Source organism: Pongo pygmaeus, chromosome 3 (assembly GCF_028885625.2).
Source record: "Pongo pygmaeus isolate AG05252 chromosome 3, NHGRI_mPonPyg2-v2.0_pri, whole genome shotgun sequence".
Taxonomy (NCBI): domain Eukaryota; kingdom Metazoa; phylum Chordata; class Mammalia; order Primates; family Hominidae; genus Pongo; species Pongo pygmaeus.
Window position 1 is genome coordinate 25,681,985 of NC_072376.2, and position 282,748 is coordinate 25,964,732.

Sequence of the window (282,748 nt, forward strand, 5' to 3'; positions counted from 1 at the left end):
AAGGAGATATACATGTGAGTGTATTTCTCATTGAATGTTCAATACCGTTACCTTTTATTATGTATTTTTCAATTAATAAACAGGGTGCTAGTGAGAAAAGCTCTCTTGCCTTCCTTCCACAACTAGGTTACTCTTGAAGTCAAAGGAGTGGAAGTTTGTGTAGAATTTCAGCAACAACCTACAGGTACGTCTTGTTCCATCTTTTTTCCTCACTATTAAACAGTAGAGTTTGTATTAGAACCCTACATCTAGAATGGAAAAGAAGAACTAATAAGGGTAAGGAGTTCTACTTATAAGCTCTGACAGAAAAATATAACTCATCACCAAAGGTTCACCTACATCTTGTGCTGTTTTCACCATAATGTCTAGATATTTCATTTGTGACATTTAGCACCTGCAACTGTGTCTATGTGTTTTTATAACCTGTTCTCCTGGGGCAAATTCTTCCAGTGCAGAGGTCTGTCTTACTCATTGTTGTGGACTGAATTCTGTCCTCCAAAGATTCATACATTGAAGCCCCAACCCCCAATATGACTATTGGGAAACAGGGCCTTTAAAGAAGTAATTAAAGTTAAATGAGTTCATGAAAGTGGGACCCTAATCCAATAGGAATGGTGTCCTTATAAGAAGAGACACCCGGAGTGCTCATGCCCACAGGAAAAAGGTCACGTGAGGATACATTAAGAAGGCAGCTGTCTGTAGGCAAGGAGAGAGGATTGAGGAGAAACTAATCCTGATAGCATCACGATCTTAGACTTCTAGCCTCCAGAACTATGAGAAATAAATTTCCATTGCTGAAGCCACCCAGGCTGTGATACTTTGTTATGGCAGCCCTTGCAGACTAATGCGATCATCTATGGTGAATGTGGTAGACTGACACTCAGAATCCCTTCCAACCTCCTTCCCGCACCTGGTTCTGTACTGCCAGAGAGCTTACAATGTTCTTTTTCAGATATCTGCACTCCTGTGTTTACTGCATGACTATTCACAACAGTCAAGAAATGGAATCAACCTAATTGTCTGTCAGTAGATGAATGAAGAAAAAATTTGGTATATATACACACAAGGGAATATTCTTCAGCTACAAAAAAGAATGAAATTCTCTCACTTGTGGCAACATGGATGTACCTGGAGGACATAATGTTAAGGGGAATAAGCCAGGCACAGAAAGACAAATACCACATGATTTCATGCAAAGGTGGAATCTAAAAAAAAGTTGACCTCGCAGAATTAGAGAGTAGAATAGTGGTTACCAGAGGCCAAGGCGGGGAGGCAGTCAAGAGGATGGGGGAATGTTACAGATACATAGGAAGAAAGAGTTCTGGATTTCTATTGCATAGTAAGGTGACCATAGCAAGTAACAATGCATTGTATGTTTCTTTTTTTTAAAATTTTATTTCCATAGGTTTTTGGGGAACAGGTGGTACTTGGTTACATAAGTGAGTTCTTTAATGGTAATTTGTGAGATTTTTGGGGCACCCATCTCCTGAGCAGTATACACTGAACTCAAAATAGTCTTTTATCCCTTACCCCCTTTCCACCCTTTCTCCCTGAGTCCCCAAAGTCCATTGTATCATTTTTATGCCTTTGCATCCTCACAGCTTAGCTCCCACTTATGAGTGAGGACATATGATGCTTGGTTTTCCATTCCTGAGTTACTTCACTTAGAATAGTAGTCTCCAATCCCATCCAGGTTGCTGCAAATGCCATTAATTCATTCTTTTTTATGGCTGAGTAGTATTCCATCATATATGTATACCACAGTTTCTTTATCCACTTGTTGATTAGTGGGCATTTGCATTGTATATTTCAAAACAGCTAAAAAAGAAGATCTTAAAAGTTATCACTACAAAGAAATGATAAAACTTTGAGGTGATGAACGTGCTAGCTACCTGTATTGTATCAATTTGCAATGCATACATGTATTGAAACATCACACTGTATCCCACAAATATGTATAATCATTATGTGTAAATAATAAATATTAAAAATTTATAAAATTGAAGAAATTGTTTTCTTCCAGTCTCCAAATGTAAATTAGATCCCCCAATTAGATGACCTCATGTAAGATTTCAAAGGTGGAAGTGAGGCAGGGGCCATCTTCAGCTGCTGCAGGTGTTGCCGGAACAAGCACAGTCGTGGAGGTGCTGTGATTTTCTGCAGCAGCATGGCAGTATCCAGTTCCCAGTTCAGAGGGTATTGAGAGAGTTGCGGTGGTTGAGGTAGCCTCTTGATCAGTAGGTGGCAGCTAAGGCAGTGTATCCTCAAACTCAGCAGTTCTTGCTGGCTGTCTTCTGACTCCTCCTCCCCCTGATCATGGTGAAGATAGCAGCTGCCTTGGTGGGCCACCTTGGCAGTGTGATTTTGAGAGCTATTTTTGGAAAGGAAGTCTAGAACTAGCTCCCAAGACTTTCCAACTATCTTGTGTTTAGTGGTCTGGATCAAATTTCTTTCTGTTTAAGAAAGCTAGGGTGGTTTTTGTTTTTTGTAACTGAGCCCTAACTGATACATTCTTCTTTGTGTCCTTGGCATTAAACTAAATGCCTGGAATATTTAAAAGATGAACAAGTGTTTTTTGTTGCTGATTAAGCCAGCAGTTCTCAATCTTTGATATGTATCAGTATCACCTAGACATTGACACTGTATCCACTTAGAAATCTAATAGAGTCCAAAGTCTCAAGCTCATTGAAATAGACTAGGCCCCTAGTCTTCATATTTTTATCAAGTTCTCTAGATGATTCTAATACTCACCAAAGTTTGAGAAGCACTGATTTAAACATTCACCGAGGCCTACCAAGGACCAGGCATGCCTCTAAGCACTTGACACTCACTGTTTTATTTAATTCTGATAATAACCTTATAAGGCGGGAAGCATTATTATCCACATCTTATATATGAGAAAACTGGGGTGTAAAGAGCCTTAGAAAAATACCCAGGATCATACAACTGGTAAGATCTTGGGTATCTGTCTCTGTCTGTTTTGCATTGCAATAAAAGAATAGCTGAGGCTGGGTAATTTATTAAAAAAAAAAAAAAGGCCAGGCACAGTGGCTCACACCTGTAATCCCAACACTTTGGGAGGCTGAGGCGGGCAGATCACCTGAAGTCAGGAGTTTGAGACCAGCCTGGCCAACATGGTGAAACTCTGTCTCTACAAAAATACAAAAATTAGCTGGGCGTGATGGCAAGTTCCTGTAATCCCAGCTACTTGGGAGGCTGAGTGGGGAGAATCACTTGAACCTGGGAGGTAGAGGTTGCAGTGAGCCGAGATCACGCCATTGCACTCCAGCCTGGAGGACATGATAAAACTCCACCTCAAAAAAAAAAAAAAAAAAAAAGTTTTATTTGACTTACAATTTCAATGGCTAGAAAGTCCAAGATTGGGCATCTGCATTTGGTGAAGACCTCATGAAGGGGAGCTGGTATGTGCAGAGAACACATGGCAACAGAGGAAGCAACAACCAGCTTTCATGAGAACCAATAAAGAGAGAACTCACTCACCCCCAAGGGAGGGTATTAATCTCCTCATGAGGGATCAGCCCCAAGACCCAGACACCTCTCCATTTAGGCTCCACCTCCAACATTGGGGATCAAATTTCAACATGAGGTTTGGAGGGGATAAGCATCTATACCGTAGCAGTATGTAACCTGTGTCTACCTGACCATAAGCTCCAAATTCATGATCACTATACCCTTCTGCTTGAATCATCTCCACTCTTTGCAGAGCCTAGAAAATGTATCCCATTTACATCTAAATCAGATCCTTCCAAATAATTTTTTTAAACATAACAATATCCCAGTGTCTCTGACAAGGTCATTTAGTTACTTAAGAAAAAAGTTGGACTCATAACTATCCTTCCAAGGAAACAACAGTGTCCTGGATAAATGCAAAGGTACTTCAAAGTCTAATAAGGCTTATTTAAATCAAGAAATAGCTTGAAGAAATAATTGCTCTCTGATACAAAACTGACAATTCTCTGAATTTTATTATTATCTTTGAAGTGAGAAATAGCAAAACTGACCCTTAGGTCTATCTGTTTATTAAAGAAAATATTATATATTTTCAAAAAGAATAGCTCAAAATAGTATTATCAAGCTGCAAAGCCCCACATTCTTTTTTCCTTATTAATCATGTTTCTGACATTTTAAGATTGCATCTCTAAGATGTAATAAAATCTTATTATTCTTCTAATATCTAGAAATTAATAATGTAGAGGAAGATATTAGATGTCCAGAGGAAGTTTTTCCAGAGATGTGCAGAATGCACAATGGAAAAAGGGAAATATTCTCCTCTTTTATACTTTATAAGCTTTTCAGTCAATAGAAGTTATCGAATTTAAATATAGTCATTGTTAGAAAGGAGGAGTTCTGAAAACTTCTGGAATTGTCAATTTCATCAACAGTTGGGCTTGTTAGAGGAAAGCGAAACCTGAACATTTGTGAGGCAAAAATTACTCTGATTTGTCCCAGAGAAGAAATGTGAACAAGTTGCATTCAAATCCCAGCTGTTATTCTGGACTTTATTGTGACTTTTGACAAGTTATCTACCTTTCAGTTGTTCATTTTCTAGTCTGTAAAAATTAGAGAAAATAACCACTACCTTGTGAGGTGTTACAAGGGTTAAATGAGATACATTAGTTTCTTTCTGTGGATCTGTGCAGGGAGCAGAAAAAAGAAAAATTAAGAAAAGAAAAGAAAAGACACAGTAACAAGTCATCCACACCAAGACAGTAGAAAATCACAGGACAAACTGTCAGAAAATTTGGCTTTGAACTTGGAACTCTGCCTCCATCTTGTTGTGTGACTTGAAGCAATTCTCTTAATTTTATCCTTGGAAAGAACACATTTCACTCTTGTCAAAAAGAGATGAAATTTTTGACTTCCCAAGTTTGTTCTAATTTTGATGGTTCTTGTTTCAGGAATATAAAAATAATTCTTAAAATTTATAAAAAATGTTACATCTTTACTCACCCTGAAAACCAAAAAATGTACTTTTTAAACATCCACATTTCCTGTCCTCTTTCTTTATTTGTATTGTCAAGTGAAGTTGTTCCAGCGAATGAGTCAGTTGAGATGGAAACATTTATTTATCTGATGTAATGTGTCAGTGGTGCGCTTTTAAAGTGTTTCTAGTATGCTTTGACAGTAAGTAACGTCATTAAAAAATGCTCTGACAAAAATGCTAGTGATAAATCACAGCTGTCCTTCCCCTTCTCCCCAGGGGCTGCAGTTTGATTTTGCCACCTTTCATTTTCCTTAACAAAAGTGCTCTTTGACATATATTTTATGTGTGGTTCCATGAACTAAACTTCATTTTGTTTGGGGAATCTGGAAGGAATCTCACACTTTGAGGCTCTACACAACAAACCACTGGATTGAAATTCCTGCGGGGGGCATTCTGGAAGGGACTTTGGACCCCGCTCAAGAAGTCAGTCCCCAAGAGTGGAGTACAATTCAGCAGAGAATTCACGGACAGAAGAACAACACAGCAGGGCAGAGAGCCACAGAGCCACTAGCAGATGTCAGGGACATGAACAGAGGGGCCACGGTAAAATAAGACTCTGGGATGAAGGTATGACCAGGACAAGGGCCAGGTATGACCAGGTAAAGGGCTATGTCATGAACCTGTTGTATCTGTTGGGATGGCTAAAATTGTGTGTCAACTTTGCTAGGCTATGGCGCCCAGTTGTTTGGTCAAACAGTAATCTAGGTGTTGCTATAAAGGTATTTTTGTAGATGTGAAAAACATTTACAGTCAGTTGACTTCAAGTAAAACAAATAACCCTTCATAATGTGAGTGGGCCTCATCCAATCAGTTGAGGGCCTTAACAGCCAAAACTGAGGTTTTCTAGAGAAGAAGGAATTCTTCCTCAAAGCTGGAACATAGAAAATCTGCCTGAGTTTTCAGCCTGCTGGTCTGTCCTATGGATTTCAGATTCAAGACTGCAATATCAACTTTTTTTTATTGAACATTCAGCTTGCTGGTCTGCTTTATAGACTTTGGACTTGCTAGCCTCCCCGGTCACATGAACCAAATCCTTAAAATCTCTCTTCTCTCTCCTCTCCCTCTCTCTCTCTCTCTCTCTCTCTCTCTGTGTGTGTGTGTGTGTGTGTGTGTGTATTCTCCTATTTGTTGGACTCCTCTTGGGAACTTTGAGTGATACACCTCTCTTGTCATTTTTCGTTTCCAATGCAAGGCTTGGAAGACTCTGCTGGTCTGGAAAGTCATGCTTAAAAGTCGCAAGAACCCAGCCAAACAGTCCCCTCCTGGGGAAAATTGGAAATGGGTTTTCTTTTCTTCAATCAGCACATCTTCAGTACTTGTTACCTTCCAGGCAACATATTAGGTACTAGACAGGTTGGGTTCCCCCAGAAGCGATGCTAAAATAAGAATTTGAGTACGAAGAGTCTATTAGGTAGGGGTAATTCTAGGAAACACTGGTAGGGGAGTGGGGAAGTGAGACAGGGAAGGGAAGGAAGACAGAACAGGGCATGTTAACAAGAAGGGAATGGCTGTGGGCCACTGGATTCAGTGTCACTAGGACTTGTGAGAGACTGCATGGGAGCCTACAGCTGTATGCCTGGAGTGTACTGAAAACCAAGGATAAAAACAGTGCATTCATTTTCCCGATGTCGCATTGTTAAAACCTTTTTATATTATAATAAACACAGGCATATTTTGGAATACATACATAGTTTCATAAATTTTTTAGATAAAACATGAGAATTCAAGGAAATTTTGAGCTAAGAACTATTGTCTTAGTGCAGTCTTTGTGTTTTTTCTTCTCTCTTCTCCTTTGTGTCAAACACTTAATTCAGTGTCCTATTTAAAAGGATTCTCCTTGCTAAGACACCCACTTTGTTCCAGGGTCCATGGTCTTGCTCTGTCCACTACACGGAGTTTGTTTCAGGATTAAGTCTTGGTAACAGGCTTTTGGTTCCTGCCCCAGTCCCCTTTCTTGTGCACAGCATCTACGGTGGGCCTGCCAGTTATGCAGTAGAGCTCCTTGCTGTGCCTGCACATTTGGCTCTGCTCCCAAATTATTGGGCCTCTGACATTTCCAGGCCTATAACTTGATCCTAATTCCCCATCTGTGTCCACATGGACAACTTGCTAACTTCCATAATGGATGGAGACAGGTCCAACTGCAATCTTCAATTTGATCTCAAGGACCAATATTGCAGCCATCCTATTCTCATAACATATGCTTGTCTTGTACATATTGCTAGGCCTTCAAGAAAACTGGAAGAACAAAAAAGACAAAAAAAGATGGCAAAAGGCATGTAAGTTTCCCAGGTGGCAATGGAGGAAAGCCCAAAATAAGAAAGAACCATGAAAAAGGAAACATTCTGGAGTAGAAATGTAAGAGAGAGAGAGAGAGAGAGAGAGAGAGAGAGAGAGCGCGAGCACATGCAATTATGTATGTGTTAGGTGTAGTTTGGAGGAGGTGAGAAGAGAGTAGTGATCAGAGAATTGAGGAGAAAATAGGCCAAGTGAATCCTGCTCTACTGTTAGCTGAAACCTAGAGGAAGTGCCTAGAGAAACTAGAATATCACTTTTTATCAGTAAACCTCTTTTGCCCCAAGTTGTACAGATTGTATTAGAGAATAGACTATTTCTGATGTTCATTTCTGTTGTACAACTCAACAGAGGGAATAATCTCAAATTCCAGTAGAGTGGCTAACAGATATAGGGAGGCCTTAGTTGAAAGCAATTTATGAGCAAGCTGCTTTCTTCACAAGTCATCAATTTTTGTCTTTTTTACAATGACATTTGCAAATATTCTGCTCCTGTCATGTAATCTGCTACTCATAGGCCTTATTTTGCAATGGGTTAGCCTTATTTGTGTTTACCTTTCAAAATGTCACCATGGTACTAAGCAAATGCCACCTAGATAAGTACTATAATTTAGATTCTCAGTCTAAATTGCACACAACCAACTCTGTGTGAATGGTAAGTAATCTGGATATTGTCTTAAGTAGTCTATTTGTGGCCCAAATATCATTCACAAGGGTTCATATCCCAGCACCATTCTCACATAGAAGTCATTTTGGACATCATGGCAGAAGTAACCAGACATTCTTCTACTCCTTCATCTCTCTCCAAGAGTTGAGGATGAAACACCAGATCAACTCTTGCCAGACTCTCTTGTAACTAGGGGTGATCACGTGACAAAGCTTCAGGCAGTAAGATTTATGGGGAAGTCTTCTTCGGAGCTTCTTGGAAAAATATTCTTTACTCAAACAGAAATGTATACATTGAGAACTTTAAAAATTTTTCTCCCTTCTTTCCTGCCTTTTTTTTTTTTATTTTACTTTAAGTTCCGGGATACCTGTGCAGAATGTGCAGGTTTGTTGCATAGGTATACATGTGCCATTGTGGTTTGCTGCACCTATCAACCCATCATCTATGTTTTAAGCCCTGCATGCATTAGGTATTTGTCCTAATGCTCTCCCTCCCCTAACCCCCACCCCCCAACAGGCCCCAGTGTGTGTTGTTCCCCTAGCTGTGTCCATGTGTTCTCATTGTTCAACTCCTGCTTATGAGTAAGAACATGCGGTGTTTGGTTTTCTGTTCCTGCGTTAGTTTGCTGAGAATGATGGCTTCCAGCTTCATCTTCTTTCCTGCCTTTCAAGACAGTGATAGGACAGGATATTTGGAATTGCCGCAGCCATCTTGAGACTGCGGCGATAAGCCAGGGAGGGAAAGTCAATACGCTAAGCGTGGTGGAATGGAAAAGATGGAAAGAGCTTAGAAACTTGACATTTCTGAGACACTGAACCAACCTTGGGACTCTCCTCCAGACTTGTTGGTAATAATAAAGATCTTATTATTTAAACCACAGTTAGGTTTTCTCCTGTAAGGTTTCCCTTTTGCATAGAGTCAACACGGTCCCTGAGATTACTCATGGAGCCAGCAGCCCAGTCCTCCCCATTCACATGCAATTGTCTGGGACCACAGGAATGAAAGATGGGAAAGTGGAGGAGGATAGCATAGTCTGATACTCAGCCTGGATTCAGCAAAGAGGTATGACTGCCATCGTAATGAGAGGTGGCAATCAGAAGCAGAAGGGGCTTTTTTTTTCCCCCATAAAGGTCTTTGTGAACCTTGGGGTTTAAGCAACTTTGGTGCTTTTGTGGCACCCAGAAAAGCACCCTGGACAGTGACTTGAGGGCATCAGACATCACCAAGGCAGGCAGAGCAGAAGATCATGAGCCAATTTCTTTTTAAGCCACATATATTACTTCCTGAGGACTCCTGGAATGTGAAGAGACTCTGAAAAGGGGCCTGTGGTCTTGTGCCAACAAATGGGGCTAACTATCCAGTGACAGGTAATTGACACCAATATGACCTCATTTGTTCCCAAAGACAGTGAGGCCTGTGACATGTGTGATACACACAACACACATCATGATTTTTATTTATTCTAAGTAAATTCCTGGCAACAAACAGTTGAATTTATCCTGCAGACATGGCACGTTAAAAACAATCTCTTTCTAAAACAACAGTGGAAAGTATTTTTCACTCCAGATGGTACAGTTTACATGAACCACCCTCATGTGAATAAAGTAAAGATATGTTTCAGTGTACCCTTGAAGGGTGTTTCAATTTTGAGTTAGGCTGGTAGGTTGTTTTTGATGCGTTCCACAACCTCGCCATGTGATACCACTAGTCAGTGGTTTTCAAATGTATCCTCTGCCCCTCCCCAGTGAAAACGGACACAGCATTATATGAAGAATAGATCAAACCAAGCAGGTCTGAGAAAGGCAGGGCTGGGCCCAGAGCCCTACACATGTTGGCCCAGAAGTACCTCTGTCCTAAATTTGAGAGAATTTTGAGGAGATTTCCCTCTGCATCTAGTTTAATTTTGTCTCTGTTTGTATAGTTTTAACTATTCAGATAAAATTGCACCCCCTCTTGCTATTCATCTGTTAGTCTCTCTGAAATGTCAGGAATAGAGGATTTTCCCATTCTCTACCCACCTTTGGTACAGTAAGGATTTTCTTTTTTTAAAAATTTATTTATTATACTTTAAGTTCTGGGACACATGTGCAGAATGTGCAGGTTTGTTACATAGGTATACATGTACCATGGTGGTTTGCTGCACCCATCAACCTGTCATCTAGGTTTTAAGCCCTGCATGCATTAGGTATTTGTCCTAATGCTCTCCCTTCCCTTGCCCCCATCCCCTAACAGGCCCTGGTGTGTGATATTCCCCTCCCTGCGTCCATGTGTTCTCATGGTTCAACTCCTGCTTATGAGTGAGAACATGGGGTGTTTGGTTTTCTGTTCCTGTGTTAGTTTGCTGATAATGATGGTTTCCAGCTTCATCCATGTCCCTACAAAGGCCATGAACTCATTCTTTTTTATGGCTGCATAGTATTCCATGGTGTATATGTGCCACCAGATTTTCAAGGCCAAGTTCCGCCCTGTGGGATGGAGATGGTAATCTGTACCTTCAGTTTCTTGTGAGACAATGACTTTAAAGTAATAAAATTTCCAGACATGCAGGCGGGAGACTGAAGTAGTCTATCTACCATTATAACTCTTTGTATAGCAGCCACATCATTCCTTTGGGACTGAAATTTCTTGAAAGAAAGGACCATTTCTTACTCATCTTTGTATTCCTTGCCATTTCTTGCCTAGAGCAGGTGTTCTGAAAAGTTTTGCTAAAATGAATTGGAAATAGAGAACAGAGACCATTCTGTAATTAAATTATACTCCGACACATCTGCTTCTATGTATGTAAAAAACAATTTAAAAATATTAGGATTAAGAGACTTTTTTTTTTTGCTTGGACATGCTTTCCGAATCAGAGCCAAACTTCGTAATTGTTGCTTTAAGCTTATAATTGTTCTCTTCTTTAACAAAATTATTTAAGTCTCCATCTGTGCAAGGAATTGTTCTGGGCACTTTCACATATGTTGCTATGTTTATTTAGTTACTTTCTATTCTCTTGTCAATAGTACTGGGCATTATTTTTATTTAATTATCACAGTTTCAATATTTAATTTATTAATATATATTAATAGTCTAATACTTGGTACATTTGTTCCTCATACTATCTCCTTAGTTGGATATTTTACACTCTTGATACAGAGAAGAAAATGAAACTGATAGGGAAAGAGACTCATGCAATTCCCAGGGTACATACTAGGAAGGAAGCCAGAATGTTTTCTGACTCCAGGCACTATCTATGCCTTTTCTTCTGCTCTACAGCTTCATCATTGGCTTCAACGCTCTACTAATCTTTTCAGCTGAAGCATCTTTATCTCTTTGGCAGCTAATCACTCCACTTCTTTCAATCTCAAAGGGACTGTTACGGTAGTGCTCTCTCTCCTCTCTCTGTCTCTCTGTTCAAAGTGAGGTTCATGGTGGGAATTCATGGATGGGTGGAGAGTTGAGATGGAAGGACTATAAAGAGTTGACAATATCTACTTATCTGCAACTTTGAGAAATTCTGAGTTGTGAGAGAATGTTTTGTAAAGAAACTGCATTTTAGAGAGTCTGTCATTAATTGCCTTTAAGTGCTTTGTTTCTTTCCTGCCTGCCTCTTTCTAAACTTGGTTTAATAAACCGACTTTACCAAGTTATTTAGAATTTGTACTTATCATCTCAGTATTCTGGATGGTGGTGTTATAAATGTCAGAGTGTTGTGCATAGAGGCCCGGGTCCAGTCCCTTTGAATTCATATTATTTCCTGCTTTAGTCCTTTGCTATTCAGAATGTAGTCTTTGGACCATCGGCATCATAATTTCTTGGACTTGTCAGAAATGCAGTTTACCAGTTCTCACCAGAGACCTATTGAATTAGAATCTACATTTGATTGAATGAGATCTCTTTATTTCTAGTTAGAGTAGCTTTTGCAGCAATCTTGGTTTGTTTTCTTAAAATCCTACTTTTTCTTTGCTTAAAATATGCATATACACATTTGAACTCAATTTTGATTATTTTTGTGAGATTATTCTAATGTATTATTCACTAGGCCTTTTTTGAGGGGGGAAGGGAGGTGCCGTTGGCCTTTGGGGATGTCATTCAATAATTTAAGTCAGTTACTTTTAGTTCTGCTAAAAATCTTTTGTGCATTTCCTTGAAGGCAAGAACCATATTTTATTAAACCTTTGTGCCCACACAGTTCCTTTTATGTAAATGTTCAATAAGTTGAAAGCTGAATGAATTATGCATAAATGCTTAAATGAATGAATATACGGAAGAGGATGAATCTAGATGGTAAATTCCTTGAAGACTGGGACAATGTCTTATTCATCCTTGAATTGCTAACGCTTTGCAGAAAACCTACAAATAATGCCTGTTGGTTAATTCGTAGTTGTTAGATGAGAGGAGATTGTCTACTTATTCCTGGTATAAGACTCCAGAGAATAGAAACGAGAGAAAATGAAGTAAAATGGAGTGCTATGGTACAGTGCTAGGCACCTTCACGATTTTTACCTCAGCTAATCATCACAACATCCTGCAAACTGGGTGTTATTTTACAGAGGCGGAAACTGTAACACGTTTACGCAGGTAGTGTCAGAGCTTAACAATTCGTGGTTGTAATTCGCAGTATCATTGCGTGCCACAGTCCTGTTTCTGCAGAAATTGAGAGGTGGAAGAGAGTGATCCTTTATATAGTAAAACGCACAATTCTCCTTGTCCCCCTTGTGCATCAGAGGCGCTGTGGCTCTGAAGGAATGAGCTTTCTTGCCTTTCAACCATAGACAAGGCAGGAATAATGGTGTGAAAAGCGTCCTCCTCGCCCCGGTCTTTTTCCGCCGGCGGAACGCAGATGCTGTGGCCTTCAGGCGCTGAGGGGACCACAGAGGGACGGACACAAGGCTCGGCAGTTGCCTGGTAACGCCCGCTGGAGGAGTCCCAGTGTAATAAGGTCCCGGAGAAGTGTCACTGGCCCTGAGTGGGACCCGGTAGCCCGTTCGCTCCGCGCCGGCGGCCTGTCCCCGCGGCTTGGCGGGCTAGGGCAGGGGAAATGTTGCAGGAGGAGTCGGACCTCTCTCTCATTATTGCCCAGATAGTCCAAAAGCTCAAGGGCTCCAATTTGTACTCTCAGCTGGAACGGCAGGCCTGGGTAAGTGAGGCCGAGTGGGAAGGGATGGAGACGGGCGGGGCCGCGGCGATGTCTCTTCTTCACCCTCCTCACTCAAGCCAGAGCTCGCCTCTGATCTCTCCAGCTCCGCTCTGGTGCTCAAAAAACAAAAAGACAAAAACAAAACAAAACAAAAAAACCCCACCTCCCTGTCCGGTGCAAGCTGTGCTGCCTCAGCCCCAGGCGTGGTTAATAGATTTTTAAAGAAGGGTGGGGCGCATCACACCTTTTTTTCAGACCAGAGAAACGCTTACTCATTTAACTATTCTTGTAGTCATTTACAGGGTCTAATTTTTTAAGCTGCTGGACTCACTGAAGGTAGCTTGGACCGTGCCTTCCCTCACTTTTTCCGTCCTGTGGGTGGACTTGGGCCCCCAAGTACCTTTCTGCTTTCTCGTCAATGTATCACTTTCTTGCACTTTACCCTCCCTGCAATTATTCCTTGTCTATCCGTCCACCACCTAGCATTTATTGGATATTTTATAACATGCTAGGCACTGAGGATGCACAGATTGTTTGAGATCTTTGCCTTTTTGTGACTCATATAAATGAAATCATACAGTTTGTACATTTTGTGCCTGCTTTCTGGCATTTAACACAGTGCTTTTGAGATTCATCCATTTTGTTGATATTTCAGTAGTTCTATTCCTTTTTATTGCTGAGTAATATTTCAGTGTTTGAATGTACAATGGCTTGTTTATCCATCATTGTGTGAAGCGCATTTGGGTTGCTTTCTGGTTTTAGAGATTATAAGTAAAGCTGATATATACATTCTAGTATACGATTTTGCTTGGATATTTGTTTCTTTTTTTCTTGGATAAATACCTAGGGTTGGAATTGCTGACTTGTATGGTAAGTGTAATTTTCATTCTATGAGAAACTGTCACACTTTTCCAAAGTGGCTGTATCATTTTCCATTCCCACAAGCAATTCTGAGAGTTCCAGTTGTTTTGCGTCCTTGATAGCACCTGATGTTGCCAGTCTTTTATTTATTTTTATTAATTAATTATACTTCTCTAGTAGAAGTGTAATAGTATCTTATTTTTGCTTTTATTGCATTTCCCTAATGACTAATGATATTAAGCATTTTCTTATGTGCTTATATCTTTTTTGGTGAGGTAGTCTTCAAATCTTCTGCCCATTCTTATTGTTGAGTTGTAAGGATTCTTTCTCTATGATGTAAGTCTTTATCAGATGTGCGTCTTGCAAATATTTTCTCCTAGTCTGTGGATTATCTTTCTTTTTTTTTTGAAACGGAGTCTCCCTCTGTCACCCAGGCTGGAGTGCAGTGGTGTGATCTCGGCTCACTACAACCTCTGCCTCCCAGGTTCAAGTGATCCTCCCGCCTCCACCTCCTGAATAGCTGGGATTACAGGCATCCACCACCATGCCCAGCTAATTTTTTATATTTTCAGTAGAGACGGGGTTTCACCATGTTGGCCAGGCTGGTCTTGAACTCCTGATCTCAAGTGATCTGCCTGCCTCAGGCTCCCAAAGTGCTGGGATTACAGACGTGAGCCACTGCACCCTGCCCAGTCTGTGGATTATCTTTTCATTTTCTTAACTGGGTCTTTGAAAGAGAAAAATGCTTAGTTTTGGTGACATAAATTTTTATGAATTGTTTTATGATTTGTGCTTTTTGTTCCCTACCTAAAAATGTTTGCCTAACTCAATGTCTTAAAAAAGTTTCTACTATGTTTGTTTGTTCTAGAAGTTTTATAGTTTTAGCTTCTACATTTAGGTCTGTGATCCTAAATGTAGAAGTGTGATCCATTTTGTAATCCATTTTGAGTTAATTATTGTATATGGTGCAAGGTAAGCTTTTTTTTTTTTTTTTGCATATGGATAGCCAGTATTTCCATTACTGATTTGTTGAAAAACCTATCCTTTCTCTGCTAGTTTCCTTGGCACCTTTGTCAAAAATCAATTACACGCACACAAAATTTCTGGCTCTCTATTTTGTTCCATTGATCTATTTGTTCATCATACAATACCACACTATCTTGCTTTTTGTAACTTTATAGTAAGCCTTGAGATCAAAGTCCTCCAAATTTGTTCCTTTTTTTCCCAAAATTATTTTGGCTATTCTAGGTCCTTTGCTTTGTTATATAAATTTTAGAATCCTCTTATAAATTACTACAAAAATTGTTGAAAATTGGATTGGGATTATGTTGAATCTGTAGATCAATTTGGGGAGAATTGAGATTTTAGCAATATTAAATTTTCTGGCCCATGGACATAGTTTATCTTTTCATTTATTTATGTTGTTTTTATTTTCTCTTGTCAGTGTTTTGTAGTTTCAGCACACAAATATTGCACACTCTTTGTTAAGATCTTCCTCTTAAGTATTTCATGGTTTTTGATGCTATTGTAAATGGTGACTTAAGTTTTAATTTTTTATTTTTAACATACAGAAATGTAATTGATATTGATCTATTTACTATGTATCCTGAGAACTTGCTAAACTTATATATTGGTTATAGTACCTTTTCTGTAGATTACTTAAGATTTTCCAGGTACATGTATCATAATGAACTAAAGACAGTTTTACTTCTTCCTTTCCAATCCATGTGCCTTTTATTTCTTTCTCTTGACTTATTGTACTGGATAATGCCTCCAGTGCAATGTTTTGCAGATGCTTTTTTGCAGGTTGAGGAAGCTCTATTCTATCCCTAGTTTTCTGAGGGTTTTATCATGAATGGATGTTGAACTTTGTTAAGTACTTTTTTTATGTCTGTAGATATGTTCATATTATTTTTCCTGCTCATGTTGATATGATGAATAATACTGATTGGCTTTGAATGTTGCACCAATTTTATATTCCTGAGATAAATTCCACTTGGTTATGATGCATTATCCTTTTTATATATTTCTTGACTCAATTTGCTAACATTTTGCTGAAGATTTTGTAACTGTGTTTATGAAAGATACTGGTTTGTGGCCGGGCGCGGTGGCTCATGCCTGTAATCCCAGCACTTTGGGAGGCCAAGGTGGGCAGATCGCTTGAGCTCACGAGTTTGAGACCAGCCTGCGCAACATGGCAAAACCCTATCTCTACAAAAAATACAAAAATTAGCCAGTGTGGCAGTGTGCACCTGTAGTCCCAGCTACTTGAGAGGTTGAGGTGGGAGGATGGCTTGAACCTGGGTAGCAGAGGTTGCAGTGAGCAGAGATCGCACCACTGCACTTCAGCCTGGGTGATAGAGCCAGACCTTGTCTCAATAAAAAAAAAAAAAAAAAAAAGATATTACTTTGTAGTTTTTTTTTTTTCTTGTAACACTTTGTCTGCTTGTCTGCTTTCGATACCAGTTAATGATGATCTTATAAAATGAGTTGGGAAGTGTTCCTTATTTTCTGGAAGAAATTTATGTAGAATTAATATTATTTGCTCCTTAAATATTTGGTAGAGTTCCCAGCAAAGTCACTGGGGCCTAGAGTTTTCTTTATGGACACATTTTTAATTAAAAAAATTCAATTAAAAATATATGCAGGCCATTCAGGTTATCTATTTCTTCTTCTGTAAGCTTTTGTAGTTTTTATGTTTCAAGAAGTTGCCGCACTTAATTTATTTTAATGAATTTACTGGTATAAAATTGTTTATATGATCCCCTTATGTTCCTTTTAGTGTCTGCAGGATTTGTAGTGATAGCCCCTCTTTCATTCCTTATATTGTCATATGTGTTCTTTTTTTTTTTTTTTTTTGAGATGAAATCTCGCTTTGTCACCCAGGCTGGAGTGCAGTGGCATGATCTCGGCTCACTGCAAGCTCTGCCTCCCAGGTTCACGCCATTCTCCTGCCTCAGCCTCCTGAGTAGCTGGGACTACAGGCACCTGCCACCATGCCCAGCTGATTTTTTGTATTTTTAGTAAAGACGGGATTTCACTGTGTTAGCCAGGATGGTCTCGATCTCCTGACCTCGTGATCCACCCGCCTTGGCCTCCTAAAGGGCTGGGATTAAAGGCATAAGCCACTGCGCGTGGCCATGCATTCTTTTTTCTCTAGTTAATCTGGCTAGAGCTTTATCAATTATATTAATACTTTCAAAGAAGTAGCTCTTGGTTTGATTGTTTTTCTGTTTTCAGTCGCTCTGATTTTTTTCCTTAATTTTTTTTTCTGCTTGCTTTGGATTTAATTTGCATTTTTAAAGCTATTTAGGTGAAATTTAGATATTTGATTTGAGACCTTTATTCTCTTCTAATTAAATGCTCTAAATTTCTTTCTATGTACTGGTTTATCTGTGTCTATAAATTAGGATATAGTCTATTGCCATTTTCACCCAATTAAAATTTAAAAAAATTCTCTTGTGATTTTATGGGTTCTAATAACCCATGGGTTATTTATAAATGCGTTGTTTACCAGTATCTTTCTTTGATTGATTTCTAGTTTAATTCTCTTATGGTCAAGAATAAAATATGTATGATTTTAGCTGTTTACTTACTTTTATGATCCAGAATATGTTTTATCTTGTTTGTTTCATATGTACTTGAAAAGCATGCTTATTCTGCTGTTTCTGTTCCGTAATTGTCAATTAGGTCTAGTAGACAATTTTGTTTCAGTATTCTATATCCTTACTGAGTGTAGGGGCTTCAGTCAATATAGACAAGGATCAAGCTAGGTTTGGGTTTTGTTATTGTTGTCATTACCTTCACTATATCACAGGCTTCAGATTCCCTTGAAACTAGAAGTAGTTAGGAGGCTGAGGCGGGCAAATCACTTAAGGCCAGGAGTTTGAGACCAGCCTTGCCAGCATGGTGAAACCCTGTCTCTACTAAAAATACAAAAATTAGCCAGGTGTGGTGGTGCATTCCTGTAATCCCAACTACTTGGGAAGCTGAGGCAGGAGAATTGCTTGAACCTGGGAGGTGGAGGTTGCAGCGAGCTGAGATCGTGCCACTGCCCTTCAACCTAGGGGACAGAGCGAGACTTCATCTCAAAAACGCAAACAACAACAACAACAAAACCCAGTAGTAGACTGCTGTTACTTTGTGCTTGGCATAGATCTTAGGGTACTATAGAGTTTTCCTCATTGTTTCTACTACATCCTTGACTTTCTTCTGTCTCCTTGCCTGTTTCCTCAGGGGGAGATCTCTCTCTATGCTCTTGTCCCCAGCAGAAGTCTGTTGCTTGTTATTCAGTCCTGGGCTCATAGTAGGTGCAGGAGTCATCTGTTTTTCTGACTCAGTCCATGTGCTTTATCCTTGGGTGTGGAGCTTTCCCAGCTTTGGCATGTTCCATCCCCTTATCCCTTTGGCAGCCCAGTTCTGCCTTGTATCTGTGCTAAGTATTGAGTAAAAGACCCATACCTGCCCTGCCCTAGTGCTAATTTACCTCTGCTTTGTACTGTTGTAGGATCCTGGGCCCAAGAGAGTTTTCTTATTTTCCTATGAGGTTGAGGGTTTTTGTATCTATCCCACCCCCAGAAGCAGTGGATTACTGCCTTGTCTTCAGAATGGGAGGGTTTCTGAACCTTCCTCAGTGTTTTTAGTCCTTTGCTTCAGATGAGAGGAGAGTTTGGCCAAGGTGGCAGTTTTATGCTTGTCCTGCAGTGGCAGCCTATCTCGTTTTGCACACCTGTGCCACCAGAGTGCTCTTTGTAGATTTCTGCTCTCAGTCTTTTGTATGGGCACCTGGCATAGACCTATGGAAAGGAGTATGCAAATGTGTGTGAATTCCCCTTGCATTTTGGGTTCCAAAATTATTCCAAACGGACACACTAGCCTACATCTTGTCTATGATAGTTAACATTTTAGTTCATTTCTTACTGTCTTGTATGGTAGCTTCCTTTTCCTCCTGTGCTCTGCCAAAGGTGAAGTAGTTTAGAATCTCATATGTCCTTGAAGGAGTTTGTTACTACTTGGAATTTAATTCACTTGGTTGTCTTATAGCTTCAGTTTAGATGGGTTCAAAATGTATGATTTTTGAATATTGTATGGTTTTCTTATTATTTGGCTGGGGGTGACATTCTTTTGTAGTGGCTTTCTACAGTGGAGCTAACAGAACTCCAAGAATTAGGGTATAAATATTGCTATAATGTCGTGAGAACGATTGGTATGTAATTTTCCTTCCTTGTAACCATCTTTGTCAAGTTTTATGTCAAGGTTATGCTGGCCTCATAAAATGAGTAGGGAAGTGCTGCCTCCCTTTTAAAATTTTATTTGACATAAGAGTGTTATAAGATTTGTTATTTTTTAAATGTTTGGAAGAATTCTTCAATGAAGCCTATGTCTGGAGTTTTCTATTTGAGAATATTTTTAAATTAATAGACTTTAGATTTACAGAAAAATTGAGCAGAAAGTAGTTTCCATTTATCCCTCTCCTTTGCATAATTTTCATCTATTATTAACATCTTGCATTAGTGTGGTACATTTGTTTCAGTTGAACTAATATTGATACGTTATTATTAACTAAAGTTCATGGTTTACATTAAGGTTCACACTTTGTCTTGCAGGTCTGTTTTTGTTTTTTTTTTTGTGAAACAGTGTCTTGCTATGTTTGTCTCGCTAGGCTGGTCTCAAGCTCCTGGGCTTAAGGGATCCTCCTGACTCAGTCTCCTAAGTAGCTGGAATTCCAGGTGTTCACCCCTGTACATGGCTACTGTGGGTTTTGACAAATACATGGTGTCCTGTATTTATGTATTCACAATTCCAGTATCATACAGAATAGTTTTAGTGTTCTAAAAATCCCCTGTGGCTTACCTGGTCATTCCTCCCTTCCCCCTGAGACTCCAGCAATCACTTTTTACTGTCTCTGTAGTTTTGCTTTTAAGAATGTCATATAGTTGGAATTATATGGTATGTAGTTATTTTACTGGCGTCTTTCACTTAGCAATATTCATTTAATGTTCCTCTCTGTCTTTTTGTGGCTTGATAGATGATTTTTTTTCTGTTTAGTAATATTCTATTGTATGGATGTACCACAGTTTGTTTATGCATTCACCTATTGATAGACATCTTGGTTACATACAAATTTTAGCACTTATAAATAAAACTGCTATAGTGAGCTGAGATCGCACCACTGTGGAACAGGAATTAAAAGAAATTAAAGAATGTGTAAGCAGAAACTCAGTTATATGTAAGAAACCCGATTCCCCTTGAGAAAGAGAAAGAGCTGGAGTCCTTTAAAAATTAACTGCCTGAACTGAAGGAAATAGAGACACAAAACAACCCTTCAAAAAATCAATGAAGCCAGGAGCTGGTTTTTTGAAAAGATCAACAAAATTGATAGACCGCTAGCAAGGCTAATAAAGAAGAAAAGAGAGAAGAATCAAATAGACACAATAAAAAATGATAAAGGGGATATCACCACTGATCCCACAGAAATACAGACTACCATCGGAGAATACTATAAACACCTCTACACAAATAAACTAGAAAATCTGGAAGAAATGGATAAATTCCTCGACACAGACACTCTCCCAAGACTAAACCAGGAAGAAGTTGACTCTCTGAATAGACCAATAACAGGCTCTGAAATTGAGGCAATAATTAATAGCTTACCAACCAAAAATAGTCCAGGACCAGACGGATTGACAGCCAAATTCTACCAGAGGTACAAGGAGGAGCTGTTACCATTCCTTCTGAAACTATTCCAATCAATAGAAAAAGAGGGAATCCTCCCTAACTCATTTTATGAGGTCAGCATCATCCTGATACCAAAGCCTGGCAGAGACACAACCAAAAAAGAGAATTTTAGACCAATATCCTTGATGAACATAGATGCAAAAATCCTCAATAAAATACTGGCAAACCGAATCCAGCAGCACATCAAAAAGCTTAACCACGATGATAAGTGGGCTTCATCCCTGGGATGCAAGGCTGGTTCAACATATGCAAATCAATAAATGTAATCCAGCATATAAACAGAACCAAAGACAAAAACCACATGATTATCTTAATAGATGCAGAAAAGGCATTTGACAAAATTCAACAGCCCTTCATGCTAAAAACTCTCAATAAATTAGGTATTGATGGGACATATCTCAAAATAATAAGAGCTATCTATGACAGACCCACAGCCTATATCATACTGAATGGGCAAAAACTGGAAGCATTCTCTTTGAAAACTGGCACAAGACAGGGATGCCCTCTCTCACCACTCCTATTCAGTGTAGTGTTGGAAGTTCTGGCCACGGCAATCAGGAAGGATAAAGAAATAAAGGGTATCCAATTAGTAGAAGAGGAAATCAAATTGTCCCTGTTTGCAGATGACATGATTGTATATCTAGAAAACCCCATCATCTCAGCCCAAAATCTCCTTACGCTGATAAGCAACTTCAGCAAAGTCTCAGGATACAAAATCAATGTGCAAAAATCACAAGCATTCTTATACATCAATAACAGACAAACAGAGAGCCAAATCATGAGTGAACTCCCATTCACAATTGCTTCAAAGAGGATAAAATACCTAGGAATCCAACTTACAAGGGATGTGAAGGACCTCTTCAAGGAGAACTACAAACCACTGTTCAATGAAATAAAAGAGGATACAAACAAATGGAAGGACATTTCATGCTCATGGGTGGGAAGAATCAATATCATGAAAATGGCCATACTGCCCAAGGTAATTTATAGATTCAATGCCAACCCCATAAAGCTACCAATGACTTTCTTCACAGAATTGGAAAAAGCTACTTTAAAGTTCATATGGAACCAAAAAAGATCCTGCATTGCCAAGTCAATCCTAAGCCAAAAGAACAAAGCTGGAGGCATCACACTACCTGACTTCAAACTATACTACAAGGCTACAGTAACCAAAACAGCATGGTACTGGTACCAAAACAGAGATATAGATCAATGGAACAGAACAGAGCCCTCAGAAATAATGCCACATATCTACAAGTATCTGATCTTTGACAAACCTGAGAAAAACAAGCAATGGGAAAAGGATTCCCTATTTAATAAATGGTGCTGGGAAAACTGGCTAGGCATATGTAGAAAGCTGAAACTGGATCCCTTCCTTACACCTTATACTAAAATTAATTCAAGATGGATTAAAGATTTAAATGTTAGACCTAAAACCATAAAAACCCTAGAAGAAAACCTAGGCAATACCATTCAGGACATAGGCATGGGCAAGGACTTCATGTCTAAAACACCAAAAGCGAAGGCAACAAAAGCCAAAATTGACAAATGGGATCTAATTAAACTAAACAGCTTCTGCACAGCAAAAGAAACTACCATCAGAGTGAACAGGCAACCTACAGAATGGGAGAAAATTTTTGCAATCTACTCATCTGACAAAGGGCTAATATCCAGAATCTACAATGAACTCAAATTTACAAGAAAAAAACAAACAACCCCATCAAAAAGTGGGCAAAGGATATGAACAGACACTTCTCAAAAGAAGACATTTATACAGCCAAAAGACACAAGAAAAAATGCTCATCATCACTGGCCATCAGAGAAACACAAATCAAAACCACAATGAGATACCATCTCACACCAACTAGAATGGCAATCATTAAAAAGTCAGGAAACAACAGGTGCTGAAGAGGATGTGGAGAAATAGGAACTCTGACACTGTTGGTGGGACTGTAAACTAGTTCAACCATTGTGGAAATCAGTGTGGCGATTCCTCAGGGATCTAGAACTAGAAATACCATTTGACCCAGCCATCCCATTACTGGGTATATACCCAAAGGATTATAAATCATGCTGCTATAAAGACACATGCACACGTATGTTTATTGCGGCACTATTCAGAATAGCAAAGACTTGGAACCAACCCAAATGTCCAACAATGATAGACTGGATTAAAAAAATGTGGCACATATACACCATGGAATACTATGCAGCCATAAAAAATGATGAGTTCATGTCCTTTGTAGGGACATGGATGAAGCTGGAAACCATCATTCTCAGCAAACTATCGCAACGACAAAAAACCAAACACCGCATGTTCTCACTCATAGATGGGAATTGAACAATGAGAACACATGGACACAGGAAGGGGAACATACACACTGAGGCCTGTTGTGGGGTGGGTGGAGAGGGGAGGGATAGCATTAGGAGATATACCTAATGTTAAATGAGGAGTTAATGGGTGCAGCACACCAAAATGGCACTTAAAGTATAATTTAAAACAAAAATTAACTGCCTGTTTTTCTGTGACTAGTGAGCCTTATCTCTCCCTTTCTCAGGCATTGTAAAGACCCTGTTTCTCTAGCTGTGCAGCTGCAAGGTCACTAGACAGATAAACTCAAGCCGTAAAACATGTTTTTCCTTGAAAAGTAAGAAATGATGTAATGCATGTCTCAATTAATTGAATAACTGTCTTATTTCTTGCTTCTGTTATATGCTTCTCCCTGCACAGATCTCCCCCTACCCCATGAAGTGCTAAGGTAACTTAACTCTTTGTTCAGGGCTCAGTCCTTTGGATGTTAATCTGCCTGAGCTGGTGCACCTAAATAATAAATATCCTCCTCAACCCCTCGGTCTCTCTGATTCCCTAAAAAATCCCGCTACAACTGCAGTCCAGCCTGGCGAAAGAGTGAGACTCCATCTCAAAAACAACAACAACAACAACAACGAAAACCTGGTATAAACCTTCATGTGTAGGTTTTTGTGTGGACATAAATTTTCAGCTATGTTAGGTAAATACCAAAGAGTGAAATTGATAGATTGCGTGGTAAGAGAGTGGTTAACCATCAGAAACTGACAACCTGTCTTCCAATGAGGCTGTGCCATTTTGCATTCCCACCAGCAAGAAATGAGAGTGCTGGTTGCTCCACATCCTCCCCAGCATTTGGTGCTATCACTGTTTTGGATTTTAGCCATCTTAATGTGTGTTGTGATATCTTATTATTTTAATTTGCAATTCCCTAATGACATATGATATTAAGTATCCTTTTATGTTTATTTGCCATCTGTGTGTCTTCTTTGGTCAGGTGTCTATTTAGATCTTTTGCCCATTTTTTAATTGGGTTGTTTTCTTGTCATTGAGTTTTAAGAATTTTTTGTATATTTGGGTACAATTGTTTTGCAAATATTTTCTTCCAATCTGTGGCTAGTCTTTTTATTTTCTTCAATAACTTTCTAAGAGCAGAAATTTTTAATTTTAATGAAGTCCAATTGATCAATTGTTTTCTTTTATGGATTGTGCATTTGATATTGTGTCTAGAAATTAATAGCTAAACCCTAAGGTCATCTAGATTTTCTCCTCTGTTATCTTCTAGGTGTCTTATATTTCTGTGTGTTACATTTAGGTCTATGCTTCATTTGGAATTAATTTTTGTGAAAGGTCTAAGGTCTGTTTCTAGATTCCATTTCTTGTCCCCTACTCCCAACACCCACCCTCTCTTTCTCTTCCTCCCCCCTCCTTTGCATGTGGATGTTCCAGTACCATTTCCTGAAAAGACTGTCTTTCATCCTTGTATTGCCTTTACTCATTTGTCAAAAATGAGTTGGTGATGTTTATGTGGATCTGTTTCTAGGTCTCTATTCTGTTCTGTTGATCTATTTGTCTATTCTTTCACCACTACCACACTGGCTTGATTGCATACCTCTGTAAGTCTTGAAGTTGGTGGTGTGAATTCTCCAACTTTGTTGTACTTCAGTATTGTGTTAGCAAGATTTTTAATACAGATTTATTTATTTTTAATTAAAAAAATTTTTTTTGAGAGAGAGTCTCACTTTGTCGCCCAGGCTGGAGTGCGGTGGCATGATCTTAGCTCACTGCAACCTCCCTCTCCTGGATTCAAGCAATTCTCTTGCCTCAGCCTCCAGAGTAGCTGGGATTACAGGTGCCTGGCTAATTTTTGTATTTTTAGTAGATACGGGGTTTTGCCATGTTGGCCAGGCTGGTTTCAAACTCCTGGCCTCATATGATCCATCTGCCTCGGCCTCCCACAGTGCTGGGAGTACAGGCATGAGCCACCGTGTTCGGCCCATACAGATTGCATTTTGATAGATATAGAAGTGTTTGGATTTTCTATGCTTCTATTGTCTGTTCTGATAGGTTGCATTTTTCAAGGAATTTGTTTTTATTTAAATTGTGTAAATTATTGGCCTAAAGTTGTTTATAGTAAACCTCTATTTCTTTTTAATGTCTGAAAAAATCTGTTACCATTTCTGATAATGGTAACTCGTGTGTGCGTGTGTGTGTGTGTGTGTGTGTGTGTGTTTGAACAATTTTGCTAGGGGCTTATTAATTTTATTAGTCTCATCAATGAACCAGTTTTGGGGTTTACTAATTTTCTCTTAATTTCAGATCAGTTCTTTATTATTACTTTCCTCCTGTTTTTTTTTTTTTTTTTTTTTTGAGATTGATTTGCTGTTCTTTTTCTAGTTTCTTAAAATGGAAGCTTGTGCCATACATTTGAAGTCTTTCCTCTTTTATAAAACATGCATGCAAGGTTATAATTTTTCTTCTGAGCACTGCTTTGACTGCATTCCACAGTCCTAATTAGACATATTTTTATTATCCTTTTGTTTAAAATGTTTTCTAATATCTTCTACAATTTTTCTAATATTTAACTCAAGGGCTATTTTGAAGTATATTGCTTAATTTCCAAGCAATTGAGATACTTTAAAAGATATTTTTGTTATTGATTTCTAGGCTGAAGCTTGCTTTGCTGATTTGCTTGATTTGCTAAGGGTTGCTTTATAGCACAGAATATAGTCAGTTTTGCTGGATGTTCTGTGTGACCTCATAAAGAATGTTTATATTGCCATTGTTGGATTAGATTACCTATATGTGTCACTGAGGCCAAGCTGGAAATTATGCTGTTCAGCTCTTCTATAATCTTATTGGATTTTTTTGTTTGTTCCATCAGCTATTGAAATAAATATGTTAAAATCTCCCACCATGATTGTGTATTAGTCTATTTCTCTTTTTAATTCTGTCAGATTTTTGCTTATGTATTTAAAGGCTATTTTTAGTGGTTATATACAGATTGATCTTATGATATTTTCCTGTTGGTTTAACCTCTTAATCGTTCTGAAGTATCTCTCTTTATCTCTAGTGAGGCTCTTGCCTTAAAGTCTGTTTTGTATGGTGTTATTATAGCTGCATTAGGTTTCTTTTGGTTAGCAGTTGCATGGTATGGCTTTTTCTATCCTTTTATTTTCACCTTCTTTGTGACTGTATTTAATGTATATCTTGTAAAGATGTCATATAGTTTTCTTAAAAATCCAGACTGACAGCTAGAGTCTTTTTTTTTTTTTTAGTAGAGACAGGGTTTCACCATGTTGGCCAGGCAGTCTGGAACTCCTGATCTCAGGTGATCCTCCCGCCTTAGCTTCCCAAAGTGCTGGGATTGCAGGCGTGAGCCATTGCACCTGGCCTTTGTATTTTTTTAATAGTCTTTTAATTGTATTAGTCTATTTACATTTAATAAATGTACTGATCTATATGGTTTTATAACTCACATCTATATGGTTTTATAACTCACATTAATGTTTGTTTCTTATTTGATCTACTTCATATTCTGTTTTCTCTCATTTTTGCATTCTTTTGGATTATTCAAATTCTTTATTACGTTTTCCTCTTCATTAGCTTGTTGTACTGTTCTTTAGGTAGCTACACTAGAGTTATAGCACTTATTCCTGATTAATTATAGTTTTATATAAATTATTACTTTCACTATTTTCCTGTAATATAATGCTAGAACTTAGAACAATGTACTCACCCCTTTCTTTGTGTGACATATTTGCCATGCATTTTAAATCTGTATGTATTTTACATTTCTTATGTATATATTTCTTATGTATATATTTACATAAGACATTGCTATTTATTGTATTGCAGTATTAATATTTAGTCAATATATTCATTCTTAACCATATTTTAATCGTTTTTGCTCTCATGAAGAGATGATAGTATTACAAATAAGTATATACAGTCCCCATACATTCCCTTGTGCAAAATCTAAGGACCAGATATTAAGGAATTCATATTATTTTTTAAATTATAGAAAGGTAATTCATGCATATTTTATGTTATTTAATATCCCTATCAGGATCTGGCAGTACTTTGTAATTGTATACATTAATATTTCTGCAGCAAAATGCATGAATTTTTACACCATGTATGATAAATGACTAAATATTCTTCTTTTATTTTCTTGAGATGGACTCTTGCTCTGTCGCCCAGACTGGAGTGCAGTGGCACGTTCTCGGCTCACTGCAAGCTCCGCCTCCTGGGTTCATGCCATTCTCCTGTCTCAGCCTCCTGAGTAGCTGGGACTACAGGCACCCGCCACCATGCCCAGCTAATTTTTTGTATTTTTAGTAGAGACGGGGTTTCACCATGTTAGCCAGGATGGTCTCTATCTCCTTACCTTGTGATCCGCCTGCCTCGGCCTCCCAATGTGCTGGGATTACAGGCGAGAGCCACCGCGCCCGGCCTTAAATATTCTTCTGTCAATTTAGTATCACATGAGTTCAAGTCAGGACAGATTTTGCCACTAATTCAGTTTTGAAAAAACTTGGTTTGCAAAGCTTTTCAGGATTCAGGATTTCAAAAAAGGATTATGGATATGTACGTATAACATCAGGAGGTGAATCCTTGAAGTAATAGAAAGTTGGGCAAGGATAGAAAGAAATAGAATGGAGACAGGAGGGAGCCAAGACGGCCGAATAGGAACAGCTCCGGTCTACAGCTCCCAGCGTGAGCGACGCAGAAGACGGGTGATTTCTGCATTTCCATCTGAGGTACTGGGTTCATCTCACTAGGGAGTGCCAGACAGTGGGCACAGGACAGTGGGTGCAGCACATCGTGTGCGAGCCGAAGCAGGGCGAGGCATTGCCTCACTCAGGAAGTGCAAGGGGTCAGGGAGTTCCCTTTCCTATTCAAAGAAAGGGGTGACAGACGGCACCTGGAAAATCGAGTCACTCCCACCCTAATACTGTGCTTTTCCAACTGGCTTAAAAAACGGCGCACCAGGAGATTATATCCTGCACCTGGTTTGGAGGGTCCTACACCCACGGAGTCTCGCTGATTGCTAGCACAGCAGTCTGAGATCAAACTGCAAGGCGGCAGCGAGGCTGGGGGAGGGGCGCCAGCCATTGCCCAGGCTTGCTTAGGTAAACAAAGCAGCCCGGAAGCTCCAACTGGGTGGAGCCCACCACAGCTCAAGGAGGCCTGCCTGCCTCTGTAGGCTCCACCTCTGGGGGCAGGGCACAGACAAACAAAAAGACAGCAGTAACCTCTGCAGACTTAAATGTCCCTGTCTGACAGCTTTGAAGAGAGCAGTGTTTCTCCCAGCACGCAGCTGGAGATCTGAGAACGGGCAGACTGCCTCCTCAAGTGGGTCCCTGACCCCTGACCCCCGAGCAGCCTAACTGAGAGGCACCCCCTAGTAGGGGCAGACTGACACCTCACATGGCTGGGTACTCCTCTGAGACAAAACTTCCAGAGGAACAATCAGACAGCAGCATTCGTGGTTCACGAAAATCCGCTGTTCTACAGCCACTGCTGCTGGTACCCAGGCAAACAGGGTCTGGAGTGGACGTCTAGCAAACTCCAACAGAGCTGCAGCTGAGGGTCCTGTCTGTTAGAAGGAAAACTAACAAACAGAAAGGACATCCACACCAAAAACCCATCTGTACATCACCATCATCAAAGACCCAAAGTAGATAAAACCACAAAGATGGGGAAAAAACAGAGCAGAAAAACTGGAAACTCTAAAAAGCAGAGCACCTCTCCTCCTCCAAAGGAACGCAGCTCCTCACCAGCAATGGAATAAAGCTGGATGGAGAATGACTTTGACGAGTTGAGAGAAGAAGGCTTCAGACGATCAAACTACTCCGAGCTATAGGAGGAAATTCAAACCAAAGGCAAAGAAGTTGAAAACTTTGAAAAAACTTTAGACGAATGTATAACTAGAATAACCAATACAGAGAAGTGCTTAAAGGAGCTGATGGAGCTGAAAGCCAAGGCTTGAGAACTACGTGAAGAATGCAGAAGCCTCAGGAGCCGATGCGATCAACTGGAAGAAAGGGTATCAGCAATGGAAGATCAAATGAATGAAATGAAGCGAGAAGGGAAGTTTAGAGAAAAAAGAATAAAAAGAAATGAGCAAAGCCTCCAAGAAATATGGGACTATGTGCAAAGACCAAATCTACGTCTGATTGGTGTACCTGAAAGTGACGGGGAGAATGGAACCAAGTTTGAAAACAGTCTGCAGGATATTATCCAGGAGAACTTCCCCAACCTAGCAAGGCAGGCCAACATCCAGATTCAGGAAATACAGAGAACGCCGCAAAGATACTCCTCGAGAAGAGCAACGCCAAGACACATAATTGTCAGATTCACCAAAGTTGAAATGAAGGAAAAAATGTTAAGGGAAGCCAGAGAGAAAGGTCGGGTTACCCTCAAAGGGAAGCCCATCAGACTAACAGCGGATCTCTCAGCAGAAACTCTACAAGCCAGAAGAGAGTGGGGGCCAATATTCAACATTCTTAAAGAAAAGAATTTTCAACCCAGAATTTCATATCCAGCCAAACTAAGCTTCATAAGTGAAGGAGAAATAAAATCCTTTATAGACAAGCAAATACTGAGAGATTTTGTCACCACCAGGCCTGCCCTAAAAGAGCTCCTGAAGGAAGTGCTAAACATGGAAAGGAACAACCGGTACCAGCTGCTGCAAAATCATGCCAAAATGTAAAGACCATCAAGACTAGGAAGAAACTGCATCAACGAACGAGCAAAATAACCAGCTAACATCATAATGACAGGATCAAATTCACACATAACAATATTAACTTTAAATGTAAATGGACTAAATGCTCCAATTAAAAGACACAGACTGGCAAATTGGATAAAGAGTCAAGACCCTTCAGTGTGCTGTATTCAGGAAGCCCATCTCACGTGCAGAGACACACATAGGCTCAAAATAAAAGGATGGAGGAAGATCTACCAAGCAAATGGAAAGCAAAAAAAGGCAGGGGTTGCAATCCTAGTCTCTTTAAACCATCAAAGATCAAAAGAATCAAAGAAGGCCATTACATAATGATAAAGGGATCAATTCAACAAGAAGAGCTAACTATCCTAAATATGTATGCACCCAATACAGGAGCAACCAGATTCATAAAGCAAGTCCCGAGTGACCTACAAAGAAACTTAGACTCCCACACAATAATAATGGGAGACTTTAACACCCCACTGTCAACATTAGACAGATCAACGAGACAGAAAGTTAACAAGGATACCCAGGAATTGAACTCAGGTCTTCACCAAGCGGACCTAATAGACATCTACAGAACTCTCCACCCCAAATCAACAGAATATACATTTTTTTCAGTACCACACCACACCTATTCCAAAATTGACTACACAGTTGGAAGTAAAGTTCTCCTCAGCAAATGTAAAAGATCAGAAATTGTAACAAACTGTCTCTCAGACCACAGTGCAATCAAACTAGAACTCAGGATTAAGAAACTCACTCAAAACTGCTCAACTACATGAAAACTGAACAACCTGCTCCTGAATGACTAATGGGTACATAACGAAATGAAGGCAGAAATAAAGATGTTCTTTGAAACCAATGAGAACAAAGACACAACATACCAGAATCTGTGGGACACATTCAAAGCAGTGTGTAGAGGGAAATGTATAGCACTAAATGCCCACAGGAGAAAGCAGGAAAGATCCAAAATTGACACCCTAACATCACAATTAAAAGAACTAGAAAAGCAAGAGCAAACACATTCAAAAGCTAGCAGAAGGCAAGAAATAACTAAAATCAGAGCAGAACTGCAGGAAATAGAGACACAAAAAACCCTTCAAAAAATTAATGAATCCAGGAGCTGATTTTTTGAAAGGATCAACAAAATTGATAGACCGTTAGCAAGACTAATAAAGAAGAAAAGAGAGAAGAATCAAATAGACACAATAAAAAATGATAAAGGGGATATCACCACCGATTCCACAGAAATACAAACTACCATCAGAGAATACTGTGAACACCTCTACGCAAATAAACTAGAAAATCTAGAAGAAATGGATAAATTCGTTGACACATACACCCTCCCAAGACTAAACCAGGAAGAAGTTGACTCTCTGAATAGACCAATAACAGGCTCTGAAATTGTGGCAATAATCAATAGCTTACCAACCAAAAAGAGTCCAGGACCACATGGATTCACAGCCGAATTCTACCAGAGGTACAAGGAGGAACTGGTACCATTCCTTCTGAAACTATTCCAATCAATAGAAAAAGAGGGAATCCTCCCTAACTCATTTTATGAGGCCAGCATCATCCTGATACCAAAGCCGGGCAGAGACACAACCAAAAAAGAGAATTTTAGACCAATATCCCTGATGAACATTGATGCAAAATTCCTCAATAAAATACTGGCAAACCGAATCCAGCAGCACATCAAAAAGCTTATCCACCATGATCAAGTGGACTTCATCCCTGGGATGCAAGGCTGGTTCAATATACACAAATCAATATAGGTAATCCAGCATATAAACAGAACCAAAGACAAAAACCACAGGATTATCTCAATAGATGCAGAAAAGTCCTTTGACAAAATTCAACAGCCCTTCATGCTAAAAACTCTCAATAAATTAGGTATTGATGGGACATATCTCAAAATAATAAGAGCTATCTATGACAAACCCACAGCCAATATCATACTGAACGGGCAAAAACTGGAAGCATTCCCTTTGAAAACTGGCACAAGACAGGGATGCCCTCTCTCACCACTCCTATTCAACATAGTGTTGGAAGTTCTGGCCAGGGCAATTAGGCAGGAGCAGGAAATAAAGGGTATTCAATTAGGAAAAGAGGAAGTCAAATTGTCCCTGTTTGCAGATGACATGATTGTATATCTAGAAAACCCCATCGTCTCAGCCCAAAATCTCCTTAAGCTGATAAGCAACTTCAGCAAAGTCTCAGGATACAAAATCAATGTGCAAAAATCACAAGCATTCTTATACATCAATAACAGACAAACAGCCAAATCATGAGTGAACTCCCATTCACAATTGCTTCAAAGAGAATAAAATACCTAGGAATCCAACTTACAAGGGATGTGAAGGACCTCTTCAAGGAGAACTACAAATCACTGTTCAATGAAATAAAAGAGGATACAAACAAATGGAAGAACATTCCATGCTCATGGGTGGGAAGAATCAATATCATGAAAATGGCCATACTGCCCAAGGTAATTTATAGAGGAATGCCATCCCCATCAAGCTACCAATGACTTTCTTCACAGAATTGGAAAAAACCACTTTAAAGTTCATATGGAACCAAAAAGGAGCCCGCATTGCCTAGTCAATCCTAAGCCAAAGGAACAAAGCTGGAGGCATCACACTACCTGACTTCAAACTATACTACAAGGCTACAGTAACCAAAACAGCATGGTACTGGTACCAAAACAGAGATATAGATCAATGGAACAGACCAGAGCCCTCAGAAATAATGCCACATATCTACAACTATCTGATCTTTGACAAACCTGAGAAAGACAAGCAATGGGGAAAGGATTCCCTATTTAATAAATGGTGCTGGGAAAACTGGCTAGCCATATGTAGAAAGCTGAAACTGGATCCCTTCTTTACACCTTATACAAAAATTAATTCAAGATGGATTAAAGACTTAAACGTTAGACCTAAAACCATAAAAACCCTAGAAGAAAACCTAGGCATTACCATTCAGGACATAGGGATGGGCAAGGACTTCATGTCGAAAACACCAAAAGCAATGGCAACAAAAGCCAAAGTTGACAAATGGGATCTAATTAAACTAAAGAGCTTCTGCACAGCAAAAGAAACTACCATCAGAGTGAACAGGCAACCTACAAAATGGGAGAAAATTTTCACAACCTACTCATCTGACAAAGGGCTAATATCCAGAATCCACAATGAATTCCAACAAATTTACAAGAAAAAAACAACCCCATCAACAAGTGGGCGAAGGACATGAACAGACACTTCTCAAAAGAAGACATTTATGCAGCCAAAAAACACATGAAAAAATGCTCACCATCACTGGCCATCAGAGAAATGCAAATCAAAACCACAATGAGATACCATCTCACACCAGTTAGAATGGCAATCATTAAAAAGTCAGGAAACAACAGGTGCTGGAGAGGATGTGGAGAAATAGGAACACTTTTACACTGTTGGTGGGACTGTAAACTAGTTCAACCTTTGTAGAAGTCAGTGTGGCGATTCCTCAGGGATCTAGAACTAGAAATACCATTTGACCCAGCCATCCCGTTACTGGGTATGTACCCAAAGGACTATAAATCATGCTGCTATAAAGACATATGCACCCGTATGTTTATTGTGGCACTATTCACAATAGCAAAGACTTGGAACCAACCCAAATGCCCAACAATGATAGACTGGATTAAAAAAATGTGGCACATATACACCATGGAATACTATGCAGCATTAAAAAATGATGAGTTCATGTCCTTTGTATGGACATGGATGAAATTGGAAATCATCATTCTCAGTAAGCTATCGTAAGAACAAAAAACCAAGCACCGCATATTCTCACTCATAGATGAGAATTGAAGAATGAGAACACATGGACACAGGAAGGGGAACATCACACTCTGGGGACTGTTGTGGGGTGGGGGAAGGGGGGAGGGATAGCTTTAGGAAATATACCTAATGCTAAATGACGAGTTAATGGGTGCAGCACACCAGCATGGCACATGTATACATATGTAATTAACCTGCACATTGTGCACATGTACCCTAAAACTTAAAGTATAATAATAATAAAATAAAATAAAATAAATAGAAAGAAAAAATAGAAAATTAGAAAGTTAGAAAATAGACAAAATAGAAAGTTGGGCAAGAATAGAAAGAAGAATAAAGCAGGAGTCAGGAGATGATTACACAAGAAACTCAAAAAGATATTTGGCTGGTTCTTAAGATAAGATCAGATCTATATTTATATATATATGTGTATTTGTAAAATCAATGTAGATTTATTAGACAGATCTATAATATTATAGATTCATACTTTAAAAGAATATAATTATGTATCTTTAAAAATAATCTTGGACTTGTAAAAGAATCTGTGATACCAACTTTGCCTTAGTTTATATCCATTGGCACTGACATTTAATAGAAATAACTCTTTAAAGGCAACTTTACAATCAGCTTTAATAATATACTTTTAAACAACTGGTGGTTTGTTACAAGCCTTTTAAAATTTAATCAAGAGGGCATTTTCCTGCCACTAGCATCTTCTGTACTGCCTTCGTTTTATCTGTTTGGGTATATCCAGAAAGTGCTAGAGCAGTGTTGGCCCAACTTAGTTGGAAATATAAAATCACACAGAATATTTCGCAGCCGAATATAAGTGATTTTTAGATTTCCCCAGCCCCCACCATTAGCTCTTCTCTTAAACGTTGATTGTATTTTAATATATCCCTTTATATGTTGAAGTTTGTTAAAGAGAGTGTGGAATTTTGTGCTCTGTAGAAAAGAGCTATGTTTTTTGTTTTCTGAGTTACTTTATGAAGTCAACCTGCATCTTAAAATTGAATTTGCTGGCCAAGTGCGGTGGCTCACGCCTGTAATCCTAGCACTTTGGGAGGCCAAGGGGGGCGGGTTGCCTGAGCTCAGGAGTTCGAGACCAGCCTGGGCAACACACTGAAGCCATGTCTCTACTAAAGTACAAAAGAAATTAGCTGGGTGTGTTGGCGTGCATCTGTAGTCCCAGCTACTGAGGAGGCTAAGGCAGGAGAATTGCTTGAACCCAGGAGGCGGAGGTTGCAGTGAGCTGAGATTGCGCCACTGCGCCACTGCACTCCATCCTGGGCGACAGAGCAAGACTGTCTCTCCAAAAAAAAAAAAAAAAAAAAAAAAAAATTTGCTCACTCATCTTCTAGATGATGGGGTGATTAGCACCAGATCAGCAATGTTATTTTATGTTATCATGGATTATTTGTATTTAAAATGGATGTTATGTAATACCCCAAATGTTATTTTCATTCCATTAAGTGTTTAATGTATTTTGTTGCTCAGATTGTCATTATAAATAATAGAATTGCAAAAGGAAGGAACCTGAAAGAAGAGCTTTGAAGAGAGAAGGAATAATGCAACTAATAGATTGTTGTCCTGAGTCAAGAACCCTGATTACATTTGGTGTGAATCATGGAGTGCTGTGATACTTACCCATGTCTATTTTGGCTGCTGTTTGTCCTTTAATCCTGAAAAGTTAAAACAGTAAAGAAATGAATAATGGTGTACAGGGTAATAAAATAAGAAACTTCCTGTCTCCATAGAAAATACATATGTAAGGGATAAGAGAAGTACTAAAATGTGGGTTTGCTTGGTTTAAGTACATCTCTTCATGTTTTATTTCAGCTTTTAGAGAAAACTGAGTTATTTATAGAAGGTCTTGTAGGGTTGAATTTGGTAAGACCAAGTTGAATGAAAGGTAGAAAATTGGTTACTAAATGTGAAGTGAAGACTTTCAGGCATAAAGTATACCATGAAAGGAGGCTAAGAATAAAGATGCGGATGAATAGGGGACAAGACAGCCAATGCTGGAAGAGAAGGGGTTCAGCTTGGGGATGTCAGCAAAAGAAAACCAATGAGGGATCCATCCTCAGGTGACAGAAACCAGAGCAGGGCTGAAATTATACAGTGCGGATTGAGTATAAGGCATGGTCAGCTTTTGCAGAGCCAGAACTTTCCATTTGAAACTAGAGCTTATTCCTGGCTACAATGTGTTTCCACTGGGGTGACTAGGATTACAGAAACAAGTCTGGTCTACAGTTTTAGAAAGAACCAAAAGTATTAGGAAGAAATAAAGATAGTAGTAATTCAACATATTTTAATTGAGCCTCTCATCTGTGGTAGGATGGGCTCTTGAGAGAAATTAGAAAAGTACAAAACAATTAAGCTCATGATAAGGATATTTTGGGGATTGATGTGAGAAAGGACATATCCTTTTAAAATATCACTTCTGTTTTAGCTTTTTGTTTATATATTTTATATATATTGTGTATATCTCTCTCTATATATACATATATATATAGACATATATAAGCAATAACTCTCCTTCTTCCCCGCTCCCACCAACCTGTAGTAACCACTGTTCTACGGTCTGTCTCTATGAATTTAACTACTCTAGGTACCTCATACAAATGGAAACATACAGTGTCTGTCTTTTTAAAAATTTATTTCACTTAGCTTGATGGCTTCAAAGTTCATTCATGTTGTAGCGTGTGTTGAACTTTTCTTCCTTTTTAAGGGCTGAATAGTATTCCATTGTATTTATTGAACATTTCCTATGTGCCAGTTACTGAGTATATTGAAAGAAGAATGCAAATGAATAAGGTATAAATATACTGAGAGGAAATGGCTAGAGATTGGGGAAGTCTTGGATAGCACTCAAGGTGGCAAGATGGGAGTGAGTTCCCAATGTAGGAACAGTAAGAAGGCTAAGCAGAGGGTCTCTTTTATAGGGTATTTCCAGAGAAATAAGCTTATCTAGGTTGAGTGGAACTAGAGTTTTAGAGGGATGTAAATACTTGAATGAAGTATTCTGAGGAGGGTGAAGGCATGGAGTTGGTTTTTAGGAACATTAATCTGACACAGATGAGCAGGTTAGATAGGAATCGGAGTGAGTGCTTTAGCTTCACCTTCTACTCTTTTTAATTCTTACATTCTATTGGATCTTTTGCTGTTCCATAAACTAACATTGTACAAAACCATTTTCATGCCTTTGCTCAGTCTGTTCACTCAGCCTGTATTGCTTTGCTCCTGTTTTCCAGTTTCTTTAATTAGAATTGTTTCTTTTTCTATAGGAGGTACCTCTGTTGTGACATCTTTTCTTTCTTATAATGGCTTTTTGGTGTGTTTTAAAATTGGCTATCTTCCTTACTGGACAATAAAAACAAGTCCCAGAGAACAAGGACAATGTCTTATTCTTCTTGTATTTCTCATGGGGTTTTGTAGTTTGTAGGTTGAAATCTTTCATGCATAAAAGAAGGGACAAATACATTAATTAGAAGTACTTACCATGTGATAGCTCTTGTGCTAGATCTTGGGATACAGAGATGAAAGAAAATTTTTCTCAAGAAGCTTATAGTCTAATGCAGTGGTTCTCAAAGTATGGTTTGTAGGCCTCTGGTGGTCTCTAAGATCCTTTCAGGTCAAAGCTTTTATAATAATACTAAGACTTCTTTGGGGGGCTTTATTTATTGTGCAGACATTTATACTAATGGCACTAAAGCAATTGTGATGTGTTAGAACTGCAGGTGACTTAAACCATATCAAGAAACTGATACCAAACCCTATTGTATTCTTTTTTTTTTTTTTTTTTTTGAGACGGAGACTTGCTCTGTCACCCAGGCTGGAGTGCAGTGGCACGATCTCAGCTCACTGCAAGCACCGCCTCCCGGGTTCATGCCAGTCTTCTGCCTTAGCCTCCTGAGTAGCTGGGACTACAGGCTCCCGCCACCATGCCCAGCTAATTTTTTGTATATTTAGTAGAGATGGGGTTTCACCGTGTTAGCCAGGATGGTCCCAATCTCCTGACTTTGTGATCCACCCTCCTCGGCCTCCCAAAGTGCTGGGATGACAGGCTTGAGCCACCACGCCCGGCCAGCTCTATTGTATTATTTTCCACCACACACTGACAGTGAAAAAAAAAAGAACCAGTTTTACTTGAGTGTCTTTGAAGAAACAGTAAATAATTATTACTTTTATTACATCCCATCCCTTGAATACACATCTTTTTAATATTCTGTTGGATGAATGGAAAGTGCACATAAGGCACTTCTCCTGCATACAAAAATAAGATGGTTATCTAGAAGAAAAGCAGGTATGTGATTATTGGAGGTATGAGCTCAAATAATCAAATATTGGAGGTATGAGCTTTTTTGTTTTTTTAAATCAAACATTTGGAAGAGTGACTGACAAAAAATTATTGTTATTTATACTTGGGTCATTGGGACGTATTTTCTCAAAAATGGCAAAGTGAGCCTCTCATTTCAAAGAAAGCCATTTTATGTTGCCAACGATAAAATTTAAGCTTTAAATAAAAATTAGTTTTGCAAAACTTGTCTCTGCCACTGTGAACTTGATGGAATCGCAATACTTACAGACTTCTCTGATGATATTGGTGGTGATATTAATGAACATTACTTTTTATTTAATGATATGTTTTCACTTTATAACTTAGTTAACCAATATATTTGAAAAGACCAGTGTGTAATGTTACAAAATTATGTATGATACGTAAAAAATTAAGTCACAGTGCAAGGCTGATCAATGCATTTTTATGTTATAAAGTATGCAAAGTTTATTGATGGTCAGATTCTACATCAAAACTAATCTTTAGGAAACTACTGCTTGTAAATTTTGGTATACTATCAAAGGAGAATATCCCCATTTATCTGAAAAAGAATATTAAAATACTCTTCCTTTTTCCAGTTACATATATGTATGAGGGTGGATTTTTTTCATGGACAACAACCAAAACAACACAGTACCACAGACTGAAAACTATGGCAGGTGAAACAATCTAGGGGTCTTCTTTTAAGACGGACATCAAAAGAGATTTGCAAAAATGTAAAACAGTGACTCTTTTCTCTTTATTTTTGAAAATACAATTACTTTAAACAAAAATAAGTTAGTATACAATGAGTTTTTTACTGTTATATTAAAATAAAGTGAACAATTTTTTTGTGGTAAAATATACATAACATAAAAATGACCATTTTAATCATTAAGTATACAGTTCATTGTCATTAAGTACATACACATTATTGTGCAGCCATCCTCACCATCCATCTCCAAAACTTTTTCATCATTCCAAGCTGAAACTCTGTACCCATAAATAATAACTCTGCATTCTCCCCATCTTCAACCTGTAGTAACCACCATTGTATGGTCTGTCTCTATGAATTTAACCACTCTAGGTACCTCATATAAGTGGAATCATATGGTATCTGTTTTTTTTGACAGATTTATTTTACTTAGCTTGATATGATGAAAGTTCATCCATGTTGTAACATGTGTCAGAATTTTCTTTTTCTTTTTCTTTTTTTTTGAGACGGAGTGTCGCTCTATCACCCAGGCTGGAGTGCAGTGGCGCGGTCTCGGCTCACTGCCAGCTCTGCCTGCCGGGTTCACGCCATTCTCCTGCCTCAGCCTCCCGAGTACTGGAACTACAGTCACCTGCCACCACGCCCAGCTAATTTTTTGTATTTTTAGTAGAGATGGGGTTTCACTGTGTTAGCCAGGATGGTCTCCATCTCTTGACCTCGTGATTCACCCGCCTCAGCCTCCCAAAGTGCTGGGATTACAGGCGTGAGCCACCGCGCCCGGCCAGAATTTTCTTTTTAAGAGCTGAATAATATTCCATTGTACTAATACATATGTACATATGATTTTTGTTTATCCATTTATCCATCTATAGACATTTGGATTGTTTCCACCTTTGGCTATTGTTAATAATGCTACTATGGGCCGGGCATGGTGGCTCATGCCTGTAATCCCAGCACTTTACTTTGGGAGGCCAAGGTGGGCGGATCACGAGGTCAGGAGATCGAGACCATCCTGGCTAACACAGTGAAACCCTGTGTCTACTAAAAATACAAAAAAAAAAAAAAAATTAGCCAGGCATGGTGGCGGGTGCCTGTAGTCCCAGCTACTCGGGAGGCTGAGGTAGGAGAATGGCGTGAACCTGGGAGGCGGAGCTTGCAGTGAGCAGAGATTATCACGCCACTGCACTCCAGCCTGGGCAACAGAGCGAGAATCCGTCTAAAATAATAATAATAATAATAATAATAATAATAATGCTACTATGAACATTGGTGTGCAAATATCTGAGTATCTGTTTTCATTTCTTTGGATATGTACTCAAAAGTGGAATAATTACTGAATCATATGAACTCTATGTTTAATATTTTGAAGAACTACCATTCTAATAAACAAATATTTTAATTGTTTTTGTTTTAATTTCCAATGCAAGTATCAATAGATGTCATCCACATAAACAAAAGCATTCTTGGGTTCTCAATAATTTTTTTGAGGTGCAGTCTCACTGTGTTGCCCAGGTTGGTCTCAAAGTCCTGGGTTCCAGTGACCCTCTGGCTTCAGCCTCCCCAGTAGCTGGGATCACAGGTGTATGCCACTATACCTGTCTCCTCATCAGTAATTTTTAAGAGTGAGGGTCCTGAGACTGAAAAGTTTGAATATCAGTGGTCTAGTGGAATGAGTGAAATAGAGAGGCCGGTTAAGAAACTACAACAGTGGAGAACAAGTTGGACTGGACCTTGCTCAGAGAGGAATGGCCAGGGTGGTAAGAAGGCTCTGTTATATGAAGAGAACTTGAAGAACCCGGGAATATATTGTGGACTTAAAAGGAGAAGCCTTCAGAGAAGACACAATAGCTATCTTCAAATAGGAAGCTATCTTCAAATAGGAAGCTCTCTCACAGAAGAGACATTAAGCTTATTTCTGTGACCCCAGGGTGGAGTGGTGGAGGGGAGGGGAGTAGTGATGGTAAATCTTAAGGAGAATTAATCTCATAATAAGAATTTTCCAGTAGAATAGTTCAGAGATGGAATTGACTAAGGTAGGGATGTAGACAGTTTCTAAGTTAGAAAGGTAGAGTTTTAAATTTAGAGTTTTGAAGCCAGAAAATCATCTGGAGAGGATAATCAAGCATTAAATGGTTAGTCAACGTAGAAGAATTCTGTAATCACTTCTAACCCTACAATTCCATGGGACATAGAATGATGAAGTTCAGGATTAGCATGATAGCATAGTGAAAAGTAGGAAAGATGAGGTCTCTTCAGAGGGAATTAAAGGATCCTTGGAACCCTTTCTGTAGAACTTCCTATGCCCTCATTTGTACTTAATGGAGATTTAGCCTCAGCTTACTTCGCAGCTTCTTTGGCCCAGCTGCTATTTTAGCTGCTTTGCTTCTCCAGTTCCCTTTGTTCACCAAGATTAGAAATTTAAGATTGCTAGTGGCCAGTACTTTGGACTAAGACTATTCTAGTAGGAATTGAAAGAAACTGGATTTGTGTATGTGTGGGAAGGGGAGAGGTTTGGTCATGTGTTTCTAGGAGTGCAGAAGGGTGGAGGATATCAGAATCAGCATAACTAAATGGATGAAGGATGTATGCAGGACCATACCACAAATGTACTGTACTCTCTCTCACTAGATTATATTTTTGAGCATAGTCTTCACTAGCTCTTAAAGTGAGCGAGAGGCATTTTGTTTAAAGAAGACTTAACTTTTGTCATAGATATTTGAAAAGCCGCTACTTCTAGCCCCCTTCACCCACCTCCCTGACAGTCTTTTATAAATATTTAGTCCATTGTCATCTGGGACATATTATATTTTATTGCACAGCAACTTTAATTTATATTGGACCTCACGGCCTAAAAATAACTGAAAAATTTTCTATTTGAGATTCATAATAACTCAGTTAAGGTATTATTTTTCCTACTAAATAAAGAAGAAAACTGCCATACAGAGAGGTTAAGTGACTTGAACAAGCTAGTAAATTAGGCTGAGAGGTGATTCCAGATCTTTTGATACCAAATCCCATTCTCATTTAGTCCCAAGTGGTTTTCACACTGTGTTCTATTATACCTAAGGATTCTGATAAGCTATATTCACTTAAAAATACTTAATTAAAAAATTACACTAAGAAACAACACTCTTTCAGATGCACTAAATATCAAGTGTTTAGCACATAATCCACTACTGTGCTTCCAGATTAACTTGTTTCTGGGTGATCCCAGAATAGAACCTGTTTCTCTTGTGTTTGGGACACTTCTTACAAATGCATGCTTGATGATAAAGATATAATTCTACACCGGTCCTTTAAAATATCTGGGCTTGCACATGTGTGCTTATGGAATGTTGTTCAAGTGATGAACCTTAATGCAGTGGGTATGCTGTGTTTGGGGTTGGTTGGGCAGACAAAGCACAAGTGCTTCTGTTCAACACAGGCCCCTAGTGATGGTATACTGCTGAGATGTAAGGCAAGTGAACTTGTCATACCACATCATGTAGTAGTAAAACCATGTTACGCAGAATTTTAGCAGTATTGGAAGCTCTTTGTCTGGTTTTTGCCTTTGTGATAAATTTTAGGATTTATCTCAAAATAAAAATTTCCAAGTCTGCTTCTTTCAATTTCCTACATCATTTTAATTTGGGAGTGTGCTGAGATGACCAGGAAATCTATTAAAAATGCAAACATGTCTTTGATCGGGATTTTTCTCTATGCTAAGCCACTAAAACAAAATACAGAAATTGGATATTGAGGCTATATCAGAATAAAGCTGTACCTTTTTAATGTTAATCATAACATTAGCAAACAAGAAAAGGCTCATTGTTCTTATTGTTTAGTAATATCATTTTCAATGTGTTTTATATAGGATTCCTAATAGGATTTCGATTTCATTTGCAAAATAGGTTCTGTTGCTAAATCATGTTTGAGAACCACTGTGCCTTACCATGTTATCACTGTCCTGCTTTTGATCCTCAAAAACTTGAAGATTTTTATAATTAGTTTGGGTGCAAAGTATATCTAGGAGGTCTAGCAACCTTAAAATACTGAAAGTGTTTAGAAAAAATAACCAGTTTTTAAAAAATTCTTTAAATTGTCTTCTCTCCGAATCATTTTCAAATGCAGGCTAGTACAAGACAGCTTATTTACTTTTGATTTAATATATTTGAATAATTAGCAGGGTTTTTGCAGCTTTTAAAAATCTTTTCTAGGAGTAACAGATTGGAAAACAGTCTCTTCACTTGAACATATTTTTTATCAAGTTCCTTGTTTTGGGGGGGAGGAAATTGGGTAAAAATAGAATCATGCTGCTATAAAGACACATGCACACGTATGTTTATTGCGGCACTATTCACAATAGCAAAGACTTGTGGAAACCATCATTCTCAGCAAACTGTCGCAAGGACAAAAAACCAAACACCACATGTTCTCACTCATAGGTGGGAATTGAACAATGAGAACACATGGACACAGGAAGGGGAACATCACACTCTGGGGACTGTTGTGGGGTGGGGGGAGGGATAGCATTAGGAGATATACCTAATGCTAAATGAGAAGTTAATGGGTGCAGCACACCAACATGGCACATGTATACATATGTAACAAACCTGCATATTGTGCACATGTACCCTAAAACTTAAAGTAAAATAATAATAATAAAATTAAAAAAAATAGAATGTGGTTTGGTCAATATAATTTTGTCAAGCAATAATTAATGCCAGGGTGATACTTGGGATGCAAAAATAAAGACCTATTCCTTGCCTTTGAATTTATAGTCTAGTCAGAAAGATAAATAGGTGAGCTGAAAATTACATTGTAATCTGATAATTGCTGAAACAGAGGAACGTAATATTCTATCCTTGCTGCCTGGCCTAGGGAAAGGAGGTGATATTTGAAGGATGTCTTGGAAGCTAGCAGGTGTTTGCTAAGGTAGTGAGAGAGCACTTCCATCTGAGGAAATATGAACAGCCCTTAAAGGACTGACAGTTGGGAAATCAGTGAATATAGTTCACTGTGGCTAGGGTGTGTGTGGGGAGGAGGTGTGAGAAGAGGATGTTGTTAACTTGGTGGAGCAACAGCAGGAGATGAATTTGTAGAGATAAGTTGGGTCTACATTGTGAAGGACCAAGTATGCCCTGTTAAAAAATGTAGACTTCTTGTGTAAGCTGTGAAGAGCCACAGCTGGGAAAGACTTATGTTTTAGAAAGAAATGCTGGAAGATAGATTGGAAAAGGGAAAAATTGGTTCATTCATTCAATAAACATTTATTGAGCACCTACTGTGTGAAAACAACTTAGGTTCTAGGCACTTGGGATACAGATAGTAAAAAAAAAGGCAGAAATATCTGCCCTAATGGAGCTTACTGCTTGCAATGTAATGAGATAGATGATATACCAATAAACATAGTAAATAAATGAATCATACAGTATAATAGAAGGTGACAAATGCTAAGTAAGAAGAAAAAATAGAGTAAGGGAGTTTTGAGAATGCTGGGTGGAAGTGGTCACAATTTAAGTAAGGTGGCAAGAAGCCCAATTTAGAGGTGGTTGCAGTAATTCAAATGAGAAAGACTTGTCTTAGACTAAATGTGGGACTTTAAAATGGAGAGAAAATACAGATTGGGAGGACATTTTTTCCTGTCTTTTTTGAACCTTTTTAGCCCATAAGTATATAAATTTATATTTATATTATAGATATAAATCTATAATGTATTGTTATGGGGTGAAGGACTTTATAATGACCACCCTATAAGTGAAACTTTGCCAGCCACACTGGAAACCTCTCCATTTGCCCCATCCCAATCACAAACCCCTCCGTTTCTGATAACATGATATTTATGGTAATCACTTTTCTGCATTTCTTTTTTTTTTTCTTAGCTGTTCTGTTAGATATTTTATTATTCTTAACTTTTAGTTTCAGGGGCATATGTGCAGGTTTGTTATATAGGTAAATTGTTTGTCACGGGGGTTTGGTGTACAGATTATTTCATCACCCAGATAGTGTGCATAATACCCAATAGGTAGTTTCATTCCTCATCCTCCTCCCACCCTCTACCATCAAGTAGGCCCTGGTGTCTATTGTTCCCTTGTTTGTGTCCATGTGTACTCAATGTTCAGTTTCCACTTATAAGTGGGAACATGTGGGTTTCATTTTTCTGTCCCTGCTCTTAGTTCACTTAGGATAATGGCCTCCAGCTTAATCCATGTTGCTAGACGTGATCTCATTGTTTTTTATGGCTGTGTAGTATTCCATGGTGTATGTGTACCACATTTTCTTTATCCAACCTACTGTTGATGGGCATTTAGGTTGATTCCATGTCTTTGCTATTGTGAATAGTGCTGCAATGAACATAGGCATGCGTGTGTCTTTATGGTAGAATGATTTCTATTCCTTTGGATATATACCAGTAATTGGGATTGCTGGGTCAAATGGTAGTTCTGTTTTAAGTTCTTTGAGAAATCTTCAAACTGCTTTCCCCCATGGCTGAACTAATTTACATTCCCACCAGCAGTGTATAAACGTTCCCTTTACAGCCTCCGTGGCATGTTATTTTTTGACTTTTTAATTGAAGCCATTCTGACTGGTGTGAAATGGTATCTCATTGTAGTTTTGATTTGCATTTCTTTAGTGATTAGTGACATTGAGTATTTTTATATTTTCTGCATTCCTTGATAATTTTATTAATCAAATATGTCTCTAGACACTATAACTTAGTCCTGCCTATTTTTTAAATGTCTTTGTCTCTTTTTTTTTAAGCTATAGGTTTTCTCTCCATCCTTTCTTTTTCCTTACAGTTTATCAGCTGAAGAACTAGGCTATTTGACTTTAGAATTTCCCATAGCCTGGAGACCTTTCTTGTTGTAAACTCATGGTATAGCTCAACATGTTCCTCTGCCCTTTGTATGTCTTGTAAGTTGACAGGTGGACCCAGAGGCTTCATCAGATTCAGGTATTATCCCTTTGGCCTGACAATAGCAGTAGAGTGTTCTTTCATTGAAAACCACATAATGTCTGATTATCTCTTTTGCAATGGGAGTAGCTGTTTTTGCTCAATGCCTAGAATTAGTAATTCATTGGGGATTGCAAAGTTGTGATATTCTAATTGTCTCATATCTGTTTTAGTTATTAGCTAGAATTCTTTTGCAAAGAGTCATTTCCCCTCATTTACTGTGTGGATATCTAGTGGTATAGTGCCAATAGGAAAGGCAGCATAAATGCCTTTTTCATTATTTACCAGTGTTTAAGGTAATGAGTTAGTTCCCTGTCATTCTCCTTTTTTATTACTCTATCAACATTTCCAGACTTTGGAAAGGGAGCCTTGATTGGTCAGTTTTAAGAATTTATAGGTACTAGATTGCTCCAGTCTCTTCAGATATCACCTGGCTATATTTGAATTAGGCAAAACCCTTCCCTGTTTTAACTTCTGCTCTAAAGTTGGCTCATCATGTGTTCAAATGTATGTTTGTTGACTACTTTGGGGTTCTTTTGTTTTCACTACATCAGATAGCCAATTGCTTTCTTCTGCTTCTTCCTGTACAGATGTTGATATCTTACAGGTCTTGTGGCAGTTGGTTTATCCTCAGCTGCTTGTATTTCTGGGGGACAGCTTATCATCTAGTTTTGTTGTGAATATTTTCCAAGGGATTTGGCTTTGCTATCTAGTTGCTTGGTCTGTTTTTATGTGGAAATCAAGGAGGTTTTTAAAAAAATCTCACTGCCACCAGTGCCATCTCCCAGAAAGGGATTGAATCATGGAAGAGTTAGTGTGGAATTGAGAACAAATTTGAAGTTTCTAACTTGGAAGATCTGGTAAATGGTAATTTTATTGATGAAGATTTAAAAAATGTAAGAGAAGGAACAAGACAGTAAGTGGAGGATAAGACCAATTTTTGATTTCTTAGGTTTGAAATACTCTAATTTAGATCCTTTAATAGAAATTTCTTCTGAAGAAGTATGTTGCTAGAATTTGAAAGAGCTAGATGATGGAACATCAACACTTTGAGAGTAATCAAAGCCATTACAAGTAGGAAAAATTATATTTTTGGTAAAAATTACAGTGTGAAAAACCAGTAGAATAGGAAACATGCACTTGAAGATAAAACACTAATAACACACATTTATGAACTAGTAGTTTTATGTATTTTCTACAAATATACACAATGCATTTACATTGAGAAGCAATCCAAAGAGGAAGACACTGTGCAAAGATCCATTTACATGGATGCAACTGGTTTTTTCGTCATTGGGTACAGGTGCCATATTTATTTAATATAATATCAAGGCAATGAATTTATAAAATCTGAGTATTTTTCCAACTTGAGACCCTAGATAAAGATGATAAGGACTCATAATCTCCAAGTTTTTATAATTTTAGTAGACTTTAGTATACTATCACAGATCCTTTAAGAGTTAGTGAGAAAGTCTTCTTTCTTATAAGCTATTCTAGATAGTTCTAAGCTCTATCTTCAAAGAGGATTTTTCAAATAGTATACATTTTTGGACACTCCTTTTTAAACATTTCCTTTGTTCTAAATATCAACCCAAATGATTTACTTTGGATGTCTTTTCCTTCCTTATCTTTCTTTTTTATTATTATTATTATTCTTAGGCCACTCTTCAGAGACCTGAGATTAAACTTGAATCACTGAAAGAAGATATTAAGGAATTCTTTAAAATATCAGGTTTGTAAGTTTTTCCTAATAACTTAAGGCAAAATAATAAAATGTTTTATTTATTCCTAATTCTTTAAGCCCTCAAGCTTGTACAACCACCTTACTTTGTTGTCGTTGTTCTGTTTTGTTTTGTTTTAGGCTTTTAGCAGCCTGAAGCCATGGTTTTTGGTTTCTGTCTCTAGTGATAAGCAGAAAAGAGAGATGAGGAAAGGGCTTTACTGGCCCAATCAGAAACAGAAACTAAGAACCCATGACTGTATTCTCTCCCTTGGATACCCTTGCAAGGCAAAATAAATAATATTTTATCCCCAGCCTTCCAATTACTCATTCAAAATTGTGAAAACTATGGCCAAATAGGTTTCTATTTAGGGAGAATTAGAACTATTAGACATTTTAACAAAATGGTGCAAAAATTCAAGAACTCTATGAGAAAGACTCCTTTGCATTAGTTGGTTTTAAATACTGTTTACCTTACTGGTAATATCCTGATGGATAAATACATCCATAAGGTATTAAGTATCTCCTTAGTTAAGTAATTTTTCATTTTACTTTTCAGTTGTGACTTTTTCCTTTTATGCTTTCACAGAAAATAAAAAGAAAATTCTAACTTTTCATAGAGCAAGAGGAGAGAGAGGTTCCCTAGTCCAACATCTGCATATGGGAACTGAGATGTTAAATGGTTGACCCAGATAGTTAGCTTCTGAGCTAACTGGTCTGACTATTGGCAACTCACAATAATCTGCCTCTGTCATCCAGGACTTTGCTGACGAGTGAATTATAACTAGATACTTGTCATCTGTCTTCATCAGGTGGCTGTTTTTTTGCTGTTCCCTTGGCACATTCCTTATAGCTTTAGCAGTACAACATGCGAAAATTTTGACATTCATTGAGCACTTTGATAGTGAAAAAGGAAATGTTCCTCCCAACTTGATAGAATGGTGCAATAATGATATTATTTTAAAATATCATGTTGATGACTTTGCTACTCAGTGTTAGCCAAGGGATATGGTAAGTGTATAGGAAATAATCTTTAATAACACTTTACATAGGGATTGGCAGTTGACAAAATTCTTTCACAAATAAATATGATGCCAAAGTTTTATTGAGATAAATTTAATTATGATGTATGTTTATTAAAAAACTAGTATGTTCATATATTTTATTCTTTTTTTAAAAAACAGGTTGGGAGAAGAAACTTCAGAATGCTGTTTATAGTGAACTGAGTGTGTGAGTTTTCCCACCTATTTTACAATAGTGTTTTGTTTAGCTATATTTACTTTGTGAGGAATAAAACCAGTATTGTTATATATACTTGTTGTATTATTATTTATCATTAATATTTATACAGCATTTCAAGTAAGTTGATACAATTAAAAATTACTACCGTCTTGCCTGACAAATAATAAGAAATAGGTTTTTTTTGTTGTTTTTTTTTTTTACCACCCACTATTTAATTTTTTTAAATTTTCTTTTTGAGATGGAGTCTCACTCTGTTGCCCAGGCTGGAGTGCAGTGCAATGATCTTGGTTTAACTGAAACCTCCGCCTCCCAGGTTCAAGTGATTCGTGTGCCTCAGCCTCCCAAGTTGCTGGGATTACAGGCCCCTGCCACAACACCTGGCTAATTTTTGTATTTTTAGTAGAGATAGGGTTTCACCATGTTGGCCAGTCTAGTCTCGAACTCCTGACCTCAAGTGATCCACCTTCATCGGCCTCCCAAAGTGCTGGGATTAGAGGTATGAGATACTGTGCCCAGCCCCACCCATTATTTTATATTAACAATTCATTTATCTAGTGTAATTAGGGAATAAGATGTTTCTCTGAAGTTAATATTTCAGATAACTGAAGCTTACTAATATTCTTTTCATCGTTGTCATTTTGGGTATTACACTTTTTTGTGTCTTTATAAACTATCCATTCTAAACTGATTATCTTTTTTGTTCTTTGGCAAAATTGTTGTCATTATTAAGAATATCCATGTTTCTGTTTATTTAGATTTAACATCAGGGTCTATTAAGGTATATAGAACTGTTTGCCATTTAAAAAAAATGTAGATCCAGAATGTTAGCTTTTGTAGTTTCTCCAACGTTCTGTTACTTGTCAATTATTTATTGAATACCTACCATGTGGCAGCACCATACTAAGCATTGAGCATATAGTATAGAACAATAAACAATTTCTGCCCTCATGGAGTTCATAGTCTAACAGAGTTCCCAAGTCTAATTGCATTCCCATGTCTGCTTTTTTTTTTTCCTTTACTGCTATCACTGTATTTATGTCTGTAGCATTCTCTAGTGTTTAACATTCCCATTTTCAAGTTGACCTTTCCAGTTCGTTAACTGGGAAATGACATAATGCAGCTTACCAGAATTGTTTCTAAAATAAAGAGACTCAGATGAACCCCTATGCACATGTGCTTTAGATACAATTTTTAAAGAATTAGCATTTGCTTCTTTGCTTTGCTCAAATCCATATTCCCAGTTGGATTTGAATTCTTAAATAATGTTAGATATAAGTGCTATCTAATAATTGAAGTTGACTGTGACCATACCTTTAGCAGTACTGTGACAGTACCTTTGGCAGTTACCAAAGGAATAGACATTTATCATGACAAGTAAGGTTTTAAATTTACAATATGTACTAAAGGGGCCTGTTGTGTATAATTCCAAACACTGGATTCTCAATCTGAGGCGATATTACTAATATTCCCGAAAATTGTTCTGTGTGACAGACTGACCTTTTACTTGATAGAGGAGGGACTGTGGTTTATTCGTTATCATATTGTTGGCATTCTGTACAATAGAACTTTAAGTATATATTTTCTGAATAACTCATTGGGATTTTTTTTAAGGAGTCCAGTGATATTATTTTTATTCCTCACTTGGGTTCTGAACAAATTAAGAAACAAGATAAAACAAAAAAGCAGATGGGAGATCAAAATTACACTTTTATTACTGATAAAGACTAGATAGGAGGACATAGCTTAGTATGAGAACAAAATTAGTCTTTCAACTGAACTCCAGAATTAAATGGATTTAACCTTCCAGTCAAATAGCATTGGATCAGGGGCAGTATGTTCAGTTTATTCTTCTTAAATTTAAAAGTTGAATAAGGCGTTAAACCTCTTCTGTGGTGTATTGAGTTAAGCCTTAGAGAGAGTCCAAGAATGTTACAGTAATGGAATTCTTTTCATATGGAAGTGCACATCAGGGATGGGGAAGAAACATTTCCCCTAACATAAGTCAAAAGAATAAAGAAGACTTAGCGTATTCTGTTGCATTTTTCATTGGCAGCAACCATTAGATGGATGAATAAGGAAAGCAAAAAGGAAAGTATGAATATTCATTAGGTAATATTAAACAATGGGAGATAAAAAATACACATCCTCATGCCTAATAGAGGTATAGAACACATGAGCTATACAGACTATACAGACTGAAAACAGCACGCTTCGTTTTACTTGTTTTAGTAAGCATTACAAAGATTTTAGTCAGTTTCTTATTTAACAAATACATTAGAAAATTTCCTGTATTTTGTTATTTACATGAAATTTTAAACTAGGTTGGCACTCTCCATTTCAGATTGTATACTTTAATTATCTTTTCCATTCATTTAAAACAATTAGTTATATATTTATTATTGTGTTAATAATTATTTAGTATTATTAATGATAATTTACAGTGATTGAATGCTTATTTTATGCCAACACTTTATATGCATTGGCTTATTCCATATAATCTTCATTACAACCCTATGAAGTAAAATTTATTATGATCACCATTTTACAGAAGAGAAAACTAAGGCTTAAACCATGTTTTAGTTTGTCTTGTGATACTGTAACAGAATACCTGAGATTGGGTAATTTATAATGGACAGAAATTTATTGGCTCACAGTTCTGGAGGCTGGGAAGTCCAATATCAAGGTGCCAGCATCTGGTGAGAGCTTTCTTGCTGCATCATCCCATGGCAGAAGGTGAGAGGGCAAGAGGGGGTTTAACCCACCCTTTTATAATGGCACCAATCCCACCCATGTAGGTGAAGCTCTTATGGCCTAATCACTTCTGAAAGATCCCACCTCTTAATACTGTTACAATTGCAAATTTTAACATGAGTTTTGGAAAGGACAAACATTCAAACCATGGCAGAAAACTTAAGTAACTTGTTGAAGATCATATAGCTAGCAAATGTCAGTGCTAGGGCTTAACCTCCAGCTATATAATTCCAAAGCCCATGCATTTTACTACATCTCACATAGGTCTATGTCTTATCTCTTGACTGGATTAAAAATGTTCTGGAACAAAAATTGTGTCTTACATTTCTTTCATATTTCCTATAGCATCAAATAAATGACATTGAGTCAGCAAATAGTTATTGAGCCACCTACCAATGCTAACACATGACAAATATTTGTTGAATTGAGGAGACAGTGCAATTATTAGTCTTAGCCTTACTGTATTTAAGACAATCTTTACATGCAAAATGAAAATAGATCAATTTATTTCTGTGTCTTAGTCTTCATTGTACTTTGTACAGAGCAGTTTATAAGAAATTAGATGACCTATTCTTTTTCCCTCGAAGAACATAAAGAAGTAAATAAACCTTAACAATCTTATTCTATATGTGCATGTTATAAAAACATATAGCATAGTTTGCTGTTATAGTAGATATATGCAAATGTCTACCATACCTTAGAGAGTTACAAGCGTCAAACAGTAGTGGGCCTAAAATGGAAGGATGTTAGATAATGGATACCTTACACTAGACCACAGATTTGGGTAAGTCTTCGTACACATTCATGGCTTTCACTGGGAGAGTGCTCAAGCAGTAGACCTGGGTACCTCTGAAATGTCCTAAACATACAGTTCTTCTTTACCCTCTTAGTTTGAAATGCTACTGTATGTTTGCTATTGTGCACAGAGCCAGGTGCTGTTGATAATGAACAGGCTAGACAGTCTTTGTCTCCTGGAACTTACATCCCAGTTGGGCATACAGACTTTAAAGAGGCAATTACAGTGCAGTAAAATAAGTGCAATGATTAGGGAAATACAAGGAACACATAAGGCCAGCATTTAACTTAGATTTGGGGATGCCATGGTGGCTTACCAAAGGAAGCAATATCCAGGCTGAGATCAGAAAGCTAAGCTAGAGTTTGTCAGGGGAAACAGTAGAGAAGAAAAGCACTTCAGGCAGAAGGGAATAGCAGGCTCAGAGATTTAGAAGTGGAAAAGAGTGTGGTGCAAACGTGGTACAAAAGTTTGTATGGCTGAATGGTAGCAGGTGAAGGGATCATGGCTAAGGAGGATTCTAGATTTATAAACAGGATTGTGCCTCTTAAGACTTTATAGACTGGATCCTAAAAGCATTTGGGTGCCATTTAAAAATTGTAAGTAAAATAGTAACATGATCAAATTTGCATTTTATTCATTCAACAATATATTGGTTATCTACTATGTACCAGGCATTATGCTAGATGCTGGAGTTACAATTACTGGTGAATAAGGAAGACATCACTTCTGGCCAACATCCAGGCAAATTGGTGAATAGGTTGAAAACAGTCTGGAAGCACTTAGGAATCTGCTGGATAAATGTAGGCAAGGAATAATGGTTGCCTAAAACAGTTTACTGTCACTGGGTAGAACATCTTAAGTTATTTAGGGAGACTTGGGGGACAAGAAAAAATAGAGTCAAGTGTGCTGTATAAGTTTCTGTGCATTTTTCCTATCTGGCAACTCTTATCTCTGCATATTACTAAATGTAAGCTCCATGAGGGCAGATATTTTAGCTAGTTTTGTTCACTTCCGTGTCTCTTTTATATTGAGTAGGTTGTCATTAAATATTTCTGAAAAAATAAATATCTAACTTGATTTTGATCTTAATATGAATGACTTTCAGGTTGTCTCCTCTTGTTACCTACATTTTGGATACATTTCTTTGACCATTAAATAACTATTAAGATCATCAGTAAAGTCTCAAATTTTGATCCTAAATTTCTTTTTTTTTTTTTTTTTGAGACGGAGTCTTGCTCTGTCGCCCAGGCTGGAGTGCAGTGGCGCAATCTCGGCTCACTGCAAGCTCCGCCTCCCAGGTTCACGCCATTCTCCTGCCTCGGCCTCCCGAGTAGCTGGGACTACAGGCATGTGCCACCATGCCCGGCTAATTTTTTTGTATTTTTAGTAGAGACGGGGTTTCACCATGTTAGCCAGGATGGTCTTGAGCTCCTGACCTCGTGATCCACCCGCCTCGGCCTCCCAAAGTGCTGGGATTGCAGGCATAAGCCACCACGCCCGGCCTTAATCCTAAATTTCTAAGCTTTATTAAATTTAGACATAATTACCATTAAAAGTGGAAGCAAATGGTATATTGGACAATATGAGATAGTTTTTAAACTGTCTTACATATAAGACAGGAAATATCAAGGTATCTAGAGACTTAACTTTTTTTTCATTTGTGAATGCGAAAGGTACATGAAATGTAGACTTTAGTAGAAAAATAATTTGCCAGAAATAATCAATTTGTGAAACTGTCTTATAGATTAGGTTGGATAGGTTGCCTTTCTCTATTCCAGCAATGTTTCTATGGACAGTTTAGCCTTTTACATGTAGGCTCCAGGACAGATGCAAGTGGTTTCCAATATTATTAACCTTTTACATGCTTTTGTCCCACTTTGGACCAGGAATTTCTTGAGAATTCAGTCTGTGGTTCTTGATTATTGGAACATGACTGTTTTGCTGTAGGTACAAGTCTGATGACTAATTTCAAGAGGAGTTATATATTGTCGTGAAATGGATTGGAATCTCCAAATAAACATTGAACCATCATGTCTTCCTACTGCCTTTTCTATCTGTGATTTCATACCACTCTGCACTTGAGTCATTATGTTCCAGTGGCCCTGACTTTTTCTGATCCTTAAACATTTCAAGCATTACCTCCTCAGAATTCTTGTGCTTGCCATCCCTCTGCTTGGAATATTCTTCCTCCAGATCTTTGCATGGTTGGCTCCTTCACATTCATGTCTTGGTTTAAATATAAAATCCCCTAAGAGGACTTCACTGACCTCCAAATTTATTGTGTCTTATTACCCTGCTTTCATTTTCTCATGGCACTTACTACAATCTGATATTATTTTATTTGTATGTGTTTGTGATTATTGGCTTTCTTCACGAGAATGTTACGTCCATGAGAACAGAGAATGTTATCTCAATCACCACCTTATACTTAGTACCTAGAATGGCCCAAGTATTTGTTGACTACATCAATCTATTTTCTTAATAAAAATGGTACATTTTGAATATAAAATGAAATGTTACTGGGAAAACAGTTTATAACATGGACTACAGAGGTAAGTAATATCTAACCAAGAGAATAATGTGTGATATTTAGCTGCCTCTTTTTGCTCCTAGGTTTCCTTTACCTAGTCATCCTGCTGCACCTCCTGAACATCTTAAAGAACCTTTGGTATACATGAGGAAAGCACAGGTTGGCTATTGTTCCATTTCGTTTTATTTTTTCATGCCAAGTTATATAATACAGAGCAAAAGATCATTATTGATGTCAGGAGTATGTATTATTAATTATGAAATACAGGGAAAGAACCACTAAATTTATGTTAATGGTATTTGTATATTCTCCCATTTTATTTTCAGTAACCAAGGATCATACCTATTTAACTATGGCAACCCTGGAAAAAATGGGGTAGAAGGGGGAAAAATCATCTACTATACTGGCTTGCAATTTAAAATATGGTACAAGTGTAATGTGGCAATTTATTCTTCATGGCCTGTGATATTAAAGGAATGAAATGTGAATGAACTGACACCCTCTTTCCTTAAAATTTTGGCCTTTGAAGCCAGTGTTATTAAAAGTGTATTTAAAATATATTTGTTCTCACAGTGGGCTGTCACCTATTAATTGTATGCTGTTATAGAACTCTGATAAACCTGCTATCAAAATGGGTTGGCAAAAAACTAAGAATAAAATGACAAAATAATTTAAGCATAAAAACTATGAATAGTTGTTAAAATGGAAGCTCAATAAGTTCTAGCACATGCCCCTAGCTCTTTTAACTGTCCTTCATCTCAGCACAGCCTCACTCACCTCCCCTCATTCCAGTCCTGTCCGTAAGCCTTCCTCACAGTGCTGGTTGAGTAGGACTCTGTGACTGCCACTGCTGAGGCACGTAATGAGCACCACAGTCAGTCGACCCTCATTCTTCAGCATAGCCTCAGAGATGGATTTTTAAAACCTTTTTTGGTATGGAATATTTCAAAGGTACCTCAAAGAACTCCCACAAACCCATCACTCAGCTTCCACAGTTATCATCATGGTTCTTCTGCTCTTGAAAATTTTCTGCAGAGTCATCACATTCCACAACAGTGGAAATTAGGCACTTTTTTTCAACTTTTATTTTTATTTAAAAAAATCATGAAAATTAGATGGTGAAAAGAAGCAATATAAATAAAAACCTTGGAGATATTTGAGGAAGTATATATTTCTATCTCTAGGTGGTATCTTTTAGGGCTGGAAATCAGTTAATGTTTATTTATCAATTTGTCATAAAGCATAATAAATAATACATATATGAAAGAATTGTGGGGATTTTTTGTTTTAAAGATTTGGAACCAATCCAAATGTCCAACAACGATAGACTGGATTAAGAAAATGTGGCACATATACACCATGGAATACTATGCAGCCATAAAAAATGATGAGTTCATGTCCTTTGTAGGGACATGGATGAAACTGGAAACCATCATTCTCAGCAAACTATCGCAAGGACAAAAAACCAAACACCGCATGTTCTCACTCATAGGTGGGAATTGAACAATGAGAACACATGGACACAGGAAGGGGAACATCACACACCAGGGACTGTTGTGGGGTGGGGGGAGAGGGGAGGGATAGCATTAGGAGATATACCTAATGCTAAATGACGAGTTAATGGGTGCAGCGCACCAACATGGCACATGTATACGTATGTAACAAACCTGCACGTTGTACACATGTACCCTAAAACTTAAAGTATAATAATAATAATAATAATAAAGATTTAAACTCAGTAAAATAAAACTAAGAAGGTTGGGCCTGAATATTTTTTAGTGAAATTGAAAATTTCTAAACAGTATAGAGAAAGTATCAGTTTTAACATACTAGGTATAAGAAACAAAACATAAAGGTTTTTTTTTTTTAATCATGACTGGAAAGAAGAGATAGAGAGGTAAATAATAAGTCAACTCTTAGAGCTTACTGCTAGTTGCTGAGAATATATATGAGTGATAGGTACATGTATGATACTCCTCTCTTTTCTTTCTGGACTTTCCCATGTATATCAGGGATCTGCAAACGGCAGCCCTTGGGCCAAATCCAACCTGCCACCTATTTTTATAGGGCTGGCAAACTAGGAGTTTTATTTTTACTTTTTACATTTTTAAGTGGTTGAAAAATCAAAATAAGGAATATCTTGTGACACATGAAAACTATATGAATCACTAAGATATGTTTTATTGGAAAATAGTCATGTTCATTCATTTGCATATTGGTTGTTGCTGCTTTTGCACAACAGTGACAGCCCAAAGTGGTTGCAATAGAGACCCATGGACTGCAAAGCCTAAAATATTTACTATCTTCCCTTTCATACAAGGTTTGCCAGTCCCCGTACTAAATTATTCATTCTTCAATAGCAGGGATTGTGCTTTTTATCGTCAGCACCTAGCATAGTACCCAGTCCACAGAACACTCTTGATAAGGTTTGCTGAGCTAATTGATTCTTTAACCATGGCCATACTGATTACCTCCCCTATCAGTAAGTGTCTACCTGTCTTTCTATATTTGTTCTTTTTGAGACACTTAGTTGTTTAGCTCCCTATTTTAGGGGGCAATTCTCTCTTCTTTCCATGAAAGCTACCTAGTTTGGATCACATGACTTGTATTGCATCATGTTCTTCCTTACGTTTCATAATCTCTTCCCCAACAGACTTCTGTTCTGTCTGCCATTCTACTCCTTAGTCTAAGGCTACTTTTACTGTTTACTTTCTCTCTTCTCCCAAACTTTTGACTACTTCAAGAGAAAATCATGTAATTTCTGTGTTAACCATTATCTAGTCTCAATTCATTTATTTAACTTCCAGTGGATTCTTTTTGCTGTCTGCCAATATTGTATTTGTTATTCATTGTCTGTCTTCCATTTAGGTTGTTCTAAAACTTTTTCATGCTTGTGTGGCCCCTAATTCAACCTCTGTCTCACTCACTTTAAGCATTTCTCACTTATATTTTATAAACAATATTCAGGTTATCTCATTCAAGCTTCCACAGTTTCCTTCTTTTTTGTTGCCACATCTCTTTTTGCTCCAATCCTCTAAGATCAACTGTCTGCTGCACATTTTTTTCTGTGAGATCAAACTTAGCATGTCTAAAACTGTTTATGTTCTTTTTAAAATGACTATCTCTTTCTGACCTTCTTGTTTTTGTTACTAGTAATTAAGTGCTATATATTATTTCTTCCCATAGTCTTCTAATCTCCTCTTTTTTTCATTACCAAGGCTGTTACCATAGTAGTCACAATAATGATGATGATGGTGATAATGCTGATAATGTTGCCTTTCATTGTTTACTTTAGACATTGTGCTTTAATTCACATCCTTATCTTATTTTTATACCTCCCAACTTTCAGTCTATCTCTCCCAATCTCCTTATGTTCTCTCAATACTATTAACTTTGATTATAAGCAGACAAACCCTTATAGCTCACTGCCTTTTAACAAACCTTCAATGTTTATTCCCAGTTGCCTAAAAAATGAAGTTCCGATTCCAGAGCCCAGCATTTAAGAATTTTTACTATCTGTCCTCAGCCTTCCCTTCCACTTTGTCAGTCTCTACTGTCTTATAACTATCCTATGTGCCTGTCCAAGTGAATCATTTTGCCTTTCCCTCTTGCATCATTAACACTTGTTTTCCTGTCCTGGAAAGCCCTTTCTGCCTGTTTTGTGTTACAAAAATCCTATCTATTTTGTGAGGGTCAGCTCAGATGGCATCTCTTCTCTGATGTTATTATTGATTACCCCTGTTGAAAGGGATCTCTCTCTTGAACTCTGTTGAATAGCTCCCTGTTGTTTTATGGCCCTTAGCACAAATTGCAATTTATTATAGTAATGCTTTATTTTTATTTTTATTTTTTGAGACCGAGTCTGCTTTATCACCCAGGCTGGAGTGCAGTGGTATGATCTCGGCTCACTGCAACCTCAGCCTCCCAAAGTGGTGGGATTACAGGCGTGAGCCACTGTGCCCGGCCTATTATAGTAATTTCTGTATACATCTTTCTGACATTTATTATATGCCTCTTGAAAGAAGTAACAGTTTAAAAACATTTTTACATAACTGCTACATCTAGTACACTGGACTTTATGTAGCAGAAGCTTAGTACTTTATGTTGGATTGATAGTAAAGGAGTTAGCCATCTATTTTCCCAATTATTACATTATTTATTTTAAGGATATTTACTGAATACCTACTCAGTAGAAGATTCTATGCTGCAGAAATTCAGAAATAAATTAGATAGAGATTCTGCCTTCAAGTAATTGCAAGGTTTAGTAATTGAAATAAGACTTGGACACTAGATGTAATACAAAGTAAAAAGTGCTGTGTGACTAGCGGGAAGTGACCATGAGGTTTCGTCTGCGCACTGGGAAGGAGTAGTATACAGGTGGTTTCCTACCAGGTTCTTCTTTGCCCTTTTTAATGAAAAAGAAGCTTTAAAACTCCAGTTAGTGTTTCTTTTCACTTTGTATTCAGTAAAACACGGGCAGAAAATATTTTGAATTGTACCCTGGAAAAATTCAATTCATTTTTTTTTTCAATCAAAGTTTTATGAATTACTTTAACTTCACTTAGCTCTTGATTGTGTCTTCAGAGTTGGGTTATAAATCAGCTTCCTGCAGTTTCTGGCAAGCTACACTGGTACTTAATTTTCTGGGCTCATGAGGTTATGAAGCTTCTTATTCTGTATCAGCATTTCCCGGAATGTTTTCTGCTAAATACTAACCTTGAGAGATGCTCCACAAAAAAGGGTTCCTTGGACAAGGAAGTTTGCAAATTGAGGAACACTGCTTTCCTCTTGATGACTCACAATTTGTTTTTACTGTTTTTACTGGACTTCATATTTTAGAAGAGTTTTGAAAAGTTAGCACAGAGAGTTCTCATAGATCTCATACCCAGTTTCCCTCATTATTAACATCTTAACATTAGTATGGTACATTCGTTATAATTAATGAGCCATATTGGTTGATACATTGTTATGAACTAAAGTCCATAGTTTATTCAGACTTCCTTAGTTGTAACCTAATGTCCTTGTTCTGACCCAGGATCCCATCCAGGACATTATATTACATTTGGTTGTCATGTCTCTTTAGACTCTCTTGGCTATGACAGTTTCTCAGACTTTCCTTGTTTTTGATGACTTTGCCAGTTTTGAGAAGTACTGTTCAGATATTTTGTAGAATATCCCTCTCTTGGAATTTATCTGATGTTTTCTCATGATTAGACTGGGATTGTGAGTTTTTTGGAGGAAGATCATAGATGTAAAGTGCCATTTACGTTTATCACATCATATCAGGGTACATACTATTAACATGATTTATCGCTGTTGGTGTTAACCCTGATCATCTGACTGAGGTGGTGTTTGTGAGGCTTCTCCACTGTAATGTTACTCTTTTTCCCTCTTTCCATACTGTACTCTTTGGAAGGAAGTCACTACGTATAGACCATACTTAAGGAGTGGAGAATTATGTTCCACCTCTTTGAGGGAGGGGTATCTACATAAATTATTTGGAATTCTTCTGCATGAAAGAGTTTCTCTCCTTCCCCATTTATTTATATATTCAATTATTTATTTACATCGGTATGGACTAATGGATATTCATTTTCTTCTTTGAATTTTAATATTTTTTAATTTTGTTGCTCACAATTTATTTTGGCATGTTAAAGGTTTGGAGAAGTTCTGCAGGAAAGAAACCTGTTTAATTTTATTTAATCCAGTGTTGTTCAAGCTTACTGATCATGAAACCCTATTTCCATGTAAAATACCTTGGGAGCTACTTTGCTACACCCTTCAGTGAAAGCTATATTTGAAGATATACAGTGTGACATATATAAGTGCATGAGTTTTCTTGTGAAAAAATACTAATAAGCATACAGATCCCTAATTATATCCTAGGTACCATTCTAGTGCTATACATGCACTCACTCATTTAATATTCATGATAACCCTATGAGGTAGGTTACTAATGTGGTCTTAGGTCTCACTTTACAAAATGAGAAAGTGATAGAGCTGAGATATGAACCTGGTCAGCCTGGCTCCAGAATTTACATTACCTGATATTCAGTCTGTTTATCTAGCTCAGAAATGCTCAAGCAAGCTCAGGATGTACTATGTGGTTGAATTTATTCTGTTCTCTATCAATCCGGTAACCTTGGCAAAAATGATAATTTTGTTAATTTTGCATTACTTCAGTTCTCATCCCCTTCCTAATGGTCTTTTTGCCTTCTATACTGTCACTCCATTTCCTAAAATTTCCAATACCTTGAGGATAGAGCTCAAATTCTTTATTATGGCTTACAAAGCTAGAAATGATCTTGACCTCTTTAGTTCCAGTCTCATCTCTTGCCTTCTCACACCGTTCTTCCCCAACCTGCCATGCACATACTTTCTCTAATCATACTTGACCTCTTCCACTTGTTGCAATAGGAGAACTTTTGCTTATGCCACTGTGTCTATTTGAAACTGCCTCTTCTCATCCCATATATTTCTGGCTATACTTGAAACTGCCTCCTCTCATCCCATATGTTTCTGGGTATACTTGAAACTGCCTCCTCTCATCCCATATATTTCTGGCTAGCTTCTGCACATCATTTATGTTATCAAGTGAGATGATAGATTGTTTAGGATGGCTCTCTGACTCCCAGATCTCAGATACTCAGGTACTTTTCCAGTTTCGTCCATCCTCCACATGAAAGGCCCCCTATACTTCTCTACTATAATACTTGGGTTGTTTGTATCATCACTTAGATTCTTTAGTCTCTGTGAAGTAGGACCTGAGTCTCTCTTTTCACCACTGTATCTCCAACATCTGGCACAGTCCCCAGCCCATGGTAGATAATAGATATTTTTAAATAATTACGAATGAATAGCATAGACAAAAAATAGAGAATATTCCTAGAAAATATTCAGACCCTTTGACTTAGTAATTCTACTTCTAGAACCTTGTATAAAGGAAAGAATCAGAAACACAGAAACTTATGTTCGTAATAATAGTAAAAGATTTAAAAGAATCTAAATGAATAACAATAGAGCTTGCTTAAATATGGCATGCTGTTTCCAAAAGAAACAATGTTATATAGGCATCAAAAATGTCCATTTTTGAAGAATTATAATGAATAGGAAAAGGCATACATTATAATTTTACATGGAGAAAGCAAAATATAAAACAATATAATTTCACTTTAATCCAAAATATGTGTGTTTTTATGTCTCAATTACACACATATACATGCATAGAAAAATGAAAGAAAAAATATTAATATTGGTTGTTTTTGTTTGATATATTATTTTTATAATCAGAGAATTACTAAAATGTTTTTCTATTAGATAGCTGGGTTATAATTAGTTTTTTTTGTCAGAGTGAAGAAAATAGTTTCCTGATTTTATAATTTCATAAGTTTTTTTATGCTATTTGTTTAATATATGGTTTAAAAGTCATTTTATTTACCTTCATTGTTATTAAAAAGTAGTAATGCTATACTAATTTAAAAAAATTAGTATAATCATGAATCTTTTATAAATTTTTTGCTTCTCATACCTAGAAATTTCTTTATTTATGAAATTCCTAAAATCCTTTGAGTCAATACCATAAATTCCAATTATTAGGGAAATTTACTTGAAGGCAACAATAATTTCATTTAGAGAGGATATAGGTTTGGGTAAAAGGTAGATGTCTTCCTATCTGAACATTTTAAATGTTAAAAACCATTCATTTTCCTTTTGAATAACATGAAAGCTTTGAATTTATTTTGTAAGTCTTTTGGGTAGAAACCATCTATTTATTTATTTTGGGGTGCTAAATGTACATTGAAATTATTATATAATAGCACAGGCATAATCATGACTTTTTTTTGGCATTTCTTCTAAGACTTAGGGCCTAATTATCCACCTCCATGAATAGGACCTGAGAAAAACTGTGTCTATAAAACTGGAGCTAGAGTGGACCTCAAGTTTATCCAGTCCAACTCTGGCAAGTGTTCACTTCTCATCTCCTTTTGCTCCAGGACTTCTGGAAACAAGGAGCTCATAATTTCACTGAGTTAGGTTATATTTGAGGTAAATATTTCAACTTGTTGCAAAGTGTCTTTTTCATATTAAATGGTCATCTGCTCCTTACTACATTTACTCACTGGTCCTCGTTTTGTGATTGGCACATAGACAGCATTCAGTATATTAATATATTAGTGAGTCAGCGAGTGAACAAAGGAATGAATGGATACCATTTAATTAAGATTAGAGTTCTTGAGGAAACCTAAAGGATGGCCAAGCTTGAAAGCAGCTGCTTGCTTCTTCATCTTGGATTTCCCCTCATTGTCAGGAAATTCTATTCCTGTTTCTGATAACTATGGAACTGACTCCTTTGACCATCCAAGATTTCAATGGAAATGACTTCACTTACCATCTGACTGAAGTTCTTGCAAGAGATACCTTGGAAAAGACCTCTCCACCTTAACATAGTGTTATAGATATGGGACAGAGGATAGACATGGCCAGCAACTGGGGTCACTTTTCTTTCCTTATTTTTAGGATTTTCAAGGAAGTGGTATATGTTCAATTGACAATGTTCAAGTTTAGCCATATCTAGGTTTTCTGTTTGCTCATTCTTTCATGTTTTTTCTGTAGTTTATGGCATATGGACTGATACAGATCTTATGAACTTTTTGCAAACTATCTCTGTCCCATATTATTTGTATATCTGTCTTATTCTCCTGACTTCCACCACAAAAGTGATGTGTTTCTTAGTGACAGGAATGCTGTTTTATTCATCTTTAGTGGCATGTATTTAATAGGTGGCTAATAAATATTTGCTAGATCAATGTATTTTCATCATTTAAAAACTCAGATAATATACCTCATTTCCCCCTGTTCTAGTTATTAAAAAACCCCACTTTTCTGAATTGGATATACTCTTTTTCTTTCCTCAATGCTTAGTCATAGTATTTCTCTGTTTCGGGTCATTTCTAAGTTCCTGCTTTAATTGTATAGCTCAGAAAAAAATGGTACTCAAATAAGTTTTAATCAGCACTTCTTACATTCGTAATAGTCTTTCTCATTGTGCTTTCATGTGTTATTTTTTAAGTTTCCTCATTTGTAAAATGATAGTAATGATACACATCTTGTAGGTTAGTAAAATAACATACATAAACACATGTAAATCACATAGTTGTGTTTCATCAAGTAAAATAACACATGTAAACACATGTAAATCATATAGTTGTGTTTCATCAACTCTTTCCATTCAGAATACTTTCTTATGATGTCTAATTTCTTTTCTGTGTAACTTTTTCTCTTGACTGTTTTCTGTATATATTACATCTAATGTTAAATTTAGAGTTGGTAAATTGAAATTCTTGGTACAATGGGGTATCTATTTGGAGAACTGTAATTCATCACTTTACAGAAAATATGTGAGTGAGCTGTTTTTGCCAAAATAATTATTTAAAGGATAATTTAACAAAATATTCAACATCTTGTCTAGGTGTCATTCCAAAAGTTATCTTTCTATTTTGAATGGCTTTCATGTTTGAATTTTTAGTAAGTTTTATGCTGTTTTAAAATCGTGTATTGTAGTCTTGAAAATTTATATAGTACAGCTGACCCTTAAACAATGTGGGGTTTAGGGGTGCTGACCCTTCATGCAGTCAAAAATTCACATATAACTTTTGACTCCCCCAAAACTTAACTACTAATAGCCTACTGTTGACCAGAAACCTCACTGATAACATTAAGTGGATTAACACATATTTTATATGTTATATATAATATACTATATTCTTACAATAAAGAATGTGAGAGAAAGGAAAATGTTATGAAGAAAATCATAAGTAAGAAAAATATATTTACTATTTATTAAGTGGGAGTAGATCATCATAAATATCTTCATCATAAATGATCATAAATCATCTTCACGTTGAGTAGGCTGAGGAGGAGGAGGAAGAGGAAGGGTTGGTCTTGCTGTCTTGCCTGGCAGAGGCAAAAGAGGTAGAGGAGGTGGTAGAGGAGGTGGTACAGGAGGAGGTGGTACAGGAGGAGGTACAGGAGGAGGTACAGGAGAGGCAGGCACACTTGGTGTAATTTTACAGAAATACATTGTAACTCCCATCTGACATTTTTACTTTTTCATTTTTCTAAAACTATTTCTATATGGTTCCAGTCCTCTTTCACTGTTTGCTTTAGTTTCAAGGGTCCATGTTGCAAAATGGACCCTACTATGATATGGACACTGAAGTCAAAAGCAGTCTTGAATAATCAGAACTCTTCTGCCAGACTGTCTAAATGTCAATTTGTTTTTTGGCACCACTTCTTCTACGTGTTCTTCCTCATTATCTGACAGTGGTCTGGAAGCATTCATCTCCGTCAAGTTGTTTTTAATTAAATTCCTCTGGTGTGGTGTCTATTAGCTGTTGAATTTCTCTAAAATCTGTATCTTGCAACCCTTCACTCCCAACCTTTTTTGGTCATATCTACAGTCTCTTTCATTATTTCCTTGATTGACTGTCTTGTAAATCCTGTGAAGTCTGTATAACATCTGGAAACAGTTTTCTCCAGCAGGAATTTACTGCTTTGGGCTTGATGACTTTCACAGCTTTTTCCATAACAACAATGGTGTCTTCAATGGTATAAGTCTTCCAGACTTTCATGATGATCTCTGTATTGGGTTTCTCTTCCATAGCACTGGCAAATCTTTTCCATAGGGTGCTGTATATAATGAGCCTTAAAGGTCCGTATGACCCAGACCCAGAGGCTGAATTAGAGACATTGTGTTTGAGGGTAAGTAGACCAATTTGATATCTTCTGTGTTGAACTCGTGGTGTTCTGCGAGGCGAAGGGCATTGTCCAATATCAAAACAGCTTTAAAAACAGTCCTTTACTGACAAGGTACTTCCTGACATCAGGGACAAAGCATAAATTGAACCAATCCAGAAAAAGGGTTCTTGTTGTCCAGGCCTTCTTGTTTTAAAACCAAAAGCCTGGCAATTGGTGTTTATCTTTTCCCTTCAAGGCTCAGGGGTTAGCAGCTTTACAGATAAGGCCAGTCCTGTTCCTAAACCCAATTGCATTTACAAAAAATGGTAGAATTAGCCTATTTCTTCTTGCCTTAAATCCTGGTACTTGCTTCTCTTACTTACTAATAAAAGTCCTATGTGGCAATTTTTCCCCCCTAGAATAAGGCACTCTCTTCTGCATTAAAAACCCGTTCAGCCAGATATCATTTTTCCTCAATGATTTTAATGGCATCGGGAACTCATCTTCTGCCTCTTGGTCAGCAGAAGCTGCTTCTCTTGTTATCTTGACATTTTTAAGCCAAACTGATTTTGAAAATTGTCAAACCATCCTTGGCTGGGATTAAATCCTCCAGCTTTAGATCCTTTACCTTTCTTTTGCTTTAAATTGTCATGTAATGACTTCACTTTTTCTCAAATCATATTTGGAGTCTATAGGTATGCCTTTTAGTAACCCTGCACCCACATAAAAGCTGTATTTTCAATACTAGATAAAAGAGTATTTTGCAAAAAAAAATGCAAGATTTTCACCTCTGGTGGTGTAGCTACAGCAATGGCTTCATGAGTTTCCTTTTCTTTTTTTACAATGGTCCTTATGCTGGATTCATTTCTCTTGAAGTGATGGGCAACTGCACCTGCAGACCTCAATCTTCCGTACATATCAAGCAATTCACTGTTTTCTTGCAATGTCATGACTTTTCTTCTTGGGAGCATTTCTAGCATCACTAGTGGCTTTTTGTATGGGTCCCATGGTATTATTCAGGGACAATATTGTGCTCAACACAATAAAAATATGTGAGACTGTAAGAGATCACTTTTTACTGCAATACACAATTTACAGGCCTGTGGAACTGCTCACATGGAGATGATTAGCATCACTCAGGGTTTCAAGCAGATACTCACAGCACTTGAATTCACTGTGAATTCAATAGCAAGAGGAGGTGGCTACAAAATTGTTACAGTAATATAGTATGTGCTACAGTTAATTTTATGCAGTTGTGATTTAATACTGAAGCTTTATGTTTGTTTATATTTCTCTCAACTTCAAGTGGTACCATGTATAGTCTGAAAGTATATATACGTTTTTAATAAAACTTAACTTTTTATAATAGTTTTGTGTATACTTTATGGTAGGAAATGATAAAATAGACTACTAGTATCTACATATATTTTATGCATTCAGAACAAACCCAACTTTTCTTAAAATTTTCAGTATGTCTAGGCTATATGGTTTGTCTGTGAGGTTTTTTGGAATTGTTGCTGATCTCCAGAATTTTTTCCAATATATTTATTGGAAAAAATTTAAATATAAGTAAACCCACACAGTTCAAGCCTATGTTATTCAAGTGCCAACTTTGTATATTATGAGTTGCACATTAATGTCTATTGTATTTAATAACTTTAATTTTGTTTTTATGTCTGAGAGTTAATGCCTTTTTATCAATTCTAGAGCTGTTTGCATGAGTGATTGAAAATGAGAATATTTGTAACCATAATTTAATAGCTAGCAATTTGGTTCCTTATAATAGGATAAATAAAAATCCAGGGATTGGATTTTTAATATGTATGCAAATTTTGTTTTGTTGTGATCATTTTATTAGAAGTATTTTTTAATAAGCTTTTTCTTACCTGTTTCCTCCACCATTTGGGGTGGGAGGCAGCAGGTAACAGAAGGATTGTTAGAGGAAATGATACTTAATCTGACATCAGAAGGGTGAATGAGATTTATCTAAATAAGGTGGGTGTAAAGATATTGAATGTGGAAGGTAGGTTGTATCATTATAATTAATGTTTGCTCATTAACAATGTACCCAAATAAGAGGTACCAAATAAGTCTTGGATCTAAGAGAATTATTTATAGTTAAGGAGAGAATTAAAATAAGCCAATAAATAGAGTTAATTTGGGAGCTATTTCATGTAACGTATTAGTATGCTTTTATTCTTGAAAATCTATTTCTATAAATGTAGTAAACCGAACTTTATACATTTCACATAGCTCGATATTTATTCTTCAGAAGAATTTTTTCTGTTCATTCACTGCTTGGGCCATTGCATTAAAATTTTTAAAAATACTTGCAACATTACTTAGGGTAGAAATATGTTTAATTATTGAGCATCTATTATGTGCTAGACACAGTGTGATTTGTACCATGATAGGTGGAGGACAGGGTGTTATGAAAGCCCATAAGCAAAGTCACCTAATGCTATCTTGGTTGGGGACCAGGTGAGAAAAGTTTTAATGGAGGAAGGGATATTTAAGCTGATACCTAAAAGGTGAATAAGATTTATTTAGACAAGAATAAGAATGTTGGAGGTGGGAGTTGAGCTTGGAGAGCAAATTTCAGATAAAGAGTAATGTATTTGAATGTGTGTGTTGAAGAAGCTATGAATAATGATAGCTGTAGTAAAAGCCATCACTTATTGAATGATAGTTATCACATTATGCCACTGTTTGAGTCAGTTTACATGTATTAACATCTTTAATCTTTGTAACAGCCATATAAGGGAACTGTTGTTATTATTCCACTTTCATTAATTGATTATTGAGTATTAATTGTTCTTTATGAGTAATATACAGTTCTCTCCTTGTTTCCTTGTTAGGTCTGAATTTTGGGACTTTGGTATTATTTTATTTTGGTTTCAGTGAGCCAGAAGTGGTCTGTAGGCACATTTAGTAAAAAGACAAAAAACATTATTATGGCATTTTAGCTTGTCATTGAAAAGAATATTATATTAAAATATGGTATTTATGTGTGATCAAACCTAGGACTATTAAAACTTAATTTCCATGTTATAAGAAATAGAAGAGATAATGAAGAAGGTAATCAATACTATGAAAAATAGTGAGACAAATCCAGATTGTGACACATTCTAAGAGACAACTGGGCTGGACCTTTCAAGAAAGTCAGTATCATAAAAAAAAAAAAAAAAAAGAAGAAGAATAGAGAGATTCTGGATTAAACTGCTCTGAAAGGCAGAGACATAACAACCAATGAAATGTAATGCATGAATTTTGAATGGATCCCAGATTTTAAAAACTATAAAAGATATTTTGGAGACAACTGGAAAATTTGACTATATATAGACTAAGTATGACATCATGAAATATTAATTTTCTTAGGTATGATAATGATATTGTGATACGTTGGAAAATGTCCTTATTCTAAGAATATGCATGCTGATGTATTTAGGGGTAAAATTTCATTTTTGGAAAAATTACAATGTAATAATTTCTGTACATTTTTACCTTTTACTAGGTCATTAATGAGATTCCTAAGTATTAAACATTTATAAAATGCTTAAATTTAACTTATCTTTTTATCTGATATTTTCCATATAATGTTTATTACCATATGACTTTTTGACATTTTAAAAAATCTGTCCTTATTCCCATCCTCAACTAAAATATCAGTTACTTGAGGACTGAGGCTTTCTGTTATTCACTGCTTAATTCATAGCACAAAGGATAGTATCTGGCATATAGTAGGCAGTAGTCAGTATTTGTTGAGTGGACTAATAAATAAGGATAACCAATCTCAACCAGCCTTACCGTTTCTATATAATTTGTAATATCTTTAATTTTTTTATTAGTTTTAGTATTGTTCCTGGAAAAGATAATTGATTGTTTTTTATGTTTCAGGGAAGTTGGGAAAAAAGAATTTTGAAGAGTTTAAATAGTATGTGCACTGAACTAAGTATCCCGCTGGCACGAAAGGTACTTTTAAACATTTTTCTGTTTAAGTATTTCATTGTGAATCAAATACTAGAAAGTATCATGAAGTTATATAACTGTTAGGCACATTTATTTATTTATTTAGAGACAGAGTCTTGCTCTGTCACCCAGGCTGGAGTGCGGTGGCGCGATCTCGGCTCACTGCAACCTCCGCCTCCTGGGTTCAAGCAATTCTCCTGCCTCAGCCTCCCAAGTAGCTGGGACTACAGGCACCCGCTACCAGGTCCGGCTAATTTTTTTGTATTTTTGATAGAGACGGGGTTTCACTGTGTTAGTCAGGAGGGTCTCGATTTCCTGACATCATGATCTGCCCACCTTGACCTCCCAAAGTGCTGGGATTAGAGATGTGAGCCACTGTGCCTGGCCTATTTATTTATTTTTACTAGTATATCACCTTGGTTTGAAACAAAAATCTGTAAAAGGCCAATTATGTGGGTATATTCTATATAGATTTCTATTTTGTGTGCTATAATAATTATTATAACAAACCTGTATCTTTGCAAATAGATAGAAATATGAATCTGTAGTATAGATGAGTTAGACATTTGGCTGTAAAGATTAGGAATATGCTTTAAAGATTTTAATTACCTTTAGTCTCCTTACTTTTTGGCTAATTAGCACAATAGCCATATTCCTTGAATCACAGAGTTCAGGCATACTGTGATCTTGTAATAGGTAATACAGTACCATCTTTCGGTATTAACATAGGAAACAAAAAGGATAATTTGTCATCTCTTTGTAGAACTGGAATTCTATTTAGATCTAATGCTCAACATTTATGTTACTCTGGGCATTGAGTAGAAAAGATGAGAAAGAAAAGAAAAAATACTTGAGGGATGTTCTGTATTCTTTGTAGCTACTCAGAAGTAGGAGAGAGTCAGTTTCCCTTTACTTCATTCTCCCTACCTGCTATTTATTCCCTGTTGTTGGACAGGATGTAGTGGGTATACTTTGGATAATACCCAGGGAAAAATTACTGAAGGCACCAGAAGGATGGTGTTTAAAAAGGGATATATTTATATTAAAAACTGTCTAAATATGTAGTATTGTATAATATACTGCCTTTCTTATAGGAAAATGATGCTACTGACTCTTAGTCACACTCTCTTGGCCAGTCCCCCTTGTGATGCTTTTCTGAGACTGCTGGTTGGGGATGAGAGATGTAGTATGTGGCTGAGGAGCAGTTTTTCTTTGTGAAATTTACTGGCCAATACAGATCACTTACCTTCTTTTACTGGACTCATTAGCACCATGTTCTAACTAAGCCATTGAGACTAGATATAACATAATAGTTAAATAATAATTTAAATGCAGTTCCCCCCAAATTCAACATGTTTAATGAAATTATACTGTTATGGTCGTTTATTTAGCTTTTAAATAAGTTATTGATTCTTGTTTTTAGTTGTATTGCTAGACTTCAAAAAATGAAATGAAACCAGTTTCAAAATTACCTTTTCCAGAGGCCAGCTGGAGAACAGAAAGAACTTCTTAATAAATGGAATGAAATGGGAACTGATGAACCAGGTATGTGAACAATTTTTTCTGAGTGTAGTAGTGGAAAAATAATTGCCTTCTTAACTGTGGATCCAAAATAACATAATTAACAATTCTTTGGGGAAGATTGCAATTTTCCTTCTCATTAATTTTCTATCATCTGGAAAACCAGAATTAGACTGGCCAACTCAAACTCCCAGACACCACATGCAACTAATAAATACAGACATCAGGAGCAGCTTTTTGTTTGTTTGTGTTTTTAGAGACAGGTTCTTGCTCTATTACCCGTGCTGGGGTACAGTAGCATGATCACAGCTCACTTTAACCTCAAGCTCCTGGGCTCAGAGGGTCCTTTCACCTCAGCCTCCTGAGTAGCTAAGACTACGGGCACACACCACCATGCCTGGCTAATTTTTTTATTTTTTGTAGAGATGGGGTTTTGCTATGTTGCCCTGGCTCTCTCTGTTGAACTCCTGGCCTCAAGTAATCCTCCCATCCTCCCACCAGAGCCTCCCAAAGTGCTGGGATTACAGGTGTGAGCCACTGCACCTGGCCTTATTTATCCTTTTTTAAAGCAGCCTTTAAAAACATTTTTATAAAATTATAAATTATCCAGTGGATTTTTGAGATTCTTGTCTTTTAGTTAAGGTAAATATTGTGTAAGCTTAATTATATTGGGTTGTTAAAAATAGGATAAATAGTGAAAAATACGTTCGAAGACTTTAAAATGTTTTAAAGAATTTATTTTTGTTCATTTTAATATTTAAAATCTAGTCAATTTTGTAAATATAAAATGAATAACAACTATATTTCATTTACTATGATAGATGCCTATAATTGTATAGACAGACATGTACATAACCCTTCCTCCTCCCCTTCCTTTACCACTGCTAAAAATACATGTAGGGGACTAGGTAAGAGATAAATACCATAATAGAGTTATTATATATAGTTATTTGAGTTCAAAAGGGGGAATAGTTTAATACAACTAGAGGAATTCACTAAGAATGCATTGTTTGTATTTTAAGTACATTGAGAATTCTCATATAGAACCTTTATGTTACATTGACATTGTTTGGCCAATTCAGTTATAAGTAATTACAATTTGTGAATAGGATGCTCTTAATTTCTTGTGGAATATGTCATCTAGGACGTTAAGGGCAGAAATTGTCTTTTCATTTCAGTGTTCTCTGTACTTAATGCAGTGTATGCATTCTCAAGAAATGTTTGAATTAATCTATCTGTATGATAACGTGAAAGAATGATTAACATTTATTTAATAAGGCTTCATATATTATTAGCTGAAATTTTGTTTATAATCTGTCTTATTCTAGATTTAAGCCTTTTCAGACCTGTTTATGCACCTAAGGATTTTCTTGAGGTAGGTTCTATTGGATAAATACACATATATTAATGGACGAATAATGTGAATAAATGATGATGTAAAAATACATCAAGGCAGAAGGATTAGCATGTAAAAAGTCCCAGAGTCATTGAAGCAGTAGAATGACATGATCAGATCTGTGTTTGAAAATTACCCTTGGAAAATATACTGGAATATGGAAAGATTAGCATTGAGTAAATCGGTTAGGATAATTTTGATTAAAAAATAGTGACTGTAGGAAGTGGGTTCCAAGATGGCTGGATATGAACAGCCCCAGTCTGCAGCTCCCAGCGTGATCAACACAGAAGATGGGTGATTTCTGCATTTCTAACCGAGGCACCTGGTTCATCTCATTGGGACTGGTCAGAAAGTGGGTTTAGCCCACGGAGGGTGAGCCGAAGCAGGGAGGGGCATCGCCTCACCTGGGAAGCACAAGGGGTCGGGGGATTTCCATTTCTGACCCAAGGGAAGCCATAACAGATTGTACCAGGAAAATCAGGACACTGCCAACTAAACACTGCACTTTTCCAACAGTCTTAGCAAACGGCACACAAGGAGATTTTATCCCATGCCTGGCTCAGCAGGTCCCATGCCCACGAACCCTTGCTCACTGCTAGTCCGAGATCAAACTATGAGGTGGCAAGCCTGCCTGGTGGAGGGGCATCTGCCATAGCTGAGGCTTGAGGAGGTAAACAAAGTGGCAGGAAGCTCAAACTGGGTGGAGCCCACCACAGCTCAACGAGGCCCGCCTGCCTCTGTAGACTCCATCTCTGGGGACAGGGCATAGGTGAACAAAAGGCAGAAGAAACTTCTGCAGACTTAAACATCCCTGTCTGACAGCTCTGAAGAGAGCAGTGGTTCTCCCAGCACAGTGTTTGAGCTCTGAGAACAGACAGACTGACTCCTCAAGTGGGTCCCTGACCCCCGTGTAGCCTAACTTGGAGACACCTCCCAGTAGGGGCCGACTGACACCTCATACAGCCTGGTGCCCCTCTGAGACAAAGCTTTCAGAGGAAAGATCAGGCAGCAATATTTGCTCTTCTGCAATATTTGCTGTTCTGCAGCCTCCGCTGGTGAAATCCAGGCAAACAGGGTCTGGAGTGGACCTCCAGCAAACTCCAACAGACCTGCAGCTGAGGGACCTGACTGTTAGAAGGAAAACTAACAAACAGAAAGGAATAGCATCAACATCAACAAAAAGGACACCCACACCAAAACCCCATCTGTAGGTCACCATCATCAAAGACCAAAGGTAGATAAAACCACAAACATGGGGAGAAACCAGAGCAGAAAAGCTGAAAATTCTAAAAACCAGAGTGCCCCTTCTCCTCCAAAGGATCGCAGCTCCTTGCCAGCAATGGAACGAAGCAGGACAGAGAATGACTTTGACGAGTTGACAGAAGTAGGCTTCAGAAAGTTGATAATAACACACGTCTCTGAGCTAAAGAAGGATGTTTGAACCCATTACAAGGAAGCTAAAAACCTTAAAAAAAGATTAGACGAATGGCTAACTAGAATAAACAGCATAGAGAAGACCTTAAATGACCTGATGGAGCTGAAAACCATGGCATGAGAACTACATAATGCATGTACAAGCTTCAGTAGCCGATTCGATCAACTGGAAGAAAGCATATCAGTGACTGAAGATCAAATGAATGAAATGAAGTGAAAAGACAAGTTTAGAGAAAAAAGAGTAAAAAGAAACAAACAAAGCCTCCAAGAAATATGGGACTGTGTGAAAAGACCAAATCTACATTTGATTGGTGTACCTGAAAGTGACAGGGAGAATGGAACCAAGCTGGAAAACACGCTTCAGGATATTATCCAGGAGAACTTCCCAAACTAGCAAGGCAGGCCAACATTCAAATTCAGGAAATTCAGAAAACGCCACAAAGATACTCCTCGAGAAGAGCAACCCCAAGGCACATAACTGTCAGATTCACCAAGGTTGAAATGAAGGAAAAAATGTTAAGGGCAGCCAGAGAGAAAGGTTGGGTTACCCACAAAGGGAAGCCCATCAGACTAACAGCAGATCTCTCAGCAAAAACCCTACAAGCCAGAAGAGAGTGGGGGCCAATATTCAACATTCTTAAAGGAAAGAATTTTCAACCCAGAATTTCATATCCAGACAAACTAAGCTTCGTAAGTGGAGTAGAAATAAAATCCTTTACAGACAAGCAAATACTGAGAAATTTTGTCACCACCAGGCCTGCCTTACAAGAGCTCCTGAGGGAAGCACTAAACATGGAAAGGAACAACTGGTACCAGCCACTGCAAAAACATGGCAAATTGTAAAGACCATTGATGCTAAGAAGAAACTGCATCAACTAACAGGCAAAATAACCAGCTAACGTCATAATGACAGGATCAAATCCACACATAACAATATTAACCTTAAATGTCAATGGGCTAAATTCCCCAATTAAAAGACACAGACTGGCAAATTGGATAAAGAGTCAAGACCCATCAGTGTGCTGTATTCAGGAGACTCATCTCACATGCAGAGACACACATAGGCTCAAAATAAAGGGATGGAGGAAGATCTACCAAGCAAATGGAAAGCAAAAAAAAAAGCAGGGGTTGCAATCCTAGTCTCTGATAAAACAGACTTTAAACCAACAAGGATCAAAAGAGACAAAGAAGGCCATTACATAATGGTAAGGGATCAATTCAACGAGAAGAGCTAATTATCCTAAATATATATGCACCCAATACAGCAGCACCCAGATTCAAAAAGCAAGTCCTGAGAGACCTAAAAAGAGACTTAGACTCCCACACAATAATGGGAGACTTTAACATCCCACTGTCAATATTAGACAGATCAATGAGACAGAAGGTTAACAAGGGTATCCAGGACTTGATCTCAGCTCTGCACCAAGCTGATCTAATAGACATCTACAGAACCCTCCACCCCAAATCAACAGAATATACATTCTTCTCAGCACCACATCGCACTTATTTCAAAATTGATCACATAGTTGGAAGTAAAGCACTCCTCAGCAGATGTAAAAGAACAGAAATCACAACAGACTGTCTCTCAGACCAAAGTGCAATCAAATTAGAACTCAGGATTAAGAAACTCACTCAAAACCACACAACTACATGGAAACTGAACAACTTGCTCCTGAATGACTACTGGGTATATAATGAAATGAAGGCAGAAATAAAGATGCTCTTTGAAACCAATGAGAACAAAGACACAACATACCAGAATCTCTGGGACACATTTAAAGCAGTGCGTAGGGGGAAATTTATAGCACTAAATGCCCACAAGAGAAAGCAGGAAAGATGTAAAATCGACACCCTAACATCACAATTAAAAGAACTAGAGAAGCAAGAGCAAACACATTCAAAAGCTAGCAGAAGGCAAGAAATAACTAAGATCAGAGCAGAACTGAAGGAGATAGAGACACAAAAAACCCTTCAAAAAATCAGTGAATCCAGGAGTTGATTTTTTGAAAAGATCAACAAAATTGGTAGAACGCTAGCAAGACTAATAAAGAAGAAAAGAGAGAAGAATCAAATAGATGCAATAAAAAATGATAAAGGGAATATCACCACCGATTCCACAGAAATACAAACTACCATCAGAGAATACTATAAACACCTCTACGCAAATAAACTAGAAAATCTAGAAGAAATGGATAAATTCCTCGACACATACGCCCTCCCAAGACCAAACCAGGAAGTTGAATCACTGAATAGGCCAATAACAGGCTCTGAAATTGAGGCAACAATTAATAGCCTACCAACCAAAAGAAGTCTAGGACCAGATGGATTCACAGCCGAATTATACCAGAAGTACAAATAGGAGCTGGTACCATTCCTTCTGAAACTATTCCAATCAATAGAGAAAGAGGGAATCCTCCCTAACTCATTTTATGACACCAGCATCATCCTGATACCAAAGCCTGGCAGAGACACAGCAAAAAAAGAAAATTTTAGAGCAATACCCCAATGAACATCGATTTGAAAATTCTCAATAAAATATTGGCAAACCAAATCCAGCAGCATATCAAAAAGCTTATCCACCAAGATCAAGTCAGTTTCATCCCTGGAATGCAAGGCTGGTTCAACGTATGCAAATCAATAAAAATAATCCATCACATAAACAGAACCAAAGACAAAAATCACATGATTATCTCAATAGATGCAGAAAAGGCCTTCGACAAAATTCAACAGCCCTACATGTTAAAAACTCTCAATAAACTAGGTATTGATGGAACGTATCTCAAAATAGTAAGAGCTATTTATGACAAACCCACAGCCAGTATCATACTGAATGGGCAAAAACTGGAAGCATTCCCTTTGAAAACTGGCACAAGAGAGGGATGCCTTCTCTTACCACTCCTATTCGACGTGGTGTTGGAAGTTCTGGCCGTGGCAATCAGGCAAGAGAAAGAAATAAAGGTTTTCAATTAGGAAAAGAGGAAGTCAAATTGTCCCTGTTTGCAGAAGACATGATTGTATATTTAGAAAATCCCATCATCTCAGCCGCAAACCTCCTTAGCCTGATAAGCAACTTCAGCAAAGTCTCAGGATACAAAATCAATGTGCAAAAATCACAGGCATTCTTATACACCAATAACAGACAAACAGCCAAATCATGAGTGAACTCCCATTTACAATTGCTACAAAGAGAATAAAATACCTAGGAATCCAACTTAAAAGTGATGTGAAGGACCTCTTCAAGGAGAACTACAAACCACTGTTCAATGAAATAAAAGAGGACACAATCAAAAGGAAGAACATTCCATGCTCATGGATAGGAAGAATCAAAATCGTGAAAATGGCCATACTGCCCAAAGTAATTTATAGATTTAATGCCATTCCCATCAAGCTACCAATGACTTTCTTCATAGAATTGGAAAAAACTACTTTAAAGTTCACGTGGAACCAAAAAGGAGCCCGCAGTGCCAAGACAATCCTAAACAAAAAGAACAAAGCTGGAAGCATCACACTACCTGACTTCAAACTGTACTACAAGGCTACAGTAACCAAAACAGCATGGTACTGGTACCAAAACAGAGATATAGACCAATGGAACAGAACAGCGGCCTCAGAAATAACACCACACATCTACAGCCATCTGATCTTTGACAAACCTGACAAAAACAAGAAATCGGGAAAGGATTCTCTATTTAATAAATGGTGCTGGGAAAACTGGCTAGCCATATGTAGAAAGCTGAAACTGGATCCCTTCCTTACACCTTATACAAAAATTAATTCAAGATGGATTAAAGACTTAAATGTGAGACCTAAAACCATAAAAACCCTAGAAGAAAACCTAGGCAATACCATTCAGGACATAGGCATGGGCAAGGACTTCATGTCTAAAACACCAAAAGCAATGGCAACAAAAGCCAGAATTGACAAATGGGATCTAACTAAACGAAAGAGTTTCTGCACAGCAAAAGAAACTACCATCAGAGTGAACAGGCAACCTACAGAATGGGAGAAAATTTTTGCAATCTACCCATGTGACAAAGGGTTAATATCCAGAATCTACAAAGAACTTTAACAAATTTACAAGAAAAAAAGAAACAACCCCATCAAAAAGTGGGCAAAGGATACGAACAGACAGTTTTTAAAAGAAGACATTTATGCAGCCAACAGACACATGAAAAAATGCTCATCATCACTGATCATCAGAGAAATGCAAATCAAAACCACAATGAAATACCATCTCACACCAGTTAGAATGGCGATCACTAAAAAAGTCAGGAAACGACAGGTGCTGGAGAGGATGTGGAGAAATAGGAACGCTTTTACACTGTTGGTAGTGTAAACTAGTTCAACCATTGTGGTAGACAGTGTGGTGATTCCTCAAGGATCTAGAACTAGAAATACCATTTGCCTCAGTGATCCCATTACTGAGTATATACCCAAAGAATTGTAAGTCATGCCACTATAAAGACACATGCACAGATATGTTTATTGTGGTACTATTCACAATAGCAAAGACTTAGAACCAACCTAAATGTCCATCAATAATAGACTGGATTAAAAAAATGTGGCACATATACACCATGGAATACTATGCAGCCATTAAAAAGGATGAGTTCATGTCCTTTATAGCAACACGGATGAAGCGGGAAACCATCATTCTGAGCAAACTATCGCAAGAATAGAAAACCAAACACTGCATGTTCTTACTCATAGGTGGGAATTGAATAATGAGAGCACTTGGACACAGGGTGGGAAACATCACACACTGAGGTGGGGGAATAGGGGAGGGATAGCATTAGGAGAAATACCTAATGTAAATGGCAAGTTAATGAGTGCAGCAAACCAACATGGCACATGTATACATACGTAACAAACCTGCACATTGTACACATGTACCCTAGGAACTTAAAGTATAATAAAAAAAAAAGTAAAATAATGAAAAAAAAAATAGTGACTGTACATCACGTAGCCTGCTGCCTGGCACATATACATACTCAGGAAATCTTTTTCTTTTTTATTCCATTCCCTGTTCTAGTAGTCCAGAAGACATGATGAGTGTCTGAACTAAGAGAACAACACTGGAAATGGAAACAATTTGATGGATTTGAAGGAGATTTTAAGGATGATTTGGGAACTGATCAGATATGGGGTCTATGAGAAAAAGAAAAGATAATGATCGCCTTCAAGTATCTAGGTTGTGTAATTGGCTGGAAGTTACTTGACGTGAGATAGAGGATACAGGAGGCGGAACAGGGCTGTTAGTGAAGGTGATAAGCTTAGTTAAGTTACAGAGACATATCAAATATTCAAGTGGAACCCTTCAGTAGACACTTGGAACTCATTATTTTAATTCACACGTTTGATTTCACTCTTTCTCTTGGACTTCACATGTAATCCTATTATATTTACCTTTGAAATATATCCAGAATACATTCAGTTTTTGTCACAACCACTGCTATATCCAAGCTTCCCAACTGGTCTTCCTACTTCTACCTTTGCCCACCTAGAATCTGTTCTTAGCACAGCTTCCGGAGGAAGGCCTTTAAATGCAATTCAGAATAAGCCACTCTTCTGCTATCCAGTGGCTTCCTATCTCATTCTACTTATTAAATAAAAGCCCATTTGATTTGATATCCCATTACCTGTCTGAGTTCATCTCTGGTTACTGTCCTTCTGATTGGTCTTACTCCAGCTACTTTAGCCTCCTTGCTTACCCCTGGCTTCCTCCCAGCTGAGTGTCTTTGCTCTTTGTTTTATCAGCTGGCAACGATTTTTCCCTAAATGTCTACCTGCATGTTCCCTCACTACTCGTGTGTTCGCTTAAATATCACCTTCTTAGTAAAGGTTTCACTGGCTCTTCTGCTTGGAACTCCTTATACCCTTTCCAGCTTTGTTCTCCTCCACAGCATCTATCATGACGTATATAACATACTATTGATTTATTTTGCTTATTGCTTGCCTTTTTCCATTACAAAGGAAGCTCCACAGGGGCAAGAGCTTTTCATTCTGTTTTGTTCCCTGCTTCAACAGTCACACAGGGTCAAATAATTGACAACACTCACAAGACTTCTCAGGGTACACCCACATGTGGCTTTCTTTCAGCAAGAGAAAGAACGAACCTGCAAACACAAAGAGATCCACACTTCTGACAGAGCTCTCAGGGCCCTTTCTCAGTTACATAGGATGTGTTTAGATTTTCAGTTATAAACCATCAAGATACATGTGAGATATCTTGGTCTAGAGAGCCAAGACACAAGTTTTTGAGGGGTCGTTTCTACCCCAACTGGTTATATCAGATGTAAACCACCAATCTACATTTTCAATAAACAATGTAAATAAACAGATGTGGAATGCCTCCAGGTTAGTTTTGGTCATAAAAATAGCGTATTGCAACTGACTAGTTGGTACATGTCGCTGCATCTTGGCCAAGGGTCACTACCAGACTTCCAGGTATTCCTGGAGATTAGCATAACACTACCACAAGTCAGCTGTAAGTTAATCCTGTCTTTGACTGCACTGTCCCCAAGTAGAATAGTGCTTAGCACAATCTGCTCAATAAATATTTACTGAATGAATGAATAAATGAGTCAATGAATGAAGGTTTCACATTTTATCTCTTTACATTTGCTAAAGTAAAACTTGGTTAGAAATTATTTCAGAACTTTTGGAATTGTAAACAGTTTACTTTTAATGTTGAAGAGACAGGTTAGTAAAAACCTGCCTTTATGATGATGGCTTTATTTCTCTTAGCTTACTAAAAGTTTCTCCCAAACTCTTCCCTTTTCTAGCACTTAAAAGCTAAAACTTTATGTAATTTTTATATTCTTATTCTTATTCTTATTATGTTTTCTCCTTAATAGTTCATAACATTGTTTCTTTGAGGACAGTTCCTTAATTGATCCTTTTATTACTCATGCTGAGATCTTTTTTAAATTACAAATATTTTAAATAATTATTTCCTTAATTACAGTTTCTACATTTCTAATATTTTTATTTTTCTGTTACTCATGTATTTACAGTTTCTTCTCCTTTTTCTATCTTTTATGTTTGTCAGTTTCCCTTGCAGTATGATTCCTTATTTATGTAATTAGGCTAAAATTGTGCTGTTAGGTAATTAGGCTAAAATTGTAGATTCTTTGCTAATTTTTTTTTAAAACAAATACTATTGATATTTTTAGTGTCAATATAGTGTTTGCAATTTTAGGAAACTTTTTTGGTATTATAGCATATATTTTATCAGCTGTTAGTATTCAGTTCATTAATGTCTTCCTCAAATATGATAGCGTTTCTGTCATCATAATCTCCTCCACTAGATTCTTTTTTTTCCCAATACCCCCAGCATTTTTGACAGCTTTATTGAGCTAGAATTTTTACAGCATAAATTTCAGCCATTTAAAATGTACAACTCAAGTGGTTTTCAGTATATTTACAGAATTGTGCAACATCACCACATTTTTAGAACATTTTTATTACCCAAAAAAGAAACCTTATGCCCATTTGTGGTCACCCTTCATTCTCTTCCCCATGCAGCCCTAGGCAACCACTAATCTACTTTTTGTCTCTATGAATTTGCCTGTGCTAGACGTTTCATAGAAATGAAATTATACCACATATGGTTATTGTATACCCAATGACTGGTTTCTTTTACTTAGCCTACTGTTTTCAAGGTTCATCCATGTCGTGGCATAATATCTCAACATTTTAACTTTTTTTTTTTTATTATACTTCAAGTTTTAGGGTACAAGTACACAACGTGCAGGTTTGTTACATATGTATACATGTGCCATGTAGGTGTGCGGCACCCATTAACACATCATTTAATATTAGATATATCTCCTAATGCTATCCCTCCCCTCTCCCCCAACCCCACAACAGGCCCCAGTGTGTGATGTTCCCCTTCCTGTGTCCATGTGTTCTCATTGTTCAATTCCCACCTATGAGTGAGATCATGCAGTGTTTGGTTTTTTGTCGTTGCGATAGTTTGCTGAGAATGATGGTTTCCAGCTTCATCCATATCCCTACAAAGGACATGAATTCATCATTTTTTATGGCTGCATAGTATTCCATGGTGTATATGTGCCACATTTTCTTAATCCAGTCTATCATAGTTGGACATTTGGGTTGGTACCAAGTCTTTGCTATTGTGAATAGTGCTGCAAAAAACATACGTGTGCATGTGTCTTTATAGCAGCATAATTTATAATCCTTTGGGTATATACCTAGTAATGGGATGGCTGGGTCAAATGGTATTTCTAGTTCTAGATCCCTGAGGAATCGCCACACTGACTTCCACAATGGTTGAACTAGTTTACAGTCCCACCAACAGTGTAAAAGTGTTCCTATTTCTCCACATCCTCTCCAGCACCTGTTGTTTCCTGACTTTTTAATGATTGCCATTCTAACTGGTGTGAGATGGTATCTCATTGTGGTTTTGATTTGCATTTCTCTGATGGCTAGTGATGGTGAGCATTTTTTCATGTGTCTTTCGGCTGTATAAATGTCTTCTTTTGAGAAGTGTCTGTTCATATCCTTCGCCCACTTGTTGATGGGGTTGATTGTTTTTTTCTTGTAAATTTATTTGAGTTCATTGTAGATTCTGGATATTAGCCCTTTGTCAGATGAGTAGATTGCAAAAATTTTCTCCCATTTTGTAGGTTGCCTGTTCACTCTGATGGTAGTTTCTTCTGCTGTGCAGAACCTCTTTAGTTTAATTAGATCCTATTTGTCAATTTTGGCTTTTGTTGCCATTGCTTTTGGTGTTTTAGACATGAAGTCCTTGCCCATGCCTATGTCCTGAATGGTATTGCCTAGGTTTCCTTCTAGGGTTTTTATGGTTTTAGGTCTCACATTTAAGTCTTTTTTTTTTTTAATTATTATTATACTTTAACTTATAGGGTACATGTGCACAATGTGCAGGTTAGTTACATATGTATACATGTGCCATGCTGGTGTGCTGCACCCATTAACTCGTCATTTAGCAGTATGTATATCTCCTAATGATATCCCTCCCCCCTCCCCCCACCCCACAACAGTCCCCAGAGTGTGATGTTCCCCTTCCTGTGTCCATGTGTTCTCATTGTTCAATTCCCACCTATGAGTGAGAATATACGGTGTTTGGTTTTTTGTTCTTGCGATAGTTTACTGAGAATGATGGTTTCCAATTTCATCCATGTCCCTACAAAGGACATGAACTCATCATTTTTTATGGCTGCATAGTATTCCATGGTGTATATGTGCCACATTTTCTTAATCCAGTCTATCGTTGGACATTTGGGTTGGTTCCAAGTCTTTGCTATTGTGAATAGTGCCACAATAAACATACGTGTGCATGTGTCTTTATAGCAGCATGATTTATAGTCCTTTGGGTGTATACCCAGTAATGGGATGGCTGGGTCAAATGGTATTTCTAGTTCTAGATCCCTGAGGAATCGCCACACTGACTTCCACAATGGTTGAACTAGTTTACAGTCCCACCAACAGTGTAAAAGTGTTCCTATTTCTCCACATCCTCTCCAGCACCTGTTGTTTCCTGACTTTTTAATGATTGCCATTCTAACTGGTGTGAGATGGTATCTCATTGTGGTTTTGATTTGCATTTCTCTGATGGCTAGTGATGGTGAGCATTTTTTCATGTGTCTTTCGGCTGTATAAATGTCTTCTTTTGAGAAGTGTCTGTTCATATCCTTCGCCCACTTGTTGATGGGGTTGATTGTTTTTTTCTTGTAAATTTATTTGAGTTCATTGTAGATTCTGGATATTAGCCCTTTGTCAGATGAGTAGATTGCAAAAATTTTCTCCCATTTTGTAGGTTGCCTGTTCACTCTGATGGTAGTTTCTTCTGCTGTGCAGAACCTCTTTAGTTTAATTAGATCCCATTTGTCAATTTTGGCTTTTGTTGCCATTGCTTTTGGTGTTTTAGACATGAAGTCCTTGCCCATGCCTATGTCCTGAATGGTATTGCCTAGGTTTCCTTCTAGGGTTTTTATGGTTTTAGGTCTCACATTTAAGTCTTTTTTTTTTTTAATTATTATTATACTTTAACTTATAGGGTACATGTGCACAATGTGCAGGTTAGTTACATATGTATACATGTGCCATGCTGGTGTGCTGCACCCATTAACTCGTCATTTAGCAGTATGTATATCTCCTAATGATATCCCTCCCCCCTCCCCCCACCCCACAACAGTCCCCAGAGTGTGATGTTCCCCTTCCTGTGTCCATGTGTTCTCATTGTTCAATTCCCACCTATGAGTGAGAATATACGGTGTTTGGTTTTTTGTTCTTGCGATAGTTTACTGAGAATGATGGTTTCCAATTTCATCCATGTCCCTACAAAGGACATGAACTCATCATTTTTTATGGCTGCATAGTATTCCATGGTGTATATGTGCCACATTTTCTTAATCCAGTCTATCGTTGGACATTTGGGTTGGTTCCAAGTCTTTGCTATTGTGAATAGTGCCACAATAAACATACGTGTGCATGTGTCTTTATAGCAGCATGATTTATAGTCCTTTGGGTGTATACCCAGTAATGGGATGGCTGGGTCAAATGGTATTTCTAGTTCTAGATCCCTGAGGAATCGCCACACTGACTTTCACAAAGGTTGAACTAGTTTACAGTCCCACCAACAGTGTAAAAGTGTTCCTATTTCTCCACATCCTCTCCAGCACCTGTTGTTTCCTGACTTTTTAATGATTGCCATTCTAACTGGTGTGAGATGGTATCTCATTGTGGTTTTGATTTGCATTTCTCTGATGGCTAGTGATGGTGAGCATTTTTTCATGTGTTTTTCGGCTGCATAAATATCTTCTTTTGAGAAGTGTCTGTTCATGTCCTTCGCCCACTTGTTGATGGGGTTGTTTGTTTTTTTCTTGTAAATTTATTTGATTTCATTGTAGATTCTGGATATTAGCCCTTTGTCAGATGAGTAGGTTGTGAAAATTTTCTTCCATTTTGTAGGTTGCCTGTTCACTCTGATGGTGGTTTCTTTTGCTGTGCAGAAGCTCTTTAGTTTAATTAGATCCCATTTGTCAATTTTGGCTTTTGTTGCCATTGCTTTTGATGTTTTAGACATGAAGTCCTTGCCCATGCCTATGTCCTGAATGGTAATGCCTAGGTTTTCTTCTAGGGTTTTTATGGTTTTAGGTCTAACGTTTAATTCTTTAATCCATCTTGAATTAATTTTTGTATAAGGTGTAAGGAAGGGATCCAGTTTCAGCTTTCTACATATGGCTAGCCAGTTTTCCCTGCACCATTTGTTAAATAGGGAATCCTTTCCCCATTGCTTGTTTTTCTCGGGTTTGTCAAAGTTCAGATAGTTGTAGATATGCAGCATTATTTCTGAGGGCTCTGTTCTGTTCCGTTGATCTATATCTCTGTTTTGGTACCAGTACCATGCTGTTTTGGTTACTGTAGCCTTGTAGTATAGTTTGAAGTCAGGTAGTGTGATGCCTCTAGCTTTGTTCTTTTGGCTTAGGATTTACTAGGCGATACGGGCTCCTTTTTGGTTCCATATGAACTTTAAAGTAGTTTTTTCCAATTCTGTGAAGAAAGTCATTGGTAGCTTGATGGGGATGGCATTCCTCTATAAATTACCTTGGGCAGTATGGCCATTTTCTTGATATTGATTCTTCCTACCCATGAGCATGGAATGTTCTTCCATTTGTTTGTATCCTCTTTTATTTCATTGAACAGTGGTTTGTAGTTCTCCTTGAAGAGGTCCTTCACATCCCTTGTAAGTTGGATTCCTAGGTATTTTATTCTCTTTGTAGGATTTGTAAGTGGGAGTTCACTCATGATTTCGCTCTCTATTTGTCTGTGATTGGTGTATAAGAATGCTTGTGATTTTTGCACATTGATTTTGTATCCTGAGACTTTGCTGAAGTTGCTTATCAGCTTAAGGAGATTTTGGGCTGAGACGATGGGGTTTTCTAGGTATACAATCATGTCATCTGCAAACAGGGACAATTTGACTTCCTCTTTTCCTAATTGAATACCCTTTATTTCCTGCTCCTGCCTGATTGCCGTGGCCAGAACTTCCAACACTATGTTGAATAGGAGTGGTGAGAGAGGGCATCCCTGTCTTGTGCCAGTTTTCAAAGGGAATGCTTCCAGTTTTTGTCCGTTCAGTATGATATTGGCTGTGGGTTTGTCATAGATAGCTCTTATTATTTTGAGATGTGTCCCATCAATACCTAATTTATTGAGAGTTTTTAGGATGAAGCATTGTTGAATTTTGTGAAAGGCCTTTTCTGCATCTATTGAGATAATCCTGTGGTTTTTGTCATTGGTTCTGTTTATGTGCTGGATTACATTTATTGATTTGCATATGTTGAACCAGCCTCGCATCCCAGGGATGAAGCTCACTTGATCATGGTGGATATGCTTTTTGATGTGCTGCTGGATTCAGTTTGCCAGTATTTTATTGAGGATGTTTGCACTGATGTTGATCAGGGATATTAGTCCAAAATTCTCTCTTTTTGTTGTGTCTCTGCCAGGCTTTGGTATCAGGATGATGCTGGCCTCATAAAATGAGTTAGGGAGGATTCTCTCTTTTTCTATTGATTGCAATAGTTTCAGAAGGAATGGTACCAGCTCCTCTTTGTACCTCTGGTAGAATTCGGCTGTGAATCCACCTGGTCCTGGACTTTTTTTGGTTGGTAAGCTATTAATTATTGCCACAATTTCAGAGCTTGTTATTTTTTTTTCCTTTTTGTGGAGAACAGGGTCTCGCTATATTGCCCAGGCAGGTCTCGAACTCCTGCGCTCAATCTATCCTCCTGCCTCTTGCCTCCCTGAGAGCTGGGATTACAGTCGTGAGACACCGCGCCTGGCCAGAGCCTGTTATTGGTCTATTCAGAGATTCAACTTCTTCCTGGTTTAGTCTTGGGAGGGTGTATGTGTCGAGGAATTTATCCATTTCTTCTACATTTTTCTAGTTTATTTGTGTAGAGGTGTTTATAGTATTCTCTGATGGTAGTTTGTGTTTCTGTGTGAACAGTGGTCATATCCCCTTTATCATTTTTTATTGTGTCTGTTTGATTCTTCTCTCTGTTCCTCTTTATTAGCCTTGCTAGCGGTCTATCAATTTTGTTGATCTTTTCAAAAAACCAGCTCCTGGATTTATTGATTTTTTGAAGCGTTTTTTGTGTCTCTATCTCCTTCAGTTCTTCTCTGATCTTAGTTATTTCTTGCCTTCTGCTAGCTTTTGAATGTATTTGCCCTTGCTTCTCTAGTTCTTTTAATTGTGATGTTAGGGTGTCAATTTTAGATCTTTCCTGCTTTCTCTTGTGGGCATTTAGTTCCATAAATTTCCTTCTACACACTGCTTTGAATGTGTTCCAGAGATTCTGGTATGTCGTGTCTTTTTTCTCATTGGTTTCAAAGAGCATCTTTATTTCTGCCTTCATTTCGTTATACACCCATTAGTCATTCAGGAGCAGGTTGTTCAGTTTCCATGTAGTTGTGCGGTTTTGAGTGAGTTTCTTAATCCTGAGTTCTAGTTTGATTGCACTGTGGTCTGAGAGACAGTTTGTTATAATTTCTGTTCTTTTACATTTGCTGAGGAGAGCTTTACTTCCAACTATGTGATCAATTTTGAAATAAGTGCGAGGTGGTGCTGAGAAAAATGTATATTCTGTTGATTTGGGGTGGAGAGTTCTGTAGATGTCTATTCGGTCTGCTTGGTGCAGAGCTGAGTTCAATTCCTGGATATCCTTGTTAACGTTCTGTTTTGTTGATCTGTCTAATGTTGACAGTGGGATGTTAAAGTCTCCCATTATTATTGTGTGGGAGTCTAAGTCTCTTTGTAGCTCTCTAAGGACTTGCTTTATGAATCTGGTTGCTCCTGTATTGGGTGCATATGTATTTAGGATAGTTAGCTCTTCTTGTTGAATTGATCCCTTTACCATTATGTAATGGCCTTCTTTGTCTCTTTTGATCTTTGTTGGTTTAAAGTCTGTTTTATCAGAGACTAGGATTGCAACCCCTGCCTTTTTTTGCTCTCCATTTGCTTGGTAGATCTTCCTCCATCCGTTTATTTTGAGCCTATGTGTGTCTCTGCACGTGAGACGAGTCTCCTGAATACAGCACACTGATGGGTCTTGACTCTTCATCCAATGTGCCAGTCTGTGTCCTTTAATTGGAGCATTTAGCCCATTGACATTTAAGGTTAATATTGTTATGTGTGAATTTGATCCTGTCATTATGATGTTAGCTGGTTATTTTGCTCGTTAGTTGATGCAGTTTCTTCCTAGCCTCGATGGTCTTTACAATTTGCCATGTTTTTGCAGTGGCTGGTACCGGTTATTCCTTTCCATGTTTAGTGCTTCCTTCAGGAGCTCTTTTAGGGCAGGCCTGGTGGTGACAAAATCTCTCAGCATTTGCTTGTCTGTAAAGGATTTTATTTCTCCTCCACTTATGAAGCTTAGTTTGTCTGGATATGAAATTCTGGGTTGAAAATTCTTTTCTTTAAGAATGTTGAATATTGGCCCTCAGTCTCTTCTGGCTTGTAGAGTTGCTGCCGAGAGATCTGCTGTTAGTCTGATGGGCTTCCCTTTGTGGGTAACCCGACCTTTCTCTCTGGCTGCCCTTAACATTTTTTCCTTCATTTCAACTTTGGTGAATCTGACAATTATGTGTCTTGGCGTTGCTCTTCTCGAGGAGTATCTTTGTGGCGTTCTCTGTATTTCCTGAATCTGGATGTTGGCCTGCCTTGCTAGGTTGGGGAAGTTCTCCTGGATAATATCCTGCAGACTGTTTTCAAACTTGGTTCCATTCTCCCCATCACTTTCAGGTACACCAATCAGACGTAGATTTGGTCTTTTCACATAGTCTCATATTTCTTGGAGGCTTTGTTGACGTTTCTTTTTATTCTTTTTTGTCTAAATTTCTCTTCTCACTTAATTTCATTCATTTGATCTTCCATTGCTGTTACCCTTTCTTCCAGTTGATTGAATCGGCTACTGAGGCTTGTGCATTCATCATGTAGTTCTCATGCCTTGGTTTTCAGCTCCATCAGGTCCTTTAAGGACTTCTCTGCATTGGTTATTCTAGTTAGCCATTTGCCTAATGTTTTTTCAAGGTTTTTAACTTATTTGCCATGGGTTCAAACTTCCTCCTTTAGCTCGGAGTAGTTTGATTGTCTGAAGCCTTCTTCTCTCAACTCGTCAAATTCATTCTCCATCCAGCTTTGTTCCGTTGCTGGTGAGGAGCTGCATTCCTTTGGAGGGGGAAAGGCGCTCGATTTTTAGAATTTTCAGTTTTTCTGCTCTGTTTTTTCCCCATCTTTGTGGCTTTATCTGCCTTTGGTCTTTGATGATGGTGACATACAGATGGGGTTTTGGTGTGGTTGTCCTTTTTGTTTGTTAGTTTTCCTTCTAACACCAGGACCCTTAGCTGCAGGTCTGTTGGAGTTTGCTGGAGGTCCACTCCAGACCTGTTTGCCTGGGTATCAGCAGCGGCAGCTGCAGAACAGTGGATATTGGTGAACAGCAGATGTTGCTGCCGGATCGTTCCTCTGGAAGTTTTGTCTCAGAGGAGTACCTGGCCGTGTGAGGTGTCAGTCTGCCCCTACTGGGGCGTGCCTCCCAATTAAGCTACTCGGGGGTCACGGACCCACTTGAGGAGGCAGTCTGTTCTTTCTCAGATCTCAAGCTGCGTGCTGGGAGAACCACTACTCTCTTCAAAGCTGTCAGAAAGTCTGCAGAGGTTTCTGCTGCCTTTTGTTTGGCGATGCCCTGCCCCCAGAGCTGAGGTGGGCTCCACGCAGTTGGAGCTTCTTGGCTGCTTTTTTTTACCTAGTCAAGCCTCGGCAATGGCACGCGCCCCTCCCCCAGCCTGGCTGCCACCTTGCAGTTTGATCTCAGACTGCTGTGCTAGCAATGAGTGAGGCTCTGTGGGCGTAGGACCCTCCGAGCCAGGCACGGGATACAATCTCCTGGTGTGCCGTTTGCTAAGACTATTGGAAAAGTGCAGTATAAGGGTGGGAGTGACCCGATTTTCCTGGTTCCATCTGTCACCCTTTTCCTTGGCTAGGAAAGGGAATTCCCTGACCCTTCGCACTTCCTGGGTGAGGCAATGCCTCTCCCTGCTTCGGCTCATGCTCAGTGCGCTGCACCCACTGTCCTGCACCCACTTTCCGACAATCCCCAGTGAGATGAACCTGGTACCTCAGTTGGAAATGCAGAAATCATTCGTCTTCTGCGTCGCTCATGCTGGGAGCTGTAGACTGGAGCTGTTCCTATTTAGCCATCTTGGCTCCACCCCCTCCACTAGATTCCTAATAGTTTTTTTCTCTTGAGAGTTTTACTTAAAAATATTTTTAAAAATTATTATTATTCTTTCTTGAAAAATGCATGTTATTAGAAAAATAAGAAAGCATATGTAAGAATAAAATTTGAAATAACGCACAATGTTATTGTACAGCAATAACTACTCTTTTATTCTTACTATATGTGAGAATAAAATTTGAAATAAAATAACACAGAATGTTATTGCACAGCAATAACTACTATACTTTTAAAATAATAATATATTATGAACATTTTTCATGTCATTACCCATATTAATTGAGGCATATTATACTGTATTTTATTATATGAATTAACCATACTTTATTTAAATAATTCCTTCTAATGGGTTATTTAAGTTGTTTCATATGTTTCCAATGTAAGCTGTACTTCACTAACATTATTTCTTTATGATCCTAGCAAACATATTTATTTTCCTTAGAATCATATTCTATATTTATACTTACAGAAGTAGGATTCCTACATTAAATGCTATGTCAGTATCTAAGTCGGCTTTTATCTGCTTTTTTTTTTTTGAGATGGAGTGTTGCTCTGCCATCCAGGCTGGAGTGCAGTGGCACGATCTTGGCTCACTGCAAACTCCCCCTCCCGGGTTAAAGCAATTCTCCTGCCTCAGCCTCTCGAGTAGCTGGGACTACAGGAGCACACCACCACACCCAGCTAATTTTTTGTATTTTAGTAGCGATGGGGTCTCACTATGTTGCCCAGGCTGGATGTGAACTCATGAGCTCAGGCAGTCTGCCTACCTTGGCCTCCCAAAGTGCTGGGATTACAGGCATGAGCCGCTGTGCCCAGACACTTATTTTTGAAAATTATATAAATGACCTTTTTTAAGCTCTGCTTTTCAAATTTTTTTTCCTTGTGAGTTTGGTTTAGAGGAGATGCCCTGCAATCTTTCTTCTTCTTCTTCTTATTTATTTATTTATTTTTATTTTACTTTAAGTTCTGGGGTACACGTGCAGAATGTGCAGTTTTGTTACATAGGTATACACGTGCCATGGTGGTTTGCTGCACCCATCAACCTATCACCTGCATTAGGTATTTCTCCTAATGCTGTCCCTCCCCTTGCCTCTGACCCCCTGACAGGCCCCAGTGTGTGATGTTTTCCTCCCTGTGTCCATGTGTTCTCATTGTTCAACTCTCACTTATGAGTGAGAACATGCGGTGTTTAGTTTTCTGTTCTTGTGATAGTTTGCTGAGAGTGATGGTTTCCAGCTTCATCCATGAACCTGCAAAGGACATGAACTCTTCCTTTTTTATGGCTGTGTAGTATTCCATGGTGTGTATGTGCCACATTTTCTTTATCCAGTCTATGATTTATGGGCATTTGGGTTGGTTCCAAGTCTTTGCTATTGTGAATGTTGCCTCAATAAACATACATGTGCATGTGTCTTTATAGTAGAATGATTTATAATCCTTTGGGTATATACCCAGTAATGGGATGGCTGGGTCAAATGGTATTTCCAGTTCTAGATCCTTGAGGAATCGCCACACTGTCTTCCACAATGGTTGAACTAGTTTACAGTCCCACCAACAGTGTAAAAGTGTTCCTGTTTCTCCACATCCTCTCCAGCATCTGTTGTTTCCTGACTTTTTAATGATCACCATTCTAACTGGTGTGAAATGGTATCTCGTTGTGGTTTTCATTTGCATTTCTCTAATTACCAGTAATGATGAGCATTTTTTTATATGTTTCTTGGCTGCATAAATGTCTTCTTTTGAGAAGTGTCTGTTCATATCCTTTGGCTACTTTTTGATGGGGTTATTTGTATTTTTCTTGTAAATGTGTTTAAGTTCTTTGTAGGTTCTGGATATTAGCCCTTTGTCAGATGGATAGATTGCAAAATTTTTCTCCCATTCTGTAGGTTGCCTGTTCATTCTGATGATAGTTTCTTTTGCTGTGCAGAAGCTGTTTAGTTTAATTAGATCCCATTTGTCAATTTTGGCTTTTGTTGCCATTGCTCTTGGTGTTTTAAGACATGACGTCTTTGCCCATGCCTGTGTCCTGAATGGTATTGCTTACATTTTCTTCTAGGATTCCTATAGTTTTAGGTCTTATGTTTAAGTCTTTAATGCATATTGAGTTTATTTTTGTATAAGGTATAAGGAAGGCGTCCAGTTTAAGTTTTCTGCATATGGCTAGCCAGTTTTCCGAGCATCATTTATTAAATAGGGAATCTTTTCCCCATTGCTTGTTTGTATCAGGTTTGTCAAAATCAGATGGTCGTAGATGTGTGGTGTTGTTTCTGTGGCCTCTGTTCTGTTCCATTGGTCTATATCTCTGTTTTGGTACCAGTACCATGCTGTTTTGGTTACTGTAGCCTTGTAGTACAGTTTGAAGTCAGGTAGTGTGATGCCTCCAGCTTTGTTCTTTTTGCTTAGGATTGTCTTGACTATGCGGGCTCTTTTTTGGTTCCATATGAAGTTTAAAGTAGTTTTTTCCGATTCTGTGAAGAAAGTCAGTGGTAGCTTTGGGGATAGCATTGAATCTATAAATTACTTTGGGCAGTATGGCCATTTTCACGATATTGATTTTTCCCATCCATGAGCATGGAATGTTTTTCCATTTGTTTGTGTCCTCTCTTATTTCCTTGAGCAGTGGTTTGTAGTTCTCCTTGAAGAGGTTCTTCACATCCCTTGTAAGTTGTATTGCTAGGTATTCTATTCCTTAGTAGCAATTGTTAATGGGAGTTCATTTATGATTCGGCTCTCTGTTTGTCTGTTATTGGTGTATAGGAATGCTTGTGACTTTTGAACATTAATCTTGTATCCTGAGACTTTGCTGTAGTTGCTTATCAGCCTAAGGAGATTTTGGGCTGAGACAATGGGGTTTTTTAAATATACAATCATGTCATCTGCAAACAGACAATTTGACTTCCACTCTTCCTATTTGAAAACCTTTATTTCTTTCTCTTGCCTGATTGCCCTGGCCAGAACTTCCAATATTATGTTGAATAGGAGTGGTGAGAGAGATGCCTTGCAATCTTACTTCCTCATCTTTCTACAAATATTGTCAATTTCTGTTTTTAAATGTGTTAGAATTGATTCTAAAATTTTTCCTGATAAATATTACAATCAAGCAAGATTTTTTTCTTATTACCTTCTCTGGTAAAGTGTTATAATCAAGCAATTTTTAGTTTTTCTAACCACCAAAAGGTTTTTATTTTTAAGTAAATTCTTAACTTGGTAGAGTTTTGTATTGTAGATCATTCATTGGAATATAAAACCATCCTAATTAAAGTATATTTATCACATTATATTTTAACATTTCAATATACTTTTATACTATTTTAGAATGTAATTGAAGTATGTGCATCACCCAAATAGTAATTAATTTTGTGGTGATACACTAAGAATATCCCTGCTAATTTTATAAGTGTAAACATCCTATAAAGAAACTAACCAATTTTGTTGGATTTGTTTTTAAAGGTATTAATTAATCTTCGCAACCCAAATTATGAAAACGGTGATTCTCTTAGTTTCAGGACTCATTTGGGTTTAATTCAAGTTCCACTGAAAGTAAAAGACATCCCTGAATTGGTAAGTATAGAAACTTAAAAATAAACATCATTTAGAAGATAACCATTAGAAAAACGTTTTAATACAGCAAGTATGTAAAGCAATAGGGTAATCTACTCATTAAACAAATTAATAAAGTGACGTTGATTCTTTTATTGCAAATATGTATATAGAGAAAGCAAGTTGTTTTGCTAATAGGACTAAAAATGAGTTCGCATTGGCATATAAATGCTTTTGCTTATTTTGTATTTTAATAAGCAGCATAGATTTATGAGACAGCTTGTTGGGATTCAGTTGCCTGGTGGATGGTTATAAAACTGAGACAAATTGTGAGTTTTATAAAATTATTTTTAAAAAAAGTACATTTTATTTAATTTCACAAACTTTTATGGAGCTTGTAACAAGATGAGGCACTTAGGGAGATGGAGAACATAAGAATTAATTAGAGACTGGCTTTGCTCTGGAGACCATAATATTTTTGTGAGGAAGCTCATTTTAAAATGAAAGGTAGGGAGATTTCCTATGGTGGAATTAAGAAATTATCACTCCTTCTTTCAAAGTCACCCTAAAACAATAAGGAGCATAGAACTATAAATACTGTCTTTGGTGAAACTAGGAAGCCACTTATAACTCTGGGCATTAATGTATTAAGATAGAGCACTGATGATAAATGACTTAAACAGGGGAGAAGGTCAAACCTAAATGTCTCTAGAAGATAGAAAGTGTGAATGAGATTAAAGTATATTTATGGCATTATATTTTTTGCCAGTCATCAGTTTATTATTTTTCAGCTCCAAATTCTCTTTTCTGCTCTGCTTTATCATGCTGGAGCTGGACCCTATAAACATTTCCCCTTTGCCAGCAGGCCTGATGTTAGGGTTTGTCAATAGAAGGTTCTAGAGGGACACTGCAAGGCCATAGCAGGAGGAAGGGGCTTCCATTTCTAGTTCCCGTATGTAGGAGTCAGCAGATTGGGATGCAGGAGGCTCAATAACACTCACCTCAGTAGTCCTCAATAGTCCAGCTCTAATCTGCCCCTTGACAAGTTTTTCCACTACCCCTGGTCTGCCTTTGTGTGGCAGCTACACTGCCCCTCTACAGAGGTATGAATCTCAGCATTCAGGGCCAGGGGACCCTTTTCTAAGTTCTTAGTTTCTTCTTTGTTTACTTTCCTTTAGCCTAGAAGTCATAGTTGCTTTCTGCATTTGCTTCTTCTGTTTTTCCCTGTTCACATTTCTGGTATGACCTATTTCCTGACTAGACACTGACTGATGCAAGAAGCAATATGATTTTCTCCATAGAGCCTTAGAAATGTTCAAGAATTGGAGGTACCACATGTCAGAGGAAACCATAGTGAGCCATAGGGCTGAAAATGGAGATTGTGTGAAAGTCTGGATCAGGAGAAGTTAGTCCCCCAGATTCCCATCACCGTGCATACTCAGATGACTCCTCCTCCCCCACAGAAGACCAGAGGTGTATTCACTAGAGATCCAGATGCAGAAAGACTGTGCACTTGGAGGCCTCAGACATAGAGCAGGACAGGAATGAGGTATTGAAAACAGCGATTAAGTGAAAGTCTGCTGAATGGTGAGACTAATACTCTCATTCTTAACACCACTACCCTACTTTCCCCACCCTCCACCTTCTTTTTCCTTACCCTCAACCAACTCTAGAATGCCAGAGAAAAGACTAACAGGGATTCAGAGAACCCTTACAAAAAAGAGGTTGGCTGGCTATAAAATTGCCTCACAGTGAAGCCTACTGCATTCTATGCCTGACCCTTGCCGACAGAGCTTCCAGTCAGTTTTTTATTACCTCATTTCTAAATCGGAATGACCAACCTAGAAACCCCAGACTTTTGAATTCTTCCGGTATGAGAGGCAGAGACCAAACTAAAGCAAAACCAAACAACAACAACAATAACAAAACCCAAATAGCCAAATTAGGGAATGACCACTAATAGGCATTTCAGGTTCTGATTTACATTCACACTCACAGGATGCAATAGACGATAACCTGGCCCCAGATTCACTTAAATTTGTGAATGAAACAGAATGGAAAACAGCATGACAGTATACTAGCATGCCATTAGCAGGCACATCATCACAGAGAGTCCTTACAGCCATCCAAATGCTACTTCCCAACCCTCACAAGGAATACTGAAAATGACAAGTCACATAGGCACAACATAGGGAAGTCTCATACACAATAGGAATCATTTCTTGTAATGCACATAAGCATAGCTTCTAAGTCCTCTCAAGAGATACCACACAGGTGGCTAAGGCCTGTGTTTTCCGGTCAGTTTTTATACTCTACTCACAGTTTTCCATTTCAGATGTCATTTACCAGTCAAGGATGGTATGTTTTCAGTAAATAACATTACTTAGCAATATAGTGGGAACATTTCTCTTCGAGTTTTTTTTTGTGATTCAGTACATTTTTAGGGCAACAGTGATGGGAGAAGGTAAACCCAATGTCATCTTCAAATGGACATGTTAACCATTTATTCCCAGAAAGAGACTTTAATGAAACCATTAATATTCTCAGAAAGATAAGATATTACTCAAAACAAGAACAGAATTTCATTAATGCAAGAAAACACTTGAGAATGAAAAGGAGGTTTTGGGATTAAGAATATAGTATGCCAAAAAATACATATCAATAGATGAGTTGAAAACAAAGCTGAGGAAATCTTTATCAGAAGATGAAGCAAAAAGCCAAAGAAATGAAAAATAGGAGGGAAAAGATTTCTTAAATTACAAGATCAATCTACAGAGATTAACATCTGACCAAAAGGAGTTCCAGAAAAGGGAAACAGAGGGAATATAATTAAGTTTATAAGAATTTAAGCAAGATGTGGCTCTCCAGTGAAAAGGCTTACCAAGTACCCAGTGCCGTGAATGAAAGAAGATCCCCACCAAGGCACTTGAAAACGAGAAAACTGAAATTTTTTTATAAAAGAAAAGCAGATTATATACAGTGTCAGGAATCAGAGTGACATCTTACTCTCAGCAGCAACACTGGAAGCCAGAAGATTTTGAAGTAATGTCTTTAAAAACCTGAGTGATTTCAAGCCTGGAATTCTATATGTAACCAACAATCAATCAAATGTTAAGGAGGAGTAAACATTTTCTGATGTACTGATCTAAAATATTTACTCTTATTTAGGGAGCTCTTGGTAGAAGTGCTTCAAACAAGGTCATAAACAAGAAGCAAAACATGAGACCCAGAAAACAGGATCCCAACCAAAGAGAAAGAGAATTTCCACAAATGATAGTGAAGAGAAGTTCCAGGACAAAGGCTGTACAACTGGACTGAAACACAACAACCCTAGATTGGAGCAGGAGGTTGGAAGGTTCCAGGATGGATGCCTGCAAGAAAAACACCCAAAGTACAGATGATCTCACAGGCTTGACCACATGCGAAATTATATTAAGGAGGGTCTTTTCAGAGTTGTTATGGGTTTAAGAAAAAGACGTAAATGATTAGAGAAAATTGTATAAGTGAAAAATCAGTTTAATTATAAACAGTGTGGAAAAAAGTATAAGAATGAAAACATTGATAAGTACCACATGCCTCACCAGTGAAACATTTACATAGTCACAATAATGCAAACTCTTAATATGGATTTAATTAAGAATTAATGATGACTGAAGGACGGAAAGAGAATGTGCATGAGCTAAAATCCTCATTTTCCATATAAAATCAATAGATGATATCTGAAACTGCCGCATGTAGAGGCAATTTCATATGAATATTAGGTGATGACACTCTGAAACCAGCCAACTTGAAGGAGTTTGCTAGGTAAAAAAGCAGGGAAAGGATAATTTAGACAAAGTTTCAGCTTATGTGTGAATGAGACTATTGTGTATTCTGTCTGTCTGAAGAGATCCTAAACTGATGCGAATGCATTCTTAGCTATTGGAGAACCAAAAGCTTGTAGCTAATTTTCAAGAAATTGTAGCTATATGATTAAGAGTATAGTTAGTCCTTTTATTCCTCAGTCATTATGGGTAGTTGTCCCTGCCTTGCCTGTATCATGCAGCCTAGCAATATAATGAGTCTGACTCCAGGATGCATGGTTTATCTGTGACTCTGGTCTGCCTGTACGAGTATTGAACTTGGTGAGGCTCAGTGAGTCCTGTGATCCTGTAAAGGATAGCCCTTAAACCTAATTACAAGGTTAAGTAGACTCATACATATTAAACAGAAATTCCTTATAACTGAGATGTATTAACTCTAAAGTGTAGTTGTGATAAATTCCTATTTACTAATTTGGTTATGTGGAGGCAGCTAGTTAGGACTACAGCTAAGTAGTGTGGTTCAATATTTATTGAACTGTTTTGTTACGTCAGGCCCTGTGCCAAGTAGTAAAGCAGAGTGCAAATGTGTGTAAGAGACAGTGCTTGTCTTCCATGAGCTGCAGGCTAGTGGAGAGGTGTGCAGTAAAAATACAGTTTCAACATGATGTGATTGTGTGCTTGGATAGAGGTTGATAAAGGATAATATATGTGCATAAAAAGTTGCTTATATCAGCCTGGAATGTCAAGGGAGGCTTCTCTGAAGATGTGATACCTGAGGTGAGTTTTGAAGGAAATCTGAGATTAGGGTCCATGTCTGCTGACATTGAGTTAAAAATAGTCCAGAGCAATGAAGTAGGAAATGGATGTCCAGAGTTCTGTTTATGCTTTTTAACATGTCCTAGCCTAAGTAAAACTCTCCATTTTAATTATAGAACCTAATATTAAAGCATTTGTTGGGTATAAGTCCCTTTTGTAGTATGAAGATTAAGGTTATTTTTAAAAAGAAAAATACAAATGATTTCAATTACAGAAGAGTGCCTTAAAATACATGGCAGTCTTAAAAACCATTGTTTAATGGTTGAAAATGGAAGAATAACACATTTTTATCTCTTCAGTCATTAGAAATTGGTAACATAAGATGCAGTACTTTTTTTTTTTTTTTTTTTGCAGTTGCAAGATTTAATAGAGTGAAAACAGAGCTCCTACACAATGGGAGGGGACCCAAAGGGGGTTACCCACTCCCAGCTCGAATGCCTGGGTTTATATCCCGATCATTGTCCCTCCCACTGTGCTCTCAGGTGATACATGATTTGACTATTTCTTTACCTCCTGCTTTTAGCCTAAGTTGTATTTTAGTGAGCCCTCTTTACTACCTGATTGGTCGAGTGTGAGCTGAGTTACAAGCCCCGTGTTTAAAGGTGGGTGCATTCACCTTCCCAGCTAGGCTTAGGAATTCTTGGTTGGCCTAGGAAATCCAGCTAGTCCTGGCTCTCAGTCCCCACTCTCAACAGGAAAACCCGAGTGCTGTTGGGAAGGTTGGCCAACGATGGCTCTAACTGCTTCCTGCTTAACTGGGGCATAGTAGGGGTCGTGCAGTTGAGATTTCCTCGGGAGGGGTGCCTTCGATGTCATTAACATCAGAACATGGGCTAGCAGGCCAGTCCAGGGGTCTGCGGTAGATCTTAGTCATGGACAAGATGCAGTACTTTTTAAAGGGTAGATAAAGATTAAAAATTGAAATATAGTAGTAGTTATTTAAAATCTATACAAAATGAAATGTGTATATGTGTATGTTAGGCTGAATAACTGTCTTGTAAAGGACATTAATAAATCACTAACTTAAGTAATAATAGATAATTAGTAAGGATTAAAACTAATTCCATCTTTTAAAGGACAAGGAAGTATGGGTTTAGCAATTAGAATAGTTAACAAAATGCTGAGGAAAATATTAATAGAAATATTTAATTACTTAGGGCATAAAAATGTGAATAATGTGAGGTTTTTATATATTTAAAAAATACCAGACAAACATTATTATTTTTCCTAGACATTACTAGATAAGTAGAGGAAGTCTGGAGAATAAATCTGATTTATCCTTATTTTAGCAGAGCACTTAATGGTCCAATTGTACTTAAAAATTAATTTAAGTTGTTTTGGATATTTGCGGTGTTTAGTTGATTAAGATCTCAGTGAAGTACAGTACCACAGAAAGCACAAATACAGGATCATAATGGTAATTTTAGACAATGATTTTAGAAGATAAAATTGGTAAGTCATACGCATACTGAGTGTTTGTATGTGTGTGTGTATGTTTCAGGAAAGGTTTAAAGTTAGTTTTTTGCTGAAAGGATAATTATAATTCCTTATGTATGTTTCAGGAAAGGTTTAAAGTTAGTTTTTTACTGAAAGGATAATTATCATTCCTTACCTTACTGAGTAGTCTGTTACCTAAAAAGGCAAAATCAAGAACTGTTTTTGGAAAACAGTTCTTTTAAACAATGGCAGCACTCATTGGTCAAAAGGCAAGAAGTAAAACTTTTATTAGGTAGGAAAAATTAGGAGAAAGAAAAATATTGCTAATGGCTCTCCATTTGGGTAAATATTATATGTTTGTGTCTTTCCCATTATATATTTATATTTCCTAAATGCTTATATCTTTTCTATTCATGATTATTTTATATGAAAATAATAAATATTATATAGTAATCACTGGTTATTCTGTTCCTTAATTTTGGACTAATGCCTTATTATTTAGATGTTTAATATGTCCTTTTCTTTTTTAGGTATTTGAATAAAGCAAAGCCTCATTTCACACTGTGATTTTTATTCAAGCTAATGTTAAGGCAAAGGTGATCTTTTAACAATGTGCAGCAAAGTCTGAGGTCTATGTTAATTCTACATATGTTATTTTTCAGAAAGAATGCTTCGTGGAACTTGGCTTAAATATAGGACAACTGGGTATTGATGATTCTACACAAGTGCCTCCTGGTTCGTATTTTTCCAATGGCATATAATTAATGATAAATGAGAGTGAGCCTAAAGTTTATATTGCTATTTCCAAGTTAATCTAGCAATTTTTTTATATCTGAAAACTAAGCATGCTTTTGCCTCTCCTTGGTTACTGTTATGTATTGAATAGAATCCTGTATGTTGTAATTATTAGAGTTCAACTAAATTTTGTCTTTTTATTTGAAAGTCTTTAAAATGATTTTGAAAAGTCATTAGACATATATAAGTCATTTTTGTTGTCAGAATCTTTACTGGCAACATCCTTTCCTGGCCATCAGCATCTGTTTTTACTTTTGTATCACCAAGTTAAGTGAACACTGACGTCTACCTTGAGTCAACTTAGGCTTTAAAAATAGTGTGTTTTAAACCTTAATAGTCCAAGCAGTTTTCCTAACTTTTCCCTTTTTGTGCATAAATTCAATGTACTTTTTATTAAATACTACACTGGTATTTAGCTATAATAAAAATGAAGTACAAATTTACTTAAAGTATAGGAGCCCCGTATTGTAGTGGAAATAATACTAGATAGGGGTTAGGAGACTATTCTAGTCTTTCCTCTGCCACTGGCTAACTGTGTAACTTGCACAAGTCACTATACATCTTTGGACTTGTTTCTTCCTCTATAAAATAAATAAGTTGGCTCTTACCACTATTATAATAGCAATATTACATAATTATTACTATTATTACTACTATGTAATCAGAAATAATCATTGAACACGTACTATATGTTGCATCTATATTGTCTCATTTTAACCTCTCAGCAACTTTATATGGTATCAATTTTCATTTTTAAATACTTTATTAATGTATAATGCATATAAAAGAATACATCTATAATAAGAGGACAGCTTAATGAATTTTTACAAATTGAATACACCTATTAAAATACCCAGAACACTAAACAGAAGCCCTCCTCCTACCCTCTTTCAATCTTTAATCCCCATTACAAAGATTACTATTCTGATTTCTGGCAGCACAGATTAGTTTTTCAAATTCTTGAACTTCATATGAATAGAAGCATACAGTGTGTCTCTGTGATGTTTGACTTCTTTTGTTCAAATTATATTTGTGACATTTGGCCATATTGTTATATGTGTTTATAGATCATTTGCTTTCCGGTGTTCCACTGGATGCATATACCACACATGTATCTATTCTACGGCTGATAAATATTTGGGAAGTTTCAAGTTTGAGGATAGTACAGATAAGGCTACTATGATCATTCTAGTATGTGTTTTTTGGTGAACGTATCTATATTCTGCTGTGGAGTATATACCTGGGAGTGCATTTTCTAGGTCCTAGAAACATTCATTCATTCTTTCATTCATGTTCATATTTGTATATGTTCATTTTTAGTAAATAACTGCCGGTGAGTTTTCAAAAGTGTTAGTACCAGTTTATACTTCCACCAACAAGGTATGAGAGTCGTAGTTTCGCTGTATGGCCTCACTAATGCTTGGTGTGTTTCATCTTTGTCTTAGTCAGTCTGGCAGTGTATAGTGGTATTGCAATATGGTTTTAATTTTCTTCTATAATGTGATGTAGGATTATTATTTCCATATTAGAGTTGAAGATGTGGAGATGTTAAGTAACTTGCTCCAGGTCACAAAACTAGTAAGTGGTAGAGCCAGGATTCAAAACTAAGCAATCTGTCTCCAAAGTCTGCTACCCTGTGCTGCCTCCTTCCTGCCACCTTTGACAGCTTTTTCTTATTTTATAAGAAGATGTAAAACATCTTATAAAATAAAATATACTTTTATTAATGGCAAATGATAGTCATATAAGAAAAGGAAAGGAAGTAGTAACACAGCCTTGAATTATATTTTTATTTTTTACTTTTGAAATAATCTTTGAGTTATTTAAACTTATTCTAAATCTCATAGTATCTATGCTTTAGAAGACTTAATATACTGTATTTTTAAACTTACAGTGCAGATTTTCCTTCTTTGATTCATTCATAATATAACAAATGTGTTTTGAGACCCTGCTGAGGGCCAGGGACTGGTGAATACAGAGATATACATAGAATACATAGACATAAGACATAATCTCTGCTTTTAGGGGAAAAAATAGTGGTAAGTGACAGATAAGATACAATGTGGTATTTGCTATTATTACATTTAAAGGGCAGTTGGAGCATAGAACACTAAGCCTGCTTGGAGGCCGACGACCTCTTATTTTATATTTTAGTCTGTGTCTTTCACTTTGATTAAGTTGGAAATGTAATGCTAATGTTTGAAAATGTTGCTAATACTTGTGTTTGGCTAGAGGCAAGTTTTTTATATTCAGAATTAAGTTTAAGCATGGCTTAAGGGAATTGTGTTCTTACGCATCTTTAAAACCACTGTTACCTATGTTTTATCATTACTGCTATTCAATTATTATATTTGAAATGCACTTCTTACTTATGAGCTTTTATATAAAAGTCAGGAGAAAAAGTCCTTACAATTATACTATAGAATCCTTATTTAACAATAATAAAAAAAGTCGTAGCCATTATTTCTACAAACTCTCATGAACATGCATTGCATTTATTTTAAATACACACACACACAGACACATTTACTATGGAAAACATTTATAAGACTGATGTTAACAGAGTGAGCAAGCTCAGCATTCTTTCATAAGCCTTCATGATAAAGGAGGTCATATGTCTGATATTATTGTCTGAGTGTACGTAATAATGAATCTTATTAGATGAGGGTTCTACTAAATAGACATTTTCTTTCTAAAAGAAAAATTCATACTCAGTTAGTGCAGTATTTCCTGAAGTGTTATACTCAGGAGCACTCATAAGATGCCCTGTGAAAAAGAGAATCTTGTTGTCAAATAGGGTTGGAGAAGGGCTGTATTGTATACCTTCTTAAGATACACAGTGTATGTTACTATCTTATAAAGACTATGAGAAGTCTTAACTAAATTATTTTAGCTTTGCATCTTCCAAGATCATTTTAACAGAAGTTGTTTTCCTGAGCAAGATCTATTAATATAGATGCATCTGTTAACATAATGGTCCTCAGGGCACTCTGAAAAACACAGAATTAGAGTATAAGTTGGAGATTTTGGTTCTGACTTTTTAGGCTTCTTATTCTTAGTACAGAAAATAGCATTTAAAAAGCAAAATTATTGTATTTCACATAATTGAATAGTTAAATTTTTTAAAGAAGTCTGTTTGATTATTGTTATTTCATACTACTTTGGGTAATAAAGCACTGTTATCATATAGTAATATCCTCTGCTTTTATTAGAAAATGAGAATTGGCTGGCAACTAATTTTTACTTGATTATTCAACTGTTCTTTATTCATTCAGTGAAAATTATGAATATAAAACATTTCTTGGCATATTATGAGAAGAAAATCTTGAACTGTATAAACTACATTGATTGAAATGAACATAAAGGATTATAATTTGAATCTTAAGAGAAATTTTAACTTAATCCTTAGTCAAGGAGGATGAAAAAAATTGAGTTGTTATGGGCAGTTTTGTGATGTGCTTATCAAGATAACTGAGAAGAACCAGTTATGGGGTTCTATGTGAAAACTATCTCTAGTGCCTGTAATATACTGTTTGTTATTTTCTGAAAGTTTACTGAACTTTGCCCCACTATAGTATGCTGCAGTATTACATCTGCTGTTTCATGCTATTATAGTGTTCACTGAAGCATTGTCTTCTTTGGTCACTAAGTCTCAGAAATCATAGCTGATTAAAATGAAACTGTATTGTTACTATATACATATATATGTAGACTATATTATTTATATATATAATCATTTTATATATATAAATGATTTATGTTATGGATCCCAGACACTTTCCTTAGTCATCGTATAATCTGTTCAACTAATTACTTCAGAAATATTAGGACTACAATAAACTAAAAGAATAAGGCATTCTGGCTGAAATACTGTAGTGAAAAAACAGCTTTATGGATTATTTTTTAAAACTAAAAAATTATCTAATACTGAAAATGTACCACACATACATTAATCTTTCTTTGATTAAGAGAATTCTTCTGATTTTTCCTTAGTGTTGCAATTTTATATTTCAAAACTAGAGTTTTCAAGTACTGCAGGTAATAGAAAAATGACTGCTAATGTTTAAATAACTTTTATAGAAGTACAACATACATACTGGATAGTATACAAATCACGTATATACAGATCAGTGAATTTTTACAAGGTGAACGCACTTGCTTAACCTCCAGCTAGACCAAGAAACAGAATATTACCAGCATCTCAGAAGCCCCCTTAGGCACACATTCAGATTCTGTCACTCTCATGGGTAAAAACTATTCTGCCTTCTGACATCATAGATTAGTTTTGCTTATTTTTATACTTTATAGAAATGAAATCATATAGTATATACTCTTTTGTGTTTGGCTTCTTTTGTTTTTCTTTATAATATTCAAGGTGTTGTAGAGAATTATAAATCATTCATTCTCATTGCTGTATTGTAATCTATTGTATGAATATGCCACTATCTAGTATCCTGCTGATGGTATTGTTTACATTTTCAGTTATTATCAATGGTGGTGCTGTGAATATTCTTGTACACGTCTCTTGGTGCACATATGTATGCATTAGGGTTTATAACTGAGAGTGGATTGCTAATTATCATAGGATATGCACATATGTTCAGTGTTAGTAGATATTGCTGGACACTTTTCCACAGTGTTTGTACCAAGTTCTACTCCCACTAGCTTTGTATGAGAAATTCATTTGCTCCACATCTTTTACACTTAGAATTGTCAGTCTTTTCATTTTAGCTATTGTGGTGGTTGTGTATTTCATAGTGGTTTTAATTGCATTTCCCTGAAGACCAATGTGGTTGAGCAACTTTTCATATGTGTATTGGTCCTTCAGGTCGCTTCTTTTGTGAAGAGCCTCTATTTAAGTCTTTTGCCTGTTCGTGTCTGAGAGTCATCTGTCTTTGTCTACCGGGAGTTCTTTATATATTCTGAATAGGAGTCTTTTGCCAGATATATGTACAGCAAATATATTCTTCCATTCTGTTACTTACACTTTCGCTCTCTTAACAGTGCTTTTTGATGAACAGAAGTTTTTTTAAAAAAAATGTAATATAGTCTAGTTCATGAATCTTTTTCCATTATGATTGGTACTTTAAAAAATCTCATCATAGAATCTTTTAAAATGGCATTTGTAGAGTGAGATTTTTCCTATATAGTAGTAAGGCTTTTATCAGATATGCTTTTATTAGACAGCCAATGGTAGATTGGAGTGGAAGCAGGATTTTGTAAATGAAGCTGTCAATAAGTTTTGTTTTTCTTTAAGAAAAAAATTAAAGATGAATGAATAGGAACATTTTTGTATTATGAGAAGATGTTTTAACAAAGGGAAAATTGATTCATAAATTTTTTGTTTGATTAAATGCTCATAACTGTTTTAATTTTAAACAAAAAATTGTTTAGCTTTATTATGAGATGTTTTAACAAAGGGAAAATTCATTCATCAATTTTTTTGTTTGATTAAACGCTCATAACTCTGTTTTAATTTTAAACAAAAAATTGTTTAGCTTTAAACAATTTAGAAAAAACTTTTTTACATATAAGATATTCTTGTAGTTTTCTGTAGAGCCATCTGGCTTTAAAAATCATTAAATGTGTCAATACCAGAAAAATGTATCTAATGTTGTTCTAAATGTGATTGTTCATACTCATGTCTAATAATTTTATTTTTTTAAAAATTTTTAGAACTTTTTGAAAATGAGCATGTACGTATTGGGCAAAAAGGTAAGCTTTTAATTATAAATGTTATTATTTCTGAAAAGTGAGACAGTCCCAGGTAAATGTCTGCCTCAAATAACCTCCAAGTGAAATTTAATCTCTGAAAAGTGAAAAACCTGAAGAGGGGTAATATTTAACCATGTAGATTATATAATGAGAATCTTTATAAGTAGCGAAAATGCATCATTTGGCTTTATCAATAAATGTCAGAGAAAGAAGTACACAGCTGGTTCACTAAAAAGGAAATGTAGACACATATTCCTCAGGGATGTTAGCTTAATCCATTCGGCAGTAGAATTTCATTTTAAAATCAAAGAGGCAGGTTCTGTCTTTGATGCACCCACACACCTCTCATTAGAGTTAATGGGAATATGCTCCCGCATCAGGAGAAAATATAACTGTAATGGTTCCCAGTGATCATTCACAGTGGTGTGGCTTAATAACCAAAGTGGCTCTTAGTATTCTGGGGAATAATTTTTCCCTATCTTTTGAAGTTTCTTTTCCTTGTTTTTATAAATCCTTTTTTGTCTTTGAGATATGAAGTACAGATTGGTCTTTGTGTCAGAATGAACCTTCTATGGCAATTATATTGTCATGTACCAAATCTCTACTTCAATTTTTAAAAATTGTATTTATTTAGAATTTATTTGTATGATTTGACACTTTTATTAAGAGCAATTTCAAATTAAAGAATATGCTTCATCTCTTTTTTATTTCATGATTCCTTTGTTTCTTCTGCTCATGTCATTTTCATTTAATATAATATTATTTTTTAAGAAGAAAATATAAGAAAACAATACTGGTTAGATAAACATTAGCAGTTGTTTTGGTATGTCTTTTTTTGGTTTTGCTTCATTTTGTTTTTTTGGTCATTTATTTCCAGACTGAATAGCTGACATTTTTATTAAAGAAAATAAATATTAAAATGAAAGCAAAAGATAACATATTGATTGTGTGAACTTGGCTTTTTAAGAATAATTTGAGCCTTCTTACAAGATTATGAGATCTTTGTTTCTACGTCTTTAAAAATCCCTGTTTTCTGTTGATTTTGGCAAATAACTAAGAAGTCATTTAATAGAACAGATAGCTAACATTCTTATATATTGTAATTCTTAGCCATGAAACTTCATGTACCATACATTTCCAAATATTAGAACATTCATGATGTAGTAGAATATGCATAAGAAATTTGGGGTTTCCGTAGCTATGAATTAACTTGATAATGGAATCTAAAAATTATTTCATATACACACACACACACACACACATACACACGCAGACACACACACACACACAATACTAGTTTCAGATCCATGGAACTATAGTTAAAGCAAAGTGATCTCAAAGTCCTTACATTAAGTCCCTCCTTATCCAGACTGGGTAGGAGGTGGAAGAGCTTAAGGCTTGCAACTGGGAGGGCTGCAAATAGGGCTGTATTGAAATCCACAGAATAAATTTTAAAAGGTAAAGATATGGTGTAATTATGTTAGATAGAAAGACTGAATATCAGCTTCCCAAAAGATTTATAATTGAAGATTTCAGTGATGTTTCTTACATTCTGAGTTTTCAAAGGAGATTTTCATATACTTTTGGTAGTTCTAGCAGAACAAGATAGTGCTGCTGCTCAACAGTACATCAGACAAGGAAGTCCCACGGCACTGAGAGCTGAATTGTGGGCTCTCATTTTGAATATTTCCAGCCAACCTGAGGTAAGAATAAAAAAAGGGTGGGTCAGATTTTAGCTTTAGGGTATTTATTTTTCAAAGACAAGTTATTCAAAATTGAAAAAAGTTTTGTTTCTTAATCTATTATTAACCCCCTTTTTAAATTTTCAAAATCACTATAGTTTTAGGTTCTAAAATAAGATTTAACATATAATTTAATCATTGTCTGCTTAATATTGAAGTTTTTGTTATTAATAATTAATGAAATGGTATGACCTTACATATACAACAAAACAGTAAGTAAAATTTTGAGAAGTGGAGACTGACAATTTAGATCCGTGAAGATGTGTGGTTGAATACGGATGTTAGACTAAGGAGAAATAAAGAAAGGCAACTCAGGTTAAGTAAATGGATTCTTTGTCCCTGTAGGTACCTTTGAAATATGCACTATTTTTATGGTTCTAGAAATTGACAGATTAAGTGGGAATGTTATTTTTCTATATGTAAGAACATTTTATTTTAGGAAATATGAATATGAAAAGAGATCACCAGCAGATGGGTAATAGATTAAATAAAGCAAAATTATGTAAGACATTGATTCTTGAAATATTCTTAGTGGGGATTTTTTTGTTTGTTTTTTGCTTAAGCCCATTAATCATAGAAGTTATCCATTTAAAAAATTTTAATGAATAGCACACTAACAGTTTTCTAGCCTGGAGTTTAAAAACATGGGTTTTGGAATCATACAGACCTGGTTTCAACTTCTAGCTCACCCAGCTTACTAGAAATATATCATTGAGCAAGTACTTAAATTTCTTCAAACCTCAGTTAACCCACACTTAAATATAGGTAATAATATTTATATCACATAATCGTCAGAATTAAATGAAATAACATACATGTACTTTTAACATAGTGCCTGGAACATAAATGATCACCATAAATAAAAGTAATCATAAGAGTTACATATTACATTTAATTGTTATAAATTAATTATAATTAATAATGACGTTTTTAAAGAAAATCAAATATTATTAATATTGTTATAAAAACTGTACCTCTAACCCTTGCAAACTATGTATATGTGCATGTGTGTATACTGTGTTTTAAATCTCCCTCTGAACAGTTCTGTCAAAAATCACTTGCTTCCTTTGTGAAACAATAAAGCTTGCAATTTATTTCAGAGCAGTTTTAGACAAATGATATTGCTAACTTTTTATAGTGACACTTTAGAGAAAATAGTTTATAAAATAGATTTGAGTATATATTGGGCCTTTTTTTGGTGAGTGTATCAATTCTTGTAGAAGAAGATACAACTCTTGTCCTGATCTAACTTTGTAGATGCACTGCCAACTTAACTGTATAGAAATTGGATTAACAAATTCTATCTCTTTGGAGAAGAATCACTGCCATTTCTAAAACAAATTTAGAATATTTCCAGACGTATCATCCTAATAACCCCACATAATAATAAAATAATAATCCCAGGTAATCATTTTTTACAGTGTTCAAAAGTCGTTTTTACTACTTGTAGATATTTTCTTGTAAAAAGAAAAAACTTTTCAGGTGATTTTTACCCTTGAATTTTGGAGCTAATAGCCATCTGAGTTTTCTAATTGCAAAGTGACAAGTCTATTCAATATCTGTAAATAGAAATTAATATTTTCAGAAAAGCAACCCTGATTTTTTTATTAAAGCATCTTTTATCATTGACAGTTAATTTCAGCTATAAAAGTGTGACCCCGATGAACTATAGCAGTTCCAAAATAATTGTTGTAGGTGGTACTTTAGAGAGACAGAAAGAGAGAAGGAAAAAGAATACTACTTCTTATTAGGAATACCTTATTAGAATTTTTTGTTGAATCGCTTTTCAATCACATAAAATAAGCTGCACATATAATTGTAGTCATAGTTGAGGAGTTAGATGTAAATGGAAGATTCTACATTTCACAAACATAAAGCTATTCTTTAAAATCTATTTCAATACAAAGACTTTGGATATAATACTTGTGGTTCCTAGTAGTTAATTATTTTCATACTTTGAATAGAATATTATCTAACTTTCATTTTTTAAAGAAAATCTATGATACGTTTAAGAAGATTGCTTTTATATATTTCCTTTTCTACACATTTCTAGGTATGTGTCAAAATATCCATATTTAGTAAACATTGTTCATATTTTAAAAATTTTTAAATTTCAGTTTGCTAATTAAAGACAGAAAATATTCCTCTACTTTTGCTCTAGGTACTTGCTTACCGATAACAATAGCCAAGACTAATATTAACATTTAAGATTTTCTTTAATAATTTCTTAGGAAGGTTCTTACAACCTTACATTGGCTCTTAACGACACCTGATCTGCCTAGATTTTTGTGGTCAGCTCACTTAGTCTTCACGGTGCCTGTTTCTGACCTTTACTCTCTTCAGTCCCTTCTCTTTAGTCTTAGCAAAATACTTCACCTCCTGATACTTAGAGAAAACAGAAGTCATCGTTAGAAATTCATTCAAATTCTTCCTGCCAAACTTGTAAACTTAATCGCATCAGTACCTGGTCCTTTCCTCAACTACTTTTATTTAAATGGAAGAAATGTCAGGCTGGGCACAGTGGCTCAGGCCTGTAATCCCAGCATTTTGGAAGGCCGAGCCAGGTGAATTACTTGATTTTGTGAGTTTGAGACCAGCCTGGCCAACGTGGAGAAACCGTGACTCTACTAAAAATACAAAAAATTAGCCAGGCATGGTAGTACATGCCTGTAATCCCAGCTACTTGGGAGGCTGAGGCAGGAGAGTGGCATGAACCCAGGAGGCAGAGCTTGCAGTGAGCAGAGATCACACCACTGCACTCCAGCCTGGGCAACAGAGCAAGACTCTGTCTCAAAAAAAAAAAAAAAGTAAAGAAATGTCTACCTCTTATGCGTGTTGTCAGTGTTTAACCTCATTGACTATTCCTTTATTGAAATATTCCTTTGCTTTTGTGACACAGTGCTCTTTCTGGCATTCTTCATTTGTGGAGGGTCTTCTTTGTCTTATCAGTTAGGATTCTTGAGGGTCTGTCTCTTTTCATACATTCCTTAGCAAATACTACAAACTCCCAAAGCCTCAGTTACCAGTTACCTCAAATCTATATGCCTTCTTCTCAGATCTCTCTTTTCTAAACTTCAAATGCAGCTGCTTAGTGAACCTAAGCACTCGTATATCTCACAAGCACCTCAAATTCAAGATGTCAACACTCTTCCTAAATTCCTTTTTCAGTACCACTGTCCATCAAGGTACCATAGCCAGAAACCTGGTGTCATCCCTCGCTCCTGAATATCATATTGTATTACTCAATAATTATATTACTCAATAATTCCTTCTTGATTTAACTCCTAAACATGTTTCACTACCACTCTCATTTCAAAATACCATCATTTCTTGCCTGGATTAAAAAAAAAAACCAAAACCTACCTTATCTTTCTGACTTCAGCCTTGTTCCCTATAAATCCTTTTTTTTTTTTTTTTTTTTTTTTTTTTTTGAGGCGAAGTCTCACTCTGTCGTCTAGGCTGGAGTGCAGTGGTGTGATCTTGGCTTACTGCAAGCTCCGCCTCCCAGATTCACGCCATTCTCCTGCCTCAGCCTCCTGAGTAGCTGGGACTACAGGTGCCCGCCACTACGCCAGCTAATTTTTTTTTTTTGCATTTTTCAGTAGAGACAGGGTTACACCATGTTAGCCAGGATGGTCTTGATCTCCTGACCTCATGATCCGCCTGCCTCAGCCTCCCAATACCCTGCTTTTTTAAAAACTGAAATCTGGTGATATGGTTTGGCTGTGTCCCCACCCAAATCTTGAATTGTACTTCTCATAATTCCCACGTGTCATGGGAGGGACTAGGTGGAGATAATTAAATCATGGGAGCAGTTTCTCCCATCCTGTTCTCATGACAGTGAGTGAGTTCTCACGAGATCTGATGGTTTGGTTTTATAAGGGGTTTCCCCCTTCACTGGGCACTCATTCTCTCCCCTGCTGCCCTGTGAAGAGGTGCCTTCTGCTATGATTGTAAATTTCCTGAGGCCTCCTCAGCCATGTGGAACTGTGAGTCAATTAAACCTCTTTCCTTTATAAATTATCCAGTCTTGGGTATTTCTTCATAACAGCATGAGAATGGACTCACATAGTAAATTGGTACTGCAGAGAGTGGGGTGCTGCTATAGATATCTGAAAATGTGGAAGTGACTTTGGAACTGGTTAACAGGCAGAAGTTAGAATAGTTTGGAGGGCTCAGAAGAAGACAGGAAAATGTGGGAAAGTTTGGAACTTTCTAGAGACTTGTTGAATGGCGTTGACCAAAATGTTGATAGTGATATGGACAATGAAGTCCAGTCTGAGATGGTCTCAGATGGAGATGAGGAACTTGTTGGGAACTGGAATAAAGGGGATTCTTGTTATGCTTTAGCAAAGAGACTGGCAGCATTTTGTCCCTGCCCTAGAGATCTGTGTAACTTTTGTCAGTCGAGAAAAATGACAAGACAAGTCTCAATTATTTTAGGAGGTTTGTTTGCCAAAGTTAAGAATGTGCATCCTGGAAACAGGTCTATGCCTTCTCCAAAGATGATTTTGAGGGCTCCAAATTTAAAGGGGAAAGAGCGAGGTATTGAGAAGTACACAATTTTTATGTAAGGGGTGGGCAGAGAAAAATAGTTATTCATGCCTTTGCCTGGCTCAGCAAAACTGCTTTTTTTTTTTTTTTTTTTTTTACCTCAGATGACATAGCCAAATGGAGCGAGGAAAAATGTGGGGAATCTGCATTTTTATATGAGATAACATAGAAAAAAATGGGGCAGGGAAACAATCAGATATGCATTTGTCTGGTGGGCAGGGAGGTGACTGCACCTGTAAAAATAAGCTATCAATTTACATTGCCATAGTGAAATTTTAACAGAAACACCTTACGGTAAAGATCTTCGAGCTCACTAGGAATTTCCTTGTGGGTAAAATATGGGGGAGGTATGTAGCTTTTCATCTTATAATCATCTTTTTTAGGAAACAAAAGGGGAGGCAGTTTTGCATGACCCAGTCCCTAGCTTGACTTTTCCCTTTAGCTTAGTGATTTGGGGACCCCAAGATTTATTTTCCTTTCACACTTTGCACTTGAGAGAGATAATTTAGGGTAAGTATCTGGTGGAAGAAATTTCTAAGCAGCAAAGCACTGAAGAGGTGACAGAGCATAAAAGTTTGGAAAATTTGCAGCCTGACAATGTGGTAGAAAAGAAATACCCATTTTCTGGGTAGAAATTCAAGCTGGCTGCAGAAATTTGCATAAGTAATGAGGAGCTAAATGCTAATTGCCAAGACAATGGGGAAAATGCCTCCACGGCATGTCAGAGACCTTGACAGCAGCCCCTCCCATCACAGGCTCAGAGGCTTAGGAGGGAAAAATGGTTTCCTGAGCCAAGCCCCAGGCCCCCCCACTCTGTGCAGCCTCAGGACATGGTGCCCTGTGTCCCGTGCTTCAGCTCCAGCTATGACTAAAAGGGGCCAAGGTACAGGTCAGGCCACTGCTTCAGAGGGTGCAAGCTCCAAGACTTGGCAGCTTCCATGTGGTTCACAATAGGGTTCACACTCCTCTGAGATTCTAATGCTGCTGCTGATCTGATAGGCAGTAATGCTTCCTGGCCTACCGTTCACCTCCTGGCCCAGTTCCTATAAGGCTACGGACTGGACTGGTACCAGTCTGCACACTGGGGACTGGGGATCCTGGCTAGAGAACTCCGTTATATGTTTCATATATATCAGACTCAAAAATATATCATATGTCTAAAAGAAAAATATATCATGTCTAAAAGAAAAGGCATAATCTATACCTCAATATTTTCTACAAGACACGTTGAATTGTCTTTGCACCATGTTGTTCTCTCCCTGAAATGCCTTCTCTGCCTTTTGTCTACTCATCTTACAATTAGCTATAAACTGTTAGGAATTCTGTGGGTTTTTTTATTTCCCAAGAGCATATTTGTTTTTCTTAAGTTAAGACAGTGTAAATTTGTGTAAAATACCAAAAAAGTACTGAAATTAAAATATTCTCTGATGCTAAAAATTGGGCTACTTTGTTTTTCAAAGATTGCTTGTTATAATCATGATTTATTACTCTTACATATATATACATTACCAGAACTTATATCAAATAGCCTTTTAAACTATTCTGTTTATATTGGTAATCATTAAATTTTATAGATCCTTATATGTTTTATTGGATAAATTAAAATATTAACATAAAAAATTTGTCTCATTGATTGTAAGCATATGGTGTAATTTTGACTTTCCTACCAATGTTTTCTCTCATGTTATATGGATAAATTACACTAAAAACTATTGAAATCAAATAGCATAGACTGAGGATTATGGAAACTATTTCAGTCACCAGCTATGACAGTTAACTTGGCCAGATCTGACTTTTTAAATGTGAAAATTCAGAAAAGAAACTAGATATTTCTAAAGTCTTTTTTAGGTCTCAGATTCTCCGATATGTTTTTTCCCTCCAGAATTGAGAATAGATTTTTGTCTAAGCACTGTTATCTGTCTAAAGTCATAGATATTAATTTATTTATAGCATTTAGATTGTGTCTAATCTTTCAGGAAACCATCTTTAGTTATTCAAATTGGTAAGTGGGGATCCTTGTATGAGTACAAATTATTAACTCCATAGTCTCCTGCTATTCAGGCAGCAACCAGCCCCATAACTGGTTTAGATGCTTTTACATCTTTAAGCATTATAATTGGGTGGGAAAATAATGTGTTTTACTTAATTCAGCTTACTATTTGCATCCATTTGTGAGAAAACTAACAATTTAAAATCCACATAAAAATTTTGTTTTGAAAAAATAAAGGGACCATGAGGTATATGATTTTGTCCCTGTGTCAGTAAAATATACTGCACAATCGTTGATAAAGAACAGCTGAACTCTTAAGAACTCTGTCCAAGCTTATGCCTAAGTCACCAGATAACAAAGGCCTTGATTTAGTCTAAAGCTCTGTGAGGTTAGGTTACTTGTCTATCTGGATTACTGCTATACTTCTATCTTCTAGCCAGGAATATTAAACATCCAACAAAATTTTAAATAAAATATACTAAAAGTTGAGTTAATGTCCTTTGCAAGGGACATGGATGAAGCTGGAAACCATCCTTCTCAGCAAACTGTCACAAGAACAGAAAAACAAACACTGCATGTTTTCACTTATAAGCGGGAGTCGAACAGTGAGAACAGATGGACACAGGGAGGGGAACATCACACAGCGGGGCCTGTCAGGGGGTAGGGGGCTAGGGGAGGGATAGCGTTAGGAGAAATACCTAATGTAGGTGACAGGTTGATGGGTGCAGCAAACCACCATGGCACATATATACCTATGTAACAAAACTGCATGTTCTGCTAATGCAGTTTTAAAATATGATTTAAAATATATATATATATACTAAAGATTTAATATTGTTAAGCTATGTGATACGTTATTCAAGAGAATAAGGAAAAGTATAAAAAATAATTATTATGTATATAGTATCTTTGTTAGATACAAATATCAATGTTTTTAAATTTACTTTATATTTTATTAGACATTAAAAGGGTTATATTAGGGAAAGCCAATATATTTTAAGTAGTTACAATTATGTCAGTAGTTGTCAAGTGACATTAATAAAACTCAGCAGCCATTTGTAATCAAATCTTTAAACGAACTACTGAAAAATAATACAACTATTTCCCCAAACCAATAATAAATTTAAACAGAAATGTTGAAGCTCTTTTCATTAGAATTGGGAGTAAGGCAGTGATTATTCACCAGTATTATTTGTCATAGTTTTTGAGGTTCTAGCTGAAGATGTGGAAATGAGTTGGTTTATGTTTGGGGAAAGAAGAGATACAGTCATCTTCTTTGCAGATGATCATGACTGTATACCCAGAAAACCCAATAGATTTTTTAAAAATTACAAACAGGGATATGAAATAAATATACAAAATCAATAGTTTTTTCTCTATTATCAATAATGAATTAGAAATATAACAGTGAAAAAATACCTCACAATAGTAGAAACATTAAAATATCTATAAGACAAATTTAGCAGGACGGGATCCATATGAGGAAAATTATAATACTCTATAAAGAGCAATAATGTTTAACTCTTACATAGCACTTACCCTGTGCCAGATACTATTCAGAGCATATTACATGTATTAATTCATTTATTCCTCATGTCAACCTACAGAGAAGTTGCTGTTATTTTCATCATTTTACTGAGGCTGGGAAAAGCTTGTTAATTTACCTAGGGTCACACAGCTGAGATCTGAATCATTCTTGAGTGGAGAGCCTTAATGTCATTCATGAAAACAGGAAAGTCTTAATATTATAAAATTTGTCAGTTTTTCCAAAACAAATTTATTAGAGAATTATTTTTATTTTTAACTGGATGAAATTATCTTAAAGTTCTTATGGAGATTAAATGTTTAAGAATAGCCCAATAAATTGTGAAAAATAATGAATGGTGAGTCCATAAATAGATCCAGGTCTAGCATTTTATTTCAATTGGAAATGCATGGTTTATTTAATAACTGAGGGCCTTCTGAAAGAAAACAGACCTTTTGATAACTAGGTAGAAGAATAAATTCCACGTGAATTATAAATATTAAAAAAAATTTTAATTGATAATTGTAGAAATAAAATTAGGAAAATATTTATGTAAGCATGTGGTGGGGGAGCCTTGCCCAAAGCAAGTAAGAAAACCTAAAGCCATAGAGTACTTTTGAAAAATTGTCAATGTATGTTGGCAAGGATGTGGAGAAAAGGGAACCCTCCTTCACTGTTGGTGGGAATGTTAGTTAGTAGAACCACTATGGAGAAAAATTTGGAGGTTCTTCAAAATACTAAAAATAGAGATATCATATGATCCAGCAATCCCACTCCTACATATATACCCAAAAGAAAGGAAATAAGTATATCGAAGAGATATCTGCACTCTCATTTTATTGCAGCACTATTCACAATAGCCAAGATTTGGAAGTAACCCAAATGTTCATCAGCAGAGGAATGCATAAAGAAAATGTAGTACAAATATACAATGGAATACTCTTCAGCCATGAAAAATAATGCGATCCTGTCATTTGCAACAACATGGATGGAACTGGAGGTCATTGTGTTAAGTGAAATAAGCCAGTCACAGAAAGACAAACTTTGCTGGATCTCACTTACTCGTGGGAGCTAAAAAGTAAAGCAATTGAACTCATGGAGATAGAGGATAAAACAATGGTTACCAGTGGCTGGTAAGGGTAGTGTAGGTGCAGAGGAAGTGGGGAAGGTTAATGGTTACAAAAAATAGAACAGGTGAATAAGGCCTAGTATTTGCTAGCACAACAGAGTGACCATAATAAAAATAATTGTACCTTTAAAAATAACTAAAAGACTATAATTGGATTGTTTGTAACACAAAAGATAAATGCTTGAGGCATTTACCCTGATGTGATTATTACACATTGCATTCCTATATCAAAATATCTCATGTAACTCATAAGTATATATATCTACTATATACCTACAAAAATTAAACATAAAAATAAATTGTCAATCTATACCATAAACCAAAATCAAGTAACACATTTTTGCAATACAAATGACAGTTAATCTTCCTTATAAACAACAAATCTAACAAATTATTAAGAGAAAGATAATCTAATAGAAAAATAGGTATATGTTATGAATGACAAATCATTGAAATGGAAATTCAAATGGCCAATAAATATATGAAAGATTCTTCAACTATATTGAGTTGGGAAAGTGCAAATTAATACAACAATGAGATGTTTCTCATGCATGAAATTGTTTAAAAGAGGTGAGTACATAGATAAAATGTGCTCTCATGTTGCTGGTGGGAATTTGAATTGATTTTTTTTCTGAGATTAGTCAGGCAATTTGTGGCCCAGTTTAAGATACATAGAGCCTTGGCCGGGCGTGGTGGCTCATGCCTGTAATCCCAGCACTTTGGGAGGCCGAGGCGGGCAGATGACCAGGTTCAGGAGATGGAGACCATCCTGGCTAACACAGTGAAACCCTGTCTCTAATAAAAATACAAAAAAAAAAAAAAAAATCAGGCGGGTGTGGTGCTGGGCACCTGTAGTCCCCGCTACTCGGGAGGCTGGGGCAGGAGAATGGCGTGAACCCAGGAGGCGGAGGTTGCAGTGCACCGAGATCGTGCCACTGCACTCCAGCCTGGGCGACAGAGTGAGACTCCGTCTCCAAAAAAAAAAAAAAAAAATACATACAGCCTTCAGTCTGTAATCCTGCCTTTGCCAATTTATTCTGCAGATATAAAAACATAGCGCCTAAGGATATTACAACATTATTTGTAGAGACAAACAACCTGAGTATCCATCTATAGGGATATGATTAAACAAATTGTGACAAATCTATACCAGAGCTTTAAAAATATTTAAATGTATGTAACTATTAAGAAGAATGAGTTAAATGTGTATTGTTTAACAAGAATGAAAACCATGATATAGCATTAGGTTAGAGAAGCTGAATAATGAGTATGGTATGATTCCATTTCATATTGAAAAACGACAACACAAAACGCCCAACTGTGATTACATAGTAATATAAGCATGGAGATAGATATAAGCATGGAAGAATACAAATTACAAATAACACCACAAATACAATACCAAATACAAATAATATTAGTTATTTTGGGATGGTTGAATGGAAGGAAAAGGATGTTTAACTTTTTCTTTATTTTACTTTAGATTGTTTCACTTATTTTAATGGTCATATATTAGTTTGTAATTTTAAACTTATTTTTAAATAGAGGCAAACCCCTAAACATAGCTTTTGCGTTACTCTACTTATGCCAACTGGCAGGAATTGATATTTGAATTAGGTGCTGTTTCTACCATTAAGGAGCCTGCATTCTAGCCAGAGAGATAGATTCAGTAGATACAGTGGAAGATAAATAAAATAGTAAAATAATTTTGCTTTAGTTAAAAAATGAAAACAATGAGGACCAATTAAGGCTTTTTAATTAAAATTTAAATGACTAAAAATAGCCAGTAAATGCCCAGATCATCATTAGGCAAAAAGCACTTTGACTCAAGCCAAAGAACTATGTATTAAACATCTTTTGCAATGAAGAAATCATATTTCAGGAAACATAGAGTCAGATTTTATCCTGGCAAGGCAGCTACATGCAGTAAATATTCCTCCTTGTCTCAGACCCCTATCCCACATCCCTTCTGTGAGGTCAGGAGGAGTCATACAGATCCGCATGTGCTAAATTGCCTTTGGGTTTGAGAGGAGGCTAGGGCTAAAGTGCCTGAGAGGTGAAAGGAGGGATTTGGAGGAATACACAGGTCAGCTAAAGCAACGAGATACTATTTCCATCTCTTGTTAGCATAACTATTACCCAGTTGATCCCTACCTTCATCCTTAATGCCCTGACCAACTATGAACCTGATGCTTAACTTGATTACTGTCTCTAGTCCCTCCTCCCCCTTCTTCCTTTCCTCCCTTATTCTCTCCACTTTCCATTTTCCCTCTCTTCCACTTCTTATTCTCTATTATATTAGCCTAATCTCATTGTTGTGCAGTTAATCAGATTTTATAATATTATGTGGCCATATTCTTGTATTTATTTATTTATTTATTTTAGAGAGTGGGTCTCAGTCTGTTGCCCAGGCTGGAGAGTAGTGGCTCAATCATAACTCACTGTAACCTCAAACTCCTGAGCTCAAGCATATGGGACCATATTCTAATATTAAAAGCTGACTTTATATCCTATATGATTGCTTTTACTACCAGGAGTTCTTTGTTATGCTTAAACTTTTTATTTTGTAATAATTTAGATATTAGAAAGGCAGTATAAAGTAATCCTTCTGAGTTTTTTGTATAGGTTGTGGGGCCAGGTTTCTTGAGGTTAAATCTTACTAGCTTTATGGCCTTGGATAGCAAGTTACTTTTCTCTCTTGGCTTCAGTTTCTCAAGCATAAATGGGAATAATAATCACTGACCTAATTCATTTTGTTGGTTTGGGATTAAATGAGTTAACTCATGTAAAGTGGGTAAAATAGTGCCTGGCACCTATAAGTACTTAATAAATACTGTATTTGCTATTAAAGTTAAATTATAGTTAACTTAGCAAATATTGACGGAATACTCACCAGGAGCCAGATATTATCCTAAGTGATAGAAGTAAGTATATTTATTGAACATCTACTATTAGTCAGGCATGAGGGTTACGGTAGTGAATAACACTGAGTTCCTGCCCTTCTTAGTGTTTAGAATACTATTGATTATTATATGAGTTTGAGTCTGACTTTATAAATGTGATTGACCTTTAATTTTTTTGTTTTACTTTTAAATTTAGGATGTCTTGTATTATGAGCAGCTTAAGACCAATGTGATACAACATGACCTTTTGGTGGACAGTCTAATCTATAAAGTAAGTAAAAGTCAGCTTAGTTTTTCCTTTCATTAATATAATTTAAAATTGAGATTCTTCAGTATGCAGAGCCTGTGCTATGTATAATGATATATATTAACCTTGAAAAATAATTTTAAGTGATTAGATTTATACATGTAAAGTTAAAGTTGGTGTTCAAAATTTGCAGTTTGCATTCTCTGTTATCTTCTTTCCCTTTGAAGCTGTCTTCATGATTCTTTCCTAGTTCTCCTATTTTTTTATTAAGATAAGCATTTCTTACATCTCTAAATTCAAGCTTTCGACACAAACCAAGTAAAAAGCAACTGAAAAGCAAAACCGGATAATAATATTTTTATCTTATGATTCTTTAGGGCATACTTGTTTATTTTCTTTATATTGAAGTCATTTTTAATTTTTAATTTCTTTTAGTTTCTAGACATATGGCTAAGTATATCTCAGGTTTTAAGGCAGAGACACATTGAGTTTTTGCCTCCAAGTATCTGATAATCAAGTTGAGAGCTGAGTTAATGCTTTCATCACTGAGCCAAACAGGGTCCGTTTTCCAGTACACAATAGAAAGCCAAGCACCAAAGCACTGGGTTTTTGTAGTTAGAAAGGTTTGATTGGACTGGATCCTGCCATGGGGTGATGCCAGGGCTTGATCTGATTAAATTCTGGATACTGCCATGTGATGTCCACTTCTTAATTCAGACCCCACTCTTTAGTCCTGTCACATATGTTCCACCTGTGGTTGCAGGCTTGGTTCATCTGGCCATGCTCAGGTTACGTGACCTTCAACCTGGAGGTCCATGGCAACTGAAAAACAGCTCATAACTCTGTTACATAGAAGTTGAACCAGATTGGTCTGGTGTAGCTAACACTTTATGTGTAATATAGGATATTAATAATTCTGAATTAATATTAGGCAGTTTAAAAGTCTTAGATTTAAAATTTAGATTTGAAATATAAGGGAGAAAGTCATGTTATTATAGGTTTCAGAAATGGGAAAAAGAAGATTACATATTGAGGACCTGAAAATGTGTCTGAGTAGAACATGGCCGGGGTAATAATAACTATTACTAACAAATGACTGCTTACAGTGCCATATAGTATTCTAAACCCTTTACATAGATTACTATTTAGTGCATACAACTACCTAAGAGTAGCAGATACCAACATTTAGGCTATGCATTATGAATGCATTGTTTTTCTGCGGAAAAACTTGCATTCTGTAAAACCACACATTAAAAATAACAGAGCTTATGGGCAAAACAGGGTTGGGGTAGACCCACTCAAAATTTTTGCAACTTTGTAATCAGAGTACTAACAAAAGCAATCATTGGTGGCCTGGGAGAATAATCAGACAGCTCAGGCAGGCTGCTCTGGTAGGAGCTATTAAAAATGTATAAAAATAATAAAACAGAAATGCTAAAATAATGCAAGTGGAAGTGGTGCTCTGGGCCACTGGGGCTACTGTTAAGGTGAGCACAAGAGAACAGCAGTGAAGAAATGTGCTGGGCTGGGAGTGTGCCTCTCTCAAGAGGGAGCCCCAGTGCCAATGCCTGTTTTTAATGTTCTTAAAAAGCAACTATAAAGTCTCATGCCTATGCAGCAGCAGCTGAGCTGAAGACATTTTTTTTTCCTGCTGTTGGTTATAATTCTCCTCCCTCTGCTCCAGCTCCTCTTGCTTAAGAAAAATTGCATCTGAACCAATACAATTTCCATGTTATACTAACATCATTTCCTTACTTACCAGCAACATAGTGACACATGTGTGATAACAAAGCAGAAAGTAGTTATGGAAATTGAGATAAAGAAAGAAATTTGTTTAAATTAACATATTAAGTAGTGAAGCCAAGATTTAGACCTAGCCAATCTGACTTCAGAACTGTATTCTTAACCACTAAGATCTACAGTAAGTGGAAATGAGAGTTGAGAGGATACAGTCCTTTGATGGAAAGTCTTGTATCTCACAGAGGTTTTTCACTAGATTTGGATCACAGATACTACTATTAAGTTTGAGGTCAAATTATTATGCTCACTGGATTATTTTATCAAAAATGTAAGAGATCTTTTGGCCTGTAAGACCGTTAGCCTCTTTTCTGATCAAATGAGAGGAAACTCACACGTGAAAAAGCTAAAAAAAAGTAAGGAGTGCTAGGATGAGAGTTCTCTTTGTCACCAAAACAAATTTCAGTTTGAGTCAGTAAAGAAAATCTGTTTCAAGAAGGAAGTAATTTGTGCCTGAGGAATTGAATGAAAGTTTTGATGGCATCTAAGCTGTGCACAACGTGAATGTTTTTAGGAAGATATCTGTCTCTGGTTATTTTTGACTTAGTTGGGCTCTGCCAATCACTCCAAACATTATTGAAGTCAGCCGTTAAGGGAATGATCATTTAAAAAAAAATCCATGTTATTACAGCTCCCTATAGCAAAGACTTAAGTAAATTTAACTGAAAATACGGTGGAATTCTTTTTAACCTTTAAAAAGAACAAGGCAATGTTCTTTAAAATGGAACAAGGCAATGTTATAAAATCCATGGTCAAATAGCTCAGTCTACAAAATTCAACCAGGCTGTTGAGCAAAGTAGCAATCGGGGAGGATGGAAAGTCATAGATATTCTGAGCCAATGATGTTGTGAGTACAGAACATCATTGAACCCTCCCTAGGCTAATTTATTAAATGGTTCTGTTTTTTTTTTTATTAACAAACTTGCCTTGTATCCATACTTTCTATAGTTTTCAACCATTTACTATAATCTGATAATTTATACTAGTGTTTTTCAACCTTTCTTCATTATCACGCTCCTGGAGAGAAAGATTAATTAACTTCTCTCTAATAAGAAAAAGTAAATAACAAAAAATAAGATTTGGATGGGTAGGGATGAGCTCTGGTCGGCCACATACCATTGTAATACGTAAAATTTGTTGACCTCCAAGAACCAGTTTTCATGCCCACAGAGGCAATAGTATCCCCCTGTTGAGAATGCATGATCTCTACCTTTGTCTAGGTTGTCTTCTGACACAGAAGGCTGGACCGTTTCTTTCTCCTTAATCTGTGTCATTATGGTTTTTTCAGAGTTAGCACACATTTGCTACCCCCAGAGACATCTATGACCCTTTCCATCCTCCCCTGATTGCTACTTTGCTCAACAGCCTGGTTGAATTTTATAGACTGTTAGAGCTATTTGACCATGGATTTTTGTAACATTTCTTTGTGATTTTCCCATGTTTTTACTATCTTGCCAGTGAGATTGTAGACTTCTTGATGGTAAACATTTATTGTTTGTCCTCTTTTTTGTTTGTTTGTTTTTTGAAGTTTTGATTTTCGTATCCTTCATCCCAACCAATCAATCAGTACTTGTTGAATCGATTATATATTGGGTCTAAAAGCATGGTATAGTTACATCTGGAGATTTTGGATACATGTAAGGTTTGGGATCTATATTTACTTGTAAATAGATGAACACTATTATAAGTAAAAGGGCTTTTGGTGAATTTTTTAAAAAAAGCTTTCTGGATGTTTACTCTTTATCTGATACTGTGCTAGGCATTTACCCATCCTTTCTGAAGTAGGGGGTGGTATCCTCATTTATGGATATGGAGATCTAGGCTCAGAGTTACTGACCAAAGTCATACAGCTAAAAGTAGTAGAACTGGATTTCAAATCTTACTTAAATCTGTTGGAATTTTATGTTCTTTACACTGAAGCACACAAGCAGCAGATTCCAACTCTGGACATAATATTCAGAGACAATCCAGGGGGAAACACAAATGTTTTAGTTCATTTTTCTAGACTTTTGTTCATTTGTTTGCTTGTTATTGGAGAGGGGTACCTATATACTGATGAATTATATCACAGGAAAAGATAATTAATTTCTATTAATAATTTTATCATATTTATTTTTACTCACTCATCAAACATGTATTGGGTATTTAGGTGCTAAGCACTGTGGTGGTACTACGTATACAAAAATCATTTAAGATGTTGGAGCTCAAAGTGGCTAAGTGTCATAGGGAGGCTCATAGAAATCATTAAGGTAGACTCAAGTCAGAAAGTGAGAATAGGAATATATTTAAAGAAGGAAACTAATATGCTATCCAGGGGAAGTCAGTGAACTGGCCCTTAAACTCATAATACAGAAAATCAACGTTCTTGCTCTCTCAGTAACAAGTGGTGACTTGCAAATGAATAATCACAAAGACATGGAAGATATTTGGTCTTTTGTGGGAATGGCAAGAATTTGGACTTGAACAGTGAGAGTGGAACAGTAATTTGGGGCCAGATCGTTATGGTTGCTTCTGGATGTTATGATTGCATCCTCTTTTCTTTTCTAGCTTTAAGCCATCTAGATATTAGATTAAAAGGAGATAAAATTGAAATAAATATTAAAGAATTACTAATGGGACCTTAAAAAGTATGAGGAATTCAAGGTCAAATAATGTGTCACATATATTAGTTCAGTAAATACATAGCAATGATAAAATCTAATTGAGAACTTTATAATCATAAAGTAATAAATTTATTGCTGTAGTGCTTCTAAATATGTGTGTATGCTATAGTACTACAGACAGATCCATTTGAGTTCTTTTCAGTACTGTCTACTTTTAATTATAGGATGTGAAGTTGACAGCAAGCAATGATGATTATTATTTTGTATTTGAAGATTATTTATATCAGGTAAGTTTAAAAATTAACATATATAGTGTTCTTGTTTTAGGTTCTCTATATCATGATACTTTAGGAGATATCTCTGTTGTTGACTAAATCTTTTTGTAATCCATGGCATGCTTGTCAGATGAAATGTTCTAAGTTTGGGATAAGATTACCTTTTGTTTTTACTGTGAAATTAGATAGGAGAATAAGAGTTCCCAATTGTTTCTTTTTGTCATATATGGTACAACAAGGAGGTATTGGCAGGTAAGTTTTCTATCTTTGTTATTGGCACAGATGCTTAAATCAGATGTCAAATTCATATTTAAGCCATTCCAAGATGTTTGGAGAAAGCATTTTGCATTATACTTTTAAAATTAAAGATATTGAAAAAATAATGTTTCAAAATCAATTTGGAGTGTCATGATTATCCTTTGATCATTTCATTTGCAGATATTGTGGATGCTTGGATTCTTACTTTTTCACATCTAGAATAAAATCATTTATCATAAATAGAAAATATGTAATTTATATAGAATTGCCTACATGATGTTCTTTTTTAAAAAGATTATATGTACATATTAATAATTTGATTTTGAATGAATGTCAATACAAATGTCATAGAGGAAATACCTAGATTCTACACAGCAATTTCTGCTTGATTAAAGGTAAATTGGTCCCCACTGTTTGTATGAGCAGGTTTTTGTTTGATAATGGTGTTGTGGTGTATATATGTTTAAGAGAGAATATAAACTTAAATAAGCATCTCTCAAGAAGGTTTATCATATGTTCCAAGAGCTAAAGTATAAAGACTTTATAAGACTTATTTATAAAGCTAAAATTTTAAATAACCCCAGAAACAATTTTAAGAGATTCTTGTGATTTCAAATGCATAATTAAAATTTTTAATTTTTTTAAATAGTGGACTTAAAATTCCATTTTAATATAAAGCTAGTTATTAATTAAAAGTTGGAGAATACAAAAATCTTCTTCTAAAAGTTTGTTTATGTAGCTAATATGTAGCCCTGTACCTAATTCTTAGTACTCAGTAAATGTTTGAATATACAGGTATATCTCACTTTATTGTGCTTTATTGTGCTTCACAGATATTGTTATTTTTACAAATTGAAGGTTTGTGGCAACCCTGCATTGAGCAAGTCTATCAGCACCATTTTTTTCAACAGCATGAGCTTGTTTCATATTTCTGTGTCACATTTTGGTAATTCTTAACAATATTTCAAACTTTATTATTATATTTGATTAGTAATCTGTGATTAGTGATCTTTGATGTTACTACTGTAATTATTTTGGAATGCCACAAACTGCACCCTTAAGATGGCAAACTTAATGATAAATGCATGTGTTCTGATTGTTCTACCAACTGGCCATTACCCATTTCTCTCCCTTTCCTCAGGCCTTTCTATACCCTGAGACACAACAATATAGAAATTAGGCCAATAATAACCCTGTGGTGGCCTTGAAATGTTGAAGTGAATGGAAGTTACATGTCTCTGGCTTTAAATCAAAAGCTAGAAATGATTATGCTTAGTGAGGACGGCATGCCCAAAGCCAAGATAAGCCAAAAGCTAGGCCTCTTGCACCAAACAGCCAAGTTGTAAATGCAAACGAAAAGTTTTTGAAGGAAATTAAAAGTGTTACTCTAGTGAACACGTGAGTGATAAGAAAGGAGAACAGCCTTGTTGATGATATGGAGAAAATTTTAGTAGTCTGAATAGAAGATCAAACTAGCCATGACATCCCCCTAAACCAAAGCCTAATCCAGAGCAAGGCCCTAAATCTCTTCAATTTTATCAAGGCTGAGAGAGGAGAGGAAGCTGGAGAAGAATAATTGAAAGCTAGCAAAGGTTGGTTTATGTGGTTGAAGGAAAAATGCCATCTCCATAACTTAAAAAATGCAAGGTGAAGCAGCAAGTGTTGATGTAGCAGCTGCAGTAAATTGTCCCTGTCTAGCAAAGATCATTGATAAAGGTGGCTACACTAAACAACAGATTTTTCAGTGTAGATGAAACAGCTTTCCATTGGAAGAAAATGCCATCTAGAACTTTCATAGCTAGAGAGGAGAAGTCAATGTTTGTCTTCAAAGCTTCAAAGGATATGCTGACTCTGTTGTTTGGGGTGAATGCAGCTGGTGTCTTTAGGTTGAAGCCAGTGCTCGTTTACCATTTCAAAAATCGTTGGGCCCTTAAGAAATATGCTTAATCTACTCTGCCTGTGCTCTATAAATGGAACAAGAAAGCCTAGATGACAGCACATCTATTAACAGCATGGTCTACCTAATATTGTAAACATACTGTTGAAGCCTACTATTCAGAAAAAAACATTCGTTTCAAAATATTACTGCTCATTCACAATGCACATAGTCACCCAAAAGCTCTGATGCAGATGTACAAGGAGATAAATGTTGTTTTCATGCCTACTAACACGACATCCATTCTGCAGCCCATGGATAAGGGAGTCATTTTGACTTTCAATCTTATTTAAGAAATACATTTTGTAAGGCTATATAGTGTCATAGATAGTGATTCCTCTGATGGATCTGGGAAAAGTAAGTTGAAACCTTCTGGAAAGGATTCACCAATCTAAATGCCATTAAGAACATTTGTGATTCATGAGAGGAGGTCAAAATATCAACATGAAAAGGAGTTTGGAAGAAGTTGATTCTAACCTTCATGGATAACCTTGAGGGGTTCAAGACTTCAATGGAGGAAGTAACAGTCACTGTGGTGGAAAAAGCAAGATAATTGGAATTAGAAGTAGAGCCTCAATATGTGACTGAATTGCTTCAATCTCATCATAAAACTTAAATGAATGAAGAGTTGCTTCTTGAGGATAAACAAAGAAAGTCATTTCTTGAGATGGACTCTTGGTGAAGCTACTGTACACATTGTTGAAATGACAACAAAGTGTTTACACTATTACATAAACTTAGTAAAACAACAGCAGGGTTCAAGTGAATTGGCTCCAATTTTGAAAGTTCTACTGTGGGTAAAGTGCCAACCAACAGAAATATTTTGTGAAAGGAAGAGTCTATCAATGCAGCAAATTTATTGTTGTCTTATTTTAAGAAACTGCCACAGCTGCCCCAATGTTCAGCAGCCACCACCCTGGATCAGTTAGCAGCCATACACATTGAAGCAAGACCCTCCACCAACAAGAAGATTACAGCCTGCTGAAGATTCAGATGGTCATTAGCATTTTTTTTAGCAAGAAAGTATTTTTAAATTATGGCATGTATATTTTTGGGCATATGCTAGTGTACTTTAATAGACTATAGTGTAGTATAAACATAGCTTTTATACATACTGAGAAACCAGAAAATTTGTGTGATTTGCTTTATTATGATATTCACTTTATTGTGGTGGTCTGGAACTGAACCTGCAATATCTCCAAGGTATGCCTATATAAATAAAATTAATTTTTCATTTATACAATAATACTAGTTTGCCAATAACCTCTGTACTTCAGAAATACAGAGTGGAAATTATCAGTTCCTAAATGGTGGTCTGAGGGAAGCTCCACAGAACCATCCTCAGCAGGAAACCATAACTAGTGAAAACTTTTTTTTTAAAGTATTTAAAGTCTCTGGTAATTATCCTAAGGTTACATAAAAAGTCAGCAAACAAGAAAACATTTATTTGAGAAAAGCTAGTAAATCTCGGTAAAAATAATTTGTGGCCCTTGAGTCATGACCTGCTTTTTGCCTCCCCTCACCCCCAGATTAGCATGACAGAAGCTTCAATTCAGCCATGTGTGGCCAGGAAGACGGGGCTCCATTTCCCTCTAGCTTCTAGTCGAGGGTTACAGTATCTCCATAGGAGGGGCAGATGGCCAGTATTTCTTATCTCCCTCACCTCTGTGTTGCAGATGCTAAATTCTAGAGAGTACCATCAGGAAGTTGTCAGATTCCTTCCCATAGGGCAGAGATCTGGCCCAAAAGCTCTGACTCCACTCAGCAGGCCAAAAATACTAGGGCCTCAACTGCTTTCACCTCGTTTTGTTTATAGAGGGGAGAGAGGTTCCACATGGGAAAGGCAAGCTGAGAATACCAGAGGCTACCACCCTCACCAGTGTCTTTCTCACAAAGCAAAAGTGTCACTCCAAGAGAAGTAGGCCACTGTCCACAACCCGGCTCCAGGGCAATGACTCAGAGATTTTGGCTAGAATGGGAGACAGCCTTAACAACAGTAACTCTGAAGCTCTCCTCAAAGAACTAACTTTATATGGAGTACAGGAAAGTTCCAACCTAATGGGGCTCTGAACAATGAAGATTTTAATGGTAAACACTGAAGAGTAACAAGCTAAAAGCATAGCAGCTGGTTTACCAGAGAAAGCCAGAGACGGAGATAACTAGGAGGAGTCCTGATGGGATAGGACAAACCTCAAAGACTGGCCCCAAAAATGACCTCACAAAGGACTGTACGTTTAATTGAATCAGACTGTGGTACAATTTATGCATGAGGACATTGTTGAAAACAGTAGAATAATCAGCTGGCAATTAGAGGAACCTAATATTTGGCTGTGATATCGAGAAAGACAGAAAACTTAACACAGAGATCAGGGGAAGAGACAGCCTAAGTTAGCCAGGCTTGGTGGTGCATGCCTGTAGTCCCAGCTACTCAGAAGGCTGAGGCAGGAGAATTGCTTGAACCCAGGAGGTAGAGGTTGCAGTGAGCCAAGATCGCACCACTGCACTCCAGCCTGGGTGACAGAGCAAGATTGTCTAAAAAAAAAAAAAAACCCTGCTAAAGCCAGTGTCATTGAAGGATGATTGTGTGTATGCTCAAGGCGGCATACTCTGAGGTACATCAGAGGCTTCATACTTTGGGAGAAACAGACTTAAATGAAATATTTAAACCAAGTCACTAAACAAATAAGCAAATAACAATCATGAGCTCCAGCTGCTTGTAAGATGGCCTAGATGTTTCACTTAACCAAATAAAACTTCAAAGCAGCCATTATAAATATATTCAAAGAACTAAAGGAAGCCATGCTTAAAAAAGTAAAGTAAGGCCAGATGCAGTGGCTCACACCTGTAATCATAGCATTTTGGGAAGCTGAGGCAGGACAGTCGCTTGAGCCCAGGAATTTGGGACCAGCCTAGGCAACATGGCAAAACCCTGTCTCTACAAAATAGAAAAAAAATTAGCTGGGTGTAGTGGCATGCGCCTGTTGTCCCAGCTACTCAGGAGGCTGAGATGCAAGGATCACTTTTGCCCAGGAGGTCAAGGCTGCAGTGAGCTGTGGTTATGCCATTACACTCCAGCCTAGGCAACAGGTGAGACCCGGTCTAAAAAAAAAAAAAAGGTAAAATAAGGTGTGATGACAATGTCTCCTTTAATACAGAAGGTTTTAAAGAGATAGAAATTACATTTTTAAAGTACCAGACCGAAATTCTGGAGTTGAAAAGTACAATAATTGAAACGAAAATTTTATTGGAAGGACTCAAAAGTATATTTGAAAAAGCAGAGAAGAATCAGTGAACTTGGGAGACATCAAAAGAAATTATGTCATTCGGCAGTTCCAAGATGGCAGAATAGGAACAGCTCCAGTCTACAGCTCCCAGAGTGAGCGACGCAGAAGATGGGTGATTTCTGCATTTCCAACTGAGGTACCGGGTTCACCTCACTGGGGCTCATCGGACAGTGGAGGCAGGACAGTGGGTGCAGCCCACTGAGTGTGAGCCGAAGCAGGGTGAGGCATCGCCTCACACAGGAAGCACAAGGGGTCAGGGAATTCCCTTTCCTAGCCAAGGGAAGGGGTGACAGACGGCACCTGGAAAATCGGGTCACTCCCACCCTAATACTGCACTTTTCCAAAGGTCTTAGCAAACGGCACACCAGGAGATTATATCCCGTGCCCGGCTCGAGGGTCCTACGCCCACAGAGCCTCTCTCTTTGCTAGCAGAGCAGTCTGAGATCAAACTGCAAGTCGGCAGCAAGGCTGGGGGAGGGGCGACCACCATTGCTGAGGCTTGGGTAGGTAAACAAAGCGGCTAGGAAGCTCGAACTGGGTGGAGCCCACCTCAGCTCAAGGAGGCCTGCCTGCCTCTGTAGACTCCACCTCTGGGGGCAGGGCATAGTCGAACAAAAGGCAGCAGAAACCTCTGCAGACTTAAATGTCCCTGTCTGACAGCTTTGAAGAGTAGTGGTTCTCCCAGCATGGAGTTTGAGATCTGAGAACGGACAGACTTCCTCCTCAAGTGGGTCCCTGACCCCTGAGTAGCCTAACTGGGAGGCACGCCCCAGTAGGGGCAGACTGACACCTCACATGGCCGGGTACCCCTCTGAGACGAAGCTTCCAGAGGAATGATCAGGCAGCAACATTTGCTCTTCAGCAATATTTGCTGTTCTGCAGCTTCTGCTGCTGATACCCAGGCAAACAGGGTCTGGAGTGGACCTCCAGCAAACTCCAACAGACCTGCAGCTGAGGGTCCTGACTGTTAGAAGTAAAACTAACAAACAGAAAGGACATCCACAACAAAATCCCATCTGTATGTCACCATCATCAAAGACCAAAGGTAGATAAAACCACAAAGATGGGGAAAAAACAGAGCAGAAAAGCTGAAAATTCTAAAAATCAGAGCACCTCTCCCCCTCTAAAGGAATGCAGCTCCTCACCAGCAACGGAAAAAAGCTGGATGGAGAATGACTTTGATGAGTTGAGAGAAGAAGGCTTCAGATGACCAACCTGCTCCGAGCTAATGGAGGAAGTTCGAACCCAACACAAAGAAGCTAAAAACCTTGAAAAAGATTAGACGGGTGGCTAACTAGAATAACCAGTGTAGAGAAGTCCTTAAGTGACCTGATGGAGCTGAAAACCATGGCATGAGAACTACATGACAATTCACAAGCTTCAGTAGCCAATTCGATCAACTGGAAGAAAGGGTATCAGTGATTGAAGATGAAATGAGTGAAATGAAGCAAGAAGAGAAGTTTAGAGAAAAAAGATTAAAAAGAAACAAACAAAGCCTCCAAGAAATATGGGACTGTGTGAAAAGACCAAATCCACATTTGATTGGTGTACCTGAAAGTGATAGGGAGAATGGAACCAAGTTGGAAAACACCCTGCAGTATATTATCCAGGAGAAATTCCCCAACCTAGCAAGGCAGGACAACATTCATATTCAGGAAATACAGAGAAGGCCACAAAGATACACCTCGAGAAGAGCAACTCCAAGACACATAATTGTTGGACTCACCAAGTTGAAATGAAGGATAAAATGTTAAGGGCAGCCAGAGAGAAAGGTTGGGTTACCCACAAAGGGAATCCCATCAGACTAACAGCGGATCTCTCGGCAGAAGTTCTACAAGCCAGAAGGGAGTGGGAGCCAATATTCAACGTTTTTAAGAAAAGAATTTTCAACCCAGAATTTCATATCCAGACAAATGAAGCTTCGTAAGTGAAGGAGAAATAAAATCCTTTACATACAAGCAAATGCTGAGAGATTTTGTCACCACCAGGCCTGCCCTACAAGAGCTCCTGAAGGAAGCACTAAACATGGAAAGGAACAATCGGTACCAGCCACTACAAAAACATGACAAATTGTAAAGACCAGCGATACTAGGAAGAAACTGCATCAACTAACGAAAAAAATAACCAGCTAATGTCATAATGACAGGATCAAATTCACACATAACAATATTAACCTTAAATGTAAATGGGCTAAATGCTCCAATTAAAAGACACAGACTGGCACATTGGATAAAGAGTCAAGACTCATCAGTGTGCTGTATTCAGGAGACCCATCTCACGTGCAGAGACACACATAGGCTCACAATAAAGGGATGGAGGAAGATCTACCAAGCAGAAGGAAAGCAAAAAAAGGCAGGGGTTGCAATCCTAGTCTCTGATAAAACAGACTTTAAACCAACAAAGATCAAAAGAGACAAAGAAGGCCATTACATAATGGTAAAGGGATCAATTCAACAAGAGAGCTAACTGTGTTAAATATATATGCACCCAATACAGGACACCGAGATTCATAAAGAAAGTCCTTAGAGATCTCCAAAGAGACTTAGACTCCCTCACAATAATAATGGGAGACTTTAAGAAATGTGGCACATATACACCATGGAATACTATGCAGCCATAAAAAATGATGAGTTCATGTCCTTTGTAGGAACATGGATGAAATTGGAAATCATCATTCTCAGTAAACTATCGCAAGAACAAAAAACCAAACACCGCATATTCTCACTCATAGGTGGGAATTGAACAATGAGAACACATGGACACAGGAAGGGGAACATCACACTCTGGGGACTGTTGTGGGGTGGGGGGAGGGGGGAGGGATAGCATTGAGAGATATACCTAATGCTAGATGACGAGTTGGTGGGTGCAGCGCACTAGCATGGCACATGTATACATATGTAACTTACCTGCACATTGCGCACATGTACCATAAAACCTAAAGTATAATAATAATAATAATAATAATAATAAAAAGATTTAAAAAAAATATATATATATATATGCACCGAATACAGGACACCGAGATTCATAAAGCAAGTCCTTAGAGATCTCCAAAGAGACTTAGACTCCCTCACAATAATAATGGGAGACTTTAACACCCCATTGTCAACATTAGACAGATCAACGAGACAGAAAGTTAGCAAGGATATCCGGGAATTGAACTCAGCTCTGCACCAAGCGGACCTAATACACATCTGCAGACCTCTCCACCCCAAATCAACAGAATATACATTCTTCTCAGCACCACATCGCACTTATTCCAAAATTGACCACATAGTTGGAAGTAAAGCACTCCTCAGCAAACGTAAAAGAACCGAAATTATAACAAACTGTCTCTCAGATCACAGTGCAATCAAACTAGAACTCAGGATTAAGAAACTCACTCAAAACAGCTCAACTACATGGAAACTGAACAACCTGCTCCTGAATGACTACTGGGTACGTAACGAAATGAAGGCAGAAATTAAGATGTTTTTGAAACCAATGAGAACAAAGACACAACATACCAGAATCTCTGGAACACATTTAAAGCAATGTGTAGAGGGAAATTTATGGAACTAAATGCCCACAAGAGAAAGCAGGAAAGATCTAAAATCAACACCCTAACATCACAATTAAAAGAACTAGAGAAGCAAGGGCAAACAAATTCAAAAGCTAGCAGAAGACAAGAAATAACTAAGATCAGAGAAGAACTGAAGGAGATAGAGACACAAAAAACTCTTCAAAAAATCAATGAATCCAGGAGCTGGTTTTTCGAAAAGATCAACAAAATTAATAGACCACTAGCAAGACTAATAAAGAAGAAAAGAGAGAAGAATCAAATAGACACAATAAAAATGATAAAGGGGATATCACCACCGATCCCACAGAAATACAAACTACCATCAGAGAATAATATAAACACCTCTATGCAAATAAACTAGAAAATCTAGAAGAAATGGATAAATTCCTGGACACATACACCCTCCCAAGACTAAACTAGGAAGAAGTTGAATCTCTGAATGGAACAATAACAGGCTCTGAAATTGAGGCAATAAGTAATAGCCTACCAACCAAAAGAAGTCCAGGACCAGATGGATTCACAGCCGAATTCTACCAGAGGTACAAGGAGGAGCTGGTACCGTTCCTTTTGCAACTATTCCAATCAATAGAAAAAGAGGGAATCCTCCCTAACTCATTTTATGAGGCCAGCATCATCCTGATACCAAAGCCTGGCAGAGACACAACAAAAAAAGAGAATTTTAGACCAATATCCCTGATGAACGTTGATGCAAAAATCCTCAATAAAATACTGCAAGCCAAATCTAGCAGCATATCAAAAAGCTTATCCACCATGGTCAAGTGGGCTTCATCCCTGGGATGCAAGGCTGGTTCAACATACACAAATCAATAAATGTAATCCAGCATATAAACAGAACCAAAGACAAAAACCACATGATTATCTCAATAGATGCAGGAAAGGCCTTTGACAAAATTCAACAGACCTTCATGCTAAAAACTCTCAATAAATTAGGTATTGATGGGACGTATCTCAAAATAATAAGAGCTATCTATGACAAACCCACAGCCAATATCATACTGAATGGGCAAAAACTGGAAGCATTCCCTTTGAAAACTGGCACAAGACAGAGATGCCCTCTCTCACTGCTCCTATTCAACATAGTGTTGGAAGTTCTGGCCATGGCAATCAGGCAGGAGAAGGAAATAAAGGGTATTCAATTAGGAAAAGAGAAGTCAAATTGTCCCTGTTTGCAGATGACGTGATTGTATATTTAGAAACCCCATCGTCTCAGCCCAAGATCTCCTTAAGCTGATAAGCAACTTCAGCAAAGTCTCAGGATACAAAATCAATGTGCAAAAATCACAAGCATTCTTATACGCCAATAACAGACAAACAGAGAACAAAATCATGAGTGAACTCCCATTCACAATTGCTTCAAAGAGAATAAAATACCTAGGAATCCAACTTACAAGGGATGTGAAGGACCTCTTCAAGGAGAACTACAAACCACTGCTGAACGAAATAAAAGAGGATATAAACAAATGGAAGAACATTCCATGATCATGGATAGGAAGAATCAAAATTGTGAAAATGGCCATACTGCCCAAGGTAATTTATAGATTCAATGCCGTCCCCATCAAGCTACCAATGACTTTCTTCACAGAATTGGAAAAAACTACTTTAAAGTTCATATGGAACCAAAAAAGAGCCCACAGTGCCAAGACAATACTAAGCCAAAAGAACAAAGCTGGAGGCATCACGCTACCTGACTTCAAACTATACTACAAGGCTACAGTAACCAAAACAGCATGGTACTGGTACCAAATACCAGTACCAAATACCAAATACCAGATATATCTATATCTGGTACCAAATACCAGATATAGACCAATGGAACAGCACAGAGGACTCAGAAATAATGCCACACATCTACAGCCATCTGATCTTTGACAAACCTGACAAAAAGAAGAAATGGGGAAAGGATTCCCTATTTAATAAATGGTGCTGGGAAAACTGGCTAGCCATATGTAGAAAGCTGAAACTGGATCCCTTCCTTACACCTTATACAAAAATTAATTCAAGATGGATTAAAGACTTAAATGTGAGACCTAAAACCATAAAATCCCTAGAAGAAAACCTAGGCAATACCATTCAGGACATAGGCATGGGCAAGGACTTCATGTCTAAAACACCAAAAGCATGGCAACAAAAGCCAAAATTGACAAATGTTATCTAATTAAATGAAGGAGCTTCTTCACAGCAAAAGAAACCACCATCAGAGTGAACAGGCAACCTACAGAATGGGAGAAAGTTTTTGCAATCTACTCATCTGACAAAGGGCTGATACCCAGAATCTACAATGAGCTCAAACAAACTTACAAGAAAAAAACAAACAACCCTATCAAAAAGTGGGCAAAGGATATGAACAGACACTTCTCAAAAGAAGACATTTATGCAGCCAACAGACACATGAAAAAATGCTCATCATCACTGGCCATCAGAGAAATGCAAATCAAAACCACAATGAGATACCATCTCACACCAGTTAGAATGACGATCATTAAAAAGTCGGGAAACAACAGGTGCTGGAGAGGATATGGAGAAAGAGGAACACTTTTACACTGTTGGTGGGACTGTAAACTAGTTCAACCATTGTGGAAGAAAGTGTGGCGATTCCTCAAGGATCTAGAACTAGAAATACCATTTGACCCAGTGATCCCATTACTGGGTATATACCCAAAGGATTATAAATCATGCTGCTATAAAGGGACATGCACACATATGTTTATTGTGGCACTATTCACAATAGCAAAGACTTGGAACCAACCCAAATGTCCAACAATGATAGACTGGATTAAGAAAATGTGGCACATATACACCATGGAATACTATGCAGCCATAAAAAATGATGAGTTCATGTCCTTTGTAGGGACATGGATGAAGCTGGAAACCATCATTCTCAGCAAAGTAGCACAAGAACAAAAAACCAAACACGACATGTTCTCACTCTTAGGTGGGAATTGAACAATGAGAACATTTGGACACAGGAAGGGGAACATCACACACTGGGGCCTGTTGTGGAGTGGGGGTAGGGGGGAGGGAAAGCATTAGGAGATATACCTAATGTAAATGGCAAGTTAATGGGTGCAGCACACCAACATGGCACATGTATACATATGTAACAAGCCTGCATGTTGTGCACATGTACCCTAGAACTTAAAGTATAATAATTTTAAAAAAAGAAATTAAAGGGGGTAAGAAAAAGAAAAAAAAATTATGTCATTCAAAGAACAAAGAAAATAACAAACAGAGCCTCAGAGAAGTTTAGGACAACATGCTCACCAATAAATTTATAACAGGACTATCAGATGGAGAGGAGAGAGAGAAAGGAGCAGAAGTATTTGAAGAAACAATGGCTGAAAATGTCTCAAATTTGATGAAAAACGTTAATCTACACATCCAAGAAACTCAACAAACTCAAAGTAGGATAACCACAGATATCCATACCCAGACATATCATAGTCAAACTGTCAAAAGCCAAAGGTGCTGAAACAATCTCAAAAGTGCTGAAATAAACATTGAATGGCATTTTTTTTCTTTTATTTAACTCATGTTTCAGTAGTTCTGTCCTCAAATATCTTTGTGGCCTTAGGCAATTCACCAGATCTTCATGGGCCTTCATATTCTTATCATTAAGCTGAGAGTTTAGACTAAACTGTCTTTATGTAGATATCAGAGGTACAAAAAAAAAGTTTATGTGATTTGCCATAAAAGGAACGATTAGATTTTTTCCATAAAAGTGTTGATTACAGACTGTTTATTCTTTTTAAATGTGGATTTTAAAATTCTTTTATCTCAAGAGTTATTAGTTAGTGGGATTTTATCTGTTGAAAGTTTCATAATTTGTTATGCAGGAAAATTCTATTGGTTTTGTCCTAAAGAAAGAATAGTTATATTGTCTTTAATCTATGGGTATTTTATTACATTTTTTTACTGCTACTAAAAAGTAAATTGACCTTCCTATTTTTCTCTCTTGCTGAATGCTGGCCACCCCACCTTTTAATCCATGTTCTACAGTAAAGTCAGAGTGGTCTTCTAAAAACACTAATCAATTCACGTCACTTGTTCGATTAAAACCAAAAGACCCAAATTTTTCACAAGAGTCTACATGACCCTGCATTACCTGGCCCACCTCTCCAGGTGGATTGTTCACTTCTCTACCTGACACTCTGGCATTCTATATTCCAACCACCCTGATCTTTAGCTTCATAAGTTCACCATAGTCCTTTCTACCTCAGTGCCATAAGATCTGCAGTTCCTTTTATAAGCAAGACTGTTACCCTCCCCTCTTCACCTAGTAAACTCCTATTTTTACTTCATTTCTCAATTTTGGACTTAACAGACAAAAACTTCGAGGCAGCCATTATAAATATATTCAGAGAGCCAAAGGAAACCATGCTTAAAGAAATAATCATTTACTCAGATACACCTTCCCTGACCAACCCATCACTCATCTGCACAAACACACACAAAGTGATGGCTATCTAATATGTGCTTTTGAAGTACTATGTAGTACTTTCCATACTTTTTGTTTATAGTGCTTATCAGTTTGTTTGATTATTTTATAATTGTCTCTCCTGGGTAAATTGTTAAGTGTTTTGGTCCTTATTGTTAATTCTAATGCCTAGTGTACTGTAGATACTGAGTAAAAATTTTCCTTAACATCATGTACTTGTTTTCATTGATGGGGTTATCTTTTTCATTATTGAGAAGGAAGCTTTCTTCTTTTATCTAAAAGCTTAATGTTAGTAATTTATAGGCTAATTGATATTTTACCATAATTTTATTGGGCTCTAAATTTCCTTAGATTTTAGTATAGTTGTAATGAATCCTTTTTTATGAACTGACTCATAAACAGATTACTTAATGTCACACAAAGATATAAAACAAAACCACATAAACTAAATATCTAGCACTTGGCAAAAATTTAACTAACTCGCTAAAAGTTTTTGGTCCTTCTTAGGCCATTTTGATCCAGAACATGAAACTGTTGTGACACCAAACATATGAACACATAAATTATAATATCAGCCAAAGGCCAATAATGGCATGACTCATAGTAATCTGTGACTATTCTACTTCAGTGTGTGGGTAGAGAGAGTGTACATTTGAGAAGTTTGTCCCATTTGGTCACCAGAGATAAGAGGATTGCCATTTTTAAGTTACAACTACAAAGCCTCTTTGGTGGTGGTAAAAAGGGGCTTGACAGGTAATAAATCTGCCTCATTTGGTAAACAGAGTAAGTGAGGGTATCTGTTTTAAATGAGAGCAGTAACAAGTTCTCCAAATAATGCCAGAACTAACCCTTCAGGGAGCATTCATTTTTATCTTTTCCACACGTAAGTGACTTATATGTGAGAAAACTTCTAAGAAAACTTATAAGTAACTGAACTAATAAGTGGATACATATTTTGAGAAAAAGCAGAACGAGCATCAGTAAATATTTATTGATCTACCTCTGATGAAACCTGTGTTGGTGGGGACATCTGAGAGTGTTGATGAATGCCAGTGACTCTGATAGAAAAAAAATACTGATCCTTATACTATGTGTAAATGATACCACCTTTGATGGACTTACATTCTAGTTAAGGGGGCAGGACACGAACATACAAAATATTCTGAAATTGTTTTAAAGTGTTTATGTAAAGCATTAGGTGCTAAGTCAGTATCACAAACAGTAAGTACTATAGGAGTATGCTTTAACCTTTATTTTCCATTTCTATTAATATTTTAGTCCAAATTGTATTGTTTTTAGATTTTACATAATTTTTTCAGTCATAGGTCTAATGACTTCTCCTGCTTTTAGTACTTTGGAAATGACTAAATAAGCCTCTTTTAAATGCTGTAGTAAGAACACTTATCACAAGGTCTATCCTCTTAATACCTTTTTAAGTGTACAGTATAGCAGTATTAACTATAGGCACAGTGCTGTACAACAGATCTTTAGAATTCAGTCATCTCCCATGACGGAAACATTATACCAATTGAATAGCAGCTCCATATTCCCCCTGCCCCCTGGGCCCAGCAGTCACCATTCAACTGCTGCTATATGTTTGACTGTTTTAGATACCTCATATAGTAGAATCATGTAATATTTGTTCTTCTGTGACTGCCTTATTTCATTTCATATAATGTCCTCCAGGACCATGTGGCCTCATGTAACTCATTTTCTTCTTTATAATGACTGAATAATATTCCATTGTATTGTATATACTACATTTTCTTTATCCATTCATCTGTCTAAATAAGCTTTAATGTGGATCTGTATCCCCATAACATAAATAGATGGATAATTATAACATCTAAGCATCTCTCTTTGGGAATTATGTAAAAATAAATTTTCCTTATATGGATAATTACTAAGAAAACACTTTCATGGTGATACTTTTTAATTATTCATTTTACAATTAGTCTGAATTATTAGAAATTTATTTTAACTAATAAAAACATATGTAATTTTATGCATTGTAAATATTCTGTTTTCAGAAATTGAGTTCTGTTTTTTTCCTTTCAGAAAAAATTGTGTGTGCCTGTGTGTGTGTGTGCATGTGTGTAATAAGACAGAAGAAAGCCTGTTCTTGTCATTAATTACAGGCATTCCTTTAGCAGAGCTGCCTAGCAACACACTTGCTGTATAGGAAAATTGTCAATGTATAGCAAATTTAATATTCCTGGCCATGTTCTTGGTCATAGCCCATTTATTGGATTTTGTGACTACACTGCAAAATTAGATGTCATGTGGCATTGCTGTGTTTACATACAGATGAGAAAATATCCAGTAATCCTTCTTTAAAGAAAATCTGGGCCTATGTCCGGGCACGGTGGCTCATGCCTGTAATCCCAGCACTTTCGGAGGCCAAGGCAGGTGGATCGCGAGGTCAGGAGATTGAGACCATCCTGGCTAACACGGTGAAACCCCGTCTCTACTAAAAATACACACACACACAAAAAAAATTAGCTGGGCGTGGAGGCGGGTGCCTGTAGTCCCAGCTACTCGGGAGGCTGAGGCAGGAGAATGGCGTGAACCAGGGAGGTGGAGTTTGCAGTGAGCCAAGATTGTGCCACTGCAGTCCGGCCTGGGCAAAAGACCGAGACTCTGTCTCAAAAAAAAAAAAAAAAAAGAAAAAAGCAAATCTGGGCCTGTGTTACAAGGATATGCAGGCACTTGTTCCTGAGTACCTCATGTTAATGTTACCTAAATTTTACAGGCAGCAATGCTGAATATTATAGAAATAATGTTTTTAGTAATAAGCCAATCCTTTAGTATTCCAGTGTTAAGTTAGTTTTTATTTTGCATGAAATTCTTAAAGTACCCATTTTTAAGTGTTGTAAGTTTTAAATTATGTCAGAGTTTCAAAATGTATTCAAACAGAAGACAACTCTTATTTAATGGAAGTAAATTGAGTAGTTTGACAGTACCATTTTCAGACTTCAATACTGAATGGAATTTTCACAAACTACGTAAGTTAACATATTGTCCAAAGTATATAAAATATTCATAGGAAAGAATTCATATATAGTAAAAGGGAAGACATGGAGATTTACTCTTTCTGTTGTATGACGAATCTTCCATCATATGCTTGGTTTATCTGGCATATACTTAGTAGTAGTCCTGAGATACTGAAGTGTGACATAGTTATAGATATTTTAACGCTATTGAATGGAGTTTAAAACGTCCAAATGTGTCAGATATTCTTTGTTCATGTATCTAGTTAGATTATTTGGTGTATGTTCTGATATAGGCACTGTGTTAGGTGCTAGCAAAAGAAGACATTTATTAAGCTCACAACTTAGTGAAAAATGAAGAGAATGACAAATTCATAGTTATAATTTGGTAAATCCCCCAATAGAAATATATATAAATTCTGTGCAAATATAGATAAAGGGAAAATAAATTCTGGGAGTAGTGCAGAACTCAGTGATGGCTTCAGAATAGAAATATAATATTATAAGAAATGAATTTTATTTCAACTTTTTGAGGAACCGTCATACTGTTTTCCATAGTGACTATACCATTTTATATTCCAACAATAGTGTACAAAGTTTCCAGTTACTCCACATCATCGCCAACATGTTACTTTCTCTTTTTTTGATAGGAGCCATCCTAATGGGTATGAAATGATGTTATCTTATTATAGTTTTCATTTGCATTTCCCTAATGATTGATGATATTGAGCATCTTTTCTTGTGCTCATTAGTCATTTATATATCGACTCAGGAAAAAAATGTCTATTCAAGTCCTTTGCCCATTTTTGGATCAACTTGTTTTTTTTGTTGTTGTTGTTATTGTTGAGTCTTAAGAGATCTGTAAATATTCTGATTATTAACATCTTATTGAAAATGTGATTTGTAAATATTTTCTCCCATTTGTGAGTTGACTTTTTACTCTGTTGATAGTGTCTTTTGATGCACAAAATTTTAAAATTTTCATGAAGTCCAGTTTGCCTATTTTTTGTTGTTATCATCTGTGCCTGTGGTATCATATCAAAGAGATCACCAAATCCAATGTTGTGAAGATTTTGCACTATGTTTTCTTCTATGAGTTTTATAGTTTTAGAACTTGCATTCAGGTCTTTAATCCATTTTAACTTAATTTTTGGATATGGTGTTAGATAAAGGCCCAGCTTCATTCTTTTGCATATAGATATCCAGTTTTCCTAGCACCATTTGTTGGAAGACTGCACTTTCTCCCATTGAATGGTAATGGGAGAAAGGACAAGCGCAAACCCTTGTTGTAAATCATTTGACCATATATTCAAAGTTTTATTTCTAGTTCTGTTCTATTCTGTTTGTCTGTACATCTGTCTTTATGCCAATAGCACACTGTTTTGATTATTATAGCTTTCTAGGAAGTTTTTAAATCTGGAAGAAGTAGGAATCTTCCAGATATGTTCTTATTTTTTCAACATTGTTTTGGCTATTTGGGGTTTCTTGTAGTGTCTTTGATGTTGGTATCAAGGTAATGCTGACCTCACAGAATGAATTAAGAAGTGTTTTCTATTTTTTAATTGTGTGGTAGAGTTTTTGTTTTGTTTTGTTTTGTTTGTTTGTTTGTTTGAAAGACAGGATCTCCGTATGTTGCCCAGGCTGGAGTACAGTGACTATTCACAGGCTTGATCATAACACATACACTGTACCCTTGGACTCCTGGCCTCAAGCAATTCTCTTGCCTCAACTCTCTGAGTATCTGGGACTGTAGTTGCACATCACCATGTCCAGCTCAATTTTTTGAAAAGTTTGAGAAACATAGGTGTTAGCTCTTCTTTAAATGTTTAGTAGAATTAACCAGTGAAGCCATCAGGACCAAGGCTTCTCTTTGTCAGAGTTTTGATTATTGATGAATATTTTTACTAGTTACAGATCTGTTCAGATTTTCTATTTTTTTGTGATTTAGTCTTGGTTGACTTTGTGTTTCTAGAAATTTGTTCATTTTATCTAGGTTATCCAATTTGTTGGTGTACAATTGGTCATAGTACTCTCTTATAATCCTTTTTATTTCTGTAGAGTCAGTAGTAATATTCACAGTTTCATTTCTTATTTTAATAATTTGAGTCTTCTGTCTTTTTTCTTAGTCTTTCTAGCTCAAGGTTTGTTAATTTTGTTGAACTTTTTGAAAAGCCAACTTTTGGTTTCAGTTATTGTCTCTATTGTTTTCCTATTCTCTATTTCATTTATCTCTGCTCTACTTTTTATTATTTTATTTTCTTTCTTCTGCTAGCTTCTAGCCTAGTTTTTCCATTTTTTCCAGTTGCTGAAGTTGCAAAGTTAGCTGTTGATTTGAAACCTTTCTTGTTTTTTAATCTAAGCCTCTATAGCTATAAATTTTCCACTTAACATCACTCTCACTGAATCCCGTAAGTTTTGATATGTCATGGTTTTGTCATTTGTCTCTAAGTATTTCTAATTTCTCTTACAATTTCTTCTTTAATCCATTGGCTGTTTAAGATTGTGTTGTTTAATTTCCATAAATTTGTGAATTTTCCAGTTTTCCCTCTGTTACCGATTTCTACCTCCATCTCTGTGGTCAGAGAAGCTACTTTGTATCATCTCTGTTTTTTAAAAATCTGTTGAAACTTAATTTGTGACCTAATATATGATCTATCTGGAAAATGTCCCATGTGCATTTACATAGAATGTGTATGCTATAGTTCTTGGGTAAAGTGTTCAGTATATTGTTAGATCTAGTTGGTTTATCATGTAAATACTCTAGTTGGTTTATCATGTAAATACTTTATTTCCTTATTTCCTGTCTAGCGGTTCTATCCATCACTGAGAATAGGGTATTGAAGTCCACTGTTATTCTAGAATTGTCTATATCTCCCTTCATTTTTTGTCAGTTTTTGCTTCATACATTTTCAAGTCTGTTGTAGGTACATAAATGTTTATAGCTGTTGTATCTTCTTGCTGTATTGAAACTTTTATTAATATATAGTGTCTTTCTGTCCCCCATAACCTCTTTTATTTAAAGTCTATTTTGTGTGATATAAGTACAGTCACCTTGCTCTCTTTTGGTTACTATTTGCATGGAGTGTCTTTTTCCATCCTTTAACTTTTAATATATTTATGTCTTTAGATCTAAAATGAATCTCTTATAGATCACATGTAGTTTTATCTTTTTAAATTTATTCTGCCAACCTGTCTTTTGATTGGAGAGTTGAATGCATTTACATTTAAAGTAATTGCTGATGAGGAGATATTTCTCTCATTTTTCTATTTGTTTTCTATGTGTCTTATAGCTTTTATGCCTCTCATTTTCTGTATTACTGTCTTCTTTTGGGTTTAGTTGGGGTTTTTTTGGTGTGTGTGTAGTGAAATGTTTACATTTCTTTCTCATTTTCTCTTCTCTTTTGTGTATATTCCATAGCTATTTTCTTTGTGGTTCCCGTGCAGATTATATTTAACAACCTAAAATTGTAACACTCTAGTTTAAATTAATACCAATTTAACTTCAGTAACATACAAAATTTGTATTACTTTACGGCTCTATCCTCACCCCTTTCACTTGATGACATCACAATGTTACATCTGTGTACAGTGCATACACAAACCCAGAAATCAGAAATTCTTTTAAATGCACTGATTTCTTAAATTATGTAGAAAACAAAATGTGGAGTTGCAATCCAAAGTTACAATAATACTGATTTTTAAATAATGACTTTTCAAATGTATGAGTTTCTTAAATCATATAGAAAGCAAAAAATGGAGTTACAAACCTTTGTTACAATAGTATTATTTTTATAACTGCCCATGTGTGTTTTTTAAAGATCTTTCTTCACTCAGATTCTAGTTACTGTCTTGTATCTTTTCATTTTACTCTGCAGGACTCCTGTGAGCATTTCTTGAAGGTCAGGTCTCAGCTTTCATTTATGTGAAAGAGTCTGAATATCTGTCTCACTTTTGAATGACAGTTTGCTGGATATAGGATTCTTGATTAATGGCTTTTTTCTTTTACCACATTGAATATGTCAGCCCATTGCTTGTGGTCCTTAAGTTTCTGACGAGAAATCTGCTAATAATTGTATAGAGGATCCCTTATATTTAATGAGTCGTTACTCTCTTGCAGCTTTCAAAGTTCTCTCTTTGCTTTTGACTTTCAACAGTTTGATTATAATGTGTCCTAGTGTGGGACTCTTTGAATTCATCTTACATGGGGTTTATTGAGTTTATTGGATGTTTATATTCATGTCTTTCATCAAATTTGGGAAATTTTCAGCCATTATTTCTTCAAATATTCTCTCTACCCCTTCCTCAATTTCTCTCATCTTTCTGAGACTCCTACCTTGCATATCGGTTGGTTTGATGGTGTCCCATAAGTTCCTATGGCTCTGTTAACTTCAATTTTTTTTTCCTTTCTGTTTCACAGCCTCAATTATTTCCATTTCCCTATCTTCAAGTTTGCTGATTCTTTCTTCTACCTGCTGAAATATGCCTTTCAATCCCTCTACTGAGTTTTTATTTTAGTATTATACCTTCCAGCTCCATAATTTCCTTTTGGTTTCTTTTTTGGTTTGCTATCTCTTTATTGATGTTTCTGTTTTGTTCATATATTTTTTGTTGATTTTCTCCACATTTATTTAGTTTTTTGAGAATCTATGGACAGTTGTTTTAAAGTCTTTCTATAGCAAATCTGCCGTCAGGTCTTTTTCAAGGACAGTTGTCAATTTTTTTTTTTTTTGGCCCTTTAAATGGGCCATATGTTTCAAGTTCTTTGTATTATTTGTGATTTTATTGTTGTTGTTGAAAATGGGACATATAAATCTAATAATGGGGAATCTCTGGAAATCAGATTCTTTTTCTTCCCAGGGTTTTTGTTGTTGTTGTTATTGTTTTAGTTTTAGTTTTTTTGAATGTTGTTTGTTCTCCTTCTGCCCAGGATCAGCCTGAGGTATAAATCTAACATCTTCTTGGGTATTTTCTTAGCCTTCACTTTTCATTGAGTGTATGTGGTCACTTTCTAATTTCCCCCTTATACACAGTTGTTTTTGAATGACCTAGTCTTTAACATCTGGCTCCCAAAGGGAATAAAAGAGAAAATGAAGAGGAGGGAGAGCATTGTTCCTTTAAATCTCCTGAAAGTTACTTCAGCCAGAGGGGAAGGGGCTTGCAACAATCAAGGGAGGTTCAACGACAGTGTTTCCTTCCTGTGATCTTCACCCTTACTTCTTTGTTTGCACCTCTCTGGTCAGAAGAAGCAATCACAGTACAGATACCAGATATTTGGAGGATGGGGTGCTTTTTTCCCTTTCTGGGTCCTTTAAGCTGCTTGTAAGCTGCTCCTGGAACTCATGCATTCCTGCCTGTTGAGGGGATTGGGGTGGGGGATGCATATATGCGGCTATGCTAGAAGCTGACATTGATCAAGATTAACTGAAATTTACCATCCAAGCTTTCTCCTAAAAGTTGCAAGACTTCAGTAGACTCCAGAGTTCTAAAATAATTACATCAGACAGTTGCTGCCAGTGCAATTCTTGTCTAGGTGGGGAAACAGATTCTTGGTGCTTCCCACTGCACCATCTTCTCAGAATCCACTTTATAGATGATTCTTACAACAACCTTAGGAGGTAGTTTTATTCCCCTTTTATAGATGAAGAAGCAGAGGCTTAGATCCCAAGCCCATACAGCTATCAGGACCCCAAGCCAGGGGTGTCCATTTTCAAAGCTAGTAAGTCACATTGCCCTTTATTTTTTGAAAATTTATATCAGGGCAGAGTTTTTTTTTTTAATTTTTATTTTTTGTTATACTTTAAGTTTTAGGGTACATGTGCACAATGTGCAGGTTTGTTACATATATATACATGTGCCATGTTGGTGTGCTGCACCCATTAACTCGTCATTTAGCATTAGGTATATCTCCTAATGCTATCCCTCCCCCCTCCCCCCACCCCACAACAGGCCCCAGTGTGTGATGTTCCCCTTCCTGTGTCCATGTGTTCTCATTGTTCAATTCCCACCTATGAGTGAGAACGTGCAGTGTTTGGTTTTTTGTCTTTGCGATAGTTTGCTGAGAATGATGGTTTCCAGCTTCATCCATATCCCTACAAAGGACATGAACTCATCATTTTTTATGGCTGCATAGTATTCCATGGTGTATATGTGCCGCATTTTCTTAATCCAGTCTATCGTTGTTGGACATTTGGGTTGGTTCCAAGTCTTTGCTATTGCGAATAGTTCCGCAATAAACATACGTGTGCATGTGTCTTTATAGCAGCATGATTTATAATCCTTTGGGTATATACCCAGTAATGGGATGGCTGGGTCAAATGGTATTTCTAGTTCTAGATCCCTGAGGAATCGCCACACTGACTTCCACAATGGTTGAACTAGTTTACAGTCCCACCAACAGTGTCAAAGTGTTCCTATTTCTCCACATCCTCTCCAGCACCTGTTGTTTCCCGACTTTTTAATGATCGTCATTCTAACTGGTGTGAGATGGTATCTCATTGTGGTTTTGATTTGCATTTCTCTGATGGCCAGTGATGATGAGCATTTTTTCATGTGTTTTTTGGCTGCATAAATGTCTTCTTTTGAAAAGTGTCTGTTCATATCCTTTGCCCACTTTTTGATGGGGTTGTTTGTTTTTTTCTTGTAAATTTGTTTGAGTTCATTGTAGATTCTCGATATTAGCACTTTGTCAGATGAGTAGGTTGCAAAAATTTTCTCCCATTCTGTAGGTTGCCTGTTCACTCTGATGGTAGTTTCTTTTGCTGTGCAGAAGCTCTTTAGTTTAATTAGATCCCATTTGTCAATTTTGGCTTTTGTTGCCATTGCTTTTGGTGTTTTAGACATGAAGTCCTTGCCCATGCCTATGTCCTGAATGGTATTGCCTAGGTTTTCTTCTAGGGTTTTTATGGTTTTAGGTCTCACATTTAAGTCTTTAATCCATCTTGAATTAATTTTTGTATAAGGTGTAAGGAAGGGATCCAGTTTCAGCTTTCTACATATGGCTAGCCAGTTTTCCCAGCACCATTTATTAAATAGGGAATCCTTTCCCCATTGCTTGTTTTTGTCAGGTGAGGGCAGAGTGTTTTAAAAAGTGATTCTTGAAAATTTATCATTTGAAATTTTCTAAATTTGGATAAAAATGTAACAGCATCACAAATGAAAAAAATTTTGTAATAGTTTTACATTAAAGTGATTACCCAATTGATATGTCATTTCTTATGTGCTTTTTATTATAAAAATAATTTATTTCTCAGAAACACTTACCATAAATATATTTTCTAGAAGTAAGAGAATGCTTTAGGACAAACTAAATCTTTTGTGGCTATATGTAGACATTTTAGGTATAATTCTGCCATATTAGCATAGTTCAGACTTACACATTCAGTTTCTTATAACTCTTCTAAATGAAGTAAATTGCTATCATGTATAGCTTCATCCTGATAAAGTTTAATTTTTACTTAATTAGTAATTAATCCCGGTTAGATTTTCTAGTTAGTTTGACTGAAATTGTCATCTTCATATAATCATACCATTTTCTAGCAGATTTACAATTGGACTGTCATTTCCATACAGATACAAAAATTAGAATCTCAGAAGTTAAAACAACTCAGGTTAGAATAAGAGTTGGCAGCTCTTTGCTTGTATCACAGGATTGCGCACCAGTACGTACTGTCTAACATACCACTTCTGGCATTATCACCTTACAATCGCCAATATTCTCCTTAGAGCAGTCTCAGATAGCTTGTCTTCTCTAGGGCAACAGGGACTCTAGGGAGATATATTTAATCATAGAGCTTCTTCTAAAATTACTGTGCTTCTACAAGTCTGCTAAACTAAGGGAAAGTTAATACGAATGTTTCTTTAGGAATTGTTTTTCCTCTAGGCAATAGTAGAAAGTTGTTTGTAAGTGTATTTTCTTGTTGTATTATTTTACCCTAATTATAAATGTTTATTGTTGTATTTGTTGATTGGTTCTATTAGTTTATTATTGCTGCCATAAATTTAGTTGAGTTTGAAATGGGTTTCACTGGGGGGCTTGAATCAAGGCATTGGCAGGGCTGTGTTACTTGTGGATGCTCCAAAGGAGAATCTGGGTTTTTCTTGCCATTTATAGAACCTAGAGTGCCCTTTATAGAACCTAGTGTATTCCTTGGCTTGTGGCCCCTTCTTCTGTCTTCAAAGCCAGCAGAGAGCATCATCACATCTCTTTCTGACTTTGACCCTGCTGCTTCTCTCTTTCATGTATAAGAATCCTTGGTTACACTGAGCCCAGCCAGACAATCCTAAATAATCTCCCCATTTAAAGATCTTCTATTTAATCACATCTGCATAATCCCATTTGTCACATAAGTCACATTTTGTGTGACTATACCAGAATACCTGAGGCTAGGTAATTTATAAAGAAAAGAGGCTTATTTGGCTCATGATTCTGGTGGCTGGAAAGTCTAAGATTGAATAGCCTATCTAGTGAAGGTCTTATGCTGCTTCAACTCATGGCACAAAATGGAAGGGTAAGCAGGTATATACAAAGAGACCAAACATGAGAAGGAGCAACCTGCTTTCATGGCAACTAGTCCTGTCCCACAGAGATACATTAATCTATTCATAAAGGATCTGCCCACATGACCCAGACACCTCCCACTAGGCCCATCTCCCAACAGTACCACATTGGGAATCAAATTTCAACAGGAGTTTTCATAGGGACAAACCATATCCAAACTGGTAGCACACAAATTTCAGGGATTAGGATGTGGACATCTCTGGGGACCATTATGCTACCGACCACAGTGGTATGTGAAAGTTTGGCAGGAGAAGAGATTAATATTTATAAGTTTAGAATTTTTAGAGCCTAATGGTTTTTCTTAATTATTGGAAAATATTTATTATATTAATAGGTCAAAAAATAAAATTCACCTGATTATCTTAATAGATGCCAAAAATTTATTTGAGACCGTATTTGATAATATCAATTTTAAAAAAGTATTTAATTGTAGTAAAACAAATCACAACATAAAATTGACCACTTAACCATTTCTAAGGTACAGTTTAGCACTGTTAAGTATATTCACATTGTTTTGCAACTTAATATTCATTTTTATACTTTTTATACAGTAGAAATCAGGTATTAATATATTTTCTTGACATAATAGTATTTATCTGAAACCAACATTTGCAATATTAATGTAAGTTAATGTTACTCATTAGTGAAATACTAGAGATGTTCCCACTAAAGGAAGGAAATAACATATCATTTTGGAATTTCTCAACAATGGAATAAGAAAAATAAAATGATAAAAGAAAGGACACAACATTATTGTTAACTATAGTTATTTAAAAATTCAAGGGATTGGACTGAAAGCCAGTAGAACTAATAAGATGATTCAGTTAACTGCCTCTTTACCAAATAAAATATTAAAATCCCTTACTCTTTTAAATATGAGTAATAATCATTTAGACTATGTAATAGAAAATAGAGTTAGGCAACATAAGGGATTGAGCTTATTCACACAGCTCCCTTTTAGACTGTAAATGTATAGAAATGCTGGAAAAAGAAAACAAGGGATATAAATATACAGCCAAATAGCCATCACATTTTTCAATGTGTATACTCTCTGACTGGGCAATTCTATTCCTATGTATTTGTTCTACAGAGACACTCATATGTGTAAAATGATACAGTAAAAAGCTAATTGTTTTGGTATTGTCAGAAACAGCATAAAGTTGAAAATGAATGTTGATATATTGGGGAGTAACCCATTAAATGAATCATGGAGTACATATTCAGTCAAACATGATACAGCCCTTTAAAAATGAATGCAGCGGGTCAAGCACAGTGGCTCATGCCTGTAATCCCAGCACTTTGGAAGGCTGAGGCAGGAGGATTACTTGAGCTCAAGAGTTCAAGACCAGCCTGGGCAACATAAATAGACCCTGTCTCTACCAAAAAGATTAAAAAGAATGAGGCAGCTCTGTATATACTGATATGAAAAGATCTCTTTAATGCATTGTTTGTTTGTTTTTTCTTTTTTTAAATTATACTTTAAGTTTTAGGGTACATGTGCACAACATGCAGGCTAGTTACATATGTATACATGTGCCATGTTGTTTTAAGAAGCAGGTACCAAACATTGTGTATGGTGCTTCTACCACTTGAACTGAAACTACTCTTGTCAAGGTCATCAAGAACTAAATCCAATGACCAATTATCCATCCTCGTTTTAACTAATCTCTCAATAGCATTTGATTCATTTTTGCTGTTTCTTCACTGGGGTTTCAAGACACCACATTCTTTTTAGTTTTCCTCTTACTTTTCTAGTTACCAGTGGCAAATTCAGCATTTTGCGGACCTAAAGCTTATAAAATTTGGAGGGCCTTCTTTGAGAAAAAGAGTATCATATTATAAATACAAAACCAGATAAGAACAATATTTTTGTTTTGAATGAGGAAAAATTTGTAACAGATTATTAGAACTATAGAGATTCAGGTGTTTCTCTTCTGAGATCTTATTAAACAGTTTACTAGAAACGCATACATAGAAATGCTTTCTGATTACACACTGGCTTACTTTCCTTGCCTAGGACACTCTGCATCTCCCAGCAACTTGCAGCACTCACAGACCATCATGGTAAATCCACCTTTGATGGTTACTCACTACTCAGTTGTCTAGGCTGGTTCCTTCTCTTTTCTCCAATGTCCTAGAATGCCTCAAGTCTCAGTTCTTGGTCTTCTTTTCTCTAGTTACACTCACTCACTTGATGATTCCACCAAGCTCACCTATTTTGTGGCTTTCAGTACCATCTATATGTTGATAACTCTCAAATTTATATCTTCAGTTTAAACTTTTCTTCTATACTCCATACAAATATCTCCAATTACCTCTTCAATTTTTCCATTTAGATGTCTTGCAGACATCTCAAATTTAGCATGTTGAAAAATGAACCCATGATCTCACTCCCCAAACTGTTCTGCCTGCCACTTTCCCTGTCTCAGTTAAAGGTGTTCCACTTGCTAAGATCAAACATCCTTCTACTTTCAACTTCCACATGTTACTCTCCTTGACTCCTGTCTTTCTCCAAAATATTATCTCAATCTATCAGTAACTCCTGTTGGCCCTGCCTTCACAGTGTATTTAGAATCTGACTTTTCCCCACTTTCACTGTATTGTAAGATGGGTTCCCAGGGAAGCCAATTTAGATGGAGACAAGCATACCAAAGGTTTATTAGCGAGTGCTCTTGGAATCAACACATGTAGAAGTGCAGTGAATGAAGCAGGATTGAGCATAAGGACAATTCTAGCTGCAATACAGTTTAAATGAAACCCTCAGCCAATGCTGCAGAGAGTCTAAAGATGGGATAAACTGTCAGACCCATCCTGAGCTGGGGACAAGAATTTCAGACCTTTTTCCCTTCCATCCTCTTCATCAGATATAGGCCATTTCAGGAAAAGGGTGTGACCTTGATATTTGAGCAAAATAGCTCTCTCCAGCAGAGGTAGTCCATGAAAAGAGCTGGCTGCTGAGGGCTATTTGCTACAGCACTACCAGCTGCTATAGTCAGTCCTTCATTCCTAGAGGACGATCTCTGGGTGGTGTGTCATACATCTGCCACACACTGCTGCCATCTTAGTGAAAGCCACTGTCAATAGTCTCCTAACAAGTCTCCTGGAATGCTCTTGCACATATATCCACATGCTAAGTTTCTCAACTCCTTTCAATCTTTGATTAGATATCACCTTCTCAAGGAAGCCTACACTGAACAGCCTCTTTAAAGTGTCACCCACTCTTTCTCTGTTCCCCTTTATCTTGTTTCCATAGTACTTGCTACCTAATATACTATATAATGTAATTATCTATCATATTTGCTATTTATCACACACATTCTGCTCCATCATAATTAAACTCCATAAAAGAGGTGTTTTGTTTGTTTCCTTTTATGTATTCCAAACACAAGGAACAGTGCCTGGTGCATAGTAGGGGCAGAATAAGAGAATTAGTGAACTGACTAAAAAATAATCTGAGGAAGTCATCCAGAATGGAACAGGGGGGATAAAAGTAAGTAAAAGGTATGGCAGGTTGAATACGTGTAGGTAAATCTTATATCTTACAGGAGTCAGGTAGAAGTAAATAGAGAAAATGTGGGAGAGGCATCGTTCAATTAAAAATGCCCAAAGCAATTGACCAGACAGGTGGTCCAGTTTTTGGAATTTAAATAACTAAAGGTGTACATATTTAGCCATAAGTAAATTCACTCTAGTGTTGTTTGTAGTTGGGGAAAAGTGGAAATAATTAAATGTTCAACAACAATACAGGTTAAATAAATTATTGTTCTTTCATACAGTGGAATATTTGGCAACATAAAAATGTGTAAGAAATATTTATCTTACAATAGTGAAAGGAAACTACGTATAATCCTGTTTGGTTTGAAAAAATTATATGTATGAGTATGTTAAAAAGCAGTCTAAAAGGATATACCTCAAATTATTAAGACTGATGGGATTATGGCTGTTTCCCCTTTTGTTGATCATCTGTATTTCTTTATTCTTAAAATTAATCTTTTTTTTTTTTTTTAAACAGAGATGAGGTTTCACCATGTTGATCAGGCTGGTCTTGAACTCCTGGGCTCAAGTGATCCTCCTGCCTTGGCCTCCCGAAGTGCTGGGATCATAGGCATGAGCTACCATGCCCAGCCAATACTCTGTATTTCTAAATTTGTCATTAACATGTACCACTTATGTAGTCATTTAAAATATAATGAAAACAAAGCAGTGGCAGTGGTTGATACGCATTCCACCAGTGAACCTAACTGATGCCCAATCTCCATTACCTATCCTTTTTTCCAAAGCTGTATCCCCTTTCTTGTGTCTTGGACACAAGGATTTTTCCTCTCCCTTCACTCTTGTTGCTAGTTCAGCCTGACTCTGTGCACCTGTTCTGCCTTTTCAGTTATCTTGAGTTCTTTTCTTGGTAATATTTTTAGAATCCCAGGTCTTCTAATACCGAGACCCAGGTTTCCTGTCACTAATGGCCTTACTGGGTCTTGGACTCCTGCTGCCAAATTCCAGGCTGGTGTCCTCAATCTAGTACCTCCTAATGGACATCCTTGATCCTGACTTTCTACCGTGCCTATTTTCATCTCCACATAGAGTTGACATACTCTACCCTACTGGTCAGGACCGCTAGCTTCTACCCTTTATTAGGCAACCACTTGTTCTACTGCTGCTGCTATCCTTTCTAAGTACCACGAGTTGCCTTCCCTCCCACCCTGACATGCCTAACTGCCTGATGCATCCCAGTATGAGTCAAGTTCATTTCCTGCACTTCCCAAATTGCTCTATGTCACAGTAGTTACTCAGGGTCTTCTCCGTACATTTTTCATCTGTTAAATTTCCCCCAGGTGTTTCTCTTGTCCAGATAGAAAACACAAGAGAAGAGTCAACGTTAGTTAGCAGTTTGCATTTTCTGCTCTTCAAAGTTGAGGTAGCAAATGGTGAGAACTCTTTGGAAGAACTTGGCATCCCACTGTAATGCTTACCAAAGGTATACCAATAAAGGGCATTCTTCCCACTGCAAGGCATGGTACTTGAACTTGAAGGATGCCTCCTGAGTAGGAAATAATGAATTACCTGGTTTTATAATAGTGCTTAATTTCTATTTTTTTTCCAATGTTATATTCAGGTATTACTTTGTTTTTCCCGGGATACATCTGTGTTGAGTCACTTTGCATTCAACAGTGCCTCGCCACCAAAATCATACATAAGAGGTAAATTTTTAATAATTTTAAGGAAGTATTTAAGACTTACATAATCATGCCAAGAATATTTGTTTTATTTTTGGAGATAGTGGTGTTGCCAAATTATTTTATTATAAATTACTTAAGATTTCTCTCAGATGACCGTAATCGTCCTTTCATACCTCAAATCAGTGCCCAAGTAATTTATCACAAATCACGGGAAAGTGGTTCCCAGAAGCAGCATTTCAAGTTACTTTCTCTGTCTTCCCTGTGTGCTCTACCCTTTATTGTTGTTTTTATGTCATAACTGTTGACTTTTCTTTTTCTTTCTAACTATAAGTTTATAACACAGATTTGCTTTTTCTACTTTTTTTTAACAATCTATACTTCTCTCAGAATGCTCCACCACACTCAAAACTTTGATACAATTTATATGCTTTTAGCTCTCCAATTTCTAGTTTAGTTATTTTTCTCCTCTTTATCACCAGCTGCTTATAAAATATCAATATCCTGCCATCATCTGAAGATACAATTAACTTCAGCTGAATGCCCTTCCCAACTTTTCCTTTTTATTAAATGGTGAACACCCAACACTGAAAGCTCAGACTTCATTGTGTATGGTCATTCTGCCATTTCCATGAAAAAACAAACTGTTTCTCCTGTATCTCTTATGTCTGAACTATCTGCCTGATTCCTCCACCTCTTACCCTAGGAGAGGCCACATAACCTTGTGCTGGATTTCAGCTACCCCTAACGTAAGGTTTTCTTAGGTCCATTGCTTCTAAATTGAATTTATGGAAACCTTTTGTTTGTTTCTTTAAGTCTTCTGCTGAAAAACTGATTGTAAACTTAATTATCTACTGAGCTCACCTCTAAACTCAGCCAGGATTTTAAGGCCTTTGACCAGTTGATACTGTCCTAACCTAACTAACTTTGCTTCCCTGATTATTCCACAATACCCCATATTCATTCTAGCCTCCCTATAGTCCCTGCATGTGGAAGGCTTCCCACTTTCCAACCTTAAAAATCATAGGTCCTTGAAGAACTAGCCAGTACCTCACCATGTCCACCAACCCATCATCCATTTCTCTCTCCTCTGAACTTCTAAACACTTAAAGTCTGTGCTAGAAAAGTTAGCAAATATACCCTAATGTTTCATGTTTAGTCTAGACTATAAACCACATGGTTGAGGGAACATATATATGTTTGCCTCTCAGCACCTAGCCCAGTAATCAATTTTATCTACCTACCTACCTACCTATTCATTATTCCATTCTCTTCTTGCTCACAAGATCAATCCTTTTTGTCTCCACCCTAACCTGAACTGCTCACACTTCTTATTCTTCATTTCATCTCTGTCACCACCCCTAACAAGAATAAAAAGAACTTTTTTTTAACTAAAAATATTACTCTTAGCCCAATATAAAAATACAAGTGACTTTTCAATAAACTCCAAAGTGTTAGAAAAACTGTCAAAGTAAAAGCTATTTAAAGATATTCAGTGGAAGATGGAAAAAACTGAGAACTTTTAAGAGTTTTAAAGGAAAGATACTTTTTAAAACTCGTTAAATATTTGACTATTGTGAATATACTTTACTTTTCTGGGACAATTCTGATTTCAAATATTCAGCCCCATTCTGAAATCATGTGAACTGTTTTGGTATTCAGAAAATATGACCACCAGACAGCTAGTCATTTAATTTTTAACTTTCAGCACATTCCATAAAAGTGTAAACACAGTATTAAAAAGCTTAAGACTTGCTTTAATGAATAGATTAGACTTATTTATAATTAGCAAAACAATTTTATGCGTAATAAATAGGTACTTCTCTTCTTAAGTGCCTAAGGAACTTGAAAGCGTTTGTTCTTTTGGTTGTTTTGTGTCGCTTCCGTTGTGCTTATGTTCATGTTACTTTAATTGATGAAAGGGTTTGCTAATATCAAAAGATTGGCTGGTACATTTTTAAGTTAATTCCATATCACGAAATGACATATCAGTTTATAGTAGTTTTTAAAATTCTGTTGTTAGAACATTCACAAAATAAGTTGATTTTTAAAGATTTATTTACTTAATCATATTGAAATCCTTTATGGTTTTCTCTTATAGGAAAACTAGGACTGGAAGAATATGCTGTCTTTTACCCACCAAATGGTAAGAGTAATGCTATTGCTTCCTCTAGTGGGAAGTGAAAAAATTACAACTTTTATAATCAAAATCTGACTTTCTTATTCTCTCTTTAATGGATAATCATTTATTATCTAAAATAAACCTTCCATAGAATGTATAATTTAATGAAATCTTCCACATTTGTGGTAGGTTTGTGCTAAATTATGCATACTGTCTCTGATTCTCCCTGAGACCAACAGTAAACCTGTGAGAAAGCTGAGTATGCTTCGATCTAAGTCCAAGGCACTTCGTTTTCCTGTGAAGAACACCAGCTAGTCCAACGAGGACCTTCCTTTTGGGTTTGTTGGAGCTGGGCTTTACTCAACTGAGTGGATTATCTTGTATTGCACCTTATTGTTCTCATAATTTGACCAATGTAGTATTTATGAAACAAAAAGATTATTAAAAGGTATCACTGAAATCACCTATTTTGATGTTATAAAGTGATCAAATATATAATGACCTCATTAGATATAAATATTCTTTTGAGATAACTAGACAGGTTTTAAGATATGCTTTTTGGAAAAGCAATATATAGCAGTCCTTATGATAATATTAAGTTGCATCCTGAAGAAGTTCTTTTACTCCAGCAGAGTTAAGAACATGGATTTTTGTAATCCAGCAGACTTGGGTTCAGATCCCAGTTCTGCCAGCTTACCCTATGACCTTAGGTAAGTTACATGACTTCTCTGAACTTCAGGTTCATCATCTGTACCATGTGGATAATAGATGAAATGATATACGGTATATAAAACCACAAAGTGCCTGACGTAGTGAGTGCTCAGAAAATGTAGCTGTTATGAGTGCGTTTAACTTTACTGATCACTATATCTAAAACTCATACATGGCTTTGGCTTTCATGGCGCTGTTCTCTCCGTGTATCTCTCAATATGGAATCTCAGTTTCATGGGCCATCTACCTCTGTCCCTCTTTTAATATCTCACTCTTGTTCTGCTGCTCTTCTCTTCTCTTACTTTTATCTAGGGGCTGCCATTTGCTTTTATGATTCTGTCTATTGTTAATTACTCTAAAATATATCCAGTTCGTACCTCTCCCATAACTACCTCAAGCTTAATATGTCCCAGCCTGAACTCACTGTTTTATCTTCTTATGCCCACCCCCAAAAGAAAAAAGAAGAAACTAAATTAAAAAACAAAAAACAAAAACCCACCTATTTCTCTCTCAGTTAATTGAATTATCATCTTCCTAGTAACTCAAGGCCATCCTAGATTTCTCTCCACCTTGTCCCCAACTAATCTAATAAGTCACCAGGACTTTCCAATTTTATCTTCCAAATACATCTGGAACCCTCTCTTCCATGCCATCCCCGCTGCCTTGTCTGCTTTCAGTTCTTACTATCTCTAGCTTGTTAATTGCAACAACCATCTAACTGGTCCCTCTTCCTACAGTCTTTTCTAGTTTTGCTGTCTTTTACACTGCTCATTTGAGTTATACATCTAAAGTGAAAATCTGCAAATTGCCATTTTTCTCAAAGTGTTCTTAATGGCTTCCCATCTCTTAACAAGTGATATTCAAGCTTCTCAGCATGACATATGAGGACCTCTTGAGTCTGATCCCTATAGTCTACCTCCTAGCTTCATTTCCCACCATTTCCCATCTCATTTTTAATTACAGCAGTATCAAACTATTTATTATTTATACCCACAGCTACATACTCTCACGAAAGCACTATGCTGCTTCCTGTCTCCTCACTTCTCATGTTTCCATGCTTAGAATAGCCCATCTAACCTTTCTTCACGTGGCTGTCATCGAGCTCAGTTTAGGCACGATCCTCTTTCAGGAAGCTTTCCCTGAATCCCCAGGCTAGGCAAAGGGCCTTCCTCTACACTCCCATAGCACCTGGTCTAAACTCTTTGATATCTCTAGCTATATTATCTTGATATTGTTTGTTTATACTTTATCTCCTCCTCTGAATTGCAAGCTTCTTGTAGTTCAGAACTATATCATTCATTTTTGTTGCCTCAGTATCTAGCATGTAATAGGACTGTAATGAATATTTATTTGAACTCAATTGGAGGTTTGTTAATTTTAACTTTATGTATTACCATTGTTACATCTATTATCCCAGAAACTTACTTTTATAGTAACTTTTTATATTTTATCTAAGAAGCAAGAAACAATAACAAAATACCTCTGAATAGCCAAAAGAGTTGTCCATGGACTCAAGTTCTTCTCTCCATCCATAGAAGTGTTTTTTCAACTTAGTTTAGAATATATTAGCTTTTACTTAACACACATGTCTAACAAATTGGTTAACTCTTTTTTATGCCTCCTGCAAAAATAGAAGCATGGAAAAGGCTGATATAGATATGAAAAAATAGCAACAACAGTGAGAAGTAAAAAGGGGACTTCACAAAGGAAAATACAGGAGCTATAAAACAGCGTATTAGACCACTCCAGCAAATCAGTCTGGGGCCATTTTATGTAAAAGCTAGTAACGCTGTGCCCTTTAAGAAGGTATCACTAAGTTGCAGCATATTATAATTTAACATCTTTATAATGAGCTCAACACACCAAAAAAAATCTTGCTATAGTAATAATTGTAACAGTATAGTTATAGCAGCAGCAGCAAACATTTTCCAAGCAGTACTATATCCCAGGCAATGTGTTAAGTATATGACATATATTAATTCATTTAGTCCTTACAAGAACCTATGAGGAAGGTACTAATATTATCCCTATTTACATATAAAGAAACTGAGGCATAGAGTGTTAACCTGCCCAACAGGTGAGTGACAAAGCCAAACTTTGAATCCAAGCTGCCTGGCTTCAGAAGCAACATTCTTATCAGGATGCCCTACTGCCTCAGAAGATGTTGCTGAGCTCATTATAGTGAATTTGGGAAGAAAGGAAAGTAGTTAATGTAATAAAAAGGTAGAGGATGTATATGATAGGTTCTAGAAAGATTTTTGTGTAGAATGAAAACTGTTTAATCCTTAGTGAGATAAGCCCACAGCTGTTCATAAATTTAGTTCTACAGAATCATTTCTCCTCTCAGGTTGTTTTAGAACTTGCCAGAATCAAGGAGGACACTTTTCTCTGGGCAATGATTCTGAAGTTTCAGAACAAGAAGAGACAAAGACCAGTGAATCTACTGTCCCCCGCTTTTTTTTAAGCTCAAGGCAATACTTAGCAGCATTTTTATGTTACCCACCCTGTTTTGAACCTCTGCCAAAGATAGTATTACTTTGAAATCTTGACACCTCTGTCACTACTACCACCAAAACTGTTCTGGCTTTCTTGGTCTCAGGGGACCACACATAGAGGTTAGCCTGCAGTTCACTGACACACTCTCATTCCCTGACTAGGCCAGTGCTTACAGGGGGGCAGAGGTTTTCTCACCACTATCCCCAACATGCCTGTGATTACCTTCCCTGGGAGGGAAATGACAGGCTATGGTGGCATCAGACATTTTGTTCTCTCACATCATTTGAAGAATCACCGATGGACAGATTTCCTCTAGTAGATTCACCAAACAGCTAGTGAGCAAAATTTCTGAACTGAGGGAGACTTCTCAGAAGAATTTTATAAGCTTTTAAAATTTTTTGTTGTTATTCAACACATATAAATTGTCTTTATTCGTTTGATAAATATTTATTTAGCCTAGGTCACTGTTGTAGGAGGGTGATCCACAGTAAATGATACAAATAAAGTACCGGCTGCCAAGGAGCTTACCTTCTAGTAAGGGGAACATAAAATCAATCAATCATCAATCAGTCAACAAAGGATGAATGAATGAAAGTAATTTCAAAGAATGATGAACTTAACAATGAAAGGGAGCAGAAATTGTTGGGATGGGCATAGCCATTTTAGATCAAGTAGTCAGGAAAGTTGCCTCTGAGGAGATGGAATATGAACAGAGACAGACTATGTGGAGTACGCTATGCAATGAAATGGGAGAACATTCCAGAAGAGAGTACACAGCATGTCTGAAGGCAGGAATAAGCTTGATGGTCTGAAGCTCACCAAGATGGCCAGTGTGACTGGCAATAGTGAGCAAAGCATTGACTGATACAAGGTGAGGTAGAAGACGTAGATGGAGCTAGGTCAGTTAGGGAGATAGTTGATTTAAAGTCTTGTCTAGTAAGTCCAATGTCTGGGCTTCCTCAGGGATTTTTTATTAATTTTTTTCCTGTGAATGGGTTATACTTTTTTATTTCTTCACATGCCTAGTAATTGTTTTATTGTTGAAAATGGAATAATTTGAATATTATACTGTGATATCACTGGAAAGGGGAGTCTCTGTGTCCTCCTCCCCAAGAATTCATTGTTGTTGCTTGTTGTGGGTTCTAGGTGTTGTTTAGTGACTTTTCTAAATTATTTTTATAAAGATATTTTATACAGATATTTTTGTAGAGATATTTTTCATCTTGTATGCTCACTGAAGTCTTTATTTTACTAGAGTAACAGTCAGCTAGTGATTTGACAGAGATTTTCTTAAATATCTAGAACCAAAAATAAAAAACACTCTTTCAGTCTTTGCAGATTGGCTGGGTATTGGGGCACTCCTTCAAGGCTTAGCCAGGCCGTTTACAACTCTATGTTAGCCTTCACTTCCTGCTTGCACAGAGCCTAAAAGGCAGTCAGAGGTGGGAGCCTAAGGTCTTCTCGGGTATTTTTTAGATTCCCCTGTATACACAGATGCTTTCCAAAGCCCTCATGCCCCAAGTAGCTCCTTCCCCGCCTCTTTCTTCCCAGGCTTTTCAGTCTGTATACCACCACTCCCATCTTTTATTCCTTCTCCTAGGTGGCTGCAGCTAGTATATATTTCCTTTAAATGCTTTTGACAAATGCCTCTTGGCAGGCCATGTCAGTCCTGAAAAAACTCAGAGATGAGGCAAATAAAATGAAGGCAATCTCCTGAGCCAGTCCCTCAGTTAGCTACTATATAGGTCAAAACACACAACCACAATTTTTTGATACAAGATCCCCCTGGTACCAGCAAGCTGCATCAGGAATGTGAGCCATGGTCTTCATGGCTGCTGCCAAGTTGGAGAGTAGGGTATGGTAGGTGGGCAAATTAAAATGCCATATGCTCTCTTACTAAAATTCTTTCTTCATTAAACATTCCCCTGGTGGTTGTAAGTTTTTATTAAATTACAGAGTTCAAAAAAGTTGATTCTAACAGTTCCTGCCAGCTTAACCATTGCTTTAATGGAGGAATGGAGTTTGGGAGTTTCCTACTCCACTCTTCTCAGTGACATCTCTCCTCCAATTCCTGATTAATGATTTTTTTTTTTCTCCCCCCAAGACAAAGTCTTGCTCTGTTCCCCAGGCTAGAATGCAGTGGCCCGATAATGAACTACTGCAGCCTTGACCTCCTGGGCTTAAGTGATCCTCCCACCTCAGCCTCCCAAGTAGCTGGAACTACAGGCGCACACCACCATGCTTGGCTAATTTTTTTTGTATTTTTCCTATAGACAGGATTTTACCATGTTGCCAGGCTAGTCTTGAACACCTGGTCTCAAGCAATCCGCCCACCTCAGCCTCGTAAGTTTCTGGGATTACAAGCATGAACCACCATGCCCAACCCTGATTAATACTTCTAAACGATCATCCTGTCTACTGTGTAGAATAAAAGTGTCACTAGAATGTAAGCTCCAACAGAACAAGGACCTTAGTAGTTTTGGTGACCAACATATCTAGCACCTAGAATCATGCATGACATAAAGTCTGTGCTCAGTAAACATTATTGAATAAATGAGGGAATAAATAAGAGAATGAACATAGAATACAGAGGAATAAGAGTAGAAGCAAGGAAACCAGACTTGTAGGAAAAATACACATATATCTGACTGACTTAATTACAAGTGATAAACAACCATCATAAATTTGTTAATACCATTTGTTTCCTACATGACAGAAGAAAACAATTGTCAGTGAATATTGGGTAGGGCAGTTTCAGTACTCTAGAGCAGTAATTCTCAACCAGTGGCAATTTTCTCAACACACACACACACACACACACACACACATCAGGAAACATTTGGCAATGTCTGAAGACATTTTTGGTTGTCAGCCAGGGGAGAGGGATGCTGATAAACATCCTACAGTACACTGGACAGCCTCTTACAACGAAGATTAGATAAGGCTCTTAGAAGAAAAATAATCAAAGTACATCATTTTAAATCTTCTTGCAAGTGTCAAATTAATAAATAGCAATGTACTTTGTCATCCATATTAATTAAATAAAATATCTCATATTCTAAAATTCATTTAAGGTATAACTTTAGACTTCAATGAAAACCTCACTGAAATTTTATAGTAAGATTTTCAGATTGATATTTAAATATGGTTATGTTCCGATGTTTTGTGAAATTTTAACTACTGAAATAGAGTAACAAAACCATAATGTGACATTCTAATTCAGAAAAATAATGGAAATAACTAGAAAACAATTTAATCATTGTCCCAATCTCTATTCTTACTGACCTGTAGGCTACATGTGGAATGAGAATAAACAGAGGAAATGATTACTTCAACAAATGAATTAAATAAACTGTACTAAGTAATAATATGCTTTCAGCTGGAGTGAAGTTGAAGTGAATCAGATGGGCGAGTTATGGTACAACGATAAATGCTAAGTATTAATAGAGACAATGAGGAAATGAAGAGAAAATATTTAATAAGTGCAAAGCATGTTAATATTTGGGGTATTTTCTGAGTCATATTTACTATTTTTATCTCGTCTAGTTTAAGATTTATTTTAGTTGACAATGTTTGCCATTCTGAGCTTTGTCAAAGGCCCATAAATCATCACTTTATAAAGTTATTCACATTGAGTGGAATAGGCAGTTAATATTTTAGACTTTCTTCAGATGCATAAGGAAAGGCTAGAATCTGAAAATAATTACTCATAGCAGACTTGTAGAAGAACTCTGAGGCCAGATATGAGATGTGCCCCAAGCATCCTGACGCCTGCTGGAAACATGCTCTTGGGTGGTAGCCAGGTGAATGAAACTTGACCCTTGAAAGGCTGAAGTGATGAGAGGCAAAGGGAAGGATTTCGAAAAACTAGCCAAGAACATAACAACCTCTAAGATTAAAGAAATGTTCTAGGTGGTATGCACCCTACAGTGTTAATGGATTCTTCACTGCTTCTTATGCCTCCGGATTTTGTTTGCCAGAATCTGACTTGTCCTTCAACAAAGCGGACTGTGTAGCCTTTTTTTGGAGCCTTAAGCCCAGGCTAATCTTGGCTAAGCTGAAGTGTGCCTTTATCTGATACTGACAAAAAAAGATTTTCTTAGGTTTAAGCTGATATGTTAATGTGGCACTTTCCCTTCTGAGAGCATAAAATAACTATGGGTTATTGAGCATCCACTGTGGACTGAACACTACACTGGCACACTTTAAATAAATTAACTCCGTTGTGCTTTGTAGTGCAACCCAATGAAGTTGATCTTGTTTATCTCCATTTTCAGAAATGAAAATATGGTTTCAGCAAGGGTTCGTAACTTGCCCAGAGTCACACAGGATTCAAATTCATGTCTGTATGACTTCTTTGGTCATTTGTTCTTTCAACATTGAGTTATCAAAAGCTTTCTGTCCTATATCTTAATTACTTATTTATAAATGAATTTTATATTTTAGTATTTTATTTATAAGCCTTGATTATATTTATAAATGCTCAAATTTCCATCATTAACATTTACTGGGCATCTCACTTACGGAAGACACTGTGCTGGATGCTGAAGATAATACACAGTATGAAATACAGTTCTTTCTTCAAACAGCTTGTATCCTAGCTACTTAAAGAAAAGCTATAGATTTCAGAACTTGGGGGAAATGTAGTAAAAGTGGTTAAACATGACTCATCTTAATACTTGCATCCCTTTTTGCTGCTTCATAGTTCACTAATTAATTTATTGTAAGCTTTCTTATTAAAAGTGCCTTGTCCTGACTAGGGTATTCTTACACTTAGCAGATCCTTAATAAACATTTTTATAAGATGAAAATATTAATAATGTCTTCATTTCTGACTACCTTAGCCACTTGTTGAAATGTTTCCACAGTGCAGTGGCTTAAAAGAGGAAGGCAAAAGTGTTTTTTAAGTAAGGCTGTCAGGTTTTTATATAATAGCAATCTGCTTTGAGATTTAGTATTTAGAAAGATATAATATGTACTTACACTTTTATAAGGCATCAAAATATGCCTTCTATTTATTAACTTATTTTTTTCTCTGAGTTTTTCTTTCACATGTCAACATGTTTATTGTAGAAAAGTTAGAAAAGACAGATAAACTTTGTAATTATTTGTTAAAAGTTTATAATTAGTAAAGGAAATAACATGAAACAGCAGAGGCAGTAGGAAGGTAAAAGAAAAGACAGGCGGAAGAAAAAGAGACTCAACCAAAGAATATAGAGAAAGTCTTGAAGAAGAAATGTTTTTTGAGCTCTCCTTCCAGATGGTCCCTGGAACTGAAGCTGGTGGCTATAGTGTCATTGGGAATATTGACCTTCTAATCTGGTTTTTAATTTTTTTAGTTTCTAGAATGCAAAGGGCCTTTAAATTGTTAAAGAGTCTTACTATTGGCCGGGCACGGTGGTTCACGCCTGTAATCCCAGCACTTTGGGAGGTTGAGGCGGGCAGATCACGAGGTCAGTAGATTGAGACTATCCTAGCTAATATGGTGAAACCCCATCTCTACTAAAAATACAAAAAAAATTAGCCGGGCATGATGGTGGGCACCTGTAGTCCCAGCTACTCAGGAGGCTGAGGCAGGAGAACGGCCTGAACCCGGGAGGCGGAGCTTGAAGTGAGTTGAAATCGTGTCACTGCACTCCAGCCTGGGCGACAGAGCGAGACTCCATCTCAAAAAAAAGAAAAAAAAAAGAGTCTTACTGTTGGAAAGTCTTTATAGGTACTGTTTTCTTCAAGTCTCACAATTTTTTTCGCATTTCCTCTAGACTTAATTGTTAACCTCTAATTTTAGAGTTAGATGATACATCAGAGGCAATCATAGTCCCCTTGTGTGTCAGGCAGGTTACTGAAGCTCAGGAGGTTTGATGATGTTCCTAAGGTTACCCAGCTGGTTTGTGTTAAGCCCACAATTAAACTTTGATCTCCTAACTAGAGACCAATACTTCTCTTGCTGCTTCTGTATCTATGATTTACTCATCTCTTCATTCTGCAAAGATGTATATCATCAACTATGTATGTGGCACCATGAGTTGTATACTCAGATGAATAAAATATATTTCCTATCCTCAGGAACAACCTGTTAAACAGCTAATTATAACACAAAACATAGTGAAATCATAGGGTTGGAAATATGAGCTAAGTGCCATGAGAATGCAGAAGAATGAGCATTTAATTATGATTAAGAGATCAGGAAATGTTTGTCTGAGGTTATAACTGACCTTAGTAAGGTTTTGATGGCTAAATAGAATAAAAAATTATCAAGTTCAGAGTTATCAAACTGTAGGGATACTGGTGACGATAAATAATCTAGTGTGACTATACCACAGAGTATATGGAGTTAGGATAGTATGCCAAGGGGGAGGCAGATGTAGCTCAGGTTGCAGGACATAATCATGAATGTTTAAGGCCAGATCAAAGGTCTTGAATTTTATTGTGTATACACTTAGCCTATATTACAAGGCTAGAGTGTGAGCTCTATAAATACAGGGACAATGTCATATTTATTTTAATATCTCCAGAGGCTACAGAGTAGGTTTTTAAATATTTGTTAATTAGATGAGTAGGAGCTCAGCAAATATTTGGTAGATGGATAAATAGTGGAAAATCCTCAGTGGAGGTAGAGAACTCCTTCATGGTCTCATTAATATTTTTGAAAGATAACTTGAGCTCTCTAATTTCAACAACTAGTTAGAGAACTGAGAGTTTGGAGGAAAGGATACCAATTAGGAGACTCTTACAGAACCATAGGTAAGAGTTTATTAGGGACAGAATTCTGATCATGGCAGTAGGGAAGGAAATAAAAGGTTAAAAAAAGGGACAGAATTCTGATCATGGCAGTAGGGAAGGAAATAAAAGGTTAAAAAATGATAGAGGTAGACTCCCTACAGATGCATATATTCATTCTGCAAGCATTTAATGAGTACCTGTTATATTCTGGGCACTGTGCTTTGTCTCTGGATATAGAGATACATAAATAAAAAACAGTTCCTATGCTCAAAGGATTTATTCTACTGGGAGAGAAAAAAATAAAAAACTATTAAAAGACAGTAAGATAGGGAAAGGAATGCAATTCTTAAGTACTGACTTTGTATCAAATATTGTGCTAATCATATTGCATATATTATAATATTTAATCCTCACCACCTCATTGGTATTGTTCCCACTTGATTGTTGAAGGCAAGTTTCTCTCCAACCTTTGCAGGGCCCAGAGCAGAAGAACGAATAGAGGTCCACCTACCATAGGTCAAAATATTTAAAAGTTATAAATTAGACTCATAAACTGATAAAGTCTACGCTATTTTCTTTCCTTGACACATATACTTTGATAACAGTCTGGAAGGCCAGGTTTGAATTCAGAATTATCAGACTCTTCATCCTTCCCTAGCCTGTGGTATCCCCACCCACTTCTCACCTACGGCTCCACTTCACACCTTGGACAGGCTTCATGGACAGAAGCCTGGTCCAACCTCTGTTCACAGTTTCCACAAATAGCCAGCCTTTGGCCACCTCTCTGTCCTGAGGTATACAGGTGTATCAGGAGGTGTATACCTTCTCTTCTCTTCTCTTCCCCACCAAAGAGAACATGCAGGCCCTGGAAGCTGTCTTAGGAGCCTTTGGGCTCAGAATTTCAGAGTCTTGGGTACCTCGGATGTGGTCTGGAAGGAGAAACATTGGCTCTGGGTAAGGAGTACAGCCGGAGGAGGGTCACAGAGCCCTCAGCTCAAGCCCCTGTGCCTTAGTCTAAAAGCAGCTTTGGATGAGGAAGCAGGTTAAGTAACGTACATAAGCGTACACAGGTAGAAAGTGCTGGAGTCAGAATTGCACAGTGTGAAGGAGTAGTACCTCAATCAATGAGGGCAAATCAACTGAAAGAAGAGGACCGATTAATGAATTGCTTAGGGGGAGGGATCAAGGCTATCAGGGAGATCTTTCTAGGAAGATTATTGTTTAAAATTATGAACGAGTAGGGCAGGGCCAGGGCCAGAGGTAGAGGAGAACATTGCCTACAGCCCTTGTCTTGCACCCAGAGGCTGAAGGGGTGGCGATCAATTTGGAGGGATTAGAGCAGTGCTTGTGGGGTACAGAGGAGGAATGAAGACTGAAGAGTTAAGTGGTCATTATCCAAAAGAGACAGGAGAGGTACGTAATCACATTTAGGTATAAGGGCTAAGGGAGAACTAGAGAGCAAAAATGACTCAAAAGTTTCTTCCCTGAATGACTAGGGAGGTGGTGAGTCATTTACAAAAATAGAGACCAGAAGGAGCCTGAGGATACTAGGCTTTTAAGGTTGGTATTATGCATTAATAATGAGAATACTGGTAGAGCGAGAGAGAAAACAAGTATACAGAGTCTCAGAGCTATATCGAAGGAGTGCGCAGAAGAGAGAACTGCCAGAAACAAAACAAACACTCACAAAAAACTGAGCAGCAAAAGTTTCTGTGGGACAAGAAGCCCAATCTGCATCGTGTCATCAATGCCATGGTAGACTCAAGTTTGACTGTGAGGCCATTAAGTACAACATACAAAGAAGGGAAACCCCTGGATTTGGCAATCAGAAGTTACGTCCGTAGGGATGGGAAACCATTTGTGAGAATTTGAGGATACATAATAAGGAAGTAAAGGAAGTGAATATAGTTTAAAAAAAAATTAAGCCTGGCTTCGAGAAAATGAGCAAGATTAGAGATTTGTTTGATGGGAAAGTAGGGTCCGGGAAAAAAAATTGACTACTTCTTCTTCCTTCTTCTTCCTTCCTTCCTATTTTTTCTTCTTCTTTCTTATTTCTTCTTCTTATTATGTGTAAGAATATTTATAACATCCTTGGCTGAAAGGATGCAGTGAAATACGAAAGACTAAAGATATGATTACTTTGATAAGATACACCCACTCCTTGCTTCTACTCTGCTTTGTTAGAGGAGTAAAGAGCAGATCCCACCACTATCCAGCTGAAGACCAGTTGCCCTTAGTAAAGGTAACCCTGTTTATGACAATCATCACATGAAGCTAGGGCTTCCACGTCACCCTTGTCAGATGATTCTCACCTCCACAGCTTCAGGGCTCTTTATCAGTAAGTCCTCCTCCACCCTAGCCTGGCCTTGTCCTCCTTCTCTCCATTATTTTTCTTCATAGCACTTATTACTACCTGACATGTATTCACTTATTTTTATTATGATTGTTTTGTCCCTAATCAAATGGCAGCTACAGTTCTTAGAACAGTGTCTGGCACATCACAGGGACACAGCACATATATGTGGAATGATGCACATGCAGCAAGGGGGAAGGGATGGTTGATGGGGCAGGAGTCCACAGCAGTGTTTGGCAGACTTTTCATTTAACCAGCCAGATGGTAAATATTTCATGTTTTGCTGGCCATAAACAGTCCATGTCCCATATTATTCTTTGTTGTTTTTGAAGTAATCCTTTAAAATATGTAAAAGCCATTCTTAGCTCACAGGCCACACATAAACAAGCTGCAAACCTGACCGCTCCTTGCCAGTCACTGTGAAAGTCAAGGAAACACGATTGAGAGCACAGGTGAAGATGTTGGGTGAAAAAGAAAAAGGATACATCCTCCTCTGGGCTGTAAGTGAGAAAACAGATGAAATATGAAGAACAGACAAAGGAAGGAGTTCATGTCAATGGCATCAGCCTCCTAGTGAGGAGAAAGTGAAGTCTACAATTAAGTGTTAAACACTTGAAAAGGGAGGAAATTTTTAAAGAATGTGGTGGCTAATCATAGAGAGGAATAAGAAAATTGATACACAACATAAAATTCAGCAGAAGTTGGAGAACATGAATCTGTGTGCTAGAAGACTAGAGAAAATGTCGATCCTCAGAATTTTAACTTGTGAGCTTAAAGCAGTGCTGCACAAAATTCTGAAGATGGTTGGCCTGGCATACCAGTTCAGAATAATTTGGCTTTTCTCATACTATTTTTGATAAAATGGCTTCTAGAAACAACAAAGAAGTACGAACTAACTTGTAAATGATAACATCAACAATTAACATTTGCTTATTAATAAATAATAGCCTAAGCTCTTTAAATAAATAGTATAGGCCCTAAGCTATTTATTAATGGCTAAGCTACAACTGTTATCTCATTTAATCATATTATGTGAGTTCTGGCGTTATCTCTGATTTACAGATGAGGAAGCTAAAGCTTAGAGAAGTTAAGAGACATATGCAAAGACACACACACACACACTCACACACAAACACACTCTTTAAGTGATAGAACCGGATGAACCCAACCAAGTCTGTCTGACATCCAGTCCATGCCCTTATCGCAACAGGTTGCTGATTAATGCATTGATATCAATATGAAAGGAGTTTCTACTGATAATTCTAGTCTTCACCCCATCATGTTCAGCATTTTTATATTGCTTTTGATGAGGACATAGTATACTTATCAAGTTTTTCAGTTTTGTAGAATCGGGAGAACTAGAGAATGCATTAGATAACAGAATAAGAATTCAGGATTATTATCTCTAACTGGAGTGGTTCACCAAAGAAGAAATGTAATAGAGATAAAAATATAACCCTTTACTGAAGTCCAGGAACAACTGTCCAAGAACACTGTCTTAGCTGTTGGGTGTGTAGGGAGGGAAAATGATTAGAAGTTTTAGTCACCTCACTTTAAGGACTGCAGTGAACTGTAACTGGTTAGAAGAAAATAAAATAGGGAAGCTTTTCAAGACCACCTCATCTCAGGAAAAATTGAAGAAACTAATAAAGTCTTGGAGCAAGAAATCCTGATGGTGATGGGGCAGGAGAGAGAACAGCGTCTTCAAATATTTCTGAACATTTTCACATAGAAGATAAATTAGATTTGTTCTGTGTGACCTTTGTGGTCAGAACTAAGGATACTAAGTAGAAATTTCAGGGAGCCAGAGTTTGGCTCACTATAAGAAAATAGCTCCTTCCAAATTAAACCCATTCAAAATTGTAATGAGTTGCATTGGGAATTAATGCTTCTATCGCTGGACATGTTTTAAACTAAGACTGAACTATCATTTATTAGAACTCACTCTATATGACCGCCAGCACAAAATTTTTGCCTATGAACATGTCAGATGAATAAAGCATTTCTATATTATTTTTCAAAAATGTAACTTAGCAGCTTTCTTCTGTGCTGTGTTTGCAACCTGATTTAGTAGTGTTAGCTATATGGTGGTATATATTACAAAACTTCTGTTTTGAACTAAGCTGTACAAATTCAAATTTTTTACTTGGAATGTGAGAAGACATTTAGCACACCAAGTTAGGTTTTGAGTATTTCTTTGAAAAGGATGTGTACTTTACTTCTGTGTAATTATTGCCAAAGATTATACTGAATTTGTATCGTATTTCTGCCAATATTTCTTCTAAAGCCATTATCCCATGATTAATTTTCAGTTAGTTTACTTAACACCCATAGTGTTTTCTGTAAAGCAAATGTTTTCAAGAAGTGCCTTGAAAAGCTCACTTATCTTTTAGCATATTCGATTCTAATATACATAGTGAAGTTGTTTCAGGAGGGACATAATCTATTGACTTTCTGAGACCATTATAATTAGTTCTTAAACTTAATTCTGTGATCTGTCTCATTATGTTTTTGTCCTGTTGTTTTGTGTGTGTGTATATGTATATGTATGTGTGTATATATACACACACATATGTACACACATATATGTGTATGTACATATGTGTGTATATACACATACACATATGTATATATTATATATGCATACACATGTGTGTATATATGTATACACATATGTGTGTATGTGTATATGTATACACATATGTGTGTATGTGTATATGTATGTACACATATATACACACATATATATACACATATATATATTCAAAGCTTTGATTTCTCAGTATTAATAGGATGTTAACTGGATATATGTTTTAAAGCCTCTAGTTTACTTTTCTGAAGGTATTAAAAATATCTTTTTATTGTTTACTATCACTAAGTCTTTCTGACATTTATGAACAAAGTTGAAACAAAAATAGAAAACCTTTTTATTTTCAGTTTTAATCTTTTAAAGCTTACCTAATAATCAGTAAGCCTACTACTTATTGAAAAGAAATACCTTTTTTTTTTTAGGTGTTATCCCTTTTCACGGATTTTCAATGTATGGTAAGTTGGGCTTTAAAAACATCATAATGTACACAATAAAAACATACAATGTTATCTGTCAATTTAAAAAATAATGACTGACAGATATAATTGTTTTACTATAGTAAAACAATAAAGGAAAAAATAAAGTGAAATGCATGCTAGTTCCCCAAAGGGGCTTAATTTTTTAAAATTATTATTTTTATTACACATTAGAAAATTAAACAAAAAGAACACCACTTTATTTCTAATCAGCCACAAGTTATTATGAACATTTTAAAATGTTGAGTTTAATAGTCCAGGCGTGGTGGCTCACGCTTGTAATCTCAGCATTTTGGGAGGCTGAGATGAGAGGATCACTTGAGGCCAGGAGTTCAAGACCAGCCTGGTTAACATAGCGAGACCTTATCTCTAAAAAATAAAATAAAATGTTGAGTTTAGTATTTTTATATGTCCAATTTTAAAATATTAAAAGTAAGAGGTCATCATAATTGGTTAGGTGGTGATTGCTTGTCAAATTAGAATTAGAACATACTGTGAAAATGGTCCTGTGCTTTACCATTTTTTAGTCCAATGGAAACTAGAGATACACATTAATATTTAGCTCTAATAGGTGTAAAATCAGATTGCTTAAATTCCTAAAGTAATTCTCTTAAGAGTTTTTTGAAAATAATAGGTCAGAAAGAATGCTAAGGAAGGGATAATACTGAGTTTGAGCTCATGATTTCTCCAGGCTACTTATATGCACAGCAACAATTACATCAGAGCATTCAGTCACCTGAGATACACGTGGGAGATGCATGTGCAGGCTTGAGAGCTCTGAGTGTCTCTGAGGCCTCATGTGTCATTAAATGAGGAATGCAAGAAGCTTATGAAGATTAGCAAAAGGAAGAACTCTCTACACCTTAATGCCACTTAATTTTTAAGTTTTCAAGTGTTACGTATAAACTTATTAAAGATTGTTGTACACTTTATTTCTACCCCCTACCTTTAGAATGAACAAAAATACATTAATGTTTTGCCTTTGTACCAAGAATCTGCAATAAACACTTTTTTTTGTAAACATCAGTGTTCAACATCAGATGGTCATGGTGAATGACATAATATAAAACTATCGTTCAATGAAAAAGAGTCAAAGTACCTAGGGACTTTATGCTATGCTTGGTGTTAGTCACAGGCTTGAATTATAGGGTACTCAGCTTTATTCTCTTGGGCAACCAAAATTTCATAACATAATACATAACGTTATAGAGACCTTACAGCATATTTATCTTATATATGTGAAGAATTTAAAATAGAAAACCAAAAAAGATTAATAATATAAATTTTTACATCTAATAATAAAAATGTTCACTTTTTATCTTTCTACTTTAATAGTTTCAACTGTAAAAATTTTTCAAGTAAATAGTTTTTGGAAGTTGTACTTGAATGATTTGGAGGATACTTGATGTCATGAAAGTTTAAATCTTCTAGCAAGATCTTCTGGTGTTTAAAATATATCATTGACTCAGCCTCTGCCTATTCACATTTATGGTCATTTAAATAGGCTACAGTTTATACACCCAAGGGGAAAGCATTTGCTAACAATGATGCAAAATGTTTGATATAGAATTTATTTATACTATTTTAGAAAACTATTTTAAACATCCCCAAAAACTTTACCAGCAACCACTTATTTAGAACCAGTATACAAAAATAATCACAAATCATCCCTAAGGAACTCTAGTTAGTACTTTGCCATTTCAGTTTTAGTTACTATATTTCTTTAAAATTATAATACTTATCTCTTTTCAACATTGTTACAGATCTTTAATGATAGGCTGTCATTAAAAAGGAAACCAAAAGATAGTAATTTATTTAAAAATTTACTCAGAACTCTTCTCTAATTTAAAATACCTTCTGCTCTTCTATTTATGCAGATTAATGAAGTTTTATTGTAGGTGTATAGTATATTATGGTGTCATAAATTCCTACAGTATAGTCTTTCATGGGTTTAAAAGATAATTAGCTAAATTTATTTTTATGGAAGAACCAAATAGGAAAGGATGCTTAAAATTAAAAATTAAGTCATGTAGGATCTTTTTTACATAAAATCTCTAATGGACTAAAGCTTTTCCATTTCATAGCTATATAAAGGAATTCAACATAAACAACTGTGATATCTTGAATAAAAACTAATTGTAAATTTCTTTTATATTGCATATATTCGTAGAAACGTGCTTATTTTAAAATTCTTTTTTCATTTATTCACTGGAAATTTTCATTAATAATTACTGAATCCATAACATCTTCAGATTCAGGTTATAAGTTTTCACATATCAATATCTAAGAATTGGAGGAAAAAATATGCATCATTTTTTAAAAATAAAGAAGTTCCAAACCTTAGTCTTAGATTTATAATAATACCATATATTTGTACCACACTGTTGTTTCTTAGGTTGTTATTGCAATTAGAGCATGAGTTACTATTTGTAAATATATGAAATATCCTAATTTGGGCTGTTTTTATAAGTAGCAATTTATTTAATAATAAAATAAGTTTTAAAAATTAGTCTTGAAATAGACATACCTGTCTTTTTTAAATTTTATATACAATACATATTGTATATACATTTTTCTATATATATACAAGTATTTATTTTTATATGAATTTAGATATTTACCCCCAAAAGTGATTTCTCTTTTGCCCTTCAGAAAAAATAAAAATTCTCACTTGCAATGCTCATTTTTAATGACTTATTTATCAGTAATACTGTGCATTGCCCTTTATCCCAGAAAATTGAACTTTTGTGTTTGAAAGAATTTAAAATATTTTACTATTTTTCCTTTTACTTTGTCAAAAAGAAGAGAGCTCAACTGGCCCACTGACTTCCTTGCTTACTTAGTGCTTACTGCCCTCAGAGCATTACCAACAGGTTATAGAGCCCCAGAAATTCTTACTTGTCCAATACATATTGTTTGAAATTACCCTGTAAGGCATTCTTTGTTAAAATTAATATTTAGGTAACGCAGTTGTATCTATCTGCATTATAAATTTATCTCTATGCTGCCTAAAATACTTAAGGCTTGAAAAGATGGAAAGCATGACCACCTTTGTCCATGTAGAATAATCACATGCTCAGGTAGGTCGCCAATCCAAAATTAGGACTTTCTGACATTCGACTGTGGGATGTCTGGTTGAGTTGACCCAGCTGTGCTTAATTGCGACAAACTGGGGGCACTCAATTCTACATTCGTTAGAGAAATAAATCCTTTCTGCCTAAGGATTGTTTTCAGTTGATGAATATATATGGGGATATAGCGATAAAGACCAGTAGTATACAGCTATTACTCAAAATCTTTACTTTCAAATTGAATTAATTGAAAACCATGATTCTAAAAGTCATAAATCATCTATTTTACTTACCTGACTTCCAAAATTAAACATTTTGAAATGTGGCCTGAATCCTTTGTGAGAGAAAGTAAAAATAAGCTGCCTGGTTGTTATTTTCTTATTACTTCAATTAAAAAAAGGAGAGATTTGACTTATGTAGTTTTTATAAGTTACTTGGAACTTTTCATATTTCTGTATAATTCCATAATGTCATTCTTAGGCATCTGTTAAATTGGGATTATAATAGTTTGTAATATATTCCTTTCTTTGTAATATTTAATGGCTGTTTGAACTTTACATATATTCCCCTCTCAAAATGAAAAAAAGTAGTATGATTTTAAACTTGTCTGTGAGTGTATATGATTACTATAAAATAGTGATTTATTATGACATATTTTATAAATTTATCTTAACATTTTAGTAGTTCTGCAGTATTATAAATTAATTTTTTTCTTTCAGTTGCACCACTTTGTTTTCTATACCATGAACCTTCCAAGTTATATCAGATATTCCGTGAGATGTATGTGCGTTTTTTCTTCAGACTCCATTCCATCTCTTCTCATCCTTCTGTAAGTTCATAAGAAAAACTCGATCAAATTAGGTTGGACTGTAATCTATTCTTTCTTTCCGTTAAGAAAAAGTCTTCTACTCAAATTCTAACGCAACAAATTTTAATTTGTGATGTCAAGCAATGTGTTTTTATTGCAAAAATGACAGAGAAGATGAAATTGATATTTAAATATTTTGGTAATAATTTAAACAGAAAAAGTCTCTTGTCAACTAAATTTAAATGATTTTTTCTTTTACATATTAAAAAAATTAGAATGTCTGTATTATTATTCTTAGCAAAGATGCCTACCTTCTTTTCTGATTTCTTATCTATGAAATGAAGTAAATAATATATTATCTCTAGTGCCATAGAAAAGTCTACAAAGCACTCAGTGTAGTTAGTGCTTGGCTTCTCACAGGTGTTCAGTAAATAAATGGCCGTTGTTGTTATAATTATCATCATCATTCTTCTTTGTTAATGAAAATCAAATATTGATTTGTCACTTGTTTGCCAATTTCATATTTGGCTAATTATCAGTTATAATAGTACATATTTTCTTTGTATTCAATAAAATGATCCTTTGGCCTACAATATAAGAATCAAGGAAAAGCATATATTTAGGAGTTGAACATTTTAATCTGTTTTATTTTGGCTGTTCCTTTATCATATCTTTTTTTTTCCGTTCCCATAAACCTGACTAAGAGCAGTATTTATTTTATTTCAGTTATGCTTTTTTTCCCCCTTTGGACCTGCTGTGGGTAACATGACTGCTACTCCAGGTGAAACATTCAATTGGAATATATGTCAGGGCTACTAAATTTCCCCAAAGAGGCAACTATATTATTGCTATGAAATTAAATAGCTGTTCTTTATCCCCCCATTGTAAGCGTATATATTCCTATTTCACCTTCCTCCATCTCCAGTTTTGCTCTCATACATTGCTAGTGAAAGTTGGCAAATCACAGAATTCCAGGATGTTACAGATAAACAAATGAAGCAACACCAGTTATCTTGGGTTTCTTGTCTCTAAGAGAACTTCATTTTGTTCTTATCTTACTTTAATATTTAATCTGGAATAATCAGAAATATGACCAAGAATTAAGATTAATAATTCTTTTCTAATATTCAATTCTAAGTATCATATTTCTACACTCATATTCTATGCCATTTTATGCTTCAGAGTTTAAAAACCTGGCTGCATAGTACACACCCATGGTGTTCTCCCTGTGCAGAGCACTGAAGCCTGGCACTGGGCAACTCTGGGTATTTCTTGTCTATCTCTATGCTGGTGGCCCTGGGTATTCTTTTTCAGCAAATTGATTGAGCCAGGCCTGCCTCTGTCCTTTTTTATTTTTTTGATTCAGTGGAGTAAAAACTTACAGGCAGTCACCTCCTTTTTTGGCTTGCAGCCAGACTGAACTATTTGGAACCATGACAGTCTTTTTTTCTTTAGAAACGCAAAAAGAGGATTAATACTTCCTTACAAAGATAAACTCTGAGGAATGCTAAGCTGCAAGAAAGACTTTATTCAGAATTGTCAAATAATAAACATACTTGAAAAACTATCTGCTTAAATTGGTTTTGTACTTTACAAATAATGCCCTTTTAAAAACAGTAGATTTTAGTTTTAAAAAATATGTGTATACTAAGTAATCAAACATTCTTGTTCAATAACTTCTGATGCAAATTTAAAGCAGCTAGCTGCTAGTCTTTTCCTGGGGGTAGATTTCAAAGAAAGAGTGAGAAAAGCAGGCAGTATTTTCCCTAGTGAGTGAGGCTGGAGGGGAAGGGACATATGGAGGGAGAGTGAAGGTGGCTATATAGCACTAGGAAATAACTGGAAACTGGAATGCATTCAGATAAAAACTAATTTTGCTGGGGCTGAGTAATAATACGTGGCTTGCAAAGTAATAAGTTTTCTGTAAGGTGATGTTTTCCTTGGACTCTCCAAATATTACATACTGGTTTATGTGGGGAGCATATTGTGTAAAAAGGGAGGCTCCTTAGCATATCTGTATGTGTGAGTATACATAAAGAGGATAAAGTTTATCTCTAAACACAATGTTAGAGATCCATTAATACATTTCCTGTTTTTGACTCTTAAACAGTATAAAGAAAAATTATGTTGATAGTTTCTCATTTTCCATTTGAATAATTTGTTGGCATAGTTAATTTTTAAATATTAAAATATCTATTTCTCTTATGATTCATTATTGTATCCAGGGTATTGTGTCACTCTGTCTGCTGTTTGAAACTCTTCTTCAAACTTATCTTCCCCAACTCTTTTATCATCTACGAGAAATTGGGGCTCAACCGTGAGTACTTTTCTCTCCTAATTGAAGAATAGATAGTTTCACAGAAAGCTCTTTTTTCCTCATTGCAGAGCACTTGCAAATATGTAATTTTTCAGAGAAATTAAGCTAACAGTTTTCCTAATAAAACTATAATTATCAAGTAGTAAATTGTAATAACATTGTGCCAAAAATTCTTGAAACAATTGCCAAAATCCTAATAAAGTCTTATTTACCAGGATTTTTGTGTCTGGTACAAGAATCACCAAAATGAACCAATTTCTATTCATAATGAAAGGTGTCAGCCAAAACTGAAGCAAACATTTGTGGAAACAAATACTACCTGAGAAACATGATCATACTAAACTTAATTCAATATAGGCCACATTTATCAGAGAATAACCTATGAAAACTATAAAAGTTAAAGTTGGCTGTCTTTTGTGAAAGGAAAGCAAATCAGGTACCTATCAATGGTTGTGCACTGTGATTTCTCCTTCCTAAAATTTGAGTTTTGTTCATTGGTCTCAGTATGACTTATAAGTGAATATGTATAGTATCTCTGGACTTCAAGATTATTGGTTCTATCTCTCTCTTTTAAAAAAAAAATGTCTAAAGCAAGAGAGATTTCCAAATGGTTTATCAATGTTTTCTTCCTGTCTTCTCTGTGCAGCTATTTTCTCCTATTAAGGAGGGCATATTTGAAAAAAGTATTAACTCCTTGAGGCCACAAAAGAAGGTAGTGGGAGATAGAATAGTATAGTATTTGTCTTCTCCACTCTTGAATCCGTAGCAAATAGATAGCTCAGTGGGTGGAAATTTAATCCAGACTCAAATTCCATTTCTGTTAAGCTTTGTAATCCTGGTGAAGTTTTTTAATTTATCAAAGCCTCAATTTCTTTACGTTAATATAATTCAGTTTGTTTATCTTAAAAATCAAGAGAATTAGTACCTTGCAGAGTTGTTTCAAGATTGAATGATTATAAAGATGGAGATAGCAATCAAGATGGAGATAGAGATAGGTAGATATATAATCTCCTTTTTATAAAGTACCATTGAATTTCAGACATCTTAGAGATGGCCTTTATAAAATAATACCTCATATCATCCATTGATAATACTGAGTTGAGTAGATACCCTTTCCTTTATAGCCATTAAAAAACAAAATTCTATTCATGATTCAGAAATATTTTACATTGAGCATAAGACTTTTATTCTTGTAGTAAATTGACTTCTTTTTGCTATTGTGAAATGACACCATTGGAGTATAAGTAGGGTGTTCTTTACTAGGATGAAGACATTTAGTTCATTACTAGAAACTGAAATAATATTTTTTTCTAGCCTGTTTGTATACTTTACTCATTAAAAGAAATAAATTTATTTCAATGACATGATAAACATTAAAATTCCTATATAGGAAAACTCTAAAAATTCTAATTGTCAAGGTAGAAATCAATTTTTTAAAAACTGAAGCTTTTGGAAGGTTTTTTAATTTTGAATTTAATTTCTTTAATGGATATAGGACTACTTGGGTTATCTATTTCTTTTTGAATAACCTTCAGTAGTTTATGTCTTTTACTAGGTTATCATATTTATAAACAGAAAGTTATTCATAATATTCTCTATGCTTAGTCTTTTTAATATTTATAGGGTTAGTAGTGACATCATCTTTGTCATTCCTGAGATTAGTAATTGTGTTATCTCCCATTTTTTCTTGATTATTCTGGCTACAGGTTTATCAATTTTATTCATCTTTGAAAGAATCAGTTTTTTGTACCATTGATTCTTTTTCTCTGTTGTTTTTCTACTTTAATTCTATTTATTTTTACTCTTATATTTATTATTTTCTTCTTTTTGCTTGCATTAGATTTATTTTGCTCTTGTCTTTCTGCTTGTTTAAGGTAGAAGTTAGACCATTGATTTGGGACCTTTCTTTTTTTCTAATATAAGCACTAATGTCACAGATTTCCCTCAAATTACCTATTTACCTCCACCTAACAAATTTTGATATGTTATATTTTCATTTTTATTTAATTAGAAATGTTTCATAATTTCTCCTGTGGTTTCCTCTTTGAATATGGGTTATGTAAAAGTACATTGTTTAATTTCTAAATATTTGGAAAGCTATCTTTCTGGCGTTTATTTCTGTTTTAATTCTGTTGCAGTTAAACAGCATGCTTCACATGATTTCAGTTGTTTTAAAAGTGTTGAAGTTTGTTTTTTGATCCAGAACATGATCTGTCTTGGTCCATGTGCACCTGAAAAAAATTTATATTTTGCAAGTATCAGGCAGAATGTCATATAAATGTCAAGGAAATCAAGTTTGTTAATAATGATGTTCAAACCTTGTATACACTTACTAATTTTCTGTCTACTTTTCCTATTAATTGTTGAAAGAGGAATGTGAACAGCTCTAATTATAATTGTGTATTTTGTCTATGTCTTCCTTTAGTGCTGTATTTGTCGTTTTCTTCACGTATTTTGATGCTTTGTTTTTAGGAGAATTGATCACTTTATCATTATATAATGTCCTGTTTTATTCCTAGTAATAAATCTACTATGTCTGATATTAATATAGCCATTCCAGCTTTCTTTTGATTATAATTGCATGATACATTCTTTTCTATTCTTTTACTTAACATATTGATTATCAATATCTTTTTTTAAGTGGGTTTCTTGTCGAAAGTTGGGTCTTCCTATGTGGCAGTCTGTTTCTTAATCGGTGTGTTTATACCATTTATAGTTAATGAAATTGATATTATTGAATTGGAATCAACTATATTGCTAAATTTTTTTAGTTGTTCCATGTTCTCTTTATTCCTTTTTTCTCATTCTCTGCCTACTTTTGAACTGAACATTTTTTATGCCATTTTATCTCCACTATTAGATTTTTATACTTTTAAAGTATGTTTTTGATAGGTGCCATGAGGTTTACAATATACTTCTTTTTTTTTTTTTTTTTTTTTGAGCTGGAGTCTCACTCTGTCGCCCAGGCTGGAGTGCAGTGATGCGATCTTGGCTCACTGCAACCTCACCTCCCTGGTTCAGGCAATTCCCCTGCCTCAGCCTCCCAAGTAGCTGGGATTACAGGTGCATGCCACCATGCGCAGCTAATTTTTTTTTTGTATTTTTAGTAGAGACGGGGTTTCACCATGTTGGCCAGACTGGTCTTGGACTCCTGACCTCAGGCAATCTGCCTGCCTTGGCCTCCCAAAGTCCTGGGATTACAGGTGTGAGCCACCGCACCCAGCCAATATACTTCTTTAATTAATCACATTCTACCTTCAAATAAACTTCAGGCCTAGATGGCTTCACTGGCAAATTCTACCAAGCACTTCAGGAAGAAGTGATATCAATTCTTATTTTTCTGTGGCTACTGTCAAGATTTTTGTTTTCAGTTCTCACCACTTTCATTATGATATATCTAGGCATAGATTTCTTTGGATTTATCCTCTTGGGTGTTTGCTAAGCTTGAATTTATAAGTTTATGTCTTTTGCCAAATTTGGCAGTTTTGACCCGTTATTCCTTTAAATATTTTTTTCTGCACCATACTCATTCTTCTTTTCTTCTGGCAATCCAATGACACAAATGTTGAAACTTTTGATATAAAAGAAAAAAAGAAGATGAAGAAAAATAAGGTTTGTTATTTTCTCACAGGTCCATGCAGGTCTATTTTTTTTTTTTTTCCATAGAGACAGGTTCTTGCTTTGTTGCTCAGGCTGGTCTCAAACTCCTGGCTTCAAGTATTCCTCCTGCCTCAGCCTCCCAAAGCACTGAGATTACAGCCATCACCACACACAGCCCTTCACTTTTTCTTAATCCTTTTTCTGTATGGTGTAGATTGGACATTTTCTACTGATCTATAGTCAAATTCTCTGGCTCTTTCCTCCATCATTTTCATTTTACTATTGGATCCTATCTAGTGAGATGTTTTTGTGTGGTTTTTTGGTTATTGTATTTTTCAGTTCTACAATTTTCATCTGGTTCTTCTTCATACAAAACATATTGAACTGTACACTAATAAGGGTAATTTCTACTATACTGTAGTGTCCCCTTATCTGTGGGAGATACATTCCAAGACCCCCAGTGGATGCCTGAAACTGTGGATAGTACTGAGCCCTGTATATACACCATGATGTTTTTCCCTATATATGAATAACTATGATAAAGTTCAATTTATAATTAGGCACAGCAAGAGATTTACAATAACTAATAATAAAATAGAACAATTATAACAATATGCAAGCATCACTACTCTTACTCTTTGGGGCCATTATTAAGTTAAAAAAAAAAAAAGGGTTACTTGAATACAGGCGCTGTGATACCAGGACAGTCAACCTGATAACCAATGTGGCTTCTAAGTGACTAACATGTGGGTAACATGTACAGCATAGATACACTGGACAAAGGGATGATTCATATCTGGAGTGGGACCGTGCGAACTTTCACCAGGCTACTCAGAACAGCACACAATTTAAAATTTATGGATTATTTCTGGAATTTTTCATTTAATATTTTTGGACTGTTGGTGACCACAGTTGGCTATGGGTAACTGAAACCACAGAAAGTGAAACCGTAGGAGGACAACTATACATAAATTATAGTACAATAAGCTTTATTTCTAAAAAGCTATGCTGTGTTATTTCTATATTGGTGGGTGGGGATGTGTGGCACTATTCCCCAAATATGACACTATGAGAATTTGAGTAAAATGAAGCGAGCTGAAGTTAATAATTTTGACTTTAAATTCGAATGTATTTTGTAAGTTATTAAAATATCCAGTGGCCCAAAGTTTCTTTTGTATATATAAAGAGATATTCTAAAACCACCCAAAAAGCTTAGTCAATACTAGTGCCTACATGTCCTTTGTTATATTAGAACAATAGTTATGCAGTATTGAGGAATTTCTGAAACTTGAGGATCTTTTTCAGTCTTAAGATAATTAATACAATGACACCAACCAAGGCAACCTCTGGGTCCTTTTCTGTCTTTTAAGAGAATAGCACAGATGTTTATTGACAAAATATGATAATTCCAGCAAACAGTTTGGCTAGCACCTGTCAGGGACAGTCAAGTGATATTAGATGCTAATAGATAATACAGAAATGTGAAGAACTGGTTGATCTCTTAAGGCACCAGAGCCAAAGAGTTCATTTCCTGATTTCAGAGATAAATTGTTATTGTAACATAACCTAGTTATAAGTAGTAAGATCTCATACATCTTAGAATTGTTTCAGCAAAATGGAATTTAATTGAATTTTCTGGCTGATCTTTCAGAGTTCTATAACCTCCTAACTAAAATGAAGGGTTTGAAATCAGAAATCTATTTCTAATGTCTCATAGCTTTAAAACTATTTTTGTCCTTGTACTCATACTTGTTATTTTATTTTATTCATCCTATATAGCCATTTGACTGAAATGTAGAAAATAATTTATTAAATTGAGAAAATATGCAGGCATTGAACAATCTTTCAAGTATTTTGAATAAAAATTCAAATTATTATGGATTGCCTGCAATTGTTAAGACTATCAGAAGGTCAGCTCATTGATAGCTAAGTAGTATACACTCTGAAAAACGGAATGTAGAAGTGAGTTTTATAAAGGCTGACCTCTAGAATAAAAGAGGACCCAGCATGTGTAATTCTTCCTCTTAATACTTTAAGACCACTAATTTGAGGACTTACAGTTTCTCACCACTGCACTCTTGCAGCTTTCAAGAAAGTACTTAAGTTTTAAATGCCCAGGTGATTTCTAAGACTCTTGAAGGAGTTACCTTAACAATAGAATTGGTTGGGTTCTTCTGATACTCCATTTTCGTGAGAAAAAATTTCAGTGGTACATTAATTTTTATTTTTCCTTGCTTATAGACTTCGCATATCATTTAAGTGGATGGTTCGAGCTTTCTCTGGATACTTAGCTACAGATCAGCTCTTGCTTTTATGGGATAGAATCCTAGGATACAACTCTCTGGAAATTCTCGCTGGTAAGAGTAAATGCTTGTTTGTAGAACACATGCTGTTTCTATAATAAGGCCCCTTTTCTTCCTAACATTCACCATCTGTAACTGGAATTTATTTGTCACTTCTAATTCATGAACAATTAATAGATATATCCGGCTTTGAAGATAAGTACCAACAAAAACTGCAGTCTTGATACTTTTATGTAACTGCACAATACCAGCCTACTTCTAGTCTTTCTTCCCAGCTCCCAGGAAAGTTCATTTTCCCTTCCCTTTCCCTCTCCCCTTTTAGTCCAGCTAGGTCTCACTATCTCCCAGCACCTATGAGGTCTGTGCAGCAGAGTGTAGATATACTTCCCTTCTAGTCTGGACTCCCCTGGCTACCTTAGCAGTCTGTTCTATGCCCCATCTCAACACCTAAGATCCAAACTGAGGCTAAGCCTCCCTACATGGCTGAAACCTCAGCTCTTCTGTGTCTGTTTATAAATGAAGTTAAAACCTTTTCCTTTTTGCTAACAGTCTCTGACTTCCTCCCTGTTGGCTGAGTTTTCCCTTTTATTCTCTCAGGCCAAAAACTATTTCATCTTTTTTTCAAAGCCACAGATTTATCTTTTATTTAATAATTAAGCAGTTCTTACAACAGATGTATGCCCAAGGCAATTATATGATTACAAAGAGGGCATATATTTCTTATTAATTATATTATTTTGCTTCCCTTGTGCACAATAGACTTAATTATTTTATTAATGAGATTACCAGGAAATTCAAATAATAATTACAATGTTTTCACAATAGATAGGGATCAGAAAAGTTGGCACAATGTTTCCATACCTTACATTGATAGCATTATAAAATCACCTCTCTGGGCTGCTGTGGAAATAAAGCTTAGTTGAAGAAGAATATGATAGGAAGATTCTCTAGGTACCATATTAACATATTCGGGTTTTTTTTTTTTTTTTTTTTTTTTGAGACACTCTCACTCTGTGGCCCAAGCTGGGCTATAGTGGCACGATCTCGGCTCACTGCAACATCCACCTCCTGGGTTAAAGCAAGTCTCCTTCCTCAGCCTCCTGAATAGCTGAGATTACAGGCGCCTGCCACCACACTCAGGTAATTTTTGTATTTTTAGTAGAGACGGGGTTTTGCCATGTTGGCCAGGTTGGTCTGAAACTCCTGACCTCAAGTGATCCACCCGCCTCGGCCTCCCAGAGTGCTGGGATTACAGGTGTGAGCCTCCAGGCCCAGCCTTAACATATTCTTGAATGCTGAGAAGTCTATAGTTATAGTTACTGGGTAGCATATGTCCCTGGGTGGCAATTACCCTGCTATAATCAGAGATATCACTGATTAATGTTTTTAGCCACTTCTAGTATTCTTCTCTCTCAATTTTTTTAAAAACCTATATAAATATGAGTTAGGAAATAATGGTCTGCCCTCATTTCTTTTGGCTGAATGGCAGTAACATATATAATCTAGCAAGAGAAGGAATCCGCAAGGGTGTTGAGTATAACTTTTTCTAAACATTGTTCACAAGCCTTTCTTATCCTCTGTTGGGACACTTCAGTATTGGGCAATCCCTGCCTTACCTGGTGGCCCATTTCATTTCTGGATAATATGGCTCGTTACATGTACCCCTATTAAACCAAGGGTAATTATCATGTTTTCTCTACTCTCACATTTTCGCCTCTCCCCAAAGTCTTCTATTTTCCAAGCTAAGTAGCCTTGTTTTCTACTGTCATTTCTCAAGTGAGAGAATTGTAGACTTTTAACCAAATGTCTGTCCTCTGAGTGTGCCAGAAAATTTGAAGAGTACTGTGTATAGCTTTCGGTATCATTTTAAAGAGACATTAAAGCATGTTAAAAAGGAGGGTTCAGTATAAGAAAATACTTTCTAATAATTAGGACTTTCAAAAAGTAGAATGGGTTCTTTAACTGTTATGTGAAGGATCAAGAGGTTTCATACCTTGAAAGAAATGTTGAATTAGAAAAACTTCAAGCCCTCTTTCAATTTAAATTCTCTCATTCTGTGCTTTATCATCCATTAGCAAACTGAAGGAAAAGAGAAATAAATGTATGTTGAATACTGTATTTGCTCTAAGCCAGGCACTCTTCTCTGAGCTCAATAATTAATAAAAAGGTTACTGAAGGATAGATAGAAATGTAGTCTGCATTATTGCTTCCACCCATTTTCCCTGAGTGCTTTAAAAAAATCTACAGGGAAGAATTCTGGAACATCTAGAAATGGAACTAGACTGAAGGAAGCTCCTCTACCATGGAATTCAGATAAAGAACCACAGGGTAGATAATTTCATGTAAATGTATACAAATTAGTTTTGATTATTTCATATACTTTTGGTATGAGTATTTTGGAACCACCTTTTTGATCAAGTGGGTTACTATGTAGTCTTGAGAAATATTTTCATAAATGTCACTGGCTTTAATTGTGAATTAATTAGAGCCTTTTGAAGAACAGTTTAAAGCAAAGTTTTCTTAATGTTCTTGATAGAATTGCTTAGAATTAAAGTAATAAGACCAAAAGAAAATATTAGAGCCTCTATATTTCATATGAAGCATAATTTCAGTTGAAAATATCCCAAAGTGTAGACCTTTCCTCCCTGGCAAACAAACCTGTTCTGTGGAAGGGCTGGGCAAACCAAACATGAGGCAGATGGAAAGGAACTTCTGTGATGTGACACCAAGATAAATAAAGGTTATGAGCGCATAAGCATTTTGGATGCTGAGGTCAATTAGTGAACTGCTCTTTTTTTCCCCTTCTTATCTACCTTTGGAGAAACAGTTTCCCACTATGTAAAACTCTTTCCTGCTGGAGCAGAAATTTGGCCAGCCTGTCAAGCTTTCAGCAACTATGTTCAATTATATACATAAAAGGAAGTAGTAATCATACTCTTTAACTGCTAAAATGCCTGCACTATATAAAATATGATTCCAGATATTAGGAATCTGTAAAAAATTGCTGGTCTACAGAAATAGTTTTCTTTGATATTCTTGTAAACATGAAACTCAGTGACTTTAAAGCATTCATGTTTTCTCCATTTCAGTTAAGGAGTAAATCCTTTGTTGCAGATCTCTTGTATCTACTGTTACATATTCACTAACTCCAGCTGACTTGACTTTTAAAATTTTACCATTCTCATCTTTTTCTCCAGAATTTTTCTGTCTAACGAGTTCTAATGCTTTTTTGCCTGACTGTCCAAAATCTCTAGTCCCCTAGAAAAGTGCCTGTGCTTCCCAGTCACTGGTTGTGCTTGGCCTTTATCTGGGGAAATTAAGAGGCCTGGCTGCTGACTTCTGTTCCTCAGGCACAATGACCAGGACCACTGTAGCAGCATCCTTCATGCCATCTCTGGAAAGCCATTCTGATAGACAGCAGAGCCAATGATTTTTAGGAAAGCACACAGATTTTCATGTCAGAGATGAGTAGTTGCTGCTTACTTTCAGTCTCAATAGTATCTTCACATAGTGGTTAGAAGCACAACTCCAGAGCCAAGGTTGAGTATTGGCTTTACTATTTTCTACCTGGGTGCCTCTGAACGTGTCACCCCACTTACTATGCCTCACTCTCTATATTAGTAAAATGGGCTATTAATAGTATTTAACTCACAGAATTGGTATGAGAATGACTTATTCTCTTTGTAAAAATGTATTTTAAAAAATATATGTGTTTGCATTAGGTATGCAGTATACCTAGGAACCAGTCTTCCAAATGATTTTGATATTTCTTTTTCTTTTTTCTTTTTTTTTTTTTTGAGACAAGGTCTTGCTATGTTACCCAGGCTAGAGCACGGTGGCACAATCATAGCCCACTACAGCCTAGAACTCCTGGGCTCAAGCAATCCTCTGCCTCAGCCTCCCGAGTAGCTGGGACTACAGGAATGCACCACCGTGGCTGGCTTATTTTTTAAATTTTTTGTAGAGACCAGGGTCTTGCTTTGCTTTCCAGTCTGGTCTTCAACTCCTGGGCTCACACAATCCTCCTGTCTCAGCCTCCCAAAGCACTGGGATTGCAGGCATGAGTCATTGTGCCCAGTATTTTGAATATTTCTTACCATTAATTTCCTAAACTTCAATGACTTGTTGGGTAGAGAATCCACTACCATCACTCGTGATGGAGAGAAAAGGAGATAAGTCAAGAGTTAGCTCCAAGCAGTACCATCTCCTTATCAGGGTCACCTGCCTTTCAAATGGGTCCTTCTGTTGTTTATGACTCACTCCCTCACATGGAGTTTTATGGTAGGTTATATAAGTTTTGCATGTTAGCATTACTCTTTTTCCATGTGCGCTATGTTTAATGGAAACAATAATCCAAATGCTGTTTTTAATTTTTTTTTAAGAGACGGGTTTTTGCCATGTTGCCCAGGCTGTCAAACTCCTGAGCTCAAGACTCCTGCATCAGCTTCCCAGTTAGCTGGGACTACAGGTGTGCACCACCATGCCTGGTCTCCAGTGTTGTTTTCTACTTAATGTATATTACTGACCTTTAAGTTGTCCTGTAATGTTTGGATTTTTTTGAAGTTTCACTTCTTTTTTCCTGTAGCCAACATTAAATTAAATGTCAGGATCAATCCCACAGCAGCCCTCCCTACAGATATATCCATTTGTGACACTCTAAGAAAGTCAGTGGTGTGTATAAAAATGTAACAAAAAATTATAAAAATATTTTTTAAGAAAAGACTTTAAAGCCATGTTTCTATCAGGACACCTCCTTGGTACATATGAAACATAATCTATTTAAAAATTCAGCCTCCATATAACATTTCAGAAGCCTGTCTACTACATTAGTAAGAAATACCTGCACCAAAATAAACCTTAATCAGTAAGACAGTCATTAGGCCAGGCATAGTGGCTCACCCGTGTAATCCCAGCACTTTGGGAGGGTGAGGCAGGACGATTACTTGAGCACAGGAATTCAAGACCAGCCTAGGCAACATAGTAAGACACCATCTCTACCAAAAAACCAAAACCAAAACAAAAAAACAAAAAAAACCTCATTAGCTCTTCATGCCATTTTAAAACGGTTTAAGTTGTAGGTCTGAAAGAAATAACTTATAAAATGGCTTTTTTTTAAGAACACTGAATTTTCCTTTTTCTCAAAACTGTGGTATTCAGTTTGTCTGGCCATCAGGCACTGTCCTCTAGAGCAGACAATTTCCGTTCATCGCAAGACCTTAACTCAGAATGCGGGGGTGTGGTCGGTTGTGTAAAGCGCTAGTTCTGAGTTTCCGTGCAGTGGATTTTGGGCATAGCATAGCAGTAACCGTGCCGGGCTGATGAGAAGGCCAGCAGTTGAAGTAGTGTGCATTCTTTTCCAGTGCTGGCAGCTGCCGTGTTTGCTTTCCGAGCAGTGAACCTGATGGAGGTGACATCATTGGCTGCAGCTGAAGTAAGGATAAGTTTCACTCAGATGGGATGGAAATAGTTTCTGAGAGATTGCCAGGCTGTCATTTTAGTGTCTGTTGCATAGGACACGCATTACTTGTAGCCAGATTTTTTAACTCGGTTAAAACCTGTTAAGTTCTGAGCTAATAATACTTAAGGATTCAAATTTCTTTAATTACTTGAGAAAAGTCTTCTTATGAAGGAGTAATAAACAAGATTATTATAGGAAACCATTATAACCATATGGGAAACCAGATACCTGGTAATTTTAATGGAAACAATTGGGGTTTATGTTGCATTTTTTTATTGTTCATGTCCATGCATTATTTTCACAGAAGAAAAACCACTTGAGAGAATTAAAGAGCATGTATTTGGATGATATAGTGAAGATACATGGGCTTTTTTGGTTATTTTAAATTGTGAGTTAATTATTTAAAGCTGATTTCTTTTCAGTGGTATAATTTATACCTGAAATATGGTTCAATTAAATAGTGCTTACTGTATTATTCTATTTGTTATCTTTCACAGAAATATAAATTTTTCCTTAAAATAGCTGCCTGCATTTTTGTTTAAAGGGAAGAGGATGTTTATGCATCTTGCAACTGAATAAACATTAGTTCCATCTCAAAATGATTTCCTGCAGTCAGTTACTCCTTACACTAGAATAACAGGACTAGGATTCATAATGTATGCTTATTTATAGAAGCAAGTTGAAATGTTAAACCTGTTATAAACTCATGCTACCTTGTATATTTGAAGAAGACTGAGGCTAACATCCAGGTTATTTTCTACAGCACATTTTAGCATTTTGCACATGTACTAACATTAAGATATTCTGAAAAGAGAAGGAAAGTTGTAGCTTTAGTACTAAGATTTAGGACAAATCCGAAGAAGGAGCTTAGTGTCAAAATTACATTGTAATTATGTTTACCTTATTTCATAGACTTCGCTTTGCTATTAATAATTCTTTTTATTTTTTGTTTCAGGCAGTTCTTGCTGACCTTTCTACTTTAAAAGTTATGCCTCTTCTTCAAATTTTTCTGTTTGCTACTGTCACCTGATCTTCACAGTCACTGACAACACATCTAGTTTTTCATTAGAAACAAATCATGAACTATGCAAACTCTGCATAAAACCAAAATGAAACTTTGCATATAAGCCAATAAAGATCATGTTCCCTCTTCAGTTAAACCTAAGTAGTTTCTCACTTTTTGAAACAATAACTCTGCACCAAATATTGCATCGCATGCTGCTGATTTTCAAGAGAGAAGCAATAAACACAACTTCTGCTAAATTGAGCATTATATATATAATATTATAATATATATATAATCCTGACTTATAAATGGCATGTAATAATATATGCAATAAGAACTAAAGATAGTGTAATAAACTTCAAGAGGTAATGTAGCTTCCTGGATAATTCTTTTATGTCAGTTTATAAATTTATCTCTAGATAATGTATTGTTTTGTCCCATAAATTGCTCCTCACTAAGAGCCAGGCGTGGGGTAGGGTGTGAGAACACTTGAAAAAGATAATGTTTTTAAGTAGGAATTCAAAAGTTGCTTAAATGATGTTTTAAGCAACTTTTTACACCCCAGGGATTTTCTACATTTCTCTCCATTTTATTTCTCTCTTTAAACATCTCTACTGGGGAAGGTCGAATGCAATTGTCTCCATCTGACAATATTTTATGCTTGACTCTCTGAAAGTCAGAAAATTATAGGTGATCCCTTTTCACTTCTCAACCTTCCTTCTCTTGCTTAGAAGACTTGACATTGCCGAGGCTTGTTGCCAGCTTCTGTTACTTTGTAACTATACAAGGAAGACACCCAAGAGAATGAGGAGTCAAAACCACATTCACTTTTGCTGAGCTTGATTTAACAAGATTTACTTCTAGGGCAGAGCAGCTGAGAGAGATTAAAAGTAGGTAGTAGGCATTCATTCTAAACTGCAGACATTATGCAAGGCATCAGCCTTATTTTGGGCTTTATTATAAGTGAAGGGTCTTATTTTGTATTACTTCCTAAAGACCTACCATTTCTGTAATAGGGAATAATAGTATGTGGGGGAAAAAGTCCAAAAACTATTGTCCTTTGATTTTAGTTTCAAATTTAAGATGCTGTTCACTTCACTAAAACTGTAAATCAGTAGACTGATACTCTTATTGATTGCCTAGAATTTTATTAAGTTTTACCCAAATGTATTTTATGAGTCTTTTATTTTGGCAGTATATATTAGGAAAAACGCTTGTTGATTTACTAAGAGCTGAATAATAATTTATTCCATGATTGATTCTTAATAAACCCCATTTTATTGCTTTTGAAGGTGATGCAGTTTGCTTTGCCATTCTTTGTTTGCAAATGCACATTAATTGACAGGACAAGCACACACCCATGACTATTATCTACTCTGAGAAAATGGCTAAATATTAGGAAGAGAGTGAGTTTTAAATGATCTGGTTCACATGCATTCAGATATGCCCATCTTTGGCTTTTTTCTTTAGGAGAATATGCATTAGCTTTTTTAAAAGAGGCAACGTAATAGTCTAGTACACTAGACTGGAGAATTCTGGTCCTCAGATGAGGAAATTTTGGTCCTCCTGTAAATCCCTAGATAATGTAAGCTTTCTTATCTGTAATTGGGGTTGAGGGGCTGGCAATAAATGGTAGGAACTTATTGTATCTTCTCCGTTTACCTTACAGGTAGGTAAGGACCTGTAGGACCAAATGAGAAAATACTATATTTGAAAGTAATTTTTTAAACTGCAAAGCACCAAGCAAATGAAGGATATTGTTGGTACTTAGTTTGTATATGACATTTTAAGGTCAAGCGGTAGAAGATGATATATGAAGAATGCACAACTTCATTAGCATTTCTATCATTTAACCTGATAGTTTAAGACTATGTCTGTAAAGATAAATGGACCATGCCATAGCAGATCCTTTCATTTGAAACAGGTGGCTCTAGGCAGTAGATCCGAATCTGAATCCCAATGCCAGACCTGGTTGACAACCACCCACTTTGCTGCTTCTGAAGAACCCTCTCTGCCAAGCTGTGCTCTTGGCTGCTTGTTAAAACACTGCACTGAGAGTCATCGGGCTGCCTTACCCATGCTATTTTTTTTTTTTTTTTTTTTTGACGCAGTCTGGCTCTGTCACCCAGGCTGGAGTGCAGTGATGCGATCTCGGCTCACTGCAACCTCCACCTCCTGGGTTCAAGTGATTCTCCTGCCTCAGCCTCCCAAGTAGCTGGGACTACAGGCATGTGCCATAACACCTGGCTAATTTTTTGTATTTTTAGTAGAGACAGGTTTTCACCATGTTGGCCAGCCAGGTCTCAAACTCCTCACCTCAAGTGATCCACCCACCTCAGCCTCCCAAAGTGCTGGGATTACAGGCGTGAGTGACCACACTGGACCTGTCCGCTCCATCTTTAACCACGCCTCCTTAGGCTCCCTCATTTGGCTTTCTTCCTCTTGCATCCTCCTGTGCCATCTCCTCCCAACCCATGCACCCCCTTCACATCTGCTCTGCCAGTGATTACAAAGATTGGAGTGAACAGTGATACATTGGCATTGATGTAGCCTAATAGGCAAATTATATTTGGTTCTTCAGGATGTCAGTTCACCCACTAATGTGATATATTATGACTTTATAGTATGGAAGAGTTTATTGAATAATGGTTTTGTTGAGAATGCTTTGGTAAGGCAGTGTTCTGGCTAATTGAAATTTCCAGCTTGTCTTAACTTCACAACACCCCACACTCAGCATGTGCTCTCTTCTCCTATTTTGCAGGGAAAATAGAGGCCATTAAGCTTGAGTTGTCTCAGCCTTCTACTTCAGAATTTAGCTTTTTCTCTCCCCCCAGATTTATCTCCTTCCTTCTTGCATTAGGAAGTGTCTAGTCTAGTCTAGTCCTATAGTTCTCTGAATGCAGATTTGATTGTGCCATTTCTGTGCTTGAAAAACTCAACAACTTCTCATTTCTTAAAGGATAAAGGCTAGGCTCTGTAGCATAACAGGAAAAATTCTTCACCGCTTGGTCTTTTGATTCCTATGTTCCCGCAATGATCCATTATCCTGTACTTCAGCCTCACCAGGTTCCATGCTGATTCTCAACCATATATAGCTGTTTATTTTGTCTCCACCAAAATCTTCTCCATTTCTCAAGGCCTCCCCCAAAAATTTTTCTCTGTTGTGAAGATACCATGGAGCCTATAAGTTAAATTACTTATGCCCTTCTCCTTGTTCTCATAAAACTGTTCATCACTCATATGATGCTTATGGTATTAAGTGATAGCTTTTTGGATATGTGTTCTGATTTTGTCACTTTATTCTCAAGGCAGTTTTCATTGCCTTGTCTGTCCTAAATGTGGAAGATGCAAGCAGAAATTTGTCCATATATGTCTGTATCCCTTGACCTACTCAGAAATTGTTGGGATCTGTTTTCTATAAATCAATTTCTCCTTTGTATCTAGTCTTCCTTCTTCCACAAATGCTCTGATTTTTCTTTAGTGATCTACCCCTTCCCCATGTGCATCAGGTGAGGCTGACTTGCATCCCCAGGACCTCTGGGTCCTAGCCAAGTAGTCACATGTACTGTTCCTCTGGCCATGGGGATTGCTTCAGGACCAGTGCAAAATCGAGACCAATGAGAGCTAGTGAAACTTAATTGGGAAGCTTTGGTTTAATCTTTCAGGGAAGCTGGATATGAAAATGAAAGAATGTAGGGTGTGTAGCTGCTGCAGTCTAGGAATGGAGAGAAGGAAAAGCTGCTCTTTTGGCCTTGTTGATCCCCAGATCGTGCTGCACCAGTCTACCTCTGGACTATTTTTTTACAAGACCCAAAGCGTTTTCTTTGCGACAGAAAGGATCCGAACTGATGGCAGTTATTTTCCTTTTAGGTGATGCACAGTAATAAGGAGTATCATTATTTGGTATAGAACCCCTGTCTACACACTGCTCAAACTAGAGTAGTATATTTTAACTTCTTCTAATCAAGACACAACCATGACCTTACAAGGATAAATTGTATATTTCAGACCTACTGAACCACTCGAAGTACCTAATACAAGGTACATATTTTGCCTTTGGCCCTTTGCCCTTACAGCTTCCTCTGCTTAGAATGCCTTCTTTTCCCTCTTTACCTAACTCTTACTTGTACATCAAAACACACCTCAGGTGTTGCATCATCAGGGAAGACTGCTTCTCTTATGAATCCTTAACCCCTACATATACATAAGATGTGTTATAATCAAGTTAGCTTGTCTTTCACTCCCACTAGACTGTGACTCCTTGAGGACAAAACTGGATTCTTTTTCAGCCATATATCTCTAGAATCTAGCATTGTGTTTGCCCCATAATAGACTTTAGTAAATATTTATTGAATGAACGAATGATGTCATCTATTCTAATTCACTCATTTACTGATAAAGGAATTTGTGGAGTTGCCTTTGGAAGTCCAAAAGGAAAGAATATTTTCAGAGGAAAAAATGAAATGGTTCAGTCACTCTTTTTTTTTCATTTAAGTTAACTTGATTAAGTATAATTTATGTACAATAAAGTTATATGTATATTTTATGTAAAATAAAATGCATTTTAAGTGTACAGTTCTATAAGGCTTAACAAATGTATATACCCATGTCACCAACACCACATCAAAATATAGAACATATCCATCACCCAAAATAGTTCCTTTTGTGCCCCTCTCCATCCAATCCCCCATACACGCATTCACTCCAACCACTCATCTGCTTCTGTCCCTAAAGATTAGATTCATCTTTTCTAGAGTTTCACGTAAATGGAATAATCCATACGTACTTTTTTGTGTCTGGCTTCTTTTGCTCAGCATGTTTTGAGATTCATCCATATTGTGTGATAGTAGTTCATTCCTTTTTACTACTGCCTAGGATTTCATTGTATGAGTATTTCACAATTTGTTTATTTACCATTGTTAATGTACATTCATGTTGTTTTCAGTTTGGGTGTATTATGGATACATCTACTATAAACATTTGTGCACAAGCCTTCATGTGGACATATATCTTCATTTATCTGGGGTAAATACCTTAGGAGTAGGATTTCTGGGTTATGTGTAAGCACATGTTTAACTTAGAAGGAGGCCTCCAAACTCTTCTGAAGTGGTTCTACTGTTTTATGTTGCCACCAACAGTATATGAGTTCCAGTGTTTCCCAATCCTTACTACCAACACTTGGTGTTGTCATATTAGTCATTCTAATAAGTAGTTATAATTTGTATTTTCCTAATGATATTGATCGTATTTTCATACTTATTTTCCATTTATACATATTCTTTTGTAAAGTATCTGTTTAAATCTTTTGTCCATTTTAAATCAATGATCTTACTAAGTTATAGGGTAGGTGTGGTGGCTCACACCTATAATCCCAGCACTTTGGGAGGCCAAGGCAGGAAGATGGCTTGAGCCCAGGAGTTCAAGACCAGCTTGGGCAACATGGTAAAACCATGTCCCTACAAAAAATACAAAAAAAATTAGCCAGGCATGGTGGTGCACACCTGTAGTTTCAGCTACTGGTGGGAGTGCTGGGGATGCTGAAGTGGGAGGATCGCTTGAGGTTGGAGGTTAAGGCTGCAGTGAGCTGTGATCCCGCCACTGCGTTCCAGCCTGGATGACAGAGGGAGACCTTGTGTCAAAACAAACAAAGTTGTAAAGAGTCTTTATTCTGGATGCAGCATATGGTTTGCAAAAATTTCTCCAAGCCTATAGGATAGTTAATTTGCTTAACCATGAGATAGTTAATATTCTTAACTGTCTTTTAAAGAGAAAAAGTTTTAATTTTGTTGAGGTCCAATTTATCTATTTTTTCTTTTATGGTTTAAATTTTTGGCTTCCTCTCCAAGAAATCTTTGCTTAAGTCAAAGTCACAAATATTTTTTTCCCTATGTTTTCTTCTAGAAACTTTAAGGATTAACTCATACATTTAGGTTTATGATTCCTTTTTTTCCAAGTTAATTTTTGTGTATGGTGCAAGTTAAGGGTTGAGGTTTTGTTTTTGCACATGGATATAAATCATTTGCTGAAGAGACCGTCTTTTCCCTTTTACATCAGTACCTTTGTATAAAATTAACTGATTATGTATATGGGCTGGTTTCTGGACCCTCTATTCTGTTCATGAATTTTTGTCTAACCTAATTTTAATATTGCACTCTTCTTGATTTTTGTAGTTTTATAGTAAATCTTGAAATCAGGTAGTGTAAGTCCTCTAACTTTATTCACGTATGTTAAAATTATTTGGCCATTCTAACTTCTTCACATTTCTAAAGAACTTTTTAATCTGCACCAAAAGAAGTAAAAAGTCTGCGTTAATTTTTATTGAGATAGCATTGGCTTAATAGATCAGCCTGGAAATAATTGATATCTTTAACAATGTTGAGTCCCCCAATCCATAAACATGGCATATCTCTCCATTTATTTAGATCTGCTTTAATTTTACTCAGTAATATTTTGTAGTTTTCAGTGTACAGTTCTTGCACATATTTTGTTAAAATTATCCCTAATTCTTTCACATTTTTTGATGCTATTGTATTTAAATAATGGTATTTTTATTTCAATTTCCAATCTTTTGTTATTAAGATGTAAAATACAATTGATATTTTATATTGACCTTGTATCCTGAGACCTTGCTAAGCTTACTACTTCTACTATCCTTTTTTGTAGCCTCCCTGGGATTTTCCGTATATACAGTATGTCAACCATAAATAAATAAAATTTTGTTTGTTTCTTTCAAATAGCTATGCTTTCTTTTCTTTTCTTATGCACTGACTAGAACTTGCAATTGAATACAGAAGTGTTGCAGCTCACCTAATTTTAAAGGAAATGTACTTATTTCTTGAATAAGTTTAACAAATATTTTTCAATATTCATAAACAGTAGTTTGGCCAATTTAACTATAAAACAGTAGGGGAGGATGGGCACGGTGGCTCACGCCCATAATCTCAGCACTTTGGGAGGCCGAGGTGGGCGGATCACTTAAGATCAGGAGTTCGAGACCAGTCTGGCCAACATGGTGAAACCCCGTCTCTACTAAAAGTACAAAAAAAAGAAAAATTAGTTGTGTATGGTGGCACATGCCTGTAATCCCAGCTACTCAGGAGGCTGAGGCAGGAGAATCACTTGAACCTGGGAGATGAAGGTTACAGTGAGCTGAGGTTGCGCCACTGCACTTTGGCCTGAATGACAGAGTGAGACTCTGTCTCAAAATAAATAAATAAATAAAAACAGTAGGGGAAAGTGAGACAGATTCAGAAGGAGGTGGGGAGCAATATTGACATACAGAGAAGATAGATTAAGTTTTATGTTGCTGATCATTCACATGGCTTCTTAAAATTATCCTTTTAACTTAAACAGTTGGCTTCAGGTATTATCAATGCGTTTGTCATATTAATTGGAAAATGGTTTTTAATTACTTATTCAACTATTCTTTATCCTTAAAACTTTTTTCTTAGATATGTGGTGTACCTATACTTACTCAACAAACATTGAATACTTACTCTGAGCAAGGTACTGTGCTGGACCTTCAATGTATACAGGTATTCGTGTGATTGCTTTTTCAGTATCAAATGTGGTAAGAGACAGTACCCCCTATGACAATAGAATCTTAGCACCTCTTTCTTAAAGTAATGGCGCCATCCTTCCTGTGATACGAAAAATAATGGTTCCTCAAAGATATTCATGTTCTAATTCCTGAAAACTGTATATGTTACCTTACCGGCAAAAGGGACTTGCTGATGTTATTAACGGTTTTGAGATGGGGAGATTATCCTGGATTATCAGGTGGACCCAATGTAATGACAAGTGTTCTTATAATTGAAAGTGAAACAGAGAAACAGGAGGGTATGAGTCACAGAGGGATTTGAAGGTGTCACACAGCTGGCTTTAAAAATGGAGGAGGGGGCCATGAGCCAGGAATACAGGCAGCTTCTAGAAGCTGGAAGGAAATGGAGTCTCCCATGACCCTCCAGAAGGAATGCATCCCTACTGACACCTTGATTGTAGGACTTTTGACCTCCAAAACTGTAAGATAATAATGTTGTATTGTTTTGAGCTCCTATGTGGGTCATAGTTTGTGACAGCAATAAGAGACAATCTGTCTCCTCGCAGCTAAATTAAGTTTACTGTATTAACTGTAACATATGAAAATAACAAATTCACATTGTTTTAATAACCCTTTTTATAAAATAGTTGATTCTGTCTTAGTTTCTCTTGTGTGATTTTGATAATGATCGAATGTAAACCAAAAATAAAATTCTAAGACCTCCCAACCATCTCAATGGACTTCCTCCTCAGCCAGGGCTCTTAAAATTTAACCTGAAAGACTGGTTCAGGCCATAAAGGGAAGTGGGGGTCGGACATGCCTCACTATACCTCTCCAGCATTAAAATCAACACAGACTTTAAGTCTGATGAGAAACATTTTACAGCCTGTTCTCCCTGAAGCCCACTAGCTAAAAGCTTCGTCTGCATGATAAAACTTTGGTCTCCACAACCCAAACATTCTATTGATCCCAGGTTTTTAGACAAACTCAGCCATCAACCAGGAAATGTTTAAATTTACCTATAGCCTTGAAGCGTCCCCGCCTTGAGTTGTCCCACCTTTCTGGACCAAACCAATGTCTTTCTTAAATGTACTTGATTGATGGCACATGCCTCCCTAAAATGTATAAAACCAAGCTGCATCCCAACAACCTTGGGCACATGTCATCAGGACTTCCTGAGGCTTTGTCACGGGCATACATCCTCAACCTTGACAAAATAAACTTTCTAAGTTAACTGAGACCTGTCTCAGATTTTCTGGGTCTACACAAGTAAGATAAAATACATAAAAGTATCTTGAATACAAACTTCTGTTCTGGTGCTGACAGGGAAAAGACCACAGAAAGTTGGGCAAGTGTGATAGAGGAAGAGGGGTGTTAGGGGAAGTATATCACCAAGTCCCAATGTTTTCTTCTGTGTGGAAGGAGCTCGCTGGTGTAATTGACCTTGTGTCCTGAGACTTTGCTGAACTTACTACTTCTACTATCCTTTTTTGCAGCATCCCTAGGTGACGTACAGTATGTTATCTATAAATAGGCAATTTTGCTTCTTTCAAATATGTATGCCTGTTCTTTTTCATTTCTTATTTGCTGACTAGAAGTTGCAATCAAATATAAAAGTGTTACAGTTCACCTAATTTTAAATGAAATGTACTTCTTTTTTGAATAAGTTTAACAAGTATTTTAAAATATTTATCAATGTAATATTTTGGCTGATAGCTGGCCCTCACTCCCTCCTCCCCTGGAGAAGAATGAATTATATTATTGATGAGGTCGGGATATGACAGTGAGCATTTAAAGCCAACCTCCTTCTCTCATCTTTTTCACGGAATCCAGCTGCCCACAGTGAACGGTTCTGCACTGCTCCTCTATTCCCTGAGCTTTACAGAGTCCAGATCCCATGGTATGGAATTGGGGATGGGGGAGGAGATGGCTGTAGTTGTTCAGGAGCCTGTATCTAACTCAGTTTTTAAAAGCTGAGGAGCCCGTGACTAACTCAGTTTTTAAAAGTCCTTGCTGTAAAACTAAGTCATATTCCTTGGGATTAACTTTAGCAGTAAGAAAGATGATATATCATCTTCATCTGCTTTCATCAGCCTAGATTTTAATTTTCTCTCTCAAGTACTGCTGAACTCAGGCAGGAAGAAGAGTGCAGTTTATTGGATTCCAAATCTCATTCAACAGAACAAAGAAGTTGAGGTTTGCAAGGAAGAACCTATAATGATGGGTCATGGAATATAAACTAGAAAAGAAGAGAAATAAAAGGTAAGGAGGGTTTGGTGATGGATATGGATAAAGAGGGGTGAATGGATTAAAGGTTACACCAAAAAAATAAAAGCGCTTCTGAGAGAAGGGTAATTTTGAAGGCACATAACGTGGAAGGTTAATATTGGTAGTCAGAATGTGATATTTGCATTTGAAATTTTGGAGATGGTGCCATTTTTGTTGATGTAAAAATGTAAGGCATATGGATAGCTGAAATAGGGTAGAAGAAAATATCATTGAAAATATGAGGAAGTCAAAAAACCAAGAGTCCATGATGTTAGATGAATCATGAGCATACATGTTGCAGCCACAAAGGACAATAGGAGTAGGGTAGGAATAAAGAAGAAAACTGAGTTGCAAGCTCACTTCCCTGAAAATGAGGAGGAAAGACCCAGAGACTACTAGTAGGCGACAGCAGCGTGGAGGCGGAAGAGTAGTAGAACCAGATGGCATGAGCCTCAAAGGAGCAGAGGGGGTTTGCAAGAAGGAAGGAGGAATAACACTCTAAAATTGGCATTGAGGAGTAAGGTTGGTGCTGAAGCACTTTCGGGGAGGAAAGAAAAAAAGTTTGAAAGGGTTTCAGAGAAACCATGTCCCCAAGATATAGCCTGCTTTTAGTTAAGTGAGACTGTGAATAGATCTCCAGAAAAGAGACTGAAAAACCCAGGATTTTAATGAACTCATATTGGGGATTGGGAATTCCAAACAGGTAGGGGGAGATGGTTTATTAAGGAGGGGAATTTGGGGATGAGAGAAGTGGGGAGCAAATTAGGTCAGATTAAGGGAAGAAAGTTTTTAGGTAATTGATGCCTAGAGAGTAAGTTCTGATAAGGAGTAGAATAAACGGGGATGTGTAGATGAACCATCTCCTCAGAGGTGACTGAGCAATAAACTTTACTGCTGTGGTCTAGATCATTTGTCTCTGGGGAGGGGCACCTACTGCCTCAGGCAGCCTGATATGGTCTAATCAAAGTCAGCTGCTTCTTAGCAGGAGTTGTGGTAGTCTCTGCTCTATCACTACACTAGTTTGGTGACTCACCTATTTTTTCTCATCTGGTGAATTTGGTTCTCCTCTCTTCTGACTTCTGCCTATTTGTTGTTTCTACTTACTTCGGGCATGGGGAGGGATTATCTTCAGACAAAATAATTCCTCCTTTATAAATGGAATCACTGCAAAGTTTTTTTGAAATATAAAGCAACAAATTCTTTTCGATACACAACTTAATTTGCACCCATAACACATGCACGATACACTGCCAAGACTTGGGTGATGGACTGACCCATAGTGGGGAGGTGGGGAGAGTGTATGTTGAAAACAGAGATATGGAGAGAGGCAGACTGTTTTTTATGTTGATGGATTTCCTCCCCTAGTGTAGGAGAAAAGTAGATGAATGAGTATTTCATGTGTGAGAGCCTAAAGAAAGAGGAAAGAACTGAATACATGTCTGGAAAGAAAGATTTGAGTCTGAGGATGGCAAATAGAACTTCACCCTGAGAGTGCTCCCCAACTCTGTCAGAGGTCTGAATAATGCCAGGCTGGTGGCCAAATACAGAAACGTTGTAATGGAGCACTGTATGAGGAACAGGAACTATACTCTCCTCAACAGAAGGCCAACCCAGTGTTTCAGCCCTAAGACAAGTTGAGTGGCCTCAGCCAGAGAATAGGAACAATACCTTGCTTGACCTTCTAGACTTCTCTTACCAATATAAATACGCAACCACTGTGTGAGGACACCTTCCAGATTCTCAGGTCTTTCTCCACTCCTAAGTAACCACCAGACACCTATGCCATGTGAGGGAGGTAGTTGAAAGAGGAGGGGAGAGTTTCTACACCCATGCTTTGTAGAGAACTATGCATATTAGTAACACCTGGACTGGAGACAGAAGGAATAGTCACTACTGTTGCAAACAAATATTTTCACAATATACCCATATTTTTTGTTTAGATTTTACCAGGCATGGACTTGAATCCCAGCTCCACTATTTACTAACTGTGTGACATTGGTAATATTACTTAACCTTTAAGCCTTGATTTCTTCATCTGTAAAATGTAAATCAGTACCAAATAGGTCTGGTTACTCTAAAGGTTAAATGAGATAATGCATATAGAATATTTAATACTAAACACTTTACGAAGAAGAAGGAATCTATTCTTATCATCAAGGGACATACAATTAATAGACATGTAGTAATGCATAAAATAGCAAGCTCAGAACAATAAGACGCATCAGAAATGCTCTGCCATTTTTAGGGTTTCATGAGCAATAAATCTGCGAGACCAGGCATGGAGGCTCACATCTGTAATCCTAACACTTTGAGAGGCTGAGGCAGGAGGGTTGCTTGAGCCCAGGAGTTCAAGGCTGTAATGAGTCATGATCATGCCACTGCACTGCAGCCTGGGTGACAGAGTGAGACTCTATCTCAGTCAATTGATTAATAAAAAATAAATAAATGAAATGTTTTGTGCTGCATTTTTCTCATGGAGATTTATACTACACATTAGTCCATTATATACTCTGAGAATTCCTGCAATAAACAACCCGAATAACTCTATTTATCCCACAGTTTCTCAGCATTGCATATACACAAACTATTAATATCTTACAGAGATAGTCTTCCTCAAAACACCATTTGAATAGATTTCCATTTCTGTCCGAGATGGACTGAGTGTTTGTGCCCCGCTCCCGGAAGTCATATGTTGAAGGCCTAACCTCCAATGTGATGGTATAGAAAGCAGGGCCTTTGAGAGGTAATCAAGTCATCAAGGTAGAGCTCTCTCCCCTCTCACTCTTCTCACACACAAAGAAGAGGTTATGTGAGCGCACAACAAGATGGCGGCACTATAAGGCAAGACTAGAGGTCTCAGCATAAATTTTACCTTGCCAGCACATTCATCTTGGACTTCCCAGCCTCCAGACTGTGAAAAATAAATTTCTGTAGTTTAAGCCACCCTGCTGCTAAATGTTGTTATAGCAGCTTGCACCGATTAAGACAATGGAGTAACCAGAATCAAATTTACCCATTTACCCTTCATCTGAAACAACTCAAAATCTAGACTATACAAAATAATAGTTCTCAAGATATGGGACATCAAGCACTAAGGACAGTGAGCCTTACAGTTGCCCTAACTTGCTGCTTGTGGAAAGTTTCCATGATGCAACATAAGAAGGAGGAACCTGGTTTTCTTGCTGAGTTGAAGAGATGGGATTGGGAGTTCCAAGAGGCCAAGACAGGAGTTCACAAGACAGAGTGCCAGAGAGGGGAGAGATGCACAGAGAGGGAACTCTTAAGGATCTGCAAAAGATCCCCTCAACTTTTGAGCTGGGAGCTTTCCTCAGAACATGTACATGAGGAACCTATCCAAGGCTGAAAAAGAATTACTCAGAAGGATTAAAGGGAGTAATCTCTTGAGCTCACACAGGCCAGGAAGAGTGGCTATTCCTACCAGCATTCATGGGTAGAATACTCAAAAGGGTTTTGCCTCAGGAAGGAATATTAATCCTAAACTAGATGCTGTTCTGGTCCTACCTAGCAAAGCTTAAAAGCAAGGCTCAGGAGGATTAAATGACTGCCAAGTAACTTAACCCCATATCAGCACAGCTCAAGACTATAAGAATACAAATATATCCAGCATTCAAACAAAGTAAAATGTACAATACTTGGCATTTGATAAAAAATTACCAGACATGCAAAGAAGCAGGAAAATTAGACTCATGATAGGAACAAAATTAATAAATCAAAAGGGACTGTAAATGACACAGATGATAGAATGTATAAGCAAGAACATTACTTTTTATAACTTTGTCCTATTTGTTAAAGAAGCCAGAGGAAAATTGGCCATGTTAAGTAGAGACATGGAAGATATTAAAAAGCTTCTAGATTTAAAAAATAGTGTCTAAGATGAAAAGGAACTGCTTATTTTAACAGCAGATTAGACAATTTAGAAGAAAAGATTAGTGAATCATGAAAATATTGCAATAGAAACTATCCAAAATGAAATACAGAGAGATTAAAAACTAAAAATAAAATAATAAAAAGATAGTCAATTAGCTGTATGTCACCTTTAAACAACCTAATATACTTGTAATTGAAATCTCCAAAGGAAGCAGGGGAGGATATCTCAAAAAGTATGGCAAAAATGTTCTAAATTTGATGAAAATTAAAACTCTCATGTCCAAGAAGATCAACAAGCCCCAAGCAGAAGAAACATGAAGAAAGTTACAAGAAGACACATGATAATAAATTTAGCTAAAACTAGTTATGAAGAGAAAATCTTAAAAGCAGCCCAAGAAGTCCTGTCCTGTAGAGAGGAACAGGATTAAGGATGACAACATATTACAAGCTAGAAGACAGTAGACCGATGTCTTTAAAGCACTGGAAGAAAAATGTTGTCTATCTAGAATTCTTTATCCAGTGAAAACATCTTTCAAAAATGAATATGAAATAAAGATTTTTTCTCACACCTACAATAGCTGAAAGAAATCTTTGCTAGCAGACATGCCTCAAAAGAAATGGTAAATGAAGTCCTTCAAGCAGAAGAAAAATGGCTCTAAAAGGAAATGTGTATTTACGTAAAAGAATGAAGAGCACTAGAAATAATAACCATGTGGGTAAATAGAAAGGCTTTTTTCTTATTATTTAAATCTATTTTAAAAATAAACAATGTAAAGCAAAAATAATAAATCATGAGATTTACGTAGAAGTACAAGTAAAACGTATGACAATAGCACAACCAGCAAGTAGAATTAGAAAATGTAAATATATAGTTTAAGGTTCTTTTTTTTTTTTTTTTTTTTGAGACAGGGGCTTGCTGTCACACCCAGCCAGGAGTGTAGTGGTGTGAACTCAGCTCACTGGAGCTTCAACCTCCTGAACTCAAGCAATCTGCCCACCTCAGCCTCCCAGGGAGTAGCTGGGACTACAGGTGTCCGCCACCATACCTGGCTAATTTTTGTATTTTTTTTGCAGAGACTTGTTTCACCATGTTGCCCAGGCTGGTCTCGAACTTCTGAGCTTAAGCGATCCACCCTCCTCAGCCTCCAGAAGTGCTGGGATTACAGGCATGAGACACCAAGTCCAGCCATAAGGTTCTTATTCTATATATGCATGGTATGATATCACCTGAAGGTAGACTGTGAGAAGTTAAATACGTATATTTTTTGAATCTTCAAACAACCACTAAAATAAAAGAACAAAGAGTTACAACTAATAAAGGAGATAGAATGGAATCATAAAAATATGTTTTCAAAAGATGGTGTAAAAGGATAAAAAGGAAACAAAAAACAGATGGAGAAAAATAGAAAAAAACAACAACATGGTAGATTAAAACTCAACCATATCAATAATCACATTAAATAAAAAATCTAAATACAAAAATTTCAATTAGAAGGCAGAGATTGTCAGATTGGATTAAAAAAGATGAGACCTACCTATATACTCCCTTCCAGAAACCCATTTTAATATATAGGCACAATTAGGTTAAAAGTAAAAGGGTGAGAAAAGATCATGCTACCACTAATCAAAAGTAAACTAGAGAGATTTCAAAGCAGCAAGCGTTATCATGTTAAAGGTGAATTCATCAAGAAGGCATAGTGCTAAACATTTATGCACATAACAGAGTTCCTAAATATATGGAGCAAAACTGATAGAAGTGCAAGGAAAAACAGACAAAGCTATAATTAATCAGATTTCAACAACCTGTTTAAATTATTAGTGGAATGAGTAAGTAGAAAAATCTATAGTTCTTATTTCTTCTAGATTTTTCTACCTATTCCACCAATAATTGATAAAGGGGTGTTGAAATCTGACTAATTTTCGATAACAGAAGAACAACATTATTAACCAACTACGTCTAACTGCATTTATAGAACACCCCACCCAACAACAGCAAACTATACATTAATCTCAAGTGCAGACAGAACTTCTGTGAGTATAAAATATATTTTGGGCCAAAAAACAGGTCTCAACAATTTTACAAGGATTCAAGCCATATAAAGTATGTGCTCTGATTACAATGAGTAATATTAGAAATTGATAACAAAAATATCTGGAAAAATCTTGAACTATTGAGGATACTAATGATTGCTAAATAACACATAGATCAAGGAATAAATCAAAAGGGAAGCTCGAAAGTATTTTGAACTGAATGAAAATGGAAATAAAACATCAAAATTTTTGAAATTCAGTCAAAGCAGTATTTACTAGGAAATTTGTACTATAAATACCTATATTATTATAGAAAAGGGGAAAGATCTCACATCAATGATCTTGGTTTCTATTAAAAAACTAAAAGACATACAAATGGTCAACAGACATATGAAAAGACACTCAACATCACTAATCATCAGGGAAATGCAGATTAAAACCACAATGAGATGTCACCTTCTACTTGTCAAGGTGTCTATTATCAAAAAAAAAAAAAGATTAGTGTTCGCAACGATGTTGAGAAATTGGAACCCTTGTACACTGTTGGTGGGAATGTGAAATAGTGCAGCTGCTTGGAAAACAGTGTGGAGGTTCCTCAAAAAGTTAAAATAGAACTACCATACAATCCAGCAATCTCACTTCTGGATATTTATCCAAAAGAATTGAAATCAGGATCTCAAGGAGATTTGAACACATGTTCACTGCAACATTATTCCTAGTAGTCAAGATATGGAAACAACCTAAATGAGTGAATAGATAAAGAAAGGTGGTATATACATACAATGGAATATTATTCAGCCTTAAAAAAGAAGAAAATCCTGCCATCTATGACATGAGTAAACCTTGATGACGTTATACTATGTGAAATAAGCCAGTCACGGAAAGACAAATACTGCATGATTCCACTTATATAAGGTATCTAAATAGTCAAATTCAGAAGTAGAGTGGCGGTTGCCAGGGGATGGGGGAGGGTGAAATGAAGAATTGTTTTTCAATAGTATAAAGCTTCAGTTATGCAAGATAAATAAGTTCAAGAGATCTGTTTCACAACATTGTGCTATAGTCAACAATACTGTATTATACACTTAAAATTTTGTTCAAAGGGTATGTCTCATGTTAAGTGTTCTTATCACATTTTTCAAACTAGAAAAAAGTGAGAAAATTAAACCCCAAAATAAGTAGAATAAGGAAATAATAAAGATCAGAACAGACATCAATGAAATGGAAAACAAAAACAATAGTGTCATTGCAACAAAAATTTGGTTCTTCAATGCAGTCAGTATAATTAGTAAACCTCTATCCAGACTGATTAGGAAAAAAAAGAGAAAAGATAAATATTACCAATATCAGAAATGAGAGAGATAATATAACTACAGAAAATACTATGGACAACTTCATGCCTGTGAATTTGACATAAGGTAGTTTTAGTCCTCCAACTTTTTTTTTTTTTTTTTTTTTGAGTAATTATGGCTATTGTGGATTCTCTGCATCTCTTTATTAAGGAGTCTGGTTCCTGGCCAAAGTCTACATGTGATTTCTCAGGTCCTACTATAGGCAATTACAAAGGCTTTACCTCGCAGGTCTCAAGGGAGGAAGCTGACTACCCCCACATCAGACTTGGTGCACAGCCAGAGCATTGTAGTCCTTGAAGGATCTTGCAGTCACAGACTCAGGCCCATCTGGCTGACCATGCTCTTACACATGCCTGCATTCCTCACCTAAGTACCTCCATTTGGAGCCCTCTTTATTTTTTCTGGGTGGGGGGGAGTCATCTTTTTTTTCCTTCAACTTTTAAGTTCAGGGGTACATGTGCAGGATGTGATGTTTGTTACATAGGTAAACGTCTGCCATGGTGGTTTGCTGCACAGATCATCCCATCACCTAGGTTTTAAGCCCAGCATTCATTAGCTGTTCTTCCTGATGCTCTCCCTCCCTCATCCCCCACCCCCAACAGACCCCAGTGTGTGTTGCTCCCTGCTGTGTGTCCATGTGTTTTCATTGTTCAACTCCCACTTATTAGAACATGCGGTGTTTGGTTTTTTGTTCCTTCTTTAGTTTGCTGAGAATAATGGCTTCCAACTCCATTCATGTCCCTTCAAAGGACATGATCTCATTCCTTTTTATGGCTGCATAGTTTCCATGGTATATATGTGCCACATTTTCTTTATCCAGTCTATCATTGATGGACATTTAGTTTCATTCAATGTCTTTGCTATTGTAAATAGTGCTGCAATGAACATATGCATGAATGTATCTTTATTATAGAAAGATATATATTCTTTTGGGTATATACCCAGTAATGGGATTGCTAGGTCAAATGGTAGCTCTGTCTCTGGGTCTTTGAGGAATCACCACACTGTCTTCCACAATGGTTGAACTAATTTACACTGCCATCAACAGTGTAAAAGCATTCCTATTTCTCCACAACCTCACCAGCATCAGTTGCTTTTGACATTTTAATAGTCACCATTCTGACTGGCATGAGATGGTATCTCATTGTGGTTTTGATTTGCATTTCTCTAATGATCAGTAATGTTGAGCTTTATTTCATATGTTTGTTTGCCACATGTATGTCTTCTTTTGAGGAGTATCTGTTCATGTCCTTTGCCCACTTTTTAATGGGTTTGTTTGTTTTCTTGTAAATTTGTTATGTTCCTTGTAGATTCTGGATATTAGACCTTTGTCAGGTGGATAGATTGCAAAAATTTTCTCCCAATCTGTAGGATGTCTGTTCACTTTAATAATAGTTTATTTTGTGTGCAGAAGGCTTTTAGTTTAATTAGATCATATTTGTCAATTGTTGCTTTTGTTGCAATTGCTTTTGACATGTTTGTCATGAAATCTTTGCCCTTGCCTATGTCCTGAATGGTATTGCCTAGATTTTCTTCTAGGGTTTTTATAGTTTTGGGTTTTACATTTAGGTCTTTAATCCATCTTGAGTTAATTTTTATATAAGGTATAAGGAAGGAGTCCAGTTTCAATTTTCTGCATATGGCTAGCCAGTTTTCGCAGCACCATTTATTAAATAGGGAATCTTTTCCCCATTCCTCGTTTTTGTCAGGATTGTCAAAGATCAGATGGTTTGTAGGTGTGTGGTCTTATTTCTGAGTTCTCTATTCTGTTCCATTGGTCTATGTGTCTGTTCTTGTACCAGTACTATGCAGTTTTGGTTACTGTAGTCTTGTAGCATAGTTTGAAGTTGGGTAGTGTGTTGCCTGGAGGCCTCTTTATTAGAAGCCTTGCACAGGGGCTTTCTGCAGAGGCCTTCCTCAGGTGCCTCTGCTAAGATCTCCTTATCTAGGTAGAAATAGGGGACACTTGATGCTTTTCTCCACACTAACCCAATACTCAGTACTTTTTTTCTCCTACCCCTTCCCTTCTCTCACCTCCTGGTCCCCAGGTCCATAATACATCAGGAGCCTTTTGGGAGGCAGGGCTCCTTTGGCATTGAGACCATTCCCCACAACTGCACTGATCCGCCTGATCCTCAACCAGAGCTGTTTTACAGGGAAAATAAATGAAAGGGAGGTGGCACACTGCTTATACCATCATAGTACAGCAAGTGACTAAAGGCTTGACTCTTATTTTTATTTTAGTTTTTTGCCTCAATCAGCTATTCTGATTCCTGGCAGATCAGCACTCTCTTAGTTCAGCTTTTGACACATGATTATAGAAGCAGTTTGTCAATCTCCACAATAAAGTCTAATCCGTTTAATAATACTGAATCTTCCAATCCGTGAACATGGTATATCTCTCTATTTAGATCTTTTTCCATTTCACTTAGCAATGTCATCATGGTATATCTCTGCATTTGTTGTCAGTGTACTGGTCTTGAACATTTCTTGTCAGAATTTTCCCTGGGTTTCATATTTTTGATGCTATTATAAGTACTGTTGTTTAATTTCAATTTTGGATTGTTATACTATATAGAAATACAATTGATTTTTGTATATTGATCTTATAACCAGAAACCTTGATAAACTTACTTATTAGTTCTAGTAGCTTTTTTATAGATTATCTAATATTTTCTACATAAATGATAATATTGTCTGTTGATAAAGGCAGTTTTACTGCTTCCTTTCCCATATCAATACCTTTTATTTTTTTCTTGTCTTTTTGCATTGCTAAAAGTTCCAAGAAAACATTGAGTAGACATTGTAAGAGTGACATCCCTCACAAATTCTTAATCTAAGAAGGAAAGCACTTATTCTTTCTCCACTACATATGAGCAGCAGGCTTCAACCTTTTGTAAGGTTAAGGAATTTCCTTTCTATTCCAAGTTTGCTGAGAGTTTTTTTATTAGGAACTAAGGTTGAATTTTGTAAAAATGACTTTTCTGTATCCATTGAGAATAACCATATAAGTTTTCTCTTTTAGTATGTTAGTATTGTGAACTGGTAAATTGCATTTTAATAATTTAGGGCAGTACTGCTATGATTTGAAAGCTTGTACCCTCCAAAACTCATGTTGAAATTTAATTGCCAGGCCAGGTGCAGTGGCTTACACCTGTAATCCCAGCACTTTGGAAGGCTAAGGCTGGAGATACACTTGAGCCCAGGAGTTTGAGACCAGCCTGGGCAACATAGTGAGACCCTGTCTCTACAAAACATTTTTAAAAATTAACCAGATATAGTGGCACACGCCTATGGTCCTAGCTACTCAGGAAGCTAAAGTGGGAAGATCACTTAAGTCCAGGAAGTGGAGACTGCAGTGAGCTGTGATTGTGTTACCACACTCCAGCCTGGGCAACAGAGCGAGACTCTGTCTCAAAAGAACGAAATAAAGAAATGTAATTGCCAATATAATGGTATGGGAGGTGGGGGCTTTAAGAGATGATTAGGCTATGAGGGCTCCAGCTTCATGTGTGCCTTACTAAAAGGGCTTTCAGGGTGGCTACTCTTTGCCCTTCCACCATCAGATGACACAGCCAAAAGGCCCTCTCCAAATGGCAACACCTTGATATTGGATTTCCCAGCCTCCAGAACTATAACTTTCTGTTCTTTATAAATTACCCAGTCTCAGGTATCCTGTTATAGCAGAACAACATGGACTAAGACAAATACATACAGGAAAGCCAGGATTTGCTTGATCCTGACAAATAAAGGGAAAGCCCTTTATTTGTCAGTTTTCAAGGCAATGAGTTGGTATCTTATTATTCTTCAGAGGTGGTCAGTTTTTTTTTAATATCATTGTGAACTTATGTAGTTAAACATGATATATTATGGGTTTCATTCCCATGCAGTTTTTATCCTTATTGAGATTCAAGGTTTCCCATCTTTAGTCAGTGACAGCCATTTCAAGGAGTAAAGTTTTTTTTGTCATGACTCTAGTCATCATTGAAAGCTTACTTGCCATCAGGTATGACAAGATGTTCCAAGTTTATCTTATACACTTTCTACCCAAAACCTGAAATTAGTCAATTCTCGAAGAAGTCATGGTATCTTTTAGTAGTAAACAATATTTTAAGGCCACAATCTGATCGTTAGGGCTAATCATTGCTAGTAGGTTGGTCATTGTTATTAGGCCTTTTCAGGTGCTCAGAGGTAATTTCAAATTCAAATACAGACTTTGTATTTTTACTTAAGCTTTCATATATATATATAATTTTTTTCTGCATACTAATAATAGTTTTCAAGAATACAAGAGGTGATGGGATAAAATATCTATAATCATTCATTTGCTTTATCCAACAATTCACGTATAATAGTCTTAAGATAACAAAACTCACCCCAACAGAAGAGTTTGTAAATGTCTGTATTATATGTTTTTCCCATTTTTGCACTATGTCTACATTGTCAGAGCATATAGCCAGAGCAGACTATATCCTAGTCCATTTAACCCCTTAGTCTTAGTTCTACAAGTAATTATATTGAATACCCACCATCAGTACTTATGTCAATGTCATCCTAGTCATTTTGGTTGTCTGAAGCTTGTTTTCTATTTAGATACCTCAAGAAGGGCTCATGGGAGAAAATAATCTCTTAAGTTTATATGTTGATAACAGCTTGTATGTACTCTTTTTCTTGAAAGTAAGTTTAGTTACATGTAAAATGCTTGGCTCACATTTTCTTTCCTTGTGTATCTTAAATATGTTATTCTATTTTTCTCTGGCTTAAAATTAGATGGTCATCTAATTTTCTTTCCCTTATAAATCACTTGCAGTTTTTGCCTAGATTTTGTAAGGATTTTTTTTCCTTTTCTTTAAGCCAAGTAATAACTAAAATATATCTTTCTGTTTGTTGTTTTGTGTTCATATTTTGAAGTTCATTGTGTGCTCTTTCAATATGTAATTTCAATTTTTTTTATTTCAAGAACGTTTTGTTGAATTATAGCTTGTAGAGCTATGGTTGTAGAATTTATTTTATTTCCTTGTTTTGGTGTTATTCTACAGGAAACGCTGGCACAGGCCACTTTATATCTTTACATAGCTCTATTAGGCATCTCTCTCTCTCTCTTTTTTTTTTTTTTTTTTTTTTTTACGGAGTTTCACTCTTTTTGCCCAGGCTGGAGTGCAATGGTGCAATCTTGGCTCACTGCAGCCTCTGCCTCATGGGTTCAAGCAATTCTCCTGTCTCAGCCTCCTGAGTAGCTGGGGTTACAGGCGCCCACCACCATGCCCAACTAATTTTTGTATTTTTAGTAGAGACGGGGTTTCATCGTATTGGTCAGGTTGGTCTCGAACTCCTGACCTGAGGTGATCTGCCCACTTTGGCCTCCCAAAGTGCTGGAGTTACAGGTGTGAGCCTCCGCGCTCTGCCTGTTTGTTTGGTTTTGGTTTTGTTTGTTTGTTTGTTTGTTTAGACAGAGTCTCTCTCTGTCCCTCAGGCTGGAGTGCAGTGGCGCAATCTTGGCTCACTGTAACCTCCGCCTCCTGGATTCAAGCGATTCTTATGCCTCAGCCTCCAGAGTAGCTGGAATTGCTGGGATTACAGGCGTGTACCACCACAACTGGCTAATTTTTGTACTTTTTAATAGAGACAGGGTTTTGCAATGTTGGCCAGTCTGGTCTCTAACTCCTGGCCTCAAGTGATCTACCAGGCTCGGCCTCCCAAAGTGCTGGGATTACAGGTCTGAACCACTGCTCTTGGCCTCTTACCCCCATTTTTAAATTGAGGACACTGATAATCAGAAAGATTTTTTGTCCGGACTTGGTGGCTCATGCCTGTAATCCCAGAACTCTTGAAGGCCAAGGTGCAGGATCGCTGGAGCCCAGGAGTTCAAGACTAGCCTGGGAAACATAATGAGACTCTGTCTCTACAAAAAATTAACAGGGCGTGGTGGTACATGCCAGTGGTCCAAGCTACTGAGGAGGCTGAGATGGGGGGATTGCTTGAACCCATGAGGCTGAGGATGCAGTTGTGTCTCAACCTGGGCAACAGAGCAGGGCCGTGTAAGAAAAAAAGAAGGGGAGGGGAGGAGGGGAGGGAGAGATGGTGGGGTGTGGAGGGAGAGAGAGAGGGAAGGAAAGGAAAGAGGCCGGACGCAGTGGCTCACGCCTGTAATCCCAGCACTTTGGGAGGCCGAGGCGGGTGGATCACAAGGTCAGGAGTTCAAGACCATCCTGGCTAACACAGTGAAACCCCGTCTCTACTAAAAAATAGAAAAAATTAGCCGGGCATGGTGGCGGGCACCTGTAGTCCCAGCTACTTGGGAGGCTGAGGCAGGAGAATGGCGTGAACCTGGGAGGCAGAACTTGCAGTGAGCCAAGATCGTGCCACTGCACTCCAGCCTGGGCAACAGAGTGAGACTCCATCTCAAAAAAAAGAAAGAAAGGAAAGAGAAGGGGAGGGAAGGGGGAAGGGAAGAAGGAAAGGAAAAAGGAAAGGAAAGATTATGTAATTTGTTCAAGATTCCACAGGTGGTAGGGGAAGAACCAGAACGGAGGTGTGCTCAACCATGAATCTTTAGGGCTTTTTTCCATATTACCCTGCCGCCTGGGTCCTTTCTGAGTTTATTTCACTGCCTTTCCTTCAGATGGTCACTCTCATATGCCTTACAGTCTTGCTTCTCAAAATCTAGCCTTTGGACCGGCATCATTGGCATTACCAGAAATCCCATTAGAACTGAAGAATCTCAGTTGCTCCAGTCCTACTGAATGAGATTCTGAATTTTTATAAGATCTCCAGGTTATTTCAATCTCCATTACAATTTAAGAAACACTGGTCTAGAGAAAAATCTAAAGGTATTTTAGGCTATAATTCTCAAATTTTATGGCATACTGATATCCCTTGGAATAATTTTTAATTCCTGATACCCAAGCCACAACCCCTGTCAATTAAATCAAATCTGAATATCTGGGGATGGAGCATAGCGTATGTTAAATCTCCCAAAGTGATCCAAAGTATAGCCATGTTTGGGAGCTAGGTCTTAAAACAGTACGGTTAGTCTTTCATGTTCCTAAGAATACTGGGAGCTTCTCATCTTCACATGCTGATTCAGTAGATCTAGTGTGGGGCCTGAGATTCTTCATTTCTAACAAGTTCTTGAATGGTAGTTTCTGCTGCTCCTAAGAGTTTCTGGAGTTAAATGAAACTACCGGAAGCCTCCTTCAACAATGTCAATAAATACAAATAGCATCTAATCAAGGAAAGCTTCTCTAAGGTACAGTCCTGGCCTTCTAACTCCACCTGAGAGCAAAAAAGAACTCCGGGAGAAGGGGTGGAGGTGCTGCAGGCTCTTACCAGACTCTCCAGGTTACTTCACACCTGGTGCTGGGCAGACCCACCTAGGTGTGCCAGACAGTTGGGATCAGGCTGCTGCTTGCAGCCCCAAGGCAAGAGTTCTTGCAAACACATACTTTTTTCTCATTGCCTGTGCCTTCACCATCTGTCTACCTTTCTTTCCCCGGGTCCTTCTCTTTCTTTTCCCTGGGTTCCTGTCTCCAGGCTTCCCAGCAGCACTTGGGGCGCTTGCTTGGTCTGCTAGGTGCTTACTTGGGTTTTGGACTAAGTCAAAACTGCAAAATCTCAGGCCATAACACAGAGGAGCTTAAGCCAGCAGAATAAGAAGGGCCCTGGGGATGAGTGCCTAAGAGATATGGCATGATGGAACTTGATTTGTTTTTCATCACAGATCCATTCATGATACGCAATATGTGGTCTGATAGCTTGGCAGGACTGAACATGAACTATTCTCACTCCAGCTTATAATTTACATATTTTTCCCTTGGCAAGACCCAAGCAACTGTCATCAGCAGGTTGTGTGGGACTTGTCGAGTGTGGTGGCAGGTCCACGCTGGGTTTGGCTGTATCCCAAAGTTTTGACTCATCCCCTGGCCTGTGGCAGAGTGGGAAATCTTGCTGGTGTAGCTAGGTAAGGGCTTCCCTCTGGACGTGCCAGGGCTAAGGAATCCCCAACAGCCTTAGCTGACCATTTCTGAGATGGCGAAACACTTACCCAGAATTCCACTGGGCCAAAAGTTAACCTCTACAGAAGAGCAAACTAATTCACTTTGTCTAGGTTTGACAGGAAAGAACAGAAAGGGAAGGGAAAAACTGAGACCTTAGGATATTCAACATAAAGGCAGCCAAGTAGAGGATTCTTAAAATCTGTTTCTAAATTAGGATCGTCCCACATTTATTTGGGGCTTATTCAATGACATTTTCCTAAGCTCTAGTTAACAAGGCATCTTACCACATGCCAGATAAAACTGGTCATCAGAACATAACCTTTTTACCCTGTGGAATAACACTTTTCACCCAGATTCTTGAGACTCTTTAATTTCCTTACAGTTTCCAACCATTTAGGGAAAGCTACTCTGGGAACTGAAAGAGGCAATGTGGCTCAGAGATTGAGCAGGTTTCTCCTCCCTACTAATAGCATCAGACGATAATTAATCCTCATTGTTTCCCAAAGGACAGCCAAGGAAAAACTTCATTTCCCAGATGAGGTGGCGCAACAAACTGCCCAAGGCCAGTGTCCCGGCTAGCAAGTAGCCAAGTACCCACCGTGCAATCTGTGTCAGCCCTTGGGACAGGCCTCTGGTCTCCTGCAACTGGTCTGAGTAGACTTAAGTTCCTCTCTTCACTTGCCCCAGCCTTGTAGCACCTCCCTTGAGAGTGCTATTTCTATGTAGGCTTTTTAGGGCTGAAACGAGAGAAGACATTTCCTGGCCCTGAAGTGAGTCATTGGCCTAGTAAAACTTCACCTAAGGGGCAGCTGACTAGCCAATAGAGGACAGTGGAGGAAGCCTAGCACCTCTGGAGGGAAGTTCCTGATGTGTGGAGATTTACCATCTATGAGACAGGAAGGCTCAGCGGCTACACAGGCCCTCCGGCAGCCTTAAGCATCAAATAAATTACATAAATACTTAGGGCCTCTAGGATCCAGGTCTTGAACTATGTGCCTTGGAAAGTCCAGAGTGGTCCCTGGGAAGCAGCATCAGCAACACCTGGGAACCTGTTAGAAATAATTGTCAGACACCATCCCAGACCTACTGAATCAGAATCTCTGGTGCTGGGATACAGAATTCTGTGTCTCACCAGCTCTCTAGGTGATTCTGGTGCAAGTCCAAGTTTGAGGACCGTTGCTCTTATCAAATCATTATTTGTGGAGCCCCTTTAAATCAGGTTGAATTGGGGTTCTCTAGAGGTAAGGGGAGCTGGGTAACAAAGTGAGGCTCTCAAGTCAGGTTACCTGGTTCTCTGCAACTTCCTAGTGATGTGACCTTGGATGTCAGTTCTCTCACTTCTAAGATGGGGGAAATAAAACCTCTTCCACTGGGAGGTCATGTGTGTCTGGCCTATATAGTTTCTCTCTTTTCGCCACCCCCATCTATCTAAAAGGAAATTTACAGAACAGGACCTACTGTTCCTAGGGTAAAAATCTGCAAGATTGGCCACATGCAGGATGCTGATGTTAATACCTTTTTAATTAACATTTTAAGTGGTTCTAGGTTGAAATGAGTTTGGTTCAGCCTTTAAGTCCTGAGGATAATGGTATTTTTAGCAGAAATATGTTTTCCCATGCTGACTTACATCCAAATAGTTTCAAAGATTAGATTACAACTTTACTAAAAAGTGAAACTTAACTTCTACTTAGGTTTCCTTTATTTTCTTTTTAAGAGAGAGGAAGAATAGATCATCAAGGTTGATTTTTTTTTGTATTTGTAATTCAGGATTAGGCAAATGTTTAAAAACTAATAAAAATGATTTGAGCATTTTAATTCTTTTCTCTTAAGGCAGAACATTTTTTACTCACTTCCATGTTGCATTGATTTCTGCTTATAAAAAATATACCTTTATAGCAGAAATTTTAGAAAATACAGAGAAACATGAAGAGGAAAGCAAGCACACATATCCTACTGCCCAGATAATCACTGTGAATGTTTTGGTATATTTCTTTGTGGCTTTTCTTCCTGCTCACATGTGTGATGGTTGATATGTATCTATATTTAAGATGTTTTAATGAAATCACACTCTGCTGTTTTTATCACCCTGCAGAGGCAGGATGGACTCCCCCCAACCCAAAATTTGGTTCAGATGTCAAAACTGATGATGTCACACATACATCTCAAGAGGGTATGGAAAGGTTTCTTGCATAATGAGGCTTTCTAGAAAGAGCAGAGTAGGATCCCAAGAAAGTCCATAAATGGCTTGAGAAAGCAGGGAAAGGAGACTAGCTTGGAGTTTTTATCACAGTTAGAGTGTGGGGCTGAGTGGAGGGCTCCTGCACACAGACTGGACACTGCATGGTTTGAACTTCTCACTGGTGCACTGGGGTTTTCTTATCAGCTTGTCCAGATGTGGAACCAAAAGGAAAGGGCAGTCGCGGGGCTTGAAAGTTGTCAGCAGCCAAACGTCAAAACTGGAATTAGACTCTTAATTACATGTAGTTTTGTGTCTTTCTCTTAAATTAGCATTGTACTTTCTGTGCTTAAGAGACAAAGCTTAAACCAAAAGCTTTACTGTCAAACTAGATTGCTTTTGACATTGGCATCTTGTGGCTATGCCAATGTTTCTTGTAACTAATCATTTATTTATTCATATTCTAGAAGAAAAGGATGTATGGATTAAAAACAACATTGACTTTTTTTATAAAACAAAAGAGTGTGCAATAAGAAAATAGAGCACACTATATATCCCAAAAGTGATATATCCAAAAGTTTTCCTTGAGAAAAAAAAAAAACAGCTTGCTCAGGAAAGAGAATACAGATTGTTTTCTCTTTGTAAGTATATTTGAATTTTTTATGATCAAACATGACTCTCAATTTACTGCAAAATACGACTGCAGAATGTGTGAGTCATGTATCTAATCTGCTTTTAAATATTGTTCCTAAAGAACATAGGTACTTATAATCCTGTACAATCCACAGTTGGAGTCCACACCTTGTGACAACAAAAGAAAACTCAAATCAGCTTCAAGCATGGATCATAACTAACCGCGGGGCTATTTTTTCCATCTGTAATAAAGAATGTTCCAACATCTTTAATAACCGAAGATAATCCTCTGTCGTCATCTTGAGCATCTAGGTTATAAAAATACATACAGTGCTTTGAAGAAAGGTTCTGGTCCTCTGGTGTCACGTGAAGGTCAGATTATGGAAAACTGGCATTGTTACAACAAGAAATGAAGCCTGCTCATGTTTTCTCTGGGTATTTTGAATAAAGTATCTTGTAGTTTCCAACTTGAAGATTTAATTAAAGGCATAAGGAGTGATTAATTCTAAATGCTTATCACTGACAATGACTTGCCATGTGTTAGACAAACACCTATTGAAATGAATGAGGGAAAAATGTTTGGTTTCAGATTGAAGGTCTCCTGAAAAACGTTTTGAGCGTTCAAACATTTTGAACAGAATAATCAGAACAATTTGGAATGTCTTATTCCAAGATAAAAAGCACATTTTTTAAAAAAAAGCTATTTGGTAGAAATATTAGCCAATCCTATTTTTCCACTTTTGTGCAAAAGAACTTGTCATCTCTGAGAAATAAAGGGGGTATGCTTTTTGAACTGAAGTGTAAAGATTGGCAATACAGTGTCAAAATAATAGCTAGATGGGGGGGATATAAGACAGGAGGATGGGTGTGGGGATGAATCAGTTGAGAAGAAATGCTCTTCATGGTTTTGCATTTGGAGAAACATATGCTGCTCATACTTCCCCTACAATGCCTGGCAACCATGCATCTTAGGCCACCATGCATCTTAGGGAAATTATGAGCAGCACCCAAGTATGTTCTCTAAATTCAAAACATTGGGAATGGTCCAGAGGTGCCTCTGGTGGTTGCCATATCCAGAACTCCCCCTTCAAGTTTCTTTATTGGTCACCAGGGAACCAGGTCAGAGTTGAATTTATCCTCCATCCTCCTGGGAGCCCTGTGTACTAATCTTGTTTAAATTTTTGGCCACTCAATGGCTTTGGCTTCAAATTGCCTCTCCAGTTTTTCACCCTTCCCAGGCATACAAAAAAACTTCTTCATCCTTCCCAGGCATACAAAACAACCTGAATGAACTTGTTCACACTAAGGTAGGGGTAGAGAAACTGTGCAGGCTAAGACAAAGGCTATGGTGACTGACAGCATTAGAGCAAGGGTTACCCAGAATCCCAGGAGAGTCCCCTGGGCTTCTTCCAAGTGGGTCTCCTAGTAAAGAATCTTGGAGACTGGGTCTTTACTACCATCTCTTTGTTCCATAAGTCCAGTATCGAGAAGGCAGTGAGAGATTAAAAATTATTGTGTCAGCCTCTTATCTTTCAGGCCAATAGCCATCTTGTGACTGCCCAAGGCACTTGGCAGGAGCCCTGGAGCCCAACCTGAGATCTTAGGCTATGGCTAGCCTCATCATCACCTTGCTTCTTCAGGCTACCAGTGTATGCTGGGCTGGTGAAACGCTGGGCAATCCACCCAGTTGCCCATCAGAAACCTTTATTATGGACATTCCCAAATCTTCTCACAGTTTCTTCTCACTGTTGACATACCAAAGAGACATTTCCAAGACTGTCTACTTCTGCTTTCCTCCGCCTACAAAGCTCCTAAGGCCTCCATTGACAACATGTTTGAGTATCCTTACATCTCTTGGAGAGCAGGTTCATGTTCTGATACTAAGTACTTTCTGAATTTATGAGAAGAAAAGTAGTTATCTGCCTTGGGGAGCACTGGCTAATAATTTTTAGATAATTTAAAACTGCCATGGTGTACATTCATACTAAATCCTAGCTTATATTACTCTCCAGTTTCAAAGGGTGAATGTTGACCATGAAAATAATGGTAACAATAACCACAATTTATTATTGTTTATTATTGGTGCCACACGCCATGCTAAATAAACATTGGGCCTAGGTCCTCCCTAGTTCTCCCAATATCCACCAAAAGAAACCACTTCATATGAGTTAAAACTGAGGCTCAGAGTGGTGTGGTGACTGGCCCAAAATCACATAGCCATTTGAAATGTTAGAAGCCATTTCAGATCTAGGTATTAGATTAGGTATTAGAGTGGGTATTAGACCCACTCTAGCTATTATTTTGACATGGCATTGGTAGTTTTTACAATCCAATTCAAAAGTGTCTCTAGGATGACAAATTCAATAAAGGGAAAAAGTAGGGATAGCCTAACATTTCTCCCAAATAGTTGCTTCTTTTTCTTTTTAAAATAAAACTTTTAAAAAATTAAATAAAAGTAAGATAGACCTTGCTGAAATATGCAAAGGACTTCAGAGAACAAAATGGCACCCAAGAACTGTAAGAGCACAGTGTTGTTTTGGCAGGATGAAGTCCAACAATGTACATAGAAAAGATAACCATGTCAATAGTTAGCAGTGACATATGTTAACTATTACTACAATGACAATGATGACGATGATGATGACATAGTTATTCCTCTCAAGAAGTTCTCCGTCTAGTGGAGGAAGTATTCAGGTAAACAAAAGATCATAGTACAGTGTGGCAAAAATAATGCAGAAAGTGTGAGCAGGACTAGAAAAAGGAGAACTCAATCTGGTTGGGCAGGTGTGTGGGTGGGGACCACAGCGTTGCATGCACACACAGACATACACTGTGTGTGTGTGTGTGTAGAGATGACCGTAAATACAACTGCTTGTCTGTTCATATATGTGAACAGGAACAGATTCAGGTTCAGACAACTGCTGCTTTTATCATTCCTTTTCTTTGTGCCACATAGCACTGGGGTCTTTAGGAACTTTTTACAAATACCACTTTGGCTGCTATTGAAGAGTATTTTGGATTTGTATTCCACTCACCAGAGGCTTCCATTGTAATACACAGGGGTAGGCAGGCAGAATGGAAAGAAAAGGAATAATGGTTTCTTAGGAAACTGAACACTAATTTCCTGTGATTACAATCTCAAGGCTAAAGCTCCATGCTCATTACAGGATTTTCTTGACAGCAGTGTGTCCCTGTCAAAAGGTTTTGAAAGAGTTTGAAATTGGGGTTTCTTTGGGTTCCAGGAGGCACTGGCTCAGGACTTTGGCAAAAGATCCTTCACCTGCTGACATTTCTTGAATGGCCTCTTTTAAGCCTAGCCACCTTGCCTCTTGCTCGTGGCTGCCCATAAAAGCAGGGTGAGTGCTCAGTCATTAGCCAGTTGTCAGTGAGCATTCAATGTCGCCAAAGTGCTGGGCTAGGCTTTGTGAGGGACACCAGATCCCAGTTCTTAGAGTTTCCAGTCTAGTTAAAGAAGTAGTACCAGCCGGGCACGGTGGCTCACACCTGTAATCCCGGCCCTTTGGAAGGCCGAGGCAGGCAGATCACGAGGTCAGGAGATCGAGACCATCCTGGCCAACACGGTGAAACCCCGTCTCTACTAAAAATACAAAAAATTAGCCGGGCATAGTGGCCAGTGCCTATAGTCCCAGCTACTCGGGAGGCTGAGGCAGTGCCTAAACTAGAAAAGGAGAAGTATTTCACTGGGCCAACATCGGGGGGTGGTGCTGCAAATACTGGGTGTCACAGGACTTTGAAGGTGGGAGAGAGCTGTCTTGCTGCATGTAGGTTTTTGGGGACGGGCAAGTAAATGGGTAGATGGCCAGTTGAAAGGATGGTAGCATGAACAGGTGGGTGGGTGAGTGAATGGATGGATGGATGGAGGGATGGATGGATGGATGGATGGGTGGAAGGATGGAAGGATGGCAGCCAGATGGGGCTGAATGGCTGGATGATGAATGGGTGGGTGGGTACATGAGTGCAGCAGCATTACACAGTATCTTTGAAGTCAATTAGACAAGAGTTGCTGTTCTGCCATTTACTAGCTACATGACCTCAGGAGATTTAATTAACCCTTTCAAACACAATCGCCTCACTTATAAAATAGGAGTGATAATACTTGCCTTGCAAGTTTGTTGAGAAAATTGAATGTGATAAGGCTTGTGAAGCACCTGGCATGTGGTAGACACACAATAAAGAGGAACTAGTTTTTTTTGTTTTGTTTTGTTTTGTTTTTTGAGATGGAATCTTACTCTGTAGCCCAAGCTGGTGTGCAGTGGTGCAGTCTTGGCTCACTGCAACCCCTGCATACCGAGCTCAAGCGTTCTCATGCCTCAGCCTCCCAAGTAGCTGGGACTACAGGCACGTGCCTCCAAACCCGGCTAATTTTTTTGTATTTTTTGTATTTTAATAGAGACAGGGTTTCACCATGTTGCCCAGGGTGGTCTCAAACTCCTGAGCTCAGGCAATCCACCCACCTCAGCCTCCCAAAATGCTGGGATTACAGGCGTGAGCCACAGCGCCTGTCTGAAACTAGGTTTATTAATATGAGTAATGATCTAGAAAAGTTTCCAGGTGGACATGGGATTAGAGCCAGGCCTGAAGAAAGGACTTGATGGAGATGGATGGAAAAGAGGAAAAGGGCGGTCTCTGACGAAAGGGCAGCACTGAGAGTGTGTGCCTGGAAAAGCTAGAGTTGCATCTGGTGTCACTGAGGGGGCTCCCAGAGCCACAAGTTTGTGGGGCTGGAAAGGCAGATTGAAGCCTGAGTGTAGAGGACTTGACATGCTTTTCATGTCAAGTCATGAGATTTGGCTTTTCCCTGGAGATTCGTGGAGGTTACTGAAGGTTCAGAAGGAAGTAGGAACGTTCCCTCTGGACCCCCTTTCCTCTAAGCCTGACCTTGACAACATCCGGACTTCCTTTGAACTTGGAAGCTCCTGGCTTCTTACAGTATTTATAGTTCCCCTTACCTTTTACAAGAAGCTGTGGACTTCCTGTGCCCAGGACAGCTGCAGGACTCTGGCAGCCAGCACTCTCCTCCCTCCCCAGGGAGCAGCTGAAAGACTGCTGCCTACAGAAACTCTCGGCTGACAGTTAAGAAGCAAGTGATTTTTAAAGATTAGATGATACAAAGGGAAGCAAGTCCCCTTAAACCTCCTTTGTCAAATAAATGCTACCTGTGAGTCAGAGGAGCGATCTGCTGTGAGTCACCCTTTCACAAGCCTCTGCAGAGAAGGCCGGCTGCCAGCTGATTTTCAGGGCATGGTTCCAGGTGACTATGGGATCCCAGGGGCCCTGGGTTCAGGGGAGGGGCTGTGCTTTACCACCAAGCAAACCACACAGGGAGGCTGAGACAGGAACCAAGAGGGTGCCTGGAAGCTTTCCTTCCATAGGAGGCAGCAGAGTCAAGGGGAGCAGTTCTGTTTTGCTTTTGGAAAGCAAGAGCATTACAGCTGAAAAGTGCCTAGAATCCACCTCTTCTTAATGGGAGGTTCCTGGATACTCATCAGGAAGTTTGTAAACTGCAAAATTAGGTGGGTATGTGCATTTTGTGCAAAGAGGGCACATAGTTTTAATCAGATACTCTTGGTTCTAAGATCCTCTCTCTATATTGTGACACCTAAACTCCTCATTTTGCCCACAGAGCATGATTCAGTGATTTGTTGAAAGCCACACCACCAGTGGATAACAGAGAAGGAGAGAAAGCAAAGTCATTAGGCCCCTTTCTGATGCCCTGGCCCCATGAGAGAACCTACAATAAGCGATCTGCTGTGACATTCTGAACATAGCCCCCTAGACAGAAATTAAATGTGTCAAGAAGGACCACTTTGAAAACCTTTGTGCCACCAGCCCCTTCCCTCCTTCCAATTAGCCTACTCCCACCCCATGACCCTACCTACCTATCAAGTTGGCTTCCTGTTCAGAGGACAACATGCTCTAGAGACAAGTATTTGCAATTGGAGGATCCCTGAAGCTGCCTCTCAAATTCTCAAGCACTTAGGGTGGGAGTCGCTGAGCTACTGGCCTTCTTGGCTGAACATTTCAGGGGAAACAGCAGATTGAGAGTAAGCAAGTAAATGGGAGCACCCTGGGGGTGCTGGAAGTCATTGTTACCTTTTTTTTCCCTTTTTTCATTTATGTGGATGAGTAGTTGTCACCTCAAATTGACCTTAGTGTATCTTCAACATAGTTGTAATGTAAGGAACCCACAGTTTGAAGACTAATAGCTTGGGTTTGAATCTTAGCTCCATCATTTACTGCTAATTTAACTTTGAGCAAGTTTCTTACCTTGGTGTTCCCATGTGTAATTGAGTACTTGGCCTTTGGCAGAGATTGATAAGTGCCAATTAAAACCAATTCCTGGCCAGGCAGCCAGACTGCTCTTTCCAGCCCAGCCTCCCTTGCCGTTAGACTTGCTGTGTGATTAAAGTCTCTAGCCAATAGAATGTGGGGAGAGGATGATGTGTCACTTCCAGATCTGGCCCATAAAAATTTTCTGGGTTGGGCAAAGGACATGAACAGACATTTTTCAAAAGAAGACAAAACAAATGGCCAAGAAGCATTTGAAAATTTTCAACATCACTAATCATAAGAGAAAGGCAAATGAAAACCACAGTGAGATATCATCTTACACCAGTCAGAATGGCTATTATTAAAAAGTCAAATATAGCAAATGTTAGCGAGGATGCAGAGAAATGGAAATGCTTAAACACTGTTGATGAGGATGTAAATTAGTATAACCTCATGGAAAACAGTATGGAGACGTCTCAAGGAATGAAAAATAGATCTACCATTTGATCCAGTAATCTCACTACTGGGTATCTACCCAAGGCAAAAGAAATCATTTTACCAAAAAGATTTGTTTATCACAGAACTATGCACCATAAGAAAGTCATGAGTCAAAGTGTTCATCAATGGATGGCTGGACAAAGAAAATGTGGAGTATACATACCATGGAATACTATGCAGCCATAAAAAATAATGAAACCATGTCTTTTGCAAAAACATGGGTGGAATTAGAGGCCATTATCTTAAGTGAAATAACCCAGAATCAAAAATTCAAATATTGCATGTTCTCATTTACAAAAGGGAGCTGAATAATGTATAGACATACAGCGTGAAATAGTAGACATTGGAGACTTGGAAGGGTGAGAGGGTGGAAGGAGGGTGAGGAATGAGAAATTACTTAATGAGTACAATGTAAACTATTCAGGTGATGGGTACACTAAACACCCAGACTCCACTAGGCAACATATCCATGTAACAAAACTGCACTTGTACCTTCTCAATTTATGATAAACAAAACTTTCTGGCTGATCCTCCGTACTCCTTCTTATTCCATCTGCTGGCTGAAGTTACTTCAGAGGACTCCGAGGCCCTGGGGGATGATGGTGCCATCAGATAAGAGGAGCCTTGGCCTCTCAATCACCATGTGGAAGGCTGCCTTCCAAACACCTCCGCTGAACTGTTACTTGAGTAAAAATAAATTTTATTGTGTTAAGATACTGAGAAGTTAGGGTGAGTTTTTTACAGCAGTCAACCTGCCTCATAGGTTGTTATAAGAGTTAAATGAAGTCACATATGTGACTGGAACTAGAACAGTGTCTGGAACATACCTGATGAGCTGTAACCATGATTGATATTACCATAATGGATGGATGGATGCATAAATAGATAGATATTGAGAGAAAGAGAGACAGAATTATGTTTAAGGGTTGCAAAGGCAGTTGGCCACAGAGTTTTATTTCTTAGATTATCACCAAGATAATATTAAATTTTACTGTACAGCTGTAAAGTTTGCATTCTGGAGGCAAGAGATGGCATTACAGAAAAATATGTTGAGCCATTTATTAGTACTTTCCTATGTTTCTTGAAGAAAAACAAAAATCTAACACTTTCCTCGAAGAGATATAGTCTAAATGAGACAGACAGCTTAAACATTTTTTTTCAGCCAAATGGGGTTTTATGCAAAAATATTTTCACTTTTCTATTCAAATAATTATTAAAATAATTTACTTCTATGGGAAATGATAAGGTGATACTGACATTTATTTATGGTAACTGAGTCTGCCTGTGGGTAGAGCCTGTTCGAAATGTCGGGTGTCCCTTAAACTCCAAGGTCATCTTTAGCTCTTTTCTTGACAACTACAGTGACCTCCTACTGGTCAACCTGCTCCTAGTTTTCTCTGCATCCTCTCTGTGCACTCCCAAATCCATTCTCCACACTATCCCCAGAACAACTGCTCTAAAACTCTTTGTCACCAATCTCTTCCCTGCTCCAAACCCTGCATGGCCCTTGACTGCCTCTCACAGAGAACCTCAGACTTTTCTAGAGAAGAGCTACCATGGTGGAGGAGAAAAAACGGCACCATTCATCCTGCAATCATTGATTCACTTCATTCAAACATTTTTTGAGCACTTGCTATGAGCCAGGGGATACAATGGTGAACAAAATAGGCAAAAAGGTCCCTCACAGAGCTGACCTGTGAATGAGCAAGGAGAGTCCAGCTCAGTGAGGCCTTGAGGACCAGCTGGCTTTTCCCTGAAGTGGAAGCCACTAAAGGGTTCTGAGCAGAGGCGTGGCATGATCTGACTTCTGGATTGAAAGGATCACTCTGCCTGGTAGCTGGACAACAGCCTGAAATGGCAAAGGCAGAAGTCAGGAGACCAGTTGGGAGCCCAACACAGTAATCTTGGCAAGAGATGATGGATGACGGCGACTTGGGCCAGGGTCGCACCAGGGAAAATTCTGGATATATTTGGAACATAAAGCCAAGACAATTTTCTGACTGATTGTAGGGTGTAAGAGTAAAAGAAGAATCAATAAAGACTCATGGCTTGAAGCCTAACAATAGATAAGATAGAGCTGCCATTTAATGAACTGGGACAGGAGCAGTTTTACTGAGGGAAGATGAGTTTCCTTTTTGAGTGTATTAAGTCTGAGATGCATATTAGACATCCAAGTGGGGATGTCAGGTATGCAGCTGGATCAGGGGAAAGGTCCAGGCTGGGGCTATCAATTTGGAAGTTGTCAGCCTATAGATGGCATTTAAAGCTGTGAGACTGACTAAGATCACAGATCAGAGCATGTGGGTAGACAGAGCAGCCATCAGAGGGGACCCTCATACTAAGTGGTCTGGGAATTCAGAAGAACCAGCAAAGGAGGCTGAAAAGGGGTGACCACTGTGAGACAAGACCTAGCAGAATGTAGGGTCCTGGAAGCCAAAGAAGAGTATTCCAGAAGAGGTTTATACATTCTTTTTTTTTTTCTAGGTTAAGAATAAACTCTTTTTTTTTTATCCTGGTTGTTGTGTGTAACGTAATTAGTTCATTTCCATTGTTGTATAATATTCCAGTATATGAATAAACCATACTTATTATTAAAAAAAAAAAGAAGAGGTTTATACATTCTGTCAGTTTCTGCTGCTGAACAGTGAGCTGAGGGCAGATAAGTGAGCATTGGATTTGGCAATGTGGAAACTACTAGGGACTTAACAGAAGTGAAATCGGAGCAAAAGACTGATCGGGTGGATTCAAGAAAGAATAGGATGAGAAGAAATGGCGATGGTAAATTTAGACACCACTTTTTGAATGAGTTTTGCTATAAAGGAATCTGATGAAACAGGCCCAGCTGGAGACGAATATGGGGTCAGGAAAAGGCCTTAAGGTGGGAAAATTATATCTTAATTGTATATCACCAGAACATCTGGGATGCATTGGCTGAAGCAACCTGCGTAAGCATACAATTTCTTTGAAGTCTTAAAGATGCACGTGAATTTTTCCTTTTATTCTGAAGAATATCTGTTTTAATTTATAAGTACTCTATTGTCTCCAAGTCCTTGAGTAAAATGGATCCCCCAGAAGAAACATACTGCATTTGTCCTATTTCCCTGCAGTACTGCAAACGCTATGCATACACTAGTCTGAGAAGCTGGGTTCCAGCCAGGCCTTCCAGGCCTCTGCTCCTGAGCACAGCTCCTTCCTGTCCTCCTTCCTCTACCCTGGCCAGGCTGGGCTCTTTGCAGCCTTCCTGTTTTTCCAGGAAAATGGGCCTATTAAGGATGTGGTTCTGTAACCAAAAAATTAAGCAATTCTGCCTTTCTCCCGAGTCAAAAGTTCAAACTGCATCCAGCTTTTAACTAAAAGTTACTTTTTTCCCCCCTGATATTCTTAAAACAATACCAACATCTAACAGACAACCAGAAGACTTGGACAACCAAGTAATGTGGAAGTTGCAGTGCTGAAGAGGCCAAGGGATGGGCACTTCCAAGAAGGAGGAAGTCAGGAAAAGTGAGGGATGCAGCTGGGAAAGCCAAAGAGGTGCGACCTGAAATGTCTGGGGTGACTAGTCCCTCTCGGCCAGGAGACTCGCTTCTCATGGCAAATGGAACCAGGTGGTCTGTGTCAGTCAAAATTCATCCTATGGTGTGTGATAGAAACCAAATTCAAACTCACTAAACAAAAGTGGGAGTTTATTTGCCCACATAACTAGAATGTTCAAAGGGATCAAATCAGCTCCAGACATGACAACCAATGGTACAGTTGATGTCATTAAGAATCCATCTCTGGCTGAGCACAGTGGCTCACGCCTGTAATCTCAGCACTTTGGGAGGCCAAGGCGGGCAGATCACTTGATGTCAGGAGTTCGAGACCAGCCTGGCCAACATGGAAACTCCGTCTGTACTAAAAGTACAAAAATTAGCCGGGCATGGTGACAAGTGCCTGTAATCCCAGCTACTCAGGAGGCTGAGGTGGGAGAATCGCTTGAAACCGGGAAGTGGAGGTTGCAGTGCGCAGAGATCGCACCACTGCACTCCAGCCTGGGAGACAGAGTGAGACTTCGTCTCAAAAAAAAAGAATCCATCTCTTTCTCTCCTGTTCTATGTTGACTTTATTCTCAGACTTCATTCTCAGACTGGTTCTAATGGCAACAAAGACAGCCTCTGACAGTTCCGTATCAACTTACTTCTTAGTACTTGAAACCTCTGAAGAACAGAGGGACCATCTTTCCAATAGTTCTAGCAAACGCTGGGAAGAGATTTGATTGGTCCATCTTGGGTCATGTGACCATTGGCTGACCAGATACAGAACCCTGATTAGCTAGTCCTGAGACACAGGCCTGTACTTGGAGCTTGGAGGTGGCATCACGTAGACTGAGGATGAAGGAGAACAATTTCCCAAAAGGAAATTGATGTTCAGTTGCCAAAAACAAGGAAGATGCATATTACAGGAGCAAAAAGAAATATTGATATCTGTTCTATCCTACTAATCCCAATTTACTTTTAAAGAAAAAAAATTCTTATTTTAGCCAAGAATTGCTGTTATTTATATTTTGAGGTTTATTTCATTAATTCTTTCAAACTTGAAATTAAATTTTTTAAAAGTAAGAAAATAAGCCAGGAGAAATTATAAGGTGAAATTAGTGAGACAAAATCTAACATTACTGAAATATAAACCAATAAAAATAATGAAAGAATAAATGAAAATAAACTATTTGAAAAGATAAATAGATTAAATGAACTTCATCAAGGGTAAAAGAGGGTAAAAACATGTAAGTTTAAAAATAAAAAAGGAGATACAACCATGTTACAGAAGAAATTAAAAGTCATAAATCGATACAAAGTGAAAACAAAAAAGTATGATCTTTTAAACAATATACAAAATATCAAAATTAATCAGAAAAGAACTGGGAAATTTTTTTAAAAACATTAATTACCATAGAGAATATGGAAAAGGTGACTTTAAAACTAACATTGCAACAGACAGTAATACCAGATGGTGTCATAGTTGAGTTTTAACTTTTACAAACAGATAGTTAAAATGCTACTTAAATAATTCTAGGCCATAGAAAATTTTTTTAAAGTTCAGTAATTCAGTAGTAAAAGAAAAAAACAGCCAATTAATTAAATATAACTGCAAAAATAAAAAATCAGCCAATCAGTCAGAAAATTATCTTGGCTTTGCATTCCAAATATATCCAGAATGTTCCCTGGTGCGACCCTGGCCCAAGTTGCCGTCATTCACCATCTCTTATCAAGATTACTATGTTGAGCTCCCAACCGGTCTCCTGGCTTCTGCCTTTGCCACTTTAGGCTGTTCTCCAGCTACCAGCCAGAGTGATCCTTTCAATCTGTAAGTCAGATCATGCCATGCCTCTGTTCAGAAACTTACAGTGGTTTCCACCTCAGGAAAATGCCAAACTCCATATGCTGGTCCTCAAGGCCTCACTTACCTGGACTCACCTTGCTCGTTCCAGCTCAGCCGCGCTGGACTTCTTACTGCCCTCACACATGCAAGCTTGCCCTTGCCCAGATTTCCTCGTCCTGCGAATGCTCCTCCCGGCTCTGCACAGGCTCTGCTCCCTCACCTTCTCCTGGCTTAAATATCACTTTCCAGGGAGCCCTTTCCTGATCACCTTATTTAAAATGGCATCCCCCTACTCCAACTTGTGGTAGCTACTATTACAATTCCCTGATTCATTTTTTCCTTATGTTGATCACCATTTAATGCACCATGATTTAACTTATTTATTCACTTACTCTCTATCTGCCTTCACTCTAACGTAAGCTCTGTGAGGGACCTTTTTGCCTGTTTTGTTCACCATTGTATCCCCTGGCTCATAGCAGGTGCTCAAAAAATGTTTGAATGAATTGAGTCAATGATTACAGGATGATTGGTGCTGTTTGTTCTCCTCCACCAAGATGGCTCTTCTCTAGAAAAGTCTGAGTACCTGAGGAAGTCCTGCGCACAGAGGGATGACTGTCATTTGAAACTTGATCCTCTCAAAATTCAGATATAAGTTTGATGTGATTATTCTTGTAATACCAATAGTGTTGGGAAGGTGAAAACTGAATAAAATTGTCTTGGAAGTTATGTGGAAAAGTCAATGCCTAGGATACCTAAGAGAAAATAGGTAAATTTTTAATATAAAATTAAAATTAAGTTACAGAAACATACAGTGAATATTTTTCTTCTTTGTCCCACATCTGCCCAGTTCCATCTTACCCCCCACCATATGTATCCCTCCAGAATTTCTTTATACGTAGACAAGCAGATATGAGCACAAAAATCTTTTTTCCATTGTTTTTTACACAAAGGTTAACACTGTACACATTGAATCTTGCTTCTGCTTAATATGCCTCTAAGGTATTTGTAGTACAAAAAGAGCTTTCTTGTCCTTTATTATACAGCAGCCTCATGTCTCCATCGTATGAATATACTATAATTTGACGAGTCCCCTAGGACATGGTTTCTAACATTTTGTTACGAAAAGCAATGTTCCAAAATATGTACTTTTTTTCCTTAATGAAAAAATATATATAGAATAAGCTTCCAAAAGTAGAGCTGCTGGGAATATGCATTTGAAATTTGGCCAAATTGCCCAGGGCTTATGCTCTTACCGGCAATGTGTAAGAATGTGTTCACCCAAAACTCATCAGCACAGTGTGTCACTAAACTTTTGGATTACTGCTGATATAAGAGGTGAAAAATGATATCTTAGCATAGTTTTCATCTGTACTTCTTATCAGGAGTGAGGGTATCTTTTAAGAATAATGTGTATTTTTTTTCCCAAAAACTCTTCATGTTCTTTGCTCATATTTCTATTAAGTTGAAGGATAGACAAAAGACTCAATGGGAAAAAATAGAGAATCCTACCCAGGAGTGGTGGTTCATGGCTGTAATGTCAGCACTTTGGGAGGCTGAGGCAGGATGATCGCCTGAGCCTAGGAGACCAAGGCTGCAGTGAGTGATGACTACACCACTGCACTCCAGCCTGGGCAACAGAGCAAGACTGCCTCAAAAATAATGAAAATAAAAGTAAACATTTAAAAAGAAAATAGAGAATCCTGAACAGATGTAATAATATATTTATGTTTCAAATAGGATGAAAATGATTTTTCATGTCTAGGAAAGGCAAATTTACAGACACAGAAAGCATATCTGAGATTACCTTGGCTGGAAGGTAAACAGGTAAACTTTTGGGGGTGATAGAAATGTTCTAAAATTGAATTGCATTGATGGTTGTAAAACTATCAACTTCTTACTAAAATCACTTAACAAAAGTTAAATTTTATGGTATATAAATTATACCTCAAAAAAGCTATTTTTAAAAAATTATTTTCGGAAGTCATAGAGCAGTCAGGCAAGAGAAAGAAATAAAAGGCATCCAAATTGGAAAAGAGCAAGTGAAATTATCTCTGTTCACTGATGACATGATTGTATACCTAGAAAACCCTAAAGGCTCCTTCGAAAGATTCCTACACTTGATAAACAACTTCAATAATGTTTCAGGATAAAAAATCAACACAGGGAAATCAGTAGCATTTCTATATATCAATAATATTCAAGCTGAGAACCAAATCAATAACTCAATCCAAAAAAAAAAAAAGAACTCAATCCCCACAATGGTCGCAAAAGAATAAAATAGGAATACATTCAACCAAAGAAGTAAAAGATCTCTACAAGGACAACTACAAAACACTGATGAAAGAAATTGTAGATGATATAAACAAGTGGAAAAACATCCCATGCTCATGGATTGGAATAATTTATATCATTAAAATGACTATACTGCCCAAGGCAATCTACAGATTCAATGCGATCCCTATTAAATTACCAACATCATTTTTAACAGAATTAGAAGAAAACAATCCTAAAGTTCATAGGGAACCAAAAAAGAGCCCGAATAGCCAAAGTAATCCTAAGCAAAAAGAAGAAATTTAGAGGCGTCACACTGCCTGACTTCAAATTATGCTACCAAACTATAGTAACTGAAACAGCATGGTGCTGCTACAAAATTAGACACATAGGTTAATGGAATAGAATAGAGAACCCAGAAATAAAGCCACATATCTACATGTAACTGATCCTTAACAAAGTCAACAAAAATAAACAACAGAGAAAGGACGTCCTAGTCAATGAGTGGTGCTGGGAAAACTAGCTCAGCAAATGCAAAAGAATGAACCTGGATCCCTATCTCTCACATAAAAATTAACTCAAGGTATATTAAAGATTTAAGTATAAGACCTGAAACTATAAAAATCCTAGAAGAAAACTTAGGGAAAACTCTTCTGGACATTGGCCTAGGCAAAGAATTTATGCTGAAGACCTTAAAAGCAAATGCAACAAAAATAAAAATAGTCAAACGGGACTTAATTGAACTAAAATGCTTTTGCGTAACAAAATAAATAATCAACAGAGTAAACAGACAACCTACAGAATGGGAAAAGTATTTGCAAATTATGCCTCTGACAAAGGACTAATATCCAGAATCTACAAGGAACTCAAACAACTCAACAACAAAAAGACAAACAACCCCATTAAAAATGGCAATCCTAGCCATGTCTACAGGAGCAGACATTTCTCAAAAGAAGAAATACAAGCAGTCAACAAACCATGAAAAAATGCTCATCACTAATTATCAGAGAAATGCAAATTAAGACCACAATGAGATATCATCTTATACCAGTCAGAATGGCTATTATTAAAAAGTCAAAAGCAACAGATGTTGGTATGGATGTGGAGAAAAGGGAATGCTTATACACTGATGATGGGAATGTAAATTAGTTCAATCCCTATGGAAAATGGTATGGAGATTTCTCAAAGAACTAAAAACAGAACTACCAGTTCTACCCAGCAGTCTCACTAGCAGTGAGACTAAGGAAGAGAAATCACATTATAAAAAAGTCACCCGCATTCATATGTCCATTGCAGCACTATTCACGATAGCAAAGTCATGGAACCAACCTAAGTGTCCATCAACAGTTGATGGGATAAAGAAATATATACCATGGAATACTAGATAGCCATAAAAAATGAAATCATGTCTTTTGCAGCAACATGGATGGAGCTGAAGGCCATTATCCTAAGTGAACTAACTTGGAAAAAGAAAACCAAATACTGCACATTCTCACTTATAAGTGGGAGCTAAACAATGGATTCATATAAACACAAAGATGGGAATAATAGACACTGGGGATTCAAAAATGGGAGAGAGTTGCAGGGGGGATGAGGGTTGAAATAAAACTTATCTGGTACAATGTTCACTATTTGGGTAAGGGATACACTAGAAGCCCAATTCCCACTAGTATGCAATATGCCAGCTAACAAACATGCACATGTAACCCCTGAATCTAAAATGAAATAAAAATAAAGAGGAAAAATGATATTTTTAATCCCATGAGGAGGAATTAGGTATTAAGTAAAGATGCTAGAATGATTATCCAGTCAGAAGAAAGTTCAAATGGACCTTTCCAGCCTGGAGAACATAAAGAGATACCCCATCTCTACAAAAAATAAAATTAACTGGGTGTGTTATTGGGTGCCTATAATCCCAGCTACTGAAGAGGCTGAGATGGGAGGATCATTTGAGCCTGGGAGGTTGAGGTTGCAGTGATCAAGCCACTGTACTCCAGCCTGGGTGATGAAGCAAGACCCTGTCTCAAAGAGGAAAAAAACAAACAAACAGAAAACTAAGGTGGGTGAGAGTTTTTTAATTAAGATTGGAAACTCAGAAGGTATAAAAGGACAGATACACATATTTGACCAGAAAAATATGAAAAACTTTTGTATGGAAAAGATACCAGAAGCTAAGTCCTACGATCTGAATTTTAAGTGTCCCCCCAAAATTAATATGTCGAAACCTAATCCTCAAGGTGATAGTATTAAGAGGTGAGGCCTTTGGGAGGTGATCAGGTTATAAGAGCTCTGCCCTCATGAATGGGATTAGTGCCTTTATAAAAGAGGCTTGAGGGAGCTTGTTCATCACTTCTGCCATGTGAGGACACAGAAGGTGTCATCTATGAGGAACAGGCCTTCACCAAACACCAAAACTGCTAGCATCTTAGTTTTGCACTTTCCAGCCTCCAGAATTGTGAGCAATAAATTCCTGTTGTTTATAAATTACCTACTCTAAAATGTTTTTTTGTTGTAGGAGCCCAACCGGAATAAGATGCTAAGTCAATAGGTAAACACTAGCTTGGGGAGCAGGGGAAGACTGTCAACTCAGAGATCAGATAGAGGGTGAATAGCTATAATATGCAGAGAATTCTTACAAAACAAACAAGACAGGGATAAGTACCACAACAGAAAAGTGGTACTTTTCTGGATGTGAATAGGCAATTCACAAAAAAATCCATGTGACCAACGCATATGTGAAAAGAGGTTCAAATTCATGTGCAATCAGGGAGCTACCAAGTAAAGTTACAATGAGACAAGAATTTACTCTGATCAGGTGAAAAAATGAGAGAGATTGATAATCTTTACTGCTAAAGAGAATGTGGGGACTTTAGTACATTTGTGATTGGAAATACAGTATTATTATACTGTATTAGAAAGACTGTATTAATGCAGTCTTTTTGGAAAGAAATCTGGGCCGCATTTGTTATGATTAAAATATATACACCTTTATCCAGAAGTCACACTCCTGAAAATCCATCCCATAGGAACAAAAGCTTCAAAACCAAAAAGCTTAGATACACAGAAGTATACTACCTTGTAAACAGGCAAAAAACAAACAAACAAAAAAACCAAAAAAAACAAAACAAAGTATCATTTACATGGGAATAGCTGAAGAAATTATAATAGAACTGCACCAGAGTTATATGTGGCCATTTAAAAGTATAAATTGAACCTGAACCAGGTGAATTAAGAGTGATTTCCTTGGCCCAGCACGGTGACTGGCACTTGTAATCCCAGCACTTTGGGAGGCCAAGGCGGGCAGATAACTTGAAGTCAGGAGTTTGAGACCAGCCTGGGCAACATGGTGAAACCCCATCTCTCCTAAAAATACAAAAAATTAGCTGGGTGTGGTGGCAGGTGCCTGTAATCCCAGCTACTTGAGAGGCTGAGGCACCAGAGTCGCTTGAACCTGGGAGGCAGAGGTTGCAGTGAGCCAAGATCCCACCACTGAACTCCAGCATGGGCAACAGAGCAAGACCCTGTGTCAAAAACAAACAAACAAAACCAAAAGTGATTCCATTAGGTGCTAGAGGAATAAAGCAAGATACAGAAAAAATACATATAAAATAATGGCATATTCTTTATATATGTATCTGTATAGATGCACACTGATGTTTGTAGGTGATCATATTAACACGGAGAAAAAATATTAGACTGATAATGTATTAGCTCAAACTGCTGAAACAAAATACCGTAGACTAGGTGGCTTAAATAACAGATACTTATTTCCCACAGTTCTAAAGGCTGGAAGTCCAAGATCAAGGTGCCAGCAGATTTGGTTCTGGCGAGGCCTCTCTTCCTGGCTTGCATGTAGCTACCTTCTCACTGTATCCTCATGTGGTGGAGGCAGGAAGCTCTAGTGTCGGTTCATCTGATAAGGACACTAATCCCATTTATGAAGGCTCTAGCCTCATGATTTCATTTTTTCCTAAAGGCCCCACCTTTTAATACCATCACATTGGAGGTTAGGGCTTCAACATATGAATCTGAGGGGAACGCATGCCATCCCTAACAGTGTAGTACTCACTTCTCTATACAGATTTCCTGGGTGCCAAGGATGCATTGGGGGTACTACAGAATAACTGAAAGGGAAAAGGAAGAAAAAAAAAATAAACCAATACTTTTATGAAGAGATTTCAGTGCACCTGACAAATAGCTGTCACATGGAAGATTTCTCACTGTTTTCAAAATGGAGAAATGCAGGCTCCGGGAGGATTATTTCCTGAGCCAGGGCCCCACAACAAGGCAATTACTGAACCATAAATACCACCCAAGTCTCCTGACTTTCCCATGGCTTGAATCGGAACCATTCCCAGATAAATATAACTAAATCATCAGCGTAAAATCGATGAGCACAAACATATAAATGACAAAGGCTTGGCTTCACAGACTGGAACTGGCCCTGTGACTAGAGTTCTCAAGTGTCACTTCGCTGAGCAGAATGGAGGTGGCTGCCTCCCTGCATTTCAGAGAGAAACAGAACAAATGAGAGTGGCTGGAGCCACATGAATCAGCCCTGAGGTCGCGCTGCCAGTTGTCTCATGCCCATTTGTGGCAAACGGTGCATTTGGAGGGATTAACAGGGAGTAGGAGTGAGTGAACAGATGCAACAGATTAGAGAGGAAATCTGTTCCTGGGTGGCTCCTGGCAAGCTGGTGGGGTTTCTGGCACAATAAGGAGGGGGAGAGGACGGCTGGGGAAAGGAGAGGGAAATGTCTCTTTTTCATTTTTGATTTTGCAGGGCCTTCTGAACAAGAATCTTTACTGCTGGTATGTCTTGGTAAACTGCAGCAAAGAGAAGGGGATGGGGGAGGAGGCGTGGAGGTAGGAAAGATGAAATTTTCTGGAAACGAAATGGGATTCAATAGGCAGGCAAACTCAGCAGTCTCCCTTCCTCACTGAGACAATTTGTCTCTCAAGGATCCAGGGACCTAACTCCTTAAAAATAAAGAAAACAAAACAAAACAAAAACAAAAACAAAAAAAAAGCAGCTGAGTCTGTGTTTTTTCTTTTAAATTTTTATTTATTTATTTATTTATTTATTTATTTATTTATTTATTGAGACAGAGTCTAGCTCTGTCCCCCAGGCCGGAGTGCAATGGTGGGATCTCGGCTCACTGCAACCTCTGCCTCCCCGGTTCTAGCGATCCTCCTGCCTCAGCCTCCCGAGTAGCTAGGATTACAGGCGCCCACCAACACATCCGGCTAATTTTTGTGTTTTTAGTAGAGACGGGGTTTCACCACGTTGGCTAGGTTGGTCTTGAACTCCTTACCTCAGGTGATCCACTCGCTTCGGCCTCCCAAAGTGCTGGGATTACAGGCGTGAGGCCACACGCGCGCGGCCCTGTCTGTGTTATTTAAAAGCTGGAAGCTTGGTGGTCTGGGACGTGGCTCCTCGCTAGCCTTTCACCTGGAGGGAGCCAGTAGGACCTCGGCTAAATGAAAAGGTCAAAGAGCCCGGAAGCGAAAGGGGTCCTCACGCCGCAGGCCCAGACCCCACCGGGCGCAGCCCAGGACGGCGCAGCGCAGGCCCGGCGGGCGGGAGCAGCTGCGGAGGCGGCGGGCCCGGGTTTGCCAGGACTCCCTCCAGCTGCTCTGTTCGCAGGTGTCAGTGATTTGAGTGCTGTGAGCGATAAATGGAGCTCTCCAATAAACGGGAAGCGGCAGACACAGTCCAGAAGGCAAGATTTATTTTTATTTAGAAAGGTTGAAGAGGGAAAATTTAAATTCGATTTAAATATTTACTCAAAGAGGAGATGGGCAGACAGCTGAGATATTGGAACCGAGACTCAGGAGCAAGCGGAACATGGCTTTTCTGAAGTCAGCCCCGGACAATAAAGAAATCTCCGGATGGAAAGGAAGCAGCGTGAAGATTCAGGAGATGCCTGGAATCCACTTAGAGTTTGAGATCACGTGGCTCAGCTCCTCTTCCCACAGATGCTGGAACTTGCTGTGAGACTTTGAGCAAATTACCCAGCTGCCCTGAGCCTTCGTGTGTTCAGCTGCAACATGGGTGGGGACATGGATCTAGCTCGCAGAATTCTTATGAGATTAAAAAGATCCATAAAGGAAGTGCTTAGTAAAAGTAAGCTATTGCTACATCATTCTAGGCCTGTTGAAACTACGGGTTCCTGGACCCTCGTATGTTAAGTTTCGGTCTGGGATGAGGCCCAGGAATCTGTATTTTGAATATGCTCTCCAGGGGTTTCTACTGGGCAGCCAGCTTTGGGAACCCCAGCCCCTGCCATGGTTACCAGCAGGATTCTCAGCCCCGGCGTCCTCATCCAGATTCAGTCCCGCGGCTTCAAGGACCACTGGGTGCCTAACAGACTTAGTCTTTGACTTAGTCCTTCCTCAGGCCATGCCTCTTGCCCCATCCCATCCTTCCCATCTTCCTCAGGGTATCCTCATCCCTCAGTCACTCAGGCCTAACGTGAGTGATTTCTCGTTCCCTTTCACCCTTCACATCCATCAGCAAGTCCTGCTAGGGATAACCGAGACCCCATCTGGCCTCCCCACCTCCACCCTTACTCACGGTTGTCCATTCTCCATTCCCAGCCAGAGAGACTTGTGCAAAGAACAAATCAGGCCGGGCGCAGTGGCTCACACCTGTAATCCCAGCACTTTGGGAGGCTGAGGTGGGTGGATCACCTGAAGCCAGGAGTTTGAGACCAGCCTGTCCAACATGGTGAAACCCTGCCTCTACTAAAAATACAAAAATTAAATTAGCCAGGAGTGCTGGCGTGCAGGAAAATCGGTTGAACCTGGGAGGTGGTGGAGGTTGCAGTGAGCTGAGATCGCACTACTGCCCTCCAGCCTGGATGACAGAGTGAGACTTGGTCTCAAAAAAAAAAAAAAAAGGAAAGAAAAAGTATCAGACCCAGATTTCTCACCATGGCCTCAGAGGCCCTACTTCTCTAACCTCACCCCACTCTGCTGCCTGGCACTGGCTCCAGCCACAGGTGCCTCCCTCATCTCCCTGTGCCTGCTAAACTTGAGCCTGACTCAAGCTTGCCAAGCTTGGCATGGCTTTTGCCTCTGTCTGGAACGCTTGCCTACCCCATCCGCCCTCCAGCCTTCCTATAGTTGCTGTTTTCTCCTGATCCAAGTCTCTACTCCAATGCCACTTCCTCAGAAGAGCCTGCCCTGACTTCCACAGGCAGGGAGACCAGGTTTGTGACCTGTGGCAGGTACTCATCCTCCCTGAAACTCAGCCTCCTCCTCTGTAAAATGGGGATAATAGTACTACATACCTCTAGGGTTGCTATGAGGATCATGAGTTTAAATGTACACTGAATAGTGCCAGGCACTTAGAAAAATTTCAATAAATGTCAGATATTAGCTCATGCTAATCTCATGGAATTACAGTGACTCACTATGTGTCTGTCTCCTCAGTAACTGTCAGATTGTGGGGTCTTACTCATCTTCACATCCAGGCCAGCTGGCAGGGTGCCTGGCATGAAGAAGTCACCTGTCCTGGGTTGAATAGTGTCCTCCCACCAGCCCCCTGCCAAATTCATGTCCACACAGAACCTTAGAATGTGACCTTATTTGGAAATAGAGTCTTTGCAGATGCAATTAGTTAAGGTGAGGTAATACTCCATTACAGTAGGCCCTAAAACCAATGACTGGTGTCCTTGCAAGAAGCCACGTGAAGACACAGAGACTGAGACACAGAGGGAAGAAACTCGTCTGACGGCAGATGCAAGATTGAAGTTAGTAACTGCAAGCTGAGGAATGCCAAAGATGGCTGGTAAATGCCAGAAGCTAGGAAGAGGCAAGGAAGGGTCATTTCCTAGATCCTCAGAGGGAGGCTGGTCCTGCAACCATGAGGGAATAATAAATGTCTGAAGGTTTAAGCCACCCAGTTGTTACCACAGTCCTAGGAAACTAATATAACACTCAATCACTGGTGAGAGAGTGAGTGAGTGAGTGAGTGAATAAATCAAAGACACCCCCTTCCCACGGCACTCTCTGACTCCCATGAAAAGGCAAGAGCTCTCCCTGTCCTTTCCCCTGTAGCATCACTACGGAGTGTGTTAGGGGTATTGGCAACTTTCATTCTCTCAGGAGACGCAGCAGGGATCCAGAGTCCCCCATCCTCAACTTAGAAGTGAGGAGACCAGTATCCGACCTGGCTCAGCCAAGGTAAGCCCAACAGAACCTGAGCCTCCATAGCCGCCACCCGCAACAAGACAATGTCCTCTGTCCAAGGAGGGAAGAAGGCCTTTCACAACGAAAGCCGTTGAAACCCATCCACTGGTTGGATAGTTCTGAGTGTCCCCCCATGGGCCAGGTGCTGGGCCTGACACTGAGCCCCACAGCCCTTTCCCTCCCTCTCTAGGGAAATCTCTCACTTCCTCTCCCAAATGATGGTTATTTATATAGATCGAGCTGCTTCATTTTCCCAAGGGGCTCATTTGGCAAAGACAAAAATGGCTCAGAGAAACCACAGACCAAAATATATTTTCTACTAGAACCGCCCACCCCTCGGCATGCCACTTGCTTGGTGAGTTCATCTCTCCCATCCGCATGTGGCATTATCAGTTTGCCCAGGCACGAAAGCACCCAGCCCCTATAGGTCTCTCTCTAGGTCCTGGATTCTTGGCCTTTTAAGGTCACCCCCTACATTCTCTAGGCCAGGCCATGGGTTGAAGACATACTTATTTACAAACATATCAGGTTGATAGGACAATGCAGACATAAACATCATTACAGTTGATCTTACTGAGGTGACTATGCTATGCGAGGCACCGTTAACTTCATTCAATGTTTATTACAAGGGTAATGACTATTATGGGTAAGGAGTATTATGAGCTCTAATTTGGTGACAGGGAAACTGAGGCACGGGAGACTGAATGAAGCGAGGTTACCTAGTGAAAAAGTGATAAGTCACAAGCCAGAGGCTGATGCCAGGCAGTCTGGCTCCAGAGCCCCGGCTCCCAGCCACTGCTGACTGCAAAGCTGAAGGACACATTTTTGCAAGAGACATCATCATGCCATCATTGAGGACCCAAAAAATGATTCCTCTGAGTGTGTTGATGCTTGTTTGTTGTGTTTCTACAAATAGCAAGCATGGATTTTCTTAGCCATAATCCATTAGCAACCTTTATTGACGCAGAAGAATATGGAATGTGGAGTCAGATGATACTATCCATCTGCAAAGTGATGACGTACACAAGTTCCCTGGCACGTAGTAGGCATCTAACGATTTTAGTACTGTGAGTCTCCCTCTGCGTAAGTAGATTTTACATAGAACTGCACAGTTATGGAGCTAAGATATTCCCACTTTAGGTCACCTCTAAGATGACACATTAAATCAGATCATTATTATATTAAGAAATTTGAAGCTGGCCGGGTGCGGTGGCTCACGCCTGTAATCCCAGCACTTGGGAGGCCGAGGTGGATGGATCACAAGGTCAGGAGATCGAGACCATCCTGGCCAAAAGGGTGAAACCCCGTCTCTACTAAAATACAAAAAGAATTAGCTGGGTGTGGTGGCATGCGCCTATAGTCCCAGCTACTCAGGAGGCTGAGGCAGGGGAATAGCTTGAACCCAGGAGGCAGAGGTTGCAGTGAGCTGAGATGGCGCCACTGCACTCCAGTCTGGAGACAGAGCAAGACTCCATCTAAAAAAAAAAAAAAAAGAAAAGAAAAGAAAAAGAGAAAGAAATTTATAGCTAAGAGGGACCTCTAGAAATCATGGCTTCGGTAACTGACTCCAAGTACCAACTAAGCTATTTGAAAGATGTCATAGTAAAGATGAATAATGTGGTCATTGCTGAGTAGCATTGATTTTCAGTTTCTTGGGAAGACATGATGTAAGAAAGAGAACGCTGGACTCTGAATCCAAAGATAAGATTTGAACACTTGGCTCAACAGAGAGCGATATTAGCACCTGCTCTGCCCAGCTGATCAGTTATTTTGTGGCAAAAGGAATACAGGGTCAGTGAAAAGTGATTGTAAATGGTAAGGTGCTCACAAATAAAAGACATTGTTGGGTAAAGTTGTGCTTTGCCATGAAGTGATGAGTTTTCTGGCAGTGTAGAAGCTGGTCTGAATAGGGTAGGTGAAAAGCTACTCTGCTGTGGGAAGGGCGTGTTGGGTCTTCTCCATCTACCCCTCCAGGTGAGCTCTCCACTTCTCTCCCAGCCCTGTGCCCTGCAGACGCTTCTCTCGGGACAGACCATGTTGCTAGGGCTTCCTTGGCCTGTTTTTCCATTCCTATGGCTGAGGGACTGGACAAGAGAGGGGACACTGTTTCCGCCTTTGGTTCCTGCCAACAAGCTGTAATTTGGCAGGGCTGCAGTTTTCCACCTAAGACCACACTCCTGTTGGGCAGGAGAAAGAGGTTGTTGGGCAGCCTCTTTCCCTTTTTCCCTCAAGTTCCCTCAAAAAGGTTCCCTCTTTCCCTCAACTCTGGCTCTCACCCTATTCCATCAAGTAGGTTAATTGGGAGGTGATCCCAGGAAGGACTACTTAGGGTAGTAGGGAAGTCGATCAGGAAAAGGAAGGAGCAAATGTAGCCAATACAGGGTGTGCTGATGAGCAGGTGTATGGCTGAGCAGCTCAGCTGAGACCGCTGGGCAACGGTGGGGAGCCAGCCTCAGAGTTATCACACCTGAGCGGTGAGAAGGCTGGGTTCCCTCCTCTTGGGGCCTAGAAGGATTAGCTCCTGGTGCTTCCCCCGCCCACACCTCTGTGAATCGTCCCTTCATCAAACTCTCTTCCATTACCCCCTTGAGCGTGCCACCTCTTTCCCTCTTTCTGGTCCCGACTCTCATAGCAAGAGCCAATAATGTTTTTCCACATTATTCTATCTGCATAACCGGATGTGGCAGATGCTGAGCCCCACTGCACCCTATCACTTACTGTTCTTGTACATGGCCAGGGGCCAGGGCTTCTTCAGACACCCAGGGCTCTCTGCCTGTGTGTTCTCTCCAGCTGGCAGCTCCTTCTTGCCCTCACACAGGGCAGGCCACAGTGATGGGGAATAAATGCCCCTGAGAGCAGTCCCCAAACAATGGCTCCTCCACCCTTGAGTGGGATGTCTCTGAAGCATGTCTTACAGTTTTCCAGCAATCTGAGCCGAGGTGCTCACAGCAGCAACCTACTGATCAATGCACCCTGTATCAGCTGCCTTCTTTTTCCTGGCCCATTTCCCCTCACTCCGCCAGTAGCTCTTGGGATCATCTCCCAATGAACCTACTTGCACTTGAATCTTTGTCTCAGAATCTGCTTCTGTGGGAACTCAACCTCAGATACCAGGTAACTGTACCTTGACCTGTGACATAACTGAGTGCCTCATCTATCCAGGCCACTTACAAGGCACCATGGACTAAACTGTCTAATTCTTTAGCAAGGTTTCCAAGACCCTTTATGATCAGGCCTCTGCTCCCCATCCAGCTTGACCCTTCTCTGGTCCTATCTTTGCCACATTCTTGCTTGACCTTCATATAGCAGCCACAGTCAGTTCATTGCAGTTCTCAGGACACATTCTGATCCTCCAACTGCTTGCCCTGTGCCATGCTGTTCTCCGTGCCAACAGCATCCTTCACCCACCATTCATTAACCCACCTCCCACTTGTCCTTGAAGATTCAGCCTTCCCTGACCACACCCTATGAACACACACCAAGGCTGGATCACACGTCCCTCTTCTGTGCTATCAAGCCATTCTGTTCTGATGCTGCCTATTTTCTCCCACTAGACAGTAAGTTCCAGAATGCAGGAACTCTATCTTCAAATCCCAAGCCTAGCACCATACTGCACGGGGTAGGTTTTTAACTAAATTCTTGATGAATTAATTTTTTTGAAGTAAGTGAGTAGTGTAAATTAGTTCCACCACTGTGGAAGACAGTGTGGCGATCCCTCAAAGATCTAGAACCAGAAATACCATTTGACCCAGCAATCCCATTACTGGGTATATACCCAAAGGATTATAAATCATTCTACTATAAAGACACATGCACACATATGTTTATTGCAGCACTACCTACAATAGCAAAGACTTGGAACCAACCCAAATGACCATCAACAATAGACTGAATAAAGCAAAGGTGGCACATATACACCATGGAATACTATGCAGCCATAAAAAAGAATGAGTTCATGTCTTTTGCAGGAACATGGATGAAGCTGGAAGCCATCATTCTCTGCAAATTAACACAGGAACAGAAAACCAAACACTGCATGTTCTCACTCATAAGCGGGAGCTGAACAATGAGAACATATGGATACAGGGAGGGGGACATCACATACTGGGGCCTGTCGTGGAGTGCTGGGTGTTGTGGGTGCCAGAGTGGAGAGAAGGCGGCAGTTACTGCCTCGTGAAGGAAGTGAGCATATAAGTGAGCAGTGGAATTGGAGGTGACAAGGAGCAGGGAGAAGAGTAGTCCAGAGACAGTGTTGCCAGAAATGGGTCCGGATCCATACCCCTAGAGAAGGTTCTTGGATCTCGCACAGGAAAGCATTCAGGGTGAATCCATAAAGTGAAAGCAAGTTTAGTAAGAAAGTGAAGTAATAAAGAATGGCTACTCCATAGGCAGAGCAGCCCCGAGGCCTGCTAGTTGCCCATTTTTGTGGTGATTTCTTGATGATATGCTAAACAAGGAGTGGGTTATTCATGTGTCCCATTTTTAGACCATATGAGGTAACTTCCTGACATTGCCATGGCATTTGTAAACTGTCATGCGCTGGTGGGCGTGTAGCAGTGAGGACAACCAGAGATCACTCTCGTCGCCATCTTGGTTTTGGTGGGTTTTGGCCGGCTTCTTTACTGCAACCTGTGTTATCAGCAAGGTCTTTTTGACCTGTATCTTGTGCCAACTTCCTAACTCATCCTGTGACTTCGAATGCCTTAACCATCTGGGAATGCAGCCCAGTAGGTCTCAGCCTTATTTTACCCAGCTCCTATTCAAGATGGAGTTGCTCTGGTTCAAATGCCTCTAATGCTTCAGAGCCCTGAGCACAAATGTCCTGAGGAAGGACATTTCTGAGTCAACCTGGGAAATGAGGAATGATCTGGGCCAGCAGGAACACAGGGACCTAGCAGAGCCTTGGGAGGCAGCGAGGAAGATGTGAATGGGGGTGCTTCCTCTAGCCACCTAGACTTGGTCCCAAGGCACATGACTTTGCTCATTGTTTAATAAGGCGGACCCTCCCCCAGCACTGCCATCTTTCCTTCCTTCCTCAGCTTCCTCTGTTAGTGGGTGAGGCTTCCTGTTAAGTCGTTCTGAGAACTGCAGTTTTCTGAGCTTTGGAGACCAGGAATGCCTGCCAACACAATTACCATGAACGATCCCCACGGAATTCCAAGAAACGATTCCTCACGCTGCTCACCTGGGCATTCTGGAGAGTGCCAACCCTTCAGATGGATGGAGCCCCAGAGATGTTCTCTTCACTTTCAGAGACCCACCCTTTATTAACATAGCAGTCAATGCCACACAGGAAAAGGAGTGTGCAACTCTGCTTTTAGTCAAAAACAAAGCCACATTGTAACTACCAGTGTGCTTACTATTTAGAGGAATGCTGCTATGAATCATTTCCAGGACAAATCCTCTTTTTGCAAAGTAAATTGCCATCCTCTTTTATCTTTTAATTAATAATATTTAAAGCCATATAAGGTAAATACCCATTTTTCTGGTATTCAGAAAAGGATATATATATATAAAATACATATATACATATATAAATATACATATATGAATGTGTGTGTGTCTATATATATATACAATTTGATAGTAAAAGAAAGACTATACAGGGACAACCAGCATTCATAATAATGACAATAAAATGCCATAAAATCCTAGACTATCAGGCCAGGTGTGTTGGCTCACATCTGTAGTCTTAGCACTTTGGGAGGCCCAAGGTGGGAGGATCCCTTGAATCCAGGAGTTTGAAACCAGCCTGGGCAACATGATTAGGCCTCAACTCTAGAAAAACTTTTCAAAAATTAGCCAGGTGTGGTGGCTCATGTCTGTAGTTCAAGCTTCTTGGGAGGCTGAGGTGGGAGGATCATTTGAGCCTGGGAGGTTGAGGTTGCAGTGAACAGCCTCACTACAGAGGCCTGAGATCACATAACTGCACTCCAGCCTGGGTGACAGAGAAAGACCCTGTCTTAAGCAAACAAACAAACAAAAAAAAAAAAAAAAAAGAAAAGAGAAATCCTTGAATATCTTTTGAAAAATAGAAAACTGTTCAATAATCTCTTATCCCTCCTCCACAATTCCAAAATCCTAAAAATTCTGAAATCCAATTTTTAGGGGCAAGTTTAGCACCAAAATTCATGTAATAGCAATTACTGACCTAAATTAATGAGAAGTTATTTATAGTTATTATTTATCTCACTTACAGTACATAAATGTGAATGTGTTTTTTAATAAAGTGCTGTCTTAGACCCTGCTGGGGTGTGCTACATAATATATAGTTTATATCCATGGTTTTCTTCTTGGAATACAAAATATTATGAATTTTAGAACACATCTGGCCCACAGAGCTTCAGATAAGGTACTGTGGGCTGACCCTGTACAAATTATGTTTAACTGAATTTTGTGTTAGGTATTTTTCAGGGTTTTCCAGTTTTGTGGAAGCCAAAGTGCCAGCTCTTCCTTTTTACAGCCCCACTCCTTCCCCACGCCTCTCCTAGATTCTACTCCATTGCCCAGGGAGGCAGCCCACGAGGATGGCCTCATGCCAGCAGGCTTCCCTGATGGCCAGTGGGAGGCTCTGGCTGAAGAACTGAGGGCCAGGAGAACGGTAAGTTGGGGTGTTTCCTCCCCACTTCAGTGCCTATCACTGGAACTGCCTGTCTCTCTCCTCATGCCAGCTCCTGCCAAGCAGCCCGACTTCACACCCCAACACTCAGCAAGTGGGGAACACCATCGCTCTTAGGGGTAGTAACTCCTCCCCACTCTTGCAGGCCTCTGGGCACCTTGATCTTTGTTTGTTCTCGGTACCCAGCCCATACCTCGTAAGCAGCCCCTCCATTTGAGTCTCTCCGTTTGAACCAGCGACACCTCCAACAACAGATACATTGGTAGACCACAGTCCGTGTAATGCCCTGTAAAACGCACTGATTTTAAATCAAGAGGCTTGAATTGAGGATTGCCTAACTTTAGGCAAGTCACTTTACTTTTCTGTTTTCCTATCTGTAAAAAGGAGCTAATAATTCCTATTTCAGAGTGTGCGGTGATAATAAACAAATTGATATCTGTGAAAATGTCTAGGAAACTCTTAAGAAATGCAAAGAATTCAAGAGCGCTTGAGAAAGTAGAATATTTGTTATTCTGATTGTCCCCCAACTCTTCTGGGTAAAAGGGTGTTTGCTTTATTTAAAGGTAAGTATCACAATGCCCTACTCTGAGACCAGATGTGGCTACAGATGACCAGAAAAGGAAGGTCGTCTCTTCCTTCCAGCTGTCCTTTGCTGCCTGTGCTTAATTTCTATCTGCCTTCTGTGAGTGCCTTGGGCAGAAGCACAGTGCTTTAGTCTTATACTGATCAACTTACTTTTCCTTTTCCATCCTCTGCCATTCTGGAATCATCTGGGGCTTCATCTTTATGTCCTTCCAAATCTTTAGCATTTTGTCCAGTATTTTCATAGCTTTATCTGCTTTAGAATTTCATGCAGCCAGGCATGGTAGCACATACCTATTATCCCAATGCTTTGGGAGCCTGAGGTGGGCAGATCACTTGAGGCCAGGAGTTCAAGACCAGCCTGAGCAACATGGCAAGGGCCTCATCTCTACAAAAAAAAATCAGAAAGTTATCTGGATGTCGTGGCACGCGCCTGTTGTCCCAGCTATGTGGGAGGCTGAGGTGGGAGAATCATCTGAACCCAGGAAGTTGAGGCTGCAGTGAGCTATGATTGCACCACTGCACTCCAACCTGGGTGACAGCGTGAGACCTTGTCTCAAAAAAAACAAATAAAGTCACATTCTTCCCTAGAGCATAAAGCAATAATTTTTAATAACAACTATATCACTCATTAAAATTATCTTCTCCTTCTCATCCCAACACTGTGTCAAACAGGAATCTGCTCTGGATGGCATTTGCCAATAAGAAATTGCGGCTTTGGCTTTAGAAAAATCCAGATCAACTTTTTGTGGCCAAAATTCACTAGAAATATATTTAACTCTCTCCTTTCCTTTAATCACAGAAGCTTGGCCCAGAACGCTGATCTTTCCTGGAGCTGGCCATTCTAGCATTACATGGGTGTTCCTCATAGAAGAGAACAATCAACAAGATTAAGTTACTCTTGAGTTCTTAATTGATTTTCCAGAACTTCCTCTTCCTACCACAAAACACAGCTTTCTGAGCAACACGTTCAGTTGAGCCTAATCCTGTTGGGAACTTTAGTGAACAAGACACATTCTGGAAATAAACATGATTTCACATGTAAATAACTGACACTCTTAACCTCCCCAATAATCCTTACCAGCCTGGTGCCAAAACAGGTTCTGTGTTCATGTTACACATTCTGAGGGTGGTTCAAATGCTCTTCCTCTCCAGAGTTTTGTTGTACAAAATACGTACCAGAAACAAAGAGTCCATTCTGACAGGACTTGTCAGTGCCTTGACGTGAAAAGATTTTGGTCAGGCTAATTACAATAATTGTATTTAGTCACTCTGACTTGGTATAATTTCCTTTCTTGTTGGTAAAGTATAGTTACACCTAAACAAAACAGAGTTAATCTCTTTTAAGTAAGAGATGGCATGGCACCTTTGTAGTGTGCGTATTAACCTAAATGGGAAAGCCTACATAGGACTAGGTTCTAGTTCAGGAACACTCCTGCCTTGGAATACCCCCGAGGGCCTACAGAGCAAATGAATGCTCCCTGTGTGTGAGTTCCACAGAACTGAAGCACCATTCAGAGGAGTTCTCTCCACAGGCCTTGTATCAAGGGTCAGGAAACTTTTTTCTAAGGGCCAGGGAGCAACCCTGCAAGGCTTTGTGAATCACGTGCCTTTGGTTATACCTCTCAACTGCCATTGTAGTTCAAAGGCAGTCACAGACACTAGGTAAGTAGAAGATGGGCATGGCTGTGTTCCAACAAAACTTTACCTATAAAAACAGGCATTGGCCTAGATTTTACCCAGGGGCTTGTAGCTTGCCATCCCTCAGTTTACTTTTTTTTAATGGAGCAATTGCTACGTTACACCGCAATTATCTGCGATTTGTCTGTTTCCTCCACAAACCTACGAAGATTCTCCACTGTGAAATGTTTTCACAAAAGAAGTCCAATCATTGGGTAACCCATTGTAAAAATAACTGATTCTGGCAGAGATTTTCAGTGGATGAGAAAACAAGTGGGAGAGTTTAATGAAAAACAGGATATTTGCATAATCCCCAAATATCACCCCACAACATGCATACAAATTCCAAAGGGGGGAAATCGTAAATTTACAGTGGAAAAACCTGGCCGAAATCCCCTCAATCAAATGATCAAAGTTAATATACCTGATAATGTGATAAACCAACACCAGGTACCTCTGTGGGATTCCTGCTAAAAATAACTAACCTGGATTCAATCACGAGAAAACACTAAACAAACCCAGGTTGAGGGGCATTCTATATATTAGGTTGGTGCAAAAATAGTTGCGGTTTTTACCATGACTTTTCATGGCAAAAACCACAATTACTTTTGCACCAACCTAATACATGTCAACATCATGAAAGACAAAGAATGAGGAACTGTTCTAGATTAAAGAATGGAATAAAAGCTGGGTGTACTACATTTTAGTAGTATAAAAGTGGTGCCTGCCTGTTCAAAAATATTCCAATCATACGAAATTTTTTTAAAGTTAAAAATAAAAATCCCCACTCTCTAAGACAAAACCGCTGAAAGTAACTTGAATTTTGGGCTTCCAGATTCTAGGTGCTTCTGGGTCCCTCCCTACGCTACTTTAGTAGGAGCAGAGCGATGTACTATCAGGCATTTTAACAAGTTCACCAGGTGATTCTTATGCTCTTTACTCTAAAGCTTGAGAGACCTCTTGTCTTTGACCTTTCTGTTAGCACAAATTGTGTGTGTATGCATATAGTTTTGCACATACACTCTTGTAGAAATTAAACTCATACCCACATGCCTAAATGGAATCCTACAACCAAACTGAATGCTGCCTGGCTATCTTGACTCAACGATCAGCCATTGATACCCCCTCCCCGGCACCCCGCTGGCAGCTTAGGCAGCAACAGCTCATACTTTTACACAGCTGTTTAATATTCCCCAGAAGGGATCAACAAACGTCCTTTAACCCCCACTAATAGGTATCAGTGTTGTTTTCAGTTATTTAGAGCTGGTTTTGGATCCCATCTTGCCCACTTGGTAGTTGCGTGCCGTTGGAGGAGCTGTTCAACTTTTTTTTATGACTCACTTTTTTCCTGCATCTGTGAAGCGAGGCAGTCTCCCCCAGGTTGCTGTGGGGTTTGGAAGTGTTTAGCTGAGGGAAAGTGCACAACGTGGTGCCCAACACAGAATCAATGAGGGATTCAATAACAGCTGAATTTCGCTCATTTTCTGACTGGTCTCATACTTTGTTTAGGGTCTAAAATATGGTATTCTAGGCTGGGCATGGTGGCATACGCCTGTAATCCCAGCACTTTGGGAGGCCAAGGTGGGTGGATCACCTGAGGTCAGGAGGTTGAGACCAGCCTGGCCAACATGGTGAAACCCCGTCTCAACTAAAAATACAAAAATTAGCCAGGCGCGGTGGTGCATGCCTGTAATCCCAGCCACTTGAAAGGCTGAGGCAGGAGAATTGCTTTAACCCAGGAGGCAGAGGTTGCAGTGAGCCGAGATCACACCACTGCACTCTAGCCTGGGCAACAAGAGTGAAAACTCCATTTAAAAAAAAAAAAAAAATATATATATATATATATATATATATATATGTATGGTATTCTAAGACAAAGTCCCAGTTCTCCAGCTGGGATACTGTGGGGGTATGGTTTGAAGTTCAGGCACCTGCCATGTGAATAACACTTCACAATCTAGGGGCTACACTTTTTGTAGTGCCAACTCTGGGCCACTGTGTGTACTGCTGCGACACAAAAAAACAAGTTCAAAGCTGCTTTAGAGAACACATCTTCAAACGGCGTTGGAATTTTTTCTTTCAACATTTATTTTTATTTTACTTGTTTATTTACTTTTGAGACAGGGTCTTGCTCTGTTGTCCAGGCTGGAGCGCAGTGGCACAATCAGTGCTCATCGTAGCCTTGTCCTCCTGGGCTCAAATGATTCTCTTTCCTCAGCCTCCTGAATAGTTGGAACTACAGGCATGCACCACCATGCCTGGCTAATTTTTTGTATTTTTTGTAGAGATGGAGGCGGGAGTTGCCAGGGAGAAGGGAAGGTCTCGCCGTGTTGCCCAAGCTGGTCTCGAACTCCTGGGCTCAAACAATCCGCCTGCCTTGGCCTCCCAAAGTGCTGGGATTACAGATGTGAGCCACCGCAGCTGGCCTCAATTTATAATTTTGACATAATTTCAGGCATGTAAAAGATGCAAGAATAGTACAGATTCTTTACTCTATTCCCCAAATGTTAACATTTACCACACTTATTTTATATCTACACACACAAACACACATTTTTGTCCTGAACCTTTTTAGAGTCAGTTGTGGCTACAATGACCAACTCTTCTCAGTTTGTCTGGGACTTTCCTGATTTTAACATTGAAAGTACTGCCTCTAGGACCCCCAGAAGTCTTGGGCAAACCAAGTCAATTGGTCACTTTAGTTACAGTTATGATGCCGAGGTACCCGTAAATACTTCAGTGTGTGTGTACTAAAATCAAGGACATAACCACTGTATAATTATCAAAATCTGGAAATTAGCTGTTCTGGAAAAGTTCATCCTTCCTGATGTCAGGTGCAAGGTAAAGCCCACGGCTTAGCTTATTTGTGCAAACACTGTCTATGCTTCTGGAAACAATGGTTGTGGTATCCCCAAAGAAGTGGATGCCAGGGAGACCGACACTCAACAGGCAAAGGCAGGTGGTGACTTCCTGGGGCAGCCGCTGGAAGCAAAGACAAAAGAAATCCCCAGCGACTAACTGGTTCCTAAAACAAAAGAGTAGCTGACCTTTGCTTTTTCCCTTTTGTGTTTGTGAGCAGCTTGCTTTCACCTGGGGTGTCTGTTTCCTCTCCCAGGGCAGTGGCCCCTGAAGTTTGGGCACCAGTGGGGTGTGAGCTATCAAGGTAGTGAAGGTAGGATGTCCCCTGGTGGGAATGACTGCAGGGCATCTGCCAGTGCTCCTGTGCTCCTGGAGTCCTGCTCCAGCTCTGGCGTGGTTTTGCATCTGTTTCCCCTCAACAGAGAGGGGAATGGTGGAGAGAGGAGGGAAGCGTCCATATGGACACAAGAAAGAATTGATGGTCTAAACGGATCCAGCATCTTGTCATTTCTCATCATCTCTACCACATATGCCCTGGTCCAAGCTGCCATTGACTCTCTCCCAGATGACGGCAATAGCCACAGTCATCATCATGGCAAAAGCTATGGCTTCCCTGCCTCTGCTCTTGTCACCTTCACTCTGTGCTTAACATTGTGACCACAGTAATCTTGTTGACCTTGAAATCAGATCATGTCACACTTCTGCCTCCAAGGGCTTCCCATCTCACTCAGAACAAATTTCAAACTCCTTACTGTGTCTCATGAAGCCCTACCCAGTCTGGCTCTCAGACACCTGTCTGACTTTATCAAATACTAGTCTCAGCCCTGGTCACCCCTCTACAGCTGCCCTTGCCTCTTGCTATTCCTCAAACTACTCAACCATCTCATGACTCAGAGCCACCGTGCTTTCCCTTCTCTTGACCTGGAATGCTCGTCCCTCAGATATCAACATGACTTTCTTACTCACCAATTTCAGTCCTTTTCTCAAATAACCCCTTCTCAGTGAGGCCTTCTCATTCCTACTCTAAAATTGCAAACTTCAACATTTTTCCCTCTGCTTTGCTTTTTAATGGACAATAATTACATATAATTGTGGGGTACAATATGATGCTTTGATCTATGTGTACATTGTAGAAAGATTCATTCAAGCTAATTGACATATCCATTATCTTAGTAACTTACTTTTTGGAGGATGAGAACATTAAAAATCTATGCTTTTAGCAATTATGAAATATGTAATACATTGTTATTCACTATGGTTACCATGCACTACAACAGATCACTAAAACTTATTCTTCCAGTCTAATTGAAACTTTGTACTGTTTGATCAACGTCTTTTCTTCCCCATCTCTTCCCCTCTCCACCTGCCCACCCCTATCCGCCAACCTGGGCCCTAGCTTTTGTTATCGTTCTACTCGATTTTTATGAGATTGACTTTTTTAGAGTCCACATGTAAATTGAGATCATACAGTATTGGCCTTTCTGTGCCTGACTTATTTCACTGAGCATAACATCCTCCAGTTCCATCATGTTGTTGTGAATGGCAGAGTTTCCTTCTTTTTAAAGGCTGTATAGTATTCCAGTACATAAATACTACATTTTAAAAATCTATTTATCCATCGATGGGCACTGAGGCTCTTGTGAATCATGCTGAAATGAATGTGGTAGTGCAGATATCTCTTTGACATACCAATTTCAATTCTTTTGGATATACGCACAGAAGTGGGATTGCTCGATCATATGGTAATTCTATATATAGTTTTTTGAGGAACCTCCATACTGCTTTCCAAAATGGTGGTACTAATTTCCCTCTCTCTGTTTACTTTTCACCATAGCACCTACTCTATAAAATATATTGTATGTTTAACTCATTTGGTGATCATCTTTACCCCCATTAGACTGTAAGCTCCATCATTACAGGGATTTGTTTTCACATCTGTCTTCTCAGTGCCCAGAACATCACCTGGAATACGGTGGGCACATAAAAATATCTGTTGACTGGCTACCAAATGAATGGTATTCACTCGACTCAGCTTTCTATATCCCTCTGGCCCCTGCACTGCATTTAGTGTAGGGGTGCATGGGTCCCAATATGGCGCCTGGAAGAAAGGACGTTTGCAATCAAGCATGCACATGAGGAGCAATTAGCAGTTCCAGACTGTATGAAAGCTTCTTGTGTCCTTGCCACACTTTCTTTTGAAGGTCTCACCCCACATCTTAGCAAAGGTATTTAAATGCTTCTCCCTTCCCCATGAAACAGATTTTTGGCTGAGATTTTTTCAAAGGAGTCTCATAGTTTTCTTTGTGAAATCGTTTGGCAAGGAACAACTCATTGAATTTTCAGTTGGCTCTGATTCTCTGCAGTCATCATGTACACTTGAAGTAAAACAAAATCTACCCTTAACATTGTTTTCCAATGTAATGAAATTTTTCTAAATAATTCAACAGTTGATGACATGGGTGTAATTCTGTGCTTTGTGGGCATTCATGTAAACAGGTATTTATTTTAACAGGTTTTGTAGTACTCCTTGTGTGTTTTAGAGGCAGTAATTATTTTCCTTTGGGATTTAGCCTTATTTCTGGGCTCTTGAAATCTCACAGGACCTAGATCTTGGACCTGGAAAATTCGGCAGATAAAATAGTCCTGCAAGAATGAGAGACTGGAGAAAGAAGGTCTCCCTGCACTTGCCTGCGAATGCAGATCCTTGCCCAGTGGTTCAATGGTGGGGCTGTCCTGTAACAGTGCCAGGGAGTCAGAAGCCATGGCGGGGCTCACCGTGGTCATGCTGGAAGTCCCTGCCCCTGTCTGTTCATCACACACAGGTCAGCGGGTACCTGTTCTTTATGTGTGGCAGACCTCTGGTGGCCAGGCGGACCACTTTTCTCCATGGCCCTTCTCCCTCCTCTTCCACCTGCATGCCCTCCTGAGCCCTGGTGGCAGAAATATTTTCCTTGACATTTTATGACACTTTAGCAGAATTCCGTTGACTCATCTAAGACAAGATGGGAAATCGTTCTGCAGCACTCGCCGCATGGGGAAACAGATCACTTAGTCACATCATCTGCCAAGCCCCGCTGTCGCCTGTGCAAAGCATTTCTAATCACGGAAACTTGAAAGCTGTCCCTCATTTGTGATGACATTAGCCATGGTGATTTTTTACCCCTGTCTTAAGCTGTCAGTTGCTGGGGTTTTCTTCTTACTCTCTCTGGCAGAGACACATTTATTTATCACACAAGAGCCTGGCTCTGAAGGGATTTGTGCAAACTTCCTTCTGGAGATGAAAAGGAAACATCTCCTTCCTGGCCTGTGCCATCTACTGAAAAGCTTTCCAAGCCAAATGTGAGTGACTGTCCTAGTGGACAGATGTCACCCAGAGCAGGCCTGAATCATTTTGTTTGTTTTTCTTGCTAACCCAACACGACTTTGAACCCACTTCATTAATAAGAGAGACAGGAGCACAAAACTCTTTTTACTTCCTGCTTTCTTCCCAGTGTGCTGACATTTCCAAGCCTCATATGTTTCCCTAAATAAAGTTCCATGGAAATATATATTTTTTTGAAAAATCCTGTTTTTGGGTTATTACAGCCCAAGAAGAAAAAAGGCTGCCAGTGGACTATGTAGGGCCCTTTACGTAATGCTATGATTGTTTCGACCCCTCTTGATAGCAGCAGGCTCGTTTAAATGATTAACATTGAGATACGGTTGAAGACCTGTAATAAATGTATACTTGTTCATTTAGGCAAGTACATTAGCTATAGTCAATCTGCAACAGCAGGGATGCACTAAGCCACAAGTAGGAAATAGTTTGAATAAATATTTCCCATTCTAAAATGAATGACTAGATAGAGTTTAAAACATGTCAGACTCTTGTAGAGACATGATAGACATTTGCTGGTTACCTCTCCAGCAGGGATCCAGTCCCACCCTTCCCCACCTTGATTTTCCTTGGGATCACTCTACCCTTCCACTCTCAATAGTGGTCCAGACCAGACTGACCCTGCCCAGGAGTAGACTGTACTTGACTCAAGCTGTATTAGTTTGTTTTCACACTGCTAATAAAGAGATACCCGAGACTGGCAATTTACAAAAGAAAGAGGTGTAATGGACTTACAGTTCCACATGGCTGGGGAGGCCTCACAATCATGGCAGAAGGCAAGGAGGAGCAAGTCACATCTTACATGGATGGTGACAGGCAAACAGAGAGAGCTTGTGCAGGAAAACTCCCATTTTTAAAATCATCAGATCTCGTGAAACTTATTCACTATTGCAAGAAAAGCAGGAAAGACCTGCCCCCATGCTTCAATTACCTCCCACTGGGTCCCTCCCACAACACATGGGCATTCGAGATGAGATTTGGGTGGGGATGCAGCCAAAACGTATCTCAAGCCCATCCATGTACCTATTCCTCAGGCCACATTGATTGGTCAGGGATGGGTTTGTGATATAATTTGGGTTAATGAGAGAGGTGACAATAACAGGGTTTCTGTGGAAGATACACAGAAGAGATTCTCTGTTCCCAGACCACACCTAGAGTGAAGTGAAGATGTGGAGTGTGGAATTGCCAGAGCAATTTGCTACCATGGGGAGAGAGCCCAGAGCTGCGGGGGCCTTTGTGTGAAATCTAGAGATGGGTCTGTCACTAGTGGAGAGATGATGAGAGCCATATCCTGGGTGGCTTTGACCCACTAGAAGCCAGCCTTACCTCTGGACTTCTCAGCTAGGTGAGCCAATAAATTATCTTTGCTGCTTAAGCTTGTTCTAAGTTTTCTGTCACTTGCAACCACAAGAGTCCTAAGTGATTTAAGGTTGCTAATACTCTTTCTAGCCAGACTTTAGGCAGCATCCAAAGAAACTGAAAGCTTGTCGTCAGTGTATTTTTGTTTCTTTGTTATGGTTTTTACCTCCGCAGGATTCCTCCCCTCTTCCTTCTTTATACAGAACCCCATTGACTCTTAGTGAGCCACCCAGGCTGACCGCCTGACCGCTGGCTCCAGTGGTGGGCACATGGCCCAGGCATAACTAATAGGGCATTCCATTCACAGGGCTATTTGATTGGATCAGGGATGGGTGCATGATCCCAAGATGGCCAGTATAAATAAGATCCAGGAATTTATTTTAACTCTTGCTGAAAAGGCAATTGGCTGGATTTGCTGAGGGAAGATTTAAACATCTTTGTGGACATGGGGAGAGCATTCCTGAACATGCAGCAATAGAGGAGAAAGACGAGAGATAAAGAGATGATAAGAGAAGGACCAAGTTCTAGCAACAGTGCATGAGGCCTGAATCCAGACATGCCGGAAGCACGTGAAGCAGTAACTTCTTTCTTATTAAGACAACTGCAGCTGGATTTTCTGTCATTTGCAGTTTCAAATGTTGACTAACACAGATATGAAGTATCTTTTCACAATGATATATTTCTCTCTATCATAATATTCTTCTTTTCCACTAGTATAAAACTAATGAATGCTCAATGCAGAAAATCCAGAAAACAAACAAACAAAAATAAATAAAGCAAAAGTCACTTTAGTCCTACGACTCTGAAATTATGACTGTCAACTTCTGAGTGTATGTCCTCTGGGTCTTTTTCGTATGCATATTTATGAACTTCTACAACATAGTTTCCACATTACATTACTGCACTACAATTTAGTTAATTCCTTCTTTTTAACAGTGGGGTCATTTTCTTTTCTTTCTTTTTTTTTTTTTTGCTATTATTTACTTCTTAGTATTATGAACATCTTTGTTGATACATCTTTGCACATATTTCTGGACATTCCTTAGAATAAATTCACATGGCCATATGCATAGTAAGTTCGTCATTAAACTTTTTCCAATTTTTTATTATATATAACATTTAAGCAAACATGTTTATGCATTTATTTGTATAGAATAAACTTCTAGAAGTACAATTGCTGGGTACAGAGCATGCCTGTTTAAGGATATACATTGCCAAACTGCTCTGCAGAAGGTTATTTAAATTTATACTAAGGCAGCTCTTCCACACACACTGGATATTCCTGTCACCTCAATTACTAGATGAATGTTTTCTTTTTATGTTTGTTGGCTATCTATATTGATATTTTCTTGATTTGCCTCTTCATATGCAATAATACAGGATTTTTTTTTTTTTTTTTTTTTGAGACAGTCTCACTCTGTCATCAGGCTAGATTGCAGTGGCACAATCTCGGCTCACTGCAACCTCCACCTCTCTGGTTCAAGCGATTCTCCTGTCTCAGTTTCCTGAGTAGCTGGGACTACAGGTGCACACCACCACGCCCAGCTAATTTTTGTATTTTTAGTAGAGATGGGGTTTCACCAAGTTGGCCAGGATGGTCTCAATCTCTTGACCTCATGATCCGCCTGCCTTGGCCTCCCAAAGTGCTGGGATTACAGGCGTGAGCCACCATGCCTGGCCGATTTAGGATTTTTAAACTTTTCTTTCAGGAGTAACTAAGTATATAAGGGCATGCCTCATTAGTCAGTAATTTTCATTTTTTCAATGACATTTTCTTTAATTTTTTGACATTAAGAAAAAATTCCACGCCATAGTGAATGTATTTTGGTTGGAAACACTCATTGTTCACTGTTTTGAAGATTTGCTGCCAATTTTCTCTATCAGTGACCTGCCACAAGTTAGTTAAGTAGCATGATCTGAGAGGTGCTATTGTGTGGTTATACTAGTTAAGTAAAAGGGGTTTGGAGTCAGTCTTTTGGGTTCGACCCCCAGCCCTACCACTTAGTTGTGTGACATCAGAAAAATTACTTAAAAATATCTGTGCCTCATTTTTCTCAACTGTGAAACGGGGTTAATAGTACCTCCTTCATAGCATTATTATAATATCAGTAGGATGAGTAAGGCCATTGAAACAGGGCCTGGTCCAAGTTAAGCCTGCAATAAACATTAACTGTTAGTAATGGCATATAAAAATAGCTAAGCTGGCTGGGCATGGTGGCTCACTCCTGTAATCTCAGCACTTTGGGAGGCTGAGGCGGATGGATCACGAGGTCAGGAGTTCAAGACCAGCCTGGCCAAGATGGTGAAACCCCATCTCTACTAAAAATACAAAAAATTAGCCAGGTGTGGTGGTGGGCACCTGTAATCCCAGCTACTTGAGAGGCTGAGGCAGAGAATTGCTTGAACCCGGGAGGAGGAAGTTGCAGTGAGCCGAGATCACGCCACTGCACTCCAGCCTGGGTGACAGAGCGAGACTCCATCCAAAAAGAAAAACAAAAAACAAACAAAAAAAACACTAAGCCATACTGAGCATTATTTCCATTTTATTAACGAAGAAACTATTCAAATGAAGCCTCAGAGGGGTTAAACAAGTTAACCAAAGTCTCCTTGTTAATGTGTGGAAATGAGACTCAAGCCCATTTACATTACCTCTGGGAGGACGTAGAAGACAGAATATTCACATTTTAAAAAATTCAGGCCAGACGCAGTGGCTCACACCTGTAATCCCAGCACTTTGGGAGGCTGAGGCAGGCAAATCATTTGAGGTCAGGAGTTCAAGACCAGCCTGGGCAACATGGTGAAACCCCATCTCCACTAAAAATACAAAAATTAGCCAGGCGTGGTGGCATGCACCTGTAATCCCAGCTACACAGGAGACTGAGACAGGAGAATTGCTTGAACCCAGGAGGCAGAGGTTGCAGTGAGCTGAGATCATGCCGTTGCACTCCAGCCTCGGTGACAGAAAGAGACCTTGTCTCAAAAATAAAAAGTGAAAAAAAATTCAAAGATCATATTTTTGTAATAAAAGAACAATTTAATTCCCACTGCACATAGGACTTCGCATTCTGCCTGCCCACTTTTTAACTCTAGTATCAGGGAATTCCTGCCCAGCTGCTGGGTACATATTCAGTGACAGCAATAATCATGAATAGGAGGATATTTCAAACAGTTTAAAGTTGATTTACATTTGTGCCCTTACAGTCTGCTCATAGTAGGTGAACATTATTTAGAGGGGGGAAAATAAGTGGCATTATTACTAAGTTTTAAATTCTAAAGAAAGAGATCATTCTTATTAAGATATTAGAGCTGTTACAAACATAAAATTCTTCTCATCTCTCTCCAATATACCTTTCAAAATTCTCTGTTTGAAAATCATTGTTATAGATGATGTCTGCATGTATTTTGTTAGATTGAGTTTAGATCAATCTTCCACAACCCTAACAATGAATAGAGTCCAGTAAAGTTTGGCCTAATGGCATTTCAAGGTCTGTAACTGTTGGCGAGCAGGAAAGACTACTGTTCTAACTTCATGAGGGTTACTGCCCCGGTGGCGGGTGGATGTTTATAATCGTTCCGGGTGTGGGTGGTGACGTAGATTCAGAGCATGGAGGAAAGTGAAGTGCTATTAGCAATAAAAGATAAACCCTTCCAGAAATAATAACTGTTATGAAACCGGAAAGAACCTCCCAGCCGTGCAGTTCAACCCCCTACTGAGATGTGAGGCGAGGCAAGTCTCTCCCCTAAACTGGTTACACAGTATTTTTTTCCTCAGGAGGTTTCACTACCTCTTTTATAAACTGTTAATGTGTTTATTGAATTGTATCATGGAGAAAGGAAACTAATGATTAACTTTTAACCATGATAGCTTGGGCTTGCCATGATACTTCTGGTGAACTGATGGAGACTGCTCTCCCATAGCCTTTCCTGGCTCCTTAACACAAATTCAATCACAGTAAGTGGCAAATGCTTATAAAGATGGAAAACACTTTATTTTCCTCTTCACTTAATTAAAACAGCCAACTTTAAAGGTATTACTGTTTCAGGAATCTCTCTTCTTCGTCACCAAATCTATCCTTTGGGTCAAAATCATTAGGCATTGGTAGGCGCAGTGACTCATGCCTGCAATCTAAGCATTTTGGGAGGCCAAGGGAGGCAGATCACTTGAGGTCAGGAGTTCAAGATCAGCCTGGCCAACATGGAGAAACCTCGTCTCTACTAAAATACAAAAATTAGTCAGGCATGGTGGCAGACGCCTGTAGTTCCAACTACGCAGGAGGCTGAGGCACAAGAATTGCTTGAATCCTGGAGGCAGAGGTTGCAGTGAGCCAAGATTGCACCACTGCATTCCAGCCTGGGCGAGAGAGCAAGACTGTCTCAAAACAAAACAAAACAAAATCAGGCTGGCACTCACCTACTCAGCCCTAACTTCAAGCAAATGTTTTTGAGGATGGAACCAATTTATTAGAGCTTTTTTTTGGATGGGGTCTTGTGATGATGCCCAGGCTGGAATGCAGTGCCTATTTACAGGTGCAATAATGCACACTGCAGCCTTGAACTCCTGGGCTCAAGTGATCCTCCTGCCTCAGCTTCCTGGGTAGGTGTGACTACAGGCATGTGTGCCACTGTGCCCAGCTTTTTGATTAGGTTTTGAGATTAACAGAGGCCACCTGACAAATCCATATCAGAAGATACTTAAAATAGCTTTGAAATGGTTCCTCTAAAATCTCGTTTGGCAGATGCTTTGACAGCTATGGGGTTAAAGGGTAGATGGAAACTATCCAGAACCACCAGTCAGAACTCCCCAGCTCTGGCCCTGGCTCTGGCTTTCCTTAGGCGTGTAGTCCCCAGGAGGCTTATGAAGTGCTCCGAGCCTTGATTTCCCCTTCTATTAAATGGGCTTGGCAGAGGACCAACAGGCTGTGAGTTTGAACACAAAGGATGCCCATTCTGATCACCACCATTAGGTAGACTTAAAGTATGTCAATGAAAAACATGAATTTCAGCCTCTTAGGCTCCAGCTTCAACTGCCTTAGAAGGAGGCAACATGACCTGTGAACTCTAGCTTGGCCTAAAGGAGGCTCTTCTGGTAGCTTTGCTAGAACTCCGTTACTGGAGCAGAGCCGAAAAGAAAGTACTGAGACAACTTTGGCTGTTTCATAGAATCTTGGAGCTGGTAGTTTTGTGTTGAAAGGTTATCAAAAGGAGACCATTTTGTCATTTCCAAATCATCTTTGGACTAGCCTGTGCTTGAATGGTAAAATACTCGATGAAATGACATTTTAAAAACTTCTGTTATAAGACACTACTCCCCAAATCTATGCACGTCTAAGTATAGTGCAGTAAAGTAAAGCGCTTGAGAGTGTGGGCTTGGGAGCACCCCTATCTTCAAATCCTGCTTTTGCCACTTATTAGCTGTGTGACCTTGAACAAATTACTTGACCACTCCGTGCTTCAGTTTCTTCATTGGTAAACAGGGATAATAAAAGTACCTACCTTCTAAGACTGTAAGGAAACCCTGATAAATTAACAAATACGAAGGACTTAGCACAGTGCCTGGATGTTGTAAATGCTGTGTTTAACGTTAGCCCTTACACTAGGGCTTGGTCATTGGTAGGCACTGAGTACATGTTAGTTTTTACTGGACTGTTTTAGATGGTGGAGGCTGTGATGCAGGAGAATGGAAAGAACTCAGGAAGGGAGATTAGGACAAATCCATTTAGTTTATATTCCTTAGTCACTGTATTTACAACTTTTATCAAACCAATTATCTTTCTTAAGAGCTATGGACTTTGCTTGGGCATCCACAGATGCCCAAAACTCAAGATTGGAAGGAAACATGAAGCTCAAATAACAAGTAATTAGAAGGAGCTCACTTTGAAAAATATGTTTGCTTTCAAATGGAGCTTTAAATGAGCTCCTGGGAAGTTTATTATAAAATGCTTGCCTGCACCAAATGCCTTAATGGGAAAAACCTTATCGCAGTTCAGTTGTTTAAATAATACACAGACCATGTCCCTCCTGAGTCTCTGTTCTCGCTGCGGGAGTCAAAGTTTCTTTGAATGTCCCAAGGTATTCCAAAGCAATCACAAAAACACATTTCAGATTTAGAAAGGAATTTAGAAATCATCTCATCGTAAGCCCTCTATAGCTGAAGAAACATCCCCAAAGGTCTAGAATGATTTGCCCAAGGCCACTTAGCAACTGGCTAAGCTCAAATCAACACCCACTTCTTTAACTCCTATTTCAGGGCCTTTTCCTCTAACTCAGCTTCAGTCTTGGGTAGGTGTTAGGGAGGAAAGGAAGCTGCTGCATGAAGATGTGGAATTTTCCCATTTTTCATCTCTCACACAGAAAAAGGGATAAACTGATCACATACCTACAGAAACAATTATAACTGAGCTGAGAAATTGTCTGGGCTAAGCAATGAATCTGAATCACCAAGTCCTCAAAGTAAAAGTTTATTAGAGGCAGGCAAGGTTTGTTCATTTGTTTTTTACCTCATCAGGACTAAAACCTGTTGCTATGTTGAGTCCTGGCAGCTTTTTGTGATACATGTGGACAAAGAGCATGGCTGACCATCTAGCAGTGGGGTTTTGCATTCCCGGAATAACTTGAGTAAGCAACGTAAACTGATATAGGTGTCAGCCCAGTGTGCTCTGGTATGACAGGGCTCTCCAGTGGGGAGGCATCTTACCTTCGGGCAATGGCAATGGCTTCTGCACCCCTTCCATGCCTGCAAAAGAGTTCAGGAGCCATCAGGAGCTGGATTTGAGGGATTAGGGCCTTAGTGATTTGGCCATTCCATCGGGTTATGGTTTCCTGACCCACAGTGACCATGGCCCATAAAAGTGTAAGAAGTTGAGACTACCAGAGCCATACTCAACCTCACATTTGAATTTGGAGGAAGATTACATAACTGTTTACTCAACTTGACTGGCACTTGCAAATTACTCCCTCTTTTTGCCTTTGAATAAGTAATGCGTATATGCAAATAATAAACACTCTTGAATGACCAGGACTCTTGAGCACTGTGGGAGACTCCCCTGGATGGTTCCCAGCTCCCATCTTTAACTCAGCTGGGTTATCTTCATATTGCTTCAGTTCCTTTAAGTGTAGGTGACATCCCACCTCTGCAGACTAGATGTTCCTGCAAAACCGCTGTCATTGCACACTACTAGTGGGGAGATGGAACTGAAAGGGATCAAGTCCTTGTAATTAGATGTGGGGCGGGGCTGGGGGTGCTCACAGAACTCTCAGAATTATACAGTGTTTGCATATTTCTGGGATTTTTTTTTCCTCTGACCTCTGCAGTTATCTTCTGTTACAGGGTATCTCCTAACCACCAGATTGAAGCTTCTACAATTCAGAAACTCTCAAAGTTTTGGTTTGTGCCTATGATTACAAAGAACCAGGGCCCAAACTGGCATCTTCGACCTGAAAACTCTTTAAGGCTTCAGGTTTTATAAAATAAAGTGATTGAGATGTGATAGCATGAATGCTGGAAGTGTCCTAACACCTCCTGTGACCTGTCCTCAAACTGGTTAATGCCTGGAGTTCTGCCTATAGAGACTCATCCTTCAGTAAAGGAGTAACTTGCCTGGACTGAACACGCTAGCCTCAGACCTCTGCGAGCTCTTGAAACTATACACGCAGTTTGAGTGAAGTGTATATGCCATTTTTAGCCCTAAGGAGAGGATATTTAGATCTTTGCAGATACCGAAAAGGGTCTATAACTCACCAAAAGCTTAAGAGTGATTGCTTTTTCCAACAAATTGTTTTAAGTGATTTATTATTTAGGTCGCATGTGAACATACACGCAGACACAAATTTCACATATCACAAAGAGGGCCAACTGGAAACTTTGCCTAAGGTTTTCTCTAGGGAAAAAACCTCAATACTCATATTATTTTTTTCCTATTTTAATTGAAAATAAAATCTGTATACTTATGAGGGAGATGATCACACTGCAGATGCTATGTCTCCATTTTCATCTTCAAAAATCAGGAGGCCTGGTGCAGGACCGATGGGGATTCTGAAACTGACTTTGAGAAACGCAATCTCTTAGAGCAGAGGTCATCAAACTTTTCTCGGATGGGTTAGATAGTAAATATTTCAAGCTTTGCAGGACAGGTGATCTCTGCAGCAAATACACAACACTGCTGTTACAGTAAAAAAAAAAAAAAAAAAGGCAGCTGTAGACAATATGTAAACAGATGAGCGTGATGGGCTTTCAATAAAACCTCATTTGCAAAAACAGGTGGAAGGCCAGATGTGACCCATGGCAGCAGTTTGCTAATCCCTTTCTTTTCCTTTTTCTTTCTTTCCTTTTCTTTTTCTTTCTTTTTTTTTTTTTGAGAGGGAGTCTCTGTTGCCCAGGCTGGAGTGCCACGGCGCGATCTTGGCTTACTGCAAGCTCCGCCTCCCGAGTTGAAGCGATTCTCCTGCCTCAGCCTCTCAAGTAGCTGGGACTACAGGTGCATAGGGGCATGCCCCCACGCCCGGCTAATTTTTTGTATTTTTAGTAGAGACGGGGTTTTACCGTGTTAGCCAGAATGGTCTCGATCTCCTGACCTCGTGATCCGCCCACCTCGGCCTCCCAAAGGGCTGGGATTACAGGCGTGAGCCACCACGCCCGGCAGCTAATCCCTTTCTTAAAGGTTTAAGGATGCTATTGATTGAAATTAGTAAGGCTCCCATATCTGCCAGGTTCGTGATGTGTACCAACTTCAAGCTGCTTTGCAAAAACAAAATACTTGATCGTATTATCCTATTGGTTGTTGTGTTGAAATGAAAATAATTTCAACAAAATATTTCTACATGCTGGGCAAGCTATGGGTGATGTTAAACACCTAACAGTTAAAATCAAGAACTCCACATGCCAAATTTTCCCAGGGGATAAGACAAAAATAAAACTGTATTCTTTAAACTATGATTTGTCTTTTCATGCAACTCAAGGAAATCCGATTTTTTGGCAAATGACTGCGGTAAAACAATCCTTTTGCCCTAAGGCCTCACTCTGGGTGGGAAATCCTTTCCTGATCCTCCACAGGTAGAATTCTGTTTTTTCTCGAAACCTGATACCTTTTAGAATCATAGACTCTGGCATTGCAAACACAAGCATGTTGGGCCTGCCAGGCTTCAGGCTGTGGCTTGTCCAACTGGGGAGAAAAGAAAATATAATGCTCCAGAAGTCTACAGCTCCTTTCCTTTTCAAGACAAAAGAGTAGAAACACCAGTCCTCTTATTACTTGTCACATTTGGAATAATTAGACATTCTCTCTTCCTGTTTAATGTTTAGTTTTACATGCTGTCTGGTTAGAACATTTCATATGTGTACAATAACATCTAGTGAGGTTTTAACAAATGACTTCAGAGGAAAAGGGGAAGGAGCTGGACTGAACACCAAATGAATGAAAGACTACCAAAAAGCTCATCAAAATCAAAACCACTCTTCTGGATGAAAACATACCCCCTCGCCTATAATCCCATCACTTTGGGAGGCTGAGGCAGGCAGATCATTTGAGGTCAGGTAACCGGAGACCAGCCTGGCAAATGTGGCAAAACCCCATCTCTACTAAAAATACAAAAATTAGCCGGGCTTGGTGGCATGCGCCTGTAATCCCAGCTACTAGGGAGGCTGAGACAAGAAAATTGCTTGAGCCCATGTGGCGGAGGTTGCAGTAAGCCGAGATTGCGTTACCGCACTCCAGCCTGGATGAGAGAGCAAGACCCTGTCTCAAAAAAAACAAAAACAAAACAAAACAAAAAACAAATATACCACATCAAAATCAGTGAGTGCTGAGTCAACAAAAGGAAAACAATCAAAATGTAAGTAAGTTCTGCCCACTGCCATCAAGGAGGTGAAATCGTAGTTGCAGACACACACAGAGACAAGCGAAGAAAGACTTTACATTGCCAGGTAACAGATATGTTTAGATGGACTTGAGGAATCAGACTTCACAAGTGCCAAGCTAGAAGGCGGCACAACAGAAAAATCAGGGATGCAATGCATACACAAGAATCAGCAGGAAGAAAGGGGTCCTTCTTTGGGGAGTCTGGGTCAGCTTTATTGAGGTATAATTTAGGAGCAGTAAATTCACCCTTTTTAGTGTATATTTCTATGAGTTTTGATAAATACATAGAGTCATGAAATCATATTTCTACCAACACAAAATATTCCCTTGCACTCTTTGGTAGTCAACTTCTCTGGCCACTCCCCAGCCCTTGGCAACCACTGTCCCTATAGTTTTGTCTTTTCCAGAATGTCAAATAAATGGAATCATTCAGTCAGTAGCAGTAAAGGTGAGATTTAAATCTTAAGCAAAGAGGAGCTTCTTAGAGCTGAAATGTTTCTAAAGCATCTTAAAGCAGATGGAGCTGTTGGTAAAGGAAGCTTGTGCTACAAAAGCTGCCATGGATAATGGAACTTGTGCAGGTTTGTTACTTCCACACAATGTGTCGCTAAACATTCTGTTGCCTCTTAGTGGCCAGCCAGGGAGTTCCCAAAGCCCCAGCCAGTAGGTGGGTTCACAGAGATTTACTGATGACTGCCTTGTGCTAGGAATTATACTAAGTAGGCTTTAGAGCTGTGGCTTTATGTTGGGCTGTCTGCTCAGCCTATACTTTTATGTAGAAATCTTCCCCACTCAGAGTGGTGATATGGTTTGGATCTGTGTCCCTGCCCAAATCTCATGTCAAATGGAAATCCCCGATGTTGGAGGAAGGGCCTGGTGGGAGGCAACAGGATCATGGGGACAGAGTTACTCCTGTTGTTCTTGTGATAGTCAGTGAGTTCTTATGAGATCTGGTTGTTTGTAAGTGTGTGGCCCCTCTCCCCCTTCCTTCTCTTCCTCCTGCTCCAGCCATGTAGGATGTGCCTGCTTCCCCTTTGCCTTCTGCCATGATTGTAAGTTTCCTGAGGCCTCCCCAGCCATGCTTCCTGTACAGCCTGCAGAACTATGAGCCAATTAAACCTCTTTTCTTTAAAAATTACTCAGTAGTTCTTTATGGCAATGTGAGAATGGACTAATACAGGTTGGTCTCCCAGAGCCATGTGTGTGCTCTATGATGATGCCTTGTGGTCATAGCTGGTTAGGCCACAGGTGAATCTCTGACTTCATTAATTCAACAAATATTCATTCATTTAACAAATATTGAGTGCCCATTATGTATCATGGACAGTGTTGGGGGTTGGATCAATGACTAGACTCAAGCTGGGGGCAACAGATTTTCTCTCCTGGAATTTTAAATTGGGCATAAAAGACAATCATCAATCTGGGCCGGTGGCTACGGGGGGGTGGGGTGGTGCACACACCAATATAATGAAGGTCTGGTCTGAGGAAAGATGTGCAAAGAAGTGGAGATGGGAGACTCTGGGGTCCTGAATAGAGACCAAAACTACTCACCCCAAGTCCTTCCTGCCTTTCTGGCTACTCATTTTCATTCTTCTTCATAGGATTCTCTCCTCATCCATTGAAGGATGATGTTTCTCAAGGTTTTTCCTCTTTTCTTTTCACTCTAAGTATTTTGCCAGGGAAACCCCATCTACGTCTATGTTTTCCATTCCATCTATGCTTTGGTGATGCTCACATTTAGATGGTCAAGCAAATCCCGCTCCCAAGGTTCAGACCCAGCTATCGTGCTTTCTACTCAGAATCACCACCTGGATGTGCCATATTCACCAAGCTCCATGTGTGCAGAACTGAACTCATATTTGAGCCCTTAGCCCTTACTCCCTGTGGTAGGCAGAATAATGGCCTCCAAAGATGTCCACATCTTAATCACTGAAATTTGTGAACACGTTGTCTTATGTGGCAAAAGGGACTTACTTGGCAGATGTGAATAAGTTAAGGATCTTGATGGGAAGATAATCCTGGATTATATGAGTGAATCCGATATAATCATATATGTCCTTATAAGAGGGAGGCAGGCGTGTCAGAGTCATAGAGAGAGTTTAGAAGACGCAGCTCTACTGGCTTTGAAGATGGAGGAAGGGGCCGTGAGCCAAGGAGTGCAGGTGGCCTGTAGAATCTGGAGAACGCAAGGAAATGGATTCTCCCCTAGAGCCTGCAGAAGGAAGCAGCCATTTTGACACCTTGATTTTAGCCCAGTGAGACCCACATGGACAGCTGACATCCAGACCTATAAGATAATAAATTTGTGTTAAGTCACTAAGTTTGTGATAATTTGTTACAGCAGCAATAAGAAATGAGTACACTCCCAAAACCTCACCCTTCTACATTCTCGAGCTCAGCAGTGTCACTTCTGTTCATGCAGTTAATAAAGGCAAGGCAGAATTGTAGGAGCCATCCTCGACTCTCCGTTTGCCAGGTGCACACATCAACTCTCCTTTCTAAACATCTCTTGAATCTACCATTTCTTTCCAATGCCATAACCTAGTCTCAGCCACTATTCTTGATTTCTCTAACTCCTTCCTAAATAGTTGCCCTGCCTCCCTTCACCCTAGTCTTTGCCCTGAAGTCAACATGAACTTCCTAAATGAAAACCTGATCATGTCACATTTCTACTATAAACCTTCAATGGCTTCCCATTGTCCTTAGGGTAAAGTTCAAACTTTGATGTGGCTCACCAGGCTTGTGTTCTATGATGCCTATTTTCTTCCCTAGCCATTATCTCTCCCCATTCTCTTCTTTCCCGTTCTTCCCTTCAAAATGCATATGCTGCCTACACCACATGCATTCTGGTTGTTGCATGTGAAGTGCTCTCTCTCTCTCTCTCTCTATCACTTCTGGGCCTTTGGACATGATTTTGTTTCCATCAAGTGCATTTCTCCCTGGCCCTTGCCTCTTTGGCTTCAGATTTTGGCTTCCTCTGGAAGCACTTCCTGACCTTTCCAGTTTGTTTTAAACATCATTCTTATGTGCCCTGACACTTCGACACCCCCTGTCTTAATGCTGATCAAGCTACATTGTAATTGCTTATTTAATTGTACATCTCCTCAACTAGACTTTAAACTCCATGAAGTTCTAGAAGAATGGCAGCCAAGTCTGTCTTACTCATAGTTGTATTTTCAGCTTCTAGCACAGTGCCTGGCACAGAGGGGTTCCTCAACAAATGTATTTTAAATGAATTCAAAGAGACCCATGGACAAAATTGAGAAGAGGGAGAAGTCTTTTGAAGCTGATGGTGTTGGAGGGGCAGAGGGAGGTGGGAATCAAGAAACACTTCAGGGAATATGTAGTGTTTGTATTGGGCCCTTGTCCAGCTTTTCACCTGTTGTCCTGCACCCCCAGCTGCCCTTCTATATTATGCTATGCAGAAGTACGAACAGGTGTCTGAAAACTACATTTCCTAGGCTCCCTTGACAGCTGGGTCCTGAGGAAAATCCAAAGGCAGCAGCAGAGAGAAGAGTTCTGCTCTAGTTTTGAGAGTGGAGACTACTGGAGGTTGCTGGAGCAGCAGCAGGGGTTGCAGGGAGGAGGAGAATTCCAGATTGCAGCAGCCCAGGCAGAGGCAGCAGCTTTCCAGCAGTTCCAGCCAGGCCCCTTTGTCTCTCCAGAACTGGCAAGCCTCACAGCAGCAAGTGTGCATGTAGGGACTTCAGCCCAAGGAAATTTAGCTATGGCTTCTTTTCTTGCTCCTTTAACCCCTCTGTTTCTTCCATTTATTCTTCCAAACCTCCCAGCACCTTGGAAACCAATTCCCTGTATCAAATTCCCTGTGTTTGAAACATCTAGAGTGGGAGTCTATTTTCGAGCCTGGACCCTGACCCATATTGCCTTGAAGACAGGATAGGGGGAGAAGACAGAAAGGCATTCCATTGGAGAGACTGCCCCAAGCAAGTGTCCAGAGTGGGAATGTTTGGAGGGGTTGTGGAGAGTAAAAATCAACCTATTTGGCTAGGGCATAGTGATTGAATAGGAGAGTGGCAAATCAATAAGCCACAGAGGCATAAAAGGTCTATATTATGGAGAAGCTCCAATACTGGGTGGAAATTTTGTACTGGTTTTGGTAAGCAATGGAGATTCACTGAGGCCTGAGTCAAGTGCCATAATGGGAGATGGGCATGGAGAAGACCATTTTGCTTAGTGGTGAGTGTGATGAGTTGGAAAAAAAAAGAAAGATGCAATAGACTGGCAAATATTAGTATTTAGAGGCACTGGTTGGATGAGATGAATGAGAGAGGAAAACCAAAGATGGCACCACAATTTTCCCCGTTTAACTGGAAGGTAGGGCCACTAGGAGATGTCAGGAAGATATCAGGAAGGATGAAAGTGGCTTGAAAGCTATGGAAGGCAGAGAATAACATTTGGCATCTGTATAGCACTTGGAGTTTTCACATATGTGATGTCATTTGATTTAAATTCCAATCTCTTAGCTCTTTCCACTAGTCACTGATATTTATCTATAACTTGGCAAAGAAGCTGAGGCTACATAACATGATTTAGCAATCATGTGTATGGAGGAGACAAGCAAAAACAGGACACCGGATGAGATCACTAAGGGCAAGGGTAGAGAAGCCAGACCTACAAGGATGCATGTGAGGCTGGGAAGGATGAAATGTTGGAGGTAAGAGAAAGGCTGGTTAGAAAGGAGGACAGTAAGTATTGACAGCAGGAGGACCAAGACCGTTAGTGCTACATAAGCCCAGAGAGAAGGAGATTTTATAAAAAATTCGACACTTTTTTCCCCTAAAAAATGACTGTCACATTCTGCAAGGTGTTAAGGAGAATAAAGGTTGAAGAAAAATCCACTGGGTTTGCAGATATCAGTTTCAATGATTAAGTGGGGACAGAATCTATATTTCTTGTGGCTAAAGAGTGGTTGAATTACAAGAAACAAGGCAATGAGAATGGCTCATTTTCCCATTTTCTTGGCCCCTTTCCCATCCATTTCCTCTGTCTGCCATCAAGTCCTTTCCTCTTCATACCCTCAGCCTACTCACCCACGCAACTTCCGATACCACCTGCATCTGAGTGTAGAATGGGCCAGTTGTTAGACGTATGTATACGAAGCTGGCTCACTGACTTGCAAGTTTGGATTTCAGAGAGACACAGTCTGTGTGACCAGTATCAGCTTATTGTAGAGGCTGAAAGTATTTATTAGTGTCAAAGGTTGGTACTTATAGTTATAGACACCAGCTCAAGGTTTTTTCTTAAAGACATCTAGCAGTTTAGTAAGCAAAGCCTGGCTGACATATATGACTTCATGAAAAACGGGAATAAAAGAATTATACAATTTTCTCCCTTTTAAAAAAAAGCATCGCTTGTGTTCTTATGTACTTGACATCCACTAGAAGTCATAAAATCACACCAACACATGTTGAAAGCTCCATATCTCCTGAACCCCTGGTGAAGTCTGCAGAACACATTCTAAACAGTTGGTGAGAGTAGGCCGCAGCAGGAGGGAGCAGACTTCCTGTACTTTGTCAGACTAGAGGAAGTCAAAGTTAAAATCTGATTAGTTCGCAAGGATTCCAAAACCTGACCTAAATCGCCTTTCAGAATCTGTTAACATATCAAAGAGCATTTCCAGTAGCACCAAGTAAGAGGCCTTATGCCCTGATAATTCTGGTAAGTTCCACTTTTGGGATAGCAAATATTTGACCAAGTTAGAGCCTTCATAAAATGCAGAGCCTGCTAAATCCCAACCTAAATATGTTCATAATAAAATATCAGCCTTCCAAATTACATTCTGTATGAACAAACAAGCCCACGAAACATCCAAACAACGGTGCAGTGGGTGGAAACAGATGTCATCATTTATTTTAAGATTCGTTTATTCCACAATTGAATGGAGGGAGGAATGTTGCTTATTCTATACAACATCTTAGGATTTAAGTAGTTTACCTGCTATTTTGAAACATGCACAGGGCTGTCAAATAGTTTCCTGGGTTTTCAGAGTAGCTCCTAAACTGTGCAACTCTGCTTTCTTTCCACGATATAAACAAAAAGGGTTTTTTTTCTAAAACTTGCCATAAAAACGATGTCGTCCTAGGATAAAAATTTTAAAGTGGCTTTAAAAAATTAAAACCTATGAATTAGTCTCAAGCAGCCTAACTTTATTTTTCTAACCACCAATTCCAACAGTAATAAATACTTATGATTGATATCTCTGAGTATGACACTTATAATAGGGCACAGTAAAAGCCTAGTTAATTTCCACTTGTGGTCTGAATCGATTTTTTTCTAACGTGTAAAATTTCAAACAGAGCTCTTGCTTCATTTCATGTTGCTTTCCTTCTTTATTTAGTTAAAGAAGATGTGTGGGAAGGAGCATGAGGGAGGCATAGGGATAGCTGGGTGGGTTCAATCTCCTTTTCCATCACCCCTCCCTTTCTGTCAAAAAAAATGCTGAAAAAATTAGTCTCTACCCTTGCTGGCTCAACTTCATCACCTCCCATTCACTTATCCGCCCACTGCCATCTGGCTTCCATCCCAAAACTCCATTCATATTGTTCTCATTAAGATCGCCAATGCTTTCCTCCTTGCCAGATCCAATGACCTATTTTTAGGTCTCCTCCTGATTGACCTTCTGCAGCATTGCACATGCAATGCAGACCCAAGGCTCCAAACTCACATGCCCACAGGCTGGCTGCAGTCTACACAGGTGAAGCTAGGTTCACCAGCATAGGGTGAGTCACAAGAAGCCTGTCAAACTGTGGGCATGTGTCCTTTCTAAGGCAGCAGCTGCTGCTGTCTCTCATTGATTTTGGCCATGGAGGAATGTGGACACTGCCTTGATAAATATTTTGATTTTTTTTTTAAAGAAAAGCTTGGTTTTTATGAGAATGTTTATAATTCTCCTTTCTCTCTTTCTTTCTTTCTTTTTGACTGAGTTATACTCTGTCGCCCAGGCTGGAGTGCAGTGGTGTGATCTCAGCTCACTGCAACCTCCGCCTCCTGGGTTCAAGTGATTCTCCTGCCTCAGCTTCCCGAGTCGCTGGGATTACAGGTGCCCACCATCATGCCCAGCCAATTTTTGTATTTTTAGTAGAGATGGGGTCTCACCATGTTGGCCAGGGTAGTCTCAAACACCTGACCTCAGGCAATCTGCCTGCCTTGGCCTCCCAAAGTGCTGGGATTACAGGTGTGAACCACTGTGCCCAGCCTCTAATTTCTAACTATTGGCTCAATTTTTTTGTTAATGCTTGTAGGGAAAGTAGACATCACTGTAGACCTCCGAGGAGAAGCCTGTACTGTAGATGAGTCTAGGGTTCTCTTGCCCTCTGGGCCTGGTTCTTTATAGGTTCTGCCTATTTGTTTCTGCCCATTTTTCTGCTGTTCCCCAGCCCCCATACCTACCTCAATCATATTGAGGCTCCCTGTGTTCCTTCTTAGTCCCCTTCTATTTTCTCCTCCTCATGGGAAATGTTGTAGACCTAGAGCTAGCTTCCTGGGCTTGCAGTCAGTGCAGTTGCCCTGGGCCCCACATTCAGAAGGGCTCCATGCTCATGGGTTAGTGCTCTGCAGCTGCTGTCTTGAAATTCTTACAACGTTATCTCTGAATTTATGTTTTGTGGGTGAAGTACGATGGGATAACGAGCATGTGCCAGGGACTTAGCGTTTCAGCTCAAGCGCTGTCCTTCTCGTTGCCATTCTTCTCACTTCTCAGCCTGAGAAGAGTTCTTGGCCACCTGTTCCTTCAACCTTCCCCCACCCAGGTCCTGCCGCTCTCCTCCTCTAACCCTTCCCCCCAAGACTGCCACTATCTTCCACCCTGGCAGGAAGCTGAGTGCAGGTGCAAGAAGGGTTGGGGTCCTTGCACCTGCATCTCTAGTTGAGGCCTGGCAACAGCGGCTCTCCTCACCCTAGCCTGAGTGCATGAGGCCGGGCACAGTGGCTCATGCCTGTAATCCCAGCACTTTCGGAGGCTGAGGTGGGCGGATCACTTGAGGTCAGGAGTTTGAGACCACCCTGGCCAACATGGCGAAACCAAAAATACAAAATTCTCTACTAAAAATACAAAAATTAGCCAAGCATGGTGGCGTGTGCCTGTAGTCCCAGCTACCCGGGAGGCTGAGCAAGAGAATTGCTTGAACCTGGGAGGTAGAGGTTGCAGTGAGCTGAGATCGCACCACTGCACTCCAGGCTGGGTGACAGAGTGCGACTCTGTCTCAAAAAAAAAAAGAGTGTATGCCTTGTTGGGGGTCAGCCTCTTACCACCTGTGATCCAAGTCCCTAGCACATCTTGATGCAGAGGTTGCAATATCCTTGGGATTGCCCATCTGCTATGGGCTGGGACAACTGACTCATGGAAAGTGGAGATGCCTGACTTGACTTCCCAGCCCCTCACTGAGGTGTGGTGCATGCGGGCTGGTGAGAGGGGGAACATGGCAGCTGTCAGGCTCAAGTGCATATGGAACTTCCAAGTCCCACGGCAGGAACCAGAGCATCTGGGAGAGTCTGAACTTACCCTAAGCGTATTTTTGGATCCTTTGGTCCACTCTGTGCCTGGGAGAACCTTTTCTTTCTCCTTTTAGCTTCTCTGAGTCTGGCTTGTGTTCATTTCTTCTGACCAGCTTGAGACACCATCTGGGGTCAAGCCATAAAATATGAATTGTGTGATGTCAGTGATTCTGACAGGAGCTCAATGTTCTAATATTTACATCTAGAACTGGCATTGCACAATATAAAGATGAAGAGTAAAATTCATGCCAGTAATTTAAAATCTTTATTTAGAGCAATATTAAATAGTGAATTAAAAACTCACCATGACATGTTGAGAGAGAAAGAGAGAGATCTTGGAGGAAAGGGAATATTTCATATTTTAGGACCTCAGTACCTTTAGTCATTTTAATGGCACTTTTTTCCTGCTCTTTGAACAAGGGCCCCCACATTTTTATTTCTTATCAGGCCCCACAAATTGTATACCTGGTTCTGCCCAGGCCTGCTTTTGCTGATGGCTCCCCACTACATCTTCAGAATCACCACACCTGGCTTTCCTTCCCCTTCCTTCCCCTTCCTTCCCTTCCTTCCCTCCCTCCCTCCCTCTTTCTTTCCTTTTCTTTTCTTTCCTTTTCCTTCCTTCCTTCCTCCCTCCCTCTCTCTTTCTTTCTCTTTCTTTCCTTCCTTCTTTCTTTCTTTCTCTCTTTCTCTCTTTCCTTCTTTCTTTCTTTCTTTCTTTCTTTCTCTCTCTTTCTTTCTTTCTTCCTTTCTTTCTTCTTTCCTTTCTTTCTCTTATTTTTTTGTAAAGATGGGGTTTCACCATGTTGCCCAGGCTGGTCTTGAACTCCTTGGGCTCAAGCAATTTGCCTGCCTCAGCCTCCCTAAATGCTGGGATTATAGGCGTGAGCCACAGTGCCTGGCCTATTTCCACGTTTTCTTAATGAAATATCATCTCGACATGCATTTGTAACAGAGTAGTTGCTAAATTGTTGAATGAATGAATGAAATCATAGAAACGTTTTCATTTTTCTCTGTTCTTTCACAGAAAAAGGAAGAACTAAGTCTTCCTGGGCAATTAGGAAAAGGCTCTTGGAGGAGGTAATATATGATCTGCGGTTTTAAGAATGAACAGGTCTTTCAGGCAGCATGCATGATACGTTTCTACGGATATCTGGGTGACTAGAGGTTATTTCTGAGCACAGGCTTGTGATGGAGAAGAAAAGGGGAAGGAGAAGAAGCAAGAACAAAAATTCTTCCACTGCCAGAAAGATAAATCATAATGGAAATTAATGAGTTGCAAAATAATTCCTGTATTAAAAATTTTTTGGAACGTGTTCACATGACACTTTTTAAAGCTTCATGCTTGTTTGGTTAAGGTCTATACATATGAATGTCACATCCAAGTAAATCCATGTCTCCCCAAACTTTTCAGTCACGTAATACATTTGATTACGACTCTTCTATATTCACATAATGCTTTTCCCAGTGTCTTATAGATAACCCATCCTTCATCTAGGTATCAGAAGTTGAGATTCAACATCTCAAATAGAGAAAGAAGAGATGGTGCTGAAGCACCCCGTGAAGGCATCTGGTAAAATGTAGCATTGACATCGGAGACCGTTAATGGCATATACTATATTACAATTTTATCAACAGTAAATATGACATCTGAGATAAAGTTGTTAACCCAAAGTAAATTTTAAATTTATTAATAGCAGAGCAAGAATTCTTTCCAGTTAAAAACGGAATCATAATCTTGGTAAAGTCAAGACAGATACGATCCAAAACTACCTTTGTGTCAAGCAGTTATTTGTGTTGCTATAAAGGTGTACCCGAGACCAGGTAATTTACAAAGAAAAGAGGTTTAACTGAATCATGATTCTGCAGGCTGTACAAGCATGGCACCAGCACCTGCTCAGCTTCTGGGGAGGCCTCGGAGAGCTTTTACTCATGACAGAAGGTGAAGCAGGAACAGGCCTGTCGCGTGGCAAGAGAGGGAGCAAGAGAAAGAGAGTGTGGAAGTGCCACACACTCTCAAACAACCAGATCTCGTGTGAACTCACACATCACCAAGGGGATGGCACCAAGCCTTTCATGAGGGACCCGGCCCCACGATCCAAACACCTCCTACCGTGTCCACCTCCAACACTGGGGAAAATATTTCAACATGGGATTTGGAGGGGACATCCAAACTATATAACCTTAAAATAAAGCAGGTAACTCTCCAGCAGTTCCTAAATTAAGTCTTCATATCTTGATTCCACTATTTCAGGTCTAGGCTAAAACATCTAAAGTGTCTGTTAGAAGTGCCGGTACTTCAACGTCATCCCAGACCCACTAAATTAGAATCTTTAGGGGACGAGCTGAGAAAACTGCATTTTAAATCAGCCCTCTGCCCCATCCTAGGTGACCTGTTATGTACTTCAGGTTTTAGGAAAACCCAACTTCCAACCGTCAGATAAAACAGCTTTTCATTTCTCTTGAATATTATCAGGAAAATGAGAAGTTCTAGCTAAGTGGATTTTCCAGAAGAATTTAATTTCATAAGTCGCAAAACTTTGAAATATTTAAAGCATTGTAATGAAAATCCTTCTAAACTGTGTTATATAATGCTCCGTCTTCTCAAACAAAATATATTGCACAAACTGGACATTTGTATTAGTGACTCAGGATCATTATTACAAATATCCATTATTGTAAGAATAGCTGAAGAAGTTATTCAAGTCTGTAAAACTGTGATCCTATGCTAAATGGCTGCAGCCAGCTGTGTTTTATGGTGATACAGTTGCTTTTTTTGTGTTTTGTTTAAATATTTTCCTGTTTTTTTCCTTTGCTGTCAGGTAACTTTTATTAATAGTACCACTATTTTTTTCTACCTTCCGCTTTTCTCCTTAATAACCTACGAGAAAGCATGAGGAACTCTTTATGAGTAAAGTTCTTGTGTGGGTGGAAGGATCCCTTGGGATGTTTTCAGGTGTTATAAACCACAGTTCAGATTGGCTGAAACAATGAGGGAATTCATTATTTCACATACCAAGAACCTCTGTTTTGCATAGTTGAAATTAAATTATATATACAAGTCTTATCCTGTTTTTTTCACTTATTATAACAGACAATTTTCCTATCATTAAAATCCTGTATAAATATTCTCATACATAGCGTTTCACCATATTAATGAAATCAACAATTATCTTCTACGTGTCAAGTACAGGAATGTGGTGGAGATGAGATGGAGAACAAGAACAGCCAAGGTCCCTGGTGTCCTGGGGCTGCCAGGTTAGTGGGGATGTGCCATCATTTATTTCACCATTATATTGCTTCTGAGAGTTGTTTTGCAATTATAAATAACTTTCTGATAAACATCTTTACTTAAATTTTGGTCTATTTCTACAAGAGTCATTTCAAAAAGTGTAATTACTGGGTTATTGTAAACTTCTATGTTTTTTCAAGACTTCCTTTATTGTGGTAAATAAAATAAATAATATAATATTGACAATTTAAACTATTTTTAAGTGTACAATTTAGTGGCATTAGATACATTCACAATGTTGGGCAACTATCACTATTATCCATCTCCAGAACTTTTTCATCATCCCAAACTGAACTTCTGTTAACAGTAACTTCCCATTCCCTCCTCCCCTGACCTCGGCAACTACTACTCTACTTTCTTTCTCTAGAAATTCGACTATTCTAGGTACCTCATTGTATTAGTCTTTTCTCATGCTGCTAATGAAGACATACCTGGTACTGGGTAATTTATAAAGAAAAAGAGGTTTAATGGACTCACAGTCCCCCGTGGCTGGGGAAGCCTCACAATCATGGCAGAAGGTGAAGGAGCAGCAAAGGCATATCTTATATGGTGGCAGGCAAGAGGAGAATGAGGACCAAGGGAAAAGGATTTCTCCTTATAAAACCATCAGATCTTACGAGACTTATTTACTACCACGAGAACAGTATGGGGGAAACTGACCCTATGATTCAATTATCTCCCACCAAGTCTCTCCCATAACATGTGGGAATTATGGGAGTTACAATTTAAGATGAGATTTAGGTGGGGACACAGCCAAACCATATCACTCCTATAAGTGGAATCATATAATATTTATCCTTTTGTGTTTGGCTTTTTTCACTTAACATAATGTTCTCAAGGTTCATACATGTTGTAGCATGTATCAGAATTTTATTCCTTTTTAAGACTGAATAATATGCCATCGTGTATATATCTAAATCTATACCACATTTCATTTATCCATTTAACTGTTGATGGACATTTGAGTGGTTTCTACCTTTTGGCTATTGTGAATATCTTATAATTTTTAATGGCTGTGTAAAATGGATTGTACACATTCAGTTTTACTGATACAGTATAAGTAATTCTGTTTCAGTTCATATGCCATAATTATATTTTTAAACCTTGTTAATAGGAGAAAAAATCTTATTGTCTTAATTGGCATTTCATTAGTCAAGTAGATCATTTTTCAACTACTTATATTTATACTTTTGTGGAATGTTTGTTTATATTTTTACCTTTTTAGGCATCAGAATCTTAAGATTTTTCTTATTGTAAGAGCTTTTTCAAATATAAAAAATTCTCCCATTGTCAAATGGATTGCGCATATTTTTCCAGTTTATTTTGGCATTTTCATTTTGAGCTTCTTTTTGATATGGAGAATGTTTTTCATTTTAACGGAGTCAAATTTATCAGTTTGTAAATTATATAATTTATTTTAAGCTTAGAAAATTATTTCCCATCAAGATTATATTTCTTTATCAAATTTTTGCATTCAACACTTTACCCATCTGGAGTTGGATATATGGTGTAAGATGATCTCCATTTATTTACTTATTTTCTTAAAAAGTAAGCAATATCTATGGATACTTTTTAGTGCTAGTCTTAACCTTTCTGCTACGCTGGACACTGCCAACCACTCTTATTGAGAGTATGTCTACCTTCTCTGTGCTCACTCTCTCCTGGTTCTCCTACACTCTTGTTACTGATTTTCAGGCTCCTTCATTGTAACTTTCTCTGCCTGCTCCTAAGATGGATTTCAACCCTTTAATCTTCTTTTTGTACATTCTCTCTACTCAGTAACCTGCCGCTTGATCACAATTCCAGCTTCCACCCATACACCCATATGTGAATGACACCCCCCTTTTTTTGGCAGAAACTCCTACTTGGGTTTTGAATCTATGTGTTCAGTCATTGATTTGTTCAATATCCACCAAATAGTAACTGAATGCCTGTGCTACAAGGCACTCTTCTAGCCTCAGGGGATAAAATGCCTACCTTGATGGAACTCACAATCTCGTGGGAGAGACGGACAATATTATAAGCTCAAGCAATCTATAATATTTGAGGTGGTGATAAGGGCTATGGAGAAGGCCAATGCAGGCATGGAAGTTAAGAAGCATCTGTGGGTGGATGTGAGGGTTACAATTTTAAAGTGAGTTGTCAGACAAGGCTCCACTGAGAAGGGACATCTGTGCAAAGAGCTGAAGGAGAAAGATGAGAAAGTAACTATTGTGAGTATCTGTTCAAAGAACGTTCTAGGCAGAAGGAAAAGCAAATGCAAAGTCCCTGAGGAAAGGCTGTGCCTAGTTTGTTCTAGGACCGGTGATGAGACTGAATGGCTCCAGCAGACTGAATGGGAAGGAGAGCAATAGGAAATGAGGTCAGAAAGGTAACTGGGGCCAGATCATGCAGGGGCCTGTTGATCGTTATTCCTTTTACTCCAAGCTGTTTAAAGGTTTTAAAGAGAGAACTTGACCTCTTGCAGATGCATCAGAAATAGACACTGGAGGGCATAGGCAAAACAGAGAAAGCATTTAAGAGAAAATTGCAATAACCCAGGCAAGAGTTGATGTTTGCTTGTACCAGAGTGGTACCTGTAAAGTGGTAAGAAAAGATCAGATGACTTTTCTATTTCATTGATAGAGTCAACAGGATTTGGTGAATGTGAAGAAGGACAGAGCAGTCATTGACTAAGATGGGGACTATCAGGAGAAGTTGGTTTTGGGGAAAATATCAGGAGCATGGTTTTTGAGCATGTGAATTTGAGATGCTAATTATGCATCCAAGTGGAACTAGCAGTATCCACTATCAGTATGAGTCTAGCTCTCAGCTGCAGTAATGGATTTGGTAGTCATTAAGATACTGTGATATGGTGGTTAATTTTAATATGACTGGGCCACAAGGTGCCCAGATATTTGGTTAAACATTAGCATTGGAATTGGTAGACTGAGTAAAGCAGACTGCTCTCCCAAATATGGCTGGGCATCACCCAATCTGTCCAGGGCCTGAATAGAATGAAAAGGTGAGGGAAAGAAGATCCACTCCCTCTCTGCATGGCTGCTTGAGCAGAGACATCAGTTTTCTTCTGCCCTCAGACTAAGCCACACGACTG

General features: G+C 38.1%; 1 protein-coding gene and 1 non-coding gene across 10 annotated transcripts; both read left to right on the forward strand.

The window, feature by feature from the left end:
* Positions 1 to 12,823: 12,823 nt before the first annotated feature.
* Positions 12,824 to 219,926, forward strand: TBC1D19 (TBC1 domain family member 19). Of its 9 annotated transcripts, none has more exons than XM_063663584.1 (25): positions 12,864 to 13,085; positions 47,176 to 47,248; positions 48,421 to 48,466; positions 54,639 to 54,714; positions 69,190 to 69,264; positions 70,743 to 70,806; positions 72,111 to 72,157; positions 93,352 to 93,462; positions 100,160 to 100,232; positions 105,969 to 106,007; positions 107,598 to 107,710; positions 120,047 to 120,121; positions 124,722 to 124,784; positions 154,929 to 155,013; positions 157,091 to 157,135; positions 157,741 to 157,821; positions 172,407 to 172,439; positions 176,251 to 176,360; positions 178,565 to 178,656; positions 184,498 to 184,613; positions 189,920 to 189,990; positions 198,475 to 198,558; positions 200,397 to 200,463; positions 200,683 to 200,825; positions 219,064 to 219,926. In XM_063663584.1, exons 1-24 carry the CDS (start codon positions 12,987 to 12,989, stop codon positions 200,799 to 200,801), a joined length of 1,857 nt encoding a protein of 618 aa, XP_063519654.1. In that variant the 5' UTR covers positions 12,864 to 12,986; the 3' UTR covers positions 200,802 to 200,825; positions 219,064 to 219,926. The 9 variants fall into 9 exon arrangements, with proteins under 9 accessions (XP_063519656.1, XP_054341251.1, XP_063519654.1 ...); XM_063663585.1 differs by lacking the exon at positions 219,064 to 219,926 and adding an exon at positions 205,794 to 208,079; XM_063663586.1 differs by lacking the exon at positions 157,741 to 157,821 and having other exon boundaries at positions 12,824 to 13,085; positions 219,064 to 219,381.
* LOC129035963 (small nucleolar RNA SNORD74) lies at positions 139,260 to 139,339 on the forward strand. Its single transcript, XR_008502438.1, has one exon. It is a non-coding gene; the product is annotated as a small nucleolar RNA SNORD74 (small nucleolar RNA).
* Positions 219,927 to 282,748: the final 62,822 nt, after the last annotated feature.

Excerpts from the sequence above, each read along its gene's own strand:
- TBC1D19 (XM_063663584.1), top strand. The coding sequence starts at position 12,987 with ATGTTGCAGGAGGAGTCGGACCTCTCTCTCATTATTGCCCAGATAGTC. Across the intron at positions 47,249-48,420 it reads GGAATTCTTTAAAATATCAG|GTTGGGAGAAGAAACTTCAG; the intron begins GTTTGTAAGTTT and ends TTTAAAAAACAG. Across the intron at positions 200,464-200,682 it reads TACAGAGTCCAGATCCCATG|TACTGCTGAACTCAGGCAGG; the intron begins GTATGGAATTGG and ends TTCTCTCTCAAG.